Here is a 264,821-nt window from a genome sequence, read left to right on the forward strand (position 1 = left end):
TCCTTGGTTTTCCGGGCTGTGTACTTCACGTCATTGTCATGTTGAAAGACTCAGCCACGACACATCTTCAATGCGCTCTGACTGAGTGAACGAGGCTGTTCCCCAAAATCTCACAATAGATGGCTGCAGTCAGCCTCTCCTTAATACAGTGCAATTGTCCTGTCCCATGAGCAGAAAAACACCCCCAAAGCATGATGCTACCACGCCCATGCTTCACAGTAGGTATGGTGTTCTCGGGATGGAACTCATCATTCGTCTTCCTCCAAACACTCTTAGTGGAATTATGACCAAAAAGTTCCATTTTGGTCTCATCTGAGCACAAAACCTTCTGCCATGGCAAACTTCAGACAGGCCTTGACATGTGCTAGTTTAAGCAGGGGAACCTTCCGTACCATGCATGATTTCAAACCATGACGTCTTAGTGTATCATCAACAGTCACCTCGGAAACGGTGGTCCCAACTCTTTTCAGGTCATTGACCAAGTCCTGTCGTGTAGTCCTGGGCTCTCACCTTTCACCTTCTCACCTCACCTTTCTCAAGATCAGTGAGACCCCACGAGGTGATATCTTGCATGGGGCTCCACTCCGATTGAGATTGACCGTCATGTTTAGCTTCTTCCATTTTCTAATGATTGCTCCAAAAGTGGACCTTTTCACCAAGCTGCTTGGCAATTTCTCCGTAGCCCTTTCCAGCCGAATGGAGTTGGAAAATTTTGTCTCTGGGCTCTTTGGAAAGCTCTTTGGTCTTGACAATATTACTAGTTTGAGTCTTACTAATTGTATGGGGTGAACAGGTGTATTTATGCAGCTAACGACCCCACACATGTGCATCTGATTCAGGATAATACATGGAGTGGAGGTGGATTTTTAAAGGCGGGCTAAAAGGGTGTTGAGGGTCAGAATTCTAGCTGAAAAACAGGTTTTCAAACACTTATTTGCAGCTGTATCACACAAATAAATCGTTAACAAATCACAGATTGTGGATTTTTGTTTTTAGATTATCTCTCACAGAGGACATTCACCTACAAGGAAAATTTCAGAAGCCTCCATGATTTCTAAGTGGGAGAACTTGCAATATAGCAGGGTGTTGAAATACTCATTTTCTTCAGTGTATCTTCAGGCAGGAGGTGGGCAAAGTAAAGTCTTCAATCAACCTACCATACATATTTTGGGTATGTGGGAGGAAACCAGAGTACCCAAAGAAAACCCTCACATACTTGAGGGGAACATGAAAACTCCACACAGGCGGAGGCACATTTGAACATGGGTCCTCTGAACTGTGAGGCAGATGTGTTAACCAGTCACCCACTGTGTTGGTGGAATTAGGTTCTTCAGAAAACATTGCAAATCTTAAAATGCATCTGGGACACAGCAAAGAAATTTTAGCATTAAAAGTTTAAAAAATATTTGAGAGCAATTTTGATTTAGAAACAATGATGAAAAGATCATACTTGATGAATGATAACAAATGCCAATAATTCAAATAATCCTATCAGGAAAATAAAATCCTTTCCAAACTGAGGTTCAGTGGGATTTGTCTTTCCTGGTACTGACCACATCATATGAGTTCCCCATGAATATGGATTGATAAACACCATCATTTTACAAGTTATAACAGACATACCGAATTGAATTCCATCTGATAGGAGCACAATCAGCCTGTTCAGAGTGAAATAATGATTTGTCCTACATAACTTCAGCCGTACACCACCGCAAAGTAAAATTACCTGTATACTAATAAACATTTTAATTGTACTAACTACTCCCTGGCACTGTATGTGCCGTGACAATATCGCAGAAGGTTTCAGTCAGGAGGGGGAGAAAACACTACATCCCACTCTCACTCTCAGAGCTCTTTGTCTTTTTTCCCTTTCTCACTCGCTTTGCCTCCCCCACTGTAGGCAACACCATGAGTCAGAGAATGGCACATGGAAGCTAGTGGCCTAACTCAGACTCAAAGATAACGTCTCAACTAGGTTTTACTCGCCAGATGATGTCCACATACTGTGTACTTTGAAAAGCAGATTACATGGAAAAGAGCAAATCTGAAAGCATCTGTGTGTTTCTTTTGGCACTGCATGCAAATAAACGGGTAGGTGCTCCTTGCATTTTTTTAAAATACTACTTAACCTTATTAGTGCCACAGGTGAGCTGAATAGGAAGCGAGGTTACACCATGGACTGGTTTGGATTTTAGATTTAAACAAACAACAGTTCAACGTGACTCTGGATAATTTTAGCGTCCTCAATGAATTTAACATGCATGGTCTTTGGATTGTGGGAGGAAGCAGGACACGGGAAGGCCGGAGGTGAGATTCAAACACTGAACTGAGAACTGTGTTGCATGCGTGATAACCGCTATCCTCTGTGCTGTTCATTCATTCACCTTCCATTGTGCCTGGACAGTGAATAAAGGTTTTATATAATGCCAGTTTTGACTGTGGAAGTGGGATTAACTACTTTAGATGGAATTCATTTCAGTTTAGTTTTGAAAATACAATCAAGCAAATTAAAGTTTGACCATCATGACTGATTTTGAGTGAAATTTTGATAAATGCAAACAGAAACTCAGCACAGACGAGAAAAATAATACAATATTCCATTACAATATCACTGATTTTCAATTGCATTCCTATGTAACGGCCATGAATAAGTTGTATTAACCATTATTGATTTAGACATGTGTTGAGCACTCATGTAAATATACAAATTTGAAGAGTAGAATCTCAATGGAGCTCTTTGGCGGGCTGCAAAAGTGAGAATCACAGAATCACAGGTTTGTTTGTTGTCATCAAAGTGGGCTTAGATTGGCCTACATGTTAAAATGATGAATATTTTCTCCAAGAAAATGACATTCTCAAAACTACAGTTAGCTGTCAACAGGAAGACAAAATTGGACACAGCCCCACTAAATTTGTTGCCTGGCCCCATCAGGCTCACTTTGTGCTGCAAACAAACAAACATGAGAGTAGAGTCTCATCCTGCCTTTTACCAAATAGAGCGGATGCAGGCAGATATTAGTACAGCACACTTTGGCACACGTCAGAGCACTGAGCGTGTGTTTGTATTTGTGCGCAATTCAGCAGTGACACTGGAAGAAAACTTAGTAGCAGATCCCGACCATAATAACAACATGAGATTTGTAAGAATATTCCAAACAGACTTGGACACAGACACAGGGCAGAGGCTCAGAGCTTTGTGTTTCACCTTAGGTCAGAGGATGGCCACAAGGGAATACAAAGGACATGCTTGGAAAGTTGATGAATTCAAATGTTACATACTGGAGGGTGCGCCTCTCAAGCTTTTCTGTCTAAACATTGGTTATGTGTGAATTTCTGCTTTTCTTTTCACTTTTCACTAGATCAGTGACCCTTGATTTTCACAAGTTTTAATGTAAAGTTACATCCAACCTTACGTTTTCTTTACTGTTTGATGCTGGTACTTTCTTCATTAGGGTAATAAGTGAGCTGAAGCTATTCCGGCCGATTTTGGGTGTGAAGCAGGGTACACCATGAACTGATGGGAACCCATTCGTAGGGCACAGCATTCATATTGACTGTCATCTTCAAGGAACCGAACATACATGTTTTTTTTCTTTGCGACGATGACTTGTCCACCAAGCTGTTCAAAACAATTCTTCAAAAATGTTTCATGTTATCATATCCGCAGCTCTGACATTATGCGAACACTTAAAGGAAAAAAAAATCATAACGGAGTGATTGACAAGTGTTTGAATGGCCCTTATGCTTCACATAACTGCAAAGGGGGAAAAAAAAGGAATTACAGTTTCTCCGTCTGCCTTTCCGTCATACCACAAATGTATCCTAAATAACCCAGAAACTATTAATAGAAAAAATGTATAAAGGCTATCGTGCACAGAACCCAGACATGCTTTGCATCTTAATTGTCTGAGCTTTTGAAGTAGCGTAGAGTGAATATGTGAGTTGTCAATTGATTCTTTTTCTCCCAGGCTATGAATAAAATGCTTTAATTATTGATGCACTGACGTCAAATATCCGCTTGAATGTTATATGTGGTGGAGACTTGTTTCTCCAGGCAAGCGACAGACCCCAATACACCCTCTCAACCTCCCGCCACTACCAATCCCCCTGTCAGACACACTTATGACCCCCCATCCCACCTCTATCCCATTGTGGACAGGGCCAGAAACTGGCATGAATGGGACTTGAACACATTCAAGGCATCTTGAAGACAAAGGTTATCACAGTTGGAACGAGGTTAGTACAAAAACAAGTTTTATTTCTCTATATATGCAGGGTCTACATGCATTGCTCTGCTCCCCACTAGAGGCTCCTCTGTGCCACATCATGCAGCACTCTGTCTGCCATATCTACTTAATTGTGTCTCAAAAGGAATATTTGCTTTACTGTCTGTTTAACTTTAAACAGCTACAGAATGGTGTAAATCTATGCAATTCCATTAAGGCAACCGCATCCATCTGATACTTGATTGAGGCTGTCAGAGAGGTATTTATTCTTTTTGTAGTGCACCTTAAAACACGGGAACATTTTAGGGAAATGTTATCTCTAAAATATGTGAAATAAAAGCTGCCAGTGAAACTACTATGAATTGACTTAAGATTCTTTAAAAAAAAAAAGATCTTGCTGTTTAAAAAAGTGTTTTGTTGAAAATTCAGAAAATAAATTCAAAATGGCCTTAAAATAAAATGTAGTATGATTTCATAAATGGGATGAATTTATGAGATAAGATTTTGCGTTTTCGAAGTTGTACCACTGCTAAACATTGTACTTTCCACACTACAGACCACACCAAATAATAAGTCGCACCCACTCTGTAAAGCGTTTTTTTTTTTTTTCAAATAAATTAGCGGCACTGGACCATTCGTCGTGGATAAATAACGTGCATACTGGTCCATTGTGAAACTAGATATTCACAAAGAAAGATTTTGTAAATGTTTATTTACATACCCCGTTTCCAAAGAGTGACTGTAACATGCCAGTAAAACAGCTCAAACATAAGTCATTGTTTTTATTCCTCCTTCTCCTGTTCACTAAAACCACTAAAGTCGTTATATTCATTATGGGAGTTGAAAAGCCTCAAAAAGTGTTCGTGAGACACCATTTCTGTCTCCCTTTTGCTCTCAATGTCATTTTAATCTCAAGTTACAACTGCAGTTGTGTTGTTGTTGCGTTCAGCCTTTCGGAACCTGTTATCCTTTTACACTGCTCCACTAGCAGATCTCAGAAAAGGATGAACTTCCGCATGCAGCCAGTTTTTGGGAAAGATTTTAAATTAATTAAATTAAAAATAGATATTTTGTGTTTGTGCGTGTTGTGCTTTGAGTGCACCAAAAACTAAAAACCGTCAGAATTAGCTGTCTTCTTTGACATGCTCTTTCATTTTCTTCGATGCACACTTGAGGTAGATTCTTCTTCTTCTACGCATGCAAAATTTTATATTTTATCTTGTGTTTGGTATATGTTAATATTTTCAGTGAAGACATTTTTTTTTACTATCAGTAGGTATTGCTTTTTTAAAATCTATTTTATTGATTAAATATCACCTTCTTGACGCAGATGTGCTGTTGCCAAGAGGCCCAGGGGTGAGTTTTTTTTTCCCAAATGGCTTATGGTGGGATAATTCATGACTAGCAACATCCTTAAAATGTTAAAAGTGTGGTTCTGCCAGCGATGGGTGAATTATTGCTGCTAAGCTCTTCCATCTCTTTGAGCATATGTTGCATTACTAAACCCGTCAATGGCAGTGAATGTGTTTGGCATAAACTGACGTGGCTGGGATACAAAAGTTTGTGCTCTTTCAACCAGAACATGTTTAGATATGGAATATATTCAATAGTGTTGTACTTTCCTGTTGTTCCAGGGTCACCTAAGTAAAGACATTTTTGTACCGATAACACTATTTTGTGTTTCTCCATACGTTAACACTATCAGTTCCAATATTTACCCTATGTATAGGTTTTGCAAAAATATATAATTTATATTATCCTTATGCGAATCCCCTATTATTTTTTATGCAAATAAATGATCAAGCTCATCATGAGCTATATATATTCAATCTTGCATCCTCACCCAAAAGAAAAGGGGAAAGAGAAAAAGACAGACACACATGCTTTGCTGCGAATGGCGTATGCCATGCATGTGAAGAGATCCTCTTGGGGAGGCGGAGGGATGGAGCAAGGCAGAGGCACATTGAAGCAGATGCAGAGAAATGTGAGAGGGTGTCAGTGAGACTGGTGATGACGCGCTCGTGGCTGCGGAGAGCTGGCGAGGCCGCGGCCCTGGCTCTGACTCACCTCATCCCCATGGGGCCTCCTGCTTGACGTCACTCTGAGCTGCACTGTGGCATTTCTTTGCTTCAACTTCTTTGCAAGCTGCAGCCACACTTGAGTATTCCTCACAACTATTTCTCCATCTTTCTTTCTCTCTAGGTATGTTTGTATCTATCCATCTATCATCATCATCTATCATTTGAGCAGTCATCCATATCTCTTAGTCTACAAACAGATGTTTAATCGTACTGAAAAAAAGAACAAAATCAAAACTCATGATGTTGATATATTAAAACTACAGCATAGTCTGCAATTTGTGGCACCACCTTTTACTGGAATTCTGGTTTACAACAAAGCAGTTTGTCGCGTCAATATGACGCAGGCTGTGCCGAGTCCAACTGTCCCCGTCTTCCCTTCTTCCAACCGCTTGCCGTGAATATACACCAACATAGTCTGTAAAAGAACTATTGGAACTTTCGCGCTAAACAAAATAAGCAAGGGAAACTGTTAATACTTTAAGATCCAGCATCCAAATACGTTTTTTTAACCGCCACACTGTTAACAGTAAGTACTTGTTAATGTGGAGCCATCCACATATATTTACCCCCCTAAACCATTCAAATAATGTACATTAGAAAGTAAACATGTTATTGGTTTCAATATTTAACTATATTTATAATGTACCTTTGGATAAAAAAGTGAAATGTGGCCAAAATCTACAATGGTGGCATACATACATACGTTTGTGCCTCTCAACAGCTGTTCAAGTAGGGGAGTAGCTTTAAAAATACTTTCACACGCACATCCTGATTGATGTGATCCCCTTTTCTCAGACCATGTGCCTGTTTTCTTTAAATAATTTCTTCAATTTTAATATGGAAAAAGTGTGGTCCCATCCATATTGATCATTTCCTCCAACCATCGACTGCTGCCCAGTTCTCGGCTGCCCTTAAAACTGGCCTCCTCCTGATTTGACACAGAGAAGATAACTTCTGTATTTTTCTCCTCTTGTCAATGCATCCTTGACAATGTTGCCCTACTCAAGCCTATCCGTTCAAAATTCAAGCCTGCACTATGGCTAAATTATATTACTCGTGGTGCCAGAAAGCAGTGTTGTAAGGCTGAATGCAAATGAAAAAAATAATTACAGTTGCTCTATAATATTTTAAAGGAATTTTGATGCAATTACAAAAAAGTTGTTCAATCTCAAAAAGCTAGATATTATTCAGATATTATTTCAAACAATTGCCACAGACACTGTGTCTCATTTATTACTATTAACACCATCCTGAATGTTCACTCGGCTTCTTCTATTGTAGCTTCCTCTTAAAATTAAGAGACATTTCTCTACTTTTTTGTGGAAAAAGTGACTAACATCAGAGTAGGAATCTCACCCCCTTCCCACGGACCCGTCAATTACAGTCATTTGTTCTGCTGTTTTTGATTGGGTTGAGTCTGTCACACTTTGTATTCTGAAAGTAATGTTTTTTCAGATAAAACCTTTACGTTCACCTAAGGATTTTCTTCCCCCTTTCTGTTTTAAAGACATTTGGAGCACTATTGGACTTAGTGTTCAAGCTATCATTAACAGCATTCTTGCTACTGATGTTATACTAAAATGTCTTATGTAGGTATGTATGTAAGTCCTAACTAAAAAAAAACACACAAACTTGGTATAATAGCTTTAAGCAATTTTTTACCCATATCTGAACTCCTTATTATGTCAAAAAAATATTGGAGAACATTATATTGGGACAACTCCAGTCTTCTTTATGTGCTTCTCGTATCGACGAAGTCTTTGAATCTGGTATGAAGCCAATCCACTTCTTAATTATCAGTTTTTAACTGCTGACACTAAGGACTGTCGAATTCTTATCCTTTTATCCTTTTAGACTTCACAGCTGCCTTTGTCACAATAGACAACAGTATCTTAATTTCTCCCTTGGAACATTGTCCTGTGCTTTGTGTGGTTGCTCTTCAGTGGTTTTGTTCCTATCTGTCCAACAGAATTGTTTTACTCTTGGTAAGCATCAGTCCTCTATTGTGCATTTTGAAAATGGAGTTCCTCAAGATTCTATTCATGGGCCCATCCTCTTCTCCGTGTACCTGCTGGACCTCAGGGCAATCATTAAGACGTATGGCATCTCTTTCAATTTTTATGCAGACAATACCCTCAAATTTACCATCCTGTTCACCCTGTCTGAAATTGTGAATGACCTTTGCTGGACTGCCTAAAGGACAAAGAAAGCTTGGATGGTAAATAATGTAAGTAAAATTAAAGTTGTCGTGTTTGGTCCAGGTTTAGGCCTAATGCCCCTGCTAACATGGATTGTTGTACTGCCAATCTTGAAAACACTGTCACCAACTTGCGGGTAATAAAGTCGATTTTTTTTTAAATTAAGAAATTTATCCTAAATTTACCCTTTCTTTGCATGACTTTGAGAGGGTTATTCCTGATTTATTTTCACCAGGCCGTTGTAATATCCTCTACTATGTTGGTGTCAGCCAGGCTTCCAACACTTGCTTACAGCTGGACCAAAATGCTGCTGCTGGACTGGATCACCAGGCAAGAGCACTTCTCACTAGTGCCAGTGTCACTTCACTGGCTCCCAATACATTTTAGAATTCATTTTAAAAAGTTATTGTTTGGGCAGCACGGTAGCTGTAGGATGTTGGCCTCACAGTTCTGAGAACAGGGGTTCAAATCCCGGCCCCACCTGTGTGGAGTTTGCATGTTCTCCCAGTCCCTGCATGAGTTTTCTCCGGGCAACCCAGTTTCCCCCAATATCCCAAAAACATACATTCATTGGACACTCTAAATTGCAGCTAGGTGTGATAGTGAGTGCAACTGTTTTCTGTCTACATGTGTCCTGAGATTGGCTGTCAACCAATTTAGGGTCGACCTAATGCCCAATGATAGCTGGGATTTGCTCCAGCACTCCTGCGACCCTTGTGAGGACAAGCGGCTCAGAAAATGGATGGATGGATGATATTGTTTGCTTTTAAAGTGCTGAACGGGCTGGCTCCATCCTACCACTCTGAACTTTTACACCCTCATACTTCAACACGATTGTTGAGGTCTGATGATAGAGCTCTCGCAGTCATCCCAAGAGCAAGGTTGAAACAAGGGAAACAGGTCTTTTGCCGTTTAAAAATGTGTTCTCCCTGGCTTTCTGAGACCCTGTATGAGAGTTGGTAGCGTGTGGTATTTTATGGTTCGGTGTTATACTTTATATCATTTGATATACAGCACTTTGGTAAACTCATTTTTAAATATTGATAAATTAATTTGATTGAATTAGAGTATTAACACTTTGGTTCAATAAAATAATTGTATTTATCATGATCTTTATAAAAGACATGTATTTTTGTCAATTTGATGCATGAAAATGAAAGGAACGGTAAAATATTCATTTTATAACGTTGCAGTTGACCTGAACGGTGGCAACTTGTGTTGTTTTTTCTGCTCATAATTGGGTTAGTTGTCACTGAGAACCTCTTTCCTCTGAGTCACTTCAATGGAAGAGGGTTCATTACATGTGAAACATTTATAAGCACACTAAAAGTACAGTACATAGAAATCAAATACGATCCAAAGGGTGCCCTGTTACATGAGACTTTTGGTTCTTTCTGCTTTTAGTCTCTGTAAATTGGCAGATCAAGAAAATGTGCCCAAGAACTCATGCCCAAGGGCCGTACATGAGGGTCTGGCTGCTTGCAGCATGGTCTGCTCTCCTCCTACCTCTGAGATATACCGTGAGGAAAAGAAGGATTTGATCACTCTGCGATTTTACAAGTTCTCCCATTTTTAAATCACAAATGGGTCTGAAATTTTCATCTTTGGTGCATGTCCACTGTGAGAGCCATAACCCAAAACAAAACTCTCGAAATAACAAAGAATGATTTTTCAAAATAATTTATTTGTATGTCACTGCTGCAAGTCACACAATCTATGTCACACATTGTAGCAAGGATTTTGGCACATTCCTCCACGCAGATCTCTAGAAGATCTAGAAGGTAGCTCGTTGTTCCTTCGTGTTAGCCAAAATGCCGGCTCATTGCATTGCTGGACATTGCTTGAACAGTCGGGAGAATGGAATTACCCTTCATAAGTTTGAAAGAGACCCTGTTCATTGTGAAAAATGGATTGCACGGTTGCAGAGGACGAGAGCTTTATGGATTCCAAATAACCGGTAGGTGTGTATCCAGCTACTAAAAAAAAAAAATAATAGTTTGGGGCGGACCACATCTCTCTCATAACGTAGCAAAAGATCCGTGTATGGAATGTGTCGATATGCGCGTCGCCCAGCCAACAATGTCTCACTCAGCCTCATCTCGATAGTGTTCATCGCGTACTGCGGCGGCTTTGAACATACCCCTAAAAGGAGCATAGCTCAGCTCCACCTCGTCCTTATATACCATGGCGCCGAAAATCAGCCACACTGGCTGAGGCGCCGCGTTCGGCGGTCACTGCTTCTGCGAAGGCTGCGTGTCGGGCTTTGGGATGGGGGCGGCTCTGAAGAGCCCAGCCGAGAGTGTGTTACTCAGTCGCGTGCGCGGAGTAAAGTGCCCTGGCTGACTGTGTTCATTGAGAACTGTGGCGTCTGTGAGCACCCTCCTAAAGCAGCACCGCTGGGCTCTGTCATAAGCCACAGCAGCCGGCTGCGATGAGCCGCGATGGCTCATCTCCGCTGCGGAAGTGGATCGGACGGGGATGTAGTTTGGCTGTGATCGCATATCATCTGAATATGGCTCGAAACAATAGTGTAATATTGCCCTCAGGGCTCGAAACAATAGTGTAATATTGCCCCGGTAACTTCACTCAGTTGTGTGGTGTTGTCCTTTTCGAAAAGAGCTTCGGTGTCAGAAGGGGCGTCAAAAAAATCCAAATATCTCTGTTGTTTGGTTTCCATAGTAGCAGGCACTGCGAGTTTTCAACGGCGGAAGTGACGATGACGTCAAGGACAGAGGACACGACTAATATGGCGACCACTTGGTTGTCGTGGGACACTCAATTGCGCAACTTTGTGCATGGATGACGCGCTCTCTGCTCACTTTTTTTTCCCATATAGACATTGAAGTGAATACTGTTATATGTATTTTTCATTACAATATCTATTTTAGAATGGGTATAGGGATGACAGTCCCACATTAATGTCGAGATTTGCAAAATGTAATTTTTAACAAGTTATTATAGAATTACCCTTACAAGATAGATGAAAAACTCGGCAAAAGAAAAAAAAATTCCATGTGGTTTATCCATAAATGGATTCAATTTCCATCGTGCTTGTGGTCAATATGGCTGCAGATGAGGTAGGGCCAATACCAGTTACCTGGGTGAGAGGTGAGGTATGGGCAACTCCTGCACCAGATGGGGGACAGAGTATGTCAGCAGGCTCTCGGTAGATGAGCGGTAGAAGGCCAGTCACAACTTTGTAACCAGTGCTTCTGGACCTGCTCTCGGGCGACTGCCTCATTTCCCTCCAAGATCAGCCTGACCACTGTTGTGTCACCAGAGAATTTGTCGATGATGCTATTGTTGTAGACTGAGCTGCAGTTAAAGGTGTAGAGACACTGAAGGAGGGGACTCAGCACACAGCCCTGTGGTGAGCTTAGTGTCCGGGTGGAGGAAAGGTGGGAGCCGAATATCACCTTCTGCGGTCTGTTGGTCAAAATGACTTTGATCCAGGGATAGTGGTAGAATAGTCATTATTATTAAGATTATTCTTATTACCATAGTGTCTGGTATGATTGTGTTAAAGGCTGAGCTGTAATCATGTAAAAGAGCATCCTCGCATAGCTCTGAGGTTGTTCCAAGTGGCTTAACACAGCATGGAGATCTATGGTGATGGCACCCTCTCTCAATCTATTTGAGGTTACATATGATTGTTGAAGATTTTAACCAATTGGAGATGGCTGCAAAATGCTGCTTCTGAAGCAAAACCAAGAAATGTAAATGAATTGTGGAATGTTGTTAAGGAATCTTGGAGTGAAATAAAAGATGAAAGGCATCACAATTTGGTTGACTCCATGCCACAGGGATGCAACTGTGGTCATAGAGCAAAATATTAGTTTAGTGATCCAAAGGAATGGTAAATCCGAGAAATAAAATGGTTTGTACAAAATAGTTTTTAATTTGTAAAGTGAATGGCAGACTGATATTTTTTCAACAAATTGCCCAATTGCACAGCAAGAATGTGTATATTATGAATGATGTTGATGATGATGTTGTTGGTTTTCTGGGAATCTACTGCACCTACTGGTAACTGGTTTGATATGTAGTCTGAAAACATGGATTAATCTGGTTAGTCACATTGGACTAATATTATTTTAAATGCGAGTGTAGGTTATTTAAAAAATGGTGTTTCTCCTTCTCTGGTTTCTAAATTTACTCCAGCCTTTGTGACATGGAAGAGAAAAAGTACTCAAGAAGAAAATGCACGCACCACATGCGCATGACCCAATTAGACAGGTATTGCCCACATATTAAGGTTGCTCCACCCAGGGTGTATTCCTGGCATGAGAGTGTGTAGATTTGACTGAACAGGAGAATGGGAGCAGCAAGAAAAGCACAAAGGTGTGTGGCTTTTCTGACTCATGCTGTGTTCAGACCAGACGAGTTTAACGAATGTAATTTATTTTCGTATGACTTGATTACGTAGAACGTCAATTGACTTTGCATGAACAGCCACGAATCCTACACTTTTTACACGTTTGACACGATGCGAGTGGTACAAATGTGAAAATATCCTTGTTCAGTCATTCGCTCACTTGAAACCAAAAGTTGTGTAGTGACAGCTAATCGACAAATCACTGTAGTACAAATTTAGCAAATTTGCAGTCAGTGTATAGATACTACTGTGATCAAACTTGTGTGAGGGACACAAAGTGTGTTCACTTCATGTCTTATTCAGAGAATATGGCAGTTTGTTGTTGCAATTTTGGTGTGGTTACGGCAGACAGAACTGAATCATCAGTGCAATAAAGTCATTGTTCATCGACCAGCTCTTGTCATCCTACAACATCTGGCCCGCAAAAAATGGGAAGTCATCTTTTATTTCAAGTGGCCCACATCCTTTCAAAAGAGCAACATCTTGGAGTATCTGAGAGAAATTTGGGACTTGCATGATCACTTCAAAGATTCCTCCAAAATGCAAAAATGGGTTTTCGACACAGGATGAAGGGTTGTGGTACGCCTTGAAGTGGTTGCCAGGCAATCGGAGCAGATAATGCATTATTCTGTACGTTTGCTCGCTGACACATGGTGTTGTGTTTGGTTTGTTTTTTCTTGGCCTTTGTTCACATTACCTGTTAACAGTCAGATGCGCATAGCCAAGTTTAGATGTAAATTAGTGAGAAGATTTTGTTCACTTTCTTCCCTACATTTTCTTGATATATTTAACATTCAGACTGCCAGTGACTAGGCAGGATAACGCATGCTATAAGATTTCATCATGTTTCTCAAGTCAAGTCTTATTGTACAGCCCTGAATCACAAAAGAGTCTCAAAGGGCTTTACAGGACCAGTTTTGATTGACGAGATCCCTGAAAGGGTATGGAAAGTCTTCAAAGCACCTTTTGCTTATATTATACAGTTTTTATGCTGAATTCGAATCTGAAATCCATTATGAAGGAAACATTTGTAGTTTTTGATTATTGGCCAAAATTGATCGTATATTGCTGAATTCGCTGGATATGCCCAAGCACACAGTCGAAAATCCCAAGAAGGGACGTAACGTCAGGACAAGACATAAACATGGCTGCTGTTCCATTCCAATGTGAGAACAACGATGAATTTCCGAGTATGTCAAGCGATGAACATGATTCTGAAGGTTCCTATGAAGACAGTGAAGAATACGAGCTTTATAAAGGCGTTGAAGGTTATCAATTTGAGCCACTTAGACAGATAACACATTCAAATGCAGACAAAATAGCTGGCGACAAGGTGCCGAGGCTGCAGTCAGACCCAGCGAGGGTTCGTATTTAGTTAGGTTTCCTGGTTTGTATATAATATTATCCTGTTGTTCTAGATGACAATGGTCAAACAATTTGCTGTAATAAAACATATTTTTCGCCAAGAACTGCATAATCTGCTTTCATTCAACCATATCAACAGTATTTGACGTTTTCAGGAAATACAAGATTATCAGCATACCTCTGCACCTTGTCTTCGCAGTTTTGGGTTAGGTTTCTCTAGGGGGGCTTCTGAGCTTGTCGGACCATGTCCAGGTTCAGCGGCTGATCCAAGTTCGCGTTTGGTCCCTTTAGAAACACCAATCTGTTCAGGTATCAGAACTAGCTGTATGGTAGGCACTGATCCAGGTTTTAATATTTAAAACCCATCTCAGACATGAGTCCACCAGTAAAACAGTCTGGGGTGAAATGTTCACTGCATATAACACACTGCGGACTAGGTTTGGAAGAATTAGCTCTTGTTTGAGCAAACTGAGGTTGGGGTCTTTGGGGAAATTATGTAAACTGTGACCAGATAAGTTTACTTGCGTTCAAAAATTGATGTTACATACACTTTAATCCAAACCAGTGGTTCTTAACCTTGTTGGAGCTACCGAACCCCAGTAGTTTCAAATGCGCATACACAGAACCCTACTTTAGAGTAAAATATAATTTTTTTTCAAATTCAAGACATATAGATTTTCTATTGGTGTTCAAAATAAACCGTGCAGAACAAAACCAATATAGTGCAGGAACTCACAACAAATGACATACCTGCAAATCAGTGCTACTCTCATATCATTTTCACAGCAAAATCTGTTCCTTTTCTGTTTTTACGTCCAGCATTCTTGAAAAAGATTGCTTGCAAAGATATGTTGCAACAAATGGTATAAAAAACTTCAGGGCTTTCTTGGCAATAACTGGATACTAGTGTTGTTGTTGTGAAGAGTTGTGTTGAACCTGGCTTTGCTGAATTTGAATGATTTCGTCAAGGTATTCGTCATTGACTTCTGCTGTCTCAACATCAAACGTTAATGAGTGTCTCACCCATGCTGGATATGAGTTTCGTGCAGGGAAATGTCCATTGAGATATTTTGCAAGCTTATCTAGGTGCGTGGCAATTGCTTGTTTGAGTTCCATGGGTACAGAAATGTCACCAATTGCAGACATATCTTCGATCTTACACAATTATGAAGAAGGAGAAAGTTTGGGAAGTTATTGTTCTGTCGTTTCCATAATTGTAGCTTTTTTTGAAAAGCCTTCAGGTTTTCTTCCGCTTCCATGATGTTGACTCCACCCCCCTGCATCTGTTGTTTAAGGTGACTAAAAGCTGCGAATATATCTGCCATGTACGCTAAAATGAGAATGAACTCATATTTTTTGAAGGAATCTGGATGACAATGTTGGTGCTCTTCCAAAAACAAGGCTAATTCCACATGCAAGGCAAAATCACAATTCACCACCTGTCCTCAGGGTAACCACCAAATATTAGAATGGTACATAAGTACTTCGAACCTAGCGCCCATTTCTTCACAAAGCTTATTGCAGATTTGATGCCTCAGAGCACTATTTCGCACATACTTCACACATTGCACTACAGTTTTAATACTTCTATCACTTTTGGGGCAAGGTTTTTGTTGCCAATGCATGTTTGTGTAGAATACAATGGGTAACGATGTGTGGTGCATCGTCTTTTACTAGCGCACCAAACCCACACTTTCTTCCCAGCATGACTGGAGCTCCATCAGTACAAACTGGAGAAACCATAAGCCACTAAAGATTATTGTTTCTGAAGAAGTCATCCAGAATCTTCACATCGGCTTGACTTAGTTGTTGTAAGAGGCTTACAAAATAAAATCTTTCGCATACCGCACAAAAACAGCATCTGAGCAGCCTTGTCAGCCACTTGGGGCAAGTGATAACAGGGATCTTTGGTCGACTACACACTGCATTGCCAGGTACAGTATGCCCGCCACATCTACAGTTAGCAAACGCTTCTGCTCTAATTGGGGGACACGTCTCTCTAGCATGGAAAGAAGCCTCTCAAGGAAAAGGGTGCAAGTGGTCAATGACTCCATACTCACATTTCTTTGGTGAAAGTTTTGGAAGTGAAGCCTCGTCAGTGTTCAGGATTGGTGTGCCTGAAGTTATTAGCCTCAAAAATGAGTGACTCCATCCATCTATCCAATTTCTGAGTTGCTTATCTTCACAAGGGTCGCAGGAGTGCTGGACCCTATCCCAGCTATGTTCGGCCAGAAGGTAACTGGTAGCCAGCCAATAGCATGGCTACATGGAGACAGACAACAGTTGAACGCACACTCACACCTAAGGGCAATTTAGAGTCTCCAATTATTGCATAATTTTCAGAGGAAACCGGAGGGCTACGAGAAAACCATGCAGGCAGAGGGTGGGGGGTGGGGAGAACATGCAAAGTGCTGTAACTCAGAAATGCCTGGAATATTCTGTAAGTAAAAACCTCAAAGAAAATGTTCATTGTCTCCAGCCTGTATGTGGATAACCAACATTCTCACTACCGGAAATTAAATGAAAATGTGGAGGGGAAAAAAGCATCCTCCAACAAAAGAATACTTTGAGAAAGTTGTTAAATGAAGAAAGAGAATGACGAGAGAAGAAAGAGTAGAAGAGGCAAGTGTGAAGGACCAGCAAGTGGCAATGATTAGTAAGGGGGAAGTAAGAATGAAAAAATGGATAAGCAGTTGGTCCTGATGACATACCAGTGGAGGTAGGGAAGCAATTTGGAGAGGTGGCTGTGGAGTTTTTGACCAACTTATTCAACAGAATACTAGCGGGCGAGAAGATGCCAGAAGAATGGAGAAAAGTGTGCTTGTTCCAATTTTTAAGAACAAAGGCAATGTGCAGAGCTGTGGGAACTATTGAGGAATAAAGTTGATCAACCAAACAATGATGTTATGCGAACGAGTAGTGGAGGCAGAACAGTGGTGAGGTGTGCCATAGGTTAGACAGAAGAATTCAAGGTGGAGGTGGGACTGCATCGGGGATCAGCTCAGAGCCCCTTTCCTGTTTGCTGTGAATTCTAGCTGATAGACAGGAGTTCAAATACTTATTTGCAACTGTATCACACAAATACATCATTAAAATATCATACATAGTGATTTCTGGATTTTTCTTTTTAGAATATCTCTCTCACAAGTGGAAATGCACCTACGATGAAAATTTTAGACCACTCCATGATTTCTAAGTGGGAGAACTTGCAATGTAGCAGGGTGTTCAAATACTTATTTTCTTCACTGTATTTGCCTTTAGAATGCTAGTGGAAAAGTAGAGAGAAGGTCAGAAAGAACTACATGGTGTCTTAGTGGATCTAGAGAAGGCCTATGACAGAGTACCAAGAGAGGAACTGGGGTACTGCATGCATAAGTCTGGTGTGCCGGAGAAATATGTTAGAATAGTACAGGACATGTATGATGGCAGAAGAACAATGGTGAGGTGTACCGTAGGTGTGCAGAAGAAATTAATATGGAGGTGGGACTGCATCAGGAATCAGCTCTGAGCCCTTTCCTGTTTCCTGTGGTAATGGATAGGCTGACAGATGAGGTTAGACTGGAATCCCCGTGGACCATGATGTTCACAGATGATATTTTGATATGGATTAAAAGCAGGGAGCGGGTGGAGGAACAATTAGAAAGATGGAGGCACACACTGGAAAGGAGAGGAATGATAATTAGCCGAAGAAAAACAGAATATATGTGCATAAATGAGAAGGGCGAAGGGGGAAGAGTGAAGCTCCAAGTTGACAAGATAGCAAGGGTGGACGACTTCAAATAGAGCAATGGTGAGTGTGGTAAGGAAGTGAAGAAACGGTCCAAGCAGGTTGGAAGAGCTGGCGGACGGTGTCTAGTGGGTTATGTGACAGAAGAGCTTTGCTTGGATGAAGGACAAAGTTTATAAAACTGTGGTGAGGCCGGCCATGATCTATGGATTAGAGACGGTGGCACTGAAGAGACAACAGGAAGCAGAACTGGAGATGTTGAGGTTCTCTCTAGGAGTGAGCAGGTTGGATAGGATTAGAAATGAACTCATTAGAGGGAGAGCCAAATTTGGATGTTTTGGCGACAAGTTTCGAGAGAGCAGACTTTGATGGTTTGGACATGTACAGAGGCGAGAGAGAGAGTACATTGGTAGAAGGGTGCTGAGAATGGAGCTGCCAGGCTCTAAATCTATTAATCAGTACAGTATATGCAAAAGTTTGCAGTAAAGTAAGTAGTTTACCTTAAAGTTCAACTGCTATTTTTTTGGCCATGAAAAGAAAATCCATTTACCAAGCCTCACTCATAACTTTTGCACAATAAAAAGAAGATTAATGTAATCAGGATAAAGTTTTGACATTCAGGTCAAAAAATGGAACGATCTTTGAGCGTCACCAGTAACTAAATCGAACGAAGAGATGTAAGATTAAAAGGCAGAAGGAGACTTTGCAAAATGATGACAGGCCAGACAACAGCATAAACTATAGCGATTTAAAGTGGATATGGTCCCCTTCAAATATAACAAACAGTCGCTTGGCAACCACATTTGTACTTGCTTGCTCTAAACTGTCCTTGACAGTAGTGTGTTTTCAAGATTGCAAAATCAAAATAAAAAAAGTCACAGGTAAATTATATATATATATATATATATATATATATACACACACACACACACACACACACACACACACACACACACACACACACATACATGCAAATACAGACATACAATACTTATCAGATGGACCAAAACCTCCCATAAAAAGTAAAGTGGACTGACATCAATAGAATGTGTGTGTGTCTTTTTGTATATGAGTGCATGCATTTGTACATGTGTGCCTTTGGGGAAAAAAAGAATATGTGCATCTTTTGAATTGATCTGTGAACTAGTTATGATGGAGTGACAGGGTGTGTGGTTATAGAGGTACTTACGAGGCTCATCAGTCTATAATTTAAACTGCAGGGTGACTGTTTCATGTCAATCTCAAGAACGCTGTTTGCGCAGGAGCTGAAAGGGCGACTGCTGTGAATATTGCCGGTTTGGACCCAAACAGTAGACTAATGGCTATGAATGGGTAGGGGATTGATAGTAGTGTTTTGTTATATACACTACATGTACTTGAAGGATGGTTTTATTATTGTGCTGCCACTATCCAATATTTCGCCTCATTGGTGTTGATTACAGATACTGCCATGTGTCAAGGTCTTGCCATTTTCCATGCCAGAACCTGTTTTAAAGACACTTTCTTGTTCTTTCTACCTCATTTTGTTTCCCCTGTAATCTTTTTTTTTTGTAACCTACCTTTAGGAGAAAACACAGAATGCAGTTTTTGGTGGTTAAAGCATTCTCTGTTAGGCCTTATTATCTTTGGGCTAACCAAAACCCAAAGGAATTTTTTAATTGCATAGCTCCTGAAAAAAGCATTAAGTTATAATACATTTTTTTGTAATTTGTTGCTTCAGAAGATATTAATTTGCACTGATGTTGTAACTTTACAGTCAAACATAATTACACACTATACAATCGTACACATTTGGTTGGAATTTGAAACAATCTTCCCAATGGGAAACAGATGTAATCTGGATAAAACTGTTAATACCATTTCAAAAAATACATATATACTGCCCGTATGGGCATTTTAAAGTATGGTTTTACTAAGTGGAAAAATAACATTCTAGAAATAACTGCTGTATTCACCATTTGTGTCTTTTGTTAAGTAAGTCTTTTAAGTGAGTCATTAAATTTAATTTGAGGTGAGGCTAAAGCAACCATTACATGTAAACCACATGCTGTTTTATGTGGTTTAAAGCTGAATGTTTAAAAATGTTTGTCCCCTAATTTCAGACCTCTTGCTTATCTTCTCCTCATTGTTGTTTCCTGATATAATGTGCTTTTGAGAAAGGTGTGGGTTGAGGCCATTGAGCTCGAGCAGCTCCTCCACATTGATGTGGTTCTCCAGAGACTCCACCCTCACAAATGTGCACAAATGAGTATACCCAAACGATTTCATGATATGGTATCACATATGAAACCTTATTCCACATTATAAACTTGATGGTTTTTATAGTATTTAGTGATGGAAAATGTGTACCTTCAGATTTTATAACTAATGATACAACAGTATACATTTGTGGGAATCTGGCTTGGTGTAAAAGATGGCTTTGTCAGGATTTGTTATATAAGTAGACAGAAAAAGCAGGTGCTTAAATGCATATTGTATCTTTTTAGAAGGCATGGTAGCCAATGTTGTGTTTCCTCCATCTTAAATCTCCATTACATCAGGTCAGGTCACATACAACATCTGACACAGCAAGAGGCACCCTGACAAGGGAAGAGGTGGCTATCAGCTTAATTTCCAGGATACAATTAACACCGAAGATATTTTGCCAGATGATGTGTGATCATTTTGAGGCCCCGTAGCTCAGTGGTTAGAGCACTGGTTTGGTAAACCAGTGGTTGTGGGTTCGTATCCCACTGGGGCCTCCACTCCCTGAGAAGGGTTGCGTCAGGAAGGGCATCTGGTGTTTTTAAAAAAAAAAAAAAAAAAATAATAATAATAATTGTGCCAAGCACACATATATGTGCGTTCATCTGAGATGACACACTGTGGCAACCCCGAAAGGGACAAGCCGAAAGAAACATATATATATATATATGTGTGTGTGTTATAATTTTCAGCAAAGGAATCAAAGGCAATGTCTTTTAATGCCTCAATTTGAGTGAATAACTGAAAGTAACTCTCCTTGAATGTACTGCTGGGCATTGACCGAACATGGCCATCTTTAAGGGTTGGAGCTTCTTTCCATGAGATTTCAATTACCAAAAATTATTGCAATAGATTTGACCTATGATTTTTTTTTTTTCTTTGAGAACAGTTTAGCAGACAGAAGCAGAGTAAGGGAAGGAAGTGAAAATGTTAATAGAAAGAGCCTTTCTCTGTCAGCTTGTTCTCTAACACTGTGAAAATCATACATCAGTCAATTCTCTTCTCCTCATACAGAACGTTATTGGTCACAGTCCCTGAATCACTTCTCGTGTCAAAAATTGCAAAGTAACAAAAGTCTGCAGTCAAGTGTAAATGAATATTTGTTTCCTGAGGGAAAATATTTATTGTTTTGTGCTTTAGCTTAGAGCACATTCTCCTTGATTTTTTTCCCCTGAATTGTTGAATTAGAGCGAAGAAAATAAGTATTTGAACACCTGCTATATTGCAAGTTCTCCCACTTAGAAATCATGGAGAGGTCTAAAATTTTCATCGTAGGTGTATGTCCACTGTGAGAGATAATCTAAAAAGAAAAGTCCAGAAATCACAATGTATGATTTTTTTTTCAACAATTTGTGTGATACAGCTGCAAATAAGTATTTGAACATCTGTCTGTCAGCTAGAATTCTGACCCTCAAAGACCCGTGAGTCCACCTTTAAAAATCCACCTCCACTCCATGTATTATCCTGAATCAGATGCACCTGTTTGAGGTTGTTAGCTGCATAAAGACACCTGTCCACCCATACAATCAGTAAGACTCAAACTTGTAACACGGCCAAGACCAAAGAGCTGTCCAAAGACATCAGAGACAATATTGAATAACTTCACATGGCTGGAAAGGGCTACGGAGAAATTCCCAAGCAGCTTGGTGAAAAAAGGTCCACTGTTGCAGCAATCATTAGAAAATGGAAGAAGCTAAACATGACTGTCAATCTCAATCGGAGTGGAGCCCATGCAAGATATCATCTCGTGGGGTCTCAATGATCCTTGGAAGCCCAGGACTACATGACAGGACTTGGTCAATGACCTGAAAAGAGTTGGGACCACCATTTCCAAGGTGACTGTTGGTAATACACTAAGACGTCACGGTTTGAAATAATGCATGGCACGGAAGGTTCTCCTGCTTAAACTAGCACATGTCAAGGCCTGTCTGAAGTTTGCCATGGCTGAAGGTTTTGTGCTCTGATGAGACCAAAATTGAACTTTTTGGTCATAATTCCACTAAGAGTGTTTGGAGGAAGACGAATGATGAGTTCCATCCCGAGAACACCATACCTCCTGTGAAGCATGGGCGTGGTAGCATCATGACCTGAAAAGAGTTGGGACCACCCTTTCCAAGGTGACTGTTGGTAATACACTCAGACGTCACGGTTTGAAATAATGCATGGCACGGAAGGTTCTCCTGCTTCAACCAGCACATGTCAAAAGCCCGTTTTAAGTTCGCAAATGACCATTTGGATGATACAGAGGAGTCATGGGAGAAGGTTTTGTGGTCAGATGAGACCAAAATGGAACTTTTTGGTCATAATTCCACTCACCGTGTTTGGAGGAAGACAAATGATGGGTTCCATCCCAAGAACGCCATCCGTACTGTGAAGCATGGGGGTGGTAGCATCATGCTTTGGGTTGTTTTTCTACACATGGGACAGGACGACTGCACTGTATTAAGGAGAGGATGAACATGGCCATGTATTTTAAGATTTTAGGGAACAACCTCTTTCCCTCACTCGAAGCATTGAAAATGGGTCATGACTGGGTCTTTTAACATGACAATGACCTGAAGCACACAGCCAGGAGAACCAAGAAGTGGCTACAAAAGAAGCATATCAAGGTTCTGGTGTGGCCTAGCCAGTCTCCAGACCTAAACCCAATAGAAAATATTTGGAGGGAGCTGAACTTCCATGTTTCTCAGCGACAGACCAGAAACCTGTCTGAGCCAGAGAAGATCTGTGTTGCGGAGTGGGCCAAAATCCCTTCTGCAGTGTGTCCAAACCTGGTGAACAACTACAGGAGACGTATGACTTCTGTAATTGCAAAGAAAGGCTACTGTACCAAATATTAACAGTAGTTTTCTCAGGTGTTCAAATGCTTACTTGCAGCTGTATCACACAGATAAATGGTTAAAAAAAAATCATACATTGTGATTAGTGGATTTTTATGTATGAATGATGTGAGACTCAGGGGCAGTGGTTTCTGGTTCCTGGCAGACTGGGTAGGGTACGGTCCAATGGGACTGCTCTGGGATCTCTTGCTTCTCATATTGATTACTTGGCTATTAACAATTATACAAATCCTTGTGACCTACTCCACTCCCAGTGGTTCTTCCGTTTGTCCGTGCCACTCATGTGTGGAGCACAAGTTCTTGTGATTTTTTCATGTTTCATACTCATTACTTACTCACAATTATACTAATCCTCGGGTCGTCCTCAATGTCTCCTGTTTGCTGCCCACTTCGGCCATGCCGTCAAGATCTTCCATCTTCCTATGATTCCACAACTTGCACATTCCCTGTCCCAACTTCTGGGGTATCCTAACCCCTGAGCAATTACCAAATAAATCATTCACAGCTACTTCCTCCGCCTTCGCCTGCTTTTGGGTCCAACTTCCACTACATGGTTCTCTTTTCTGTTTTTGTCTACTTAATTTTCCTCTTCATCACAAGAATCATCTTGCACACCACTATCTCATGCTGTATAGCCACACTCTCCTTGACGGCTACCTTGGAGTCAGTCACCTCCTTCAGATTACATCGCCTGCAGAAGATGTAATTCACCTGTGTGCTTCTATCTTCGCTCTTGTATGTCATCCTATATCCTGCCTCTGCTGTAAGAAAGTATCGAGCTCGTGCACCTATGTCATAAAATCACGTGGATCGCCACATTCCCACTCAAACAAAGCATTGTTGCAAGTGAATCCGTTGAGGCGAAACGAAAATCTGTTTTATAGAACGACACCCAGAGTTTTGTCTGATCCTGTTCAACATTTAGAAGGTTTAAATAAATGGAGAGAGGCCCTGTAGCTCAGTGGTTACAGCACTGGTTTGGTAAACCAGGGGTTGTGGGTTTGTATCCCACTGGGGCCTCCACTCCCTGAGAAGGGTTGCGTCAGGAAGGGCATCTGGTGTAAAAATAGTGCCAAACAAATATGTGTGTTCATCTGAGATGACACGCTGTGGCGACCCCAAAAGGGACAGGCCGAAAGAAACTTACTCTAATAAATGAAGGTTTAAGGAAAAATGAGAGAAACTTGGCATAGAGGACCCATATTTAATGCTGAAGTCGATGTTTTCACCGATAAGAAATTTGACTGTTGATTTGCTTCCGCTTCTCTTGGACAACTGGATATACACATGTATCTGGTGAGTAAAACGTTTTTTTACACATAAATAGTGATGGACCCACTCAGATTCTTTCAATACAGATATCAATATTTAAATAAATGACCCGTGGTTTTACACAACCTTGAATTCATTAACTATGATGGGGGAAACAATTTAGGACAGGGAGTAGTCTCCTCCGTATACAGAAGCGTATTGCGGCCACATATTAAACTCCTTAAACTTCTGCGACAGACAGCTTTTTTCAATACGCATTGTCTCAAATTAGTCAATTTGGCATTATAAATACATCTTGATCATTTGAGATGGAGAAGAAGAATCGCTACCTGAAATGAAATGATCGCTACACAGGCGTGTGTATTTTGTTGGGCACCATCCATCTGGTTTAATTGCCAAAGTCTATCGATCTTTACTGGTCTTTTCACCTGGTATTCCATAGAATGGTCGCTTTGAAGAACCATCTCATCTATTGTGACAACCAACAACACAATAGGTCTTGGGCATAGGGAAATATGTGCTCCAGTTCAGCGATGCCCCAGCAACTTTGTTTGACTGGCAACCCATCGATCTTTTTCATCTGATAATCTATAAAATTATATCTTTGAACTGTCTTGTCTATTGTGTCAACCAACAGCACAACAGGTCTCGGGCAATTTTAAAAATCTGCTTTGGTTCAATGGCTCCCGTGCAGCAGAGCATGTAGGTTTGACCAGCAATACGGCGCTGTGAAAAGAGTCATGTGCATGAGTTTTATTGACTTCGCAATTTGCATCCATTTCTCAAAGTCTACCACCATCTGCCACTTCTCTTGGATGGCAAACTTACCTATGTAACTTCAGCACCATATCTCCCCTGCCCCAACGAGTCAGCATCAGTGAGCCCATCCAGCAGGGGTCCTAACAAGGAATCCTGAGCTAGACTGAAGCCCCGACCAGCACCCTGTAGGTTAATGGTGCCGATTGCAGAAATTGTTAACCCAGGTCACGACTAATTTGGTACGAAATTCTTTGGATGAACGTATACATTTGTTTGGCAAAGTTTTAAGATGGATGCCCTCCCTGAGGCAAACTTCTTCATTTATCCGTGCTTGGGACCAGCCTACAATTTGCAAGGGCTTGTTCCCCCCCACCCCCCAAAGGGCTGTGTTATCTTAATGCATGTGTGAATGTGCAAATTTCAATATTGCTCCAATTATAATACTTAAACTAACCCTATGTGGTCATTTTTTCTCATAACATTACACTAGTGTACAAGTATGGATTTTTTAATTGTTCAAGCTAATGTGTTGATAAAACCATCTCGTTAGAAAATGCAATTAGTATAACAGTGCTGTGAAAAATATTTGGCCCCTTCATTTTGGGGGGTATCTATCACACACAAAGGTTTCAATTTATCAAATCACTTTTAATATCAGTCAGAGAAAACCCAAGGAAATACAAAATGTAGTTTTCAAAATACAATTCAGTTTATCAAGGCACAAAAAAAATCTAAACCTTCCTAAGCCTTTGTGAGAAAGTAATTAGCCCATTGTTAAACAAAAAAATTTGGAAAGGTGAGTTAAACTTCACGAGCCACATCCAAACCCAATTACCACCATCCAGCCATCCATTTTCTGACCCAACTATCCTGACGAGGGTCACGGGAGTCCTGGAGCCAATCCCAGCTGTCATCGGGCAGGAGGCAGGGGGCACCCTGAACTGGTTGCCAGACAATCGCATGGTACATGGAGACAGACAACAGTCACACTCACAACCACACCAAGGTGCAATTCAAACTCTTCAATCAATTATTGCATGGTTTTGGGTTGTGGGAGGAAACCACAGTGCCCGGAGAAAACCCGCCCAGATGGCCACGTTACTTGTTAAATCAAAAAATTCATTGAGATCGAACCTGTGAGGAAACGAGAAGAAGCCTCCAAGATCTCATAAACCAGTGCATCTTGCCGTGATTCAAAGAAATCCAAGAAGAAACGAGAACAAAAATGACTGACATGCATCAATCTGGAAAAGGTTACAAAGCCATTACCTAGGCTTTGGGGCTCCAGAAAACCACTGTTCGAGCATTTAGCCACAAATGGAGGAAGCTGGGAATAGTGGCAAACCTTCACAGGTGTGGGCAAGTAACTAAAATGACTGCCAAGAGTAAGATGACAACCCATCCAGAAGGTCACAAAAGAACCTCAAACAATGTCTAAAGACCTGGAGGCCTCGCTGGCCTCAGTTAAGGTCAGTGTCCGTGACTCGACCATAAGAAAGACATGGGCCAAAAACAGCATTCATAGGAGAGTTTCTGTGTGCAAGCCCATGCGGTCAGCAAAGAATACCAAGGTTTATCTCAGATTTGCCCAATATTTTAAAAAAAGATCTTGATGATCCTCAAGACTTTTAGAGTTGACTGGTGAAAAACTTTTTGGAAGGTGTGCTTCCCATTTCATGTGATGTAAAAATGGCACAGCATTTGATAAAAAGAACATTATGGCAAGAGTGAAGCATGGCGGGGGCAGTGTGATGGTCTGGGGCCACTTTGCTGCCTCACGACCAGGACAACCTGCTGTGATTGATGGAACAATGATTTCTGCTGTGTACCAGAAAATCCAGAAGGAGAACATCCAGCCATCACTTTGTGCCCTCAGACTGAAGTGCTTTTGGATCATGACGCGGGGTAACGATCCGAAACACACTAGCAGGTCCACCTCTGAATGGCTTAAAAAAGGATTTTGGAGTAGCCAATTTAAATCCAATTGAGAAGCTGTGGTGTGACCTTAAATGGGCAGTTAATTCTAGAAAACCCTGCAATATGGCAGGACAATTTTGCAAAGAGTGGGACAAAATTCCTTCAGAACGATATGGAAGCGTCATCACCAATGATCACAAACACTTGATTTCAGTTGCTGCTGCCAAGGGTGGCACACTCGTGATTGGGTGCAGGGGGCAATTACGTTTTCACATAGGGTTAGAAAGGTTTGGATTTTTTTGTGCCCTAATAAATTGAATTGTCATTTGAAAACTGCTTTTTGTATTTCCTTGGGTTGTCTCTGCGTGATATTACATTTGGTTTGTTGATTTTAAAGATTTTTTGTGATAGATAAAGAAAAAAATTAGAAGGGGGAAATACTTTTCACTGCATTGTAGTTTGTTGATCAAAACTGCAAAAGTTTAAATCAATGCTTTATGGTTTTAGTTTTTACCAACGCTATGAGTACACATTGCCTATTCTCTTCCTGAACATATAAAAACGGAAAGTGAAATCTTCAATCATTAGCAGGAAGAAAAAAAAACAATGTTACGTCACTGTATACATGTAAGAAGGTCACTTTATCATGGTTTAACAGACCAAATAATTTTGCCTGTAAAATCAGTTTTGCCCCTGCCAAAAAATGGTTGAATATGATAATGGTAATAATAATGATCTGATTATAGGATAATTTATACGGACATAGGTCCAAAGTTCTTAGTAATGCATCAGAATTAGAATCAGCTTAGTAAGTAATTTGTCTCCAGTAGTTGGAGCCGCTCTAGTACAACATATATGTTGAGTATGATAGCAGACAAACAGTTAATTGAGAGGGAACTTTTTTCATACAAGAACTCATAGTTGTGCAAAGATGTGCAAGGAGGCAATCTTCTAACATTTACAGCAGTTAGAGTATCCAGTACAGTGGTAGTCCAGTGCAATGACAATTGTTTTGATAAATACGTACTTTACTCTTAAAGGAACACTTTGTCCAAAGTAATTGGAATGAGAGCACACATTAAAAGTTAGTAGATGAGGGTTTAGTGTTTCTTTTAATGCCAGAGTTATCCATAGATTTCACCAAGAAACACCTCTAAATTGGAAAACAAATTCCTCTCTTGATCAGACATGCCAATTAGCCCGGTGTGACGGTCTGAGAGCTCCCAGTACTGAAAGGTCTTCTTCAAGTTAATGCGCATGCGCATAGAATTTTCGGAATTTTTCAAATTTTTCTACATCCATGGCAGTCTGAAAAACTTCCCCATCCATGCTTTTTCCATGTATTCATTTTCGCTCTGTGTACATTTCTCTATGGACGTCTCACTAAGCCGAACACAGCGAATTAAAGAATACAGAAACAAATGTGAACTTAGTGTTTGTTATTTATCAACTGGAAAGCACGTTCCAGCATTGAACAAGAATCAACAGAGGATTCTTCGGGTGATATGACACTTACTTTCACTATCCCAAATGTGCCATAATGACTGACCCCGAACAATCCTCTGTTGATTTTTGTTCAATGCTGGAAAGTGCTTTCCAGTTGATAAATAACAAACAATACGTTCGTATTTGTTTCTGTATTGTTTCATTCGCTGTGTTCGGCTTTGTGAGACATCCGTAGCGAAATGCATGCGGAGCGAAATGAACACACGGAAGCGGAGTGAAAATGAACACACGGAAGATGCATGGATGGGAAGTTTCAGACTGGCATGGGTGTAGAAAAAGTAGAAAAATTCCCAAAATTCTACGAACATGCACATTAATCCCAAGGGGACTTTTCAGCACGGGGGAGCGCTCAGACCGTCACACCGGCTGAAAAACTGACAGTCAATCAAGGTTTGCCACGCCTGCAGTGGGACCTGTTCTGACCCCCCCATTGCTTGTGGATATGTTTCACTGAACAGAGAACGTGTACTATCTGGCATTTTGTGGCCGATTTTTGTGAAAAATAATTATAAACAATTTAATTATGATGTACATGCGCAACACTGTAAATAGGAGTCAGGAAGTGCTGTGTGCTGAGAGCCAATAAAGCGAGTATAATAGTGAGTCGATGCCCCATGTTATTACTACTCCCGCCGTTGCGCAAACAAAACGAAAATAACTGTACAATGTTCAAACATTTGAACCAGAATACACATGGGCGGAACTTGACATGTTGGAGAAGGGGCGTGACGCTGACAGAAGGGCATAACATGGACCTCGGAGATGTTCCAGACAGGCTGCTTTTGAAAGATTGGTGTTCGTGTTCTCTTTGTGACCTAATCCCAACTGTGGTGGAATGTCAATGATGTCATGAATTTGAAAAGGTTGAACAAAAAATAGAGCATACCAGAATGAACTTGGGTTGTGATCAACATTTCTGCATAACATAAGATACTTGATACCAGATAATAGATATGAAGCTGTTTGTTTGGACAAAGACATGTTACATATCAATTTACTTATGATTAATGACAGTTTGATGAAAGGACCACTTGTACATCCAGTGGAAAATCGGTGAGTCCACATTTTTAATGGTCTTGGAATCCTCTGTGAATGCTATGTGAGCTAAATTAATGGTATGGGCTATGTCTAAAGTTGATCAAAAATGCGATCTTATTTTCTGAGTACGGCGTAGGACTATCTAATGGTTTATTTATATCAGGAATATAAAAGAGTGCTGGAGCCTATCCCAGCTGTCAACGGGCAGGAGACAGGTGACACACATGCAGACACGTGGAGAACATGCAAACTCCACACACAGAGGTCCCGGATTGAACAGCTGCGCCATCGTGCTGCCTCATGAAGTATGTTTGTTACTTATACAGTACCGGCATGCGAGGCTATCACTAAGCGGCAAATAACCAGTAACAATTGGATGTGTGCCAATTTGCCCGGCTGATGAACGAGCCTCAACTGTGACAGCCAGAGCTTTATCCTGTCAAGTTGACCCCACGGGAGGTTAAAGAAGGACAAATTTGGGTGTATTTTCTCAGTTTTTTTTTCAGTATGGTGCACAACATGTCGACATCTTGGCTTAGCTAGAATGAATGGTCTGTAATGGCAACCTCAGGGGCGGGGTCAAGGACATTTCTTCTGGGTCTGGCTGTGAAAGTTGGCACATATTCAGATTTTGCTTGGATTTCAAAATGTTCTTTTACTTTTTTTGTTCAAATTAATGTCCAAAATATATGTAATAATAATATTACTTCACATTGGAGGGTTTATTATGAATATGAATTTTGGGGAGACTCTTCATTTAAAAGTCTAACGAACATCATGCTCTCCCGGTCTTGAAGTGTAGGGGGTGGGAGGTTATGTACATGTATTTATATTACTGCTTGAACAAAATACAATGTTTTTTTCATGAAAATAATGAACGGGGGGGGGGGGGGGTCCATGAGATGTGGTCTATGAAATTTACGAGGCCTTTTTCATGCCCACAGCTTTAGCAGTAAACAAGGACTCGTTTCTCTCTCTGAGTCCAGCCGATCTGTCAGTACATCCTGGCAATCAAATAAGCAACATCCGGACAAGTACACCATATTTGCGGTTATAACGATTCCTCATGAAACACAGGGAGCTCTCCTGTATACATTTGCCATCACGTAAGTGTATTTTTATCTTGACGAATCGGGCAACTAAAATCATGAAATAAAACAGCAGTATTTGCTTGGGTGTTTCAGAACAAAAGTATATATTTCTTCGAGATGCCCCATGTTTTCTGATAAATGCTGTTTTTTTTCTATGTTTTAATGTTGCATTGAACTCACAAAGAGAAAAATCCCATTTAAAAAAAATCCAGCTTTTACAGTTTAAAATACTGCCTTTCACCTTTGTCTGTTCTTACACAGAAGCACATCTGTGCTGGTACATTTTTAAAAATTACTTCACAATCGGCAATATTGTAGCCTGTGTTGTTTCAACTCTCTGATGTAGCAGTTGTATTGTCACCCCTCCCAGTCCTTCCGAAAAAGATGCAGGAGTGTTGAATCAGGCCTGAAAGCATCTACTGATTTCTGCTTCCCGTCATCCACACCTACTTGAGCGTTCCAATACCCTTCAATACCCTCATACCATTAGTAAGAGCGAAAAGGTGATGGATTCCTCCCACTGACCCTTTCCCAACCTCAGTGTTTACTGACCAGACTTCTAAAAATTATCGTTTGTGACTCCTACCCCTCCTCACACCCTCCCCTCTGCCAGACATAATCATGGGGGTGACATCACATGACCCTTCACACTCATGTTCTCATTGTTTTGCAAGAGATATGATACTGTGTTTCCAGTAATTTAGTTTTTCCACCTATTTAAAGTACTGTTTTACTGTAGTATAATCGCGAGAGGAGGCCATATTATACAGCTCGACCATGTGAAACTATGTCTGACCTGATAACGGAACCATAGATTCTTTTGATAGACTCCTGCAACTGACTGATGTCAGCCCCAGTGTTTCCTGACCAGACATGTTACAACATGTTCATGCGTGGCCCCTACGTTTCCTGTCCTGACTTGCTCAGCAAACATGCCGCAACATGTTTGTACGTAACACTACACTTCTCACAAACATTTGCCTAGCAGTGTTATAAGGTTGCCCTTGGATGACCCCCTAATTATACCATGTTACCTCGCTTGATCCTTTCATGTGCCAAATTTTATTGTTGTATAACCCTTTGAGGTAAAAAAAAAATAAAAAAAAATGCAACATGTGAAACTTTGTTTTATACACCTTTTAAACTAACATTTTTATTGCTTTTTTTTAACCATTTATTGTTTTTTAATCCGTGATGTTACAGGTGACTGCTCATGCCCTTTAAAGCACCGATTTGCTATTTTACAACCCTTTAAAGTACCGCTTTTATTGTTTACTGGCCATTGGCGGAAGCCATAATGATGTCACATGATCCAAACAAAGCCCGTAAGGGTCAAAAGTCAACGCCATGAACCTGTCAAATCATGATCTGTCAAGAGTTTATGTGGGAATAATTGTGATCATAATTATCATACATTTGCTTCCAATAAAGAAATGCTTTGCTCTGCCCTAGATAATGTGGCAGCCTCCTAGCAGGAGATAGCAAGAACAAAAACATTTAATCATCAGAACTGTTGCCTGTTAAAGAAATGATGACCACACATGTATTCAGCAATCTTCCACACATGCACACACACATGAACAAACATGAACACCTTGTTTCAAACTGTTTTGCTTGTCGTCTCCTTTTTGTAACATCCATGTAAATAAGGGGCGTCTCAAAACTAAATAAATAGAGGGGCCGAGGAGAGGATAATCAGAGAGTGCAGTGGTGAATTGTACGAGACAGTTCCTCTCCTCTCTCCTCGCGAAACTTGAACTGGTGTCTTTGCTTCCTTTTTTGTCCTGTTTAATGAATGTCTGATTGGTGAACCTGACATTTACTTGGTCCTTCGATCTCAAGATACCTGAGGTTTCCAGGGGGCAAGTCGACGTCCAGGCAAAGACCGTGGCCACGGCACTTGAGACCCTTTCCGGGACTGGGCCTCGACTTTGCGCCTGGAGGCTGAGGGTTGACAAGAAGCCGAAGGAAGTGAAGACATCTCTGGTGAGTAGGAAACTCCCACACTCATGAGGAATGAGTGAATGCGCGTCTGGGTGACTGCGGCAGAACCAAACCTCGAGAATACTAGTCACTATCGAGTAGACTAGTCTATAAAACTGAGAAAAGGGCAAGGTGTGTCCTGTACGTGAGCTCCGTGAAACGTGTGCATGTGTAAAAGTGTGAGTGGAGGTTTGCTACCTCATTTGAACAGGAAATTGAGTGACAACTGTTTGAGGATACAGAGGTAAGAATTCTCCACCAGTTGTGGTAGAAGCTTGAGAATTACTTCAAACGGAATGTAATTGTCACCCTGTTGAGGGGGAAGTCAGTAGAGTCACCCTAGGTGAACCACTGACTCCAACAGGGGCAAAACAAATAGCAAAATAGTTGATAAATAGCAAAATACTTGAAACATAACATTTGAAAAAAAATAATAAAAATTATGTGTAAGGACTAGAAGTTTGTAGAAAGCAAATTTCCTACTAAAACAAAACATCTAAATTTGTGGATAACACAATATGACTTTGCTGGCCAGATCAACATACACGCAAAAATATATATAGTTAACCAGCAGGATAAAATAAGAGAAACACACACACAGACACAAAAAAACAACAAAAAAAAGCTGGACTCAAGATGATGTGAAAACGGCCATAAAATGTATCACATCTCATAAAGTTGATGTAACATAATTCGTCCAGGGAACGGAAGACTTGAGAAAATCTTACCACTTAAATGATGTGGAAGTACAATAAATTTGGATGACAGCAAAGTACTTTCTCACAGCAGCAGGGAGTTCAAGGGTTAATATCGCGCACTTCTACTAGATTTTTAAAAATAAAAAAAGGGAATTTTTTTCTGCCATTGGAAGAGCAAAATAAAATAATGAACCATTTGAAGAATATAGAATTGGAATGACTGCATGTTTTAAGGCAAACAGTGGCATTCCTGAAGATCACACTCCAGGGAGTGTGTATCAAGGGCAATTAAAAAAATGCTCTTCATGCGAATTCAAATAATCCACCAAAACAATAGATTGAAAAACATTGGGTTGATAAACCGACTGGCAGCCTATAACATTACGTTAACCAAGCACTACACGCAGGAAGAGTGCTACAAAATAAGAAAAAGAAAATTGACACCTTTCTGACAGAGAAAGGAGAAATTTATGGAGCTTTATGCGAAACATTTAATAATTGTGGCCGCAGATGAGGAAGAGTGCAGCCATCTCCCCATCAAAAATGTCACAACTAATGCTCCCAAAATGCAACTTTTTAATTTGTCCCATACGTTTTTGGGGAAGAGATGGCTTGCTGAAACTAGGACTGCGCTTAATTCCCTCTCTGACGAGAAAAATAGAAGTAGAAAGAAAAGAAAGGAATTACTGAGAGCACAGTTAAATATCTTACAAAATAGGAATCCAGCGCTCTATTATTACACCTTACATATTCCAAACAACCTCCCACAAGAACAGGAGATTTCTTGCTGCAAACAGCTCAAGACGTGATTGAACAACCACAAAATGACGTAGGAAGTGACTCATTGCATGTGACAATGTAGTATAAGATAAACTTATAACAGCCCACACCAGTCAAAATCATGATTATCTGTACTCAGATGGTATATCAGTCGTGGTGACAGGAACAAGACTGACTGACAAACTAATTGCACTACACAAGGAATGGACACCACCACACACGTCATTACAACAGGAGTGGGAGAGTTTGGGACAATTTGTTTTGGTAGTACGAAATGTTCCTGATTGGACAGAAAAAGAACCAGATTTGGATTGGGACGACTGAACTGTACAGACAATATCTTATTGGACAGTCTTAAACAATCTGAGACCAGATGCTGCTGTATTCATGGTGGTATCACAATCTACACAGACAATACTGGAAAAAGAGAGGAATAGCGACAACTACAGGGAACACAGTGACACATGCAGAGCGGCTACAAAATTTGCTCATAGCAGTTCAATTACCAAAAGAAATAGCCATATGTAAATGTGCAGGACACACATCAAATACAGATAAAGAATCATTAGCAAATGGATTTACAGATAAAATAGCAAAAGAAGCAGCAAAACCTTTATGGGATTAGCTGACCATGTCTTTGTAAAAGGAAGAATTTTTTTTGGAGCTATGGATACTTAATATGGGACATATTCATCAAAATTCTGATCCACCATCCGGTGTGTCAGGAGGGGAAAGCTGTATACCTAAAGACTAAAGAAATTAACATCGCAAAAAAGGATTTTACAGCTAAATTGGAAAAACATTTGACTCCAAATTAGTCTTGCACAGATTACAAATCAGTCACTAATTACATGCAACAAGCCCCAGAACACAACGGGGCTAGCCGACGACCTGAACAGCTTTTACTGCAGATTTGAAAAAGACACTTTCACTTAACACACTTGCCAAGACGTACCACCGTCCACTTCAACAGGTTCAACATCTCCAAGTCCACCGTTTAACATCCATAAAAGGGGCCTGACGACGATCTTCAAACAACAAAAGATCAACACAGACCTTGTGTCCCCATCCTGCCTCAAAGTCTGCGCAGACCAACTTGAAAATTGAATTAAAAATTTGCCCAACAAATATGAGCATTCATCGAAAGAATCCCATACCAGATTGGTCGTAGCCCGTTTGACATGTCCACTCCCGGCACAGTTAACCTGCAGGGGATCAGTGGAAATTCAGCTACTCTGGGTCAAAGCCAAAAAAAGAGGAAAGCGACTTAGTCGACAGAAGAAGAGGAATGCACAGAGACTACAACTGAATGTAGGGACTTTGAATGTTGGTACTATGATTGGAAAAGCTCAGACGTTGGTTGACATAATGAGGAGAAAGGTTGATATATTGAGCAACCGAGAGAGTAGGCGGAAATGTAGTAGACGTTTAGGAGCAGGGTTTAAATAATTTTACCATGGAGTAGCCGGGAAGAGAAATGGAGTAGGGGTTATTTTAAAAGAAGAGCGGGGTAAGAATGTCTTGGAGGGGAAAAGAGTATCAGATCGAGTGATGAGGCTCCAAATTTGAAATTGAGGGTGTTATGTAAATAGAGATTACTGGTTATGCATCACAAGTAGAATGTGACCTGAAGTTGAAAGAGAAACTCTGGAAGGTAATAGATGAAGTAGTTCGGAGCATACCAGACAGAGAGAGAGTTGCAATTGGTGCAGATTGTAATGGGCATGTTTAGAAACAGGGGCGATGAAGAAGTAATGGGTAAGTACGGCATCCTGGAAAGCAGCTTTGAGGGACACATGGTCGTGGACTTTGCAAAAAGGAAGGAAATGGCTGTTGTGAACATTTTTTTTTTTTTACCAGAAAAGGCAGGAACATAGAATGACCTATAAGAGTGGAGGTAGGAGCACGCAGGTGGATTACATTTTGTGCAGACGATATAATCTGAAGATTACTGACTTTAAAGTGGTGTTAGAGGAGAGTGGAGCTCAACAGCATAGGATGGTGGTGTGTAGGGTGACTTTGGTGGTGGGTAGGAAGCTCAAGAAGACAACGGTAGAGCAGAGAACAGTGTGGTGGAAGCTGAGAAAGGAAGAATGTCGTGCGGGCTTTCGGAAAGAGGTCAGACAGGCTCTCGGTGGACAGGTGGAGCTCCCGGAAGACTGGACAACTAGAGCCAAGGTGATCAGAGAGACAGGCAGTTGGTGTGTCATCTGGTAGGAGAGAGGAGAAGGAGACTTGGTGGTGGGACCCCAAAATACAGGAAGTCATACAAGGAAAGAGATTAGAGAGACTAAGGAGAGGCGAAAGGAATACATTGAGATGCAACGTAGGGCAAAGGTAGAGGTGGCGAAGGCGAAACAAGAGGCATATGACGACATGTACTCCAGGTTAGATATGAAAGAATGAGAAAAGGAGCTCTACAGGTTGGCCAGACAGAGGGATAGAGATGGGAAGGATGTGTAGCAAGTAAAGGTGATTAAGGATAGCGATGGAAATATGTTGACTGGTGCCGGTAGTGTACTAAGTAGATGGAAAGAGTACTTTGAGAAGTTAATGAATGAACAAAATGGGAGAGAAGGTAGAGTTGAAGACAAGCGTGAATGACCGGGACGTGGCTTTGATAAGTAAGGGAGAAATTAGAAAGGCACTGAACAGAATGAAAAATAGAAACAGATGACGACATGTACACCATGTTGGACACGAAAGAAGGAGAAAAGGGTCTCTACAGGTTGGCTAGAAAGAAGGCTAGAGATGGGAAAGATGTGCAGTAGGTAAGGGTGATTAAGGATAGATGTGGAAATGTGTTGACTGGTGCCAATAGTGTGCTAGGTAGATGGAAAGAATACTTTGAGAAGTTGATGCATGAAAAAATAAGAGAGAAGGAAGAGTAGAAGAGGTAAAGTGTGAAGGACCAGGAATTGACAATGATAAGTAAAGGGATTATTATAAATAAATAAATATTATAATATAAATTATAATTATAAAGCCCCAAGAGGATGAAAATGGAAAGGCAGTTGGTCCTGATGACTTACTGGTGGAGGTATGGAAACAATTTGGAGAGATGGCTGGGGAGTTTTTGACCAACTTATTCAACAGAATACTCGTGGGTGAGAAGATGCCTGAAGTATGGCGTAAAAGTTTGCTTGTTCTCATTTTTAAGAACAAAGGCGATTTGCATGGCTGTGGGAACTCTAGAGAAATAAAGATGATGAGCCACACAATGAAGTTATGGGAAAGAGTAGTGGAGGCTAGACTCAGGACAGAAGTAAGTATCTGCGAGGAACAGGATGGTTTCATGCCTAGAAAGAGTACCACAGATGCATTATTTGCCTTGAGGATGCTCGTGGAAAAGTATAGAGAAGGCCAGAAGGAACTACATTGTGTCTTTGTGGATCTAGAGAAAGTCTATGACAGCGTACCAAGAGAGCAACTGTGACACTGCATGCATAAGTCTGGTGTGCTGGAGAAATATGTTAGAATAATATGTATGTATGAGGGCACCAGAACAATCGTGAGGTCTGCCATAGGTGTGACAGAAGAATTTAATGTGGAGGAGGGACTGCATCAGGGATCAGCTCTGAGCCCCTTCCTGTTTGCTGTGTTCATGGATAGGCTGAAAGATGAGGTTAGACTGGAATCCCCTTGGACCATGATGTTTGCATATGACATCGTGATTTTCAGTGAAAGCAGGAAGCAGGTGGAGGAACAATTGGAAAGATGGAGACATGCACTGGAAAGGAGAGGAATGAAGATTAGCCGAAGTAAAACAGAATATATGTGCGTGAATGAGAAAAGTAGAGGGGGAAAAGTGAGGCTACAGGGAGAAGAGATAGCGAGGGTGGACGACTTCAAATATTTGGGGTCAACAATACAGAGCAATGGAGAGTGTGGTCAGGAAGTGAAGAAACGGGTCCAAGCAGGCTGGAACAGCTGGCGAAAGGTGTCTGGTGTGTTATGTGACAGAAGAGTGTCTGCTAGGATGAAGGGCAAAATTTACAAAACAGTGGTGAGGCCAGCCACGATGTGCGGATTAGAGACGGTGGCACTGAAGAAACAACAAGAAGCAGAACTGGAGGTGGCAGAAATGAAGATGCTGAGGTTCTCGAATGCTGTGAACACGTTGGATAAGGATTAGAAATGAGCTCATTAGAGGGACAGCCAAAGTTGGGTGTTTAGGAGACAAGGTTTGAGAGAGCAGACTTCGATGGTTTGGACATGTCCAGAGGCGAGAGAGTGAGTATGTTGGTAGAAGGGTGCTGAGGATGGAGCTGCCAGACAAAAGAGCGAGAGGAAGACCAAAGAGAAGGTCGATGGCTGTTGTGAGGGAAGACATGAGGGTAGTGGGTGTTCAAGAGGAAGATGCAGGAGATAGCCTTAGATGGAAAAAGATGACACGCTGTGGCGACCCCTAACTTAAGAAAAAGAAGATAATTGAAGTTTATTGAAAAGTCAATCAGTAGAACAAAATTTCGAGAGGTAAAGACAATGAAGACAAAATATGGCACAAATTGTCAACATGATGAGAAAAGTTAATCATGACATGACGGTGAAACATTAAATATGAGTTGCATTGGGTTGTAGTGTTACACCCTGTGAGAGGAGAGGACGAAATCAAACAGGACAATGACAAGAGAAGAAGCATTCAGGACAAAGGTCGTAAACCCGGTTGTACAACTGAAGTATGGTGGAATTGACTAAATCACTGAATTATAGGTCTATTGGACAAGAGTATAAGTGAGGGAATACACAAGCAATTTGCATAATAATAGGTTATTTGTTGCAATACGTGAGTGGTCCCACACTTACTCAAAGAGTACCACGGGTGAGTGCCTACAGACGTATGCAAGTGAATTGACAGTTGAAGGACAGAAGTGTCCTCTCATTGGTGAGGCCGCACCGTGGAGGCTGAGAACCCTTACCAATCAATCGAGGGTGTGATCAGGGCCAGGGGTCCACTTGAGTAGCCCTGAGAAACCTAACCTCTGAGAGTGTTGATATTCCTTTTTAGATTGATGCTTTTGATTTATTGTGCTGAAGAAAGTTTACACTTATTTGGAATTCTTGGAGCAGTTCAACACATGTCCTAAAACCATTATTGTAAAAATAGTTGTTATAGGTGGTCAATTCCATGTTGTTCCCACGTACTAAAATAAACGTGCACATCATTAATTTTGAAATCTGGATTATTACAGATTGGGGAGAGCATACTGGGAGCTAAATGAGATCCTGCGGATTCTCAACTTTACTCCCAAGATGTAAATGTGGATGTGATTTCAGTGGTACCTCGACTAACTAAAGTCGCTGCTCACAAAGCATTGAAAGTTGAAAGAATGTTAATGTTAATGCTGGGTTTGAATTTATAATTTGCGGAATATTATTTTAGTTGAATTAAGTTGTGTGCCTGCCCCCTCCTCCTGTCCCTCACAATGCCTTTTTGTTCACCCTTCTCCGCATCGCTGCTCAATGGCAAAGGTAAATGAACATCATTTTTTGATACAGGGAGTCCTACGGTTACAGCGTCCTCAACCTATGACATTTGGACTTTACGATGCCCATTATTTTGTCGAGCTAAAGTGAAGAAAGTAAGTATTTGAACACCCTTCTACATTGCAAGTTCTCCCACCAAGAAATCATGGAGGGTGCTGAAATTTTCATTTTATGTCCATGTCCACCGTGAGAGAGATAATCTAAAAAGAAAAATCCAGAAATCACAATGTATGATTTTTTAACAATTTATTTGTGTGATACAGCTGCAAATACAGTGAAGAAAATAAGTATTTGAACACCCTGCTATATTGTAAGTTTCCTCACCTAGAAATCATGGAGGGGTCTGAAATTTTCATTGTAGGTGCACATCCACTGTGAGGGAGATCATCTAAAAAGAAAAACCCAAAAATCACAATGTATGAAACTCAAACTTGTAACATGGCCAAGACCAAAGAGCTGTCCAAAGACACCAGAGACAAAATTGTACAACTCCACACAGCTGGAAAGGGCTACGGAGAAATTCCCAAGCAGCTTGGTGAAAAAAGGTCCACTGTTGACGCAATAATTAGAAAATGGAAGAAGCTTGACATTACAGTCAATCTCAATCGGAGTGGAGCCCCATGCAATATATCACCTCATGGGGTCTCAATGATCCTTAGAAAGTGAGGAATCAGCTCAGGACTACATAACAGGACTTGGTCAATGACCTGAAAAGAGCTGGGACTATCTTTTCCAAGGTGACTGTTGGTAATACACCAAGATGTCATGGTTTGAAATCATGCATGGCATGGAAGGTTCTCCTGCTTAAACCAGCACATGTCAAGGCCCGTCTTAAGTTTGCCAATGACCATTTGTATGATACAGAGGAGTCATGGGACAAAGGTTTGTGGTCAGATGAGACCAAAATTGAACTTTTTAAGACATAATTCCACTAACTGTGTTTGGAGGAAGACAAATTCCATCCCAAGAACACAATCCCTCCTGTGAAGCATGGGGGTGGTAGCATCACGCTTTGGGGGTGTTTTTCTGCGCATGGGACAGGACGACTGCACTGTATTAAGGAGAGGATGTCCGCGGCCATGTATTGTGAAATTTTGGGGAACAACCTCTTTCCCTCAGTCAGAACATTGAAGATGGGTCGTGGCTGGGTCTTTCAACATGACAATGACCTGAACCAGGCAGCCAGGAAAACCTAGGAGTGGCTCTGTAAGAAGCATATCAAGGTTCTGCCGTGGCCGAGCCACTCTCAGACCTAAACCCAATATAAAATCTTTGGAGGGAACTGAAACTGTGTGTTTCTCAGTGACAGCCCAGAAACCTGTCTGATCTAGAGAAGATCTGTTTGGAGGAGTGGGCCAAAATCCCTCCTGCAGTGTGTGCAAACCTGGTGAACAACTATAGGAAACGTAATTGTAAACAAAGGATGTTGTACCAAATAGTAACATTGTTTTTCTCAGGTGTTCAAATTCTCATTTGCAGCTGTATCACAGAAATAAATCATTTAAAAAATCTTACATTATGATTTCTGGATTTTTTTTTTAGATTATCTCTCACAGTGGACAAGCACCTGATAATGGTCGATAACTAGCAGGGGGAGTAGTGTCTTCACCTGACTTAATAATTGAAGCTGTGTTCATATTGTGACTAATTTGTCCTTTATTGTTTTTCTCCTTGACTGTTCTGAAAAGTTGAGCCGTTTGTATTGACAAGAAAAGTTAAATTAATTCAATGGGGATTTCGTCCGGGCCAGGTGTTCGACCTGATTGCATATTTTTAGGTATTGTCATTCTGCGATCGTTAAAGGAACATCAAGGCTCTCGTTAATGTGTATTGAACAGGAATGGAATTTTGCTGAATTCAAACAATTCTGCAAGGAAGAGTGGCCAAACTCTACCCACCGAGCTGTGCAAGACAGTGCTGGTAAGAGAAATCACTATATTTCATTTGTTATTAGGATTAGGAACAATTCCTTATCACACAAGGCCCTGTAACATTGTGTCCTAATAATATATATTTTTCTTAATCAATTGAATCACTATTTAAAATCAACATTTTAAGGTCACTTGGTTTATATTTTGTCTGATATTTACATTTGATTGATGATCTTAAAGAAAGTGGGAAAACCATGCACAAATATAAGAAATTGAAAAGGAGGCAAGACTTTTTCAGGGCACTGAACATTCAGTCTTTCCTTTGATGATCAGATCATTGTAGAAATAAATCAATATCAAAATAAAATTACAACTGATGTATTCTAGGCAGTAAAACTTGAAGATTTAACTGGTTGAAAAAAGAGGAAAGGTTAAATAAAGATTAACACCTGAGCGCTACCCTAAGTTTTGCAGAGCGTGCTCGAGGATTCTCTTTAATATCAACCTTTTCTGGGGTAATCACTTTTTTTTGCAAATGATGCCAATAAATACTTGTGGCATCCTTTTTTGGGTCAACCGACTTTTCCTTTTTTCCGGCTTGCCTCCCCAAGCCAAAGTAATATTGCTCTAAATTTGACAAATCACCATCTTGAAGGAAGCGCTTAACCAGTCGGTCTTCTAGTGAGTGAAACGTGATGATGCAAAGACGTCCTCCAGATTTCAATGCTGTCCGGGCAGCGCGCAGACCAGCGTGAAGTTCGTTCAACTCATCATTCACAAAGATACGGAGAGCCTGAAAGGTTTTCGTTGCCACATGCGCGGGTCGGTGGAGTCTGTCCTTTCGAGCATAGATAGCAGCTGCAGGAAAAGATCCTAGAGACAGACAGACAGACAGACAAAATTTGGGTTTCACTATTTATGAGTTTAAGTTAAAATTTAATTGCATATGAAACACAAACTACACAAAGTAAACTGGGCCTTGCTCTAAACCTTGGACTCAAACTGTCAAAAAAAGAAAAACTTTTTATACACTCTATAAACACTCTCTGTTGTGTGAATAGAATTTTTTTGAAGAGTTTTTCTTCATGTTCAGCTTGCTTACTTGTGTTGGATATGTCTTGGTTATTGTAATTTTCTGGAAAGCAGCATGTTAGCACACTGTTTGGAAACAGAATAAGACAAGACACCTCAACGTGCTCCTCTTTATATGGAAATTTTTGATATATGATGGTGTTTTCTTTCAATTTTGTTCATTTGTTTAGCAAGCGATAGCAGTGTGGAATTCATGTTCGCTTGAGTGAAATGTAAACACTGGCAAGAATGAAACGAGTAGAATGGCTTACAGTTCAAAAACATTGACTCTAAATGCAGGCTGCAGTGTGTGGAGAGCTCTGTGACGTCTGTAGACCATTTTTCATTGATATAGAAACATATGCCACCGCCTTTTAATTTCCCCGATAATTCCATGACGCAGTCTGCCCAGAGAAGATGGTGGCCGAGAAGCATCACGGCGCCATCAAGAACACCCTGACAAAGCCATGTCACTGTGAAGCACAACGAGGCCTAACATCCGAAGTCTTTACTGGTCTTTCTCAGAAGATGAAGCTCGTCCATTTTGTTGCGTTGGGATCTGTCATGCTCCTGGATTCCAGCCCGGGCTGGGCGTGGCCAGCTAATCAGAAGGTGCACACCTGCGCCTCATGAACACTGATTAGACCCAGTACATATAGGACCCGGGGGACGACAAATACTCCGCTAGATCGTTGCTCTTGATGCCTCGTTCCCGCACTCCTGCTTTCCTGACTTCTGATCTCCGTGCACCGACCCACGCCTGTCCACTGACCACCCTCGTAAGCCCATCCGTACTGGTACTTCGGATTGTTTGGACTGTCTACCTGATCTCAGACCTCGGACCGAATAAAGGTTTCCTCTGTACTGTCTGCTGTCTCTGGAGTCGTGCATTTGGGTCCACCCTTGAGCCCCGCATCGTGACAGGATCTTAGATTCGGGAGGTGAATTGACAGAAAAGCCAATCTATATCCTCTCTCGCTTCACTTGGATATTGGCTTGCTTCACTCTGTTGTGTCGCCTGGGTCTCCATGCACCAGCACCAGCCTGCCGCCGGCCTTCTCAGCTGGGGTGGCTCATGTCCGCCAAGGAAGTAGGCATTTATCACCACGACACGGAGGTGGATAGGGCGTGGAGGTGGTTTGGCCGTGATAGTATGTCATTTAAATATGGCTTGGAACAATAGGGTAATATTGCCCCAGTAACTTCACTTGGTTGTGTGATGTTCTTAATTTTCAAAGAGCTTTCGTGTCAAAAGGGGCGTGTTCGTCTCCCATAGTTAGGTCCACTGTGTGTTTTCAATCGCGAATGTCCGGGGTGACGTCACGGACAGGGGATGAAGCCAATATTGCGACCACTTGAATGTCGTCGAATGACACTTCCGCAACTTTGCGCATGGATGGCGTGCTCTCCGCTCATATTTATTTTTTAATATAGACATTGAAGTGAATAATTTATGTATTTTTCATTTCAATAACTATTTGAGAATGTTTATAGGAATGACACTATACTTTTAAAGTCAGATAAAAGCAATCAAATATACAAAGTCAACACATAAGAAGCACAATTCACATACTACTTAATCTATGTTAAAGTATAAGTCAGATAAAAGCTATCAAATAAACACAGTCTGCACACAAGGTACACAAATCACATACTACCTGTGTGAAAATAAAATGGATATGACGATTTGTGATTTTGATTTTTCCAAGGATATGTGGATGGAAGGGATTAGGATAGAGTTGTTAGCGCGAGAGGATAAACTCGGGCCGAGCAGCTTCTACTCAAACGATACGCCTCGTATTTAGGTACTAACATAAGACTTGTTAAATTTCCTATAAGTCCTCACGTCCCTTGTTGTACCCGTTGTTTAGGTCATACACGTTATGAAGGTAAACATGTTCGATGCTTCTTCAACAGTACTGTTTGATCACAAATGCTACTCATTGTTAGCCAGCTAAGCTAAGGTGGTCTGGGCCTATAGGCATGTTTAAATTAGTACAAGTAAGTAAGTACTCACGGTCCTCGTTGTAAATGAAACGTAGGTTTTGCAGGTCATGTAAACACGTGTAAACATGTTTCTTGATTTTCCCGAGCTGGGCTAGGCTAGGCCGCGCAGCTTCAACACGAATGCAAACGGCTCTAATTTGGGTACTAAGATTATATAGATCATGATTTTAGTCGACTGAAGTCATCAGCAGGGGCGTCCCACATAGAGTACTCACAACATTCGTTCCAAATTAAGCAAGATTTGGGTAATGAATGGTCGCGTAGGTCGGAGCCTCTTCGATTTGTTGTCACCAGTTCGGAAACTGGAAGAGGCCCCGTTGCTCAGTGGTTAGAGCACTGGTTTGGTAAACCAGGGGTTGTGGGTTCATATCCCACTGGGGCCTCCACTCCCTGAGAAGGGTTGCGTCAGGAAGGGCATCCGGCGTAAAAATTGTGCCAAACGTATATATGCGTCCATCTGAGATGATACGCTGTGGCGACCCCGAAAGGGACAAGCCGAAAGAAACACACACAGTTCGGAAACTGGAAGCCAAACTGTAATACACTAAGATGTCATGGTTTGAAATCATGCCAGGTATGGAAGGTTTCCCTGCTTAAACCAGCACAGGACAAGGCCCGTCTAAAGTTTGCCAATGACCATTTGGATGATAAAGAGGAGTCATGGGAGAATGTTTTGTGGTCAGATGAGACCAAAATGGAACTCTCTGGTCATAATTTGACTCCCCGTGTTTAGAGGAAGACGAATGATGAGTTCCATCCCAAGAAAACCATCCCTACTGTGAAGCATGGGCATGCTAGCATCATGCTTTGGGGGTGTTTTTCTGCACATGGGACAGGACAACTGCACTGTATTAAGGAGAGGCTGACCGCGGCCATGTATTGTGAGATTTTAGGGAACAACCTCTTTCCCTCAGTCAGAGCATTGAAGATGGGTAGTGGCTGGGTCTTTCAACGGGACAATAACTTGAAGCACAAAGCCAGGAAAACCAAGGAGAAGCATATCAAGGTTCTGGCGTGGCCGAGCCACTCTCAGACCTAAACCCAATATAAAATCTTTAGAGGAAGCTGAAACTCCTTGTTTCTCACCAACAGCCAAGAAACCTGTCTGATCTTAAGAAGATCTGTGTGGAGGAGTGGGCCAAAATCCCTCCTGTAGTGTGTGCAAACCTGATGAACAGCTTCAGGAAACATTTGACCTCTATAATTGTAAACAAAGGCGACTGTACCAAATATTAACATTGGTTTTCTCAGGTGTTAAAATACTTATTTACAGCTGTATCACACAAATAAATAGTTAAAAAAAATCATACATTGTGATTTCTGGATTTTTCTTTTTAGATTCCCTCTCTCACAGTCGACACGCACGTACAATGAAAATTTCAGACCCCTCCATGATTTCTAAGTGGGAGAACTTGCAATAAAGCAGCGTGTTCAAATACTTATTTTCTTCACTGTGTGTGTGTGTGTGTGTGTGTGTGTGATATTAGAGCATGTAAATCAATATCAAAACTGCAACCTCAAAGTGCCACTGACACAAAAATCACATTTTAAAATAGGTATTGTCATCAAAACTAAAAATAATATTAATCCCTTTTATAATGACAGTCGTGAAAAGTGAGCTGGGAGCGGTTTATAATAGTGCAAAGATGCGTCTGTCTGACTCGATAATATGCGCATCGCAGTCACGGCCATGTTTGTCTGTGACGTCATCTGCAGACATCACACTGGAGCACTCGCCAATGAAAACACGCTGTGCCAAATGCAATGGCAGATGAATGAGAGCGAATTTCTCAATTTTATGACGCTCCTTCAGAGACTGAAGCTCTTTTTGAGGAAGAAAAAATCTCAGAAGCAAGTGAAGTGACCGGGGGCATTTTACCATATTGGTTCAAGCCGTATCTAGACGATATGCGCATCACTTCACCACTGACACAAGACGCCGCGACGAGTCACCCCGGCAGCGCCGGGACGAGCCACCGCGGCCCGGCCGCGAGCATTGTCATCGCTCGCTGAAAGAAGGACTACGTCTACCCCCCAAAAACTATTATTTTTTTAAAGAACTCTATCCACACCTACCTGTCACTTGGAATCCGTAAAGCTCTTGCCCTTTGTACCTGTGCAATCCATTTTTCACGATGAACCGGCTGTTTTGGAAAAGTGTGAAGAGTGAATCCATTCTCCTGAGTGTTCGAGCAATATCCAGCAATACAATGAGGTGGCATTTTGGCTAACAGGAAGAAACAAAGAGCTACCTTCCCGCAGGTAAAACTGCAATCCAGTGCCTTGTGAAAGTATTCAGCCACCTGTAACTTTTCAATCGTTCGCCTCATTTCAAGCTTCAAACACTAAGATATAAAATTTAATTTTTTGGGTCACGAATCAACAATGAGAGGGACACAATCATGAAGTGGAATTAAATTTATTGGATATTTTATATTTTTTTAACAAATAAAAAAAAACTGAAAAGTGGGGTGTGCAATATTATTCGGCTCCTCTACTTTCAGTGCAGCAAAATCATTCCAGAAGTTCAGTGAGGATCCCTCAATGATCCAATGTTGACTGATGATGATAAATAGAATCCACCTGTGTGTAATCAAGTCTCCGTATAAATGCACCTGCTCTGTGATAGTCTCAGGGTTCTGTTTAAAGTGCAGAGAGCATCATGAGGACCAAGGAACACACCAGGCAGGTCTAAGATACTGTACTGAAGAAGTTACAAAAGGATTTCCCAAGCTATAAACATCTCAAGGAGCACAGTGTAAGCAATCATTTTGAAATGGAAGGAGAATCAGACCACTGCAAATCTACCAAAACCCTGCAATCCCTCTAAACCTTTACCTCAAACAAGGAGAAGACTGATCAGAGATGCACCTAAGAGGCCCATGATCACTCTAAATGAACTGCAGAGATCTACAGCTGAGGTGGGAGAGTCCGTCCATGGGACAACAATCAGTCGTGCACTCCACACATCTGGCCTTTATGGAAGAGTGGTAAGAAGAAAGCCATTCCTCAAAGATATCCATAAAAAGTCTTGTTTAAAGTTTGCCACAAGCACCTGGGAGACACATCAAACATGTAGAAGAAGGTGCTCTGGTCAGATGAAACCAAAATTCAACTTTTTGGCCACAATGCAAAACGATATGTTTGGCGGAAAAGCAACACAGATTAACACTCAGAACACACCATCCCCACTGTCAAACATGGTGGTGGAAGCCTCATGGTTTGGGCCTGCTTTTCTTCAGCAGCGACAGGGATTATGGTTCAAATTGATTGGAAGATGAATGGAGCCAAATACAGAACCATTCTGGAAGAAAACCTGTTGGAGTCTGCAAAAGACCTGATACTGGGACAGAGATTTATCTTCCAACAGGACAATGATCGATAACATAAAGCCAAAACTATAGTTGAATGGTTCACAAATAAATGTATCCAGGTGTTAGAATGGCCAAGTCAAAGTCCAGACCTGAATCCAATCTGTGGGCAGAGCTGAAGACTGCTGTTCAACAAACACTCTCCATCCGACCTCACTGAGCTCGGCCTGTTTTGCAAGGAAGAATGGGCAAGAATGTCAGTCTCTTGATGTGCAAAACTGATAGAGACATATCCCAAGTGACTTGCAGCTGTAATTGCAACAAAAGGTGGCGCTGCAAAGTATTAATGCAAGTGGGCCGAATAATATTGCAAGCCCCTCTTTTCAGTTTATTTGATAAAGTTTAAAATATCCATTAAATTTCGTTCAACCTCACGATTGTGTCCCACTTGTTGATTCTTGACAAAAAATGTTCATTCTATATTTTTATGTTTGAAGCCTGAAATGTGGCGAAAGGTCGAAAAGTTCAAGGGGGCTGAATACTTTTACAAGGCACTGTAAACACATGAACCCGCCTGAATGGGCGTCTGCTAATAATGTCACTTCCTGCTTCCTCTCCAAATTAAATCCCTTGAGAGGATTTTCATAGCAAAAAGCTAGATATGTCAAAATCATGTGGGGTGAAAATGGGATGGGTCCATTCCGGCTGCCTTTTTTTTTTTTTTTTTTTTACATTAAAAACATACTACAAATCATGCTTTTCGTGTCAGTGGGACTTTAATAACTAAATTGAATCAAAACATAACCTCAACAATCGACATTGAAAAATTTGGTTCTTAACTAGCCAATGACACAACAGGACAGTTGAAAGAGTATTGCATTTTATACACAGAAAACACTCATGGAGATGGAAAAACTCCTGCTAAATACATCCTTGGATTGGACAAAATGCACTTTTCCACTGCTTTTACATTTATATTGTGAATACAGAATGGGCATCACGGTGGAGCTACTGGTTAGGGGGTTGGCCTCACAGTTCTGAGGACCGGGGTTCAAATCCCAGCCCCACCTGTGTTCTCCCCCGTGCATTCTGGTTTCCTCCCACATACCAAAAATATGCATTGATTGGAGTCTGGCGGCACAGTGGCTCAGCTGGTAAAGCGTTGGCCTCACAGTTCTGAGCTCCCTGGGAAAATTCTGGACCTACCTGTGTGGAGTTTGCATGTTCTCCCCGTGCCTGCGTCGGTTTTCTCAGGGCACTCCGGTTACCTCCCAAATCTCAAAAACATGCAACATTAATTGGACACTCTATATTGATGTCTGTTTGTCTCCATGTGCCCTGCGATTGTCTGGCAACCAGTTCAGGTTGTACCCAGTCTCCTGCCTGTTGACAGCTGGGATAGGCTTCAGCATTCCCAGAGACCCTCGTGAGGATAAGCTGCAAAGAAAATGGATGGATGGATGGATGATTGGAGTCTCTAAATTGTCCATAGGTGTGATTGTGAATGGTGTGTTTCTATGTGCCCTGCAACTATGTGGCAACAAGTTCCGTGTGTACCCCGTCTCCTGCCCAAAGTTAACTGGGATAGGCTCCAGCACTTCCGCGACTCTTATGAGGATAACCAGCTCGGAAAATGGATGGATGGAATACATAATGAGTCAACAACTGACGGCAACAAAGATGAGATGATTAAATATGTGCAGGCCACTTTATGCAGGGAAGTGAGATAAGAGCAGAAGGACTGAGTTGCAGGTCCATTCGAGCAACCAGAGCCTCAATGCAGAGCAGATGGATAGTGGACATGGTGTTGATTGGTGAATGTGTCACTAAAATACATAAGTCAATGGAGCCAAATGTTTCTAGTTCATGAACGCCATGTTCATATTTAAAATGTTTTTGCTTTCTGGCTGTTACACTGAGCTTTGAGTACTCATAACCTGCCTTTTCAGTACTTTGGGAAACTCACTTTGGACTGGCAGTTGATAGAACCATTTTTGATGCATCGTAAATGTCAGTAAGCCGTGATAAAATACACATGAAAGAAGAAGAAATGTAAATGTTGTAGAATAGGGCTTTCATTGACAGGGTAAGTGCAAGAAGAAATGCAAACAAGGCACAAGATGACTTTGGATGACAGGGGAACTATAGATACCAGTATGTATATGTTTCAAACTAAAATTATGCATGAAGAAAGGAATTTCATACACATAATCATGGTCAAAGTTATCTGTGAGTATGTTTCATCAAAACTAACTAGAACAGGGGGGACGGTAGCGTAGCTGTAGAGCATTGGCCTCAAAGGTCTGAGTACTGGGTTCAAATCCTGGCCTAACCTGTGTGGAGTTTGCACGTTCTCCCTGTGCATGCATGGGTTTTCTCTGGGAACTCCAGTTTCCTCACACATCCCAAAAACATGCATTAAAAGATACTTTTCACGTGTAGTTATGAGGAACCTGACTTTTGTTTACCACGCCCACTGTACGGACAAACTCCAATACAGCCCACGTGTTGTAGTGGCCTTTTTGTGAATACTGACTTGTTTCTCAGCGTGTTACGGCCTTTTCATTATGTTTTTTTATTGTGTGGCTTACAGTTGAAAGAACAAACAGAAAAAGGGGTCCGGTATACACTTTGATCGCTTTCCAGAAAACAAAGAAAAGTGCGACAGATGGGTATCTGCCATGAAGAGGGACAACTGGGCGCCCACCGTATACTCTCGGCTGTGCAACAAGCATTTCATTTCTGGTAGCTACATGTTCTGTACATATTTTTGTTGGTGGTGGGTGGCGGTGAGGGCTAAATTACGTAAATTACGCTAGATTTAATTGCCGACAGGAATGTTTGTTATAATGTATCGCTAGTTTGTTGCCACTAAAGCCGATAATGTAGAACCAAACTTTGAGCATTTTCAAAACATTGCACTTTTTTAGCTTTGTATTTATTTTATTTTTTATTTACAGTTATGTTATATTAATATGTTAAGAAGTTTTAAAGTGATGTTTTTCCCCCTAATTTAGTAATATACTGTATATAATAATATAACCGTTATATATATATATAAAACTGTAATAGACTGTACTGGTATTCCATTCCATCCAAATTCATATGGCTTCCACTTCCCAAACTGGTGACAACAAATCTATGAGGGTCCAACCTGCATGACTGTTCAATAACTAAATCCTCCTGAATTTGGACCGAATGTTGTGAGTACTCGACGTGGGACGCCCCTGGTGACGACTTCAGTGGACTAAAATCATCATCTGTATAATGTTAGTACCCAAATTGGAGCCCTATTTGTTCGCGTTGAAGATGTGTGGCTAATGTATGTAAACACATATTTGCTGAGGAGGTAAACATTCAATAGTGAGTACTTACATGACCTGCAAAAGCTATGTTTCATCTACAACGTGGACCAAGATTACTTGGTACTTACTTACTTATACCAATTTAAACTTGTTTATAGGCCAAGACGACCTTAGCTTAGCTGACTAACAACGGGTAGCGTTTGCGATCAAACCGTGCTGTTGAAGAAACATCGAACGTGTATAGCTTCATAAGAGGATGTGAGAAATTATAGGAAATTTAACAAGTCTTATGTCAGTACCCAAATACGAGCCGTATTGTTTGCGTAGAGGCTGCTTGCCCCGAGTTTAGCCTCGCGCGCGAACAACTCTACCTAATCCCTTCCATCCACATATCCTTTGATTTGTAATATCCATTATATTTTCACACAGGTAGTATGTGATTTGTGTACCTTATGTGCATACTGTGTTTATTTCGTAGCTTTTATAAGACTTAAACTTTAACATAGATTAAGTAGTATGTGAATTGTGCTTCTTATATGTTGACTTTGTATATTTGATTGCTTTTATCTGACTTTAAAGGTCTGGTGTCATCCCTATAAACATTTTCAAATAGAAATTGAAATCCTTCACGCACATATATTCTGTTTTACTACGGCTAATCTTCATTCCTCTCCTTTCCAGTGCGTACCTGCATCTTTCTGTTTGTCCGCCTGTTCCCTGCTTTTACTGCAGATCACAATATCATCTGCAAACATCATGGTCCAAGGGGAATCCAGTCTAGCCTCGTCTCTCAGCCTATCCATTACTACCAGAAACAGGAAGGGGCCCAGGGAGGAACCCTGATGGAGTCCTACCTCTACCTTAAATTCTTCTGACACATCTACGACACATCTCACCGCTGTACTCCTACCTTCATACATGTCCAGTACTATACCAAGATATTTCTCCACCACACCAGACTTGCGCATGCAGTAGCATTGTTGCTCTCTTGGTGCTCTGTCATAGGCTTTCTCTAGGTCTACAAAGATACAATGTAGTTCCTTCTGACCTTCTCTATACATTTCCACGAGTATCCTCTAGGCAAATAGTGAATCTGTGTTACTCTTTCTCAGCATGAAACCATACTGTTGCTTGCAGATTCTTACTTCTGTCCTGAGTCTAGCCTCCACTACTCTTTCCCATAACTTCATTGTGTGGCTCATGATCTTTATCCCTCTGTAGTTTCCAGAGTTCTGAAGATCGCCTTTGTTCTTAAAAATGGGGACGAGCATACTTTTCTTTCATTCTTCTGGCATCTTCTATCCCGCTAGTATTCTATTAAATAAGTTGGTCAAAACCTCCACAGTCACCTCACCAAATTGCTTCCATACCGCCACTGGTATGTCATCAGGACCAACTGCCTTTCCATTTTTCATCCTCTTGGGGCTTTATCATTATAATTTATATTATAATTCTTCTGTCACACCTATGGCAGACCTCACCGTTGTTCTGGTGCCCTCATACATACATATTATTCTAACATATTTCTCCAGCACACCAGACTAACGCATGCAGTGTCACAGTTGCTCTCTTGGTACGCTGTCATAGGCTTTCTCTAGATCCACAAAGACACAATGTAGTTCCTTCTGGCCTTCTCTGTACTTTTCCACGAGCATCCTAAAGTCAAATAATGCATCTGTGGTACTCTTTCTAGGCATGAAACCATCCTGTTCCTCGCAGATACTTACTTCTGTCCTGAGTCTAGCCTCCACTACTCTTTCCCATAACTTCATTGTGTGGCTCATCATCTTTATTCCTCTAGAGTTCCCACAGCCATGCAAATCGCCTTTGTTCTTAAAAATGAGAACAAGCAAACTTTTACGCCATACTTCAGGCATCTTCTCACCCACGAGTATTCTGTTGAATAAGTTGGTCAAAAACTCCCCAGCCATCTCTCCAAATTGTTTCCATACCTCCACCAGTATGTCATCAGGACCAACTGCCTTTCCATTTTCATCCTCTTGGGGCTTTATAATTATAATTTATATTATAATATTTATTTATTTATAATAATCCCTTTACTTATCATTGCCAATTCCTGGTCCTTCACACTTTACCTCTTCTACTCTTCCTTCTCTCTTATTTTTTCATGCATCAACTTCTCAAAGTATTCTTTCCATCTACCTAGCACACTATTGGCACCAGTCAACACATTTCCACATCTATCCTTAATCACCCTTACCTACTGCACATCTTTCCCATCTCTAGCCTTCTTTCTAGCCAACCTGTAGTGACCCTTTTCTCCTTCTTTCGTGTCCAACATGGTGTACATGTCGTCATCTGTTTCTATTTTTCATTCTGTTCAGTGCCTTTCTAATTTCTCCCTTACTTCCAAAGCCACGTCCCGGTCATTCACGCTTGTCTTCTACTCTACCTTCTCTCCCATTTTGTTCATTCATTAACTTCTCAAAGTATTCTTTCCATCTACTTAGTACACTACCGGCACCAGTCAACATATTTCCACCGCTATCCTTAATCACCCTTACCTGCTGCACATCCTTCCCATCTCTATCCCTCTGTCTGGCCAACCTGGAAGAGCTCCTTTTCTCGTTCTTTCATATCAAACCTGGAGTACATGTCGTCATATGGCTCTTGTTTAGCCTTCGCCACCTCTACCTTTTCCCTACGACACATCTCAATGTATTCCTTACGTCTCTCCTCAGTCCTCTCTGTGTCCCACTTCTTTCTCGCTAATCTCTTACCTTGGATGACTTCTTGTATTTTGGGGTTCCACCACCAAGTCTCCTTCTCCCCTTTCCTACCAGAAGACACCCCAAGTACTCTCCTGCCTGCCTCTCGGAATACCCTGGCAGTAGTATTCCAGTCTTCTGAGAACACTTCCAGTCCATCTAGAGCCTGTCTCACCACTTTCTGGAAGGCCACACAACATTCTTCCTTTCTCAACTTCCACCACCTGATTCTCTGCTGTACCTTTGTCTTCTCAGTCTTCCTACCCACTACCAGAGTCATCCTACGCACCACCATCCTATGCTGTCGAGCTACACTCTCACCCCACCACAACCTTACAGTCGGTAACCTCCTTCACTTTACACCGTCTGCAAAAAATATAATCAACGTGCGTGTTTCTACCTCTGCTCTTGTAGGTCACTCTACGTTCCACTCTCTTCTGGAAATAAGTGTTCACCACTGCCAAGTCCATCCTTTTTGCAAAGTCCACCACAATCTGCCCTTCAAAGTTCCTTTGCTGAATGCCGTACTTACCCATCACTTCTTCATTGCCCCTGTTTCCTTCGCCCACATGTCCATATCTTTTCTGTGTATCGTTGTTTATGGTAACTGTCCAACCGTTGTGCAATATCTGATAAAACTGTCGCGTTCAGGTCCGACGACGAAGAGTTCACCTTGATAAGTAGGCACAACCTGTACATCCAAAATGGCGATGTCAACAAAAACCACGTTGTCGGCGTGACGTCAGTGAAAAGTATCTATTGGAGACTATAGATTGCCCCTAGGTGTGATTGTGAGTGCGAGTGTTGTCTGTCTCCATGAAGCCTGCGATTGGCTGGCAACCACTTCAGGGTGTACCCTCCCTCCTTCATGATGACAGCTGGGAATGCCTCAAACACTATGACCCTCATGAGGATAAGCGAATCAGAAAATGGATGTATGGAGGAATAATTAGAACATTTACCAGACCTGCATGATCCAGGAATGGCAAGTCTCCTTCTGAACTTCTTCACTGGAGCTATGATGTGGTGCCAATGTTCCCGAAGCACCCTAACCCTAACCCTAACCCTAAACCCTAACCTCCATGAGACTTCCCATAGGACACTGTCGAACACCTTCTCCAAAACCACAAAAAACATGTAGACTGGTTGTGGATGTGGTCTGTTGTCTGCTTTTGGTGCAGACAGCTTCCTGAGATGGTGTTTCCTCACCTGGATTGTCTGTGTACAGCAATTGTTACACATTATTACATTATTCTTTTTTTTTTAAGCTCCATGTGTGTATGTCTGTGTGAATGAGTGCGGGAAGAGATTGATTCAACGTAAAGCACTTTGAGTTTCATTTCACTGTATGATAAAGGCTGCGCAATAAAAGATTGTAAATGATTCATTGGTTGGTTGGTCTTTTGAATCGTTGAATGGAATAATGACATTTTGCCTCAATCAAAACCTGTCAAATTCCCAGCTCAACTTCAACGCCGCACAATCAGTCACTATACTGAGTCAGGAAAATGCTTGCTTCGATCAACAGTATAAAAGAAGTCAGTGTTCTGGCACATCAACATGATCATCAGGAGAGGCAGTTTGTGATTTGAGCTTAAATATGTCTGTTCCTGAGAAAGTACTAAACTAACGAAAATGGTCTCTTTTGTTGGAATTCATCATGAACCAGAAATGTTCTTTGCAAACATTTAGTGATAGTGACCATACATATTTTAGCACTCAGTGAAAAGTACATCTCCATTTCTAAATTTGTCTTTTTTCTTTTAATTTTGCTTTTCAATGGGGCATGGTCGTGGTTAAGCCAAATTTTTGGGTTTCAATTTATAATAGAACAAATCTATTTTGGGTTGTGGGGTAAAAATTTACAACATTCTAATACAAAAGTCTATATAAGACCTTTAAGAGAAAGTGCAATAAATAGAGAAGTGAATGATGTGGCATTTCTCCCCTCCTGCACTAAACAGCCGAAGGTGTGAGTCACACTGCAATCAATACAATGCCTGCACAGAGAGACCAAGCCCTAGTCTCGCCTCACCAAGCCGTGTTCACTCTCCCCTCTCTAAATCATCTTTCAAAGGTCCAAGAGAGATTCATGGAGAAAAGGGGCATTTACCAAATGTGCAAAAACAACCACAATAATAAGTATACATCGCACAACAAACCACCCTTCCACCACGCATAACATGTATCCTGCTGTTGTTTCTCATTTGCATTTCCGATAACTGATCTTGGAATGTAGATAAACAAATGTAAGCAAGAATCACAGCCAATATCAACAACTTGCAATGAAACTTCAGTTTATGTGACAGCGAGTGCGAGAAAGATAAAAAATGGACAAAATAATACTTAAACTTGTCTCACCTCGCACATGATGGTTGTTATATATACTGTGCACAATACATGATGATACTGATCTTTTATGGGATTACATGCATACTATCTCTACGGTGCAAAAATCATCAGCGACTTGAATTGCAATTTCAGTGGGCATGACAAGGTGATCATGAAATCAGAATTTATGAGGTCACTCTGAACCTCAATGTATAATGTACAGTAGTGTCCAATGTTACTAGCCAGATTAATCCACGTTTTCAGTATATTTTTTTATTGCTACATGTCCAACAAGTTACCAGTTGGTGCCATAGATTCTCAGAAAACCAACAAGACCCAGCATTCATGATATACACACTCTTAAGGCTGTGCAATTGGGTAATTTGTTGAAATGGGTGTGTCTGTTGTTGACTTTACAAACACAAAGCTATTTTGCACAAACTTTACCAATCCTTTGAATCACAAAACTAGCTTAGTTGTATGACCACAGGTTTTTTTTTTTTTTTTTTTTTTAAATAACTGCTTCACATCTGTGTGGCACGGAGTCAACAAACTTCTGGAACTTTTTAGCTATTCCACTCCAAGATTCCTTAAAGTGTATGGAAAGTCTTCATAGCACCTTTTGCTGAAATTATACAGTTTTTTATGCTGAATTTTAATCTGAAATCAGTTATGAAGGAAACATTTGTAGTTTTTCAATATCAGCAAAAATTCATCCCACATTGCTGAATTCGCCAGAACAATCAGAGCACACAGTGGAAAATCCCAAGAAGGGACGTGACATCACAACAAGAGATGGCTGCTGTTTGACTCCAATGTGAGAACGATGATGAGTTTTCTGTAAATTTGAGTGATGACCATGATTCTGAAGGGTCCCATGAAGACGGTGAATAATATGAGCTTTATAAAGGCGTCAAAGGTTATCAGTTTGAGCCAGGCAGACAGAACACACGTTCAAGTGCAGATGCAATAGATGGCGATGAAGGTTCCCGAGCCAGCAGCCAGACCCAAGGAGAAGGACATGCTTTGTTTTGGAAAGACTGACTGGTAAGCATTTGTGAAGTTGTTCTTTTTTTTTTTTATGATAAATAGAAATGGCTTCACTTTCCTGATGAATATATGAAGTTTTCGTTTTTGTTTTAAAATTATGTAAGGGCAGTGTATTTAGTACAAGTTGGTATATTTTCATAAATAACGATTTTAATGAATGAAATCAGTTTAAAAAGTTGTCAGGTTAATTTGAAAGCAATAGCTGGTCATAACTTGGGAATTATCGAAGAATAGAGTTGACGAGCCACACAATGAAGTTATGGGAAAGAGTAGTGGAGGCTAGACTCAGGACAGAAGTAAGTATCTGCAAGCAACAGTATGGTTTCATACCTAGAAAAAGTACCACAGATGCATTATTTGCCTTGAGGATGCAAGTGGAAAAGTACAGAGAATGTCAGAAGGGGCTACATTGTGTCTTTGTGGATGTAGAGAAAGCCTATGATAGATTACCAAGAGAAAAACTGTGGTACTGCATGCCTTAAGTCTGGTGTGACGGAGAAACATGTCAGAATAGTACAGGACATGTATGAAGGCAGAACTGTGGTGAGGTGTGCTGTAGGTGTGACAGAAGAATTCAAGGTGGAGGTGGAAGTGCATCAAGGATCAGCTCTGAGCCCCTTCCTGTTTGCTGTGGAAACTGTTAGGCTGACACATGAGGTTAGACTGGAATCCCTTAGGACTATGATGTTCGCAGATGATATTGTGATATGCAGTGAAAGCAGGGATGAGGTGGAGGAACAATTAGAGAGATGGAGGCATGCACTGGAAATGAGAGGAATGAAGGTTCGCCGAAGTAAAACAGAATATATCTGCTTGAATGAGAGGGGCGGAGGGGGAAGACTGAAGTTCCAGGGAGAAGAGATGCCAAGAGTTGATGGCTTCAAATGCTTGGGGTCAACAATCCAGAGCAATGGTCAACAACCTAGAGCAATGGTGAGTGTGATAAGGAGGTGAAGAAACGGGTCCAAGCAGGTTGAGACAGCTGGCGGAAAGTATCTGGTCTGTTATGTGACAGAAGAGTCTCTGCTCGGACGAAGGCAAAGTTTATAAAACAATGGTGCGTGTGAAGGAGAGGGGCGGATGAGGAAGAGTGAAGCTCCAGGGAGAAGAGATAGCGAAGGTGGATGACTTCAAATTCTTGGGGTCAACAATAGAGAGCAATGGAGAGTGTGGTCAGGAAGTGAAGAAATGGGTCCAAGCAGGTTGGAACAGTTGGTGGAAGGTGTCTGCCAGGATGAAGGGCAATATTTATAAAACAGTGGTGTGGCTGGCCATGATCTATGGATTAGATACGGTGGCATTAAAAAAACAACAGGAAGCAGAGCTGGAGGTGGTGGAAATAAAGATGTTGATGTTCTCGCAAGGAGTGAGCATGTTGGATAGGGTTAGAAATGATTAGAGGGACAGCCAAAGTTGGATGTTTTGGAGACAAGGTTCGAGAGAGCAGACTTTGATGGTTTGGACATGTCCAGAGGCGAGAGAGTGACTTTATTGGTAGAAGGGTGCGGAGGATGGAGCTGCCAGGCAAAAGAGCAAGAAGAACCCGAAAGAAAAGTATCATGGATGTTGTGAGGGAACACATGAGGGTAGTTGGTGTTAGAATGGAAGATGTAGTAGATGGGCTTGAATGGAAAAAGATGACATGCTGTGTCAACCCCTAATGGGACAAGCCGAAAGGAAAAGAAGAAAAAGAAGCTGGTCATAACTTGCTTCACCATTAATATATTTTGTGGTAAAAATCTTGGGACTTCTGAGAGCAATAACCCAGAACCGTCCATCACCATTTTGGTCGCAATTTTCCCACGATGTCATGAGCAAAACTGCTAAACTTGAAACTGAGACCTGGAAACCGGTATCTTGTGGATTTTTTTGGGGCACTAAATGCCTAAAATAAAAATGCAATGTGGATGGTTCTGTGTACTGATATGGGTCTTTGAGCTGTCGAGGTTTGTGAATTTGAACAGATTTAATCTTTACATTACATCCAAAGGTGTGCATGTAAATGCTGCATACCCACGGAATCAACAGAAGAACGTTTTTGTTGCCATGAGAATCAACATATTCACCAGAAAATGGCAGATTTTCCAGACCATCTGCTGCAGTGTACCCAGGATTTACTGCCATCTGACTGAACCCATCGGCACTTGAGGTTGCCTATCTCCAATTCAGGCAACAGTATCGGCAGCGACTGGATTTTTCCACAACACGAGTTATTTTAAAATGTATTAATATTTCTACGAATCAGCCGAGGTTTTTTCCATCTACATTGAAATTTTTCTAAATCAAGAATTATTTACATTGTTATTGTTTCTGCTAAAAGAAGCATTTGTCCAATTAATGCATGTTCAAACAAAGTTCCATTCTGGAAAATGGACATGAGTATATTTTCTTATTCTCAGGCTAGTGCGACGTACTGCTTATAGAGGGGGTAGGGTTATTGTAGGCAATTGTAGTGGTGAGGCCGGCCATGATGTATCCGGATTAGAGACGGTGACACTGAAAAGACAACAGGAAGCAGAGCATGAGGTGGCAGAAATGAAGATGTTGAGTTTCTCTCTAGGAGTGATTAGGATGGATAGGTTTAGAAATGAGCTCATATGGGGGACAGCCAAAGTTGGATTTGTTGGAGACAAGGCTTGAGAAAGCAGATTTTGATGGTAAGGACATATCCAGAGGCGAGAGATTGAGTATATTGGTAGAAGGGTGCTGAGGATGGAGCTGCAAGGTAAAAGAATAAGAGGAAGACCAAAGAGAAAGTTGATGGATGTTGTGAGGGAAGACATGAGGGTAGTTGTATTAGAAAGGAAGATGTAGTAGATGGGCTTAGATGAAAAAAGATGATGTATTTTATTAAAATAAAAAACATTCCACACATCAGAACATAAGATAGACGAGCCAGATATACAGTACTTCGTTGTAATCCTGTTTGGGGTGGAGTCACAGGCATTTTTTGTTTACATTTTGCATAGATGTCATTAAATTGTTAAATAATAAAAGCTTTGTTGACAATATTATCCTGTTTTTTTAGTTGAGGATGGTCAAACGATTTGCTGTAATAAAACATTTTTCGCCAAGAATGACATACAGTGCCTTGTGAAAATATTCGGGCCCCTTGAACTTTTCAACCTTTCGCCACATTCCAGTATTCAAACATAAAGAATCAACAACAAGTGGGACATGATAGTGAAGTGGAACAAAATTTATTGAATATTTTAAACTTTTTTAACAAATAAAAACCCGAAAAACATTATGCGGCCCCCTTGCATTAATACTTTGTAGCGCCACCTTTTGCTGCAATTACAGCTGCAAGTCGCTTGAGGTATGTTTCTATCAGTTTTGCACATTGAGAGACTGAAATACTTGCCCATTCTTCCTTGCAAAACAGCTCGAGCTCAGTGAGGTCGGCTGGAGAGAGTTTGTGAACAGCAGTCTTCAGCTCTGCCCACAGATTCTCGATTGGATTCAGGTCTGGACTTTGACTTGGCTATTCTAACACCTGAATACATTTATTTGTGAAACATTCCATTGCAGATTTGGCTCCTTGTTTTGTATCATTGTTCTGATGGAAGAGAAATCCCAGTATCAGGTCTTTTGCAAACTCCAATGTTTTTTCTTCCAGAATGTTCCTGTATTTGGCTTAATTAATCTTCCCATCAATTTTAACCATCTTCCCTGTCCCTGCTTAAGAAAAGCAGGCCCAAACCATGAGAAATGGTTTTCTTCTTGGCATTCCTCCATATAGGCCAGATTTGTGCAGTGTGCGAGTGATAGTTGTCCAATGGAAAGACTCTCCCACCTCAGCTGTAGATCTCTGTAGTTCATCCAGAGTGATCATGGGCCTCTTTGCTGCATCTCTCATCAGTCTTCTCCTTGTATGAGGTGGACGTTTAGAGAGACGGCCGGGTCTTGGTAGATTTGGAGTGGTCTGATACTCCTTCCATGTCAATATGATTGCTTGCACAGCACTCCTTGAGATGTTTATAGCTTGGGAAATCCTTTTGTATCCAAATCCGGCTTCAAACTTTCTCAGTACAGTATCTTAGACCTGCCTGGTGTGTTCCTTGGTCTTTATGATGCTCTCTGCAATTTAAACAGAACCCTGAGACTATCACAGAGCAGGTGCATTAATACGGAGACTTGATTACACACAGGTGGATTCTATTTATCATCATCAGTCAACATTGGATAATTGAGAGATCCTCACTGAACTTCAGGAATGAGTTTGCTGCACTGAAAGTAAAGTGGCCGAATGATATTGCTCGCCCCACTTCTCAGTTTTTTATTTGGTAAAAAAGTACACAATATCCCATAAATTTTGTTCCATTTCACGATTGTGTCCCACTTGTTGATTCTTGACAAAAAAGGAAAACACCTCAACTGAACTATAGTCATCTGGAGACACTGCTAAATATAAACGTGTCATCGATATAGCTATGACAGTTAAACTTTGGAAAAAAAAATGACTGAAGGGTAGCATATATAGGCTGAACAGGAGGGGTCCAAGTACTGAACCTTGAGGGCCCCCATAGGTCATTGCCATTTGTTGACCACTTCCAGTGGTTACAAAGTAGCTTCTTTACTCTGTGAAGAATTTGAACCATTTAAGGACTGTTCCATTTAGTCCTACCCATGTTTTCAACCTGTTAAGCAGTATATTATGATCTACCATATTACAAGGTGCACTAAGATCCAACAAGATCAAAATCAAATCCTTTCTTGAGTCAGTATTCAACCTTATATCATTTAGCAGTTTGACAGGAGCATATTCTGTACTTTGATGAGTTTGAAAACCTGATTGGAATTTGTCAAAAAGTCCATTTAAATGTACAAAATTGCTGAGCAGATTAAAAATAATCATGGGTATGGTTGGGAGATTTGAGATGGGTGATGAGAACATGGATGTCATGTTTTTAATTCTCAACGAGGCTGTTGGTCATAGAAAGGAGATTGATTTTATTTCATGGGGATGGTGAGGGGAAAAACGGAGCAGCTGCAACCAAGTCGAGACGATGGAAGGAAAATGCCTTTTTACACTGTACCTAGAACATGACATCGTACTGGAAACAAACCTATTCATTGTGCATTTGATGTCACGGCAACTGATAGCCAAATATGAGGTGGGCATTTGCCACCTATACCGATGCATCTGCCTTGAAAGATGTTCACTTTCGGCACATCACCACTGTGACAACAGATATAACCCATCAGCGAGCATTTAGCCAAAGGATTTCAGGGTGATGAGCAAGACACGTTGGCAGACTTGTACAATTTGTATAGTGAAAACAGTATGGAGAAAATAGAGGAAAAAAAATGAATGGACTATCCCTGTTCGGAGTTCAAGGACAAATCTCATCGAATGGCGTGGTAAAGCACAGTAAGTAGCTCCACTACTTTAAATGTACTGGGTTGGTTGAAAGTGGTAGAAATGTGTGATGCGAGCGATAAAATATACCATAGTCTCACATGCTTCACTTGGACCATATCTCCTCTTTCATCTTAGTTTAAAATGAAACCAAGACCTTCCATTGTAACAGTGACAAAATACATATTGCCAAGCTGGACCCCACTTTAACTGTAAACCAACGGGAAAAGGTGCTGGGGTACTCCCTATTAGCAAGTTAGTTAATGTCATACGGGGTGAGCATGCACTGTCCTGCATCCTACCTCACCATGGGTCCCATGAAAACCACATACAGTGTGTAGGCGTCTTAATACTGCACCTTTTAGAAGTTCAAGCGCAGTTACAGTATAAGCACTGAATATTAGCGTGCGTAGATTATTTACTTTGGCTCATAAAGTGGCTGGGAAGTACAAACAAATTCTAAAAAATTTAACACATTTTCAGCATGGTCATCAGATGGTTATAAAGTCTGCCTGACAGTTCTGAGGACCAGGGTCAAATAATGATCCCACCTGTGTACAATTTGCATGTTCTCCCTGTGCCTGTGTGAATATTTCCTTTTCTTTTCACTTTAGTTTCCTCCCACATCCCAAAAACATGGATGGTAGGTGAATTGAAGACTAAATTGCCCATAGGTGTGATTGTGAGTGTGAATGCTTGTTTGTTGCTATGGGGCCTGTAATCGTCATTAATAAAGTTCTGGAATACAGCTGGTGCATTCGTCAACCCAAACGGCATCACCTAGTACTCGTCATGGCCCGTGGGGGCATTGAATACCGTCTTCCATTCATCCCCCTCCCTACCATCTGGTATGCACTCCGTAAGTCCAGTTTAGTGAAGATCTGGGCCCCCTGAAGTAGTTCGAAAGCGGTCGCGATCACGGGAAGAGGTTACCTATTGCTTACAGTGATGTCGTTGAGCCCTCTATAGTCAATACAGGGCTGTAGTGAGGTGTCCAAGAAGAAGCTGGCTCCAGCCGGTGAGGAAGACGGTCGGATGAGCCCTACCGCCAACGACTCGATTTTTTCATGGTCTGGTGCTCCGGTCCTGTCAGAGAATACAGCCTCTCTCGAGGGGGTGAGGTGCCGGGCAGGAGTTCAATGGCACAATTGTACGGGCAGGGATCTAGCTTTTTCCTCTGAAAAGACCTCCTTAAGGTCCAGATAACAGGAAGGCACCGCGGGTAGCTCCAGTACAGTACCTGGCTCTTCTATTTCAATGGGCCCAACATGAATCCTTGCCTCCTTATGAGTCCCGAAACACCCCTTGCTGCAATTTTCGCCCCACGCCATGATTTGGCCTGTGGTCCAGTCGATATGCGGGTTGTGCTCCTTGAGCCACGGACTACCCATGATGATAAAGCTGCTCTGTGTGTTGAACACGTGGAAGCTAATTCTCTCCGTGTGAGCGTCCGGAAACGCCATTCTTAAGATTTGCGTGCCGAGCGTCACCTGACAGAGGAATTCACCATTTCCCGTGTAAGCGTTGCGGAACCGCTGCGTCTGAAAGGTTGCCGCGCCCAACGCCTCGACCACGCGGGGGTTGATTAAATTCGCGTCAGAGCCTGAGTCAATGAACGCTGTGATGGAACACGCACGGCCCTCTGCGCTTAGGGTGACTTGGAGCAGCGACTTGATTCCGCAGTGGTATATCGTACACTCACCGGGGTAGTGATCTTGAGGCCGGGACACTTTGGTTTGGCCGGGCAGTGGGCTATTCCCAAGCGGCTGCAGTAGAAACAGTGTCCTTCCCGTTGACGTCGCCTGCGCTCCTCTGCCGGCCCGTCGAGATCCTCCACCTGGATGGGCTCCGTCGCGGGTGTGAGTGCCGGTGGCAGGGAAGCCAGCGAGACGGACACCCCTGTCTCTCCTCCGACCAGCGCCTCCATTTGTCCCTGGACAGTTAGTCTCTGGTTGATTTTGAGCGATAGCGCGATGAGTGCATCCAATGAGGTAGGAAGATCCATGGCGATGTGGAGGCTGCGGATTTGCGGGGAGACCCCCTGGAAAAAGGCGTCGAGGAGGGTGTCCTCGTTCCATCGGCTCTTGGCTGCCCAGATGCAGAATTCAATGGCGTAGTCGGACACGCGGCGCTGTCCCTGGCGTAACGTCATCAGCGATGCCGCCGCCTCGCGTTCCGGCGCGCCGTACTGGAAGACCTGCGTCAAGGCGCAGACGAAGGCAGTCCAGGAGCGAGATGTTTCCGAGTTGCCACTCCACTCCGCCGTGACCCATGCCTCCGCTCCCCCTGTCATGTGGGAGATGACGAAGGCGGATGACTGTAGCTCAAAGTGGAGGTCACACTGAGCAAGAAGGGTCTGACATTCCCTGAGTCGCCAGAGAAACGTTCGGGTTGGGAGGGAGGTGTTACTCCGGTACGCTGAATCTCCGCAGCGGGCGGGGTTGCCGGAGTGAGCTGGACCGGGGTAGCAGCCAGAATGGCCGGTGCCGGAGTGGCAGTAGCAGCACTAGCCTGAGAGGCTAGCCACGGCTCCAGTCGGGCACAGAACTCGAGGAGCCTCCGGTTTGTTATTTGGAGGGATGCTTCCTGCTCAGCTAGGTGTCTGCCCTAGAATTGTAACGAGCGGCAGATGGCTTCGAAGTCGGCTGGGTCCATGTCTTGGCCAGATCGTTCTGTCATAACCAGGACTTGTGGGCGGACCCAAATGTACGACTCGGGCGACAGTCAAGTAGTAAGGAGAAAGTCTTTATTCGTTCCAGAGTCGGTAACCGGGGAGTCAGTCAGCACAAACAGTTTGAACAGTAGCGACAGGGTTACAGGGTAGGTCGGGAGACAGGCGTTGGTCGGTACACAGAGGGTTGGCGTCAGGAATGTGGAAGTGTAGGAACGAGGCATGCGAGGCGACGATCTGGCGAAGACCTGGGTCCTATAAGTACAGGGGTTAATCAGCAGGGATGAGGGGCAGGTGTGAGCCTCCTAATTAGCACCGGTCTGCTGGGACCCGCCCAGCCAGGCTGGAACGGCAGGGCCATGACATTTACAGTTTACTAACCAAGAAAGCGTGTTTTGTGAATGTGGGAGAAAATCGGAGTCTCCAAAGAACTCTGACACAAAATAAGCAAAGTCCACAGAGAAATGGCCGAGCTTTTTTAAACGATGAACTTTTACCGTGAGGCAGATGTGTGAGCCACGTCCCATCGAACCGCTTCAAATTTGTCGATGACATTTTATTGAGTGCAACGTCACGAACACATCCACAACTCTTATAGGTCACTTGCACAACTTCAGAGCAAGTGCATTGTGGGTAAGAATTTTTTTGTGTGTCGGCCATGTTGGGAGGTTGTAAACAGTTCTTAAAGTTTGTCTACATAGCAGCATCGCGTTCATTGTATCTGCACTTCCTATGGCTTTTTCCAAGTATTTCGAGGATCTGTCGGCTGATCTGAAACCCTACTACAGGCAGAAAATCAGTTTATGTGAGGATCTGGACCCGTATAGTCTATCGAAGGCTGATTTTGCGACTGAAAAATGTTGGCCGAGAGTGGAATACCCCAACATTTTGAACTACTTGCTGCTTACAACCAACAGCCTTACTAACCAACAGATGAAGGCCTACAAGTCCTTGGAGGCTTACTTTGTAAGTGGGTGGATTCAGAGTGTCCTCTGCAATACGTCTGAAGAAAAGGTTTTAATTGTTGCCCGAGTAAGTAACTTGTAATCACCCGGGACAGAGTGCGTAACTCACTGTTGTTGTTGTTGTTTCTGCTTAGCCATTATAGCCTTTTCAGGTCCGACAAATCGGACCGATTAGGGAAAAAGATCTATGACAAATAAATATTACACCATCTTTTAAATTTATTTGAAGGAGCATTAAGTAATGTGACAATAATTAAAATGTACAAGGTGTAAATTACTAAGTACTAACAAATTATAGCGTGAATGTCTGAATGTAGCCCTAATACAACAGTAGCGGCTTTCTATTTGTTCACATTTGCCATTTTACATTTTAAGGTACCCGTACCTAAAATATCACCCTGGTAGGTAGTCCAACAGGGCGTAAGACAGAAATACTAGCCTTAAGCCTAAATACCTAATTTATCATTTTGACATTAGCTGAGTATACCAAACAAATGTTAAAATAACAAAGAAAAAGGTAATTTATGGGCTGGCTCGGACAGTTTGGTCGGACTATTTACGCACAGTAACCTGCACAGTGCATTTCACCAAAAATGCATTGTTCTCAGTTCTACAAAACGTGATTATTATGTGGGTAGGTACTACATGCATACTCATGTTGTTTTTAATATATATACGGTATATTTCCTTCTTAAAAATAATTTGACGTTTACAGACAGTAAACAGACAGCAAACGCACAACACACATTCATACGTTTGTATCCTAAACTGTAGATGAAAAGCCTGTCACTGGCGGCCAATTTCGATCGGCGGCCGAGTTGGATGTACATGTACATGTAGACCTATCAAACACCATTAGTCTTGTAATATAAAACACAGCAAACAACACATACATGTAAAAATAGCGGTAGGAGTATATGGTCAAAGTGCAATACTTACCACTTATGAAGTGATCGCTGTACACACGACTTGAAACTGTGGGACGAGTGAGATCTGCACGCGAGATATTACTGAGCCACTTCGCTTGCCGTTTGCTCGACATTTCTTCTGTTTGGGGTCCTTGGTGCGTAATTATTTTCAGAAATCGGAAAAACTGTCTAATCCCTTCTTTGCTGAACTTGTTATAGCAGCCAATAACACAACACGTGTGCACCATCGGCTCAGAAGTCAAAAAGCGTCTTATGTAATCTAATGTAACCAGCGAAATGAGACCTCCCAATATGGCGGCCAGAAAAAATTCAAAACTGATGTGACGTCACCTGCAAGTCACCTATATCCATTCTAATGCCACATGTTTTTAAAAGCTGAAAACGTGATGTGCTTGTAAGTACTGATATAAAAATAACTATAAAAGAATAGAAACATTTTGAATGTATTTATTTAATTAATTTAATGCATACAAAACAATTTGTTTGAAATGAAATTTGCTATTTTCCTTGTTTTTGCATTTGTACTATGTAGTTGCTATGGATACTGCAGGCAGCAGGAAAAAAAATGACCAATCAAACTGTATTTTCAACCACAGCTATATTTAGTAAACAGCTGGACCTTGTGAAACTAAATCAGGCTAACTGAAAATGTCTGCAATGTTGTCTCATATGGCTTTCATTTTCAATCAGTGGAATTCATTGTATTGGTTTTAGCTGAAGAAAAGTTTTTTTCTAGAGCAAAAAAATGTTCCAATAATTGAAGATAAGGAAACAAACTCAGCATGAGTAGTCATAAAGCCTGAATTTCATGTTGTTTATACATGAGAGTTGGGTGCAGGTGCACAAGCACAATTTTAGAAATGTGTTATTTCTTTTCAAATGACATTTTTCTTGTCAGCATTTGTGGTACAATTGGGCACGAGCCCCCCAGTGCTACTTGCTTCAATAAAGACCTTTTTGGATTGTTTCAAATAATCAGATGTAGTGATTTGCTGTTGCTCTTCAAAGGAGATCCGACGGCTGCTCCTACCCACACCTGTTCTCCCAGGATGACGCTGACGCACATGCTGCTCTCTGCAATAAGTATTGGCTACAATATTTTACTCATTCAGAACCTTAAACCTTAGAGGCAAATAAACAAAAGAGGAAGGGCGGGGAATCGGTGAAGAAACAAATGTGTTGTGCATGAGCTTGCACAGTCTTGTGAAAATGTATTCACCCCTTCCTGATTTCAGCATTTTAATTTTTTTTTTTGCATATCCATCACACTCAAAAGTTTCAAATCATCAAACCAACTTTAATATCACCCAGACAACCAAAGGAAATACAAAATGCAGTTTTAAAATGATAATTAAATTTTTAAGGCATGAAAAAAAATCCAAAGCTTTCTGACCCTCTGTGAAATAAGTAATTGCCCCCTGAACCTAATAATGGGTTGTGCCGCCCCTGGCAGCAATAACTGAAATCAAGGGTTTGTGATAATTGGTGATGAGTCTTTCACATCGCTCTGGAGGAATTTTTTCCTCACTCTTTGCAGAATTGCTTCAACTCCACCATATTGGTGGGTTTTCTGGCATTAAATCCCGATTTAAGGTCACACCACAGCATCTCAGTTGGATTTAAAAATCTGGACTTTGACTTGGCCACTCCAAAACCCACTTTTCTTCTCTTAGCCATTCAGAGGTGGACTAGTTGGTGGATTTGAGATCATTATCCTGCTGCATGACCAAAGAGCGCTTGAGTTTGAGGGCACAAGCTGATGGCAGGACGCTCCCCTTCACAATTTTCTGGTACACAGCAGAATTCATTTCTCCATCTGTCACAGCAAGTTGTTCTGGTCCTCAGGCAGCAAAGCAGCCCCAGACCATGAAATGCTGTGCCATTTTTTCGCCAGATGTAATGGGCCGTACACGTCCCAAAAAGTTTAATTTTTGACTCGTCAAAAATTAATTCTCCGAAAGGCTTGAGGATCATCAACATGTTTTTGGGCACATGTGAGATTAGCATTTGTATTATTTGCTGATAGCAGGGGTACTGGCCTTGGAACTCACCCATGTATGTATTTCTTATTGTAGCATCATGAACACTGACCTTAACTGAGGCCAGCAAGGCCTCCAGGTCTTTAGATGTTGTTCAAGGTTCTTTTGTGGGCTCCTGGATGAGTCATTGTTGCATTCTTGGAGTAATTCTAGTTGGTCATCCACTCCTACGAAGGTATACCATTGTTCCCAGATTTCTCCATTCCTGGCTCCTTGAGCCATCACCTTATCGTAGTGGAGGAGTTTGTGTGTCCCAATGATCCTAGGAGCTAAGTTGTCGTGGGTTCCATGCTCCTGGTAAGGTCACCCATGGCAAACAGGTTCTAGGTGAGGGACCAGACTAACTATGGCTCTATAAACCCCGATGATGAGTAAAACAAATTGATTCAGGTTTCCCTTGCCTGACGTGGGTCACTGGGGCCCCCCTCTGGAGCCAGGCCTGGAGGTGGGGCTCGAAGCAGAGTGCCTGGTGGCCAGTCCTGCACTCATGGGGCTTGGCCTGGGACAGCTCGAATGGGTAATATGAAACCCTATTCCCATGGGGTCACCACGTGTGAGAAGGGCCAGAAGCCTCGGGTGCAATGTGAGCTCGGTGGTAGTCGAAGGCAGGGACCTTGGCGATCCGACCCCCGGATACGAAAACTAGCTCTAGGGACATGGGATGACACCTCTCTGGCAAGGAAGGAGCCCAAGCTGGTGCATGAGGTTGAGAAGTTCCGACTAGATATAGTTGGATTTGCCTCTGCGCACCGCTTGGGCTGTGCTACAAGTCCTCTTGATAGGTGTTGGATTTTGTTCCTCTCTGGAGTTGCCCATGGTGAGAGGCGCCGAGCAGGTGTAGGAATACTTATTTGCTCCCCGCTTGGCGCCCGTACGTTGGGGTTCATCTCAGTGTATGAGAGGGTAGCCTCCCTCTGACTTCGGGTGGGAGGACGGGTCCTGACTGTTGTTTGTGCCTATCCATCTAACAATAGTCCAGAGTACCCATCCTTTTTGGAGCCAGAGGAAGTGCTGGAGCCCGCTCCCTCTAGGGACTCCATCATTCTGCTCGGGCACAAGGATAACCAAGGTCACAGTTCGATGATTGACTTTGTGCTGATGTCATCGGACTTGCGGCAGCATGTGTTGGACACTTGGGTGAAGAGATAGACGGAAGTGTTAACTGATCACCACCTGATGGTGAGTTGGCTCCGATGGTGGGAGACGATGTTGCTCTGACGTGACAGGCCCAAACATATTGTGAGGGTCTGGAGGGGTTTGCTGGGAACGGCTGGTAGATTCCCTCAATCAGAAGGAATTTTAACTCCCATCTCGGATGAACTTTGGTCATGTTCCGGGGGAGGCAGGGGGCATTGAGGCAGCTGATAGGTACTGCCCGGCCAAGCAGAATGCAGCTTTGGTAGTCGCTGAGGCAAAAACCTGGGCTTGAGTGGAGTTCGGTAAAGCCATGGAGAACGACTTAAAAGGTCAATGGTTTTTAGTATGTTATTGATGAAAAAACAGCAGCCGGGATTGACATATCCGTTTTTTCGCCACAAAACATGATTTTGACATTTTTGGCTTTTTGTAACTCCCGCCATGAAGATCCTCTCGAGGGATTTGCTTTTGAAAAGAAGCAGGAAGTGACGTACGGGGCAGGAGCGGCCTCCAGCGGACATGCTTGTTTCTATTAGTTTTACCTGTGGGAAGGTAACTCGTTGTTCCTTCATGTTAGCCAAAATGCTGGTTTGTTGCATTGCTAGATATTGCTCAAACACTATTGCCCCGGTAACTTAACTAGGTTGTGAGGTGCTCTCTTCTTCAAAAAGAGCTTTCGTGTCAGAAGGGGCGTGTTCATCTCCCACAGTAGGGGCCACAGCGTGTTTTCAATGGCGAATGTCCGGGGTGACGTTACGGGCAATGAATGCAGAGAACTTGGCGACCACTTGGATGTCGAATGACACTTCCGCAACTTTGTGCATGGATAACGCGATCTCCGCTCATATTTATTTTTTTGTATAGACTATGAAGTGAATAATGTTATATGTATTTTTCATTACAATCTCTATTTTAGATGCTTATAGGGATGATACTTGACCTTTAAGACAGCTTTGAGGAAATTCCGGTCCACGGTCCGGCGTCTCAGGTGGAGGAAACGGTGCACCATCAACACTCTGTATATGAAGCATGGGGCACTGCTGACCTCAACTCAAGACGTTGTGAGTCGGTGGGCAGAATACTACGAAAAACTCAATTCCACCAGCACACCTTCCTACGAGAAAGCAGCGTCTGGGTTCTCTGAGTCAGGCTTTTCTATCTCTGGGGTATAGGTCACTGAGGTTTTTAAAAAGCTCCTTGGTGGCAGAGTCCCAGGGGTGGATGTGATTCCTAAAGCCTCTGGATGTTGTGGTCCTGTCCTGGTTGACATGCTTCAGCAACATCGTGTGGACATCGGGGACAGTGCCTCTGGATTGGCAGACTGGGGTGATGGTCCCCCTTTTTAAGGAGGGGGACCAGAAGGTGACACGTCTATTCGGGGTGCTGGAGAGGTGGGTCCGTCAGTAAAATGAACCTCAGATTCAGGAGGAGCAATGTGGTTTTCATCCTGGCCATAGAACAGTGGACCAGCTCTTCACCCTCGGCATGTGCATGGAAGTTCGCGCAACCAAGCCACATGTGTTTTGTGTACTTGAAGAAGGTGTCCCTCGGGCAGTCCTGTGGGGATTTCTTTGGGAGTATGGGGTACCAAACCCACTGATATGGGCTGTTCGGTCCTTGTACAACCAGTGTCAGACTCCTGTCCACATTCCCGGCAGTAAGTCGTTGGACTTGTTTCTAGTGAGAGTTGCATCGATTTCGTTCATAACCTTTATCAACAGAATTTCTAGGTGCATCCGAGGCATAGAGGGTGTCTGGTTTGGCGGTCTCAGCATTGTAGCTGTTTTTTTGCAGACGATGTGGTTCTGTTGGCTTCATCAAGCTGTGATCTCCAACACTCACTGGAGCGGTTCGCAGCAGAATGTGAAGCGGCTGGGATGAGAATCAGCACCTCCAAATCGTTAACTATAGTCCTCAGCCATAAAAGGGTGGCGTGCCCTCTCCAGGTCGTGGATGAGTTCCTGCCCCAAGAGGAGGAGTTCAAGTATCTTCGTGTCTTGTTCACAAGTGAGGGAAGAATGGACCGGGAGATCGACAGTCAGATTGGTGTAGCATTTGCAGTGATGCTGACTGATGGGGCATGTGATCTGGGTGCCTTCCTGGTGAGGTGTTCCAGGAACGTCCCACCAGAAAGAGACCCCAGGCATGATCCAGCACATGCTGATGAGACTATGTCTCTCGGCTGGCCTACGAACACCTCAGGATCCCTCTGGAAGAGCTGAATGAAGTGGCTGGGGAAAGGGAAGTCTGGGTATCACTGACAAAGCTACTGCCCTACGACCCGACCCAGAGGAGATGGTTTGCTGGTGCCCCAAAGCCTTGGAAATGACTGTCATATTTTCTAGAATGATGGATTTCAATCATTTTTTTTCCAATTTCTTGAATTTCTTTGCATCATGGCATGATGCATTGTTTCTTGAGATGAAGCCTACTTCACGTTCTCTGACATATTCTATCGAAGTGATTTCTACATCCAACAAATATGGTGGTAATCAGCTTTGTGTGTGGCTTGTAAAATTGAACTCACCTTTCCCAAATGTGTTGTTCGTCAAGGTGACTTCGTGATTTAACATCAGGGGCAATTAGTTTTTCACCAAGGGTTGGAAAAGACGGAAATTTTTTTGTGCCTTAATAAATGAAATTGTCATTTGAAAACTGCATTTTGTATTTCCTTGCATTGTCTCTGAGTGAAAAAAATAATTGGTTTGATGATTTGAAAGCTTTGTGTGTGATAGATATGCAAGCCCAACAGAAATCAGGAGGGGGACAAATATTTTTTCTTGGCACTGTATGTGTTACTATGACTGTCAGGTGTTTTTGCATGCATATAAGTAGAGAGACAAGGAGGAGGCAGGAGTAAATGGGATGAAAAAAAATATTGGTAAGTTGTATTTACATGAGGAAAGAGAGACGATAGACAGTTGTGAAAAAAATCGTCTTTTCTTTTAGTGTAGTTTCTCAACTTCAATGTGAAAAATCAAACAAATATAAATACCAGACCAATATGACCCAAGCGGATTTAAAAGGCTGTTTTTAAATGGTTATTTAATTTATTAAGTGGGGGAGGGATAAAGTTTCCTGGCCCTGTGTGAAAAAGTATGGCTCCTAAAACTCATTACTTGTTGGGCCATTCTTCAGCAGCCATAGCAAGTTGTACAGGTCTTGAATCAGAAATGCAGCCCCCCCCAAAAAAACATACAACAGTCACCAAGTTTGACTGTTGGTATGATGTTCTTTTTCTGAAATGCTGTGCTACACTTATGCAGGATGTAACAATGCACACACCTTCCAAAGAGATCAACTTTCATTCAGTCAATCCATGTAATATACCAAAAATCGTGGGCATTATTCAGAATTTTTTTTAAGCTTAATTAGTCTTCGTTCTTTTCAATCAGCATTGTGTTGTGTCTTGGAAATCTGCCGTGGATACCACTTTTGTCAAGTCTCTTCCCAATACAAGGTAAATTGTTCAAAGCAAAGCAAAGCAATGCAAATTTATTTGTATTTGTGCATTTCATACAGAAGGAAACTAAATGTGCTTTACATGATGAAAGGCATTTGAAAACAAAGATATAAAACATTTAAAATGGGATAAAAACAAAAAAATGACAAACAATATTAAAAAAAAAGACAAAACCGCATACAGTACATGTAATATGCTCAAAAAGTGGATATATTCTAAAAAGCATGAGAAAAAACCTGGATTTAAAAACATTCACATTGAGGCTGACCTCACATCCGTTTAATATGTGTGACACATACAGAGAATTGAAAATACAGTACTCCAAAAGACAGTAAAGATAATATAAACACGAAATGAACTAATATATACAGTGTAATATGATATTACTTGTATGTGCAAATAACAGTAAGGTGACATGTGCAACATAGTCAAGATAAGAGAACCCAACCAAATAAGACATTTATAAATTATATGATAAAACCCCACTGTTGCCAAAATGGCTGGTGTGACCATGAGTTCAGTGTGTGTGTGCGCGTGAGTGTGTGTGTGTGTGTGCATCTACATGTTTGCTGGGCATAAGAAATCAGAGTTCTAACGGGCAGAGGACAGAAGAGGTAGAGGGAACAGAGCAGGCAGAGACTTCAGATTCCAGACAACCTGATGAATAAAACTGTTTTTGAGTCAGCTCGGCTCTAAAGCACACAGTGCTGCAGGTAGTCAAGATACTCTTTATGGTCCCTCAGGAGAAGGATCACATGATGAGGGTTGGGGCTCCATCTCCTCACAGCTTGCACAAGAAGATACATTGGTGAACTTTCTTGACTAGTGATGAGGTGTTGCTGGTCCAGGAGAAGTCCTTGGTGATGTACACTCCCAGGAACTGGTGCTTCGCACTTTCTCCACTGCTGCACTGTTGATGTTCAGGAGTGTGCTGTGCTGAAGTCCACAACAATATTGTTGTCTTTTTCCATGTTCAGGGAGAGATTGTTGTCGGCGCACCACCCGGCCTGGCCACTTACCTCATTCCTGTAGTTTGTAGTTTATGTTTGTTGCTGAATGGAACCACCACAGATCAGCAGGGTGAAGATGTGGTTGCTTAACACAAATTTGAGGGCCTCCCGTGTTCAGCATGATGGTGCTGGATGTGTTACTGTTGACCCTTATAATCTCTGGTCTCCCTGTCAAAATGTTAAGTAGCCAGTTACACATCGAAGTGTTGGGACCTAGTTGGTCCAGTCTGTAGATCGGTTGTTTGGAGATGATGGTATTGAATGCTGAGCTCTAGTCTATGAACAGTATATTGACATATGAGTCCTTAGAATCCATCTGTGAGAGGGAAGCGTGGAAGGCAGTGAAGACGGTGTAATCAGTGGATCAGTTCAACCAATAGTCAAACTGGAAGTGTCCAAGGAGAGGGGAAGGGAGGATGTGACGTGGTACATAATTAGCCACTCGAAGCACTGAATCAAAGTGGAGCTGTCGCAGTTCTGTGGACAGGATTGATAATCTGTAATTGCATACCTCGCCCCAGACTCCTGATGTCACTGCTGTTACTGGAGCGGTGGGTAATCTTCTTCCCTTTTAGTCTCCCTGATGCCACGGGACAGTTTGGCCATGGCGATCCTCAAGCCCTTATCATCACTAGACCTAAAAGTCGCGTTGGGGATCTTCAGTAATCTAAAGACCTCCCTTGACAGCCATGGCCTCTGAATGGCACGGACAGTGATCGACATGGTGGTGACATTATCCATGCACTTCTGAGGTGAGCAGTAACAGTTTGGTCATCGTGACGTCTGTGGTGGTAAAATGTTAAAAAGTGCATCAAGGGAACCTTCTGCCCACATTCATACCTGTTTTCACAACTTTAAACAGTGGCTTGTACAATGTCATTAGCAGAACAGTAAGATGGTCTGAGGTGCCGAGGTGGGGGAGGAAAGAGCCTTGCAGGCCCTCTTTGGGGGTAAAAACAATGTACAGAGTGTTAATTCCCGTCTTGGAAAGTCAATGTTTGAGTAGAGTTTAGGAAACGCAGCCTTGGGGTGAGCATTTTTAAAGGAGCCATTAGGAAAGCATATGAATGAGCCGTCAACTGTTTATCGATATGGTGATATTACTCACTTTAGCAACGTACTCCTGTTATTGCTGGAGTTATGAGGAATATAGACCGCCAGAAGGAGTATGGCTCTGAATTCTCTTGGTAAATACAGCCAGCACTTCAGTTATAAACTCCAGTAGCAGTGTGCAGTGTTGACCGACCAAGATGGCCTCCCGGCACCAGGCGTCACAGATGTATCAATCCACAGTCCTCTGCCGCATGTCTTAACTCCCACGAAAGTTCTGTATGCTCGGTAGTAGGTCAAGCTGATTGGCACTGTCTGGTATGCTGCTATTAAGCCATGTTTCAACAAACAAAAAAAATACAGCACTATGCCACAGTCTTACGAGTGGATCAGAAACTTAACCCAGGCAAGGGAGGCATGCAGCTCTTTACATGTTGTCTTGAGTTCCTCTGTGGCACCCTGGATGAGTCACTGCTGTTCTCTTGGGGTAATCACTGTAGTGTGGCCAGTCCCGGAACAATTCACCAACATTCCATGTTTTCTCCAGGTGTTTGCTAGAATCCTAGCTTTACAAATTGCTTTCATAATCATTTCTACATAGACAGATGTCAATTGTTTGGATCTGATCAATAAAAGTTAACCAAAAATAGTTTGGCCACAATTTATGATTTAACTTTTTTTTTTTTTTTCTCCAGAGAGCCAGAAAACATTTTTTTCGGTTAATAAATGAAAAACAAAAAGTGAAAAAACGACGCAAAAACACAAGAATTTTAGTAGGGGTCGCAAGTTTGCATGTTCCCCCCGCGCCTGCGTGGGTCACTCTGGTTTCCTCTCACATCCCAAAAACATGCATTAATTGGCGACTCTAAATTGCCCCTAGGTGTGAATGTGACTGAGACTGTTGTTTGTCTCCATGTGCCCTGCGATTGCCTGACAACCAGGAGAGGGTGTACCCTGCCTCCTGGCTGATGACAGCTAGGATAGGTTCCAGCAGTCCCGTGAGCCTTGTGAGGATAAGCAGCTCAGAAAATGGATGGATGGATGGAGAGGGAGGGGCAATATTTTTTCATGGTTCTGTACCTACTTGAATTGTCCACTGTATAATTTGATGGTATTGACAATTTATCTCAGACTCATGGCTTTCTGCCATTGATCGTCATGCTCCTGGCATCCTGCCCAGGCTGGGAGTGGCCAGCCAATTAGTCGGCACACACCCGCACCTCACGCGGCAGTTGGACCTGACCCGCTCCCAGTTTCAACTGACTCTCTGCCTACTCTCGTTCACGTCGCCGTGGAAACGGATCCACCACCGCACCACGGCCATGTTGCTGTATCAACAAATGCACTGCAAGCTCACATGACTGTGGGAACAGACCCGCCGCCTTGCTTTGGTCACATCGCAGTTTTGACAGACGCGCTGGTGACCGATCCTCATGTCACGGCATCCATCGACTCCTCCCCCAGCCGAGCCCACGTCGCGCCTGTCAGCAGATTCATCACTGCGTCACACTCACATCGCGATGGCAACAGGCTTCCGAAGCCGAAGGATGGGATTTACAATCAAAGATGGTCCTGCCAGAGCGTCCCCAACGTGTGTTTTCCTAAAGAACAGGATTCAGAAACGTAGTGCAGAGGGCTTGAGTTCCGAGGATGGAGTGAATTCCGAGAAAGATGAGGCGAGCTATTTTCCTCTTGTTAAGGGGGGAGGCCCTTATCATCCCCGTTGCTCCAGGCTGTCCCCAATGATGCTGTAGTGCCAAGGCAAACACCACGGGGGCAACAACGCAGCACTGTGCCACCTGTGGGGCTTCCGCAGCCGCCTCACGCTCCCGTCCAGGAGGAGGTGGTGATTCCGCCGCCGCCTTCTCACATTCCCGTCCAGGAGGAAGTGGCGAGGATGCCGTCGCCGCTGCCTTCTCACGCTCCCGTCCAGGAGGAGGTGGTGAGGATGCCGCCGCCGCCTTCTCGTGTTCCCGTCCAGGAGGAGGTGGTGATGACGCCGCCGCCTTCTCACATCCCCCTCCAGGAGGAGGTGGCGATGGTGGCGATGGCGTCGCCGCCTTCTCACGTTCCTGTCCAGAAGGAGGTGGCAATGCCGCTGCCGCCTTCTCAAGTTCCTGTCCAGGAGGAGGTGATGATGCCGCCGCCGCCTTCTCAAGTTCCTGTCCAGGAGGAGGTGATGATGCCGCCGCCATCTCACGTTGCCGTCCAGGAGGTGGTGCTGGCTCCACAGCCGCCTCACGTTGCTGTCCGGGATGTGGCGAGAGTTCCCCAGCCGCCTCATGTTCCGGTCCAGGAGTATCGGCGGCGACCGGCCCGAGGCCGCTCTATGATCTTGTCTCGACAGCGACAGGTATATGGCCTTCTGGCACCCCAGTCTTGGTGGCTGGCACCTTCCTCTCCTGCTTCAATGGCGACCGGTCCATGGTCGTCTGAGAACCATGCCACGACGACCACCGAGCTTCGGCCGCTTCCGGACCTCGGCTCGGCAGCAACTGATCCCGGGCTGCCTCGCGACCAACCCTCGGTGGCCACCAATCCCCGGTCGCCTTGCTACCACAGCTTGGGAGGCCTTCGTCCGGAGTGGTTGCATGCCTTGTTGTGGTTCCTGCTTCGCTGTTGGGTTCCTTACCGAGGTCGTCCACCCAAATCGCCCCATGGGGATCCCGGTGCTTGGTGTCCGGGTCGTCCTCCTGACCCGTCCACCCGGACACCTCGCGTTTGGTGGCCTGGATGGCCACCAGACTGGGGTTGGGGGGGGGTGCCCGCCTCCGGGCCCCCTTCCACCCGCCCCTGGATTTGTTAATTTTTTATCAGTGTTTCTTTCGTTTAGGCACGTCTGGGAGTCGTGCCTTTGAGGAGGGGTACTGTCATGCTCCTGGCATCCTGCCCAGGCTGGGCGTGGCCAGCCAATTAGTCGGCACACACCCGCACCTTGTTTCTGCTGATTACGCCCGGTACTTATAGGACCCCGGTGACGACTGGTCCTGCGCCAGATCGTTGAGGTTCATGCCCAGTTCGAGCACCCCCGTATCTCTGATCGTATTCCTGTGTGTACCGACCTCCGCCTGCTCTCCGACCGACCCCGTAAGCCTGACTCCTTTGACCCTTCTGCCTTCCTTGATCGTTCTCCCGTGTACAACTCCTGCCTGCCCGCTGACCTGCTCTCCACGCCCGACGTCCCAATTACTGCTGCTGCACCTGACTGCCTACCCGATCTCCGACCATTGAATAATAAATGTTTTTCCCGAATTACCTCTGCGTCTCCCGTGTCCTCCTGCATTTAGGTCCTACCTCCGTTCCGATGGGTCGTGACAATGATATTTTTAAAAAAGAAAGGGACGTAAAACAGAAAGACAATGGCGTGATAACTTCTCATGTGTGCTAAAATTTCCCAACCTGTGGTTTACACTGTTACAGCCCTCAGAAAACTTGGAATTTATTGGGTTTATTTCTCGTTACCTGCTACCACACTTGCAAGCTGCTGTGTCCGTGTGATGGGATTGACACGGCGTGCCTCCACAATGGCTGAAGCTATTTTCCTGGCGTGTCGCTCCTCACCATATTCACGAAGGATGGATGCAAGAGCCAGTTGATCTAAGGTATTCACCGCGTCAGCAGCACAGGGCATGTCGGATAACCTACCCACAAAAGGAAGACCAATTAAAGTTGGCGACGACACCTAATTCCTGACAGCAGTCCATTCCTGCCAATTGTGAGATATACCTGAAAACCTTTATGGAACATGACAAAGCTCTGCGAGGTTTCAAAATGATTAACCATGAGGATTTTAGGTAGGGAAAAAGCAAGACTGGGCAAATGTATTTATATACCATATTTTATAAAAAAGGTAAAGTGAAGAAAATAAGTATTTGAACACCCACATATTGCAAGTTCTCCCACTTAGAAAGCATGGAGGGGTCGGAAATTTTCATCGTAGGTCCATGTTCACTGTGAGAGAGATAATCTAAAAAGAAAAATCCAGAAATCACAATGAATGGATTTTTTTAATGACTTATTTGTGTGATACAGTTGCAAATAAGTATTTGAACACCTGTCTATCAGCTAGAATTCTGACCCTCAAAGACCCGTTAGGACTTTAAAAGTCCCCCTCCACTCCATGTATTATCCTGAATCAAATGCACCTGTGTGAGGTTGTTAGCTGCATAAAGACACCTGTCCACCCCATACAATCAGTAAGACTCAAACTTGTAACATGGCCAAGACCAAAGAGCTGTCCAAAGACACCAGAGACAAAATTGTACAACTCCACACAGCTGGAAAGCACTACAGAGAAATTGCCAAGCAATTTGGTAAAAAAAGATCCACTGTTGGAGCAATCATTAGAAAACGGAAGAAGCTAAACATGACGGTCAATCTCAATCAGAGTGGAGCCCCATGCAAGATATCACCTCGTGGGGTCTCAATAGACCTTAGAAAGGTGAGGAATCAGTCCAGGACTACACGACAGGACCTGAAAAGAGCTGGGACCACCGTTTCCAAGGTGACTGTTGGCAATACACCAAGACGTCATGGTTTGATATCAAGCATGGCACGGAAGGTTCTCCCGCTTAAACCAGCACATGTCAAGGCCCGTCTTAGGTTTGCCAATGACCATTTGGATGATACAGAGGAGTCATGGGAGAAAGTTTTTGGGTTGGATGAGACCAAAATTGAACTTTTTGGTCATACTTCCACTAACTGTGTTTGGAGGAAGACGAATGATGAGTTCCATCCCAAAAACACCATCCCTACCGTGAAGCACGGGGGTGGTAGCACGACGGCACTGTATTAAGGAGAGGATGACCATGGTCATATATTGTGAGATTTTGGGGAACAACTGCTTTCCCTCAGTCAGAGCATTGAAGATGGGTCGTTTTTCAACATGACAATGACCCGAAGCACACAGCCAGGAAAACCAAGTAGTGGCTCAGTAAGAAGCACATCAAGTTTCTGGCGTGGCCTAGACAATCTCCCGACCTAAACTCAATAGAAAATCTTTGGAGAGAGTTGAAACTCTGTGTTTCTCAGTGACGGCCCAGAAACCTGTGTGATCTAGAGATCTGTGTGGAAGAGTGGGCCAAAATCCCTCCTGCAGTGTGTGCAAACCTGGTGAACAACTACAGGAAATGTTTGAACTCTGCAATTGCAAACAAATATTAACATTGGTTTTCTCAGGTGTTCAAATACTTATTTGCAGATGTATCACACAAATAAATCATTTGCAAAAATCATACATTGTGATTTCTGGATTTTTCTTTTTAGATTATCTCTCTCACAGTAGATGTGCACCTACAATGAAAATTTCAGACCTCTCTATGATTTCTAAGTGGGAAAACTTGCAATATAGCAGGGTGTTGAAATACTCATTTTCTTCACTGTATAATGTGATTAGCGGCTATGCCCCACAGGTAGGATGTGACCTAGAGATGTAAGAGAAATTCTGGAGGGAACTAGATGAAGTAGTTCTGAGCATCCCAGAGAGAGCGAGAGAGTGAGAGAGCGAGAGAGAGAGAGAGAGAGAGAGAGAGAGAGAGAGAGCGAGAGAGAGTTGTGATTGGTGCAGATTGTAATGGAAGGAAATAGGGCCGATGAAGAAGTGATGGGTAAGTACGGACGGATCCAGGAAAGGAAATTTGAGGGACAGATGGTGGTGGACTTTGCAAAAATGATGGAAATGGCTGTCGTGAACACTTTTTTCCAGAAGAGGCAGGAACATAGAGTGACTTACAAGAGTGGAGGTAGAAGCATGCAGGTAGATTATATTTTGAGCAGATGATGTAATCTTAAGGAAGTAACTGACTGTAAAATAGTGGTAGGGGAGAGTGTGGCTCGGCAGCACAGGATGGTGGTTTGTAAGATGACTCTGGTGGTGGGTAGAAAGATTAAGAAGACAAAGGTAGAGCAGAGAATCAGGTGGTGGAAGTTGAGAAAGGAAGAATGTTGTACGGCTTTTCGGAAAGAGTTGAGACAGCCTCTCAATGGACATGAGGAGCTCCCGGAATACTAGACTACTACAGCCAAGGTGTTCAGAGAGACAGGCAGGAGAGTAGTTGGTGTGTTTTCTGGTAGGAAAGAGGAGAAGGAGACTTGGAGACCCCAGAATACAGGGAGTCATCGAAAAAAAGAGGTTAGCAAAGATGAAGTGGGACACAGAGGACTGAGGAGAGGTGAAAGGAATACATTGAGATGCAAAGTAGGGCAAAGGTAGAGGTGGCGAAAGCTAAACAAGAGGGATATGATGACATCTAAGGCATATGACGACATGTACACCAGGTTGGACACGAAAGAATGAGAAAAGGCTCTCTACAGGTTGGCCCCAGCAGGTAAGGGTGATTAAGGACAGAGATAGAAATGTGTTAACCTGTCCGAGTAGTGTGCTAAATAGATGGAAAGAATACTTTGAGAAGTTGATGAATGAAGAAATTGAGAAGGAAGAATCGAAGAGGCAAGTGTGAAGGATCAGGAAGTGGCAATTATTAGTATGGGGAAGATAGAAAGGCAGATCAAAGGATGAAAAATGGAAAGGCAGTTGGTCCTGATGACATACCGGTAGAGGTATGGAAGCAATTTGGAGAGATGGCTGTGGAGTTTTTGACCAACTTATTCAACAGAATACTAGCGGGCGAAAAGATGCCTGAAGAATGGAGGAAAAGTGTTCTAGTTCCCATTTTTAAGAACAAAGGGGATGTTCAGAGCTGTGGGAACTATAGAGGAATAAAGTTAAAGAGCCACACAATGAAGTTATGGGAAAGAGTCATGGAGGCTAGACTCAGGACAGAAGTAAGTATCTGTAAGCAACAGTATGGTGTCATGTTTATAAAGAGTACCACAGATGCATTATTAACCTTGAGGATGCTTGTGGAAAATTACAGAGAAGGTCAGAATGAGCTACATTGTGTCATTGTTGATCTAGAGAAAGCCTTTGACAGAGTTCTGCATCAAGGATCGGCTCTGAATCCCTTCCTGTTTGGTGTGGTAAAGGATAGGCTGACAGATGAAGTTAGACTGGAATCCCCTTGGACCATGATGTTAGCAGATGATATCATGATATGCAGTGAAAGCAGGGAGCAGGTGGAGGAACAATTAGAAAGATGGAGGCATGCACTAGAAAGGACAGGAATGAAGGTTAGCTGGAAGATATATATAGAATATATTTGTGTGAATGAGAGGGGTAGAGGGGGAAGAGTGCGGTTCCAAGGAGAAGAGATAGAGAGGGTGGATGACGAATGAAGGGCAAAGTTTATAAAACAGTGGTACGGCCAGCCATGATGTACGAATTAAAGACAGAGGCACTGAAGAGACAACAGGAAGCAGAACTGGAGGTGGCAGAAATGAAGATGTTGAGGTTCTCTCGGAGTGAGCAGGGTGGATAAGTTTAGAAATGAGCTCATATGGGGGACAGCCAAAGTTGGATTTGTTGGAGACAAGGTGCAAGAGAGCAGACTTCGATGGTTTGGACATCTCCAGAGGCAAGAGAGTGAATATATTGGTAGAAGGGTGCTGAGGATGGAGCTGCCAGGCAAAAGAGAGAGAGAAAACCAAAGAGAAGATTGATGGATGTTGTGAGGGAAGAAATGAGGGCAGTTGGTGTTAGAGAGGAAGATGCAGGATATTGGCGTCGATGGAAAAAGATCAAACGCTGTGACGACCCCTAACATGGCAAGCTGAGAGGAAAAGAAGAAGAAGAAGCATTTCTTTAATGTAGTCAGGACATAAACTACTTGGGGATTAATAGACATGTAGTAGAACTCATGTCTATTGTATGAGTATCTGGGAGCTAGTGTAGAGACACAGAAATTTGAGTAATTGATGGTTTGTTACGTTTCGTACCGGCCTAAGGAAAAGGAAAAAAAAAAAAGAGGATTTGCAGGGGTTTGTGGCCAGAACGGGCTGGAGATGGTGTGAGACAGACATACTGCGTTCTCCTCACAAGCAAAAGTTCTTCTTGTCGGAGGAGGGGATGTCACAACGGCAAAACTGAAGTGACAGCACAGGGGCGAGACAGAAGTGATGTCACAACAGTGCGTTGGGAAAATTCTACACTCTACAGGAGAAGACATCACGCATTTGCTTTGTTTGACTTTCTGTGAAAGGCACCATTAATGCTAAAAGCTACTGTATTTTTGTGACCATAAGGCACATCGTATTAAAGGGTGCAGTCTCAGTTGCGGGTAATTAAACAGTGAGTTTGGTTTTACTTTATTGAATTACTTAATGTAGCAATACAAAATAGATATATAGCAACATTACCTTCAAACATACAGTAACATTCATGTACACAATTCAATAAGCACCCGGAGCAAAACTGAGTTCGGTTGTACTTTATTAAAATATTCAACAATGTAAAGCATGATTTCAGTTGTACTTAATTGAAGTATTTAACAATGTAGCTACACAAAATAGATATATTGCGCCACTATCTTAAAACATACGGTAGCATGCATACACGGTATTTAAAAAGGCAACCGGAGCAACACTGAGCTTGTTTGTACTGTAGTCACATATTTAACAATGTAAACAGTGAGTTGGGTTGGACTTTAATTTAAGTATTTAATAAAGTACGTACTCACATTTTTTTTTTTATTCATTAATCCTCATCCACAAATCCATCAAAGTCCTTATCTTTTCTACCCAAATTGAACACCTGGCCAATTTCTCCACCAAACACGCCAGGTTCCCTCACATCATTGTCTTTATCGGTCTCGTTGCCGCGCAGCTCCTCAGATATGTTGCCACCTTTTCGAATAACAGTGGAAATAGACACGTTAGTCAAAGCCGCAACAATCCATTCATAAATTGTGGCATAAATTGCCAAGCACTACCTCTTACTAAAGGTGTGTTTGCCATTTGTCATCCATCATTCCCCAACTTCACTAAACTTCACTTTGTACACAGTGTTTACACCGATGTCCAGCGAATGAACTTGCTTCATCAAGGCTCCCACAATAATAGCAATCTCCGAATTAATTTGCTGCACTTGTTTTTTCATGGCACTTGTTTGTTCTTTGATCATTAATCCATTGTGTAAGTTGTTCTTCTAACCCGGATCACCTCGTGTTGTTCACGCAGAAACTTAGCTTTGTCTTCTTGATTTGGCAAAGCTCGTTTTCCTGCTTCCTCAACTTTAGCACTATGGATTCGTTGATCTTGAATTCTCTCGCAGCTGCTTGATTCTCATGTTTCTCTGCGTAACTGATAGCTTGCAGTTTAAACTGTGCTTCGTAAGCGTATCTCTTCATTGGTGCCGTTTTGGGGGGTCCTTAGCCAAAGTGATCTTATCGAGCACAAAAGAAATACCAGCATTTTATACCTTCTGGGGGCCTGCGTTTCTTGTCCTCTCCCACGCCCACACTTCCCCCTGTAACGTCCGCATTTTGTCTTCTTTCACACGTCCAGTTTTCCTCTAAATAACGAGCGTGTCAGCAGGAAATGCTCCCAGACAGTTACACATTTTGGACATCGGTTCACATAAGGAGCTCCACATAACTGGGCACCCCGTCCATTTTGGAGTAATTCAAGACTTTTAAGTGCGGCTTATAGTTGGGAATATATGGTACATAGAGGTTTTGGAAAGGCATATGCTGCCATCTAAGGAAGCTTTTTCATGGATGCCCCTGCTTATTTCAGCAAGACAATGTCAAACCACATCCTGTACATGTTACAACAGCTTGGCTTTGCACTAAAAGAGTGTGGGTACTTGACGAGCCTGCCTGCAGTCCAGACCTGTCTGCCATTGATAATGTTTGGCACATTATGAAGCGTAAAATACGACAATGGAGACCCTGGACTGTTGAATAATGAAGCTGTACAACAAGCAAGAATGGGAAAGAATTTGACCTAGAAATATTAAACAATAAGTGTCCTTAGTTCCCAAACATTTATTGAGTTGTCCAAAGAAACGGTGATGTAACACGGTGGTAAACATGAACCTGTCCCAGCCTTTCTGGTACATATTGTAGCCATAAAATTCCAACTTAGTGATTATTTGCTAAAAACAAAGTTTGTCAGTTGGAACATTAAACATCTCGTCTTTGTAGTGTATTCAATGAAATACAGGTTGAACATGAGTTGGAAATCATCGCGTTGTTTTTATATTTGTTTATCACAATGGCCCAATATCATTGGAATTGGTTTTGTTAAAAAAAGAGGTTTCTTGTTCCTGCTGTTAACAGTGGATAAACACACAAAAATAATGACAATACCATCCACAAAAACACACACTGTCTTGACAGAAGTGAACATAAAAATGCACACACACACAGCCGGATTGTGCCCTTTATAATGAAATCCCCACAAATTGGCCTGTAAATTCCACATTGGATAAGATGTTAAGAGGTCCTGTGAAGCATAGACAGTATACGTGATACCACTCTGATCATTGACCTTGTATTGTATGAAGAGGACGGTACGTTTCATGAGCCTAAAAATTGGTAATTTTATGCAGTACTAAATGCAGTAATTAGCAGTAATATATGTACAACTGAGCCTTGCACTACTGACAGGTACTAATGCTCTTTTTTTTTTTTTCTTTTTTACAAACATCAGTTGATGAAAATTCTTGACTCTTCCAGCCTTTGTTTGTTGTGCTAATCTTCTGACATTTTCAAGTCTCACCGTGAATACCTAATTTACCAGTTTAATTAGAAAGGACATATGATTGTCAAAATGGCCTGGAAACCACTTTGAGGTAACAGACGATGGAATTTTTCTTCTTTCTTTCCCTGTAGTGTTGTTTTAGAACAATTTCCTTTTCGTGTAAATGCAAATTAGGATTATTGGTTCTGTTCTTTACTAATTTCCAGTTACTCTTGTTTTTTTTTTTTTTTTAGTACCAAAATACAGAAAGTGTGTATCTGGATAGTTTGTTCCCAATATTAAAATTTTTGAATAGGATAAAAAGGTCACCTCTCGCCATCCATTCTCATGTCCAAGGGCCCATCCTTGCTGAGCGAGAACCCTCTTTCTGCATGATCCATCTGCATGGAAGAACACCCAGCATCCAATAGGACAGCATCAATACTGCCGGCTTTAACGTTGATGCTAGAGAGGAGGGCTTCAAGCTCGCTGAACAGTCCAAGTAATGGTTTTACACGGCCACTAGAGAGAGAGAGAGAAGATCAAGATCAGTTACTTGGGTATTTTGATTTGACTTTTATATGACACAATGTCTTTAAGGATCTCAGCCACAATGGATGTGCTGCATATTTAGATAAATATGGCCTAGGAATTGACTCTACAACTATTACATTTCCTTTAGTGAAATACATTGTGAGGCCAAATGAACACATCAATTTAGATGAAGTGCATCTTAAAGACCCTGTTAAGTAATTTCAGTGGCTTGTTTCTGAATACAGTGGTGCCTTTGTACTCGAACACAATCCGTTCCAGAAGCAAGGTTGAAAACCGAAACGTTCAAAAACCAAAGAGGGTTTTCCCATTACAATGAATGGGAAATAAAATAATGCATTCCAAGCCTAAAAAAAACATTTTCTAAAAGCGTTTTTTAAAGCTTTTTCCCGATAATAAACTTCATAGTAGAAATACCTGTACAGTTTAATAACTTTATATAATTAAATCATTTAAGAAACATATATTTTTGCTTAAAATGTATGATTTAGTAGTAGAGTATGCTAAGAGTAGGCATTGCCGTATCTGTAGCGAATCGGCCCCCCTGGCCTTGTAAACTTTATTTTTATTAACAAAAGTGCAGAATAACTTTAAACAAGGAATAATGAAGGGAGAAAAACACAGTTTTTTTATTTGCACAGAAAGTACGTAACATAAAAAAAATTAACTTGCAACTAGAGGTATGGTTAATGGAACAAAAGAAAAAAAACAATGCAAAACATCTGTTTCAAATGTCTTTGGTGGGGGTGATTCACCCCTTTTTAACAAAAAGAATCTAATGTTGACTGTTTCTGGCGTCTTTTGACCACCTCCGTGAAGTGGCTCATAACAACGTCATAGAAATTTTGCAGTGCTCTGCAACATTCTGCTTTGTTAGGGTGATGGAGTTCTACAAAATTATGGATGTCGTTCCATTTAGTGCAGATAACTTTTATATCGGCACTTGACATATCCTTCCTGCCTTCAGCCTCATCAGATGACATTTCCTCCAACATCTTCTTCTGCTCCTCCAGCAGGTCCTCCATATCATCGGTCTCCATCTCCAAACCGAGATTTTGGCCCATTGTCACGATTTCATGAATGATTTGAAAATCCTGTGGAGACCCCATGTCGCCACCAGCATCTGTTGAAGGCCCTGCAACAACTGCAAGAACTTCGAAGTCATGCTCAGCAACACATTTGGGCCACAATTTCTTCCATGCAGAGTTCATGGTCCTATGTGTCACCTGCCTCCAAGCTTTGTCGACGATGGTGATGCAGTGGTAAATGTAAAAGGATTTTTTCCATCAATCACAAAGGGTTATCTGAAAATTGCTGGGTCAGCCAAGCCTTGGAGTTGGACCTCCACATAACAGGCAATGTATGCTTCACTACCAGGACACGTCGACGTGCAGAGGAGTGTCTGGGTCAACTGGTAGTGTTGCGCACGTTCCGCCGTTTCCGTTTTTTCAGGGTTGCATTCGAAAGCACAATAACTCATCGTGAGTCAGCTGGTCAGGGAGTGTGAATACCGATTTTCGTTTGGAAACCAAGGCAAAACATTTTCGAAATTTTCATTCTTAAACTGAAAACAGACGTTCGAAAACTGAGGTACCACTGAACATTAAATACAAATCAATGCATGTCAGAAAACAAAGCACAAGTACACATTCGCAGTTTCTTGCATGACTCACACCTAGCCCATTACAGTGCTGCAAAAAAGTATTTCCCCCTTTCTCAATTTTCTCATGTTTTTCCATATTTTCCCAACTTCAAAATTTAAGCTCATCGAAGAAATGCAAATATTAGACAAATAGAATCCAAGTAAACATAAACATATTCAAATTATTTTATGTAACATGGTAAAATTAAGTCAATACCAGGGTGGTGCTAGTGAAGGCAAGGGAGGCAAGGCAAATCATGGAGGACCCAAGTGCGGGGAATCAGGGAAGCATGGCAGGAGTGCAGGAGTCCAGAAAATTATATTTAATTCCCAAGAAATAGTGAAACTACTCAAAATACAACAACCAAAAAGCAAAGTAACAAGGAAAACCTTGATTAAACCAAACACTTGAAACTAAACATAACTGACAAATGGACAATTTCATGGGCAAAAAGACTGGTAGGAACAAACAATGACAACAATGGACCGACAAGAACTGTAAGAAACCAGAGACTTAAATGCACATTGATGATCCAATGAGGAAGACCTGGACAAGACGAGTGGCTGGAGGGAGCTGATTGGGCAAAACAAAGGAGGAGGTTAACAAGAACAGCTGGACACAGCTAACAATAATCACACGAGACAATGAACACATGGGACACAGTAAAACATGAAACAAACCCAAACAAACTAAAAGAGACTATCACACTCAAAGCTACATGGCCTTCTGTTGAAAACATAATTACTCCCTTAACCGAATAACTGGATCGATCGTCCTCAGCAGCACCAACTAAAATCAAGTTTTTTGTAGCTGCCATTGTTCACATCACTGGGGAGGTATTTTGGTACACAGTTAAGCAACATGTGCGTGTGTATGCTTGTTAGTCTGTATGCCATGTGAATAGTTGGACACCAGTTCAGGGTGTACTTGCCCACAGTCAGCTTGGATAGAGTCCAGCACGCCTGTGACCCTAGTGAGGCTAAGTGGTTGAGAAAATAGATGGATAAACGGATGGTCGTGTTCTGAGCATGAACCACCTGTTTAAGGTGATGCCACGGCATTTTGATTGGATCATAGTCTTGACTTTGACTCGGCCTCTCCAAAACTTTTCTTTCCCCTCTTTTTGTTTTTGAAACAATTCAGAAGTTGACTTGATGGTGTATTTTGGATCATTGCGCTGTTGCATGACCCAGGTTTTTTTTTTAGCTTGAAGTTACAAACTGAATGAGGAATGTACAATTGCTTGATTCATCAAAAAAAAATTGAGGCTTTTCATTTAAAGTCACACCACTGCATTTCAATCTCACTCAAGTCTGGACTTTGACTAGACCAATCCAAAACTTTCATTTTGTTTTTTTAAAGCCATTCACCAGTTGACTTACGGGTGTGTTTTCGATGGTAACCCTGCTGCAGAATCCAAGTGCGCTACATCTTGAGGTCATAAACTGATGGCTGAACATTCTCCTTCACAATTTTTCAGATAAATAGGATAATTCATAGTTCCATCCATCACAGCTAGTCACCCATGTCCTGGAAGAGCAAGCAGCCTCTGACTATCACATTACCAACACGATTGACTGTTGGTACAATGTTCTTGTTGTGAAAAGCTATGTTACATTTACACCAGATGTGAGGAAGCACAGACCTTTCAAAAAGTTAAACTTTCATCAGTCCATATCCTTGTACCCAAAACCGAGGGAATGATTAAGATGTTTGTTCTTAGTTGTTATTCTTTTTCAAAGACATGCCTCTATGTTCTTTTTGGTGAGCTTTGGTTTTCTTCTTGCAACTCTGCAATGGATGTAATTTTTCACCAATCTCTTCCTTTTTATTGAGCCATAAACACTGAACATAACTGAGGCAAGGACGCCTGCAGTTCTTTATATGTTGCCCTTAATTCCTTTGTGGCCTTGTTGGTGAGTCCTTCCTGGGCCCTTGGGGTAATTTCTGTTGACCAACCACTCCTAGGAAGGTTTAGTATTGTTACATGTTTTCTCCATTTGCGGATAATGACTACCATCATAGTTCACTGGACTCCTAAAGCTATAGAAAAGGTTTTGTAAGACTAACTGATGTCAATTGCTTCATTTCTCATCTGTTTCTTTGTATCGTGACATTTTCTTGCAGCTTTTTCAGATCTTATGGCTAACTTCACTTTGTCAGGTTCTATTTGAAGGGATTTCTTGTTTTAACAGATCTGGAGGTAATCAGACTTTGGTGTAGGGTGTGAAAACGAACCCAACTCTCCTATGAACACACACACACGAGCAGACAGATATATACACACAATATTAAAATCACTATATTACTACCCTACAGTTCATAAACATGCAATAACAGTTAAGACTGCATCCATCCATACATTTTCCATACTGCTTGTCTCTGAGTCTTATTTGCTTAACGTATTGCAGATAATGTAAAATGAATGCATGGTACCGTAACACACTATTTCACATTGACAAGGTTACTTTCTGAACATATTTGATGGTGTGGGTGTGCGGGTGTGTGTGTGTGTGTGGGGGGGGGGGGGGTAGAGTACCACTGCTGACCTTTAATTTTTCTGCTCTTGTACATTTAAAAAATGAACATAATATTCTTTGGAAGCCTTGTATCTGCCTCACCTATTCCATGAGGACTTTCCAATAACTAACAGAGAAAAGCCAATGTATACTCAGTCACTTGCTCATTGCAAGCACGGTAAGATCCTCAAGCCACACATGAAAAATTCATGTGACCTTTTAACATTGTGTTATCAAAGATGATGGCACAAGATACCAACAGGAGTAACAATCTTTACATTAAAATGAAAAAAGTACTTTTCTACCAGCTTTTTCCTACAAATTTTCCAGTGGTTGTTACAGTACTACTGTCTTTTCTAAATGGTAACTTTAATACTTCCAGACGAGAAGTCTCAGCATCCAATACTCAGAACAACAGACTTGCAAGTTTATTTCATTATCACATGCAATTGCAAAATATTGATTGAAATGTTTTATGGGTTTGCAAAATACAAAAATAGAGTTTTTATCTCTCTCTCTCTCTCTCTCATATATATATATATATATCTTCTTTTTGCTTTCGGCTTGTCCCGATGAGCGGGCACCACAGCGTGTCATCTTTTTCCATCCAAGCCTTTCACGTACAACTTCCTCTCTAACATGCACAGTCTTCATGTCATCCCTCACAACATCCATTAAGCCTTTCTTTGGTCTTTCTCTCGCTCTTTTGCCTGGCAGCTCCATCCTCACCACCCTTCTACCAATGTACTCACTCTCTCGCCTCTGGACATGTCCAAACTATAGCGACGCTGCACGGTGGACTAGGGTTCAAATCTCGGTCCCACCTGTGTGGAGTTTGCATGTTCTCCCCTGTGCCTGCGTGGGTTTACTCCGGACACTACGGTTTCCTCCCACATCACAAAAATATGCATTCATTGGACACTCCAAAATGCCCTTAGGTGTGAATGTGAGTGCAACTGTTGTCTGTCTTGATGTGCCCTGTGATTGGCTGGCAACCAGTTCAGGGTGTGCCCCGCCTCCTGCCCGATGAGAGCTGCGATTGGCTCCAGCACTTCCGCGACCCTAGTGGGGATAGGTGGCTCAGAAAATAGATGGATGGATGGATATATTCATCATATTTACCATTATGTCTGTTGTGAACTGGCACTTGTAAGTGTCAGTAAAATTGAGTACTATTTTGAAATATGAGCAAATGATGGTGGGACAGAAAAGAGGTTAAACATTTTTTTCCAAACTAAGGAAACAATCTGCAAAATCAAACCAACAGAATTAAAACATGTTTTCCAAATGAACAAACATATTCTGTTTAAACTATTTTTCCTTTGCATTACAAGGGGATGCCTGGGTGATCTACGCTTGTTGTTCCCTGGTGTTTGAGATCGCAAGCCAGATACTGCTGAGAAGCTGTGGTAGGACAACAGAACATTTTATTGTATGGTTAACTAATTGATTTTTTTTTTCACCTAGCGCGTTCCATTTTAATATGGTCACGAGTAATATTCTTTCTCCTGAAGCCTGTTCTGTGTTGGGCAATCTGTTCTTTATTCTTTTCTGAATAGTTTCTCTTTTTTGTTTGTGTGCTCAAACGTACACTTGTACACAAACAATTCTCTATCTTTTTCTGTAGATGTCTGTTTTTCTACAGAGAGAGTTTTTGGTTTAAAAATGATTCGAAAAAAAAAACCCTTTTATAAAATACTCTTCATACAAAAATCATAATCATCACAAATATTTGGACACATAAATGGGATTATTCTTCCATGACTAGAAAATTAACTCCTTCCACAAAGACAAAGGTGACAATATCTTACCTGCCTAAATTAAAAGCAACACTGTGATCCACATCATGTTTTGAAATTGCTGATTTAAAATGTGCAAAGGTTACATAATATTTTCTAAATTATTAAATTATTTATGTGTGTCCAACAGAGTTTGATAGATAAATGCCTTATGTAAGGTATTTTATTATTAAAACACAAGTTTCAGTGGTGTATGTGCTAAGGTCCAAGTCTGAACTCCTACTTAAGAGTCCTGAACTATTTATGGTGGCAGTGGCCCACAGAATGTTTTCTGGTGGCATCAGTGGAGGTTCTTGGGATGGAGGCAGTGCCCCACTAACACTGTGCCTGAACCTCCCAGTGGCCCCCCAGTCCATACTGTAACTAGGAAATACTGTAGTATGATAATGACAATCACATCAGCAGCTCATTTGAAGTACCTATGCACTTGCCGCACAATGAAAACAAGCAAAGAGCCACTACACAGAGCACAACCTACACTCACTGTACAAAAACACAATAAAAATGGGAGAGGAAATTACACAGACAACTTGTTTTTATAGGAACACACCAAATATGGCTGACATTACCACTGAAACGTAATTGCTGCATGCCAGGAAGTCTGCATCCATGTCTTCTAGCGCTAAAGCACATACCACAATTTCTCATGTATAATGCATCCTGAAGTATAATGCGCAACCCCAAAAGTTGACCTAAAAAAAAAAAAAAAAAAAAAAAAAAAAAAAAAATCAAGAAAAGCCTTCTACCAATGTACATCACCAATTTGCTGCTATCCATATGCTCAAAATATTAGGAATGATCTATATTTTTATTTTGCTAGATTTGTACTTATTGTGTGTTCTTATATTGTTTTGCAAAAAAATGTCTGTACAACAATCATTAATAATAATCTTTGTGCATGTGCTGATGTAAGCGGTAATATATACAATGCTTTGTGAAAGTATTTGGCCCGCTTGGACTTTTCAACTTTACGCCACATTTCAGGCTTCAAACAAAGATTTTTTTTTCAAGAATCAATAACAAGCGGGACACAATCATGAAGTGGAATGAAATTTATTATATATTTTATACTTTTTTAACAAATAAAAAACTGAAAAATGGGGTATGCGATATTATTCGGCCACTTTACTTTCAGTGCAGCAAACTCACACCAGAAGTTCAGTGAGGATTTCTGAATGATCAAATGTTGACTGATGATGACAAATTGAATCCACCTGTGTGTAATCAAGTCTCAATATAAATGCACCTGCTCGGTGATAGTCTCTGGGTTCTGTTTAAATTGCAGAGAGCATCATAAAGACCAAGGAACACACCAGGCAGGTCCTAGATACTGTTCTGGAGAAGTTTAAAGCCGGATTTGGATACAAAAGGATTTCCCAAGCTTTAAACATCTCAAGAAGCATTGTGCAAGCAATCATTCTGAAATGGAAGGAGTATAAGACCACAGCAAATCTATCAAGACCCGGCCGTCCCTCTAAACTTTCACCTCGAACAAGGAGAAGACTGATCAGAGATGCAGCCAAGAGGCCTTGATCACTCTAGATGAACTGCAGAGATCTGGTTATGAGGTGGGAGAGTCTGTCAATAGAACAACAGTCGTAACGTGCGCAAATCTGGCCTTTATGGAAGAGTGGCAAGAAGAAAGCCATTTCTCAACAATATCCATAAAAAGTCTCGTTTAAAGTTTGCCACAAGCCACCTGGGAGACATACCAAACATGTGGAAGAAGGTTCTGGTCAGATGAAACCAAAATCGAACTTTTTGGCCACAATGCAAAAGGCATAAAAGCAACACAGCTCATAACCCTGATCAAAGCATCCCTCCCTTTAAACATGGTGGTAGCAGCCTGCTGGTTTGGGCCTGCTTTTCTTCAGCAGGGACAGGGAAGACGGTTAAAATTGATGGGAAGATGAATGGAGCCAAATACAGGACCTTTGTGGAAGAAAACCTGTTGGAGTCTGCAAAAAACCTGATAATGGGATGGAGATTTATCTTCCAAAAGGACAATGATCCAAAACATAAAGCCAAATCTACAACGGAATGGTTCACAAATAAACGTATCCAGGTGTTTGAATGGCCAAGTCAAAGTCCAGATCTGAATCCAATCGAGAATCTGTGGAAATCTTGCCCTTCAGTCGGCTACAATCTGTAGCAGGTCTTCATAGCGTCAGGTCGCTATCAAAACAACTACAGCTCAAACTATTAGAAACGACTGTAATGGGCACATTAAAAAAAAGCGAGCATTTTAATTGTGTGTGCCCTCACGTTTTTTTTTTTTTATGTACCCATTACACTAGTTTCTAGATAGTTTGAGCGCTTGTTGTTTTGATGGCAATTTGATGCCATAGAGCTCTCATTTTGAACTATCGCGATGATTCCTGTTTGCCCACTTCTTTGGCAGGAGTGATGACACTTATTTTCAAAGCTCCTGCATAACTAGCCCTTGTAGTCAAGATTTTCTGTCTTGGTTTAAGTTAAAACAAACTCAGGGGCCGCCCTTTATGACGTATGGGGCAGTAGCAACAAATATGCTCCGCTAATGATTGTAAAATGGGAAACTACCAAGGGCAGGTGAAGAAGCTAAGGTTGGTGGCGCACATTACCGTGATACAGATAAATGTATAGGACATCGAATATTATATTAAAATGTAAATATATACCATTTTTTACCACTATATTTACCTCTATATGACTATACAATGTGAGTTTCTTTTAGTTTTTAAGCTACACCTGAAAGATAATGAATAAATAATATAAATACATAATGGCGGCACTGTGCATCAGCTGTAAAGTTTTGGCCTCACAGTTTTGAGGTCCAGGGTTCGATCCCGGCCCCGCCTGTGTGGAGTTTGCATGTTCTCCCCTGTATGGGTTTTCTCCGGGCACTACGGTTTTCTTCCAAATTCCAAAAACATGCAACATTAAATGAACACTAGAAATTGCCCTTAGGTGCGACTGTTGACTGTCTCCCTGTGCCCTGCAAATGGGTGGCAACCAGTTCGGGGTGTACCCTGCCTCCTGGCTGTTGACAGCTGGGATAGGCTCCAGCACTCCCGCGACCCTTGTGAGGATAAGCGCTAAAGAGAATGGATGGATGGAAGGATAAATATATAGTTGAGATATTGTATCAACACAAAAGGTCATTACTATTAGTACTTCTCATAAATTATCAGCCAACTTCATGAAATATAATAGCAGCCTGTCAGGCTAGTCTTCAATATCAACGTGAGTTGACAGCATGCTTCAAGATAACATTAGTTAAACTCGTGATTTGGAAAGTTACATTTTCAACACAAAGTAGTTTAAAGTTTAGTTCACCATTCCACAAATGAACTAGTTCAGCTCATAGTTAATGAATCAAAAAATGTAACTAATTTCTCCACTCCAAAAATAAAACAGTTCATAGTACTTTTTTGTTTCATCTCAATATGTTTCTATGGAGCTATTCCCCTTAAAATACTGGCATTTTATTCCCTGATTGTTGCCACCCATTCAATAAACACGAGAGGCCAGCTACAGCTTTTGCTCAATGTACAATCTCAAAAACATGATAAAAAAATTGGTTCCTTAAATAGTCTTCTTTTTTTTTTTTTTTAAAGGAAATAAAACAAAAACAGGACTTGTTGAGACAAAAAGATGCAACACAGTAGGACAAGAATGATTGTGAAAGGACATTGATAAGTTTAGATTGCTCGCAGTTCGGGCTGACTATATTAACAAAATATTTTATCAATACTAACAGTATATGACAAGATAAATTCCCAATCATGACTGTGAGACTGTAAATCGTTTTAACTAAAGAATTCTGACACTTTTTTTTTTTTTTTCAAGATTCAATTATTCCAATTGTGTGCAGTATTGCAAAAGAACCACCAAACAACACAGTCATTCCTATTTACGCAGTGTTGCTGAACACACCTCACATTCTCAAGCAGCTCAGGCTATTTGACTTGAATGGCGCTCGTTGCTGCAATGAAGTGGTTGCCAAACACAGAGTTTCTGTGCAGACATATGAAGGCTCTTATAGAGTGTGTTTCCATTGGTTCATCCTGGAACTCTTGAATGAGAGTGAACATTTATTCGAAAAACGTTTTTCGACGACATTGAGCTTGTTCACAATTACCTTCACCAGCCAGAAATGATCAGTAAGTTCAGTGGATATACGCACAAAATAGCAACTATCAACTCATTCAGGTACAAGACCGGTTAGTCTTACCAGAACATAAAACCAAGAAAACCTGCAACTGTAGTCTATTCTAATAAACATTGAATATAGGCTTAATGTGTTGGTAAAATCTTGTTTGCCTCTCGACTGCTCTTTGCTACCTATAAAAATGGGAATATGTGATGTATAGATGTCCATCTTCAGGTAATATGCATATACAATGAAAATGCAATGATAATACCATGAGCAAATCAATGTAGACTGCCTCTGTGTGTGTGTGTGTTGTGTATGAGCATGCATGTTTGCGTAAAACTGTACCCCTTTGACAAAATTCCTGACCCCAGCTTGCCCCCCTGTAAAATTGAGCTATTTGGGCTACATGTTTTTCTTCAACAGTAGAAAATATAATTGCACAACTTAAAGTTACTGTACCAGAAAATACAGTATGTAATGATAAAAAAAACCTCTTGAAATTATTGCAGAGGTTAATATCAAGCCATTGCTGGGCCTCTTGGGATTCCTGTTTTTGAAACTATAATTTACTCGTCTTATTTGAGTGAGATGCCCAGGAAGTCCTTGGAAGATGGGTTGTTTGAATTTTTTTAAAAAGCCTTTACGGGAGCTATATTTAAAGCAACAAACCACCAACAACGTTTACAGAATAGACAAAGACACTCGACAGTTTCATGCTGAAGAGCTCTGTAGAATATTAAGAGAAGACTTGAAGAGAATTTTTTACTTCATTATCAAGCTAATATTTTGCTGGTTGTCTGCAAGCGAGAGACTTTCACCAAAGATTTTCAGTTAACAAAAGTGGAATTGAATTAATTTGAAACAAGTCTGTCCTGTCCTATGTTCAAAAGTAAGCACCATTTCCTCTCTCTTTGACCCCATAACATATTCAAAAGTTTATGGAAAGTTGATAAACAGGTTAGGAGATTGGATATTTTGAAGAGGGCCACTATCTTGTATGAAGACAATGATGTTCAAAATACTGCTGCTCCTCACAAACCATGCCAGAAATACTCCCTTGTGTTGACCTGTTCAGTTCAGTTACTTGCGTCACTGAAGACTAAGACAAGATGCTGATTGATTGCTTTCAGCAGGGGACCAGCGATGAAAATATCTTCAATCCAGTGAAAGAAAAACAGAGATGGTTATAAACATAGAACACACACAGAGAAACTGGTGCTCAAATGTTTGTTCATATTTTCAATTTGTGCTACCTCGGTTCAGCTAAAAAAAGATTCAACACACTCGCTGTATCCAGTCCAGACAAGAGAGACTTTTGGTAAAAAATAAATATAAATTAAACTCACACCCACAAAATTCTACAAATCGATGTTAAGACCATAAGTTGAATAAATATTTGCATTTTAGTTTTGATTTTTCTGTGGATTTTTTCATGATTTCACCTATTCAGAGGACTGATATGATGATCTCAGCGTTTTATAATCAGTTTCTCTGATGAGTCTAACTAAAGGGAAAATACTTCAGGAGGTTCTTTCATATTTTATTCAGTATGGGGGAAAAGATAAAGATGTGATTGGGATACTTTAAAAAGGGAAATATACTGTATTATTATTTCGTTTTTTTTACTAAAGAAATTGAAACTGGCTGTCATTTCCAATGATATCAATCCATTCTGGAACAACTGGGAACTAACTAAATTCCTTTGGAGAGCATACAAATACTGTTATGTTAATAATTTTAAAGGTTAATGTAGCAATGAGTATAGACCTATCAATTAATCTATTTATTTTCCGAGTTGCTTACCATCATGAGGGTTGCGGGAGTGGTGGAGCCTATCCCAGCTGTCATCGGACAGGAGGTAGGGTACACTCTCAAGTGGTTGCCAACCAATCGCAGGGCACATGGAGACAGAAGACAGTCGCACTCACAATCACAACTCTGAGCACTTTAGAGTCTCCAAATGATGCATGTTTTTGCGATGGGAGAGCAAACCGGAGTGGCCGGATCAAACCCATGCAGGCACAGGAAGAACATGAAAACTCCCCATGGGGGGGATGGGCTGGGATTTGAACCCTGGTCTTAACAACTGTGAGGCCAACGCTCTACAGCTGTTCCACCATGCTGCCAAGTAGATTTGGGTGACAACTGGTGACAGTTTTGCCACATTAAACCACATGAAACTCTGTCAATTGTGGGCGCATGCGGAGAGGAAAAACTCGACGTCCATAAAATTATTATATATTATAATTTATATAAATCAAAGAATCTACAGAAACAACAAAAATAGATAAATTTGCTTTTGTGACTGAACTCTTCATATCCTTCTCTTCTCATCCTTTTTTCATGTAACCCTATCTACTGTATCCTCCTGTCGAACACCAACTGTCCTCATGTCTTCCCTCACTCCAGCTATCTACCTTAACTTTGATCTTGCTTGAGCTTTCTTGCCAAGCAGCACCATTCTCATCACCCTTCTACCAATACGCTCTCTCTTCTGGACATGTCCAAACCAGCAAAGTCTGCTTTTAGTCCCAAAAAGATATAACTTTGGCCAGTCCTCTGATGAGCTCATTTCTAATTTCATTCAACATGCTCACTCCTAGAGCAAACCTCAACATCTTCATTTCCACCACCTTCAGCTCTGTTTCCTGTTGTCTCTTTATTGCCTATGTCTTGTATGTCTTAGTATGTGACGTCACTTGACTAATAAAGCGCAACTGGATTGGCTGGGTGTTGGGTTCTGAACTGAAGTAACACTGGCTTCCTAACACTGAATTTAGACAGTGTATTTCAGACTGCAAATTGAAGCCAGTTGAATCTCAGATGACTCAAAATATTGCATTTGAATTTTAAAGGTTGAATTTTTTTACAAGGCGATTTTGTTAACATTGAAAAGTTAAACTGAAATACAGCTATTGGAAATGTGATCACTTTGAAATAATGTGAATTATACAACTTAAAATTTTCAGTGGCATTTTTAATTCAAATCCTGGTGGGACATATTTACTTCCATAATGGAGACGTTTGGAGGAGAGGAGTTCAGGGATGATGGTGTTCAACGCAGAGCTGAAGTCCACGAACAGGATGCTTGCATAGGTATCCTTGCTGTCGAGATGTTCAAGGAAGAAGTGCAGACCCATCTTGGCAGCATCATCTGCAGACCTGTTTACTCAATCGGCAAACTGCAGTGGCTCCAGCAGGGGGCCTGTGATGCTCTGGAGGTGGTCGAGCAAAAGGCGTTCAAAGGACTTCATGACCACAGATGTCAAGGCAACAGGCCAGTAGTCATTAACAGCTCAGACTGCTGCTTTTTTTGGGGACTCGTAAAATGGTGGAGCGTTTAAAGTAGGTTGGTACTTCATACAGTTGTAGAGACCTGTTGAAGATCTTTGTGACGACAGAAGCAAGTTGGTCTGCGCAGACTTTGACACAGAATGGGGACACAAGCACTGAGCCTGGCGCTTTGTTGATCTTTAGTTGTTTGAAGATCTGCTTAAGGTCCCTTTCATAGATGTTAAATGGTGGGGTGGAGGGTGGGTGCGGCGTGTTGGTGCGTGGAGTGGAAGTGTCTATTTCGAATCTACAGTAAAAGCTGTTTAGGTTGTCGGTTAGCCCGCTCGTTTTCTACCAGAGACTCTTCTGTTTCATAACATACCAGACATGTTCCCTTACCTGTTACAACCTGCTTTGGTTTGTTTCTTCACTACTTGACTCCACTCATCATTGCTCTGGACTGGTGACCCCAAATAAAGTCCTCCACCCTCATTATCTCTTTCCCCTGTAGCCTCACTGTTCTCCCTGCATCCTTTTCATTCATGTATGTTCTGTGGTACCTCTACTTACAAAATTAATCCATTCCAGAAGTCATTTCGTAAAGTGAATTTTTCGTATTAGCTCATTTTACATGTAAATAGCCTTATCTGTTCCAAGCCACACACACACACACACCGCCAAAAATAAGCATTCAAAGTAGGTAATGTAAAGAATAGTTTAGAAAAAAACAAACACATTCATTTACCTTTGGCATTTCGCAACTATACGAAAAGAACAGTGAGTGAAAAGCAAAAGGCAACGTGGGGGACAGAAGAGGAGGGAAACTTTGACAGCCAAGAGAAAACATTTGTACGAATGTACACATGCGCACAACTTAATTCCACAGTTTCTTGGGGCCCATGTTAAAGAAAGATGAATAAACTTGGAAAAAAAAAAACAACAAAAAAGTTTTCCAATGTACGTTAGCTTGTGACAGCGCTAGTGTTATTTGGCCTCCTAGCCAATGTGATACCAGGAAGATGCTGTGGCGATAGCCCATTCAATGGGAGAGCTACTCCAGTGATTTCCAACCTTTATTGAGCTAAGGCACATATTTTACAATTGAAAACTTGAACGGCACACCAACAAAAGTAAATGTCACCAAAAATTGATCGATTAATTACTGTATGTACTTCCTGCCATCTAATAGAAGAGGATTTTTTTGTTCTGTCTGTCATTGTGCCTCACTGACACAAATAGATGAATAAAGATACATTATTTATTGGAATAAATGTTTTTTTAGTAATTACATAACATTGGATAACTTCCCATGGCACACCTGAAGAGCACTCACGGCACACTAATGTACCCCAGCACACTGTTTGGGAATCACTGTGCTACTCTATCGCGCCAAACAAACCAAGATACGGGAAGTGCATCATGGGTAAAGATTGACGTCTTTCCTATTCAGTGGGATGGCAGGAAGAAGCTACGGTGATAGTCAATGGGAGAGCAGCTCTATCACCCCACACAAAAAAAGATACTGGATGTTTATGTTCGGTGAAATTTGGGGAATCCAGCACCCATTTTTTCCTTTCGTGACCTGAATTTTCTTCATAAGTAGAGACAATATTTTTGTGGCGTTTTGTAACTTGAAATTTTTGTTACAAAGAAACATTAATAAGTACAGTTACCACTGTATATTGTCTTACTTCTGCTTATCGTAATTCCTCTTGTATGTCTGCTCCCCCCCCCCGGCCACTGTTCCTCCACCTGCTCCCTGCTTGCAATACCACAGTTCTCGAGATCCACAAAGACAATGTTGCTCCTTTTGACCTTCTCTGTACTTATCCATCAACACCCTCAAGGTAAATACTCTGGTAGTCTTTCTTTGCATGAAAACATATTGCCGCTCGCAAATACTCACTTCTGTCCGGAGGCTAGCCCCCATTACTCTTTCCATTGGCTGCATGTTGGTACGACTGGTTCCGATTGGCAGCAGTAGTTGGACTGGATTTGGTTCCAAAAAGAGTTGGACTCCCCCAGGACTGCTCTTTGTCACAGACCCATTTCATGATCAATCTCCATTCATCCCAGCCTGTGCACATTTTCCGTATCAGAACTCTACACTGCCTGCATTGAAGCCTTCCAGATTCATAAAGTCAGCGTATTAGCGTAGAGTATTAATCTTCATCCAAAGTACACAGGCTGTCTCAAGCACTGTTGGATGTGAGCTACTCCTCTCTCCACGATCACATTTACCTACATGTTATTCATTGTCTGCAGTGCTCCTCGAAGCCTCCCCACCTCGCTTTCCGCTCAAGCCAAGCCGCCAAGCTCATGGCACCTCTTCCTGCACGTTACATGTCCTGATGATCCACTACCACACCTTGGAGCTACTTACCCTGAGCTATTATCAAATAAATCACTCATCTTCCTGTGCTTCCGTCTGCTTTTATCCAGTCAAACATCATATAAACATCATCCATGGCAGAATGCTCTAGCCAACATTGCGTTTTTTTCCCACCACAAAACGTGATTTTGACGTATATAGTTTTTTGTAACTCCCACCATGAAAATCCTCTTGAGGGATTTGTTTTTGAGAAGAGGCCGATAGTGACGTACAGGGCAGGAACGCCCTCAAGTGGACTCTATTGTGTTTCTATTAGTTTTAACTCCAGGAAGGTAGCTCGTTGTTCCTTCATGTTAGCCAAAATGCAGGCTCATCGCATTGCTGGATATTGCTCGAACACTCAGGAGGATGGATTTACCCTTTATAAGTTTGCAAGAGACCCAGTTCGTCGTGAAAAATGGATTGCACGGGTGCAAAGAACAAGAGCTTCGGGGGTTCCAATTGTCAGGTAGGTGTGTATAGAGCTACAAAAAAAAAAAAAAAAGTTGGGGGGGGGGGAACCAGTGATACATCTCTCATAATGTAACAAAAGATCTGCGTACGTATGACAGGGGTCCTAAATGTATCGATGTGCGCGTCGGCGCCATGTCCGCCGATGTGCCTCGCAGAGGAAACGACGGTCAAGGCATGTTCCCCGCGGAGGAACTGGCGGCCAAGCCGTGTGGCCCACGGGCGAGCCGATGGCCAAGCCGTGTGCCCAGCGGAGGAACCAGTGGCCAAGCCCTGTGCCTCGCGGATGAGCCGACGGCCATGCCGTGTGCACCACGGATGACCACGGCTTCGGCCAGGCTGGCTCATACATACTGTCTGGGATTCTGTTGACAGAAGTAATACCCATATCATCTACAGTAAATATGGCTCGAAACAATAGGGTAATATTGCCCTGGTCACTTCACTCGATTGTGAGATGTTCTCTTCTTCGAAAAGAGCTTCTGTGTCTGAAGGGACTGTCCCATAGACGGGGCCACAACGCATTTTCAATGGCAAATGTCTGGGGTGACGTCATGGACAGCAATGCAGCCAATATCGCGACCACTTGGATGTCGAATGACACTTCCGCAACTCTCCGCTCATATTTAATTTTTCGTATAGACATTGAAGTGAATAATGTTATATGTATAATTCATTACAATATCTATTTTAGAATGGTTATAGGGATGACACTTGACTATTAAACTGCATCCACGCCTTGAAGTCTTGACACCCTTTGCAAAATTATCATTGCACTGGACTATCCCTCTAATGGGCATTCTAACTGGTAGAAGAATCTGTATCCTTTTGTGGAATCCTGCACAACTTTGAGTTAAAAAAAAAATCCCTGTCAATTCACTGTCCATTGTTTTTCTTACTCAAAATGTATGTCAGACTAGGGTGGCTCCAACTACCGGAGACATATTTTTGTGTGTTGTTTACATATTTGGGCAATAAAGCTAATTCTGAATCAGAGTTACCTCGAATCAGTAGTTACTTTACTGATTACTTGATTTCAAAAGTAACTGTTAGAAAAATAAAACATTTTAGTTACTTTTAGCTGCTGCCAAGTGCCAAGTGGAATATCACATATCCATAGTACATGGTAATGTACAACACAAGTTGCAGAATGTCATAAGCCAATAACTTAAAGTGCCACCAACACAAAAATCACATTTTAAAATAGGTATTGTGATCAAAACTACAAAATATTAATCAAAGTGATTGATTATACCAGTCGGAAAAAGTGAGTTGGGAGCGTTTTATAAAAGTGCAAAGTTGCGCGAGTCTTACTCGACACAATGCGCATCCTAGTGGCGGCTACATTTGTCTGTGACGTCATTTGCAGGCATCATACTGGATCCCCGGCATTGAACACTGTGCCGAATCCAATGGCAGATGAACATGACCAATTTTCAGATTTTTCTGACGCCGCTTCTGAGACTGAACTTCTTTTTGAGGAAGAAAACATCTCAAAACCGAATGAAGCGACCGGGGCCATTTTACCATATCGTTTCAAGACATATTTAGACGATATGCGAATCACTTCTCCACCAACAACAGACTCCCCCGACACACACAGACGCGGACGACGAGGGACCTGATGAAATATTCAAAATGACTGGCCCATAATTGTTTAATTTCCTCACCCCTTTTACAAGTCTTGTGTATGTAGCGTACTCAGGAGGACCCATGCCACGCGAAGTAAATATGGATGTGTTATGTGTGTCTTATTGTTATTTCAGTTATTCATTGTATATTCTTCTCACTATTTTCCTTTCTTATGTACTTTATTACTTACATTCTTTGTCAAGTTATTATGATGTGAGTCTTTTATTATGTTCTGAGAGAAGGACTCCATTACGTCGTCGGACTTAGATTTCTAGAATGTTGCTATAAGGACGTGGATGGCGGTTTTAATTAGTACTGCTTCTTTCGGACAAGTACATAAGTACACACACGCCACACTGCCTTCAGTGGTCTGTCATATTTCCGGAACATTTGCTAGAAATAACATTTCCCAATTTGGAAGATTCGTTCGACTATGGTGACTATATGTCCTTTGGCTAGTTAGCTCATGTTACAAGCTACTAAACTGTCTTTGTACTTCTATTTTGTTATTGTTTTGTGCTGTATTGTATCATGTGTCATTAAATTGTGTTGAACACAATACAAGTGCTTTGTTATAATTTCCTTGTTTGATCAAGGGGATTTATTCTAAATTCACACGTAATGTATGCTATAAACTGTTGGATTAATTGGATATAAAGCTATCTCATATTTGCTCCATCCATCCATCCATCATTACCGCTTTTCCGGATCATGTCGCAGGGTAAGTAGCTTCAGCAGGGATACCCAGACTTCGCTTTCCCCAGCCACTTTTTCCAGCTCTTCCGGAGGGATCCCGAGGCGTTCCCAAGCCAGCCAAGAGACAGTCTCTACAACGTGTTCTGGGTCGTCCTCGGGGTCTCTTTCCTGTGGGACATGCCCGGAACACCTCATCAGGCAGGCATCCAGAAGGCATCCGAATCAGATACCCCAGCCACCTCATCTGGCTCCTCTCAATGCAGAGGGGCAGCGGCTTGAAACTGAGCCCCTCCCGGATGACCGAGCATCTCACCCTATCTTTAAGGGAGAGCCCGTACACCTTGCGGAGGAAACTAATTTCGGCCGCTTGTATCCGGGATCTTGTTCTTTTGGTCACGAGCCACAGCTCATGCCCATAGGTGAGGGAAGGAATGTAGATTGACTGGTAAATTGAGAGCTTTGCCTTTCGACTTAGCTCCTTCTTTACAACAACGGACCAATGTAAAGTCCGCATCACTGCAGATGCTGCACCGATCTGCCTGTCGAGAGACATAGTCTCTTCAGCGTGTGCTGCATCATGACTGGGGTCTCTTTCTGGTGGGACGTACCTGGAACACCTCACCAGGAAGGCATCCAGATCAGATGCCCCATCAGTCAGCATCACTGCAAATGCTGCACCGATCTGCCTGTCAATCTCCTGCTCCATTCTTCCCTCACTCGTGAACAAGACCCCAAGATACTTGAAATCCTCCACTTGGGGCAGGATCTGATCCCTACCGGGAGAGGGCACACAACCCTTTTCCGACTGAGGACCATGGTCTCAGATTTGGTGGTGCTGATTCTCATCTCAGCCGTTTCACACTTGGCTGTAAACCACTCCAGTGAGAGTTGGAGATCATGGCTTGATGAAGCCAACAGAACCAGATCATCTGCAAAGAGCAGAGATGCAGTGCTGAGGCCACCAAACCAGACACCCTCTAGGCTTCGGCTGCGCCTAGAAATTCTGTCCAGAAAAGTTATGAACAAATTCGGTGACATAGGGCAGCCTTGGCGGAGTCCAACTCTCACCGGAAACTAGTTCGACTTATTGACAGCAATGCGGACCTAACCCTGACCGCGGTCGTACAGGGACTGAACAGCTCGTATCAGGGGGTTTGGTACCCCATACTCCTGATGAACCCCCCACAGGACTCCCAGAGGGACATGGTCAAATGCCTTCTCCAAGTCCACAAAACACATGTAGACTGGTTGGGCGAACTCCTATGGATCCTCGAGGATTCTGCCGAGGGTAGAGAGCTGGTCCGTTGTTGCAAGGCCAGGACCAAAACCATATTGCTCCTCCTGAATCCGAGACTCGACTTCTCGACGGATCCCCTTCTCCAGTACCCCTGAGTAGACCTTACCAGGGAGGCTGAGGAGTGTGATCCCTTTATAGTTGGAACACACCCTCCGGTCACCCTTCTTAAAAAGGGGGCCCACCACCCCAGTCTGCCAATTCAGAGGCACTGTCCCCGATGTCCACGCGATGTTGCAGAGGCATGTCAACCAGGACAGCCATACAACATCCAGAGCCTTTAGGAACTTCAGGCAAATCTCATCCACCCCCAGGGCCCTGCCACCAGGGAGCTTTTTAACCACCTCGGTGACCTCAACCCCAGTGGTAGAAGAGCCCGCCTCAGAGCACCCAGACTCAGCTTCCTCGTGGGAAGGCGTGTTGGTGGAATTGAGGAGGTCTTCAAAGTATTCCCTCCACTGATTCACAACATCCCGAGTTGAGGTCAGCAGCGCCCGTCCCCACTATATACAGTGTTGACACCGGACGGTGGACCAGAATTTCCTCTAAGCCGTCCTGAAGTTGTTCTCCATGGCCAAACCGAATTCACGGACAAGCCCAGGTTTTTGCCTCAGCGACCACGAGCTGCATTCCGCTTTGCCAGCTGGTACCTATCAGCTGCCTCGAGAGCCCCACAGGCCAGAAATGGCCGATATGACTCCTTCTCCAGCTTGACAGCATCCCTCACTGTTGGTGTCCACCACAACAGGCACCGACCTCCTTACGGCCACAGCTCCAGTCGGCCGCCTCAACAATGGAGCTGCGGAACATCATCCACTCGGCCTCCTCCGGGACGTCAGCAAAGTTCTTTCGGTGATGGGAGTTGAAAGTCCTTCTGACAGGGGAATCTGCCAGCCATTCCCAGCAGACCCTCACAATACGTTTGGGCCTGCCATGTCGGATTGGCATGTTACCCCACCATCGGAGCCAACCCACCACTAGGTGGTGATCAGTTGACAGATCCGCCCCTCTCTTCACTGGATTGTCCAAGACATGCAGTCGCAAGTCCGATGACACGACCACAAAGTCGATCATCGAACTGCGACCTCAGGGTCCTGGTGCCAGGTGGACATGTGAACACCTTTATGCCTGAACATTGTGTTTGGTATGGACAATCCGTGATGAGCACAGAAGACCAGGAACAGAACACCACTCGAGTTCTGATCAGAGGGGCCGTTCTTCCTAATCACACCCTTCCAGGTCTCACTGTCATTGCCCTCATGGGCATTGAACTCCCCCAACAGAATGATAGAGTCGCCAGAGGGGGTGCTCTCCAGCACTCCCTCTAAGGACTCCAAAAAGGGTGGGTACTCTGCACTGCTGTTTGGTGCATAAGCACAAACAACAGTCAAACAGTCAGGAACCATTCCCGTACCTGCAGGCAGAGGAGGCTACCCTCTCGGGGAAAATCCTAACATACAGGCCCCGAGCCGGGAGGCAATAAGCATTCCCATACCTGCTCGGCCTCTCTGCCCGTGGGCAACTCCAGAGTGGAACAGAGTCCAACCCCTCTCAAGAGGAGTGGTGCCAGAGCCCAAGCGGTGCATAGTGCCGAGTCCGCCCATATCTGGTCAGAACTTCTCGACCTCATGCACCAACTCGGGCTCCTTCCCTGCCAAAGAGGTGACATTCCATGTCCCTAGAGCTAGTTTCTGTTGCTGGGGATTGGATCACCAAGGTCCCCGCCTTTGGCCACCACTCAGCTCACATTTCACCCGACCCCTATGACCCCTCTCACGATGCCGACTGTGGTCCATGAAGGCAACTGTGTCTGTGCATGCATGGTCATGTGCATGTATATACGTAAACGTGAAAGTGAGTGCGATACAAACACGCACACACACACACACACACACACACACACACACACACACACACAGAACATTGCTCCCTCCATAGTAATAATTTTGATGTGAAGAGCAAGAAAACTTTTTTGCTTGCAGTAAAGCTAAGTATTGTATGTTCTTCAATGAATCAGTTATTACCCCCCATGTCTGATTCGTGACAGAGTACTTTGATATGAAGAAAGAACTCAAAATGCATTGTTTATATTGGCAGAAAAACTGTATTCTTAATATGTAAATAGAAATGTAACAATCAAATATACTTTTGACGAAGGAAAATAAAAAGTGTCACAACAGTCAAATCGTGCACTGTGTAAAAAAACAATCCATTCACTATTGCTTTAATTTTTTTGTTATGAAAAAGAGCAGTTTCAGTTAACTGCTTCTGCAGCACTAGACTGGTCTTTGTTCAAATCACCAAGTACAATGTCGTAATATATGAGAGAGATTGATGATGCAAAAATAACTATTGTTGGTGAAAAGACGTAAGTGTAGTCCACTTACTTTCCTTACTAAAGTAACATTACTTTGTCTTTTCCTCAAAATTCTGCTTTGTTGGGGAGTAACGTGCTACCAGCCTCCCTGGTTGTATGAAATGCAACAAGTGGCTATGGTTCACAAGTTTATTGCACCTTTTGCCATTTTGTGAGAGAGCATTTCCAATACAGAACCTCACCATAAAATCTAAATCTATAGTGGTGTACAGAAGGCATAGAAATTCTATTTTTACCCTTTTTTATTTTTATAGCTCACAAAGTATGAAGAAACATACCCATTTTTCACATAACGGTTCAATGCCCAGTTAACATTTAATATGGTCAAAACTAAAGCAAATGAAGCACACAGGAGCCTGCCAATGAAACGTACGTAAGATGAAAAGAAAAATACAGTATATGAATATAAATCAAGTCATAGGTTACTTTCACAATGAATCTGTGGATGCAGTAAATAGATTTTCCTTTCGCTTTAAGAGAGATTTAATCATTAATACTTTGTCATTTGCATTGAGGATATAGTTTCCTCAAGACATAAGAGCAGAGTAAGAGAGAGAAAATCCTCCAGCTCTAGCGGACGATGCACTGCGTAGGATGCAAGTGCCTTTTATTCAGGCTTCCAATAATATTGATTAATTGCAAGATTTCTCTAGCTTCTCTCAACTTGCATCATGAGTAGGCGAAGAAGAGTTTACAGCAAGGGTATATTGCTGCTAACAGAATACTGTTTGGAAACTCTCCTAATTGTCATTCCCTGCTCACAGACAATTTTCTTGCAGATTCCCTTGAGAGAGGTTTCCCCAGAATCTACGTAAAAGGATTCCTTCCCACGCATTGGTCTTCGGAACATCTCATTTTCATCCTCCCTCCTTATGAACACGCACACTCCCTGTCACGATGGCATTGTGTCTCCCTGTTCTCACTCCCATCGTTTCACATCCCCCTCTCCACATCTATTTACTCTCTTACCCCGTCGCCCCCACCCACCCTTTCCCCCACACATCTCACAGATCAATCAAGAGAGATAAAATCTCCCTCACACTGCAGAGTCGTGGGCCCTTACTCTTGACAAATGACGTGCTCAGCCCACCAGCTCTGCGTGGGGAGGAAAACGCTGTAAGTTAGGAAGGAAACTAATTTGACTGGACAAAGTAACTCAGTAACCAGTGAGAAGGTTGTGACTGGACTCAGGCAAGCAGTGTGCAAAAACTCCAACATTATCTCACACCGATGTATGTTTGCAGAGCTGACCACAAACCAAACGCTGCTGAAAAAGGTGAAGCTGTCAAATGTGATGTTAAAAAGGGTAAAACATTAACCACCATCCAGTATAAACATTTGTCCAGACAGTTAGTAAGAGGCGTTGACTTGTGTTTAGGTGTACCTGCTCTTTTCCAATAACTCACTTACGGGTTTTCCTTTGCTAACTCCTGGGCCAGGGAAATTGCTGTGGGATCCCGGTCTAAGGCCACGACTGTAGCATCAGAAACTGCTTTGAGAATTGCTTTGGTATGACCGCCACCACCAAATGTCATGTCGAGGACCATCTACATGAGACAACATGCAAAATTCATTGCTCTATACCGGGTTCAATATACAAAATATAACATATTTATATCACAGGATTTACATTTCATGCAAGTTTTTGATTTTACACATTATTAGGGACACCAAATATACGGAGAATTTGTTGTAAATTCAATTTGCTGATGCAAGGTCCAATGTTAACCCTTTTTATATGTTGGGCCCACAGGGCACCATGAGCCAAGTTGTAGTCACCCTGTCGGAACTTCTACTACACCCGTAGATTCATGGTATGATATTGAGTATTATTGATTTTATATTTAGTTTTTATACTATAGTAAGTCCTTTTAAAAACATATTAGTACAATTCTATTCATGGCCTTGACTCTGTACTAACATCATAATTAAGGCATTATAATTGCACAAAATATTAATGGTAAAAAGAATAAATCAATTACAAAAGTATTGAAAAATCTTTAATCAGCACTGACATTTCAACGGTGCTTTATCCTGTGTCTTGATGTTGTGCACACTATGCAAAATTACAGTACTGGTGTTCCGATAAAGGTTTTATGAAAGACCAAATGGGAAAAATAATTTACAGTGAGCGCTAGTGGCTGTATGATCTGACATGTTTGTTTGGGTTTGCGTCACAGCTTGTCCTTCCCTGGGCAGTGAAGGGGGCAGGGGATGCTACACTAGGACTGCGAGATTATGGAAAATTATTCAATAATCACATTTATTTTGATTGATAGGGAAGTCATGATTAATATAATTATTCATTTATTTACAAACGTAGTATCAAAGCTCAACTTTAAATATCACTGAAACAAACCCCAGAAAATAAGTTATTAGCAAGTGACAATGTATTTTGATCACACAAAAAAAAGATAAAAACCTGATTCCAATGAAATTGGGATGTTGTGTGTGAGTCAAGACACCTCAACCTTCTGAACGTTACAGTGTGGAAGGTTGGGGCCACAAGACATACAAACCCAATTCCATCGAAGTTCAGACATTGTGTTAAACAAACAAAAACAGAATCGAATGATTTGCAAATCATGTTCAACCTATATTTAATTGAATACACCACAAAGACAACATATATAATGTTCAAACTAATAAACTTTATTCTTTTTAGCAAATAATTGTTAACTTTGAATTTTATGCCCGCAGCACGTTCCAAAAAAGCTGTAACAAGGTCATATTTATCACTATGTTCCATCACCTTTTTTTTTTTCCAACACTATTCAATAAATGTTTGGGAACAGTGGACAATAATTATTGAAGCTTTGTAGGTATACTTGTTTTCCATTCTTGCTTGAAGTACAGCTTCAGGTGATCAACAGTCCATGGTCTCCGTTGTTGTGTTTTATGTTTCATAATGCATTCCGCATTTTTAATGGGAGACAGGTATGGACTGCAGGGAGGCAAGTCTCGTACCCGCCACTCTTTTAGGATGAAGACACACTGTTGTAACACGTGCAGAATGTGGTTTGATTGTCTTGCTGAAATAAGTGTGGCCGTCAATGAAAACGATGTTGCTTGGATGGCAGCATAGGTTTCTCCAAAACTGTATTTAACTTTAAGCATTAATGGTGCCTTCACAGATACATGAATTACCCATGTTATTGGCACTAACCCATACCATCACAGATGCTGGCATTTGAACTTTTCATCCATAGAAGTCTGGATAGTTCTTCGACTCTTTGTCCACAATTTCCAAAAAAACAATTTTTCAATGTGGACTCGTCCCACCACAGAACACTTTTCCACTTTGCATCAGCCCATCTTAGATGAGGTCAGGCCCAAAGAACCTCGCACCATTTTTTGATAAATAGCTTTTGCTTTGCATAGCAGACTTTTAAGTTGCACTTACGGATGTAGCACCAAACTGTATTCACTGACATTGGTTTTCTCAAGTGTTCCTGAGACTATATGGTGATGTCCTTTACACATTGATATCGGTTTTTGATGCAGTGCCACCTGTAGGATTGAAGGTCATGAGCTTTCAATGTTGGTTTTCGGCCTTCTGAACCATTTGATGATATTATGGACCATAGATGATGAAAACCTGAATTTCTTGCAATTGTACATTGACGAAGCTTGTCCTTAAATTGTTCGACTATGTTCTCGAGCACTTGTTCACAAAGAGGTGAACCCTGGCCCCTCGTTGCTTGTGAATGACAATTTAGGGAAGCTCCTGTAATCGCCAATCATGGCACCCACCTGTTCCGACTAGCCTGTTCACCTGTTGGATGTTATCAACAGCTGTTTGTTGAGCATTCCTCAACTTTCTGTCTTTTTTGCCAGGTGTCCCATCTTTTTTGGAATGTGTTGTAGCGATAAATTTCCAAGATTGTTTTCTAAAATTAATAAATTTTATCACTTTTAACATAGTATTGTGTTTTTATTTCTTTATCTCAACATCCCAACTTCATTGGAATCGCGTTTATATATTCATGGTTAAAAATGTGCTAATGCTTTTATCCATATTGTCTTTATTATAGTCCCTAAATCCCTCTCATCATGCTGGTCTTTAGTTTCCAAGCTTCCAGCTTCCATAGCACTTAGCCTCATTCGCGTTCTTGGTGTGCTAGAGCCCATTATAGCTGACTCTTGTGAGAAGCAGGGTACACCCTGGGCTGGTCGCCAGCCAATGGCAAGGCCCATAAAAAACAGTGGCGTGTTGTGGAAACCCCAAATGGGACAAGGCGAAACAAATGTGACAAATTGAAAGAGATGAGACTTTAATTTGCCACACAGCACTCAAATGGGACAACATAATTGTGTGCAGATCACGAGAGAGTAAACGGAGGCTTTTCGGCAAGTAACAATTCAATGTTTACAAACAAAAATAAGACATACCTAGAATAGAACACTGTACCTACTGTAAACCCTGAGAGTGGCAGTTATATTCTGAAGTTGCTTTATTGCATTCTGCACAGGTTATCTCAGAGTCCTGTTCGGAAGTGCACAATTCTCATTTAGACTTACAGATACCTTTTGAAAATCACAAAAATAAAGCAGTCTGTAATCAGTTATGTGTCAGTGATGTTTAATTTAATAGATACGTGAAGATTCTTCGCCCACTTTTGTATTTGACTGAACTTATTACTGTACAGTAACAATCAGAAATACGGTGGAGTAGCGAATTCCTCAACTTCTGATTTGATCTATCTATTTTCATTGGGTGGTCATTTGGTTACATGCCTATAGAGATCGTGCATGCGACGTCACCATTTTTAGGGGGCCATATTGCCGGTCAAACATAGCTGCTCGACAGCACGGGAGTCATGGAAACGGAGTCGATATTTCAGACTGCCAGAGACCTATTGTGCTGTTGGTTGTCACAATAGATGAGACAGTTCTTCAAACAGATCATTCTATAGACAAGACAGTTCTTCAAAAGATATCAATCTAAAGAATACCAGCTGAAAAGATTAAAAAAGATTGATGGATTTCAGCAAATAAATAGGATGGATTATGCCAAACGGTCATTTCATTTCAGGTAGGAATTATTCTTCTCAATTTCAAATTATCAAGAAGTATTTACAGTGCCAAGTTGACTCATTTGAGAACAAGGAGTATTTAAAAAAAACAAACCGTCTGTCACAGAGAGGTTTACTGAGGTAAATGTGTGGCAGCAATACGCTTCCGTGTACAGAGGAGACGACTCCCTGCACTAAAATTTTTTTTCCAATCATAGTTAATGAATGTGAGTTTGTGTAAAACGAGGGGTAATTTATTTAAATATTGGTATTTGTATTGAAAAAATCTTTGAGTGGGTCCATCACTATGTGGAATTTATTCCTGATTGAGAACAGATCCCCCAACGAAGTATTTGTATGCAAGGTTGAAGGATGTGGTGAGGGAAGACATGAGGGCAGTTGGGGTTAGAGAGGAAGATTCAGGAGATGGGCTAAGATGGAAAAAGATTACACGCTGTGGCGACCCCTAACGGGACAAGCCGAAAGGAAAAGAAGAAGACCAGCCAAAATTTCATGCCTTAAAACATTCATGCTTCCCCCACACACCTATGGACAAAGAACATTCTCTTGAGAGTGCCACACAAGAAAACAAGTCTTTTTATACTCTTATACCACAATACACGGGCAGCACGGTAGAGCAGCTGTAGAGCGTTGGCCTCACAGTTCTGAGGACTGGGGTTCAAATCTCTGCCTCGCCTGTGTGTAGTTTGCGTCTTTTCCCTGTGGATGCGTGGGTTTTCTCCAGGCACTCCCAAAAACATGCATTAATCAGGGACTCTAAATTGCCCCAAGGCATGATTGTGATTGCGACTGTTGTCTGACTCCAGGTGCCCTGCGATTGGCTAACAAACCAGTTCAGGGTGTACCCTGTCTCCTGGCCATTGACAGATATACCATCCATTTTAGACAAAGAGAGCGAGAGAGAAGAGCGCACAATACACAAAGGCCTAGCTTTGTTGCTTTCATAGCAGCAATATATACATAGTACATTAACTAAAACCCCTTCACCGAGAACTATCGTGTGTTGATGTACAGTTATATAGTGGGGATGGGGCTCTCCTGACCTTGACTCAGAAGTTGTGAGTAGGTGGGGAGAATACTTTGAACACATTCTGCAGACTCTGAGATGGGGTCTTATTTCTGGAGTTGAGGTCACTTATGTGATTAGAAGGTTTCTCTGTGACAGGGCCCCAGGAGTGGTTGAGATTGTAATGTAGCCTTCATTCTGGCTGTGAAACAGTGGTCTTGGAGCGTGCATGGGAGTTTGCAAAACCAGTCTATCTGTGCATTGTGTAGATGAGGTGAAAGTGTTTCAATATACTGCTTTGAGAGATTGGGGGACCCCTGACAAATGTTCTTCAATCCCTCTATGACCAGAATTAGTTTGGTCCACATTACCGGTAGTACCAGATTTGTTTACAGTGAGAGTTGGACTCCACCAAAGGTGCTCTTTATCACAGATTCAGTTCATAACATTTAAGGACATAATTTGTCATGGGTACCGTTTGTTAGCTTGAGAATTAAGTTCCTGCTTTTTGCAAATGAATTGTTTTTTCTAGCTGATGCCAATATGAATAGGTGGACCAGCTTTTCATAGACTTTACTAGGACTGCATGACATTGGGGGGAAAAAAAAAAAAACATCATTGCACTTTTTAAAACTATATGATGGACCAGAGGTGCCTAATTCTTTGACCGCGATCAAGCAGTCGATCTCCCAGATAGTTATGGTTCGATCTCAACCATGTGCCCACTCCCAAAAAACAATCGTCCATCTCATCACTTGATTCAGGTGTGGCCAATATGTCAATTCTGCAGGAAGATTGATTAAGATTCGGTTTGACCAATCCTAGCCACTTTTGACATGTCACTGCATCTGCACATAAAGGCGTGTTCTAGCAAGCTGGCTTTGTACTCGTATTTACCATCTGTCTCTTGCTTGCTCCACGGCAGTCACTGGGATGCTTCCCCACCCCTCCCCGTCAGTAGAACGCGAGAGGCTGGCTGCTTGAAAAGTAGATCTTAGGGCAAAAAAAGTGTGGGCACCCCTGGTGGATAGTATGATATGAAAAAATAAAGTACAACATACATGTCCAATTTGAAAGCAATACATTTTTGTTTTCCTTTCGATGTATTTTTTTGGGACAGTTTATCATTGCTTTAGTAGAAATAAACTGCACTTAGAGCATAGAAGTATACTGAGATTAAATGCACTGCAGTATTGATAGGTAAGTGTCCAGCCAGTCACAAGGTTAAAATGACTTTAGTACATGTAAAGTAATAATGTAGTCCATATGGCACCATTCATTTGTTTTTTATCTGTAATTTTACACATATAGTATATTTTACCAAAACACACGAACATGTCTATATTTTAGTGCATATGTTGAAAGTAACTACTGCTGTTTGCACCTTGGGCCTGGATCAGACTACAATATTGTAGTCTTGTCGTCTGCAGTGACGGGAATAACGCCGTTTAATTATTTCTCTGTAGCCCTTTCCAGCCTTGTGGAGTTGTACAAATTTTTCTTTGCAGTTCTTTGGTCATGGCCATGTTACAGTGAAGAAAATAAGTATTTGAACACTCTGCTATATTGCAAGTTCTCCCACTTATAAATATTGAGGGGTCTGACATTTTCATCGTAGGTGCATGTCCACTGTGAGAGAGATAATCTAAAAAGAAAAATCCAGAAATAATGTATGATTTATTTGTGTGATACAGCTGCAAATAAGTATTTGAATACCTCTGAAAATCCAATGTTATTATTTGGTACAGTAGCCTTTGTTTGCAATTACAGAGGTCAAACAATTCCTGTAGTTGTTCACCAGGTTTGCACACACTGCAGGAGGGATTTTGGGCCACTCCTCCACACAGATCTCTAGAAATGTTTGAACTCTGCAATTGAAAACAAATATTAACATTGGTTTTCTCAGGTGATCAAATACTTATTTGCAGCTGTATCACAAATCAATCGTTAATAAAAATCTTACATTGTGATTTCTGGATTTTTCTTTTTTGATTATCTCACAGTAGACATGCACCTACGATGAAAATTTCAGACCCCTCCATGATTTCTGAGTGGAAGAACTTGCAATAAAGCAGGGTGTTCAAATACTTATTTTCTTCACTGTAATATTAAACTTAAAACTGTTTGGGAGCATCATTCAGCTACCTTCTATGTCCTGCCCCTTCGGAAGTTGTAGATCCACTGGCAGATGGCAGGCGATAGGCTGAGCTGGAGAAGCTTGGAGGACAGTTCAAGGATGATGGTGTTGAACACAGAGCTTAAGTCCACGCACATGATCCTCTTATAGCTTCTTCACTATTGACGTTTTCAAGGATGAAGTGCAGACGCACGATGACTGCATCATCTGCATACTTGTTAGCTTGGTAGGCAAACTGCAGTGGGTCCAGCTGGGGATATGGGGCACTCTTGAGGTGGTCCACCACAAGGGACTTCATGACCACAGATGTCAAGACATCAGGCCTATAGTCATTCAGACCCAACATTGCAGGTTTCTTGGGGACCTGAATGATACTGGAGTATTTGAAGCAGGTTGGTACTTCACACAATTCCAGAGACCTGCTGATGATACTGGAGCAAGATTATCTGCACAGACACCTCCTCACAGAAACTGACATATAACAGCATCCAGATATTTGTCCAGGCTTCTAGTTTAGTTTTCAAAGACAATCCCCGTCTGTGCAGTTGAAAACGCTTTGAAGTTTTAGTTTAGCCTATAGCTGATAGATACGACTGAGTACCAAGAGAGGAACTGTGGTACTCAACGGGGGAATCCAGAGTGCCAGAAAAGTATGTTAAAATCATAAAGAACGTATGAGCGCAGCAGAAGAGTGGTGAGGTGTGCCGTAGGTGTGATAGAACAGTTTAAGGTCTAAGTGGGACTGTATCGGGAATCAGCTCTGAGCCCCTTCCTGTTTGCAGTAGTAATAGATAAAGTGATAGATTAGGTCAGACTGGAATCCCCTATGACCATGATGTTCACACGTGACACTGTAATCTGCAGTGAAAAGAGAGAGCGGGTGGAAGAACAATTCGAAAGGTGGACACATACACCGGAAAGGAAAGGAATGTAGATTAGCTGAAGTCAAACAGAATAAATGTGCATGAATGAGAGGGGTGGAAGTGGAAGAGTAAGGCTACAGGGAGAAGCAAAGCAAAGCAAAGCAAATTTATTTGTAAAGCACATTTCATACACGAGGTAACTCAATGTGCTTTACATGATTAAAGGCATTTGAAAACAAACAGAAAACATTTAAAACAGGATAAGAACAATAAAAATGACAAACAATATTTTAAAAAAAAGACAATTAAAACTGCATACAGTGAGAAAAAAAGTTTTCAACCTGGATTTAAAAACATTCACACTTGGCTGACATCACCTCTGTTGCCAACTTATTCCATTTGTATGCAGTATCATAGCTAAATGCTGTTTCACCATGTTTGCTTTGGACTCTGCGCACCACTATTTGACCTGAGTCAGTCTATCTCAGATCTCTACTAGGTTTGTATTCCGTAAGCATTTCTTTCATGTATTCAGGACCTAAATCATTTAGTGATTTATAGACCAGTAGCAGAACTTTAAAATCTATTCTAAAGATGACTGGAAGCCAGTGCAAGGACTTTAGGATTGGAGTTAGAAACGAAGCTGGAGGACTTCAACTTAAACAATCCAGAGCAAGAGTGATTCTGGTCAGGAAGTGAAGAAGCAGGTCCAAGCAGGTTGGAACAGCTGATGGAAAGTGGCAGGTGTGGAACTTAACAGAAGAGTCTTGGCTTGGATGAAGGCCACAGTTTATAAAAAGTGGTGAGGCCAGCCATTATGTACAGATTAGAGACGGTGGGACTGAAGAGAGAATGGAAAGTAGAGCTGAAGGTGGCAGAAATTAGGATGTAGAGCTTCTCTGTAGAAGTGAGGCGGCTGGATAGGATTAAAAATCATCACATTAGAGGGACAGCTAAAGTTACATATTTTGGAGACAAAGTTACCGAAACCAGACTGTGATTGTTTGGACACAGCCAGAGGAGAGAGAGAGAGAGTATAATCATAGAATGGTGATGAGGATGGGGTTTCCAAGCAAAAGAGCGAGAGAAAAACCAAAGAGAAGGTTGATGCGTGCTTCGAGGGAAGACATGAGGGATGGTGGCGTTAAAGTGGAAGATGCAGGAGATAGGCCTCCATGGAAAAAGATGACACGCTGTGGCAACCCTTCATGGGAGAAGGTGACAGGAACTGAATAAGGACCTAAATCATTTCATGAGTTATATACCAGTAGGATAACTTTGAAGTAACCTTTATAGCTGATTGGGTGCTAGTGTAGTCTTTGAAATCTGAGTCATGTGTTCTGATCTCTTTGTTCTCGACATAAACTGACCTGCAGCATTCTGAATGAGTTTCAGTAGTTTAGTCCTCTTTTGGGGGAGTTCAGTCAGAAAACAATTACAATAGCCAAAGCCACTTGAGATAAAAGCATGATGAGCTTCTTCTGGTCTGCTTGAGACATGCAAGCCTTCACTCTGTATATGTTCTTCAGCTGGTAGAATGACATTTCGGGATCCATCAGCACACCAACGTTTTGGGCTTAAGTCATTGTTTTTAGAGAGAAGTACTCCAGGTATTGACTAACAGAAAACATTTTTTTTTACTCCCAAAACAATTACCTTGGTTTTGTAGTGGTTTTTTTAAAGAAAGTTTTGATTCATCAGTTATCTGTTTTTGACAGTGACGCAGCATCGCAAGTGAATTGCAACTGAAATGTTTGTAAAGAAAAGAATATAGCCAACCTAACTCTAATTGGCTTTTCTATTAATAAATGCACTAATACACATTTTTTAACAAGTCTGAATACTTAACTGATAATTCTACATTCATGATCTCATATATATATATATATATATATTAGAAGTTGAAGAAGAAGAAAATTGCAAAATAAACAAAATGACAAGAAGATGCTAGCCATTCCTTTCACAAACACGAAACATGTCGATAGTGACGTGGAAGGTGGGCTGTGTGAATGTGTGAGGAAAGAAATGATCAATGGCGGTTCCCTCTCCTTTTCAGTGCACAGCAGCAGAAGGGGAGGGCGGGGTGTGGGCTAGTGGGATGAGTCACACACATAATCAACTTGCCTGTTGTGCTATTCAATACAAAAAAGGGAGAAGGAAAACCAAAGAAGACTGACTTTTATAAAACCAGATGACATACTGTAAAGAGCCCATGAGACAAACTATTTCATGACCAAAGTGTGCAGTACTTGTCATAATCTTTTTTCATCTCTTGAGTAATATATGGCTAAAAGAACAAATATAACCTCTGTTGATTTTACTGGTGTAAGGTATTAAAAAAAAAAAAAAAAACTGATATCAGAGGTTATTTCCATGAGTGACGAATGCGTATTTACATTGGAATCATAGTTGCTCTGAATATGTCAACAGGTTTGATACCATTTATTCCAATCTGATAAACGCAGGAACACAACCATTCACATTTATATGCTTCTGCCTGGTCAAGGCATCAGATGGGCAGAACAGGTCTGGCATTTGTGATGATGACTGACACTAAACTTTGGAGTGAGTCATTCACATTAGTATTTCATTGAGAGAGGTGTAGCTCAAGCTGCTCCATTTAGAAAGTAATATCAGTACACCATTGGTATAATCCTTCTCCATATATTTAGGTTGATATAGAAACACTCAATCAAGCTAATTGCTGTATTGTCTTCTGGACAGAGGGTGTGTGATATTTGCCTTTTGCAGCAGAGGGATCAGGAAAGTTAAGAGTAATGCAATTGGTACAGTGTGAGGATGAACGGGGACATAATGCAGGACACTTCAGCAGTCACCTAACAGCATCATCAATGATTCCTTCCCAAAAGAAAAGCCAAATGCATATTGGACTCTTACGTTGTATGTTAAAACCAAAATTGTAATTTAAAAAAAACTACATGAAGAACATTCATGGAAAATGTATACATTTGTGAAGTATGGTTTGTACAAAGACATATGGTTAAGGTGGAAAAAGAGGCCATCGTATGGCAGAATTATTTAGGAAAAGGAGAGCAGGAACCTGAGAGAAGCCATAGTACTCTACATCCTACCTGTGACTCCCAGGCACAGGTCAGTTACAGTGAGGTATCTAAAATGTCACCGAGAGGAGTTTTTACAGATCTTGTTACACTAACGGTCAGACCATTCGGGAGACAGAGACACAGGTGCAGGATCGCTTTTCTTGTCGCGTCCGTTGCCATGGCAAGAGTGAAGCTAAGCGGTTTGCATTTATTCTTCTGATATACAAACTTCATGGCGCGACAATTGCACTGGAATCAGCTTGTGGCAAAGGAAAAATTGTGACAAAAAATATATACACATTTTACATGGTATTATTTGAGTAGACTAATGGTAGTGTATTAAGACCAATAAATGAGAAATCTCACTGTGGACTTTAGGTGTTTTAAGACAAAACACCTTTGTTGTGACTTCTTACAAATTTGACTTATCATCTGATTGGCGTGACCAGGATGACTAAGTTGATGAGACTTCAATCCAAATGTTCCATCAACATGGTGGCATTAGGTGTTAAAATAATCATCCATATGTTCTCATTTTGTTCAAACTGTAGTTGGTTACACATAACCACCAAGCTTGTACCTTTGAATTCACTGTCTTGATGTAAATCAATCTAACAAATGTAAACAATCAAACAGTCAGACACACACACACACACACACACACACACAAACACACACACACACACACACACACACACACTCATCATGTGATTCACTGAATAAAAGGAAGCTACAAGGAGACACAAGTTGGAGTTGGTTGGAAGCAGGGAAGTCCTGTCGCTACCCTTGCAGCAAGTAAAACTTGAAGCCCTGTCTGTTCGCGTTCTTTTAATAGAGTCAAGCTTTTAAACCTGACATTAGGCTTTGGAACTAATTCCATGAATGTCACTCAATTTTCTGTGACTGCTCACTGGCTCCCTTAGCTTCGTACACATGAGCGCCCATATTTGTCATGGGCACACGGCCACCTTCTTTTTTGTTTTGCCGCGATCGGACAATCAGACAAGGTTCTCTGCCCATTCATTAACTCTGCTTGGCTTAGAGACTACAGTATATTGTGATTCATGTGCACTTTTACCATTGTGGAAAGTTTATTTTTTCTTTTCTAATGACTGAGCAACTGAACACACCCTCTTTTTTTTGTGCCATGATCACCTGCCCTAAGTACTGGGACCGCACCATGCCACACTACATGATATGCCGAAACACCGTAAGGAAGCAACCCACTCAAGCCCAGTGGTCCGGTTCTTAGGGCAGTTGACAATGGTCTACAGTCTCTTAGCGAATCGGGATGAAGCACAGGATGGGATTTCTTTTAGCGAATCACGATAGAGAACACAATCCACATACCTACACTCTAAAAAAGAGCCTGCTACTTCTTGTTTTCTTCTTGGCTTGTTCTGTTCAGGGTCGCCACAAGAAATCATCTGTTGCCATGTAAACCTATCGCCTGCATCTTTCTCTTTAACACCAACTGCCCTAATGTCTTCCCTCACAACATCCATCAACCTTCTCTTTGGTCTTCTTCTCTCTCTCTCTTTTGCCTGGCAGCTACATCCTCAGCACCCTGCTACCAATATACTCACTCTCTCACCTCTGGACATGTCCATACCATTGAAGTTTAATCTCTCGAACCTTGTCACCAAACCATCCAGGTTTGGCTATCATTCGAATGAGGTCATTTCTCATCGTAGCCAACCTAGTCACTCCTAGAGAGAACCTTAACATCTTCATTTCTGCCACCTCCAGTGCTGCTTCCCTTTGTCTCTTCAGTGTCACTGTCTAATCCGTACATCATGGCTGGCGTCACTACTGTTTTATAAACTTTACTCTTCATCCTAGCAGAGACTCTTCTGTCACAAAACCCACCAGAAAACTTCCGCAAGCTGTTCCAACTTGGACCAGTTTCTATACTTCCAAACCACACACACACCATTGATCTGGGTTGTAGACCCCAAGTATTTGAAGTCATCCACCCTCGCTAACTCTTCTCCCTGGAGCTTCTCTCTTCTGCCGCCATCCCTCTCATTCATGCACGTATATCATTTTATCTCGGCTAATCTTTATTCCTCTCCTTTTCCAGTGCATTCCTCCATTGTCATTGTACAAGGGGATTCCAGTCTAACCTAATCTGTGAGCCTATCCATTACCTCAGCAAACAAGAAAGGCCTTAGATCTGATCCCTGATGGAGTACCACCTCCACCTTAAATTCTTCTGTCACACCTATGGCACACAACACTGTTCTGCTGCCCTCATACATGTCCTGTACTATTCTGCCAGTATTCTGTTGAATAAGTTGGTCAAAAACCTCGTAGCCACCTCTCCAAATTACTTCCACACCACAGGTATGTTATTAGGACCAAGTGCTTTTCCATTTTTCATTCTCTTGAGTGCCTTTGTAACTTCCCTCTTTAATCATTGCCACTTCCTTGTCCATCAAACATGCCTCTTCTAGTCTTCCTTCTCTCTCATTTTCTTCATTCATCAATTTCTCAGAGTATTTTTTCCATCTATTTAGCACAATACTGTCATCAGTCAACACATTTCCATTTCAATCCTGAATCACCCTTCCCCGCTGCACATCCTTCTCATCTCTATCCCTCTGTCTGGCCAACCTGTAGAGATACTTTTCTCCTTCTTTCACCTCCTAAAGTTTTAAGATGGATTGGCTTCCTGAAGCAACCGTGTGCATTTATTCGGGCTTGGCACCGGCCTACAGATTGCACTGGACACACACACATTTTCTTTCTCTTTCTCTCTCTCTCTCTCTCTCTCTCTCGCACACACACATACTCTCTCTCTCGCTCTCTCTCTCTCTCACACACACACGCACACACACACACACACAGCCTAACATCTTAATTTCTGGTGACAATAAGTGATTGCGGCTTCCGGAGTTGTGTTTTCTGTGAAAACCAGTTCCAAATAGCTCTGTTGAGTGTTGAAGGTTGCCGACCCCTGTGCTAGACATATGAACAAATTTGATTAACGGCTGGAATGGGGTGTTCCTTTAGTGCATTCAGTGGATATGCCCACGGTGTTTCTCATTTCTCATCACTATTTGAAACATATTCTTCCGTGTTGTCTCCATGGTTCTGTACATGGTCCAGTATTGACTTATAAGGGTAATTTGGATTGTTATTAGTTAGTTATTAGTATTTCAATCATTTTATCATTTTGACCAGACAATTGAATGATGCATATTCCTGTCTCGTAAAAGGTCCCCACAAAAATATATGAGGAATAGATTATTATATGGAAATCTCCGAAATACAGTCACACAATCCAAGAATCATTCTGAGAGACAAATTTTCATCAAATATTCTACTGTACACATACTTTACATACTGTGAAACCTGAGGGTAGAAAAACACAATTCTTGCACATTTGGGAGCTATGAAGAGATATGAACCAAATCTAAATGTGGAATATACATTCTGGTACAAGAAGGGCACAGAATGCAAAAGAAAAGGGAAAGGATAACTTTGTTTGACAGCAAAAAAGAAACAAGGTCAAATTTGATGCAGAGCATCTATTCAAAATGATTATGCGCTTCATTGGTGCCAGCTATAGAATATTTCTTTTAAGTGTCACATGACTGTCAATACAGTGTACCATGGAAACAATGCAAACTATAAAAAGCTCAAAAGAAGACAGACCTGAAAAGACAGTGCAATCATCTAACTATAGTCACAAAATGTAAAGAAGCATCAGGAAAGATGGCTCTCTCTCCTGAAGGTGAATTTCATGGCACTAAAGGAAGACAAAGGAAGATCAGGGCCAAGTCCATTAGGGAGAGTGAAGAAGAATCATGCTAAATGAATGTTTCGTGGTGGAAGACAAAGTAATAGGGAAAACACATCTAGAGGCATTTAAGAAGATGCATCCAATAGTTTCAGACTGGACTGACAATATATTCTGAATTGAAAAGAAGTAGGGAATGAGATGGGGTCATTGAGGTGGCTTCAGGGAGGGAGGCTTGACGAGTGTACATTTGTGCGGTTTGTAATCTGGTAAGATTTTTAGTGAAGATGCCCTGTGCTGTTTTGTATGTTTACAGTGGGAAATTAAGGAATTGTTCAGTTACCTCTGAAGTTTGATCAACAGCTTTAATGCGTATTTAAAAATAATGAAAATTATCAAATCAGTGTGTTGCTGAACATAGCTAATAGTTGTGGCTGTGACTATACTGCCATTCCCTTGTTTTTAACCCTTTACTATATTCACAAATGAGAAAATGACAAAACAGGGTTCCATCGCAACTTTGTGCATGAACGCCATACTGCCTTCCGTCTTCAGTCACATTTCCAGAACATTCGCCCATTTGGAACATTTGTTCAGGTATGGTGACTATACATCATTAGGCTAGTTAGCTCATGTTACATGCCACTAAACTGTCTTTGTACTTCTATTTTCTTATTGTTTTGTGTTGTATTGTATTCTGTGTGATTAAATTGTTTTCAACGCAATACAAGTGCTTTGTTATACAGTATTTGGCCCCCTTGAACTTTTCAACTTTTTGCCACATTTCAGGCTTCAAACATTAAGATACAAACTTTAATTTTTTTGTCAAGAAGCAAGAACAAGTGGGACACAATTGTGAAGTTTTTTGGATGTTTTAAACTTTTTTAACAAATAAAAACCTGAAAACTGGGACGTGCAATATTACTTGGCCTCCTTGCATTAATACTTTGTAGTGCCACGTTTTTGTGCAATTACAGCTGCAAGTGGTACATGTCTATCAGTTTCGCACATCGAGAGACTGAAACCCTTGCTCATTCTTCCTTGCAAAACAGCTCGAGCTCAGTAAGGTTGAATGAACAACAGTCTTCAGCTCTGCCTACAGAGTCTTCATTGGATTCAGCTTTGGACTTTGACTTGGCCATTTTAACACCTGGATACATTTATTTGTGAACCATTACATTGTAGATTTGGCTTTATGTTTTGGATCATTTTCCTGTTGGAAGATAAATCTCCATCCCCAGTCTCAGGTCTTTTGCAGAGTACAACAGGTGTTCTTCCAGAATGGTCCAGTATTTGGCTCCATTCATCTTACCATCAATTTTAATCATCTTCCCTGGCCTTGATGAAGAAAAGCAGGCCCAAACCATGAGGCTGCCACCAACATGTTTGACAGTGGGGATGGTGTGTTCAGGATGAAGAGCTACGTTGCTTTTATGCCAAACGTACCATTTTGCATTGTGGACAAACAGTTAGACTTTGGTTTCATCTGACCAGAGCATCTTCTTCCACGTTTGGTGTGTCTTCCAGGTGGCTTGTGGGGTTATCTTGTACAGGGGAATTTTGAAGCAGAAGAAAAAACAAAGACAACACCATGTTTTTCTCAAATATATAAACTTCAGTTACACTGCCAGCATTGTTGTATTAATTGTTCATGAAGTTATCTCATATTTGCTCTGTTTTGTCTTGTCTTTTCTTGTTTTGATGTTATATGTGCTGAAACAATGTGATGGAACGAAGGGAGGCCCATTGTGTGGTACATTGTTTGTCTCGGTTGCTTTTATCGACTTACGCTTCCTTTCTTTGTCACGGTTGCTTACAGTTGCGCTGTTTATCATGTTTGCTGTGTTTGTTACCTTGTGGACTGCCCTAAGGAAATTAAAAGGAGGATTCGTGGCGATGTGGCCAGAATGGGCAGGATATTGTAATGGGCAGGAGACTGTAAGCATACACATCCCATATGTTCTCCTTGCGAGCAAAAGTTCCTCGTCTTCCTTTCTTGAATATTTTACTTTAAATGTTTTAGGTTGTGTGAACTTGACAAGCACCTCCAGGAGAAGATTCTCCGAGTGAAGAATGTTAATTCCGTACTGCGATAAAAAAGTTGTTTTATTGTTATTGTTTAAGTTGACACATGTACTGTTTTAATTTATTTTTCAAGTATGCAAAGTATAAATACCGTACTGTTGATATATTTTAAACATTCTGATACCCACACACACACACACACACGTGCACACGCACGCACACAAATTCCCCATCCCAAAGCGACATTGCCAGAGCCTCCAGCAGCAGAGTCTCTTAGTGATGAATGGTAACTATACAGTAACATAATCATGTTTTATAATGTATATTTATATTATAAATTTATAATACTGTATATATTATACTTATAAGGTTTTATAATTAAAGATTTAACTGCATACCTATTTTTGTCTCAAATATGTAAACTACAAATACTGTTTACATATTTTAAAGATTCTGGTACCCACATAAATATACATCCCCACTACTTCACGGTTTTTCACTTTTTGCGGGCGGTTCTGGTCCCAATTAACCGCGAAAAATAAGGGATTACTGTATTCATATTATTTTAATCCCAAAATGAGACTTTCATTTGAGCAACTGAATATTTGTAATCATTCGTATACCTAGGATAACAATAAAAATGGTTAAAAACGGTATAACATATTTTTTAAAAATCTATTTAACTGACTTTTACATCATGACCATAACTGTTCCTTGTGTGTTTTATGGTGTGGGTACAGCTGCAAAGGATATACTTTTCATATGGAGCAGTGCCCACATTTTAAATATATAAAAAAAAAAATCCAGATGATTAGGCTCATTTAATGATTAAAATTTGATTAATTGTGCAGCCCCACTGAACAGAATACAGTATACCACATTTAACCAGTCCTCGTCACTGGAAAGCCGATAAGTCTCCCCGCTGCCGGTCGATCGCAAGAGGCTGGCTGCTTGAAAAGTATATCTTGGGATAAAACAGTCTGGCAACCCCAGCTGTATACTCTCTACATCTAAACCAACTCAAAAAAGCATCAAACAAACCTCCAAGGTCCTTACAATGGGATTATTGTTTGTCGTCAGTGCCACGCCCCCTCTCCAACATGTCAAGTTCCGCCTGTGTGTATTCTTTTTCCCCAACCACTTGGGTTTTTGTTTTCACTGTCCACAGTGTTATCTAGTGGCATCCATCGCATAGCAATGAATGGTTTTATTACAGGACAAATCTGTAATTGGTGACTATATGATCACAGCTGTCTGTAACAGTTACGTCCAAATTCAGATTTATCACTTCATTCTCTCTCCAAATAACACTGACAGAGATTTACAGTTATACTCAAACCATGGTAATGTAAAAACGTGGCAGCCCCAATCAACATTTATAACATTTCTAGACCAGCAATATTACATTCAATAAGCGTCATTGAATAAATGATAAAACAGACATCTTCTGGAAAATAACTGCATTTCTGAGTGAAACCACAAAACATTTTCAAAGGCTATCAAATGAGTGAGGTGTACAGCATGTACTGTGCAGCAAAACAAAATCTATCAGGCTGCTTGAATAACATCTGATTGGCAAACTGTCTCGGGACAGTTGGCAAATGGGCGGGTAGCGGAGGAGTTTAGAGGTGCTAAAGTTCAGGCAGGAGCGATGCAGCACCCTGTGTCGTGCCAACACCATTACAGTGGCACAATTTCTGACTAACTCATTGACCTGTGGCCCCCACCTGTCTTGACCATGTATTATATATAGGGGGGTGGCACTTTTTCTCATGTGCTTTGCCACAACAGAATTCTTTTGACTCATGTCCATCTGTGCTCATCATACATAAATTAAATGAAACCAAAGATAAAATCACTCTCTCGCCTCTCCCGTAAAAACAAAAATAAAAAAGATGCAGAACACATTTTAATAACTAAGTTCTATCAGTCACAGTATAAAAGAACAAAACACTATCAACAGTTTTGCATGTATAGGCTCAGGTTTATTTTCATTACTGTTGTTATAGTTTACAGTGATGCGCTGAATCATGATAAGAATCATTTCATTACAGAAGAACCTGGTGGGTCAAACGGTAGCAGCCATAAAACATTAACTGTCTCGGCGAGGATAACATTTTCAGTATTGTAAACCATTATATAAATGTAAAAGTGAATCACCAGAATAGTAAAATAATAACACTATAAAATACCCTCCCACAAATGTAACAAGAAGGTAACAATGAGCAAAGTTAAAAGCCTCACAGTAAAACACTGTTATAATGAGTTGGCAGTTAACTAACTAGTGTCTAGTAGCGTGTGTAAACAAGCAACCACATTGCCCAGACTTTACTATTTGTTTAGCGTTTGCATCGCAACTGTCCCCACAACAATAAACATCCAGCTATTTATTTTCTACACCGCTTGCTTTAATTAGAGTTGTGGGTGAGCTGGAGACTATACCAGCTGACTTTAGGTGGAATGCGGGTTACTCTTGATCAGCAAACCTACTATTTTCTGCCTGCTGGTCCAATCAATATTAGTATTGGTAATATATTTTGTAGACTATCACACGATTCATCACTTTAAACTGCTCCCTTTGCACAGTTGTCACTGCACGGGAACAGGTAAAGGCACTCTGTACAAGCTTAACACTATGTGGGACGTTGACACTGATCTCCTACCTGTTCTAAATGAAGACTTAACATTTTGCACATCTGTGACTTTCATAAGGAATAGCTCCTATAAACAGAAATGTCTCTTGTTCTTTACTCTTGTAACTTTATTGTTCTTTGTTCTAAATGACGTACCAGGGCAGCACCGACTCACAGAAAAATTCCTTGAGTTTTTACACAATAATAAAGCCGATTCTGATTCTGACATTGAGGACTGGACATCAGTCCATGACAGGACACATATCAACTATTCCCTATCAAATTCACAACTATGTGAAGTTATCTATGGGATATTTAGAGTACTGTGAGTCCAGAAAAAAAAAAAAAAAAACACGCAAGAACAGGGAAAACTCCATCCAGAAACTGTGAGACAGACGTGCTAACAACTTCTCCATCGAGCTGCCCACTAATAGCAATATTCCAATTATGATGTGTTACTTGTCATTTACAAAAGGTAACTTTAATTTTGTATTTCTAATTAAGTTGCCAGTATTTGTTTTTTATGCTGAATAAAGGTAACCTTTGATAGTTATTGCTTTTCCACAAGCCAGTCATTCCATTCAGTCACAAAAAAAAGACTTTTACTTCACGTTTGACCTGACTGCAGATTTACCGACTGAACTTTTGGGAAAAAAAAAAAAGCAGTATAAATTTTAAACTCCAACTTTTTGTTCATTTGTTCCTCTAATCCTCACTAGGGTCATGGGCATGCTGGAGCCTATCCCAGCTATCTTCAAGCGAGAGGCGGCGTACACCCTGAACTGGTTGCCAGCCAACTGCAGGTTAGTAATCGCATTAGAGACACAGGGGGAATGATATGTATGTGTATGTGTATACATTTAGTAATGATTTACATCCATTTTAAATATGTGTGCTTGTTTTTATGTGCTTGACTGACTCAAAATTAGTTTTTAGCTTGAAGAAAGGGCTGCTTGTGAAAGCTATAGCTGAGAGCACATCAGAACTTGCGGTTAAAAATCACTTATGAGGACGCTCACCGGAAAGTACCTTATTCCTCTTGCAAATGAATCATTCCTCATACGAGTACATCGCACCTTAGAGGATCACAAATGAATGAATCACTTCAGTTCTTCAGTACACCAGTTCAGTGAATGAATCACTCTTCAGTTTATCAGTACTGTACACCAACTGTGTGAACGAATCACTCTGTTTACTTAAGCCCCTCCCCTGACCGAATCATTCTTGAGTTCCTTAGTACACAAGCTCAGTGAACGAATCACTCAATACCTAAATTCCCTTCTACACCACTTCACTGACAAAACAGTTAAGTCCCTCCTCCCTTACTGCATGGCGCTGACTGACACTGGCTGCTCATTGGTCATTTGTCAAAGTGAGTGGCATCGCTTTCGAGTGCGAAATCAGTCCAGCCCCTGCCTGCACGAAGGCTGCTCATTGGTCATTTGACAAATACTGAGAAGTGAGTGACACAATGCTTTAACAGTTCCATTTCCGCTTCCAGTCGAAATGCTTGCTTAACGGCAGCGGCCAAGGAAAAAGAATGACTCACTTCATAAACTGATTCTGTTTTCACAAACCTACTGTATTATTGTCACATCCTAAAATGTTAGCTGCTCAGGTGCAGTTATACAACAGGATCCTAATGCCTTTTTTAATATAAATGAGTAATGAATGCTAAGTTTAAACTGAAATATGTTTTCTTGCTTTACTGAAAACATAACTAGACAAGAAAAGTTTGCTGCTCAGTGTAAATTTAAGAAATAAAACAGTTTTAAGAAAGGAAAAACAATTGGGAATTTTAACTGAAATGTTCTCTCCGTGCCTGTGTGGGTTTTCACCGGGCACTCCGGTTTCCTCCCACATCCCAACATTAATTGAACACTGTATTGTCCCTAAGTGTGATTGTTAGTGTGGCTTTTGTCTGTCTCCATGTGCCATGGCACTGGCTGGCAACCAATTAGGGTGTATCCCGGATCCTTCCTGTTGACAGGTGGATAGGCCCCAGCACTCCCCACGACCCTCGTGAGGATAAGCGGCTAAGAAAATGGATGAATGGATGGCTTATTTCATAATTGGTCTTAAACCAGGATAAAAAATACATCTAATCCATAATAACTGTATTTGATCAAATATTTTGTGTGATACTCACACCCCTAGTATACACACTTTACGAGGTCAAACAAGCTACACAATTCACAAACTTATTGTTATTTGACTGGAAACTAATTTGAAATATAAAGTACCAACAGAAGTGAAAAAAAATGGAAAAATAAACTTACTTGGCCAGGGTGAATGTCCAAGTATTGAAGCACCTCTTTGAGCATGACAGGCACGTGAGGAGGCTTTTCAGTTGAAACACAATCCAGATCTTCCGGTTTACACAAAGAACCAGGACCAGACAAGACACAAAGGCCAGGTGTCTTTAAATGCAAATTTAAATTCCATAATTTCTGCACTGGCCGCACAGCCAAACTTTTCTGAAACAGTCGGCAGGAGGGAGTAGAAATATGTAGAACCATTATCCTTAATTTGACCTGTGGAGAAGAGTAAGGATGAGTAGAGGATTATGCAAAATATAATTTATAGCAAAATATTATGAGATGGGTTGTTTGTTTTTGACTGAAAAAGCACAAGTGCCATCACAAGAAAAGTAAGTAGAGTGCAAACCGATATATTGGACTGCAAATTTACATGAAATGCAAAGTTAAACCATTTTGCTTTAATGGTCAAGTGTCAGGAGACTTTTTAGTATGGTATTAATGAAAAAACGTCACCCAGGGCCCATGCGTTTTTTTTTCCCCACCACAAAATATGATCTTGATGTATACAGCTTTTTGCAATTCCCGCCATGAAAATCCTCTCGAGGGATTTGTTTTCAAAAAGAAGCAGGAAGTGACGTAAAGGACAGCGGCGCCCCCAAGTGGACTCGTTTGTTTCCATTAGTTTTACCTCCGGGAAGGTAGCTCGTTGTTCCTTCGTGTTAGCCAAAATGCCGGCTCATTGCATTGCTGGACATTGCTTGAACACTCGGGAGAATGGAATTACCCTTCATAAGTTTGAAAGAGAACCGGTTCGTTGTGAAAAATGGATTGCACGGGTGCAGAGAACGAGAGCGTCGTGGGTTCCAAATCACAGGTAGGTGTGTATTCAGCTATTAAAAAAAAAATATAGCTTGGGGCGGACCACGTAATCGGTCTCTCATAAAATAACAAAAGATCCGCGTATGAAAAGAAATGTCGATGTGCGCGTCGGACAGCGTCGGGCTGCTGCGCGGACGGCGGTGAATCTGAAGAACCCTCGAAAAGCAGCACGCGTCGGCTCCATTACATGCTACCACGGCGCCAAAAATCAGCCACACCGGCTGAGGCACCACGTTCGGCGGTCACAGCTTCTGCGAAGGCTGCGCGTCGGCCTTTGCAGACGGGGGCAGCTATGAAGAACCCAGCCGAGAATGCGTCACTCAGCCGCGTCTGCGCAGTAAAGCGCCCCGGCTGACTGTGTTGTTCATCGTACTGCAGCTTCTATGAACACCCCCCAAAAACAGTACGGCTCGGCTCCCTCATAAACCACACTGGCCGGCTGCAATGAGCCGCGATGGCTCCTCTCCACCGCTGAAGTGGATCGGACAGGGATGCGGTTTGGCTGTGACCGCATATCATCTGAAAATGGCTCGAAACAATAGTGTAATATTGCCCCGGTAACTTCACTCGGTTTTGTTGTGCTGTCCTTTTCGAAAAGAGTTTCCGTGTTAGAAGGACCTGTTCGTCTCCCATAGTTAGGGTACACCGCGTGTTTTCATTGGCGAATGTCTGGGTGACGTCACTTACAGAGGATGCAGCCAATATGGCGACCACTTGGATATCGTAGAATGACACTTTTGCAACTTTGTGCATGGATGACGCGCTCTCCGCTCACATTTATTTCTTCATATGGACATTGAAGTGAATAATGTTATATGTATTTTTCATTACAATATCTATTTTAGAATGTTTATTGGGATGACACTTGGGCTTTAATGTTTCTGGCTTTGGAAATGTACTGAATGTCCTACAAGGTACCACATTTTTAACTTGAGATTCATCCCTGCCAGACGTACAGTAATGTTTATAAAAAGAGCAGTCCAATGTGAGTAACTAGATTAATCCACATTCTCAGTATATGTACAGTATCTTTTTATTTCTTCGTTAAATAAGTTACCAGTAGGTCCAGTAGATTATTAGAAAAACAACAAGACCCAGCATTCAAAAGGCTCTGCAATTGGGCAAGGTGTGTTAAAAAAATAGCAGTGTGGCATTCGATCAGTGAGGTCATCAATTTTCTGAAAAACAGGTGTGAATCAGGTAGCCCCTATTTAAGGAAGAAGTCAGCATCTGTTGAACATGAATTTCCCATTGAAGGCCCGAGGAAAATATATTGTTCAACACATTGTTCAGAATAACAGCGTACTTAGATTAAAAGTTTGACAGGGGAGGGGAAACGTTATAGAGTTCCCAAAAAATATAGGCTGTTCAGCTAAAATGATCTCTAATGGGTTGGAGAACAAAACCTTGTGTCATGAAGACTGACCATAACCGAGACAAGAGAGGCGTGCTATTCTTTAGCAGGTGTCCTGAGTTCCTTTGTGGCCTCCTGAATGTGTCATCGCTCCTCTTGCGGTAAGCTTTGTCAGTCAACCACTTGTGGTGAGGTTCACCACTATTCCATAACTTCTTCATTCCTATGGTTTGATGGAACCCTAAAGCTTCAGAAATGGCATCGTAACACTTTTGAAACTGATAGATGTGAATTTTTATTTCTAGATTGTTCTTGAATTTGCTTGGTTAATCGCATTTTTGGCTGCTTTTTTAAAAAACATGTCTGACTTTATTTTGTCAGACAGGTTTTGTTTAAGTGATTTCTTCATTAATCAGGTTTGGAGGGGTAGAGGGTTGGGTGTGATCAGCGCATATTAATTAACTTCTCCAAAATGGACGAGGCGCCTTATAACGCAGACACGCCTTATATGTGCACTGACGTCCAAGATCTGTAGCTGACTGGGAGCATTTCCTGGCAACGCTCTACTTACATGGAGGAAAAGCGGATGTGTGACAGAGCAGCATGGATGAACATGAGGCTGATATTAAGCCTACATTGATTCTGATCCTCGATGCATAACATAAGTAACCTTTCCATCCCAATCGAATAACTGTTTTTTTTTTTTTTTCTTCACGACAAAAGTTGCTTCGTGATCACTGTATCCCTCATAGGTGCGAAACCCTTCATGTGCGCTAAAATACGGGCTTCGTCCTTAATAATAATCGCCCAGTTTGACCAACTGAAACCAGAGTCTTTACTGTTGTTAGTCAGTGTTATTCATTTCTCTGATCTTTTTATGATCTTACCCTTCGTTTCCATGGTAATTGTTTTTCTTTCGGCTGGACCAGCATTGGTGAAAAATCAATGTGTAAAAAGGTGCGCTAAAAAGGGAAAGATACTCCTGGCACACAAACACTGATAAGCAACATGTAATAGCTAAGCAGAAACACTATTGTGCTGGGGACAAAATGAAAGACGAGAAACAGACAAAAAGTCAAAATGTTGTAGATCGAGGACGTTGTAACCTGAGGACACCCTGTACTAAAATAAAGTAGGATCGAAATCACTGTTTACATTGTTAAATACTTCAATGAAGTACAGCCAAACTCAGTTTTACTCACGGTGCATTTTCAAATAGCGCACATCCATGTTGCCGTATATTTCAAGATAGTGTTGCTTTATAGCTATAGAGCTCGTGCGCGTGATGTCGCCATTTTCACGGCACCATATTGCCGGTCAAAAAAAGTTGCTTGACAGTGTGGGGGACATTGAACCGGAGCAGAATATGCACAATGCCCGAGACATGTTGTGCTGTTGGTTGTTCCAACAGACAAGACAGATATTCAATGAGCTCATTCTATGGAATAACCGCTGAAAAGACCAGAAAATATCGATGGATTTCAGCAATTAAACGTGATGGATGGTGTCCAACCAAATACACACGACTGTGTAGTGATCACTTCATTTCAGGTAAGAATTATTCTTCTCAATCTCAAATTCCCAAGAAGTATTTATAATGAGAACAATGAAAAAAAAAAAAAAAAAAAAAAAAAAAAGATAGGGAGTCACCTCCAACATACATGGACGCGCTGTTGTGGCCACACGTTAATCTTCGGTAAACCTCTGTTCTTTTTTTCTAATACACATTGTTCTCAAATGAGTCAAATGCAAATTTAAAAAAAGAAAATAAACCATCGGTCACACAGAGGTTTACCGAAGTTCAACGTGTGACCGCAACGCTCTTCCAAGTATGAAAGGCTAAAACCTATCCCAGCAGTTTTTTTTATTTATTTATTTTTTTTAAATGGGCATTGGACTCATTTGAGAACAATGCATATATAAATAAAAAAACGTCTGTTATGGAGAAGTTTGCCAAAGTTTAACGTGTGGCCGCAACACGATTCATGTACGGAGGACAGACTCGCTGTCTTTTTTTTTTCCCAATCATAATTAATGAATGTGAGTTAATCTAAAACCAAGGGTCATTTATTGAAATATTGGTATTTGAATTGAAAGAAATCGGAGTAGCTCCATCACTATGTGGGATTTATTCTTGATTGACAACAGATCCAGCAACGAAGTATTTGTATGCGTCCAGATTTTTCTATGCTTTCAAACTTCTTCTTTCGGCTTGTCCCATTAGGGGTCGCCACAGCTTGTCATCTTTGTCCATTTAAGCCTATTTCGACCATCCTCCTCTCTAACACCCACTGTCCTCATGTCCTCCCTCACAACATCCATCAACATTTTCTTTGTTCTTCCTCTCGCTCTTTTGCCTAGCAGTTCCATCCTCACCACCCTTCTACCAACATACTCACTCTCTCGCCTCTGAACATGTCCAAACCATCGAAGTCTGCTCTCTCTCGCAGATACTTACTTCTGTCCTTGTGAGGCTCATCATCTTTAGTCATCTGTAGTTTTCACAGTTCTGAACATCACCTTTGTTTTTAAAAATGGGAACTAGTACACTTTTCCTCCATTCTTCTGACATCTTCTCTCCCGCTAGTATTCTATTGAATAAGTTGATCAAAAACTCCACAGACACCTCACCAAATTGGTTCCATACCTCCACTGGTATGTCATCGGGACCAACTGTCTTTCCATTTTTCATTCTGTTCATGGCCTTTCTAACTTCTCCCTTACTAATCAAAGCCACTTCCCAGTCATTCACGCTTGCCTTTTCTATTCTACCTTCTCTCCCATTTTCTTCATTCATTAACTTTTCAAAGTACTCTTTCAATCATCTTACTGCACTACTGGCACCAGTCAACATATTTCCATCACGATCCTTAATCACCTTTACTTGCTGCACATCCTTCCCATCTCTATCCCTCTGTTTGGCTAACCTGTAGAGCTCCTTTTCTCCTTCTTTCGTATCCAACCCTCATATACCTCTTGTTTAGCCTTCACCACCTCTACCTTTGCCCGATGACACATCTCAATGTATTCCTTTCGCCTCCCATCAGTCCTCTCTGTGTCCCACTTCTTCTTCGCTAATCTCTTAACTTGGATGACTTGTTGTATTTTGGGGTTCCACCACCAAGTCTCCTTCTCCCCTTTCCTACCAGAAGACACCCCAAGTACTCTCCTGCCTGCCTCTCTGAATACCTTGGCAGTAGTATTCCAGTCTTCTGGGAGCTCTTCCTGTCCATCTAGAGCCTGTTTCACCTCTTTCCGGAAGGCCACAAAACATTTTTCCTTTCTCAACTTCCACCACCTGATTCTCTGTTCTACCTTTGTCTTCTTAGTCTTCCTACCCACTACCACAGTCATCCTACACACCACCATCCTGTGCTGTCGAGCTACACTCTCCCCCACCACAACCTTACAGTCGGTAACCTCCTTCAGATTACACCGTCTGCACAAAATATAATCCACCTGCGTGCTTTTATCTCCGCTCTTGTAAGTCATTCTATGTTCCACTCTCTTCTGGAAATAAGTGTTCACCACTCCCAATTCCATCATTTTTGGGAAGTCCACCACCATCTGCCACTCAAAGTTCCTTTGCTGAATGCCGTACTTACCCATCACTTCTTCATCGCCCCTGTTTCCTTCGCCCACATGTCCATTGAAATCTGCACCAATCACATCTCTCTCTCTCTCTCTCTCTCTCTCTCTCGCTTTCTCTCTCTCTCTCTCTCTCTCTCTCTGATACTCAGGACTACTTTGTCTAGTTCCTTCCAGAATTTCTCTTTCAACTCGAGGTAACTAGCTGTGGGGCATAGCCACTAATCACATTATACATAATACCCTCAATTACAAATTTCAGCCTCATCACTCAATCTGATACTCTTTTCACCTCCAAGACATTCTTAGCCAGCTCTTCCTTTAAAATAACCCCTACTCCAATTCTCTTCCCATCTACTTTATGATAAAATAATTTAAACCTTGCACCTAAACTTCTAGCCTTTCTCCCTTTCCACTTGCTCTCTTGGATGCACAATATATCAACCTTTCCCCTCATCATCATCTAACTCCTGAGCTTTTCCTGTCATAGTCCCAACATTCAAAGTCCTTACATACAACTGTAGGTTTTGTGCATTCTTCTTCTTCTGTCTAAGCCGCTTTCCTCCTCTTTTTTGTCTTTGACCTACATTCTCTGAATTTCTACCTACGCCTTGTAGATTAACATTTCCGGGTGCGGGTGAAGGAACCCCGGGCTACGACCTAACTGTTGTAGAATTCGTATGATGAACGCTCATATATGTTTGGTACAGTTTTACGCCGGATGCCCTTCCTGACACAACCCTCTGCATTTATCCGGGCTTGCGACCGGCCGACAGGTAGCACAATAATGTTCTGTCCAACGGGCTGCAGATAATCAAAAACAAACAATATAATAAACAAAGTCAGCACAAAAGATACACAAATTACATACTACCTACTCTGTTGAAGTTAAGGTCAAATGAAGGCAATCACAATAAACACATAAGGTACACAAATCACATGTGCCTGTGTTAAAAATATAAAGGATATGGCCATTTAAAGGATACGTGCATGGAGGGGATTCAAACCACGATGGTACTCACTAGTAGTTCAAGGTTGAGTCGACAATTGATGTTTGGTCCTCGTTGTACACTCTATGTTCTATGCTTTCAACCTCTTCCGTGAAAATATCGGAACTCACCAGATACATATGTAGATCCCGTTGTCCAAAACAAGCGGAAGCTGGTTAATAGTCCAATTTCTTATCGGCGAAAACATCGACTTCGGCATTAAATATAGGTCCTCTATGCCCAGTGTCTCTCATTTTTCCACGTTCCTTCGTTTATTAATCACCTTCTAAATGTTAAACGGTATTGGACAAAACTCTGGGCGTGGTGCTATAAGACATGCTATAAGACATGCTGTTTTCAGCAGGGAAGCACAGACTTCCCTTTCCCAAGCTTCTTCATCCACCTCTTTTGTGGGGATCCTAAAGCGTTCCCAGGCCAGTCAAGAGACGTAGTCTCTCAACCATGTCCTAGGTCGTCCCTGCAGTTTACTTGTAGTGAAACGTGCCTGGAACCTCACCAGGGAGGTGTCCAGGAGGTTTCTAAATCAGATCCCCCAACCAGTTAATCTGGTTCCTCCCAATATGGGGGGAAAGTGGCTCCACTTTGAGCCCCTCCCAGATGACAGAGCTTCTCATCCTATCCTAAGGGAGACCCCAGACACCCTCATTTCAGCCGTTAGTATCTGAGATTGTGTTCCAAATTCTGACACCGATCATACAGAGACCGAACAGCCCGGATCAGAAGCTTCAAAACCCCATACTCCCAAAGCACCCACCACAGGACTCCCCGAGGGCCACGGTCAAAGGCCTTCTCCAAGTCCACTAAACACATGTAAACTGATTGGGCAAACTCCCTTGCACCCTCAAGGACCTTGCCAGGGTATAGAGCCGGTCCAATGTTCCACGACCAGGAGAAAAACCACACTGCTCTTCCTGAATCTGGGATATGACTTCCAATGGATACTCCTCTCCAGTACCTTTACCGGGAAGGCTGAGGAGTGTCATCTCCATGTAGTTGGAATACAATCTTCAGTCCCCTTTCTAAGAAAGGGGTGACCACTACCCCAGTCTGACAATCCAGAGGCACTGTCCTCAATGTCCACGCTATGTTGCAGGGGCGTGTCAACCAGGATAGCCCCACAACATCCATAGCCGGTAGGAACTCCTGGCAAATCTTATGGACAATAAGTAATGAACACAGAAGTCTAATAATGAAACGCTGCCTGAATTCTGATCTGGGGGTTGGGGAGGGGACTTTCCTCTCAATAACACCCTTCCAGGTCACATTGTCAAAGCCCAAATGAGCATTGAAGTTTCCCAGCAGTACAATGGAGTTTCCAGCATGGAGCACTCTTCAGCACCCCCTCTGAGGACTAAGTGGTTAAAAAGCGGTGGCAAAATCCTGAAGGTTATGGATGTTTGAGGGCTTTCTCTGTAGACAAGTCTCTGCAATATCGCGTAAACATTGGGGACAGTGGCTCTGGATTGACAGACTGGGGTGGTGGTCCTCCTGGGTGTGTTCCAACTGCAGGGGGGGGAGGAGGAATCACAATCCTCAGCATCCCTGATAAGGTCTATTCAGGGGTGCTGGAGAGGAGTGTAACTATAAGCAATATGATAAATAAGTAATAAATAAATAAATTTAGCAAGTGAGTTAACATCATTTTTACAGACTAAAAGTATTGTAACTTTTTAACAACAGAAGCAGCATGAATCTTTCTGGTCTCGTCAACTCCTGTGAATTCAAGCGTACAAGCCAAACCTCAGGTCGCATATTAGTCTGGGCGTCCCTCCTAAATCTTATGCCCCTAACTCGATCCGGATAAACGGGAGAAAATAGATGGATGGATGGAGTAATATTCACAATTACTTCTGTGTGGTGGTGACAAATGTGTGATGGCTCAAGCTGCCATGTCTTAAAGAGTACGAAGTAACCTATGACATTGGTGACACTGACCCAAATGCCAAATATCTTCAGTATACCAAAAACAAAGAAATTGACCTTGCTGTTCCAATTGATTTGAAGGGGATTGTATGTGCCCACTGACTGGGTGGCAGGGTGTACCCCACCTCTCGCCCCAAGATAGCTGGAATAAGCTCCACCACGTCTGCGACTCTAGTGAGGAGTACAGAAAATTGATGGATGGGAAGTCAAGTCGGAACCCAAATTTAAATTGAGTATTTTTAAAGTGTTTGCTGGAATAACCCCCTGATTTCAAACAATATAAAAATCAGGTTTAACACAATGCTTACATAAGGACGGAATACACTCTAGCGTGTTTGGTGAATGCTAAAAAAAAACTGCAGGATCAATCCAAATTCTCGAAAGACCCATGAAGGCTTCCGCGCACTCCAGTTGGTTTGTCTGTTACATCGGCCTTTAAGCCATGCTGTGTGCTTTAACTGGATGATAGCACGCTGGAAACGGGTCTTCGACCAATACAACAGTATTAATGATAATATAACGGACTTACTGAAATGTATTTGTAGAGCAGTATCAACAGAGCACATTGAAACGCTAACGCCTCCGGACCGTCAATTTAATGAGAATGAATCTTACCGGAAGCCAGCACTGCAGTACGTTCCTCTACGTCATTAGGTCCGCCCATTGACCTATGGCTCACACCCAATCTGCATCCACCAAGGAAAAGTGCCAGCTTTTGAAAATATTGGCGCTTGCTCGTCAACGTTCGCCTTCCTCCGAACAGCTTACTTTATGTTCCGCAGGGGATTTGTGGCCTTTCTGGAAGCAGTCGTGACGAAATGGAACTGTTACCTTACGATCGATAGGTAAGTCTTTGTGGCGGACAGTTGCCCTTCAGACACGAAAGCAAACATGCCTAATTTGGCGTTTTCTTCGCTACTTGCTAATAGCGTTCGCGTAGCTCAGCAGCTTCCCATTTATCTATTTTGATTTAATTTATCCATGTAGGGTAGGTGATATCATCCTTATTCGTAGTATTGAGGATTTATTTCATAAAATGATTCGATTCAGTTTGTTTACGAATAAGATTTATTCCCCAAAGGAAACATCACGAAACGAAACATCACTAGAACTTGCCAGCAATAATCATGTTCACATTGATCAAATCATGTGGTGTTTTTACTGTACGTCATCGTAATGAACTAACCGTGGAAAGTGTGTTGATTTAAAGGTGATAATAATAATTCGTATACTTTGCATCAGATGTTCAATTACTAGTAAACCTCCAATGTCGTCAAGTTGTATGGATGTTCTTAGACACATAAGCATGGCATTGTCTGTGTCACAAATGGACAATAACGGTGTAATGTATTTGAACAGAATTCATGGAATGACTCATTGATTAACCCCTATGAATTAAAATATCCCTATGGATGATGAGAAAAAAAATTGTACGTCGTCTACCTTTTTGGCAAGTTTAGCTTTTTCAAATGATTTTTAATGACGAGAAAACGTAATCCTGTACGCTTCCAATTTCAAAACCAGGCTTCAGTGTTTTCCTCAAGAAACATTTGAATCATACATTGAAAACGTATGTTATGTTGGCAAACAAACGACACATTACCGTCATTTCCTGCAAAATACAAAATCTGTTCACAGCTTCACGCAGTATTTTTGTAAAGACTCAGTATCATGCAAGCCAATATGTATTTAATCATTTTCACTTCTTTTTTTGTCTTTGCAGTTACATTGTAGTTATTAGTGAGGAAACACAATGGCAAATGATCGATGCAGCCACATGAAGGTGGTTGTTCGGGTGAGGCCAACCAATGAGAAGGAGAAGAGGGAAAATGTTCGCAATGTGATCCAAGTTGTGGATAAACACATGTTGATTTTTGATCCAAAAGAAGAAGAAATATCCTGTGTTGGTTCCCAAAGAGTTCGGAATAGAAATATCAACAAGAGAGTCAACAAAGACCTTAAATTTGTTTTCGACCATGTCTTTGGAGAGAGGTCCACGCAATACGATATATTTGAAAACACCACAAAAGGAGTGCTGAATAGTGTCATGAATGGATTTAACTGCACAGGTAATGTTGGGCAATCTGCAGTGTTCACATTTTTCTAAATTGGAAGTATCATAGTATTAATAATTGTCTTTGTTTCTCCTCACATATAAGTTTTAATGACTGTCTTACAAGTTTTTGGTTATTGTAGGTCAAAAATTTTGTATCCAGTGTAATGTTTAATGAGTGGTGGTGTTTTGCTTAGAAATTACCCCAGCAAAGCCATCAAGAACTTCCATGTACTGTAATCAAAAATACTTCATGCAAGGTACAATTACTGTTTTATAATTTGATTGAAGATGATACACTTTATCTTTTTAAAAGAAGCAGGGTCTTCATTTTGTGAACAATGTCATTTGGGTCCAGTTTTGATAAAAACCTTCAGAAAGTTTTCAAGTTAAGCAGCCTTAAAAGAAAAAAGAAATCCAAGGCCTGCCACAGTTCGATACTTTCAGTTTGGAATTGTAGTGAGATTATTGGTGTGTTCTTTTCTTCTTTTCATGTTTTAGTTTTTGCCTATGGAGCAACTGGATCAGGCAAAACACATACAATGTTAGGGACTCCAAATGAACCGGGAGTCATGTACCACACCATGAAAGACCTTTTTAAATGCATGGATGACGCCAAAGAGGAGAAAGAGTTTTCTGTTGCTGTCTCCTATCTTGAGGTGAGCACTCCCCCCTCCCCCATTCTTTTATATTTTCTGTACACATGCAAATCAGTCGCCTTCCAGTGAAATTTGCCGCTCTGAACTCAAAATAGGCCATTTTCGTGAATCTTTTAGATCTAATGAGTTTTCCCTGATATAACAAATGATTGGTCTTCTATGAGATAGCAGAAAAGCCGATCATCCTGACAAGGTCTGTGTAAAGTCTAGTCATAGGCTGTTTGGTACTTCTTAAATGCTGGCAGCTAGAGCCATTTCATACATCCACCAACAACACACAAACATAATTGAGAATACAGTATTACTCTGCGGCGTAGTAATATGCAATGATGATGTTCCACCTGTACACTCAGTTTCAGGAGTTGATGAGACTAATCTTCCACCACTTTGCTGCTAGTAAGGCACAGTCCTTTTACTCTGTTACAAATGATCAAAATGTCGTTCCCTTCTTTAATTTATCAGTTATTGCTTTTGAACTATTTCTTACCGATTTCGAATTCCGCATCGGGCGCTATTTGCTGCAATCTAATTTAAGGGCTAGTGACCTTTTAAGTCTTGTTCACTAATGAAACAAGAAAATCACATGACCTCACACAATGTCTTCTATAAGGCTTCCTGGGAATTGATATAGGTCGAGATAGGCAAGGCTAAATCGTCACTTTTTATTGTTTTGTTTTGGGAGATGGTGGCTGCCCGTGTGGACATTCATTCGTCATTGGAGACATTACCTGACTTACAAGGGAGTCTATGCCAAGCTTCATTTCACCAATGTACACAAATCCACTCAGTTGGGGGAGACAGGCGGACTTTTTTTATTCATTCATGAATCTGTCCCCCTTATCGTCACTGGGGTCGGGGATGTCCAGTTTCTGTGAAGAGGTGTGAAGTCATTTTGCACATTCAGTAACAAAAAACCATGGTTCACTGACAAAAGTTAACCAATTTTATCAGGCCAAAGACGATGCATATAAAAGTAGAAATCGGTCCTGTATTGTCTCACTAGAAACCAGCTGACGAAAGAAATTAACCTTGCAAAAAGAATCTATGCAATAAAATTGGAAAAACGTTTAGTGCAAACAAACCTAAATCAGTCTGATATGCATTGCAATCACTACCCAATTACAAGCAACAGAGATGAGAACAGTAGTAGATGCTACCGGACAATACAGACTAAAACAAGATAACATTTCAATAGCTTCCTCCCTCTTTCATTAACTTCCTAAACAGCTAACTTACAATTCCATTCCAACATGCTGCCAAATTTTAGTTTGTTTATTGGTGCATTACTTTCAGGCCAATTATTATTATTATTTAGCGGCCCCATAGCTCAGTGGTTAGAGCATTGGTTTGGTAAACCAGGGGTTGTGAGTTCATATCTCACTGGGGCCTCGACTCCCCAAGAGGGGTTGCATCAGGAAGAGCATCCGGCGTAAAAACTGTGCCAAACGAATATGAGCGTTCATCTGAGATGGCACGCTATGGCGACCCCAAACAGGACAAACCGAAAGAAACGTACTTAGTTATTTTACCTTCGGGCCAATTATAAATTTGTTGTGTACTCACTGGAGTAGTCACTCCACCCTGCACTATTTGTATACCTGTTATTGAGCAGTACTGGGTACTCGTGCATGGGTAGCATCTGCAACATTTTCACAACTGAAAATCTCCCAGATTATCGTACTACTCCTCACTTTAAACTACATACAGTGAAGAAAATAAGTATTTAAACACCCTGCTATAGTACAAGTTCTCCCACTAAGAAATCATGGAGAGGTCTGAAATTTTCATCGTAGGTGCTTGTCCACTGTGAAAGAGATAATCTAAAAAGATAAATCCAGAAATAACAATTTATGATTTTTTTAAATGATTTATTTGTGTGATACAACTGCAAATAGATATTTGAACAAAGTCAATCAGCTAGAGTTCTGACCCTCAAAAGACCTGTCTGCCTTTAAAAGTCCTCTTCCACTCCATGTATTATCCTGAATCAGATTCACCTGTGAGGTTGTTAGCTGCATAAAGACACCTGTCCATCCCATACAATCAGTAAGACTCAAACTTGTAACATGGCTAAGACCAATGAGCTGTCCAAAGACACCAGAGACCAAATTGCAGAACTCCATAGGACTGGAAAGGGCAATGGAGAAATTGCCAAGCAGCTTTGTGAAAAAAGATCCACTGTTGGAGCAATCATTAGAAAATGGAAGAAGCTAAACATGACGGTAAATCTCAATTGGAGTGGAGCCCCATCCAAGATATCTCCTCGTGGGATCTTAATGATCCTTAGAAAAGTGAGGAATCAGCCCAGGTCTACATGACAGAAGCTGGGACCTCCGTTTCCAAGAAGGTTCCCCTGCTTAAACCAGTATATGTCAAGGCCCATCTTAACTTTGCCAATGACCATTTGGATGATACAGAGGAGTCATGGGGGAAGGTTTTGTGGTCAGATGAGACCAAAATGGAACTTTTTGGTCATAACTCCACCAACTGTGTTTGAAGGAAGACGAATAATAACTTGAACTACACCACCACCAGAACTACGTGACAGGACTTGGTCAATGACTTGGAAAGAGCTGGGACCAACGTTTCCAAGGTGACTGTTTATAATACACTAAGACGTCATGGTTTGAAATCATGCATGGCACGGAAGGTTACCGTTTAAACCAGCACACGTCAAGGCCCGTCTTAAGTTTGCTAATGACCATTTGTATAATACAGAGGAGTCACAGGAGAAAGTTTTGTGGTCAGATGAGACCAAAATGGAACTTTTTGATCACAATTCCACTAACCGTGTTTTGAAGAAGATGAATGATGAGTTCCATCCCAAGGACACCATCGTTACTGTCAAGCATGGGGGTGGTAGCATCATGCTTTGGGGGTATTTTGCTGCACATGGGATATGACGACTGCACTGTATTAAGAAGAGGATGACCGTGGCCATATATTGTGAGATTTTGAGAACAACCTCTTTCCCTCAGTCAGAGTGTTGAAGATGGATCGTGGCTGGGTCTTTCAACGTGACAATAATAGCCAGAAAAACCAAGGAGTGGCTCCGTAAAAAGCATATAAAGGTTCTGGGATGGCCTAGCCAGTCTCCAGACCTAAACCCAATTGAAAATCTTTGGAGGGAGCTGAAACTCCATGTTTCTCATCGACAGCCCAGAACCTGTCTGATCTAGAGAAGATCTGTGTGGAGGAGTGGGCCAAAATTCCTCCTGGAGTGTGTGTAAACCTGGTGAACAACTACAGGAAATGTTTGACCACTGTAATTGCAAACAAAGGCTACTGTACCAAATATTAACATTGGTTTTCTCAGGTGTTCAAATACTTATTTGCAACTGTATCACACAAATAAATCGTTAAAAAATCATACATTGCGATTTGTGGATTTTTCTTTTCAGATTATCTCTTTTACAGTGGACATGCACCGACGATAAAAATTTCATACCCCCTACATGATTTCTAAGTGGGAGAACTTGCAAATATAGCAGGGTGTTCAAATACTCATTTTCTTCTCTGTACATCTCTCGAAGTCTCTGCGCCCTTTGCACAGTGGTCTTTGCACCGGACTATTGTTCAATAAGTACACTCATTTCAAACTGCTCTAATTGCTAGAGGATTCCGCATCTTTTTGCACGTTTGTCAAATAAAAAATAACACTTATTCAAATGTACCAGGATTACCAGCAGGCTTTTATTTCTCGATGATTTTTTTCTGTTCTTTTTTGTCTCAAAACGTTCTGTAAATTGACTGCCTGTCAGACTGGAGTAGTTCCAACTATCAGAGACAAATTCCATGTGTTTTTTGACATAATTTGCAAAAAAAGGTGATTCTGATGTGCCGAAGAAAGACAATGTACATGTGCATAAAGGGAAGAGGGGAGTGAGGCTACAGGAAGAAGGGATAGTGAGGGTTGATGACTTTAAATACTTAGTGAGCAGTTACAAGCAAAGGTGAGCGTGGTAAGGAAGAAACCGGTCCAAGCAGTTACAAACAGCAAGGATGAAAAGCAACAATCATAAGCCTGCCACAATGTACCAGTTAGAGACTGGCACTGAGGAGACAACAGGATGCAGACCTGGAGATGTAGGAATTGAAGATGTTGAGGATCTCTGTGGGAGTGACCAGATTAAATGTGATTAAAAAATCAGGTTGCCTGAGGGATGGTCAAGGTTAAAAGATTTGAGACAAAGTTAGAAAGAACAGATTTCGATGGTTTGGATATGTCCCAAGGAGAAAGAGTGTAGTGATAGAAGGATGATGAGGATTGAGCTGCCAAGCACAAGATCTTAAGGAATACCAAAGATGTTGATAGATATGATGAGGCAAGACACAATGGCACTTGATGTTCGAAAGATGATGCAGAAAATAGGCTTACGTAAAAAAGGATGACACACTATGGGGGCCCCTAACAGGATAATCTGAAAGGAAAAGAAGAGGAGCAAAGCAAATGTGTTTGTATAGCACATTTCATACACAAGGTAACTAAATGCGCTTTGTGATTAAAAGCATTTCAAAACAAAGAAATAAAAAAGCGTAAATTGCAAGAAATGTAATTTAAAGATGGAAATACTCTTAAAGTATGAGGAAAAAAGGTTTTATCCTTGATGCAAAAACATTCACACTTGGGGCTGAGTTCATTTCTTTTGGCAACTTATCCTATTTGTGTGCAGCATAAGAGGAAAATGCTGGTTCACCATGCTCGGTTTGGATTCTGCCCTACACTATTTGAGTTAGGTCTGTCGATCTCAGAGCCCTACTGGGTTTATATTCCATGAGGATTTCTTTCATGTATTCGGGACTTCAACCATTTAGTGGTTTATAGATCAGCAGCAGAACTTTGAAATCTATTCTCAAAATGACTGGTAGCCAGTGTAAAGACTTTAGAATTGGGGTAATATCCTCTTTTAATCAAATCAATCAAAAGCCTCTATTGTCATTATATGACTGTTGATACGAGATAATGAGGGCTTCTCTTCAAGGTGGTTGAACCAATAAAATAAAAGAACATCTTGAATATGAGGTAAGGAAGTCAAAAATACAGTAGTCCCTCGACTTGCGAACGTATCTTATAACGAAAAATTCATGTTCTGAAACTCCTCAGAAAAATATTGTCTCTCGGAACGAAGGAAATTCAGGACACGAATAGAAAAAATGGGCACCTGGATTCCCCAAATTCCACCAAACTTAGACATCCTGAATCTTGGTTTGTGTGGCACGATAGAGCTCCTCTCCCATTGGCTATCACCATAGCATCCTCCTGTCATCCCTTTTGCCCGTAGGGACGTCAGTCTTTACCCATGGTGCACTTCCCGTATATGGGTTTGTGTGGTGCGATAGAACTGCTCTTCCATTGGCTATTGGCGTAGCATCTTCCTGGCATCCCATTGGCTAAGAGGGAAATCTCTGCAGCAGTCCATGATAGTCCTCAGTGGAAAAGAGAGACATTTTAACAGCTGGTCTTGTTCCTCACTCCAGGCTGTGGATGTCTGGTGATGTATCTGCTGCTCCTTCAGCATCTGCCGGTGGTTTTATTTTGTCCTTTTTTAGTTTTTGTTTGTTTTTTGGAATGCTGTCTTTTAATAAAGCTCGGAGCGGCATTTTTGGGTGTTTCACAGGCGGATTTCAGCCAAAGCTACCTCACCCTGCTCCGGCTAGTTAGCTTGCTCGACTCGCCTGTTGCGAAATCAGGGATGCGGCATCTGAATAATGTTTTTTTATTTTAAAATAGTATTGGCAAAGGTGAATTAATATACAGACATTCTTGATCATGGCACATTGAAATCTCATACTGGCACTTTGATTTAGACTGCGACTGGATCTTCCATTGCAAGGTTTATGTAAATTAAAAAAACAACAAACATTAAAATGACAATGAATAAAATGTTCTGAAAGTGAGTTTTTATAGGTTGGCATCTCTGTTATTGTAAATTTCTGAATAGTCCAAAGATGTCTATTAACAGTCCATGTTTAGGAATTGTCTTTTTTGGGTGAAGGGGGGCGTAGAAATAGTCTATGAATCGTCTAGATTCTGCCGCTGTACAAACAGAAGCATGAAAATATTGATCATATGTTCAACGCCCAGTTCTGTGTCAGTAGTTTTTTCGACGTAAAGTGTTTTGTATGGTAATATGAAATTGGCTTCTGAGAATTTGACCCACCTTTGGTCCAGCCCAGTCCTTTTGGAACTGCTGCTAAAATGAATCTGTTCAAACCATGCACTTTGTCAAATGCTCACTTCCCATGTTTAGATTGGGTTTGTCAATAAATGTTGTTGTTTTTAACAGGTTTATAATGAACAGATCAGGGATTTGCTAGCTAATGAAGGTCCTCTTGCAGTCAGAGAGGACCGTGATAAAGGAGTGGTTGTTCAGGGCCTCACACTCTACCAGGTTTGTAGCCACTCTGTTTTATGAACACTGTCTCATAATCCATAGAATATTGTCATCGACAGATATATGCAAACTAAAATCCATTTGGTTTTCTAAAGTTGGCAATTCAGTTTGTTGGTACAGTACTGGACACACTCCATGAATGATGTCTTTGCGCAGCCAAAATCTGCTGAGAACATTCTCCAGGCTTTGGACTCTGGCAATCAAAACAGGACACAGCACCCAACCGATATGAATGACAGTTCTTCCAGGTCCCATGCCGTGTTCCAGGTATTTCTCTTTAGTCCCACTTAAATTGTCCAAAAGGACAGATGTTTTGACAAATACAAAAAAGAAGTTGAATAGTCACTATTCACATATTGAAGCTTTACAATAACTAACCTTTTTTCCAGATATACTTGCGACAGCAGGACAAAACTGCTATGCTTAATCCCAATGTGTGTGTTGCCAAAATGAGTTTAATTGACCTGGCAGGCTCAGAAAGAGCCAGTGCTACTAATGCGAATGGGCAACGCTTGCGTGAAGGTGCAAACATCAACCGCTCACTCCTTGCCCTGGTGAACGTTATAAATGCTCTCGCTGATCACAAGGTGAGTTACATTATTTATTTTGTATTAGTGTACCTCTTGATAACAATTTAATATAACAAGAATTTGTGTATCATATTTCATACACCAAGTCCATCAGTGGAAAGCAGGATTTCATTAGAAGCTGAAAGTGAAACCTTTTCACATTACAATTGAAATTTCCTTCTTTGCCCATGTGCCTGTAGAATCCATTTGATACTTCTGTTTGTAATACAGTAGCATGAAAAAGTTTTACCGCCTTTTCGAATTCTATTTTTTCATTGTTTCGCCACATTAACATTTAAGATCATCAAGCAAATATAAATAGACAAAAAAAACAAGTGAACTTTATTTAATCTAGTTAGGGAAAACTGTTCAGGTACCTGGCCCTGTGTGAAAAGGTAATGGCCCCCTATATCTAATTATTAGTTCGGCCACTCTAAACGGCACCAACTGAAATCAAGAGTTTTCTCTAATGAGTCTCTGTGGAGATATCTTGTCCGACTCTTCCCTGCAGAATTGTTTGAACTCGGCAAAAAATAAATAAATTCCCTACATGAATGGTTCTTTAAAGGTCTTCTACTGAATTTCAGTCAAATTCATCTATGAATGTTAATTGGCACATTCCAGAATCTTCATTTTGTTTTTTAAAGACAGAAGTTACGTTGTTTTAGATCTTTATACTGCTGCACTTTTGTAATTTATTAGTGCACGTCAGCTTGAGGTCACAAAATGTTGGCTGAACATTCTCCTTCAGGATTTTCTGTTAAAGAGCAGAATTAATGGTTCCATCAATCACAGCAAGTTGTCCAGGTCCTGAAGTAACTGAACAGCCCAAGACATCACATTACTACCTCAATGTTTGACTGTTGGTGTTATTTCCCCCCCTGAAATGCTGTTCTTTTATGCTGGAAGTAACAAGACACATATCCTCCAAAAAGCTCAACAATAAGAAAATCTTAAATTTCCAATACTGCTTGTGGATCATAGGTATTGGAAATGTAAAAAAACAAAAATCCTTTATAATAAAATGAGACCTACTAATATCTAGCTTTCTAGTGATATGTATTCATATTGTTATGCTATTTTGTAGCCTTTTTCCTTATTGAAATTGTTTACTCCAGTATAATGTTTAATCATTTAGCTCTGGTGTGGTGTAGAGTTTCCTGCAAGAAGTAATGAGAAATGCAGGATACATTGACCAACATTTCAATCTTACGTTGCAGTAATATATTTCAATGAGGTGCCAACTGGCATTGGTTCTTATCTTCCACATCACACTTCCCCACCTCACCAGAGCAAAGGTAGAAGTACGCAAGTGGATTATATTTTGTGGAGACGATCTTGAAAGAGGTTGACTGTAAGGTAGTAGTAGGGGACAGTGTAGCGCGACAGCATGGGATGGTGGTGTGTAGGATGACTCTGGTGGTGGGATGGAAGAGTAAGAAGACAGGAAGAGCAGGGAACCATGTGGTCGAAGCTGAGAAAGGAAGATTGTTGTGCGGCATTTGGAAAGAGGTGAGAGAGACTCTCGATGGACAGGAGGAGCTTCCGGAAGACTGGACTCGACAGCCAAGGTGATCAGAGAGACAGGCAGGAGAGTTATTGCTGTGTTTTCTGGTAGGAAAGGGTAGAAGGAAACTTGGTGGTGGAACCTTAAAATACAGGCAGCCTTGCAAGGAAATAGGCTAGCTAAGAAGAAGTAGGACACAGAGAACTGAGGAGAGGCGAAAGGACTACCTTGAGATACGACATAGGACAAAGGTAGAGGTGGCGAAGGCTAAATGAGGCATAAAGTGATCAGAGACTTCTGGTCGACAAGGTTAGAGTTTAGCCATCGCACTCGCAAATCTGCACAGTTGAGCATGAAAATCACGAACGTAAAATTTGTTAAGAGTAGAAATGCATTGACATTCTCAGCGCACATAAAAACCAATCCTGCGCAGTGAACCACATGTGACTTTTTGTTTTTTAACATGGAAGCACAAGGTCTCCTGCGAGTTTCCTTTTTTTTTTTTTTTTGAGTAATAACGGTCTGGTCTGAAGCCAAAGTAGAAAGTGCAGGTTGAGATGGTGTACAATGTTAAACTACCACCTTGGCACAGCCTGATTGAGGATGAAAGCATAGACAATGCAGTGCACAAAACCTCATTCTATATTTTAAATATAGGATGCAACATAACATTAACCTTAAAACTGTTTGGGAACATCATTGAGCTTTCAATATGGGTTGCTAAAGGTATTCTGCGTCAATAAATCAGTTTTACAGCAAGAAACACAGACAGGGATATTATTGTGGGTTAAAAAAAATGAAACAAAGTTGCAAGCGACCTTTAAAATTTACAGTTCATAGTTTGCTTGTTTGAGTTAGCAATGTATTTTTTTGTTTGTTGACATATTCATTGTAAGTTTGCAAAAACGCAAAATTGTTCTTAAAAATATTCTGATGGTAATATAAATGCTGGATACTGAATCTTTAAATGAGCCATGAAACTTCAATAGATGGCACTGATCTGACCACAGTGCATACGTCTGTTGGTCACAGTGGTCGAAGGGGGCGCTCACGGGCTTGGTGTGTTTGCTCAGACATTTAAAAATTAGAGGGAACGTTGGTCTTTATATTAATTCATGGGTTTATTTCATAAACGGTGACAAAAGAAGCCTGATCCTAAACCATTAGTATTCACCCAGAAACAGGAAATGCAAGTTAATCATACTGACCATTTTCTGAAGTGATGCCAAAAGCACATGTTCCAAGGTGCTTCACGTACTGCGAGTGCCTTTACATCAAAAGTGATCAACATCATGAGCCATGTCAAAGGAAATTCACTTTGACTTGATCTAAGGTCTAACTTTAGACTAGTCTGTCCATATACTCGTATCTAAATGCGGTCATTTTCTCCCGTAGTACTGCGTGATCTTAAAGTTGAAAACCTTTCCCTCTACACGCTTCAGGGAGATATAGATCATCTACTGCTATCTTTCATCAATGGATTGACAATTAGATACCGCCATAAATTACGCGAGATTATAACAATACATCATGATGAAACTAAATGATTTGATTATATGAATATTTTGTTTTGAAATTGAATGTCTGTTGACCTCTTTAAAAATGTCTGTCTCAGTGCAATGTTATTATTATTATTATGGTTATGGTATTAGGTAACAACTACATACTTGGGTATAACAACTCGGTAAGTTATTTTAAGGTCTTGAGATTTCATCCCTAATCACACCTGCAACTTTATCTGCCCGCATGACTGGTGGACCAAACCTGTAACTTTATATCTGCGGGTAGGAGTGACCACACCCGTACATTTTTCAAATGTGAGTGACTGCACTTAGAAGACTGAGGAGAAGTGAAAACAATACATTGAGATGCGACGTAGGGCAAAGGTAGAGGTGGCAAAGGCTAAAAAAGAGGCATATGAAGACATACACCAGGTTGGAAGGGGCAGAAAAGAATATCAACAGGTTGGCCAGAAAGAAGGATAGATATGTGAAGGATATGCAGCAGGTAAGGGTGATTAAGGATAGAGAAGAAAATTTCACTGGTGCCAGTAGTGTGCTTAATAGATGAAAAGAAGATGAATGATGAATGAAGACAATGAGAGAGAAGAGTAGAAGAGGCAACTGTGAAGGACCAGGAAGTGTCAATGATTAGTAAGGGGAAAGTTAGAAAAGCACTCCAGTGGATGAAAAATGTAAAGGCAGTTGATGATGACCTGATGACATACCGGTTGAAGTATGGAAGAAATTTGGAGAGGTGGCTGTGGAGTTTTTTTTACCAACTTATTCAACAGAATAAGCCCAGAAGATTTCTGTAGAATGGAGGAAAAGTGTGCTAGTTCCCATTTTACAGAGAAGGGCAGAAGGAGCTACATTGTGTCTTTGTGGATCTAGATAAATTATATGACAGAGTACCAAGAGAGGAACTGCGGTACTGCATACATAACTCTGGTGTGGCGGAGTAATATGTTAGAATAGGACAGGACATGTATGAGGGCACCAGAACAGTGCCATAGGTGTGACAGAAAAATTTAAGGTGGAGGTGGTACTACATCAGGGATCAGCTCTGAGCCCCATCCTGTTTGCTGTGGTAATGGGTAAATTTACTGATGAGGTTAGACTGCAATCCCCCTGACACTTGATGTTTGCAGATGATTTTGTGATTTGCAGTGAAAGCAGGGAGCAGGTGGAGGAACAATTAGAAAGGTGGGGGCATGCACTGAAAAGGAGAGGAATGAAGATTGGCCAAAGTAAAACAGGATATAGGTGTGTGAATGAGAGCGGTGAGGGGGTGCTCCAGCGAGAAGAGATGGCGAGGGTGGACAACTTCAAATGCTTCTGGTCAACAATCCAGAACAATTGTGAGTGTCGTAAGGAAATGAAGACACAGGTCCAACCAGTTTTGAACAGCTGTCAGAAGGATGAAGGGCAAAGTTTATGAAATAGTGGTGAGGCTGGCCGTGATGTACGGATTAGAGACGGTGGCACTGAAGAGACAACAACAGACAAGGTTCGAGAGAGCAGACTTCGATGGTTTGGACATGTCCAGAGGTGAGAGAGTGAGTATCTTGGTTGAAGGTTGCTGAGGATGGAGAGAAGAAGAGAAAAGAGCGAGAGGAAGACCAAAGACAAGGTTGATGGATGTTGTGAGGGAAGATATGAGGGCAGTGGGTGTTAGAGAGGAAGATGCAGGAGATAGGCACACTTGAAAACTGAAAGTGTACAGAAAGTCACAAACAAACCAAGCGAGATGTATTCTCGTACAGCACCGAATGTCCGTGTGGCACTGTTGTGACGTCACTTCCAGCCCGCCGCTGTTATATCTCTTCCATTTCGCCTATGTGGCGCCGTCCTCGATAAGTGGAACTTTTGCTCGGAAGGAGAACGGAGGCTGTGTCTCTCACCATCTACAGCCCGTTCTGGCCACATCTCCACAAATCTTTTTTTTTTATTTTTTTATTTTATTTTTTTTTTAAACCTGATAAATAAAACCATGAATCGCTAAACAAAGCAACCGTAAGCAAACAAAGCAAACGCAAGTCTATGTAAGCATATTAAACATACCAAAAGAGCATTGCAAGCAAAACGAGAGCAAATATGAGAACTTTTATTTACAATTAATCCATGTACTCCAACACCCTGTAAAAGGACGTAACCCCGTCAACACAATTGCTAAACTCGACATTGCATACCATATTGTCACAAGTTTTTAAAATGTTTTAAACCAACCTTTGGTTGCTGAAAAACTTAGTCCACGAGGGGGTGAAGCCCTCAATGCAGCTTGAGGTTCATCACACATTTCGCTTCCTTATTAAAAGTTATTAAAGCGTTTTTATAGATGTTTGGCACATCATTCTTTATGTAATGTTCCACTGATTCATTCGCGCCATAATGGCGTCGCAAAAGCGTAATTTCTGCCGTCTTTGATCATATCCAAAAGTTTTACTATGCCGATCTACCAGCTTCGGTTTCCTCAGTCACTGGGATGTTTTTCTGCACTCTGCTGTCCACAAAGCGAATGCAGCTCCCTTTCAAACCTCTTATTTTGCAACTTTCTCTTCAACCTTGGTGTTTTAGGGGCATTTTTAAGATCAAGCACAGCGCTTTGGATGCAGTTTGATTTAGAGAGGTTGTCACGCACACACACTAACAGTGTAGTAAATAGCAGTGATGGAGGGAGGGGGAGAGAGAGAGTTGCTGGGTGAGGCTTCGATGATGTGCAGCCAATCAGCTCCAAAGAGCCATGAGGTTTGATTGTGTGACTGTTGTCTGTCTCTCTTTTTGCTTAAATAATATAGTACATGCTGCAAGACGATCCGGCCTTTTTTTAGTGTGTGTGTGTGTGTGTGTGTGTGTGGGTGTGGGTGTGGTGTGTGGGTGTGGGTGTGGGTGTGTGGGCGTGTGTGTGTGTGTGTGTGTGTGCGATGCACTGAAGACGCAATAGGTGAAGCACAAGGTAGTGTGAGGGATTAAAGTATACTCGAGCGCAACCCAGGTACGCAGTTTTGATATGTTGTAATTCTTCTCCAAGTTGCTACAACTGCTATTGGGTAGGATGGCACACAATGGAGTTTCCTCAGCACAGTATATCTGAATTCGAATGCTAGTTTATTTGTATTTTCTATTTTTATTTCCAGATGTGAGCACTTTTACACATTTTCTCCCGTCTAGCGGTCGTAGGGAGCATTTGTTTTGTATTTATTTTAAAAAATCACAACTTTTGATAGAAATGAGCTAGAGACTTGCTTCTTTTTTTGACATACTCAGAGATTTATGATGGGCCAGATTAAATCATCCAACAAGCATTCCTGGTGTGAAGCCTAATAATAAGACTGTGACAGTCACACTCACAATTACAAAATTTAGAGTGTCCAATTAATGCATATTTTTGGGATGTGGGAGGAAACCGGACTGCCCGTAGAAAACCTACGCAGGCTCAGGGAGAACATGCAAACTCCACACAGGTGAGGCCGGGATTGAACCCCGGTCCTGAGAACTGTGAGTCCAGCGCTTTACAGCTGCTCCACCGTGCCGCCCCGGTAAACCTCAAATTTAAAAATATAAATAAATATAAGAAATATATAAAGTATAAAATAAATAAAGTAATACTGATATAAGGATCTTGTTTTAATTTAGTTACAAATGTACTCATACTTACAGTGAAGAAAATGAGTATTTGAACACCCTGTTATATTGCAAGTTTTCCCACTTAGAAATCATGGAGGGGTCTGAAATTTTCATTGTAGGTGCATGTTGACTGTGAGAGAAAGATAATCTAAAAAGAAAAATCCAGGAATTACAATGTATTTTATTATTTTTGTGATACAGCTGCAAATAAGTTTTCCAACACCTGTTTATCAGCTAGAATTCTGAGCCTCAAAGAACTGTTAGTCCGCCTTTAAAAGTCTACCTCCACTCCATGCATAAAGACACCTGTCCACCCCATACAATCAGTAAGACTCAAACTTGTAACATGGCCAAGACCAAAGAGTTGTCCAAAGACACCGGAGACAAAATTGTACCACTCCACACGTCTGGAAAGGGCTTTGGAGAAATTGCCAAGCAGCTTGGTGAAAAAAGGTCCAGCAATCATTAGAGAATGGAAGAAGCTAAACATGATGGTCACTCTCAATCGGAGTGTAGCCCCATGCAAGATATCACCTTGTGGGGTCTCAGTGATCCTTAGAAAGGTGAAGAATCAGCCCAGAACTACACGACAGGACTTGGTCAATGACTTTAAAAGAGCTGGGACCAACGTTTCCAAGGTGACTGTTTATAATACACTAAGATGTCATGGTTTGAAATCATGCATGGCACGGAAGGTTACCGTTTAAACCAGCACACGTCAAGGCCCGTCTTGAGTTTGCCAATGACCATTTGGATGATACAGAGGAGTCACGGGAGGAAGTTTTGTGGTCAGATGAGACCAAAATGGAACTTTTTCATCACAATTCCACTAACCGTGTTTTGAGGAATACGAATGATGAGTTCCATCCCAAAAATACCATCCCTACTGTGAAGCATGGGGGTGGTAGCATCATGCTTTGGGGGTGTTTTTCTGCACATGGGACAGGACAACAGCATTGTATTAAGGAGAGGTTGATCGTGGGCATGTATTGTGAGATTTTGGGGAACAGCCTCGTTCACTCAGTCATAGCTTTGAAGATGGGTCATGGCTGGGCCTTTCAACGTGACAATGACCCGAAGCACACAGCCAGGAAAACCAAGGAGTGCCTCCGTAAGAAGTATATCAAGGTTCTGGCGTTGCCTTGCCAGTCTCCCGAACTACACCCAATAGAAAATCTTTGGAGTGAGCTAAACCTCTGTGGGTTTCAGCGACAACCCAGAAACCTGTCTGATCTAGAGATCAAAGTAGAGGAGTGGGGCAAAATCCCTCCTGCAGTGTGTGCTAACCTGGTGAACAAATACAAGAAACGTTTGACCTCAGTCATTCCAAACAAAGGCTACTTTACCAAATATTACCATTGGTTTTCTCAGGTTTTAAATACTTATTTGCAGCAATATCACACAAATCAATATTTAAAAAAATCATACATTGTGATTTCTGGATTTTTCTTTTTAGATTATCTCTCTCACAGTGGACATGCACCTACGATAAAAAATTTAGTTCCCTCCATGATTTCTAAGTGGGAGAACTTGCAATATAGCAGGGTCTTCAAATACTTATTTTCTTCACTGTAATGTGAAATCTTCGCTCATTTATTGAGCACAAAAGCTATTTTAGTAGGAAGAATTTGGCAACACATTTATTATGCCTTTTGTCATTCTGTGGTAGAGCAATTGATTATTCTCCTTTTCACTTTATGGCACTAGCTTAAATATATTTCTAATAAACAAATACAAACAAAAATATAGTATTGTACGACGTCAATGACAATGCGGTGAAGATATACTTTCAAATTCAGATACAGGTTTTACCCAATATCACTGACAAACATTTAATTTTGATAAAAAATATCCATCGATCCAACATAAGGCAAATCCTGCCAAAGTAAATTTTATTCAGTTAACCTTCTGTATATGCCCCTGAAACAGCACTAAAGGTTCACTTGATAATAATTACGTAGCTGGTGTTTTTTTTTTTTTTTTTTTTTTTTTTTTTTTTTTTTAACAGCTGTCATAGAAATTTGTCAATTTGACAACTTGGTTTCTATGTGAGTTCATGAAGACGTGGTCATTTGACTGTCTGTCTGACTTGTTTGGTCAAGTGGGGTCAAGGCAGAACTCTCCCTCGGAAACCAAAACTGAGAAAACAATAAAATGGAATTTTCAAAATGAAAGTCGTCACCTTAATTTTGCTCAGTGTAATTCAGTAAAAGTACAGTTTCATTTTAAAAAAATATAAAAACAATACTACCAATAGTGTTGCACTAAAACTACCCTGTCAAGTAGATCTTATCCCCAAAAAATTAACTTGTAATTTAAGCGCTCAGTGTTCAATGTGTTGGTCTGTGGCCAAAATAATTTTATGAGGTCTTTTGAGGTAGATCTCATCTCTTCCTGACATTGTATTTATGGAAGCAATGAGGGTGAGTGGGTGAAGTCCACATTCTCATCTTTTTTTTTTTTTCATTCTCATCATGTTTTCACCCGCACAAGTTACTTTGTCTGTCCGTCTGTCAGAAGGATTACACAAAAACTACTTGACCCTGGGGTAAAAAAATTGAATTTTGTGGAAAGCTGCTTTGACCTGAATATGAAACCATTACGTGCCTGTGTACATATGGGGCAAAGTACAGATCACGTCTTTTTTATAGAAAGCGTTCTTCGAATACACATTGTTTTGTTGTTGTTGATGTTGTTGTTTTCCCCCTTTTTGCTTGTAGTTCACAATAGCAACAAGGATCCAACTGGGTACTTGAATGTTTTTTTTTTTTTTTTTTTTTAATTAACTCAACACACCCTCCTCTACAGGGGCAGCATGGGTAAACTAATGGTGAGCATGTCTGCCTCCCAGTACTGAGGTTATGGTTTCCATTCAGCACAGCCTTGATGTGTGGTTTATATGTTCCCAATGTCTTGCTTGGGTTTTCTCCAGGCTTCCTCCCACATTCCGAAAAAGCATGCATGCTAGGTTAATTGCAGACTCCAAATTGCCCTGCCAAGCTGCACATTATCACTGTTGGGTAAAATACTTGTATCGCTAAAATCCCTACTTTTTATGAAAACAAATGACATCTTGCTTTAGTTACCAAACACCGCTATGCTCAGGTTGGTATTATACCTCATATTGCTATCTTATACAATTGCACACTAACATCAACACAAAACAATCCCAAATCATGTTTATACACTAATTTAATGTGGTAAAAATGTCTAGTTTATCTTTGCTGTAATTTATTAAAATGTTAGAATTTGGCACTTGTTCCATGTGAGTCTACTCTTTCACCGGGCTTTATTTGTCAAAATCAAATGACTGTGGTTACATTGTCTTACCCAACTTTTTTACCCACAGGTCTTACAGCCATTAGTGATGCAAAATATTAAACGATGAGCTGAATAAGCAGTTTCATAGAAGGAAATGAATTTGCACACATGGACCTTTATGGTTGACACAGTTCAGTGCACCAAAGCATTACAGTGATCCATTTTTAATAAAATATATATATATATATATTTATTTGCAAGCCAATAATGATAACTTCCTGTTTCTCAAGAACAATACAATAACCTTTTAACTGTAGTTTCTGCCCACCTGGACAAAGGTCGTCGAAGGTTTGTCCCAACAAAACATGACATCACTATGAACCCTTTCCGGGTAGGGGTTGCAAATTTGCAACACGTTTAATATAATCGAAAATTTTAAGTCCAGAGTATCATTTTCTGAAAGTATCAGATTTTTCTCTCTGCAAAATTACATTTAGTCCAAAGTGGGTTAAAACAAATTTCAACAATATTTGTTTCATCTGACCCATGAAAGCAAGTTGTCAGCATCCCCAATTCCTACTAAAATGTATACCAATTTTTACAAATATGTAATAAAGTGTGCTTTTGCAATAATTAGGCTATAATCACAGACTTCAAAAGCTACTTATCCTGCTTTTAGATACAGTAAGGCAAAAAAAATATTTATTCAGCCACTAATTGTGCATATTCTCCTAGTGGGGAAAAAAAAGGTGGTACTTCATCTATGCGGGACAAAATGACATTGGCTGGTGGGGTAATCCACAAAATCACATTTATTAGCAAATTATGGAGGAAAAAAAATAATTTGGTTCCCTAAAAAAAGCTACATTTCTGTCTCTCACAGACCTCTAACTGCAAGAGGTTCTGGTGTTCTCCACTCGTTACTATATTAATGGTACCGGTTTGTACTTATGAGTGTGAAACACACCTGTCCACAATTTCAAACAATCAAAATTCAAACTCCATGAAGGCCAAGACGAAAGAGCTGTCAAATGACGCCTGAAACAAATTCATAGGCCTTCACGAGGCAGGGAAAACTGAATCTGCAATCTTTAAGCATCTTGGTAAGAAGAAATCAACCGGAGGAACAATTATGAGAAAGTGGAAGACATACAAACCACTGATAAGCTCTCTCAATCTGGGGTTCCACCCAAAAATTTAGCCTTTGGGATCAAAATGATCACAAAAACAATGAGTAAGAATTCCAGAACCACACGAGGGGAACCTTGGGAATTACCTGCAGAGAGTTCTGCCCAAAGTAACTAAGGCTATCAGTAACACTACACCGCCAGGGACTCAAATCCTGCAGCCCCAGATGTGTCCCCCTGCTTAAACCAGTACATGTCCTGGTCCATCTGAATTTTGCTGTAGAGCATTTGGATGATCCATAAGAGGATTGGGAGAATGCCATATGGTCACATGTAACCAAAGAACTTTTTTGTATATACTGTACTCAATTTGTCGTGTTTTGATGAGAAAGAATGCTAAATTGCATACAAAGAACACCATACCTTTCCTGAAGCATGAAAACATCTGACTTTGGGGCTGATCTGTGTCAAGAAACGAATGAAAGGGGCAGTGAATTGTGAGATTTTCAGTGAAAAACTCCTTCTATCAACAAGGGCATTGGAGGTAAACTGTGGCAGGGTCTTTCAGCATGACAGCACCCACACACTGCCCGGGCAATGGAGTGACTTCGTCAGAAGCATTTCCAGGTCTTTGAGTGGCCTAGCGAGTCTGCAGATCTCAACCCCATAGAACATTTCGGCGGACAAAAGATCTAAAAAAAAGATGAAAATAAAGTTACACGATCCAAAGAAATCACCGAACAGTTGATAAAATAAATCAAATCAATCAGTGTGGAAAGGGTTACACAAACCTTTGGTAAAGTTTTAGGCTTCCAGCGAACCATAGGTGAGAGCCATTATCCTCCAATAGGAAAAATCATGGAAGAGTAGTGAGCCTTCTCAGGACTAACAAGGTTTAAGTTTAATCTTTTTATAAGGTGTGTGTGTGTGTGTGTGTGTGTGTGTGTGTGTGTGTGTGGTGTGTGTGTGTGTGTGTTGTGTGTGTGTGTGTGTGTGCGTGTGTGTGTGTGTTATTACATCTGGTTTAAATGTAGTACAGTGTTTCAAAAAAAGAACATCACATCAGTAAAGCATGGTAGAGGTGATTTGATGATCATGAAGTGTTTCCGTCCTTCAGCACCGAGACAACTTGCTGTTACTGATGAAGCAATAATTTCTACTCTCAAACAGTAAATCCTGAAGGAGAATGTTCAGCCATCAGTTTGTGTCCTCAAGCTGAAGCACAATTCTGCAACAGGTCAATAATCCAAGACACACCAACAGCTCAACTTCTGAATTTCTTGAAAGGACAAATTTAAGGTTTTGTGTGGTCTAGTCAAAGTCCAGACTTGAATCCAATTTAAATCTAGCCTTATTATTCATGGTTGAAAACGCTAAATTTTTGCTGAATTAAAATAATTCTGCAAGAGGCAAAAATATCTCCACTAAAATGTGAAAGACTCGTGCCAGTCGTAGAAAACGCTTAATTTGAATTGTTGCTGCTGCTGCTGATGGCCCAACCCAATGACCACATTTATTTCATGATGTATTGAGAGGGGTAATTACTTTTTCACACGGTGCCAGGTAAGTTTTTCCTTCTTCCTCATACATGAAATTAACATTTGAAAACACCATCTTAATTAACATTGGTTATATTTTAAATTAAATGTACTTTATATTGGATTTTATTTCATTTATACATTTATATATTTTTTTAGAATATGTAATGTTTACTGTAAAGCAGGTTCTCTTGCATTTTTTAAGCGATTACAAATCAAATTTGATTGAATCCATAAATTCTTTCATTCTTTCTTGGTTTTCGCCCGAAAAGTCCCCATTTTGGGCAAGAATGTGTTTTTCACAAAAGGCACTGCTGATTTTACAGTTTAAGTAAATATTTGATCCAAGTTAGATCCATGTCTGTGTAGTATTTGCAGACCATTCCTTAAAGGAGGACTTTGTCCAAAATTCACGTGTATGATAAACCCTCCAATCTGAAGTAATATTAGTATTACATATATTTTGATATGAATGTAAAAAAGAAAAAACAAACATTTTTTAAATCCGAACGATATCTGGCTATGTGCCAACTTCCACAGCTAAACCCGGAAGAAATACCCTTGACCCCGCCCCTTGACATTGCCAGTGCTTAGCATTACAGACCATTCGTTCTATCTAGGTCTAGATTTTTAAATTTTCATGAAAATAGCTCCGGAAAATTTAGTAAAAATTCCCTAGAATTGTCCCAATATTAGTTGACAACATTGAACAAACATGCGTTTGAGTTCGTTGTTTTGCTTTCACAAGCGTAGCCAGGTTGAGGCACTATCACTAGTAAGAGTAACGCCCCTCCCCTCGCATTCTATCAAGACTTCGCCTATTTTGTGTGGTCTTGACATTAATTTACGTGTTTATTTCATAAACGTTAACTGAAAAGACTGCTCCAACCAGTATTCATCCGGAAACAGGAAATGCAAGTTAACCGTACTGAGCATGTACGAAAGCGCACATTCAGAACTGCTTCACGTAATGCGAACGCATTTACGTCAACAGTCATCAACATCATGAGCCATGTCAAAGGAAATTCAGTTTCACCAGGCAGGGGTGCTCTTTACGTCGATCACAAGGCAGAGTGATGGCGTTATAAAAAAAACAAAAAACAGACTATCATCCACCTCGTCGCTTGATTCAGATGTGGCCTATACCTCGAGCGCATGCACATATAGGTGCGTTCTAGCAAGACGTCCTCCTATTTACGGCAGTCCCATGGTGCGTTCTAGGATATATTTTTGTGTATATTCTATATCTATACTATAATATGTATAATGTAGGGAAAAGGACAATTTTAGATGTCTTTTCACTGAATAGTTCACTTAATTCTGCCCATTTTTTTTTTTTTTTTTTTTTTTTGGTCAGGACTTGGAAATTTTACTTTCATTTTTTGTCTGAATTCTGTTCACAAATATCGCCAGAATGCACCACAGCCATCAATTTTTTGCAAAAATTTCCGGGGGGGCCATTACCCCTGGACACCCCTAGTACTGACATTTGTATTTTCAGGAATTTTCACAAAAGTCCACTTCCATCTCTAGTGTAAGCAACAAGATACTTTATGAGGAGGCATGGTGTCGCAGCTGTAAAGCATTGGCTTCACAGTTATGAGGACCTGGGTTGAATCCCGGAGATCCCTGTGTGGAGTTTGTGTGTCGTCCCTGTGCCTCTGTGGGTGTACCCTGCTTCCTGCCCGTTGACAATCAGGATTGGCTCCAGCACTCCCGCGACCTTCGTGCGGATAAGCAGCTAAGAAAATGGATGGATGAGTATATTCATGTAATCACTTTCGGGAAGTTCCCCCCCTTTTTTTTTTCTTTTTTTTTTACATTTTATATACCAGATATAAATAAACCATTTGATAGTCCTACGCCGTACTCAGAAAATAAGCTCGCATTTTCAAGATCTCCGAGGTCCATATTTTTCGACTGTTGTTATTGTTCGTCGTCAGCGTCACGCCCCCTCTCAGCACGTGAATTTCCGCCTGTATCTATTCTGGATCAAACACATAGGCTTGAACATTGTACATTATTTTTGTTTTGTTTGTTTGAAATTTTCACAAAAATCGGCCAGAAAATGCCATATAGTGGACATTCTTTATTCGGTGAAACGTATCCACGAGCAATGGGGGTTTAGAACAGGAAGGACTGCAGGCGTGGCAAACGGTGATTGGCTGTCAGTTTTCCAACCGGGGTCATTGGAATGTCTGAGCGAGAGCGGAATTTCAATAATACTTTTCCAGGTTAGAGATGTTACTAGGTGAAATCTGTGCATAATTTTGGCATTAAAAGAAACACTGTACCCTCATCTACTAACTTTTAATGTGTGCTCACATTCCTATTATTTTTAACAAAGTTCTCCTTTAACACACTCGGGTATGCTTTTAATTTCATTTGTCAGTACCACCTATGAAAATGCTTGGCTCTTCAAGAGCCACTATTATGACCAACATTAAAAAACAGAGGTATACTAGGGAAAAGTGTACATGAAATATATTTAGTTATAATTCCTAAAAGCTGTACTTAATTTTGTAAATCACTCACAATATGGATGGTATGAAAATTAATGCTGCTTGATTGTAGCCCTAAAAATGCTTTTAAGTGACTTAGTGTATTCACTTATGGTAAATTAAAAATTTACCTAAAAATACTTTGACTTGTTTAGATTAAAAAAAAAAAAAAGCTTAAACCATTGTAACATTGTGAACTTTTAATTCAGTGACTCATTTATAAGGGAGCCTATGCATCACTTGTGTTTGAGAACCGTTGATTTACTTGAGTGACAATGAAAGGGGAAAATCGAGGGTGTTCGATGCTTTGCCAAGTGCAATGCAAAAACACCTTAAAACTATTTAAAAGACCGCATTATTAATCAGTTATAAATAATATATAATTACCAAAAATACATGGCTATTTTAAGTCACTAAACTGTTGTGATTCATATACCTTTTACCGGGAGGGGTTGCAAATTTGCAACAAAAATATAATCGAAAATTTTAAGTCCAGAGTATCATTTTCTAAAAGTATCAAATTTTTCTCTCTGCAAAATTTCATTTGGTCCAGAGAGGGTTAACAATAAAAGGGACACAAGTGTTTTACTTAAAAGTAGATAACATTAACAACAGTTTGAACATAAAATCAAACACTGCCTCTGCCAATTGGAGCTGAGGATTCAGTTCAGCTGAAGTTAGCAACTCCACAGGCAGGATTTCAGCCTTTCAATCTTCACTGAGCACGCTCACTTGTCTATCAACTGCTAACTCCTCACTCATCTCAAGTGACCTCTCCGTAGAAATTGCGTCACTGACCAATCAGAGGCCAGAGATCTCCATAAACCACTCCCCTTTTTTTTTGCATTCGCAGTTCCCTCAGACAACGTTGCATGGTCCAGTATAACTTTTGTTAGCGTTTTATTGCGTATTTGGGTTCTTTAACAATAGATATGGTTAAGAGGTGTAGTCACGGACTTTGTAATAGTGACGACAGGTATCCTGAAAGGCTAGTTGGTGGAGTTCAATTCGTACCCTTTCCAAAACCGAAGACCCGGTACGAAAAATGTCTTCAATGGATCAAACTTTGTGGAAGACGGCATGATCAACTGAATCCATCTCAAATCAACCGGAACAGAAGAGCGAGTACGAAAAATGTCTTCGATGGATCAAACTTTGTGGAAGATCGCATGATCAACTGAATCCATCTCAAATCAACCGGAACAGAAGACCGAGTAAGAAAAATGTCTTTGATGGATCAAACTTTGTGGAAGATCGTATGATCAACTGAATCCATCTAAAATCAACCGGAACAGATATGTTTGCACGAAGTTAAGCCCTATATTTGATTTTCAATACATGTCTCATATAAATGAATTAGCAGTTCTTCGCTTGGATAACATAGCTACGTGTGAATGATTGACACACTTGATCTGTGTTGAGCGATATTTTGCGATGATCTGACTGCACAAACGTGTCTCTGTTCGGCGGCTCCCAAGCTAAGCTAAACCGGACTTTGTTTGCAAGAAGGTATGCCCTATATTTGATTTCCAATACATGTCTCATATAAATGAATTAGCAGTTCTTCGCTTGCATAACATAGCTACGTGTGAATGAGTGACACACTTGATCTGTGTTGAGCAATATTTTGCGATGATCTGACTGCACAAACGTGTCTCTGTTCCGCGGCTCCCGAGCTAAGCTAAACCGGACTAGCGAGTCCTAAAAGCCTTCGACGTGCACCGAGACACCAAGACTGAAGGAAGGATGTTTGAGAACACTATAAAGTAGTGATTGCTGTACTCGGTCGGGACTTACGTAGGTTCGGCACTAATTCAAGAATAATTATTGAAGGGAGCGTGTGACTTTACACAAAGAAAACGAGAGAAACAGCTCGTAAATCAACCCTCGTCTTCTTTTCCTTCATACGGCGGTTCACAAACGGCTATACAGATACACATACAGATTCTGCTCACAAGTGTGATATGTAACACGAAAATAGGAAACTGTCAATGACAAATTCGTCTTTGGGTTATAATATATTATATTATGTGGCTTTTCGGTCTTCCTCTGACTCCGGAAAGATCTCGCGCTAATATCAATGGTTTCTCCGTCAATATGCATGTAAATACCATTGAAATACCCCTCGCTGAAATACTTGAAGCCCTGCTGTCTGCTTTTCAACGATATGTCACTATTCGCTAAGAATGCAAGTGAGAAATCACCTGGTAAATCGGACATTTTCGCTCTAGTCTTTTCTTCCTGCGCCGCCATTTTTGCTAATTGTTTGTCTGAGATTAGCACACATGGGGTGACGTAACTTCAGGAGGCGTGGTTAAGTGCCCTGTACGGAGGGGTCAATTATGGCCAGCTTGTCATTCCATTAATGTGGAATGCTGGGAATAGTTAGTACAGACTAGTGAAGTCTTCTACACCAGCCTCCACAAGCATTGAAATTGTGAGGTTTATTTGTTGTATGGACTTAAAAAAGTGATTCCCAAACAGTGTGCCAGGGTACATTAGTGTGCCGTGAGTGCTCTTCAGGTGTGGCATGGGAAGTTATCCAATTTTATGTTATTGCTAAAAAAAAAAAAAACATTTATTCCAAGAAATAATGTCTTTATTCATCTATTTATGCCAATGAGGCACAATGACAGACAGAACAAAAAAATCCTCTTCTATTAGATGGCAGGAAGTACATACAGTAATTAATCGATCCATTTTTGGTGACATTTACTTTTGTTGGTGTGCCGTGGGATTTTTCAATTGTAAAATATGTGCCTTGGCTCTATAACGGTTGGAAATCACTGATTTAAAACATTTTGGTTTCCTATCAATGACGTCAACAGCTCAGCTTTTAAAGTTGAACCCAGACATTTACATACACTGTGCAAAAACTCACATTTGATTTTTTTCTTTTTCCTTTTGTCTCACTCTCTGAAGTCATTTAATGCTAAATTCCTGTTTCAGGTCAGTCAAGATCACCATCAATATTTAATTAGGTAAATGCCACACTAATGATTGAATTTCATAGAGAATTTTATATTTTCATCATTGTCAAAACTTTATATCCATAAAAAGCACTACCTTCAAAGAATACAGGGTAAGCCCAGAAGATGAGGTAATGGCTTTGGGAGCTTCTGATATCTTAACTGATGTGAGCTAATTGATGGCACACCTGGGGATGTACATAAGGCCACACCTCAAACACTGTTTCCTTGTTTGATATCATGGAAAAATCAAAACAAATTGGACAGGAAATCATACAAAGAATTGTAACGCTCAACTAGTTTGGCTCATCCCTGGTTCAATTTCAAGATACTGGACTAGAAAGTACCACATTCTCAAACAATTATACGCATGTATAAATGGGAATGTGCAGCCATCACACTGCTCAGGAGGAAGACAGGCTCTGTGTCACAGAGATGGGTTTTGGTCCAAAATCTGCAATTCAACCCCAGAACAAAGGCTAAAGACCTTGTGAAGATGTTGGATGAAGCTGGTAAGTGTCATTATCCAACTTGTGCCAACTTGGGCTGAAAGGCCACTCATTGAGAATGAAGCCATTTCTTTGAAAGAAGCATAATAAAAGACTACAGTTTCTGAAAAGAGACTAAGACTAAGATCTCAACTTTTGCAGACATGTCCTGTGGTCTGATGAAAGTAAAGTGGAGCTGTTTTGCCAAAATGACCAACGGTACATCAGAAGGAAAAAGTTGGAAGGTTTTGTAGACCTAAGAACACCATACCAACTGTGAAGCATGGATTTAGCAGAATCATGTTTTGGGGCTGTTTTTCTGAAGCAGAAACTGGAGCTCATCATAAAATAGACAGCATCATGAATAAAGAACATTACATGGCGATATTAAGGCAACATCTCAAGACATCAGCTAGGTAGCTAAAACGTGTGTGGAAATGGTCTTCCAAATGGACAATGACCTCAAGCATGGTGCCAAAATTGTGAAAAGGTGGCTTGGAAAAAAAGTCAATATCTTGGAGTGGCCATCACAAAGCCGTGATCTGAATCCCATCTAAAAATTTTGCGCAGATCTGAAAAGGTGTGTGCAAGTAAGGTTCTGAGAGGAGGAATGGGCCAGGTTTCCATCAGAGTACTCTCAGAACCTTATGGAAGGTTACCCAAAATGTGTGACGCAAGCCATGCAGTTCAAAGAAAATGCTACTTACTACTAAGGAAATGTCTGTTAACCTTTGACTTCGCTGAAAATACAGAATTTTGTAAGAAATTCTCATTATGTCGACTTAACAAAATTAAATAATTTTGGTGATCTGGGCAAACCTGAAACTGGAGAGGGTTGGTCTGATTTGACTTAAGACAGTGAGAAAAAAAAAATAAGATTTTGCAGTGTATGTAAACTTCTGACTTAAAGTGCCACAGGCACCAAAATATACAATTTGATGTTTTTATCAAAACTACATATATTAATCACTTTGATGATAATATGAGTCGGAAAAGGGGAGCTGGAAGCGTTTTATTAAAGCCCAAAGTTGCAAAAGTACGACTCGACATCCCAGTGGCAGCTATATTGTTTGTGATGCATGTCCAGACATCACACTGATCCCTATCATAGAAAAACACGCTGTGCCGAAGGAAAATGGAAGATGAATGAAAGGAATTTTTGGATTTTTCTGCTTCCCCCGACCCAACCACCTTCGGGTCGGGGAAAGCAGTGGCCCGCGCCACCGCTTACACGCATCAACTTATTGACACATTCTGAAGGAGGACTCCATTACATCGTTGGACGGGGATTTCTAGAATGTTGTATAAGGACGAGGATGGCTGTCGAAGGAGCTTTTTATTAATACTGCTGCTTTCGGACAAGTACACGGACAGCACACTGCCTTCCCCAGAACATCCGCTAGAAATAACATTCGCCTATTCGGAAGAATCATTCAAGTTTGGTGACTATACGTCATTTGGCTAGTTAGCTCGTGTTACACTGTCTTTCTACTTCTAATTTATTGTTTTATGTTGTATTGTATTGTGTGTGATTAAGTTGTCTTAAACACAATACAAGTACTTTATGTTTTGCTGGTTTGACCAAGGGTATTTATTCTGAATTCGCACGTTACATATGCTATAAACTGAGACAAATTATTCCCCCCAACAACTAGAAACTTTACATTTTCAATTGTTTGTTTTGGATGGTTATTCTTTTAATTTTCTCATTTTAGGTAAAATGCATAGCCCATAGCGTTCAAGTATGAAGAATCATCTGGTCATTCATAGACTTCTTTCTTTTGACATTTGTTGTTTTGTCAGTAAGTTTGGTGAATTTGTTGTATAATGGCAAGTCTAATAATCAGTGTGGTTGAAATTTAGATGTTTGAATTTTTGTGGGCTATAAATGAGATAAAGGTAAATAATTTCAGAATCTTTTCCGCCATGAATGTAACTTATTGTTAAACTCTACAATGCAATTGAAGGAATCTTTTGGAGAGGGAATAAATAATAATAAAATAAAGGTCCTGGGCCTGTTTCAGGACTCATGACCCTAAGCTTACTTTCTCAACTCAGTATTGTTTGAACACCACCTGAAAAAACCACAGCATTTCATTTATGCATCTGTCAACATAGATGCTGATGTGAGTGCTGGACCTTATTTCCTAAACTTTGTGGCTTGTCTTGTGCATTTTTTTTCAAGTTGTAGTTTTACTTATTATGGGTTTTCTTTCTTTTAACCAGTGTGTTTTAACCTCAAGGATTTGATGTGCGCTATTAACTATGGTCTTTGGATCCATGTGTAGACCACTTGGGTATTTCCAGGTGTGGTGCCTGTAAAACTCAAATCCCTAGGAGAGATCTTTTTGCACTCCTTTGTCTTGTGACATTCTGCAAACCTAATGGCAGTCATGAGTCAACTAAGCACCTTTACTTTCTCGTATGCCATTGTTACAGACACACGTTTTTTCATTTAGCAGGTGCTAACCAATATTGTGAATAACTGCTCTTGCTTTATGCATCAGTTTTACAAGAAAAAATTTTGCTTGAGGTTGTGTATTTGAAGATTTTAACCTCTTTCCTTTTATGTTCTTCAAGTCTATCAAAAGCTGTATTTAGTGTGGAATTTTTGTTAAGCTTTATTTCACTTTACATACAAATCCAAACATCCTTGATCATCAACTTTTGGACTCATATCAATTATTTCCATTTGTTTTAGAGCAAGAAGGCTCATATACCATACAGAGACAGCAAACTTACACGGATACTCAAGGACTCTCTGGGAGGCAACTGCAGGACTGTCATGATTGCCAACATCAGCCCCTCATCAAAGTCATACGATGACACACAAAACACTCTTAAATATGCTAACAGGGCCAAGGAAATCAAATCTTCGGTTTGTATAAACTATTATGTCATACAATTACCTGTACATATATAGTAGAGGTGTAACGATTCCGTCATTGTATCAATAGTTCGATATAGTTCTGCAACCCAATTGGATCAATCTGTGCTTGGCAAGTTAGCTTTCCTGATGTAACTATATTGAATTAAATACCTTTTAAAGTTAATCAGTCATTTGCTTCGATACGAGGAAATAATCTGCTTGATTTAACCATGCCACGCTTTATCTGTATTTAGTATTTAAAACCACAAATTTTCTGACTAAATATATTTCCAAATATAATATGACATCAGCATGACAATGACCCCAAACACATTGCCTGAGCTATGAAGGAGTAGCTTTGTCAGAAAGATCTCAAGATCCTGGAATGATCTCGCCAGTTTGCAGATCTCAACTCCATGGAAAATCTTTGGAGCAAATTGAATGGGTGCAATGTGAGCTGCGTGGTAGCCAAAAGCAGGGACCTTGGCGTTCCGATCCCCGGCTACAGAAACTGGCTCTGGGGACCATCAGTGTAACCTCTCTGACAGGGAAGGAGCCCGAGCTGGTGTGTGACATTGAGAGGTTCTGTCTGGATATTGTCGGCCTCTCCTCCTCACACCGCTTGGGCTCAGGTACCAGTACCTGGTACCTCTTGAGTGGAGTTGGACTCTGTTCCACTCTAGATTTGCCCACAGTAAGAAGCGCCAAGCAGGTGTGTGTATTCTGATTGTCCCCGGCTTGGCGCCTGTACATTGGGGTTCATCCTGGTGGACAAGTGGATAGCTTCCGTCAGCCTTCGGGTGGGTGTAAGGGTCCAGACTGTGGTTTGTGTGAACCAAACAGCAGTTCAGAGTGCCCACCCTTTTTGGAGTCCTTGGAGAGGGTGCTAGAGACCGCTCCCACTGGGGACTCCATCATTCTGGTCGGAAAGTTCAATGCTCACATGGGCAATGTCAGTAAGACCTGCCAGGCTGTGGTTGGAAGAAAAGCCTCTCCGATCAAAACGCGCCCAATGCTGTGCTCTGTGCTTATCACGGATTGTCCTTAACGAACACCATGTTCAAACATAAGGGTGTCCACACATGCACTTGGCACCAGAACACCCAGATGACTGACTTTGTGGTTGTGTCATTGGACGTGCGACTGCATGTCTTGGACGCTGGAGTGAAGAGAGAGACAGAACTGTCAACTGATCACCAGCTGGTGGTGAGTTGGCTCCGATGGTGGAGGAAGATCCCAGTCCGATGGGGCAGGCCCAAACGTATTGTGAGGGTCGGATGGGAACGGCTGGCAGATTCCCCTGTCAGAAGGAGTTTCCTCTTCCACCTCCGACAGAACTTTGCTCATGTTTCAGGCGAGGTTGCCCAAGTTGTGGCCGTAAGGTGGTCAGTGCCTGTCGTGGCAGCAATCCCAGAACACGTTGGTGGACATCAAGAGTGTGGGATGCCATCAAGCTCAAAAAGAGTTCAATTAGGCCTTTTTGTCCTCGTGGGACTCCCAAGGCGCCTGATGGGCACCGGCTGGCCAGACGGAATGCAGCCTTGGTGGTCACCGATGTAATAACTTCAGTGAGGCAATGGAGAATGACTTCAAAACGGGTTCAAGGAAAGGAGCTGAGAGGCAAAAGCTCTGCAGCTGCTCCAACGTGCCGCCCAGGATGAGAATCAGCATCTCCAAATCTGAGACCATGGTCCTCAGTCAGAAAAAGGGTGGCAGGCCCTCTCCAGGTCGGGGATGAGATCCTGCCCCCAGTGGAGGAGTTCAAGTATATTGGGGTCTTTTTCAATAGTGAGCGAAGCATAGAGTGGAGGATCAACAAGCGGATCTGTGCAGCATCTGCAGTGAGGCAAACTTTGCATCCATCTGTTGTGGTAAAGAGGGAGTTAGATCAAAAGGCGAAGCTATCAATTGACCAGACAATCTACATTACTACCCTTACCTTTGGTCACGAGCGGTGCGTCGTGGCCAAAAGAAAAACATCCTGGATACAACCGGCTGACATGGGTTTCCTCCGCACAGTGTCCGGGCTCTCCATTAGAGATAGGGTAAGAAGCTTGGTCATCCGGTGGGGGGGCTCAGTGTATAGGACTAATGACATGGATTGATGGCACCATGTCCTTTGTTCTGATGAGACCAAGATCAACTTGTTTGGTTCAGATGGTTTCAATCATGCGTGGCAGAAACTAGGTGAGGGGTGCGAAGACAAGTGTGTGTTGCCTACTGTGAAACATGGTGGTGGGAGTGTCATGGTCTGGGTGTGCATGAGTACTGCCAGTATTGGGGAGCTCCAGTTCACAGAGGGGAAACATAAATGCCAACATGTACTGTGACATTCTGAAGCAGAGCCTGATCCCCTCTCTTTGAAAATTGGACTGCATGGCTCTATTCCACCAACTAACACCACCAGATGACTGTCTTGTTAAAGAGGCTGAGAGTAAAGGTGATGGACTGGCCAAGCATGTTCCCAGACCTAAACCATATTGAACATCTCTGGGGTGTCCTCAAACGGAAGGGAGAAGAGTGTAATGTCTTGAATAGCCGCCAGATCCGTTATGTAGGAATGGAAGAAGATTCCATTGCCAACCTGTGAAGTGGTGGTGAACTCCACAGCCAGGAGAGTGAAGTCAGTGGTGAAAAATAATGGGGGCCACACAAAATATGGACATTTTTGACACGTTCGCTTAAGGGTGTACGCACTGTGGTTGGCAGTGGTTTAGATAGTAATGGCTGTATTTTTTATTTTGAGGGAAAAATAAATTTACACGATTCTATTTGCTGCACACTGACTACTTTTCATTGTCAGTCATTTTGTCAATGTTGTCCTATGAAAAAATATGAAATATCTCCAGAAATGTGAGGGCTGTACTCACTTTTGTGACATAGTGGAACAAAGTACTGTGATTAATTTATGTTAATGACCAAATACTTATTTTCCACTATGATTTGCTTTGGGATTGGTACTGTTGTCACAAGGAAAACAGTGAGTAATGCACAACGCTGCCATGATCTGCATGCTTACCATGCAAGACTCCATCCAAACATATCAGAGGGTTCCTGGAGGACTGGTAAGCTGTCGGACCGGGTTTCAGCACATCTGTGATGTTTCCCAGTTAATGTGCCCTGCCAACCCCCTGGATTTTAAATGCATCACACACCCATCCCCACATTTTTTTCAATGGCTCTTAGGAAGCAGTGAGCAGCACTTTTTTACACTAAATATGTCCTGCAGAATGAATGGCAACCATTTGAGTGTGTAGTCCACCTTTCGCCCAAAGTTTGCTGGGATATGCTCCAGCTCTCCCATGATCTTAGTTGAGCATTACCGGCTTGGAAAATAGACATGGACATGTCCCGCTGTCTCATGAATTACAGTTGTGAGGCTAGTAAAACATTTTAGGTCTTGACTTGTGGCAAATCGGCGGACACCTTGTAGCCTTTCAAGTGATTAGTTTAGCTTGCTAGCTGTCAACAAAAGAGCAGAGTGGTAGGACTGGAAATTGTGACCATTTCAACTACTGGATCACATTTCTGTTCCAAAGACCAGATTTTGTTAATTTTTATTTTTTAGCTCTATGTGCAATGTTAGTATAATTAATCCTAAAAGGCCCCTCCTCCACCCATGAAGACGCTTATCTGTAAATCTGACTGATGTTTATCGGTTCTTTTCCAGAATAACTCAGACCCCTGTGGAGATCAGGCATTTTTAATCCCTGTAATGACAAGAGATAGAATGTTGGTCAGAGATATGGCACAAAAAAAGTAAAACTTCCAATTTAGTGCGGATAAAATGTGAGCCTACTAAACCATTGTCTCCAGCTATCTCTGCAAGACTAGCTCTTTTTAATATCAGGTCACTGGGTAACAAATCAAAGTTGATTGGATGATTCCATGTTAGCAACCTATGAACCCATCTCTAATCACCTTTTCATAGCTAAGATTCTTATTTTTAATCAACCCAGCAATTTCTTGAATTTAAATGGACTTTTTGACAAACAGGTTTCTGAACTCCCCACAGTACAGAATCTGCTCTTATCAAAGTGCCACATGATAAAAGGTTGAATACTGACTCAGAAAACGTGTCAATTTTATGTCTTCTTGGATCAGAGTGCGGCTTTTAATGCAGTAGTTCATAATATACTTCTGAACAGGTTAGAAACGTGGGTCGGACTAAATGGAACAGTTCTTAAATGGTTTAGGTCCTACCTGGAGGAAAGGATCTACTTTGTATTGATTGGAAGTGCTCAATCTCAACAAATGGCAATGACCGATGTGGTCCCTCAAGGGTCAGTTCTTGGACCTCTCTTGTTCAGCCTGTATATGCTACCCTTGGGTCAAATTCATCAAATTCTCCAGATGACTACAGCTCAGATGAGGTATTGTGCCACTGTCTAAAGCAGATAAATAACTGGATAAGCCAAAATTTTCTTCAACTAAACCAAAACAAAACTCAAACAATGGTTTTTGGCAATAGAGAAAAAATAATCGTTGTTACTACACACCTAGACTCTTTATCTTTAATAGGTCCAAGTCCGAAACCTTGGTGTTCTGATAGATTCCGACCTGACTTTCAACAGTCATACCAAGTCATTCACAAAAACTGCCTTTTATCATCTGAAGAACATATCTGGAGTGAAGGATTGTATGTGTCAAACAGACCAGGAAAAGCTCATCCACGCTTTTATCTCAAGTAGTCTTGACTACTGTAATGATCTTCTGACTGGACTCCCCAAAAAGAATATTGAACAGCTGCAGCTCATTCAGAATTCTGCAACTTGGTTTCTGACCAGAACAAAGCGGTCAGAGCATATAAATCCAATCCTAAAGTCCTTGCACTGGCATCCAGTCATCTTTAGAATAAATTTTAATCTTCTGCTACTGATTTATAAATCACTAAATGATTATGTCCTGAATACATGAAAGAAATGCTTTTAAGGAATACAAACACAATAGTGTGATGATGATAATAAATAATAATCCCTGAGATCGACTAACTGGGGTCAAATAGTGGAGTGCAGAGTCCAAAGCAAACATGATGAAGCAGCATTTAGCTATTATGCTGGACAAATGGAATAAGTTGCTCAACAGAGGTGAAGTCAGCCCAAAGTGTAAATGTTTTTAAACCCAGGTTGAAAACTCTTCTTTTTATTCCCCCTCATGCTTTTTAGAATATTTCTACTTTTTAATCATATTTCTTGCACTATACACAGTTTTCTTCTTCTTTTCCTTTCGGCTTGTTCCGTTAGGGGTTGCTACAGCATGTCATCTTTTTCCATCTAAGCCTATCTCGTGCATCTTCCTCTCTAACACCCACTATATTCATGTCCTCCCTCACCACACCATCAACCTTTTTTTTTTGGTCTTCCTCTCGCTCTTTTGCCTGGCAGCTCCATCCTCAGCACCCTTCTACCAATATACTCAGTCTCTTTCCTCTGAACATGTGCAAAACATCTAAGTCTGCTCTCTCTAACCTCGTCTCCAAAACATCCAACTTTGGCTGTCCCTCTAATAAGGTCATTTCTAATCCTATCCAACCTGTTCACTCCAAGCAAGAACCTCAGCATCTTCATTTCTGGTTGTTTCTTCAGTGCCACTGTCTCTAATCCGTACATCATTGCCGGGCTCACCAATGTTTTATAAATTTTGCCCATCATCCTAGCGGAGACTCTTCTGTCACATAGAACACCAAACACCTTCCACCAATTGTTCTACCCCACTTGGACCCGTTTCTTCATTTCCTTACCACACTCTCCATTGCTCTGTATTGTTTACCCCAAGTATTTGAAGTCATCTCTCGTCTCTCTCTCCCTGGAGCTTCACTCTTCCTCCTCTGCCCCTCACATTCATGCACATATTCTGTTTTACTTCGGCTAATCTTCATTCCTCTCCTTTCCAGTGCTTGCCTCCATCTTTCTAATTTTTCTTCCGCCTGCTCCCTGCTTGCACTGCAGATCACAATATCTGCGAACAACATAGTCCAAGGGGATTCCAGTCTAACCTCATCTGTCAGCCTATCCATTACTACTTCAGACAGGAAGGGGCTCAAAGCGGATCCCTGATGCAGTCCCACCTCCACCTTAAATTCTTCTGTCACACCTAAGGCACATCTCACCGTTGTTTTGCTGCCTTCATACATGTCCTGTACTATTCTAGCATATTTCTCTGCCACACCAGACCTGCGCATGCAGTACCACAGTTCCTCTCTTGCTTCTCTAGGTCTACAAAGACACAAGGTTGCTCCTTCTGACCTTCTCTGTACTTTTCCTAACCTGCATCTGTGGCACTCGTTTTAGGCATGAAACCATACTGTTGCTTGCAGATACTTACTTCTGTCCTGAGTCTAGCCACCACTACTCTTTCCCATAACTTCATTGTGTGGCTCATCATCTTTATTCCTTTGTAGTTTCCACAGTTCTGAACATCGCCTTTGTTCTTAAAAAAGGGAGCTAATACACTCTTCCTCAATTCTTCTAGCATGTTCTCTCCTGCTAGTATTCTGTTGAATAAGTTTATCAAAAACTCCACTGCCACCTCTCCAAATTGCTTCCATACCTCCACTGGAATGTCATCGGGACCAACTGTCTTTCCATTTTTCATTCTTTTGAGTGTCTTTCTAACTTCCCCCTTACTAATCATTGCCACTTTCTGATCATTCACGCTTGCCTCTTCTACTCTACCTTCTATCCCATTTTCTTCATTCATAAACTTCTCCAAGTACTCTTTGCATCTACTTAGCACAGTACTAGCACCAGTCAACATATTTCCATTGCTATTCTTAATCACCTTTACTTGCTGCACATCCTTCCCATCTCTATCTCTCTGACTGGCCAACCTGTGAAGATCGTTTTCACCTTCTTTCATATCCAACTTGGTTTACATGTCATATGCCTCTTGTTTAGCCTTTGCCACCTCTACCTTTGTCCTACGTTGCATATCAATGTATTCCTTCCGCCTCTCTTCAGTCCTCTCCATGTCCCACTTCTTTGCTAATGTCTTTCCTTGGATGACTTCCTGTATTTTGGGGTTCCACCACCAAGTCTCCTTCTCCCCTTTTCCACCAGACGACACCTCCAAGTATTCTCCTGCCTGCCTCTCTGAGTACCTTGGCACACAGTTTGATTGTACCTTTTTAATACATATATTTTGTAATTTTTGTTTTTAATCCAATTTTTACTGTTTTATTCCTTTGTTTTCAAATAATTGCAATCATGTAAATCAGATTGAGTTAGCTCGTGTATGAAATGCGCTATACAAATGAATTTGCTTTGCTTTGGTTTAAAAGATTTAGCTCATCAAAACCTCAGTGCTTCATTTATAGCCATTATTTATTTATTTGAGAACAGGCATTCTCAGACTTTGGCTCCAACTAAACTTAATGTCCACCTTACAGTGGAGATGTTTTTCCAAAGGCCTCTTCATACTTCTCACACCTAGTAAACATAATTATCTGGGGATAAAAGATCCCCAACAATAAAATCAGAGCTGAAATAATACAAACACAATTCCAATGAAAATGGGATGTTGTTAAAAACAGAATGCAGTGGTTTGGAAAGCATATTCAGCCTACATTTAATTGAATACTCTACAAGGACAAGATATTCAATATTCAAACTAATGAACTTTATTTTCAGCAAATAATTATTAACCTAGAACTTTGTCTGCAGCACATTCAATAAAAGCTGGGACAGGTGGCAAAAAAGTTGATGCATGTTGCTCAAACACCTGTTTGGAACATCCTACAAGTGAACAGGTTAATTGGGAACAGGTGGGTGGCATTATTGGGTATAAAAGGAGCTTTCCTGAATTACTTAGTCATTCACAAGCAAAGATGAGGCTGTTATGAATGCAAAGTACAAACGCCAACATCTGTGGAGGTAGCATTAGTGCCAAAAGGTACATACAATTGTTGGAGAAACATGCTGTCATTCAGCCAATGTGTTTTTCATGGACACCCCTGCTTATTTCAACAAGACAATGCCAAACCACATTCTGCATGTTACAACAGCATGTCTTCGTAGTAAAAGAGTTGCAGGTACTAGACTGACCTGACTGCAGCCTAGACCTGTCTCACATTGAAAATGTGTGGTGCATTATAAATCATAAAATATGACAACAGAGACAAAGTGTTGAACAGCTGAAGCTGTACATCAAACAAGAATGGGAAAGAATTCCACCTATAAAGGGTCAGCCATTAGTATCCTCAGCTCCCCAACATTTATCAAATGTTTGCTTAAGCAAATCGTTACACCCCTAATCTATAGTATGCTTTGTGATACATGGATTGTAAATGTTTTATCAATCTTGTAATGTTGTTGTTTTTTTGTTTGTCTAATCAGCTGAAGAGTAATGTTATTAGCCTGGCCAGTCACATTGGCCAATATGCAGTCATTTTTGAAAAGCAAAGGCAAGAGGTAAACACTATGAAGATGCCTTTTGTTTTCCATTAAACAATATTTTCAGTATTTATGACTATAAATCATTCTATCTCTTTCAAGATTCTACAGTTGAGGGAGAAAATACAAGAATATGAGGACAAAAAAGTAATGACTGTTTCCTCAAACACAATATCGCCCCAGAAAAAAGCAGACATCACCAGGTAAGCATGTTTGAGCTGTTCTGCACTCTTTTTATCAGATATTGGGCTACGGTGCCTTGAAAAAGTATTTGCCCCATTCTGATTTCTGTTGTTTTTTTTTTTGTTTGTTTGTTTACTTTCTTGTACATCACACACACAGGTTTGAAATTATCACACAAAATTTAATGTCACTTAGAAAACCCAAGGAAATACAAAATGCAGTTTTCACATGACAACTCAATATTTTCAGGCACAAAAAAAACAAGCCTTTCTGGCCCTCTGCGAAAAAGTAATTGACCCCCTTGTCAAATCATAAAGTCACAGTGACTAACCACAAATTTGGGAAAGGTAAGTTCAATTTCACAAGACGCACCCAAACCTGGTTACCACCATAGTTGTTGAATCAAGAAAACACTTCAATTGAATTTGTCAGACAATGTGAAGTACAAGAGCTCAAGAACCAAACACACCATGCCACAATCGAAAGAAATTCAAGAAGAATTGAGAAAAAAGTGATTGACATCTATCAGTCTGGAAAAGGTTACAAAGCTATTTACAAAGCTTTGGGGCTTCAGTGAACCACTGTCAACCATTATCCATGAATGGAGGAAAATGTGAACAGTGGCAAACCATCCCAGGAGAGGACAACCATGATTCTACCATAAGAGAGACACTGGCCAAAAATAGCAACCATTGGAGAGTTCCCGGGTGAAAACCCCTGGTATCATCAAAGAATACAAAAGCTCATCTCACATTTGACAAACAACATCTTGATGATTCTCAGGACTTTTGGAGAAACATTCTGTAGGCTGACGAGTCAAAAATTGAACTTTTTGGAAGATGTGCCGCCTGTTAAATCAGGTGTAATATGGCACAGCATTTGATGAAAAAGAACATTATTCCAACAGTGAACTGTGGTGGTGCCAGTGTGATGGTCTGGGGCTGCTTTGCTTCCTCAGGACCAGCACAACTTGCTGTGATTGAACAATGAATTGACCCCTCCGTAGAGAGAACTTAACCACGCCTCCTGAAGTGACGTCACACCACTTGCGCTAACGTCAGACAAACAATTAGCAAAAATGCCGGCTCAGCAAGAAAAGAATAGAGCGAAACTGTCCGATTTACCGGCTGATTTCTCACTCGCATTCTTAGCTAACAGTGAAATATCGTTGAAAAGCAGACAGCAGGGCTTCAAGTATCAATGGTATTTACATGCATATCGACGGAGAAACCATTGATATTAGCGCGAGATCTTTCCGGAGTCAGAGGAAGACCGAGAAGCCACATAATATAATATATTATAACCCAAAGACGAATTCACCATTGACAGTTTCCTATTTTCGTGTTACATATCACACTTGTGTGCAGAATCTATATGTGTATCTGTATAGCCGTTTGTGAACCGCCGTGTGAAGGAAAAGAAGATGAGGGTTGATTTAGGAGTTGTTTCTCTCGTTTTCTTTGTGTAACGTCACGCGCTCCCCTCAATAATTATTCTTGAAATAGTGCCGAACCTACGTAAGTCCCGACCGAGTACGACAATCACTACTTTAGTGTCCTCAAACATCCTTCCTTCAATCTTGGTGTCTCGGTGCACGTTGAAGGCTTTTAGGACTCGCTAGTCCGGTTTAGCTTAGCTCGGGAGCCGCGGAACAGAGACACGTTTGTGCAGTCAGATCATCGCAAAATATCGCTCAACACAGATCAAGTGTGTCAATCATTCACACGTAGCTATGTTATCCAAGCGAAGAACTGCTAATTCATTTATATGAGACATGTATTGAAAATCAAATATAGGGCTTAACTTCGTGCAAACATATCTGTTCCGGTTGATTTTAGATGGATTCAGTTGATCATACGATCTTCCACAAAGTTTGATCCATCAAAGACATTTTTCTTACTCGGTCTTCTGTTCCGGTTGATTTGAGATGGATTCAGTTGATCATGCGATCTTCCACAAAGTTTGATCCATCGAAGACATTTTTCGTACTCGCTCTTCTGTTCCGGTTGATTTGAGATGGATTCAGTTGATCATGCCGTCTTCCACAAAGTTTGATCCATTGAAGACATTTTTCGTACTGGGTCTTCGGTTTTGGAAAGGGTACGAATTGAACTCCACCAACTAACCTTTCAGGATACCTGTCGTCACTATTACAAAGTCCGTGACTACACCTCTTAACCATATTTATTGTTAAAGAACCCAAATACGCAATAAAACGCTAACAAAAGTTATACTGGACCATGCAACGTTGTCTGAGGGAACTGCGAATGCAAAAAAAAAAAAGGGGGAGTGGTTTATGCAGATCTCTGGCCTCTGATTGGTCAGCGACGCGGATGACGCAATTTCTACGGAGGGGTCAATTCTCCTTTGTACCAGAAAATCCTGAAGAGGAACGTCCGGGCATCAGTTTGTGCCATCAAACTCAAGCACTCTTGGATCGTTCAGTAGGACAACGATCTGAAATACACCTACAAGTCCATCTATGAATGGCTCAAAAAAATAAACAAATAAGGTTTTGGAGTGGTCAAGTCAAAGTCAGGATGTAAATCCATTTGTGACCCTGTAGTGCAGGGGTCGGGGACCTCTAACTCGCGAGCCATACCTGGCTCTTTTAATGGTTGCATATGGCTCGCAGAGCCCTCATAACGACATACTGCACATGTTATATTTGTCGTGCAGGCAACGCAAATGACGCAGAGACAATTTGTCATAGTGGGGTTTCCGTAGTTTGCTGTGGGAATCGATGTGCGCCGGCGCAGAAGTTTCGAACGCTAATCGCGTCAGAACAATTATGGTAACTTTTGACAAAAGTTGCTCAAAGAAAAAATATGAGTACCAAAGTTTTCAACAAAAATGGACAGCCTTTGTGAAGAGAGAGGCTTCTCCTGTGTGTCTAAATTCTCATATGGGGAGTATGCCAAAGCATTCGTAAACATTTTGACAACTTCAGATAAAGACAAGATCATCAAACGAATAAAAGACATGCCTTTGTCAGCAAAAAGTGTTCACCATCGTACCATCATGATGACAAATCAAATTGAATTATGTTCATGATTAACGGATGGAAGTCACATCTGCATGAAGCTTAATCTGATAACGTATGAAACAGACTCAAAGGCATCAGCAAAACCATGGGGCACCAAAAGTTATATTACAGTAATCCCTTTCTACTGTGCTGATCACCTATCGCAGATTCAGTGCATTGCAGATTTCTGAGGAAAAAAAAAAAAAAAAAAGCCAGATTGCTATCTACTACAGTACTGCACTGTATATTACAGGGGAAGGCAATGCGCCATCCCCGGCAAAAAATCATAATAATAAAAAATTAAAAAAAAAAAAAGCATCAATTAGTACAGTACTGTAGCGGGAAGCCGCATCAATAGGGTATAATGCGCCATCCCCAGCAAGACGATAAGGCCCTATGAAGCAAAAAAAAGGGGGGAAAAAAACACCAGCATACATTAGTACAGAACTGTAGCGGGAAGCCGCATTGATACGGTATAATGCGGCATCCCCAGCAAGACGATAAGGACCTATGACGCAAAAAAAGATTAAAACGAAGCGCCAGCATACATTAGTACAGTACTGTTGCATCCATGGTGTGATGACATGCTGTACATTACTGTACATACAGTGCCGGGATCATCTCTGGGTGATGTCATCCCCATTGCAACATGGATCAATCAGATTATGTGTGGATTTAGTGTCTCGTTACCTGTTTTGCTGCGTATCATTAAATGCAAACCTGCAACTCTTACTCACTTTCCTCTTCATTGTTCGAGATTCCGACACAGTTCGATAGTTCTTCAGTACGATACTAGTTCACAATGCCACCAAAGCATTTTCCTGACGAGTAAGCTTCCTCTGATGCACCAAACCAGAAGAGGAAGATCACGAAACTGCTGGATATGCTCAAAGACGACAGGTGTTGGGCTTCCGTGGCGCGCCGTTATGTCATGAATAAATCCACGGTTCGTTACATAAAAAAGGACGAGGTAAACATCTGTAAAACCGCGTCGATGACCTTCAGCAAGGAAACGAAATGTGTAGTGACGCCACGGAATAAGAGGGTTTTACTTCATTAAGTCATTTTGACGCGGATCTTTTGTTACATTCTGAGAGAAGGGGACTCTATTAAGTCGTAGGACATGGATTTTTGGAATGTTCAAGAAATGCCTATTTAAGGGGAAGGATGGCTGTTGACAGAGCTTCCTACTGCCACTGCTGTATTTAGACAAGTACACGGACGCCATGCTGCCTTCTTCATTTCTTCTTTTGGACATTTCCAGAACATTCGCCTATTTGGAAGATTCGTTCAACTTTGGTGACTATACGTCGTTTGGATAGTTAGCTCCTGTTACACCAAGGATATCAAACACATGGTCTACGGGCCGGAACCGGCCCGCAAGCAGGTCCAATCAGGCCCGCAGAATAATTTAAAAGTGAAAAATGCATAAAAGACACGGAATAAATATTTTTAATACGATGCAATTCATGGATTATCCGCTGTTCACTCTTTTGATCAGAGTAGAAGACAACATTGTTTTGATCTGAGAAGAAGACAACAGCAGTCTTAGTCTGTCACTGAGACAGACCCAACGCAGCAGACGGTATCAATGCGCCATCTTCTGCTTGTTTCGACTTTTTTACCCTGGTCTCTCCCTCTCTCCTACACCTTCATTGGCCTAAATGTCATTATCCAAACAGAGAAAAGTAGATATGCAGTGTAGAATTTTCAATGTAAAATGGACTAAATCCTATTCATTTATAGACATGCTCGGAAAAACTTTGTGCTTGGTGGGTTTGCAACAGGTTTCGATATTGAAGGAATACAATATTCGATGCCACTACAAGACTTTTCACAGCAAAAAATATAAGGGCTTGCACAAACAACTGCGAAGAGATAAGATCAACAAATTGCAGGCAGGCCTGAAGAAACAGCAGTCAACTTTCATCCAGAGCCGACAAGTCAGTGAAGCTGTGGTAAAAGCCAGCTACCTAATTGCTAGCGAAATAGCATTAGCATGAAAGCCGTATTCCGACTGTGACTTTGATGCATGATGAAAGCGGCTGAACTTGTATGCCCTGAGAAACAACAAGCTTGGGTATATTGCAATATTAGCCCGACGAGGAATACGAGAGCGGATTTCAGACCTATCAGCAGATTTAGACAGCCAATTGAAAGAGAGAATCAAGTCATTTATTGCATTTTCCGTTGCAATTGACGAGAGCACTGACATTACAGATGTGGCACAACTGGCCTTATTTATTCGTGGATTTAACGAGACATTGACTGTTACTAAAGAGTTTCTTGAGTTGGTGCAAATGATGGACATCACAACAGCCGAAGATATTTTCGGCTCCGTCGTTGCTGCACTGAACAGAGTTGGAGTGGAATGGTCCCGTGCTATCAGCCTGGCTACAGACTGTGCACTGTCCATGGTAGGAAAGAAAGCCAGTGTCGCGACAAAGTTCAGAGGAAAAGTACAAACCCTTAATGGAGGAGATTGTTTATGGACATTTCACTGTTTTTTTGCACCAGGAGGCATTGTGTTGCAAGTCCTTGAAAATGGACCACCTCATGGAGGTGGTTGTTCGCACTGTAAATATCATCATCCAGAGGGCCAAACCATCATCAGTTTGACAAACTTATCAGTAACAGCAACTTACCCACAGCCTGCAATACCACACTGAAGTGAGATGGTTAAACAGAGGCGCTGTGCTGAGGCATTTCTTTGATCTACGAGAGGAAATCAGACAGTTCATGAAGAAAAAAGGAAAAGCGATGTTGGAATTACAATCTCAGGAATGGCTACGGGACCTTTCATTTTTGGTGGATATTACTGAATACTTAAACAATCTCAACAAAATGTTGCAAGGCCGCAAAAAAAGTTGACACGCAGTTTTCTGACAACATACATGCATTTAAGATGAAGCTGACTTTGTGGGAGACGCAACTGGCAAGTGGGGACCCAGCTCATTTCCCCTGTATGAGAGATGCGTGTTACCAGACCTGATACAGACGTGAGACGGTACAAAGACAAGATTGCAGGATTACTGTGGGAGTTTGAAAAACGTTTTCATGTATTTGGTAAACTTGAGAGAGAATTTTCAGATTTTCGCTCACGTTTCACAGTTAAAGCTTCTGATCTGCCAATCGAAATCCAGCGAAAATAATTGATTTGCAATGTGATGCAGATTTGAAGGGCAAATTTGCCTACTTAGGTTTGGACAAATTTTTATCAGTGTCTGCTACCAGGGTCCCCCAAAGTAACAACCCTAGCTGCTAAAATTTTGTGCATGTTTGGGACAGCCTACCTTTGTGAACAAATTTTCTCAGTAATGAATATCAATAAAACAGAAATGTGTTCAAGCCTCACAAACAAGCACTTAAATGACATTCTGAAAGTGACAGCTCGTAAGTACATGGCATTTGGTATTGATGCACTTGTACAAGCCAAAAAATGGCAAGTGTCAGGAACAAAAACAAGTTCAGACTAGACTAATGCCTTTAAAATACTGCCTTAGATACTTTTGGATTGAAATAATACAGCTATGTGAAGATGAATCCATACTGTGGTGATTAAAAAAATGTTTAATTTGTATTTGTATTTAATGTTAGTCAGCAAAAAAAATATGGTGTTCTTCTGTTCATGGAATCATAAATCTTCAGTATGTATTGTATGTGTATGTGTTTCATATATGAAGTTTACACATTTACATGACATGAATACTTTCTTATTTACACATTTAATAGCACTCTCCTTAGTTTGTAAGGTGTAGGCAGGGATTAAATTTAGATTTTATATGCACATGTAAATGGTTTGAAAATTCCTTTCTTTTTTAAAGCCCATTTAATCTTAAAGTGCATTACTATATCTTTCAATTCAAATTGTTAAAGTTTTGTGCCTTTGTACAGTCAGTGGTATCAGTTGCAATGCAAATATGTGAATGATAAAAGTAAATTGCAGTCACTCACATTTGACGAGCGCGACAGCACTCGTAAATCTGCACAGTGGAGCATGAAAAGTCACGCGCGTAAAATTTAAGAGTATAAATACATAGACATTCTCAGTGCACATGAAAATCAATCCAGCGCAGTGAACCACAACCTGACACTTTTTTTTTTTTTTAAACGGAAGCACATGGTCTCCTGCTGTTTATCTGACTCCGCCCCAATTCGGCTCATAAAGGAGTACACTCATAATTACAAACACCATCCACCCACACAGTCTGGGCTACGTAGAGCATGCTGCTTGTGTTTACTCTCTAATAATGCTAAAAGTAAAAAACAAACAAAAAAAAAAAGAAGTGCTGTTACTTTAATGAATGTCGGGGTATGTGAGTAATAGAAGAAAAAGTGGTGAAACTGGACGAGACTTTCTCTTTTTGGAGTAAAAAAAGGCCCGGTCTGAAGCTAAAGTACAGGATGAAATGGTGTCTAATGTTAAAATCCCACCTTGGTACAGCCTGATCAAGGATGAAAACACAGAAAATACAGTGCACAAAAAGCAAATTCTGTATTTTCAATATCGGAAGCAACATAACATTAACCTTAAAACTGTTTGGGAGCATCATTTAGCTTTCTTCATGCATTGCTAAAGATATTTTGCAAGCAATAATTCAGTTTTACACCAAGAAAAACAGACAGGGATATCATTGTGGGTTAAAATAAAAATGAAACAAAGTTGCAAGCTACCTTTCAAATTTATAGATCATAGTTGGCTTGGTTTAGTTAGTCACTCACATTTGACGAGCGCGACTGCGCTCACGCGCCTTCACGCTCTCAAATCTGCACAGTCGAGCACGAAAAATCACGCGTGTAAAATTTGTTACGAGTGGAAAAAATAGATCTTGAAAGACGTCGCCTATTTTGTGTAGTCTTGACATTAATTTACGTGTTTATTTCAAAAGCGTTAACTAAACAAGCCTGCTCCTAAACAATCAGTCTTCACCCGGAAATAAAAGTTAACCGTACTGAATATGTCCGGAAGTGATGCCAGAAACGCATGTTCAGACCTTCTCCATGTACTGCAAGCGCATTTACGTTGAAAGTCATCAACATAATGAGCCATGTCAAAGAAAAAAAAAAATTTAAGTTTTTTGTGTCACCAGCACTTTAAACAGGCAGTTCATGCGAGAAAATCCTCCAATATGGCGGAGTTGAAACAATTCTTCAAAGGGAAGTGGGACAAAAATCCTCCTGAACGATGTGAACGATTGATCATCAATTATCATAAACGCTTGATTTCAGTTATTGTTATCAACCACAACCAATTATTAGGTAAATTAATTTTTCACAGAGGGTCAGAAAGGTTTGAATTTTTACTTTTTTTTGTTTTTGTACCTAAACCAGAGGTTGTGAGTTCGTATCGTATTAATGATTTGAATTGTCGTTTTAAAACTGCATTTTGTTTTTCCTTGTTGTCTCTGAGTGATATTAAAATTGGTTTGATTTGCAACCTTTGTGTGATAGGTATGCAAAAAAAAAAATCATGATGACATACTTTTTCACCGAACTGCATATTTGATCAAGTATATTAAAGATTTGGATTGCCGAATTTCAGAATAGGCCTACTGATGCATTTGTAACTGGGGTTTTATCTTTTTCCCAGAAGCATCTCCTTCCATGGGGGGCCATAATGCATGAACAGCCAGGCTTGTTGCGGTTTTCACTTCATAGACGTGGAAAACGTTTTCGCCATCTTGCTCTTACTCCTCTTTTTGCATGTGGATCATCCTTTACTTGTTACGTCTCCGGACCACAGCTATATATGACCGGCTATTGAGTTCCGTTGCGAGTTTCGTGAAGTCGCAGCAGCATGTAGGAGAACTTCTCCACGTCATAACTGATGGTGCAGTTGAAGCACAGTTACAACGCTGTTTGTTATAGATGTTATTCTTCCGTTTATAGGTGGAATTCCATCTTTTTAAATTGCATGGATAAAATAAAAAAAAAAAAATATTCCAGACCAATGCAACTTAACACTTGTCACACATTCTCAGCGCACATGAAAACCGATCTAGCAGTGAACCACAGCCTGGCTTTTTTTTTTTTTTTTTTTTTTTTTTTAATTTATTTATATATTATTATTATTTTTTTTTTTTTTTTTAAACACAGTCACAGGCATCTCCAGCTAGTTTACCTGATTCCACCCCCCTCAGGCTCTTAAAGGGTTACACTCATTACAAACACCACCTGTACTTGAGTTCAGAACACAATCTGGGCAACTTAGAGCAAAGAGAGTTAGACATGCTGCCTTTATTTACTCTTGATAATAATGGCTAAAAAAAAAAAGTGCTACTGCTTTAATGAATGTCGGGGTATGTGAGTAATAGAAGAAAAAGTGGTGAAACTGAACGAGACTTTCTCTTTTTGGAGTAAAAAAGGCCTGGTCTGAAGCCAAAGTAGAAAGTACAGGATGAGATGGTGTATAATGTTAAAATTCCACCTTGCCACAGCCTGATCAAGGATGAAAGCACAGACTATATAGTGCACTAAAAGCTAATTCTGGATTTTAAATATAGGAGGCAACATAACATTAACCTTAAAACTGTTTCAAAATGCATTGCTGAAGATATTCTGCAAGCAATAATTCAGTTTTACAGCAAGAAAAACAGACAGGGATATCGTTGTGGGTTTAAAAAAAAAATAAAGTCGGAAGCTACCTTTCAAAGTTATTGTTGGCTTGATTTGTTTTGTAATTTATTTTTTTGGTTTGACATTTTCATTGTAGGTTTGCAAAAACAAAATTGTTCTTAAGTGTTCTGATGGGAGTGTAAAACTTGTAATCTGAATATATGAATAAGCCTTGTCGCTTCAATGGATGACACTGATCTGACCACAGTGCATACGTCTGTTACTCACAGTAGTCAAAGGGAGCGCTCACGGGCTTAGTGTGTTTACTCCGACACGAGGTGAAAGTTCAGAAGCAATTACTAGTCAAAATGTCTGTATTTACTAAAAATGAAACATGACGTTAATAATTGTTGTCGAATTCATGCGTTTCATTTACAAAAACAAGAATTAAAACGTTTTTGAATGGATACAATATACACGCTATGAAACCGCGCTTGCATGTCTTGACGCAAATCTGAATTAAATACAGTTTTCACTCCTAGTAGTTTACTTTGTATTTGAATTTGTAATATTTGGGGGTAAAGGTATGCACCTAAAGAATGAACGATATTGTCTACATTTTGAAAAGAGAATATCATTTATTTATAGATGTACTAGATATATTTCATTCATAATACAATTTATAAAACTTGCACGTTAAAATTGATGATCATCCTTTGATCACGCTTGCAGCACCCAGACCCCCGGCTATTTTTCATTCAGTCAAATTACATGCCTGTTGTTAATTAGACAAAAGCTCTTGTAAACCACATCACTGCAAGTTAAATTACATGTTAAAAGAAATTAGATTAAAAAAAAAAAGCAACTAAAAAAGAAATGAGAGGAGTGCTGTGTTGGGCTATGACCACCCACTCTTCTGCTGGGAGCCAACAGATTCTCAAAAAGACTTAGATGTAGATTTGCAGCAATTTTGATTTTCTTTTACAAAGTAATCAAGGTACTGTATGTCTATTTCAGGCTAGAGAAATTCCCCCCAAAATGTTTGCAAACATTTTACAGCTATGCTCTGCCCATTGCTCATCAAAACGCCTAATTTCGATGCGGTTATTTCCTTGTACTTCATTTCCAGTGTACCACTAACTGTGCCAGTGCAGGAAATTAATCAGGTATCCAGCCACCCATCCATTTTCTTAGCCGCTAATCCTCATAAGGGTCACAGGAGTGCAAGAGCCAATCCAAGCTGTCATCAAAGGCAGGAGGCAGGGTACACCCTGAACTGGTTGCCAGCCAATCGCAGGGAACATGGAGACAGACAATATTCAAACTCAGAATCACACCTAGGGGCAATTTAGAATCACCAATTAATGCATGTTTTTGGGATGTGGGAGGAAACCGGAGTGCCCAGTGAAAACCCAAGCAGGCACGGGAAGAACAGGCAAACTCCACACAAGTGGGGCTGGGATTGAACCCGGGTCCTCAGAACTGTGAGGCCAACACTTTACAGCTGCTCCACCTTTCCCCCAACTTGGCATTCATTAAATATTTAAAAATTAAGTGTTTTAGAATACAGCAAAATGAAGCTGATGTAGATATAGAAGCTGATAGGCTTAATGATCATTTTGTCATCTCCTTTCGTATTGTTTTGGGTAAAAATATTTTGACTAAGGTTTTGGATTCCAGCTTTCTGTTCACAAAACTGGAAATAATATTCAGTTCATAATTCAATATTATGAACTCAATTAACTAACTCCTAAATTCACTCACAAACATTGTCTAATTGAAAGTTCTTTTTCTTTCATTTTTTCTTTCTGTGTCTGCTATTACCTTCAAAATACTTTTCTCATTTTTGCCATCAATTCAGTCTACTCTCATAGCCATCATTAATGTGGAAACACAATCTGATGGAAGGAAGCAGGCTGAGGTAGGACACAAAGAATGTTAAGCAAAATCCAATGTTCAATGCTTGAAAATTACAATTAATTATAGTCAGATACTGTACCATATGTAAAGCTGGAGGGAGTGTTGCTGTTCACACGATTGCTGTGAGTTGTATGAAGGGCTGAGCAATTATGGTAAAACAAAATTATACATAAATCACATTTATTTTGATTGGTATTTAAATCACAATTCATAAACATGTACATGTAAATACCGTAATTTCCGGCCTATAAGCTGCGGCTTTTTTCACACGCTTTCAACCATGCAGTTTATGGTGATGCGGCTAATTTGTGCATTTCTTCTAACGGCCGCAAGGGGTACTCAAGCAGAAAAGGTAAGCGTGAGATCGGTGAAATATATGTGCCAAGAAAGTGATTTTTACCTCTCCCCCTGTTAGCGCTGCTCTAGCGTGTTAGTGCCGTGTCTCAGTGATTTTTACCAACTTTTTTGTCTTTTTAACTGACCCTGTTAGCACGGTGCTAGCATTAGTGTGGGATTAGCGCTGTGCTAGCGTTAAACTCTCTGTGTACTGTCTTTCTTTGTAACTATCTCAGGTTTCAATGTGGGTTTCAATGTGAGCACTTCCAGCTTTTACACATCTGTGGCGTATATATGTATCAAATGGTATTTCCTTTATAAATGTACTGGGTGAGCTTTATAACCAGGTGGGCTCTGTAGGCCGGGAATTACAATAGCCTAATCCATTCCAAGCCCCCCACAACTCCACTGCCAAAAATAAGCATTCAAAGTACATAATGTAAAGAAAAATGCAAAATTATGGACATTTACCTTTGGCGTGGGGCGACTATGCAAAGAGAAGGGTGAGTGACACACAAAAGCCATCGTGGGGGCGAACTTTTGACAGCTAGAACAAAAATATGCACAAATGGACGCATGCTCATGGCTTATTTCCACAAAGGTTTCCTGGGGCCCCATAGTAAATAAAGATTAATAAATTTGTAAAAAAAAAAAAACCAAAAATTCACCAAAAAGTTGTACTTTCCCAATGTGTGCTAGCATATGACAGCGCGACCCTGCTTCAGTGACAGTCAAGTGTCCAAGAGAAACGAAAAACATCTTCTACCTCTAGGATGCCAGGAAGATGCTAGATCAATAGCCAATAGAAGAGCAGCTTTCTCCTGCCATACAAACCAAGATACAGGAAGTGCATAATGGTAAAGACTGACCTCCCTCCGAGCCAATGGGATGCCAGGAAGATGCTACAGAGATAGCCAATCGGAGAGCACCTCAATCGCATCACACAAACGAAGATACAGGATGATTAGGTTCAGTGGAATTTGGGGGCTGAAAATACTGCTCCTAGATTTTTCTTTTGTATCCTGAATTTTCCTTTGTACAGTGACATAAGTGCGTAAACAAAGGCCCCCGGCAGCTCCGGGCCGGCAGCCGCGGATGGTTCTTCGGACGGGATTGACGTGGATTCTGACACGCGAGCTCCGGTGCCCGCCGCGAGCAGAGGTTCCAGGCGGCGGAGGCTGTTAGCACCGGACGCCGAGGCTAAGGCGGGCCACGAGCTCCGGCGGCAGGCCATGAGCCAGGCTTCAACATCCGGGGAGGCCTTTCGCCGAGCCTCGGTGGTGGCGGAGGCTGTTAGCCTAGCTTTGGCGGCCGGGGCTAACGAAGCAAGCAGCAGCGGAGGCCGTTACCCTCGGACGCCAAAGCTCGGAGGCCTCCGCCACCACCAAAGCTCGGCTAAAGGCCTCTGCCGCCTGAAAGCTCTGCTAAAGGCCCACCACCAGAGCTTGCTCATCAGACTCCGAGTCATTCCCATCTGAAGAACCATCCGTGGCTGCCAGCCCGGAGCTCCTGGGGGGCCTTTGTTTAGTCACTTATGTCACGCGTAGGCGTCCGAGTCGTCAGACTCCGTGTTATTCTGCCCGAAGAACCATCCCAATATTCAACTTTAATTACAGCCACAGGTTAAAATCTGTATGGAAGTATTCCTCAGTCTTCCCGATCAACCGATACTGCTATTTCTTCATCAGATGAGGATAAATCAGAGAAATCAGCGCTGTGCACAATGGTGTCCCATGTAATCCAGCGTTTGTAACTGGACGGTACACGTCACATATGCCCACGTAGATCATGTGACTTGCGAAAATGGCAGGGCCCCTGAAATTTTGTAATTGTCGATAAAAATTTTCTCAAAACACTATTACAGGGTTCACACACGGCCCTAAAAGTCCCTAAAAAAAAAAAAAGAAAAAAATTCCGAGGGTGCATTTAGGGACCACTAAAAGTCCTTAAAATTCACAGAAAACCGGTCAAGCCCTTAAGGAGCCCTTAAATTAAAAAAAAAAAAAAATCAAAGAGAGGACATCTACCGCCAAAATTCTCCCTAAAAAAAAATAAATCTTTTATTTAAAAAAAAAAAAAATTCGATCTGTCTGGCGTCCAAAACAGCTGGAAATTGTCAACGGAAGTGCCTCTGTTCACAACTAGTCTCCATCTTGTTGTCGATGTTCCATTGTTTTTTCGGTGAGTAGGCATTTCACTTCATCTTCGTTACGATGTAGCGTAGTTCTTTGATCGATCCAACTTGTATTATGGGAAAGTGCATTTTTCAAGATGCTTTGGTCGAAAGTAAGGAGTTTGGGATCTGGGTTCGTCGAGATCCAAAAGATCGGCACATGTTCTACTGTCATCTGTCCAAACAGAGTTACCACCTTGGAAAGGTGAGCGTCAAAGCACTGGAGTCGCACCGGAAAAACAGGAGACACGCTGATTTGGGGAAGAATATCTCATCTTCCGTTAGTATGAATCTGTTTCTGTCAAAATATCAAGATAGTGAAGCATCAACTTCAGGCAGTGGTACTGGCAGTGCATGCGCACCTACAGCTGTCCAGTCATTGACGACTTCAACCAGCCAGAAGTAGTTCAATACACAAAAACAGACTTGTTAAAGGCAGAGATCGTGTGGACTTTAAAAGTGATCTGCAGGTATCACAGTTACAATCTTGTGAAAATAATTCAAAAGTGTTTGCAGTCATGTTTCCAGACAGTGACATTGCTAAAAACTACCAATGTGTGGAAAGGAAGACTTCGTACATGGCTACATTTGGCATCGCTGCCCACTTTTCATCTCTACTGAGGCAGAAAGTGAAGGCTGAATTAGAGTATGTCCTCCTCTTTGATGAGTCTCTAAACCATGAGATGCAAGAGAAGCAGCTGGACAGTCATGTGCGATTGTGGATGGATGACCGGGTCCGCACTTGCTACCTCACCTCTGAATTCCTGGGACATTCAGCAGCAACTGATCTTCAGGAGCGTCTGGACCCTATCGTGTGTGACTTCGGTCACCAAAAGATGCTCCAGCTCTCAATGGATGAACCCAATGTTAATTGGAAGCTGTACAAATCTATTCGAGAACAAATAGAAAAGATGATCACCCGCCACATACTGCAGACTGGAAGCTGCGGTCTACCCATCCTCCATAGTGCATTTCGAATCGGTTGCAAGGCAGCTGGATGGGGGGTGGAAGATTTTCTGTCCAGCCTCTACAACTTATTTCGCGATGCACCTGCCAGGCGCGAGGATTTTAAACAAGTCACCGGATCCAACACGCTCCCATCTCCCATGACATTGACAATGGTCATATCAATGAGAACTACCACAAGGGGCGACAGGTGATCACTGTCACAAGTACTGAGGTACTGGAACGTTTGATGAACCAAGAATGGTTGATGGCACCATTGGGTGAGTCTTTTTTTCCTTACTCTTGATTTCCCACAATGGCCTGAAATTTTTTCTTGTCGGCCCCTAAGAATGCCCCTAAAAAGCCCTTTAATCTTTTGGGTCGGACTGAGTATGTATCATTTAATAATTAAATGAGAGATGATTTAGCATCACATTGTAAAAATAGAGTACATATTACATAATATTAGTCATGGAATTTTGTATTGGGTAGCTGGAAAGTCATGGAAAATTAATGGAATTTTGATTCTTTGAAAGTGTACGAACCCTGTATACAGCTGCAAATAAGTATCTGAACTGCCTATCAGCTACAATTCTGACCCTCAAAGACCTCTCAATGACCTGAAAAGAGCTGGGACCACCGATTCCAAGGTGACTGTTGGTAATACACTAAGATGTCATGGTTTGAAATTATGCATGGCACGGAGGATTCCCCTGCTGAAACCAGCATGTCAAGGCCCGTCTTAAGTTTGCCAATGACCATTTGGATGATATAGAGGCGTCGTGGGAGAAAGTTTTGTGGTCAGATGAGACCAAAATTAAACTTTTTAGTCATCAATCCACTAACCGTGTTTGGAGGAAGACAAATGATGAGTTCCATCCCAAGAACAACAACTCGACTGTGAAGCATGGGGGCGGTAACATCATGCTTTGGGGGTGTTTTTCTGCACATGGGACAGGACAAGTCCACTGTATTAAGGAGAGTGTGACTGCAGCCATGTATTGTGAGATTTTGGGGGACAGCCTCTTTCCCACAGTCAAAGAATTGAAGATGGGTCGGGTCTGGGTCTTTCAACATGACAATGACCCGAAGCACACAGCCAGGAAAACCAAGGGAAGCATATCAAGGGTCTGGCGTGGCCTAGCCAGTCTCCAGACCTAAACCCAATAGAAAATCTTTGGAGGGAGCAATGTGCGATCATTTGTTGCAAATAATCGAAAAATAAAAATGTTTCCTTCATAACTGATTTTAGATTCGTATTCCGCATAAAAACTGTATAATGTTAGAAAAAAGGTGCATTGCGGTCTTTCCATTTCCTTTAAGTTAACGCACCTGCAGAATTGCCACACGATGAACATCAACACGGTCCTTGTAGGAGTACGTGTAGCTTTCCTCTTCCAAAAAATGAGTTTTTCATTCATGTTAAAAACACAGTGCAGGGTCCATAAAGGGGGGAAATTGCAGTCTGGAGCCCTGGAGGACATCCCAGAAGGTACCACAGTCCCGTGCCAGAGAGGTGACATTCCATGTCCCTAGAACCAGCTTCTTTAGTTAGGGATCGGATTGTGCCGCCCAGCTCGCACTAAACCTGACCCCTATGCCCCTGCCACAGGTAGTGAGCCCATGGGCAGGGGGACCCACATTACATTTTTTGGCTGTGAACGCCCGGGTCCCATGGGTGCAGTCCTGGACACCAGGTGCTCGCCTTCGAGCCCCACCTCTAGTTCTGGCTCCAGAGGGAGGCCCGAGTGACCAGCTACCGGGCAAGGGAAACTTCGTTCCATTTGAGTCTTTCATCATAGGAGTCTCACAGCTGTGCTTTTATGTGGTTCCTCACGTAGGACCTGTTTGTCATGGGTGACCCGAGCAGGGGCTTAAAGGCCTCATAAATTTAGCCCCTAGGATCATTGGTACTACATGAACCCCTCCACTATGTTAAGGTGACGGGTTCTAGAAGGGGTGATATAATGATAATAGCGCGTAAAAAAGAATTGTAAACACTTTATAAATTCTGCCCTGGTAATCAATATGAGCACATCTGTATTGTTCTCTTATTCACTAAATAAAAGTAGAGCTGCATTTCATAGTAGGGACGAGTCATTTTCTGATTTTTCTTTTTTTAATTCAATCGTAATAGACTTATTTTTAAAGTTACAATGTTAATCATTGGTTAATAACACATGGCCTCGTGTTTCTCAAGGTTACCGTCACCACATCATGTGTCTTACACCTCACACTGTAAACCTTTTTTTTACCTAAATTAAAACCTACACAAGAAAATTTTGATTTAGAAGGTGTCAGATATGTGTCACTACCTCTACTGAGCTATATAGGTCTTACAGCTTGTACTCAAAACTTGCTTAATTGAAAAAAAAACTTACACCTATTTTTTACCGCGTGTGGTCAGTGGAGTGCTTTTTTTGAGTGTGTTGCAAGAGTCAGTCTTTTATCACATTTAAATGTCTAGATATCGGCTGTAGTTATCTTGAAGGGCTACATTGAGATCTATCAGGCTTGGGGTGGAGGATACAGAAAAGCTGAATGAATCTCACTCCCACGCATTTCATTTACTGGCATCAGAAATCACAACATTCAGTGAGATGCTCTGAATAAAGCATGTTTCGCACACTATTAAAAATTCAGCAAGGTCATGATGTGTCCTACGTCACTACAGTTTCATTATAGAGTGCATTCATTTTAGTGACACCTCTCCAGTTTTATTTACATACCTACTTCTCGCTCTCCCTGTTCTGGATAAATTAAATTGGTTTACTACAGTAATTTAGTAAGAACACAGATGATCATCTCATGTCAATGTAAAGCCATGCTCAAAATATTGGGATCTTGTGGGGTGCCAATATTTTTAGCCAGGACTATGTCCTTTAGCCGTCACTTTATCTTTGTGGAGGGGTTTGTGTGTTACAATGATCCTCGGAGCTAAGTTGGGGCTTCACGGCCCTAGCAGGTCACCCGTGGCAAACAGGTCCTAGGTGAGGGACCAGACAAAGCATGGCTGTGATACTCCTATGATGAAAGACTTAAATGGTTTGAGTTTTTTCCCGTACATGGACGCAGGTCACTGGGCCCAGACCCAAGCTTGAAGGTGGGGCTCAAAGGCAAGCACCTGGTGGCCGGGCCTGCACCCATGGGGCCTGGCCAGTCACAGCCCAAAAGGGTAATGTGGGTCCCCCTTCCCATGGGCTCACCACCTGTGAGATAGGCCATAGGGATCGGATGCTATGTAAGCTGGGCAGTGGCTGAAAGCGAGGACCTTGGCGATCTGATCCCAAGCTACAGAAACTGGATTTCGGGACATGCAATGTCACCTCACTAACAAAGAAGGAGCCTGAGCTGGTGTGTGAGGCCGAGAAGCTCCGACTAGATAGTTGGAGTCTCCGCCACACACCACTTGAACTCTGGTACCAGTCCTCTTGAGAGGGGTTTAACTCTGTTTCATTCTGGAGTTGACCACGGTGAGAGGCGCCAAGCAGGTTGGGGGTGGGGGTGTCCTGAGTTTTGTTTCTGCTTATATATCAAACAGCAGTTCAGAATACCCACACTTTCCGGCGTCCTGAGAGGGAGTGCTGGAGAGCGCTCCCTCTAGGGACTCCATTGTTCTGCTGGGGGACTTCAATGCTCAGGTGAGCAATAATAGTGAGACCTGGAAGGGCGTGATTGAGAAGATTGGCCCTATCGATCAGAATCCAAGCGGTGTTCTGTGACTGAACTTCTGTGGCCATCACAAATTGTCCATAACGAACACCATGTTCAGGCATAAGGATGTCCATATGTGCACTTGACACCAGGAAACCCTAGGTTGCAGTTCGATGACCGACTTTGTGGTTGTGTCATCGGACTTGCGGCCGCATGTCTTGAACACTTTGGTGAAGAGGGGAGCGGCGCTGCGAACTGATAACAACCTAGTGGTGAGTTGGCTCCGATTGTAGGGGAAGATTTCAGTTTGACGTGGCAGGCCCAAACGTATTGTGAGGGTCTGCTCGGAATGGCAGATTCCCCTGTCAGAATGAGTTTCAACTCCCACCCCTGGCAGAACTTTGCTCATGTTCCAGGGGGCCAGGGGACATTTAGTTCTGAGTGGACTATCTTCCACACCTCTATTCAATAGACGTTCTGAGTCGGTGAGGAGAATGCTTCTATGAGGAAGCAGGTCCTGGCTTCTCTGAGGCGGGTTCTCCTATCTCTGGGGTTCAGGTCACCAAGTTGGTTAAAAAGCTCCTCAGTGGCCGGGGTTCCTAACAGCTCTGGATTTTGTGGGGATGTCTTGGTTGACACGCTTCTGCAACATTGCATGGACATTGGGGACAGTGCCTTTGGAATGGCAGAGTGGCGTGCTGGTCTACCTTTTAAGAAGAGGGGACCGGAGGGTCTGTTCCAACTAGTGGGGGATCACATTCCTCAGCCTCTCTGGTTGGTGGGCGCTGTAGTGGAGGGTCCATCGGGAAGTCCAATCTTGGATTCAAGAGGGGCAATGTTTTTTTTGTCCTGGCCATGGAACAGTGGATTAGCTCTACACCCTTGACCGTGTCCTCGAGGACCATGGGAGTACGCCTAACCAGTCATGTTTCATGGACTTTGAGAAGGCATTCGACCGTGTCCCTCGCGGAGTCCTGTCGGGGGTCCTTTGGGAGTATGGGGTAACGATACAGGTTGTACAGTCCAATGTACGACCAGTGTCACTTTGGTCCGCATTGCTGGCAGTAATTCAGACTAGTTTCCAGTGAGAGTTGGACTCTGCTCAGGCTGCCCATTGTCAGCAATTCTGTTCATAACTTTTATGGACAGAATCTCTAGGTGCAGTCAAGGTGTAGAGGGGATCCAGTTTGGTGGCCTCACTATTGCTTCTCTTCTTTTTGCAGATGATGTGTTCTCTTGGCTTCTGCAAGCCATGGTTTCAAATGTTTACTAGAGCGGTTCACAGCCAAGTCTGAAGCGGCAGGGATGAGAATCAGAATCTCCCAATCTGAGACCATGGTCCTCAGTTGGAAAGTGGTGGTGGGCAAACTCCAGGTCGGGGATGAGATCCTGCCCCAAGTGGAGGAGTTAAAGTATCTTGGGGTCTTGTTCTCGAGTGAGGGAAGAATGGAGCGGGAGATTGACAGGCAGATTGGTGCAGCGTCTGGATTGATGCAAACTTTGTATCGATCTGTTGTGGTAAAGGTTGGGGCTAAGTCGAAAGCTGAAGCTCTCAATTTACCAGTCGATCTACATTCCTACCCTCACCTGTGGTCATGAGCAGTGGGTCGTGACTGAAATACAAAAACCTGGAGGATGTCCGGGCTCCAACTTAGAGATAGGGCGAGAAGCTCGGTCATCCGGGAGGGGCTCAGTGTCGAGCCACTGCTCCTTCGCATTGAGCATCTGATTCGGATGCCTCCGGAACACCTCCCTGGTGAGGTGTTCTGGGCACATCCTACCGGAAGGAGACCCTGAGGACAACCCAACACACACTGGACTGACTACATATGTCTGAAATGGCTGGGTACAGGGAAGTCTGGGCATCCTTGCTAGAGCTATTACCCCTGCGACACAACCTAGAAAAGCGGTAGAGGATGGATAGATGGACTGTGTAAAAAGACACATTATGATTTTGTCTACAGTCATCCCTCGTTTTTCACGGTTAATGGGGACCACAACCCCCTGTGAAATGTGGAAAAACTACAAAGTACCATAATTTCTCGAGTATAGTGCCTGCTGAAGTATAATGCAGACCCCCAAAGTTGACCTAAAAAATCAGGAAACCCCTTTTACCGATGTACAGTGTGCACCACCAATTTGCTGCTACACATATGCTCAAAATATTGGGAATTATCTGTATATAAATTGTGTTAGGTTTTTACTTATCTTATTGTTTTTCAAAAAACTGTCTGTACAACAATCATTAAAAATAATCATTGTGCATGTGCTGATGTAGCAGTAATATATATCTCTGGACAGGCCACAGGACACGCTTGTCCTGGTGCATATGATTGTCAGAACAGAATCCCTCAACAGGGTTCGCACGCGGTCCTAAAAGTCCCTAAAAAACCCTAAATTTTCGAAGGTGCATTTAGGGGCTCCTAAAAGTCCTTAAAATCCACGGAAACCGGTCAAGCCCCGAAAAAGGCCTTAAATTAAAAAAATATCAAAGGGAGGACCTCTACCGCCAAAATTCTCCCTAAAAAATCAATTAATCTTTTATGTAAAAAAAAAATAGCGATCTGTCTGGCGTCCAAAACAGCCAGAAATTGTCAACGAAAGTCACCGTGTTGACAACGAGTCGCCATCTTGTCGATATTCCATTGTTTGTTTCCGTGAGTAGGCATTTCACTTCGTCTTCGTTACGACGTAGCGTAGTTCTTTCATCGATCCAACTTTTATCACGGGGAAGTGCATTTTTCAAGAAGCTTAGGTTGAAAGTAAGGAGTTTGGGAGCTGGGTTCATCGAGGTCCAAAAGATCGGCACATGTTTTACTGCCATCTGTGCAAGCAGAGTATACAGCTTGAAAAGATGGGCGTCAAAGCGCTCGAGTCGCACCGGAAAAACAGGAGACACGCTGATTTGGTGAAGACTCTCATCTTCCGTTGGTATGAATCAGTTTCTAAAATATCAAGATAGTGAAGCATCAACTTCAGGCAGTGGTACTGGCAGTGCATGTGCACCTACAGTTGTCCAGTCATCGACTTCAACCAGCTGGAAGTCAGGTTTTATGAATGTAGTTCAATACACGAAGACGGACTCGTTACAGGCAGAGACTTTAAAAGTGATCTGCAACCATTACAGTTACAAATCTTGTGAAAATAACTCGAAAGTGTTTGCAGTCATGTTCCCAGACAGTGACATTGCTAAAAACTACCACTGTGGGGAAAGGAAGACTTCATACCTGGCTATATTTGGCATCGCTGCCCACTTTTCATCTCTACTGCCTCAAAGCCAAAAAAGCCCGAATAGAGACTGACATATCAACGCTTATTGAGAAGGCTGACTGGCTGTGTGAGGAGGCAGAAGAAAAGAGGAATCTGAGGTTTATCACAGAGGCCAATGCACTCAAAGGCAGAGCAAAGGACAAGAAAGCCACTTTGGCACCTCTGCAGCAACAAATAGTTGACTAGTGTGTTTTGCTGTACTCTGTGTCGTTGGGAGTTAAAGGTCAGAAAAATACAACTGACTTTTTTTTTTTTTTCCCGGCACGCCATCACGATCGACTAAGACTGCCTCGCGATCGACGCATTGAACACCGCTGATTTAAAGGAATAGTCCACTGAAAAATGAAAAGCCTTAATCTGACAGGTCATGTCATATGTAGTGTACCTTGAAAATTTTAGATTAATTCGATATTTTTATAGGTAATTACGAATTATCATGGGTGCCGCCATTTTGGCGAGCCACATGACCTACTTGCGCGGATATTACGTATTATTATTGTTTCACACAATCGGCGTTCGACCATTCTGCGCCTGTGGTCAGTTAGCTAGTCAGACTCTGCGTCATTCCCATCCGAAAATCCATCCAAATACTCATCATTATTTACAGCCACAGGTTCAAATCTGTACGTATCCTAACCCTAACTTCTTCCCGATTAATCTATTCTGCTATTTTTTCAGCAGATAAGGATAAATCCAAGAAATCAGCGCTGTCCGTGATTGTGTTTGCACTCAGGAGGCGCACAGGAGACATCACTTCGTTTTTTTAAGTCATGTGACACGCTAAAATGACGGTGCCCGTGAAAATTCATAATTGCTGATAAAAATCTTCTCAAAACACCTTTAAATGATAACAGATTAACCTCAAATTTTCAAGGTACAGTAAATATGACATGACCTATAGGATTAAGGCTTTTCATTGTTCATCTGAGTATTCCTTTAAATGTTTGAACCTAGTAAAGTTTGGCAGTGCTTTGAAGTTTAAAGTCAGGCTTTTTTGTCTCTTTTTAGGGTGTCAGAATTACTGAGGCAGGTCATCTCCATGCATGCTGAAATCAGGAGAGAACAGCTGGATCTGGAGAGACAAGTGAAGGAGAATGAGCTTCGCCAGCGGTACAGTGAGGAGCACAACCTGCAGATCCAATATATCTCTGCCAAAGAAAAGATTGAGAAGGTAACGGCGGTTTACTCGGGTTTCCGGATTCCATCATCCCTGCAGGAAAAGTGACGCTGAATCATTTTTTTTACTTTGCTGTTCTCCACAGTACTCTCAGCCTGTAATTTATGCCTCAACAGGACTGAGCCAGTGTTGTGTTGTGAAGTTGCTTGAATTTGAATCCTCCTAATCTTAGTCTCCTCCTCTACATTTTACAGTGTGAAATCAGTATAATTCTGAAAAACTGGGAAAAAAGTATTCTGAATTTACTTTTCCTCTCTTAAAAAAGCTGATATTGCAGAAATTGTTGGAATCTCATACCATCACCATCAAACCTCGTCCCACACACACAATATGCTGATATTTTACAAAAAAAGGTGTTCTGATCATTTATTATTTCTTAAAGGAATAGGCCGCTGAACAATGAAAAGCCTTAATCCAATAGGTCATGTCATATGTACTGTACCTTGAAAATTTGAGATTAATCACATCATTTAATGGTGTTTTTATTGGCAATTATGAATTTTCATGCCGCCATTTTGGTGACCCACATGACCGAGTTGCGTGGCTGTGACGTCTCCTGTGCGTAAACAAAGAAATCATGGCTGATTTATAGTGTAATCACATGCAGTACCACCACCATCGGACACGTGTAAATGCCCTACTATATAGCGAAATTTTGCCATAATTTGGATAGAAATAATGGCTTGAAGCAGGGCGAGGCTGTGATCAAGACCGGCCGCCAGCATTTATCGGCAACGCTCGTCGTGAAATTAGTCAGTTATGATAGCGGAAAAACAGCATTGCTATCTGTTTACGGCATTGCTATCAGTTTGCATTAAAATTGGTGTTTATAATAACGACAACATTCCGATTTCCGGCAGCATTTTGGCGGTATTTTCATTCTGTTAACATTTCATAGAGAAGGAATCTGTTTACTACAGCATAGTTATAACTTATAGACGTACATACACATGTTATCGAGCGGTCTGCACGTTTGTCAGTATGGTGAAAGTCTTGGAGACCAAAATTATACTTTTTGGTCATAATTTCACTAACTGTGTTTGGAGGAAGACGAATGATGAGTTCCATCCCAAGAACATCATCCCGACTGTGAATCATGGGGGTTGTAGCATCATGCTTTGGGGGTGTTTTTCTGCACATGGGACAGGACGACTGCACTGTTCGACCTCTGTAATTGCAAACAAACTACTACTACTACTGTACCAAATATTAACATTGGTTTTCTCAGGTGTTCACATACTTATTTGCAGCTGTAAAAAAATCATACATCATAAATCATTTTTCTTTTTAGATTATCTCTCTCACAGTGAACATGCACCCATGATGAAAATTTCAGACCCCTCCATGATTTCTAAGTGAGAGAATTTGCAACATAGCAGGGTGTTCAAATACTTATTTTCTTCACTGTATTTAAGACCAACACTTTTAGAGTACAATAATTCTTTTAAATAACAATGCTATGATGTTCCTAACCAATGATGACAAAAGTACTTCTTACCATTAATGCGACTTCTTGTGCTTTCATACGTCATGCATACGTTGAGACTTCCATCCAATCATCATGAACGTAATTTGAATTGCCATCATGATGCTCCGATGGTGAACAGTTCTTGCTAACAAAGGCATGTCTTTTATTCGTTTGATTATCTTGTCTTTATGCTAAGTTTTTAAAATATTGATTGGCAACATCTAGTATGAACGCTTTGACATACTCCCCATCTGTGAATTTAAATGCACAGCAGTATTTTCCCTCTACACGAAGGCTGTCCATTCTTGTTGAAGACTACTACTCATTTTTTTTTTCTTTGAGAGACCTTTGTCAAAAGTTTTCATAATTATTGTTCCACAACATTGGCGTTCGACTGTTCTGCACCTTTGGTTAGTTATGCGAGTCGGACTCTTCGTCATTCCCATCCGAAAATCCATCCAAATATTCACCAATATTTACAGCCACAGGTTCAAATCTGTATGGACGTATTCGTCCGTCTTCCTGATCAAACGATGCTGCTATTTATTCAGCAGGTGAGGATGTCTGTGATTGTTTGCGCATAGGATTCGCACAAGAGACGTCACTTCCTGTTTTTTAAGTCATGTTAGTCGCCAAAATGGCAGCACCCATGAAGAGTTGTAATTACCGATAAAAAACAGCATTTAATGATATCGGATTAACCTCAAATTTTCAAGGTAAAGCACATATGACATGACCGATTGGATAAGGCTTTTCATTGTTCAGCCGACTATTCCTTTAATCATGTAACTCCTTGTGTTCTTCTCCAATAGGCGACTTGTAAACATGAGCGGAAGATTGCAATGCTACACACTAAGCAACAGCAAATCTGCAAACGTCTGATTGAAGCAGAAAAGCGCTTTCAGGACAATGAGGGCTGCCTCCACCGTATCGAAAACGAAATAAGATCGTTGATGTCAAATGATCTTCCATCTGAAGTTAGTACAGACTTATTTATCCAAATGGAATCAGTTATCAGGGTAATGCTGGTTCTTTGAAAGAGAACAACTCATTTGTCATGTGATTTTGCTGCCAACATAAGTAACCAGTTTTGCTGGTCTTAGGAAAAATGATGTACTAATAATACTTTAATAATTCTGTATTTTAAGGTGCAATAGATGTCTAAATCAGAGTAGAAAAAAATTATATGATGATGAGGTAAATTCATCAATGTCAGATGAATCCTTGAAAAATTATTGCTTGCTGTTTTTTGTTTATTTTAAAAGGTAGGCAATGTCTACTGGTGTCGTGACTGTCTTTGTTTTCTTCCCATCTGTTCTCCCAGTAATTAGAACCGTGCTCATTTTATTTCTTCACCTCACTCGTGGATCACCGAAGAGAATAAATCAATACACTTTACTCGTCCCTCACACAGCAGCCAGTTACCTAAAACCATGCCCATGTTTTTTTTTCTTCATTATCCTTTCTTCCAAGAACTGACCCAGAACTATGACGCACTCACAATCAAATGTTCTCGCTGCTGTTGTTCGTAGTTTTCTTGCGTCAGAGTCCCCCAACCCCCCACCACCTTTTACCCACAGCATAGTCTTTCAAGTCAAACAGACAAAGGCATATAACATAATGTTTTCTCAAAAATGTTTCAAACAAGCTCTGGACAATTTGGCATGTCTGAGGTTTTCTATTTATGTAGTTTAATTCATCTTAACCTACTTTTACTCTCTCCTACAGGTATTAGAAAAGGACTTGCAACGTCATAGACTGGAACTTCATGTGAATGATCTTAAACAACACATCAAGCAAATGCTCAAAATCACTGCACTTCAGGATCAAGAGAACAAACGCATGCGAAAGTATGTTGGTATGATTTGTAAAGTTGTGCATTCCTGTGTATTTGCTCACTAATACATCTAATTGCAATAATCTATTTATTGAATTCTAGAATGGTGAACCTGTTGTTGCCAGCTTATGGTCGATGTTACTCTGCGATGCATGACGCTGGCCGTCTTACAGCCCAAGATGAGTTGGAAAACCATGAGCTTCAGCAAATTGTGCTGAGAGAGAGGGAGGTGTCCTGGGCAGACCATGCAGAAGTGGACCCAGGTGTACAAGGTTCAGCTACTAAGGAAATGACACAAGAGGCCAAGGAATCGAGGAACTTCAAGTACTGTGGTGACTTGGCACCTGTCCTGTCTTTCTCACAACTGCTTTACCACCAGAGTGGTCCTTGTAGTAAGTCTCCATGTTGTTATTTTGTTCACCTTTCATGCTTTTATTTTTGCACTTAGTCATCATCTTAGAGTTTTCTTAATTTTAGGGATGTCGCCATCCAATAATGTGATCAAAAATCGACATCGAATCGACAATCCACAAGATTTTCAGCTTCTTGAGGTTGAATGTAAAAGGTTTTAATTGGCACAAATTGACAAAATAATAGAAGTACAAAGATCTTACCAAATAGAGCAGTAATATCATTTTCTATGACACACTGTAACTTTTCAGTGTTTTTAGTCGTGGTGTAATATGTGACTGAAAGTGACACACGGACTGTATGTGGATGGATGACACACACAAAGACAGTCTCTGTAGTTTACATTTAAGCACACACTAAAAATATTACACACGTGATCGTTTTAGAAATTGACATCTTAATTCCAAGTCTGTTGAAAATCTTATTGACAGGCTAGCTACACTTAGTATTAGACCACAGGTGGAATTTATTTTTGAACAAATATTGGTAGACAATCTCGAGTGAGACGTATGGAAAGGGAAAACAACAATACTCACACAGATATATTCTTCCTAATCTGAAAAAAAAAAAATATTGTAATGTTATTCTACCTTTTGTTGGGAGTATTTTTTTTGTTTTGTTTTTAAGATGCAAACGTACCTTCATGCATGCATCACACAACACTACCCTAAGAGGCCAAGGCAGGAACAGCACTTAGTCATTTTCCACCTTGACAGTTTTTTTCCTGTTTTAGGTCAGTTTGCATTAGCAAAATTACTCATATTTGTCAAAACATGCGGATTTTTAGTCCTACTTATTATTGTTTTACCAGGTAGGAATTTGTTTTGGGGTTGTTTTTCAAATGTTAAAAGTTGAGTTGTGGTTGTGTGTGTTTAAATGTGCCCGGTTACAGGTACACTCTGTCGGATCTTGAGACATAAATTAAGAATCTGCATTGCTTGACTGATGTTAAGCCAAAAAAAAATTGGCTTCCGTGAGATGCCACAACTGTGTAAAAGGACACATGCTTTTTTTTTTTTTTCCCTTAGTTTGACTGTGACATATCAGACTGAATTTTTCCTGTTTTAGGTCAGTTACAGTCCCAAAATTATTACTATATCATTTCTATTTTCACCCTTCGGGTGTCAGTATTTTTTCGCACAACTGTATAGATAATTATCAAACATGAACTTGTGAATTGCATTTGACCCTGTGGCATCCTTCCCAAAAAGGCATTTAAAGGGTCGTCAGTTATTAAGATAGCTTAATTTGTCGCTCGTTTTCATGTCACTCATAACAAACAAAGGTACATGAAAAGTTTTCTTCAAAGGCTACCAAAGCTGACGGCTCTCGCCCTCTCCCTACAAACCTCCCGCCTTACACATATGTGTAATACTGTATAGGCAAAGCCCAGATTTTTGATTGTAGTAGTTATGATGTATCCATGTTTATTTGTGGCTATAATTCTAAATTGCTATCAGTTGGTATAGTTTCATTTTACTAATAATTTCCCATATAGTGTAAATACTTTTATGTGGTGGTGTTATATTTTATGCAATTATTTTTAAATCAGTGTCGAGCATAAGGTTATGGTTTTCCCAGGGAAAGAGGGTCAGGAAAAGCACACATCAATAGTGTGGGTTTTTTTTTTAACAGGTGCAAAGAAGCGGACAAAGAGAGTATTGGATGAAAATGCCCCCTCTCCAAAAAGTAAGTTTTCTTTTTAAGTTTTATTTTGTATTTGTTAGCTAGCTGCACATGCACACAGATGACAGGAGTTACACATCTAAATGAATTGTAAAATAATAGACAGAATTCAATAAACATTGGCATACCAACACGTTACATTGAAATACATATTGAACTAATTCATTATATTGAAATACTTATTATAATAGTGATTATTGGAATATTTACATCTTTCGAGACATCGAATCAATTAATTGTCTTCATTGATATTGTTTGGGTCCTCCATTCTCGTTGAGGAACATGCAACTCAAACCTTTGTGAAATTTTACACTTCAGAGTATGCTATAATATTTACTTCATCGAATCTACATTTCAACACATTGTGGCTCAAAGTCGCTTAATCAACATTCTGCAAGGACGATGAGATTTCTTGAATGTAAAAAATTCTGAAAGAAATCTGGTGTTTTTACTAGCCATTGTGTTTCCATTCAAATTATAAAGGACTTTAACCTGATACAGTATCTGTTTTGAAAGTTTATTATTGAAACCTGGACAGCTTGATCCAGTGTAGTTCATCATCCTGCCAATTCTTCATTTTAGCTTCTTTACTCATTTCTTTTCTGCAAACAATCCCATCTTTCTACATTAGGTATTTCAGAAACACATTTAAGACTTGGATAACATTAAATGTGATAACAATTCTGCTCTGTTTTAGTTTCCCTCTATGGTCAAAGCAACATTAATTTTATCATTCATAACATTCAGACTTCAAAAGGGGATACCAGTGAATTAACATTAATATGTACAACCTTTCTATAACTGTTAATCACTCCTGTTTCCATTATTGAGAACATGCAGTGACTGTTTCATCTCTCAAATTCAGTCATAACTCTTTGCATCCCTCTCAATTATTCATCGACTGACTCACACTTGAATCTTTCAAAATCCATCCTATATATCATTATTCCACTGTTGCAATGCTTACAATATTTACATTATACGTATGACAATGCAAATTGTTCATGGTGTCATCTAAACATTCCTTCCTAACTGGTGGCTTCAGCTTGTTGAAGACCATTCAGCTTTTGACAGTCCCCTCTTTCTTCAGCCCTTATTGTAGACTCCGCAGCATAACATGACAAATAGTTCCTCCCTACAATTTGCTAAGCCAATCAAATGTGGTCAGATGTAGAGAGGGATGGAAGATAGATGGTAGAGAAGGGGAATTGATCCTTTGCCTGACTGGATATTAATAGAAGCATATGCAAAATGTTCTGTGTGTGTGTGTGTGTGTGTGTGTGTGTGTGTGTGTGTGTGTGTGTGTGTGTGTGTGTGTGTGTGTGTGTGGTGTGTGTGTGTGTGTGTGTGTGTGTGTGTTGTGTGTGTGTGTGTATTGGTATTTTAAAGGTGGGTCACAGAAGATTGAAGCATGTATACACCAGTTCCTTTTTAACGTAAAGATCGACAAACTTTATTTATTGCCTTTGTTTATCTGTTGTATCTGGAAGCTCTCAATTCCTTTCTTTTCCTTTTATTTTTTTCCTCTTCCTAAATGTTTACTTTTTGTTACGCCAAGTCCCAGTCTGATTCTGCCCTCTGTACTGCCTTTCCTTTCTACCCACAAATCTTTTCTTTCCCTCAGTGTCTCACTTTGAACACTCTCAATCCCTCTTGAGCTTCATTCATGAAAATGCAGATCCACAGCAGGGCAGGAAAAAACGTCAGCAGACGTAAATTCCCCAGCTCCACCAACCAGAAAAGGTGCACTATAAAAAACAGGCAGCAGCAACCAGGCGACCCTAATTCAGTGCTCCCTCTCCCAGAAATAGCAACTCATGCATGTATTAATCCCCTACAAGCCAAAAATATGTGATTGAAGGAACTCTACTCCCCTCTATTTCAAGGAATAACTCCACTGCCAGAGAAATTTACTTTTTATTTGTTATATAATCACCTGACTCAGAAAACCTTCTGATGATGATATATTATAAACATTACATTAAAATATAAAACTTGATGTTTTGGTCATGTGTATTTTACAATTCCACTCTGTCTTTGTTGTTCTGCTAGTGTTTTTCTCCCAAGATGTATATATTTTCACACTCAAAACGGCCCTCTGAGGGAAAATATAACCACAATGTGGCCGATGACAAAAATGAGTTTGACGCCCCTGAGCTATAGCTTCTTCTGGCTTTTATGTAGATGTCGGGGTGCTACAATTGCCTTCTAAATCAAACAACTCACTATTTGATTTATGAATGCATAACATTCATGGAAGTGGAGAGTTGTTGACTTTGTGTAATGTTTAATATTAACAGTCATACAGATATGTTTTTAAAAATGTTTGCCACTGTGATTAAAGTATATTCAATCCTATATATAACTCTGCATATACTCTATCATGAGGAAGCAGAGTGGGTTCTCTGAGGCGGCCTCTTCTATCTCTGTGGTTGAGGTAACTGAAGTGGTTAAAAAGCTCCTTGGTGGCAGGGCCCTGGCGGTGGATGAGATTTGCCTAGAGTTCATAAAGGCTCTGGTTATTGTGGGGCTGTCCTGGTTGCCACGCCTCTGCAACATTGCGTGGATATTGAGAACAGTGCCTTTGGATGGCAGACTGGGGTGATGGTCCCCTTTTTAAGACCGAAGGTTGTGTTCCAACTAGAGGGGGATTACACTCCTCAGCCTCTATGAAGGGGTGTCTGGGGAGGAGGGTCTGTCAGGAAGTCGAATCTCGGATATAGGAGGAGGAATGTGGTTTTCATCCTGGCCGTGGAAAAGTCAACCAGCTCTAGGCCCTCTCCAGGATCCTCAAAGGTCCATGGGAATTCGCCCAACCAGTCTACATGTGTTTTGTGGACTTGGAGAAGATGTTCGACCGTGTCCCTCAAGGAGTCCTGTGGAGGGTTCTTCAGGAGTATGGTTTAGCAAACCCCCTGATACGGCTGTTCAGTACCTGTAGCACATGTGTCAGAGTTTGGTCCACATTGCCGGCAGTAAGTAGGACTCATTTCCGGTGACAGTTGGACTCCGCCGAGGCTGCCCTTTTGTCACCAATTTTCTTCATAACTTTTTTGGACAGAATTTCTCTGCACAGACGTAGAGGGGTTCCGCTTAGATGGCCTCAGCATTACATCTCTACTCTTTGGAGATGATGTGGTTCGTCTGCAGTTATTCGGATTTTGTATCAGTCTGTTGTGGTAAAGAGGGAACTAAGTCGAAAGGCAAAGCTCTCAATTTACCTGTCGATCAATGTTCCTACCCTCACCTATAGTCAGGTGCTGTAGGCAGTGACCAAAATAACAAGATCTTGAATACAAGCGGCTGAAATTAGTTTCCTCCGCAGGGTGTCCAGGCTCTCCCTTAGAGATAGAGTTAGAAGCTCGGTCATCCGGGAGGGGCTCAGTGTTGAGCCGCTGCCCCTAAGAGGAACCAGATGAGGTGGCTGGGGCATCTGATTCGGATGCCTCCCGGACGCCTTCCTTGTCAGGTGTTCTGGGAACGTGCCACCAGAAAGTGACCCAGGACACGCTGGACAGACTGTCTCTTGGCAACATCCCCAAAATTTACTGCCCTAAAGTATGTGAAAATCTTGTGGGTATCCCTGCTAAAGCTAACCCTGCCCCCCGACCCGGAAAAGCGGTAGAATATTGATGGGGTACTCTATCATAAAAGTATATTCAAGCGTCTTCCCTTTTGATGTGTAATGGATGCGCTCCATAAACAAAAGTAAAAAATGTGACTTGCTTAAGACTGTAACTGGGAAATTAGTCAGACTAAACAGACATTTTGGCACACTTTTTTTTCTCATGTTATCGATTTTTTTTTTTTTTTTTTTTTTTTTTTTTTGAGTTGTCACATTGGTTTTCATACGTATTATATTCCCATGTTAGCGTATAGTGACCAGAGACAATTCATATGTCTTGATTTCATATTAATGCTGCCGCGACAGCACAAAATGATACACATTTTTCTGTACCTTTCCTGATCACATGTCATGTAGTACTTTATCTGAAATTTTATTTTTTTTTTTCATTAAATGACTGTTGAATTCCAAATTGTACGAGTAAAGATGTTCTTGTTTTAACAAGCAAACAAAATTGCATTTTCAAATATTTGTAATGAAATATAAAAATGAATATGTTCAGTCATTCCTTCTCATTACCTATGGTTTGCTTGGGTTTTTAGGCAGTAAAAGTCATCCAAACCTGGAGCAAGACATACTTCCCCCAAAAAACACAAGAAATCGCTCACTATTCCTGCCAGCACAAAACCCAAAGACTTTCTCCAAGGACTTTCAGGATGGTATCATTCCTCTCCAATACACACCAGAACCTGCTAAAAAAGATGTTCAGTTGGGTTTAACCACTGGCATGGATTTCAACATGACCTTTGACATTCAACATAAAGAAGATGGAGTAAATAGAAGCAGTGACGCCCCTCCTCAGACAGCTCCAATTCACTTAATCAATCTTTTCAAAGCCAATGAAGTCAATCAGATTCCTAGCAAACGGTGAGAAACATGTTTTCTTCAAAATGTGTTCTGTAAATTCAGTAAAAGGTACAAAGACTGAATATTAAAGAAACCGTTATGGACAATGTATGCTCATTGAAATGAAAAGGATTGCATAAACAAAATAGTGTGGTAATCAAATATAAATATCAGACAAATATAATCCAAGTGAACTTGAAATTTTGTTTTTCAATGCTTTCATTTATTAAGGGGAAAAAAAAAACTTACCTTGCCCTGTGTGGAAAAACTAATGGCTCCCTCAACTTAACTGGTTGGGCCATCCTCAGCAGCAACAACTGAAATCAAGCATTTTCTACAACTGGCAATGAGTCTCTTACATCTCTGGGGATATTTTGGCCCCCGTCTTCCTTCCAGAATTACTTGAATTCAGCAAGAAATCACCCACTTGTTTTTTTTTTTTTTTTTTTTTTTAAAGCAATTCATAAGTGGACCTGGTGGCGTCCTTTGGGTTGTTTCTGCAGAAACCAAATGTGCCTCAACTTGAAGTCAAAAACTGATAGCCTAAACCTAACCCTAACATTGTTCTTCAGGATTATCTACTGATCAGAATTCACAGTACCATCAACCACAGTAAGTTGTTTAGGTCCTGAAGGAACAAAGACTATCACACCACCAACATATTTGTTGGTATGTTGTTTTTCTGAATTGCTGTGCTATATATACAGTAGGTGTAACACTACCATACATGCAATTTTTGCCTACTTTCTTGTTGTTTTGTAAAAAATGGCCTTAACTGAGGCACAGGGGATCTTTACATGTTGTTCAGGGTTCCTTTGTGGCCTCCTGGATAAGTCATTGCTGTTCTCTTGGGATAATCCTTTTCTTTCCCACTTTTGGGAAGCTACACTCCTGTTCCATGTTTTCTCTTACGTGAGGATAATGTCTCTCTGTATGTGTTGCTAGAAACCTAAAGGTTTTGAATATGGTGTTGTAACTCTTTCCAGAGTGTTACATGTCAATTACTTTGTTTCTCGACTATTCTGGAATTTCTTGGGATTGTGTTGTTTTGTTGCATCTTTTTTAGATATTTCGTCTGACTATATTTTGTCAGGACAGATTTTATTGATTTGATTTCTTGATTTAGTAAGTCTGGAGGTCATCAGGCATGGTTGTGATCAGTAAAAATTAACCAAAAGTTGTGATTAGCCACGATTTATGATTCTAAAAAGGGGACACTTTTTCCACACATGACCAGGAAACTTGGAAGTTTTATTTCCTTAATATATGAAATCAGAATTTAAAGAGTATTTTAAGTTCACCTGGATTATAATTTTCTAATATTTCCCATATTTTCTTTAATTTTCTCAAAAATTGTCGATGTGCCTTTTAATCTTTTGCGCTTTGTGTGCATTGAGTTCCAAAATCTCCAAAAAAATGTTGTCCAACTTTGGTAAGTGCATTGGATGGTTTAGGGTCTGAACATTTTCCGCTGACACAGGGACGTAACACATACAGTGTACACATAAATCAGACAACATGACTTAATACGTACAGTACCTACGCTTACCTGTGTCATGCCTCCGGTAGGTATACTGCTATGTTGCAAAACAACATTTGTCTAAAAACCCCAAAAATGGCATCAGTGAAGAGACATGCTTGCGAGCCACATTTCAAACTACAGGCTACTGCAAAAAAATTCAACATCAATGACTATATGGTTCAGAAGTGACTGTATCAAGAAAATGAACTGTGCCAAGTTAAGATGACAAAACAGAGTTTCCACGGGAACAAAGCAAGGTGGCCAATGCTTGGAAGACCAACTTGCACTATAGATTATTGAACAAACAACAGCCGGGAGAAACGTCTTTACACTCACCATTTCAGTGAAGACAAGAACAATAGGGCAAGATATGATCAAAAACTTTCATTTTAAGAAAAGGTGTCATCTCTCCATCTGTGCAAAAACTACCATGATCCAGCAACTGCCAACGGATCACACAGAAAATGTTGATTCGAAAATGAGAGTACAGTAATGCCTCCTTTTGCAAGGTTAATGGGGACCAGAACCCCCACCCCATTGCACCCCCCACACACACAGCCCCCCGCGAAATGTTAAAAACCGTGAAGTACGATGACCCCCAAAAGACACACACCTTGGAAATTTAAATATATGTGTATCTGGCTAACAGAATGATTAAAATATGTAAACGGTATTTATACTTTATATATTTGAGACTAAGATTACAACAGTGCACGTATTTACTTAAATCTTTAATTATAAAACCTTTGTTAATCTTTCCTGCAGCAGTCGCCTTACTGTGGTCGGGAAACGCAGGGTAAGACGCCTTTTGGTGGTGGAAACAATAATTGTACGACGCACCAGTTTACTGCTCCAAAGGCCTTATGAGATCCTTTATGCTTCGTGTCCTCTCTTAAACACTACTCCACCCAGGTCACCCTCGCTAAACTTGTAACCTGTACAAACTAGCAATTGTGTTTCTATCCCTTTTCACTCTCACTGCTACACATGCCTCTGCAGTCCCGTCACACACGCTCTCTCTCTCTCTCTCTCTCTCTCTCTCTCTCTCTCTCTCTCTCTCTCTCTCTCTCTCTCTCTCTCTCTCTCTCTCTCCTCTCTCTCTCTCTCTCTCTCTGTGTGTGTGTCTCTCACGCGCGAAGAAACTTTCACAATTACAATAAGATTTCACTAATCTGTAACATTGAGGGGGGATTTTTTTTTTTTTTTAAGGACTGATTTTTTTGGTTTTTGTGTGTGTATGGCGATGGAAGATTTGGTGTGATCTTGTCAAGCCATATTTGGGGCAGATCTATTTTTAACATGGCCTTAAAAAGTCTGTTTTTTAGCAACGAATTTGGTAAAGATTAGGAGTAACCCATCACGCCACAGGATTATACTGTACATAGAATCCTTTATCCCAAGTGGTATCCCTTCCGACAGACGTCTACAAAAAAAGCTGTCTAGGAACATGTCTCTTGACTACTCCTTTAACCTGAGACACACCTCTCACTGTTCAGGGAGGTGGAGCAAAATAATAACAGTTCAAAATCAAATATTCTGTCCAGCAGAATAGGACACAATAGGAAGATGAATAGAACGGTCGCATATAGTGAACTCATGGTTGACTGATGTATTGAATTCTCTGGGAAAGGCACTATAGACTTAACTCAACTTTAACATGTTTGCACAGACCTCGAGTCTCCTTCCAAGAAATGAGATGCACCAATCCAACGTACATGGGGATGACGTCTGCTGCGCAAGGAAAGCGTAAACTCAATCGGTAATTGGTTTTCAATCATTGCTTTTTGTTTGTTGTTCCATATTGCATTGTCTAACAAGATAAATGTTTTACTTAGCAGCCAAATAGGAAACACCCAAAGGGTAACAAACTGAATGAACAGATTTAATTAATCCATCACCGAAGTATGATTTATTTTATACCCCAATTCAAATGTCTTTAAAGTTAAGTTTACACACACATTTTCTTAACATGTTGACAACACTTGAATATCTCATGTCAAGATCAGCTATTCCTATTCAATCACTAGGACTTTATTAAAAATAAAAGCTACAAAACAGTGATGAAAGTCCTCCGGATTTTCCTGGAATTCCGGATTTTTAAATTTTCATGAAAATTGCTCCGGAAAATTGAGGAAAATTTGCCTAAAATTAATCCTGATATTAGTTGACAACATTGAACCAACATGTGTTTGAGTTCGTTGTTTTGCTTTCACGAGCGTAGCCATGTTGAGGGACTATCACTAGTAACAATAACGCCCCTCCCCTCGCATTCTCTCAAGACGTCGCTTATTTTGGGTGGTCTTGACATTAATTTACGTGTTTATTTCCTAAACGTTGTTAACTAAACGAGCATTCTCCAAAAGAACTGGTATTCACCCGGAAACAGGAAATGCAAGTTAACCATACCGAGCATGTACGAAAGCGAATGTTCAGAACTGCTTCACGTAATGCGAGCGCATTTACGTCGAAAGTCATCAACATCATGAGCCATGTCAAAGGAAATTCAGTTACACCAGGCAGGGGTTCTCTTTGCGTCCATCGCGAGGCAGTGTGTGTTAAAAAAAAAAAAAAAACGATCATCCACCTCGTCGCTTGATTCAGGTGTGGTCAATACATCGAGCGCGTGCACATCAAGGCACGTTCTAGCAAGCCGGCCTCCTATTTACGGCAGTCCCGTGATGCATACTCCCCCCAACAATACATCAGGATTGCCGACAGGAATACAGGAATGTTTGTTCCAATGTGTCGCGAGCTTGTTGCCACGAACGCCAATTATGTTGAACTAAACTTTCAGCATTTTCAAAACATTCCGAGTATAAACCGTGTTTATTCCTTGACAGGCCAGTGCATTTAAATTTTCTTCAGATAAAGTTTGTCAGATTTATTGATGAAAATTTTTAAATACCGTTTTATATCATGTTCTACTAATATCAGTTGAGTTTGAAATTTTAGTTTTATATTTTAGTTATGTATTAATTTATTGAATTTTTAATTCACAGTTATGTTGTATTAATCCAGTAAGTTATTTTAAGACCATCCCTAATCACACCAGCAACTTTATCTGCAAGCATGACTGACCACACCTGTACATTTTTCAAATGTGAGTGACTGTGTAAGTAAGTAAGTAAGTTTCTTTCAGCTTGTCCTGTTTGGGGTCGCGACAACATGTCATCTCAGATGAAACGCTCATATTTGTTTGGCACAGTTTTTATATTCTTTCCCGGTAATAATTTTACCCAATCTGATAAAATGGGTGAATGTTGACAAAAGGAGTTGGGCCAAGAATATTCAAAGATTTGTACAGCATTTTGCATGCAAAAGAAAGTGAGACTCTCAATATCAAAATTTTAGCAACTCGCGTTAGCCTAAATTCGACAGCCAAAGACAATGTGTTATTACATGACTGGAGAATGCTCCAAATGACATGAAGGGGAAGAAAAAAATGTGAAACTGTGGTTTCCAGTTCAAACCTTGAATGCCGTCAAAGTTCACACCTCTTAAACTGAATCAAAAGCAATACTTTTATTACAATAGCATTTTGACTTTATGTAAAGACACTGGTAACCCAGAATCTTCTTCTTCTTTTCCTTTCGACTTATCCCATTCGGGGTCGCCGCAGCATGTCATCTAGATATGTCAAAATATTAAAGGGAACTGATTATACTATTAGTATTAATAGATCTATATCTAATATAGTGAGCAATGTGGTCGAGTATATCAGTACAATGCGACACAACAAGTTTGAGACTTAAACGTTAATAGTAATTACTACAGATCAACTTCTTTAACTTGTTTTGCTGTACTGTGTAGAAATTCGAGGATATATTTTCATGTATATTCTATATCTATACTATAATATGTACAATGTGGGGAAAATGATAATTTTAGATGTCTTTTTACTGATTATTTGTCTTCAGATAAGCTGTCATATTTTAAGCATATTTTAATGACAATTCTGATTTTGTGCTCTCCAGTGATAGGGGGATGGGGGGCAAAAAAATCTGGGCTTGGCCCTTGGGGAACTTCTGCCCAATTTTTTTTTTGGTCAGGACTTGGAAATTTTACTTTCATTTTTTGTCTGAATTTTGTTCACAGATATCGCCAGAATGCACCACAGCCATCCATTTTTTTCAAAAATTTCCTGGTGGAGGGCATGCCCCCGGACCCCCCAAGTGCTTGCATTTGTATTTTCAGGAATTTTCACCAAAGTCCACTTTCATCTCTATACAAAAAGATGAATATTCACATTACACACAGTTTTCAACGGAGTGTCACAAACAGTTGAAGAATCCTACAGTATTATAATCATAGTTTATCTTTATCCTTTTAGGAATTTATATTTTTCCCCAAAGTCCCACACATTTAAGGAACAGTTTTGTTTTTATGGAGAAATTCTGAAATTAATAGTTGATAAAGTTCTGCTTTTTTTTGTTTTTGTTTTAGTTTTTGTTTTTTCACAATGTTTCTCTTTTTGTTCTCTCAGGGAAAGAAATGAGAATATGTCTGCACCCAAACGTGTTAAGAAAGCCCTTTGTGTTCCTACCAGATGGACAACGGTACCTAAATTTTCTGGTAAGTATCATTTTGGAAAGGCACGCATTCATTCCAGTGTGACCTGACATGGGCTTTACCTGGGCACGTCACCCAAGTAAATTGACAGCTACCCAAGAAGATGAAACTAAACTTGTTTTTGCTCTTTGATTTTTAAATAACTGGCCTACTTGGCCAGCCACTGCTTGTTACAGACAAACTTCTTGTTCACATTAATATACTTTGCAAATATCATCTCAGGTTACTGTCAATCTACACATCATGAAATGATGGTGTACCATGGTCATAGTGTACGTCTTCAAACAAATGGCGCAACCAAATAAATCAGCGAAGTTCGTAAACCTTTCTTTGATTCTACGACAGTGGTACCTTGAGATACGAGTTTAATTCGTCCCATGACTCACCTCGTATCTGAAGTTGCTTTTATGCCAAATTGAAATTAATTTAAATTCCATTGATCCATTCCAGCCCCCAGAATGCCACCCGATTTTTAATATATTCCAAATCTTTAAATAAGTGTATCATTAAATAACAAATATTGTATTGTATAAAATCAGAAATGAAATGGAAAGAAAGGAACTGCTTTTATAAAGTGTACTTACCTTGGAAATTAGATGACTTTTGCTAACAAGATACTGGTGGAGGAGGAGGGTGGAGATGGAAGATGGAGGATGTTTGTGGAAGAGGTGGTTTCTCACTCACTTTTGCTGAATCTCTTCTTTACACACTATCTGAACTTAATTGTAACAACTTTTTTCTTTCACTTTTGCCAAGCTGAAGTTGAATCATTTCACTTAGCACTTAGCTTAATGTTACTTGACACTTAATGAACTTCAATGCTACTGTAATTTTTTTTTCAGTTTTGCTTAATTATGTTCAATTATTTTCTCTTGCACAACTTTGGCCTTTTTTGCAACTCATTCTTTTGTGTCAACAGATGGTAATTTTTAAAATACCTGTCCAAGCAGGTCTGTTTCTGACTCTTGTTACCTGTTTCTGATATGTGTAAGGCACGTGTCATTACATACAGTAGCACCAAAGCACGACAAGTTTCAATATTTTCTTGATGTTTCTTCACCACAAAGTCCGAAACTTTCTCCCGCATTGTCAACACTTCCTTTAGCTCGGTGGTAGCGATAACATACTTCTCTGTCCCATTGTCAAATCTGTTGCATCCTTTAATTCCTCCATCGTCACGCCTCCTCAGCTGCGTAACTTCAAAATAATTTTCCCGCCCTTGGCTGGCATTATCGACTTGATGGATTTGTTCTTCTTGAGAATCATACATTTTGAAATACAGTAGCTGTAATTATGAGTGTACCCCTTTAAGAGTGGAGAGGGGGCCGGCGTAAAGCAGACTAGGCGGGTGAGTGTGTGGCGGAGCAGCAGCTAGTTCAGTGTGTGCTGCCAAAGGGTTGAATAAAAGGGGACTAAAACCCAGTGGTGACTCAGTTTCTTCATTGCTCTTTACAGAGGGCATTCCAATATGGTTGACGTAAAACAGTCATAACTCTTTGTCAGTTCGCTCACTCGAGCACTCTTTTCGTGTTTTTCGATTATTTCACATCCATCGACATCATCCACTTCTTCCTCTCACCGCTTTCCTTAACAGTTGCTTTCCTGGCCCTCATTGTAGAAAATTCACTTGTACTAAATACAAAATAACAAAATGTGAGCACAGTTGCACAGAAATGCTACCGACGCGAGGTGCACAAATGGAAAGACCGGGTGAAGCTCGAAAAGCTGAGCGGAACCTGTACTTTTCAGCATTTTAACGATTGCAGCGCCATCTACCGTCGTACATCAAATCTTGGCTTTCGAGACAAAGCAAAAAATTGTCCTGGCAGCGGGTCATATCTCGAAAAACTCGTATGTCAAGGTACCACTGTACAGTATTTTGAATGTATATATGAATGTCTTGTAAAAAAACACCATGGCCCCATCCTGAAGAATCCCGCCCAAGTAAATTATCAACCCAGGGCAAAACACTGGATTCAACGTTTCTTGTTTTAGCCAATATTCATAAGCTTAAATGTGTTCAAAGTGAAGTCTTATAATGAAATACATTTTTTTCCGTCATTACCAGGTTCAGAAAAGGGCGGACCTCAAAGAGTTGCGGGGAGCAATTCTGAAGGAAATGTGAAACACTTAAACCATTCAAATCAAAGTCGGAGCTTTTCAAACAAGTGACAAAATGGACATGAAACCTTCGTTTGTGTCATTTCCATGTTCCAAACATTTTACGGTTTCATTTTCACCTCCATGACAAGTCTTTATTTTTATTTGAACTTTAATAAATGAAAGATTGTAAAACATCTCACTTGTAAATCCTTGTTCATTGCATGGGAGATAATGAAACGAAACTATTTTTCCACTGACTTGTGTAATTGTTAGCTAATTCTACTATATGTCACAAGCTGTTACAGTACAAGGTAGAGTGAATTGCTCAAAAGGTACCGTAATTGACGGCCTACAGAGCACACCTGGTTATAAGCCTCACCCAGTATATTTATGAAGGAAATACCATTTGGTACATACATAAGCCGCACCTGTATAAAAGGCGCAAGTGCCCACATTGAAACCCACATTGAAACACGAGATATTTACTAAGAAAGACTGTACACAGAAAGTTTTCAGAGTTTTAATACCTTAGCTTAGCTTTAAATGGCAACAACATGGTAGCACGAACAGGGCTGATTTTAAAAAAAAAAAATGTAAATACCAGTTTAAAAAAAAAAACAGCCGAGGCAGCTACACAGTAGCACAGAACTAACAGGGCCGATTTAAAAAAAAAAAAAAAAAAAAAAAAAAAAAAACACCAAAATCACTGAGAAGCAGCAGCAACACGCTAGCACGGCATTAACAGGGCCGGTTAAAAAAAAATATATATAACGTACCAGTAAAAGTCACTTCCTTGGCACTTATATTCCACCAGTCTCACTCTTACCTTTTCAGCTCGAGTGCCCTCCTTGCGGCCGTTAGAAAAAATGGACAAATTAGCATTTTTGTGCAACTGTGCTGACATTGTTATTTTGTATTTAGTACAAGTGAATTTTCAACAATGAGGCCCAGGAACGCAACTGTTAATGTAACATCTCCGAATAGGCCACAGATGCATTATTTGCCTTGTCGCTAGTGGAAAAGTACAGAGAAGGTCAGAAGGAACTACATTGTCTCTTTGTGGATCTAGAAAAAGCCTATGACAGAGTACCAAGAGAGGAACTGTGGTACTGCATGCATACAGTGGTGAGGCCGGCCATGATGTACGGATTAGAGACGGTGGCACTGAAGAAACAACAGGAAGCAGAACTGGAGGTGGCAGAAATGAAGATGTTGAGGTTCTTGCTCGGAGTGAGCAGGTTGGATAGGATTAGAAATGAGCTCATTCGAGGGACAGCCAAAGTTGGATGTTTTGGAGACAAGCTTCGAGAGAGCAGACTTCGATGGTTTGGACATGTTCGGAGGTGAGAGAGTGAGTATATTGGTGGTAGGGTGCTGAGGATGGAGCTGCCAGGCAAAAGGGCGAGAGGAAGACCAAAGAGAAGGTTTATGGATGTGGTGAGGGAAGACATGAGGGGAGTTGGGGGTAGAGAGGAAGATGCAGGAGATAGGCTAAGATGGCAAAAGATGACACGCTGTGGCGACCCCTAACGGGACAAGCCGAAAGGAAAAGAAGAAGAAGACCAAATAGGCCACGGGGTTGAAAGCGTGTGAAAAAGTCACGACTTATAGGCCAGAAATGACGGTAGTTCATAATGCCGAACACTTCTGCTGTCCTCTTATGGCATAATATTGGTCTTAAAGGTTTTAAACCCAAAGTTATTGTTTTGGTTTTAAGACGTCTTGAAAATCCACTAATATCTAATGGAGTACATCTTAACATGTAGCAACATTGCTACACAACATCTAAGGAAGGAATGTTATTTGTACAGTTTTTTAACAAATTGGTCAGCAATAAATTTACTGTTCAAATTGCTTCATTCATGTTTTTCTTTGTATATCTTATTGTTAGGGGAGCTAAAGCAGGAAAACTTAAGGCAGTGATAAATTGAATGATAAATTCAGCTGCAAATGTGCACCGTGAATTCTCAGTTTTCTCCATGTACTCTGGTTTCTTCCAGCATTCCAGAAACATGCATGCTGGGTTAATTGAAGACTCGCTCATATGTTTGAATTTGATTCTTGATCGATTTGATTTGATTTGATTGATTGACTATACCTGCAATTTTACCACGTAGAGTAGGTAGTACTGTTGACATTGATGGTCTGTAATCGGGACAGTCAAATTTACAGCATTGAAGACCGTTTTACAGCTGACAAGCTCCAAATCTACAGCCATTTATATTTTTCCAGTGGAATCTTTTTATCCATTTAAATTAATTATACGCTATAATAAGTTTGCAGTAACGGCGGCATGGTGAGCAACGTCAAATTGTTGGCCTCACAGTTCTGAGGACCGGGGTTCAAATCCTGCCCCCACCTGTGTAGAGTTTGCATGTTTTCCCTGTGCTTTTGTGGGTTTTTCTTCGGGCACTCCAATTTCCTCCCACATCCCAAAAACTTGCATTCCTTGGACGCTTTACATTAGCCCTAGGTGTGATTGTGAGTGCGACTGTCTCCATGTGCCCAGTGATTGGCTGGCAACCATGTCAGGGTGTACCCTGCCTCCTGCCCGATAATAGCTCGGATAGGTTCCAGCATTCCCACGGCCCTTGTGAGGATGAATGGCTTAGAAAATGGATGGATGGAAGTTTGTAGTACATCGGTCTCACAGAGGTACATAGTACAGAGGGAGGACGGGGATGAAAGGAAGACGAGACAGACGTTGTAAAGAAGCTTGATAAGGTTGACAGGCTCAACAGACTGGAATTAAGTGTTGGAAATGAATACCTTTATCAATATATGAGTGATTAACGCATCTGGGAAGGCATACTCCTCCTTGTGTCATCAGGATATGAATTACTGGTCAGATCTGGACTGAGCGTGTGCTCGGTCGATCATGTCAATGAAAAGAAGCATGCACAGCTGCTAAAGACAAAGCACTCAAATTTCAGATTACCAGGTATTTTGCTTTCATATTTCACTGAATTTGATATGTACTTACAGTGAAGAAAATAAGTATTTAAACACTCTGCTGTATTGCCAGTTCTCCCGCTTAGAAGTCATGGAGGGGTTTGAAATTTTCATCGTAGGTGCATGTCCACTGAGAGAGAGATCATCTAAAAAGAAAAATCCAGAAATCACAATGTATGATTTAATTTGTGTGATACAGCTGCAAATAAGTATTTGAACACCTGTCTATCAGCTAGAATTATGACCCTCAAAGACCTGTTAGTCCGCCTTTAAAAGTCCAACCCATACAATCAGTAAGACTCACACTTGTAACATGGCTAAGACCAAAGAGCTGTCCAAAGACACCAGAGACAAAATTGTACAACTCCACACAGCTGGAAAGCGCTTTGGAGAAATTGCCAAGCAGCTTGGTGAAAAAAAGTCCACTGTTGGAGCACTCATTAGAAAATGGAAGAAGCTACACATGACGGTCAATCTCAATCGGAGTAGAGCCCCATGGAAGATACCACCTCATGGGGTCTCAATGATCCTTAGAAAGGTGAGGAATCAGCCCAGGACTATACGACAGGATTTGGTGGTCAATGACCTGAAAAGAGCTGGGACCACCGTTTTCCAAGATGACTGTTGGTAATACACTAAGACGTCATGGTTTGAAATCATGCATGGCATGGAAGGTTCCCCTGCTTAAACCAGCACATGTCAAGGCCCATCATAAGTTTGCCAATGACCATTTGGATGATGCAGAGGAGTCATGGGAGAAGTTTTTGTGGTCAGATGAGACCAAAATTGAAGTTTTTGCTGATAATTCCACTAACTATGTTTGGAGGAAGATGAATTATGAGTTCCATCCCAAGAAGACCATCCCTACTGCGAAGCATGGGGCTGGTAACATCATACTTTGGGGGTATTTTTCTACACAACTGAACTGTATTAAGGAGAGGATGACCGCGGCCATGTATTGTGAGATTTTGGGGAACAACCTCTTTTCCCTAGTCGGAGTATTGAAGATGGGTCGTGGCTGGGTCTTTCAACATGACAATGACTCAAAGCACACAGCTAGGAAAACCAAGGAGTGGCTCCGTAAGAAGCATACCAAGGTTCTGGTGTGGCCTAGCCAGTCTCCAGACCTAAACCCAATTGAAAATCTTTGGAGGGAGCTGAAACTCCATGTTTCTCATCGACAGCCTAGAACCTGTCTGATCTAGAGAAGATCTGTGTGGGGGAATGGGCTAAAATCTCTCCTGCAGTGTGTCCAACCTGGTGAACAACTCCAGGAAACGTTTGACCTCTTTAATAGCAAACAAAGGCTCCTGTTCCAAATATTAAGATTGGTTTTCTCAGGTGTTCAAATCCCTATTTGCTGCTGTATCACACAAAGAAATTGTTAAAAATCATACATTGTGATTTATGGATTTTTCTTTTTAGATTATCTCTCTCACAGTGGACATGGACCTACGATGAAAATTTCAGACCCCTCCATGATTTCTAAGTGGGAGAAGTTGCAATATAGCAGGGTGTTCAAATACTTATTTTCTTCACTGTATCTTTAACAGCTTAGCATCGGATGAATAAACTGGTTATGTACAGTACTGTGCAATATCTGACTTCCTGCCATAGAAAACACAATTTGTGGGCAACAATTTACAGACTTAATTTTGGCTTTGGAATAGGTTAATTATTTTGTATGTTTGATTCACACAACATCATTGGACCTAATTAGGACTATTGATGTAAAACAAACGTTTTTATTTTCTTTGTTATTCAATTTTAACAAATGGATGTAAAAAAAATGGGCAGCACGGTGGTGCAGCTGGAAAGCGTTGGCCTCACAATCCCAGCCCTCCCTGTGTGGAGTTTGGATGTTCTCCCCGTGCCTGCATGGGTTTTCTCTCTCTCTCTCTCTCTCTCTCTCTCTCTCTCTCTCTCTCTCTCTCTCTCTCTCTCTCTCTCTCTCTCTTTCTCTCTCTTTCTCTCTCTCTCTCTCTCTCTCTCTCTCACAGTGGACATGCACCTACGATGGAAATTATAGACCCCTCCATGATTTCTAAGTGGGTGAACTTGCAATATAGCAGGGTGTTCAAATACTTATTTTCTTCACTGTACATAGTTACCATTAGTTAGTTCATTAATATTATGCAGTTTTCGTGTGTTCGTATGTATGTATACAGTTTGACCTTGGACATATTCTCAGATCTTGCTGTTTTTTCCCCCAGTCATGTACCTTATATTTACAACAAGTTGCACTTAAAACTTGAATTTTCTGCTAAATAGACGGCACACCAAGTTCCAAAATCTGTAAACAATGTTGCGTGACTACTCCAATGAAGTACAACCTAACACATGTACATCACATTGTCAGCATACATGAAAGCTACCATATGATGGTGCTCACGAGAAGTGAGGAACACTTACAATTTTACATTTGTAAGCAGAAGAAGCTTACATTGCCCCACACACTGACAGTCAAGGTAAGTGATTAGTCATGTTCACACTCAATGTGTCATCGAAGCTAAAATTATCACACATCTAAAATTATCCCAACACGCCAAACAGAATAGCACAACTAGCAAATAATAAAACAATGACTTGAGGAAATGTATGACACAAAACATGCACTTTAAATGTTATTTACATCCTTAACAAGGCCCTAAAGCATGGTGGGAGTATTCCAAAAGAAAAGTTGAGGAATGCTTCTAAAACGCTGGGAATATTCCACAGGTTATGCCAAGAATAGACCAGAGGATTTTAGCCACAATATTGGCCTAATTTGCTATCGCAGCTGATTTCCCAGATCGGGCCGAACATATTTTGTCAGGAACCCCAAAATTTGTAGTATAACATAAGCCAGGACCAACGATTTCGCCATATGCATGACTGACACATATGGCTGTGCTGTTCCTATGAGCCACTTGAGGTACATACGGCACAAATTGTTGCTGCGTGCAGAATCCCGCAGAGATCATCTCTTGTAATTGATCCGATTTAGTCACATGCTGTTTTGACACACTCAACTTTCCCCATGGTTCCACATACCGTCACCACCTTTTTGATAAATTTTTCAGTATAATTAAACGTATTATCTCGTCATCTAGCTCCATTTGTTCGAGCAGACACTGTTACATGGTCACCATTTTCTTGCTTTTTTCCTTGTTCTGGATAGGAAAGTAACAACGTCCACCGAAAATGGCATAAAAAATGAAGAGGAAACGCCACTCTTTGGCGTCCGAGCCAACACCACCCGTAGCGACACCCTTCACTTGGATAACTGGAGCACATTTTCAAAACGGTGGACGTGGGTTGCTCTCAAGTATATGAAGACAAACTGCATGCTGGATAGCTACAGTGACGTCACCGCCCGTGCGATTGTAAAGAAGCCAATATTACTGGGCACTGTGACAATCGCATTCTTTCATATTTCCATTGTCAACATTTATTTTTACTATTATTATTTATTTCATACATACAAATCAATGGTTACCAAATTTTTAGACCATGATTTAACAGAACACCAGCATGTTGATCTACAAACATTAGTGCTTCCCCTAGCCTGCTAGGCTGCATAGCCTTTTGTTCCCTGCATTCATGCAGTATCTTATTAAAAGTTTGTGAACATTCATCAAGCAATCCTGGAAGGGACATCAAGAACACTCAGAAAGGTGTTGGCTTCTCTGAGGTCAAACTCAACAGAGATGGACTGACATGAAGTAAAAAAAATATGCTGTGGTTTGATGAGTTCATATTTCAAATTATTTTGGGAAATCATGGATGGATGCAGGGTTCTTCCAGCCCAAAGAGTAAACAGACCATCTGGATTATTATCACCACAAAGTTTGAAAGCCAACTTATGCCTTGTTACGTGTGGGGTATTATTGCCCATGGCACAGGTAACGTGCACTTCTGTAAATCCACCGTTCATATTGAGAGGTGCAAACAGGTTTGGCACAACAATGGGTGCCATCCAGGCTACGTCTTTTTCTCAGAGGTCCAAACTTAGTCCAACGAGACAATGCCAAGCCACATTCTGCGTGGTACAACAGGGTGTCTTTGTGTTTTTAAAAAAAAAGTGGACTGGCCTGTCAGCAGTTTAGACTAACTAAAATTGTGCATAAAGAAAGAATTGTAAAGAACTGCACCTACAAAGTTTCAACAATTAGTTTTCTCGGTTCCCAAACACTTATTGTTGGTAAAAGGAAAGGTGATGTACAATGCTATTGTTGCATTCCATTCAAAGTCTGAAGTCGTATTTTCCAAATTCCTAGATGTACATTTCAAATGGATCGCCCTCTGTCTGATTTCCCACCTAGAAAGTGGGAAATTGCTCATTCCCTGTAAGTAAGTACACACTCCTGTAAAAAATCAATTATCACTTTTGAATATTTTTGTCACATTAAATGGGCTGTACACATAGTATTATTTGAGGTGTATAAATAGTATTATTGCTGGAGTAAAAAAAATACCTTTTCCATGTAAAACTACACGCAAGTGCCAGTTTAGCCTGTCTCAACAATGACTAACATTAATACGGTGGCTTTGTGCTTGATGTGTTAATTTACAGTGGCTGAACAATGTATTTAACACGCAACCGTTTTTCTCACTAAATATACATCCAAAGGTGCTATTGACCTGAAAATTTCACCAGATGTTGGGAACAGCCCAAATCATCTCTGCATGTAAAGTTGAACGAATAAATTAGAAATTAAGTTTTGTGTAAAAAGAAAAAGGAAATATATGTTGAACACAAGAAGAAAGGTGCAACAAAAAAGACATGAAAAACCAAGATAACGCCTAAAATCTCAATAATCAAATGGTAATGTCACTTGTCACTGCAAATGAATATCAGATGGTTAAGTCTTAATTGATAGTTTATGAAAAGATCTCATTGCCGAAGTGTGACTCAAGACATCCATAATGGGAAAGAGCAGAGAGCAGAATGTACTCCGCCGCAATGGCCTTTGTGCACGCTCACCATGCAATAACCAATTGCTATGGGGGAAAATACATGTTCAAGCTTGTTTAAAGTTTCTTGAACAATTGGAAGAGACAGTTAAATATGGGGAGAACATAGTTTGTTCGGATGTGAGCAAAATTGAAGTTTGGATGCTGTAATGCACATCACGTTTTGAGGAGAAATGGCACTGCCCATCACCCTAAAAACAGCATAACAGCAGTGAAGTTCAGAGGTGGGAACAGGATGGTGTAGCGCTGCTTTTCAGGAAATGGCACAGGTAATCTTCAAATCATTGAAGGAAGGATGAATGGGCAAATATACCAAGACATCCTTGACAAAGATCTGCTGCCATCTATGAGAAGGATGAACATGAAACAGGGGGGCATTTCAGCAGGATAACAGTCCAAAACATATTGCCAATGAAACTAACTTGGTTTTAAATAATAATGATAATAAAGCTGCTGGAATGGCCCTACCAATCAACTGACTTGAATCCAATCAAAAATCTATGGAAAGAACTGAAATTCAAGGTTCATAAAAGAAGCCCACGGAACCTCCAAGACTACCTGTGTGGAGGAATCGACCAAACTCACACCAGAGCAATGCATGAGACTACTTTTTCCATACAGAAGGTGCCTGGACGCTGTCTTTGCAAACAAGGCTTTTGCACAAAGTATGAAATAAATACCAGCTGGCATGTTGAATACTTTATTTCCTGTGTCTGTCATTGCACATTGTTACACAGCACTTATTTTCAGTTTTTTTTTTCTACTTCCTTTGTATGTATGGATTACGTGACTTCTTCCCTGGTCAAATTTTCATCCCTGGAAATATATTTAATGACAAAAGTGGTGGTCACTTATTTCAGTCTGTTTTTGCAACCTCTATATGTGGAGAATGCTTAAAAGAAAAGTACCTTGTAGCAATGAATGACCTCTGAACTAGAGATGAACAGTCTGAATTTTGTTTTAACTGATTATCACTGAGAGTTTCATATCCCTAGTGGTCAAAAGATAGCATTTTATTGTAAAATATTTTTGATGCAAAAAAAAAATCATGAGGGAAATAGCTGTAATGTAAAGTTTTTAACAGCGTGGGTTTATCCACTTTTAGATCCACTTTTTCCTGGCCCTGTTCTATAGCGCACACGATGTGGCTGCGAACTACATCAATGTTACATTTATTCAAGTACTATTTTTTTGGTAAAATGTACTTGTCAGAGTACTTTTAATGTTGTATACTTTTTATTTCTACTCAAATTTATGCTAATAAGTGCTTTTACTTTGTGACAATAATTTAAGTGGCACTTGCAACTTTCATCAATTGTTTATTTTTCAATTATTTCATGCACGACATACAACTTTGACATAAGCTCTGGCTTGTATTTTGTTTCGTCCGTGAATGTTTCGTTCAGTAGAACAAATCTTTTTACTGAACAAACTGAACAGAATCAGTTCATGAGATGATTAGTTCTTAGTTAAACGGAAAGTCCTGACGCCCTCACAGGGATAGCTTACACTAGCAGCCGTTTCTTCAAGCTAATTGCTCACGTTGAGTTGAACAAGCATGTTTAAGATAAATATACATTTATATATATGTACATATACAAATCATCACCTCTGTCACTAATGTGATTCTAGTTTTTTATTTCAATAAAAATTAAACTTATTGCCCATCTCAAGAGACTAACAGACGCTTTACGACATAAACCAGCAGATGTCAAGGCGCGTTTTAAGCCTTGGGTCCCTCAACGTGAGACGTGTCCTGTTCACTGGGTGGCTTTCAGGTGGGACTCTGGGCCCGATCCCGTTCCAATTAATTGGGTAGGGTCCTCAGTATACATGGGGAAGGCAGAGCAATTACAGGACGTTTCTATCTGTCTTTGTGCATGTAAAACCGCCAAGGCACACACCCCTGGGACTTTCATTAAGTGTAGGGCCATTCACTTGTTGCGACAAATGACCTCGGAATATGCAAATTGTTTGTGTTTCCCCTCACTTGTACTTTTTTTCTAGAGACTTGTATAATTTTCTTAGTTAATCCTAAAACATTTCAGTTGTACAGCCAAATTCACGACCCTGTCCTGTCCTGCATGCCGGTTCTCCTGTCCCTGTCCTGTCCTTCCCTCACAGGTTGTAGCGTTACAGCCCAAGGCAATATCTAATGTTTCTTTGTTGATGATGTGATTTTTTTTTTTCTTATTCACTTTATAACTAGCAATTTGTCTTTTTTTTTCCCCCTCAAGTGACCTTGTTCTGTTCGACTCCACTCTCAATAAACACAACTTATGATGTTTAAAAAATAATCATAAAATCACAGCAGATGTCTAGAAATTTGAATGTGACACAAAACTATTCTGGCAGAAAAGTGATACAGATCCTCCATTCAGTTTGACCTGACAGCCATACAGGACAGAAAAAAAAATTGTGCATCTGACCTTTAAATTGAAAGTCTCGTTTTTAATGTTTTTATTTTTTATTCATAGTCTAATCTCATTTCACTTCAAATTAAGAACATTTTATTGATTTTTAAGTCCACAACTCCTTTGCATCAGAACAAAAACATTTTATTTTCTATATAAGTCTTCCTTTTGTCCTTTGAGCTTCAAATGCCTCTCCATGTAAAGAGATTATTGCTAGTGACAAAAGTATTCCTTGATCAATGTTATTCTAAATGAATATTTTGAGTCTTTTTAATGCCAAGAAGGATCTTTTCACAGACACAAGCGCAGTGAGTTCAAGGTGGAGTCACTTTACCACGTCCGGTACAGACTGGATTATATCCTTTGTGGGCAAAAAACTACCATAGACATTATTGGCTTTACAGTATCTTTATAGGGAATCCTTTTTTTTTTTTTTTTTTTAATTTTTATATCCATCAATTCAAACACAGGTCGTTATTTCAAATGGACTGCAGAATATCCACAAATATGACTGGTTGGTAATTTGGTGTAAATATACTGTCATTTCTGATGCCATGGAGGATGACAGAAATTGGAGACCACTTAATGTTGAGAAACTGAAATTCAGAGAGTTTGAAAATGAACTTTGAACAAACAACAAAATCCAAGTTTAAGGATTTCAAAAATGATTAATAGATTAACAAAATAGCTGTTAATTAATTGGATAATTGATTAGTTGTTGATTGTTTCACCTCTAAAATCAATGTCTACATAGATTTACATGTGGGGTGCAAATGAATGCTTTGTGCATCACTCATATTTTGATATATATTTGAAACCCCATCTCCTAGATCTATGGATCTATAGAGTGTGGGACCAATCTGGTCTTTCTGGAGTGGAGTGAACTTGTCACTTTCAATTCAGTCGTGCAACTTTCAGCAGCTGCACATTCGGTGTGATCTTTATTTTTAGCACTGTGGATCAACGCATACAGTACATCAGCTCTGTAGTGTGCAAGCACTGACACTCGCACTCATTCACAAGAATCTCTTCATTGCTTGTGTGTGTGAACATGCACACACACACACACACACAGTGAAGCAGGTCTTGGCTAAAGTTTATTAACTTTCTCTCGGCCAATGAGGTGCTTTGTACGTTTATTCCTGCTGACCAATGGAATAGATGGCGGGGTCGGAGGTAGGTGTTGCTTAGCAACTGCAGGTAGAATCTCAGATCATGTCGGAACCATTGTTTTATCTCAATTCCCAGGAAGACATTACATGATGTGTTGTGATTCATTGTGGTGGGGTGGGGGGTGGGGTGCACATCTGTGAAATGCGTGACAAAGTTAACTATTTCTGTATCGTGAGGGGAAAAAAACTGTGGCTATGTTGTCCTTGTGTCTGAACACGTAACGACGTTTGTCTCCTCTCCGTAAACAAGTCACTCCACCTTATAAAAGTAAAAACATTACGGTAAATGTGGCTTACGCAAAGTTAGAGCTAAATATTGATTAGAAAGAATACTTTACTGGCTCATTATTCAGTGAGCTAAATGTAATAATTCATTTTGCCACATTCCTTCATACAGTATAAACAGATATATTAAAGAATATTCTGAGCGAGGTGCATGAAGACATCCTTTACTCTTACAAGAGAAGGGGTCACAAGGGCAAACTTTTTAAATAGATGATGTGATAACTTCTAACAGTATGCAGCAATAGCAACATTTGACAAAAAATCATGGAATGAGAAAGTTTCATATATCATTTAAAATTTCAGATTCTTCATCAGGAAGTCAAACAGTAAAGTGCCTTTGCTCATTCTCCCCCCGTGATGGAGGATGCAAATATTGAAATGGGGGTTATGGAAATTCCTGGAATGCACACTGGATTTGGCATGTAAAGCAGGGCCATAAGGGTTCTTGTTGACACCATAGCTACCACTGTCCAGTATAGAAAACTGGAAACCAAAGAAATTAAAATTAATCTTGAAATGATCTCTACGTCCTATTAAACAGGAACTGAAGGATACCTTAACTGACATTACTACTCAGTCTACAAGGTATGGGATATTTTCTCATACAGTTTCTGAAATGTTGTTGGTGCATGTTTTTGTGGATTTCTATGAATATTTAAAGTTTTTCTGAGTATGTGGTTGATGATTATTTCCACACAACTTTGCGGATGGGAGAGCATGTGCCAGGATCAAATTAATCTTTATAAAATGTTTTGTTTTTCAAATACTGTACTCTAGTTGGAGTACATATTTGCTGTGTGATTGTGTACAGTTTTTGTACTGATCCAAACTGACATTCCTTTAGCCTTGACAGAAACCTGCACTCTACTGTGTGCCGGTCTACTTTTAGGTGCTTGTTTGACACGGGTAAAGCACTTTTCTATTTGTGAAAGCATTTATTCATTCATTCATTTTATTTCTGGACGTGAGACAATTTAATTTGATCTTTAAAAAAATCCAAACCTATTAGCTGTCATAAAAGTATAAAAACTCATAAGAGACACTGTGGGAGAGAACGAAAACTGTTTGAATTGTTTTTGTTCGTTTTTGGCAATAAGTGAGTCTCTTCACTTGGGCATCAAAATCTTGACTTTGCAGGCTTATTTCCATACTTGCCAGCCACTTTAGGCACATTGTACTCAGCTATCATAAACACTCAAACCTTGTAGTTTACTAAAAGAATGCTTGTTTGAAGATTATGGTAAAAGTGGAAGTACTTACTCAACTCCTGTTCTTTGTAAGAAAAAGTTAAAAAAAAAAAAGCACTCGAATGTACAGTACATAAGTACATTAAAAATAAATTTTTGCTGTCAGTATACAACGTGCTTTTATAACTTGGAACAAACAAATTAGTTTCTTTTTTAGTATTTTACAGTGCTCATAGTGAGAAGAAGAAAATCACATATGTGACTAGATAGCCTCGACTCGAATGGTATCAAAATGTGTTTCCATTGCTTTGCTAATGTTGTGTACTGACTAAAAAAATATTAAACTGGAATGTGAAAACAACTAAAAAATTATACCTTACATATATGAGTACTTCAGATTAGATTTTTGAATGCCTATAGTTTTAAGCCCGGCACAGACAACACATTTGTCATGAATCATTCTTGTAGTTGACAACATCAGATGATTTTCTTAAATTAGACCAGGGTTGGGGAATATCTTGCATCTTTGAATCTGTTCAACATAATTACTAATGCTGTCTGGTTTATGTTCTTCCATGGCACTACTGTCCGTTTTATACAGTATGTAAAAGACCACAGAATCTCTTTCAAGATCTCATCCAGGGTTGACTTTAACTCTCAGCATTTATATATATGTGGCATGGTGGAGCATCTAGTTAAAGCAATGGCCTCAGAGTTCTGAGGACCGGGATTCAAATCCCAGCCCCAAGTTTGCATGAGTTCCCCGCCACTCCGGTTTCCTCCCACATCCCAAAAACATGCGTTATTTGGAGTCTCTAAATTGCCCGTAAGTGTGATTGTAAGTGCGACCATTGTCTGTCTCTGTGTCTGGCCTGTGATTGGTTGGCAACCAGTCCAGGGTGTACCCCGCCTCCTGCACTCCCACGACCCTTGTGAAAATAAGCAGCACAGAAAATGGATAGATGGAGTAGAAAGTACAGATGTTGTATCAAAAACAGAATTCTGGAATGTCATAAGTCTGGTGCAATTTCCAGATGACTGAAGGTCCCGCCTTTATCTATTCAAAGAATTACTTGTACACAAGTATGCATATAAACACCGTGGTAATTTCCAGCCATCATAAACGTCAGGAGATGGTATCTGTGTCCGACAGATGAATGTGTTTTGGTCCAAAAGGTGCATGTTAACTTAAAAACAAAGGCAAAAGAAGTTAGCTGAAGCCGGTTAGTGTTATTACCCACAGTAAAATAATAACTGGACCGACATGTGCTGAAAGGAAACTCTGCCAGGATGAAGACATTTGGACCCCAAAAATCGGGCAAGATAGTGACAATCTGCTTCAATTGCATTGATTGAGCTTTTTTTTTTTTTTTTTTTTTTTATAACGAAAAAATCCTTGAATAAATGGAGATGAATCAACACTTAGTGTTGCAACTCTGATGCAGGCAAGTTGGGTGCATTTCATACACATTGACTGCACCTATAAATGCCTGGCGACCAGTTCAGAGCGTAGTCCAGCTTTTGCCTGAAGATTGCTGGGATAAACTCCAGCACACCCGCGACCCTCATGATGATAAACAGTGCAGAAAATAGAGGGATGGATGGAGTACTTCCCATGCATGAGCCAATGCGTAAGTAGCAATTTGGCTCCTTTGGCACTGGTACTCGTGTAATGTTTCCTTATGTAGGTACTCTCGCTGTTTGATGCTTATAAAGGAGAGTGGCCCCTGAGCTGACGATCCGACCTTGTAGCTCGATGGTCAGCTTTCCCATCTCCCATGACGCAGTGCCAGCGTGGGCTCAGACATCGGTGAGGGGTCGAGGGAGTGCAGAAAAGCGTCACCAGTTACACCTGATTGACTGGCTGTAGTATTCCCAAACCTCAAAACTGAGTACTGTATGGGTTATACAAATTATGACACGTGTTCATGGAACTACGTGCACATTTGGATGATGCTGTTGTGCAGCCCCATGTCACACTGATTTGAAATCCTGTGGGCTGGGAGAAATTGCTGTGAGCTTGGCGCTTGACATGTCTGCTTTATGTGCTCATTGATCTTAAGTCTCATGAGACTGCCTTTAGTCTCGTGAGATCTGAAAACAATGCAAAATGTCATCCATCATGTCATGCAATGTGATCCCATTTTTTTTTTTAAATCTCTGAAGATTTGTGCGATATTGGATCTGCAGTTTTCCAGATTTCTGTGCATCTTCAGGGGTGCTTGAGAGCAATATGACTCAAAATGTTTGCTACACCACGAATGTATAATAACTTCTGCAAGACTTTTATCTGTCTCTGGCATCTTTTCTCAACAGATAGTTTTAAGGTGAGAATTTTCCTGTTAAGGATTTTGTAAAGCAAGCAACAGACACACCACTTTCTGTATCAATATGGTGTGGCCTGTTGGCAGGACTGTGTGGCGTAGTTGAAGGAGAGCGCAGATAGAGATTTATTTTCCCTTAGCAGGTATTGTCTCCTGTTGTGAAACAATTTGACAGAAAATCAAAATTACTGTGATGGCTCAGCAGTGCGCCTTGCCCCTCTCCACTATCCTCGGGCAGTGTATGAAAAGCCCACCTAAGATCTAGTGTATGTTAGCCTGTGGATGACTCATCCTCAGGAGAATGAAATGTACGACGCAGTATTGCAAATAAACATTTCACAAATTGCAGAAGTACTTCAGTTCGTCGACGACTTCAAATCTGAACCCACACACTGCAAATGCCAACTGACACACTGATAGTGCTTTACTCAGTCAAGACCAAAAAAAAAAAAATAACCCCTATGTTCCTGCATCCCCATTGTGTTGCGCACGTAATGACAATATCAGTGACATGTACGGTGGTGAGACATCTGTTAAGCCTCCAAAATTGTATTTTCTTTATTGAAACAGCAAATTTGTCATCATTTCAGCAATTGCCATGGAGACAGGGTGAGTCCCAAACCTCGTGCTATTAGACATCACCATTGTGCATTGGTTGTGTGCTCATTACCCTTTACTGCAACTTCCTAGAAGCACTGCACACTGTGGGGTGAAGGGTGACTCCGCCTCTTCAGCGTACTCAGGGAAGATGCGCACATTTCTCAGCATCATTTTGCACCTTAAATCCCCGGAGGAATTCGTACTCTGCATGAAGTACGATTTAAATTGCGTGTTGCACCGATTGGAGCAACTTTGAGAAGGCCTTTGAATCACAGATGTCGAGATTGCATTTGAAGGATTGCAGGGATCACCGGAAAAATTATTCCCTTGAAATTATTACAAGGATAGTAAATGCAATTAGGCACCAAAAACATAAACATGCAATATGCAGTTTTCAAAATGTTGGTAAGATTTGACTGTAGCCTCACCTTAATCCCCCGTTCCCTCGCGTCTCTCCCCACTTCACCCACAGTTCACTGTGTGTGAATTGCTATTACATACCCCACATGACTTGTTCATGATGGAGTATTACCAAACACAAAATGTTACCAGGTTGATCTCCATTCATCCATTTTCTTAGCCGCTTATCCTCACAAGGGTCATGGGAGCAGGCATGAGAATTTTCCGCCGATCGGCGGATTTCCAACTTTTTCAGACCAAAATGACCATTCTCGAGATAAGGGCAAATCCGTTGAGAAAATTTCAGGGGGGGGGGGGTATCGTGCGCCTGCCTCTCGGTGGTAGGCTCCGAGCTGCAAGTTCAGCTTAGTGCTAGCACAAGCACGACTATCATATGCCGTTCTAACTTGCTCGGTAGTGTAAATATTTTTATTTTGCGAAATAAACATTAAAACTTGTTTGCGACAGATTAGTTGATTGGACAACAGAGTTCTACAGTATAACGATCCAATCGTGTTAGTGGTTAATCGAGTTTCACCATTGCCATATACATGTGTTCTCGGTTCCCAGAAATCGCAGTGTAACTTGTTTGTTAGCCAAGTAATGGCACGTGGGACTTACGCGAACTGAGCGATGGTGTGTTCAAAGTTTTACGATGGCAAAAGTGTTACGTAAAAAAAAGATGATCGACCGAGGGCAATTGACAAGGATGCTGGAATCAAAAACTGTTTCAGACGGGCATGGCTTGAAAAAAGTTTAACCGTGCAGATAGGACCGAAAACGGTATCAACATGTCTAACCGAACACATACAAAAAGTGGACATTCCCGGCAAAATGCTGTGCACTCTGTGTTCTGATAGGAGTAAAAAATATCCAGGAGGAAACATCGACAGACATTTTCAGTGTTTTTCCAAAATTGATCATTCTCATCCCTGCGGGAGTGCTGGAGCCTTTCCCAGCTCATCGGGCAGGAGGCAGGGTACACCCTGAACTGGTTTCCAGCCAATCGCAGGGCACATGGAGACAGACAGCAGTCGCATTCACAATCACACCTAGGGGCAATTTAGAGTCTCCAATTAATGCATATTTTTGGGACGTGGGAGGCAACCGGAGTGCCTGCAGAAAACCCACGCGGACTTGGGGAGAACATGCAAACTTCACACAGGTGGGGTCGGGATTTTTTTTTTGAAAAACTGGCGTTTATTTTACATTACACTATTATTATCATGATGAATATTATTGTATTATTTGTCATTATTATTATTATCATCAGCATTAAGTGGGAATTTCTTTCCACTCCTTTTTCAAAAGGGAAAACTAGTGTTACGTAAGTTTTGAATCATCTATTGTTGCTTGTTTGGTGTTTCTTTACTACATAATATTTAATTTTCAATATTAATGAACATTCAAATCACATCAACTCAGATTATTACTCTGAGTTTTAACATTACCCCTGGTGCTAGCACTGATGCACCTACCAGGTCCACCAATTATATAAACCACGAAATTGGTTGCTTTGGAATGTCACTGATTGTGTAGTGGTGCACACGCCTGACTTTGGTGTGAGCAGAGTGGGATCAAATCCCACTCAGTGATGGTCTCTATATGTGCCCTGTGACTAACTGATGACCAGTTCACAGTGCAGGCCATGAGGGTAAGCGGCTTGGAAAATGGCAAAAATGAGAACCTTGATCAATTTTGTGAGACTGTGTCATATTTGTACAATCAAGAACACAAATAAGAAGCATCATTAAGTTGTGGAGACACTCACACACAAAACTTCCACTTGGCCTATGTGCAACACTATATGAAAACAATTTGCATTATGATAGCAGGCAGCCATCAATTCATATAACTACTATATCTACTTGGTTGATAATAATCTGCTCTGACACACTATAACACTCCTCAAACATTTTGTGTCTCAAGCATCCCCAAAGCTATTGACTGACTAATTATTGATCATAATTTCAACCATTTCAAGTATGCGCTTGTAAAGTGTATGTAATAATATTAACTCTTCCTAGCAACATTATCCGTTGTGATGCAGCTTCACTATGCATTCATATATTGGATTCACAATTTTTTTTTAATTGCTCAGTTTCTAAAAAAAAAAATTTGTGTTGTTATCTAAAAGGCTGGGTGACGTGCTCCGAAACACTACCTACTACTGATGCTATGTCCTTGTTTGGACTGCACACAGTTTTGGCAGCATGTGGCCACAGACAATCAAAATCCTGCCAAATGTTTAGAACTGCCTCTGTGGTACTTCCTGCTCATGTAGGTGTCTGCGGGACATACTCTTGCATGATGCCCTTCTCTCTCACATGCGCGCACACACACACACACAGAAAAACAATTACAAAGAATCTTTGTTTGCCTTTTAACACTAACACCCGATAAAAGTAATTGGAAGATGATTAACTTTAACCTTCGTCAAACTGTAGTAACATTCAGTTGACTTGTCATAGTCCTGTAAATACCCGCTGTACACAACGCCACAAACAATGGTACGGACTGAATTTAAAGTTGGTATATGTGGGCTGGATAACCGCAAATCGCTTTACCTCCACCCACCTTAATCTTCATTTTAAAAATGCAAACATATGCTCCCAAGTTGAGAAACTAAAAAAAAATATCCAACTGTAGAAAAGTGTGAGCCATCAGGCCCACTCACCATGTCTTCCCCCACTTTGGAGTACCGACGCCAAGTGGAGGGAGAAACGCACACACCACTGTGACAAATACAAGCCTTTAATGGAAAATGATGGGAAATTACACCTACTATTGAAAAGAAAAAAATGTCCACAACACAAATCATGCGATAGATAGATAGATAGATAGATAGATAGATAGATAGATAGATAGATAGATAGATAGATAGATAGATAGATAGATAGATAGATAGATAGATAGATAGATAGATAGATAGATAGATAGATAGATAGATAGACAGACAGACAGACATAGGTGGCACCGTGGTGCAACTGCAAAGCGTTGGCCTCACAGTTCTGAGGACCCAAAGTCAATCCCAGCCCTCCCTGTGTGTAGTGTGGATGTTCTCCCTGTGTCTGTGTGGGTTTTCTCCAGGTACTCCTGTTTCCTCCTACATCCCAAAAATATGCAACATTAATTGAACACTCTAAATTGCCCCGAAGCGTGACTGTGAGCGCGGCTGTTTGTCTGTATGCGCCCTGCGATTGTCACGTCCCATCGGAACGAGAGGTAGGACCCAAATGCAGGAACTCGGAAGACGCAAGGTAGTTCAAGAAGAGACACGTTTATTGTATGCCGAGGTCGGGGATCGAGCAGGCAGTCCGGCGCAGCAGCGGTAGTTGTGACGTCGGGCGAAGACAACAGATGAGCGGACAGGCAGGAGTCGGTACACGGGGAAACAATCAACGCAGGCAAAAGGATCAAGGAGTCAGGCTTGCAAGGTTGGTCGGAGAACGGACGAAGGTCGGTACACACAGGATCAATCAGGAGTACGAGAGTGCTGGAACGGGACAAAAAGGTCAACGAACTGGCGGAGGACCAGTCGTCACCGGGTCCTATATATACGGGGGATGATCAGGCCGCATGAGGCACAGGTGTGTGCCTCCCAATCACCACAGCCGCACAGCTCGTGCTGAAGCGGCAGGATCATGACAGCGATTGGCTGGCAACCAGTTCAGGGTGTACCCCGCCTCCTGCCCATTGACAGCTGGGAAACACTCAAGCACTCCCGCGACCCTTGTGAGGATAAGGGGCAAAAAAATGGATGAATATATATATATATATATATATATATATATATATATATATATATATATATATATATATATGACTTCATCCACAGCTACTGCAAGGTCTCTCTTGCCCTCATCAGCCTCAGACACTTGGCAAGGGGGCGTCTTCTTACAGCAGGACCGCTCGTCCCAGAAACTTCATCCCTGCTCTGCTTTTCCCTGTCGCTTGTCCCCTGCCAAGATGTATTACGATGTTGGCAACTGAGAGATATGAGCTATCATATGGGCATTGGAGTGGGTGGAGGGGACTGACGTAACATTTATCATGTAAGGACCTCTGTTACACCAATTGTCTTAACCCCCAACTGGTTTGCTGGGCCCTCTTCCTTCAATTTACACCTCCCCTTCCAACTTGGATCCCGAATAGCAAAGCTGGCAAGCTCTCCCACACATACTCACATCCTCCAGCCCTCCAGAACCCGAGAATATCCTCCCTTCCAACTGCTTCATTGGTGATCCCTCTTGGAAAATTGAACAAATATTTAAACATGCTCAAAGGACTCACCCATATCCCGAGATCGGACCTCTGAACCATCTTTTCATACCTGATTCCACATGCTCTGATGTCCTTCAGTGGGCCCATCACCCACGCTCACTATCCAATTCTTTCAACAATATTTCTGGTGGCCCAGCCTGGTCAAAAACACCCAGAATTCGTACAAGCCAGCTCCATCTGCGCGTGAGGGCAGGCTTCACATCTGCCCCCAGCTGGTCTGCTATGTCCCTTACCTTTACCGAGCCGCCCATTGCTTTAGATTTCATCACCAGCACTGCCTCATTCTGAAGGTAACACTGTCATTCTAACTGTTGATATTTTTTATACATATCTATTACATACCCTTTTTCAAACTACCATTTGCATTGAAATGGCTAAACTCCTTGTTCATCATGCTTTCAAACACAGCGGTACCCCCATCAACATCATCTCAGACTGAGGGCCCCAGTTCGCCTCTCTGGTTTAGAAGGAATTTTGTCAAGCAGTAGGCACAGCAGCCAGCTTGTCTTCAAGGTACTATCCACAGACCAACAGCCATTTATTGCATTGGCACATGTAATTCCACTTCCTGGAATTTATACCTTCCATAGTTTGAGTATGCCAACAAGTGCCTCACCAGCTCCAACACCAACATGTCTCCATTTATAGCTTGCTTGAGTTTCCACCCTGTCTTTTTTAAAGGAACAGCCATACACGATGATGGTTCCTGGGGTGGGGGATCACCTGAGAAGTGTCAAGTCCATGTGGAAGGATATCAGGGTAGCCTTAGTCCAATCGCCAGAGAAGATAAATGAATTGCGGCCCTTCGTCGTTCCCCTGCACCTGGGTACAATGTGCGTCAGTCCATTTAGCTTTCCTCTTGTGACCTCCCACTCGAAACAGAACTCCCCCCATGCTCTATTGGTCTGTTTCCCATCACTGAAATAATAAATCCCATGTCCGTTCAACTACAACTCCTGCAGTCTCATAAATACAATCTGACCTTTCGCTTGTCTTTGCTTAAGCCTGTCTCCACATGCTGACCATTTTTATGCATCTTACCCAGGGAAGCCTGGCAGGACACAGGGAGGCGTGGGTTGAGACGGGCTACTTTCATGAGACATCCTGCAGTACTATGGTTGTAGCTTGAGTGGCGCTATGCCAGAGTATTGCAGCTCCTTCAACGGAAAAACAGCTCCCCAGTCTCCACGCAAGAAACACAATTCCTTGTCTCATTTCTGACCACTGTGTCTTTCCTAGTCCTCATTGTTCCCTCTGTGTTCCTTGTGAAGTGAATTCATACCGCCACACCAGAGGTGGTGTACACGCTGAACTTATTGCCAGTCAATTGCAAGGCACATATAAACAAACAAGCATTTGCACGCACATTCACACCTACAAGCAATTTACAGTCGCCAATTAATGCATGATTTTTGGATTTGGTTGGGAAACCAAAGCGCCCAGAGAAAACACAAGAAGGCGCGGAGAACAGGCAAACTCTACACAGGCGGGCCGGGATTTGAACACTGGTCCTCAAAACTGTGAGACAGAGCCTCTAACCAATTGCTCCATCATGCTGTCTCGAATAAATTCCATCATGCTGTCTCGAATAAATATAGCCAATTATATTCATCCTAATAGCATTCAATAGCTTAATAGCATGTTGACACAAATTCACTGTAATTCAACAAGAAATTAGATATAAAGAGTGATTAAAAACAAATTGAAGTCCCACCTCAAATCCCCCCCTCCCACCTGCTCCTGACCTATCATAGTTCAAATGTCATCAGTGACAGACTACAATGTACAGTTAATTTTGTCATTGATTTATACATTTTATTTCCTGGGTAAATAGGTAGGTAAGCAGGAAGACAGACAGACCGACAGACTAGATAAATGTTCAGACAGCATTTGTGTTGTGGTGCGTTAATACAGTTAGGACTGGCGTCAGGGGTCAACTACATTACATTACTTCTTTTTCTTTTAGGAAGGCCATTGTGTCTTGTTCATTCAGCCTCATGTGTGCAAACCATGCAACAGGTTCATCTGAATGTGTGAACACTGTCTGCTTCCTGAATGGAAAAAATGTTTTGTGAAACTGGAGCCAGTCCTAAAAATGTCCTACTAGTTTGAGACTTTCTAAAACAATTGATGACCTGCAGTACACCTTCATTCGTGCAGAAATTGAATCTGTTATTTGGATTGGCATGTATCACGTGCCTTCCACGACCTGTGCTTACTGTATGTCTTTCGGTGATTTACAGTTTTTCACCCCATGTAAAAGATGCAGGTGACACTTGTTGGAAGTGTGGAGAATACTCTTCTGTTTCACAGACTCAGGCGACAGTGCTGTCCAACCACTTATTGTGCAGGGCTCTTAGCTTAAAAAGATCAAATGAACTTGAGACTCGTTTTTTATCAGCCCTGGGGCCAGTGTTATCTGCTTGCATCAACTTTGCTTTGTTTGAGAAAAGAAATAATGGTGCAGAGTAAAGGGGAGAGGGTGTAACGGGAGTCATTTAACAGTGAGTAGAAGGTCTTGAAAGCATTTTGATCCAGAGATATTCTCTGTCCTGGTCATGGCAGACAAAAGCAACCAGCAAACCACTGGAGAGCAAAGCATGTCGTCTGAATGGTGTGTGTGCTTTGCAGTGTTGTACATCCAAAGGCTTTGTGCCCATGAATTTGGCTGCTCGACACCACAAACGAGGCAGTTTATTCATTCCTGACAAGTGTGCTTTTATTTGGAGCTGCCCTTTGATGTATAGAGAAACTTTGGTCGGGATATCCCACACATGAGAAATCCCACTCCTTTTTTTTATGTGCGTTAACGATCCTCGCCCCATTCCCTGGAAAGCTTTCATTTCCATTATTTCACACTGTGTGCCTGCTGTCCACTGGAGCTAGCAATCTTAATTTTTACACTTTTTGATGTTGGAGGCCAGTTCTATACAGTCATGTTTTGCCAATGTAAAGCTCATTGATTCTCATTATATTGTATTATTGTAGAAGTGGTCTAAGCAGGTGTACATATTTATCTACTTTCTGCCACCGATTGTCATTCTGCCTGGTACACATTCAAGAACACCGCTTACTATGCCGGAACATCAAGCTTGATGTAGACTAGTCTGCCAAATTGGCAAAGATGCACATCGAGCCAAGCATGACAATTAGTATCCACTGGCATCTTCTCCCCAATACTGCACTGTTTATGAAAATAGACCCTTTTGACTCATTTCTAAGCCCGACAATACTTGTGATTGTATTTGTTGTTTTATCAATAACCAAACTACCCGAAGTATAATTCAGACTCCAGCCAATGCTGAAATGTATAACAGAGTGGGAAAAAAAGTAAAAAGTCTAGAGCAGTGCTTCCCTACTTTAATTGTGCACCCCTTTAACATAACTATCTGATGGCACACCACCGCAAAAAAAAAATGTCACAAAAAGTATACTGATAAAATGATTGTCTCAACTAAATTTCCTTAAATGTGGGCCCGTTCAGTTGAACACAGTCAGTGGGATCCCAGCAAGCAACGACTTATTCTGTTGGAAGAATGGCAACAGGTGGATACACAACTTTATTGTCCCCACTAAATGAAACAACATTTAATTATTCTGTTTGTATAATGTATGTCCCTGGGGTGGCTCAATAAACAAATATCCATCCATCCATTTTTTTTGTACCGCTTATCTTCACTAGACCTGCGGTCATGCTCGAGTCTATCGCAGCTATCTTCAGGTGAGAGGCGGGGTACACCCTGAATTGGTTGCCAGCCAGTCACAGATCACATTTAAACAAATCTCATTCACATTTACAACTACGAGCAATCAACCTACCAGGCATGTTATTGGGATGTGGGAGGAAGTTTGGAGTACCAGAAGATCACACAAGCGAGGCAGGGATTTGAAATCAAGACCTTAGAAAAGTGAGGCAGATATGATAACCTCCACTGTTTCACCAAACTTCTGTTTGTAATATCAATTTTCTATAGTGAAGTTGCATAATTTCCAAAACCACTCTCGATGAGCTCTCATGGCACACTCGGGCCACCAAAAACGTCTCTCAACACTGCACCCCACTCATCAATTTCCTCTCTGTCTGCGCATTTGTGAGCAGTTAAACATACCAATAGGAAAGTATTGAAATAATGTTTATAAAAAACCGGGAGGGGCCAAATCGTTAGATGTGGACATCTTTATCAACAGATATTCCACTTGTGTGGTGCGTTAAATAAAGGTCAGTGCATCATAGTTGGAACGGGGATTATTTTGCACATCATGAAAAGGCTGGCATTCACAGGGTTGTATGCAAAATTTCAAGTCACTTTCACTGAGAGCCAAGTGTGGCATTGAGCATGCAATAACATGCAAATACCTTTATCCAAATGTCATCAACTCAATGCACATTTAAACCACAAAAATAAATAAATAAAATGGGGGGGGGGACACTCTGAACGATGAATACATTCATTCCCATACATATGAGTCTTTAAAATGTCACCATCTTGAGTTATAGTTGTAGGTGCATTTGGATTGGTCTTTCCGAGTCTTGTTATCACCTGCAAAATCAGACTAAACAAAGACAATCTTCGGATCTTGTCTCCTTTGACAGATTCTCAGTCTGGTGACAGGTTGAGATTACTTACCTGAGCAGGGCAGCCATAAAGCTTACTGGCCAACACACAGTATCTCCCACTCCAGCAAATTCATGTGAGACTGAGGTCAACCCAACCTCCACTTGGGAAAAAAAAAAAAAAAAGAAAAACAATTCAGGCAAAGGCCTCATTTTCATTTGGAGTGCCTGTTTATACTTAACATGATGACACAGTGGCCTCTGATTTCAGACTGATATTAAACACAATCCCTCCGTTACCAGTGAACTGTTCCTCTACAATAACGCGATCAACGCACAATGTCACCTAGAAAGATTTGTTCAAATTAGATGAATTTTAAGATGAAACCTCTCCAAAATCTGCATAAATGACTGACACAGTCGTGGTTTTCTGACTGATATGAAAGAGCTTCAGCCCAATTCGTTGTTTATAATATAGTCCCTCTACGATGTTAACCAGAATGTTTCATTCAAATATGATCTGGAAGTCATGGTGTCTAATTTTAAAATGGTATTAAAGAGAATAATTCAGGTCCCATTCAACCTCTCTTCGACAAGAGAAGTGTTGCCTCGACCACTGTCAAGTTGGTCAGATTTAAGAGCTCAGTGCACTTAGAGCACACCCAAAGCTCAAAATTTCCCTCAAAAGGTGGTTAATACAGTTTACATAGTCTCCTGGTGTTCAAATAGCAGTTCAAAGTTAGCTGATAACACTGCAACACTATGCAGAAACAGTCTCCTTGGGTTCTCGTTTAGCCTATGGAGCCACTGGAGCAAGCCAAACAACCATCCATCCTGACACTGTCCGTCACACTGTACACAGACCAGCCAAATTAGCACAAATGCAGCACTTGGCACCCGTTTGAAGTATGGTGGCAGCTGGGCGATCATTTACAGGCTACATTACTTCCATACGACCTGAGCTGTGAGTCACTGGCCAAGCCTGCTAATTAATTTCCACCCTTTTCGGGGATATTTTAGAGCAATGTGGAGCGCATTATCAACCAGGCTTCCACTGTGATTTGTGTTCAACTATTTTGTATACATGGCATTTTAAAGCAACCAAAACCTCCTATGTTTCATCATAGAAGCTTGAGTAGTTTATCAGAAAATGTGTTGTGTTCTTCCCACTCTTTGTGTAACCCAAATGTTAACATCCGACCCCATAGGTTTCAAACTCAACGTCCAGACATCAGATCATTGTCATGTTGAAAGACCCAGCCATGATCCATCTGCAATGGTCTGACTGAGGGAAACAGGTTGTTCCGCAAACTCTCACAAAACATGGCTGTGGTCATCCTCGCCTTGATACAGTGCAGTCATCCTGTCCCATGTGCATAAAAACACTCCCAAAGCATGATGCTACCACCCACTGCTTCACAGTAAGCATGTTGTTCTTGGGATGGAACTCATCATTCATCTTCTTCCAAACACGGTTAGTGGAATTATGACCAAAACGTTCCATTTTGGTCTCATCTGACCACAAAACTTTCTCCCATGACTCCTCTCTATCATCCAAATGGTCATTGGCAAACTTAAGACGGGCCTTGACATGTGCTGGTTTCAGCAGGGGAACCTTCCGTGCCATGCATGATTTCAAACCATGACGTCTTAGTGTATAACCAACAGTCACCTTGCCTCCTGGATTGATTCCTCATCTTTCTAAAAATCAATGAGACCCCACGAGGTGATATCATGCATAGCGCTCCACTCCAATTGATTGTTAAGCTTCTTCCATTTTCTAATGGTTGCTCCAACAATGGACCTTTTTTCACCGAGCTGCTCGTAATTTCTCCATCGCCCTTTCCGGGTGTGTGGAGTTGTACAATTTTGTCTCTGGTGTTTTTGGACAGCTCTTTGTTCTTGGCCATGTTACAAGTTTGAATCTTACTGATTGTATGGGGTGGACAGGTGCCTTTATGCAGCTAACGACCTCACACAGGTGCAGCTGATTCAGGATAATACATGGAGTTGAGGTAGACTTTTAAAGGTCGACTAACAGGTCTTTGAGGGTCAGAATTCTAGCTGATAGACAAGTGTTCAAATACTTATTTGCAGCTGTATCACACAAATCATTAAAAAATCATTCATTTTGATTTCTTGATTTTTCTTTTTAAATTATCTCTCTCACAATGGACATGCGCCTACGATGAAAATTTCAGACCCCTCCATGAGTTCTGAGTGGGAGAACTTGCAATATAAAGGGTGTTAAAATACTTATTTTCTTCACTGTAGGTATGATGTGGCCCACAATGAAAATGAGTGTGACGCCACTGTAAGGTCAGGGAGCAGAGCTTCTATCTATAATAAACTCCCCTTAGCGGAACACATGACGAGGGGAACCTGTTATCCATATTGATGCAACCAAGATTGTTAAGTAATTATAATGCAGCCAAGACTTCATAGTTGTCAGTGTGGCGATGGATAAGAAAGTGCTGATTGACACAAAATTTTAAGCTTGCACTCAACATTTACATAATGATTCTAGAGACCTGACGAGGGCCAAAAGCAATTAGCAGATGTAAACAGGGAGATTTGATGGCTTGCTCTGAATGTGGCACTTCAACAATACCTTTCTGGCGATTAATTTCGTATCATTCGCTGAAGGCGGAGTTGGGATTGCTTTTCAAGATCATATTGTTGTCGACTCCCTGCACGCCTGACCAAAGATTGGATTAAATAGAATGAGATCACATCTTAAAGGAAGATTGCTGCTTTGGAAGTGGAGCGAATTCCCTAAGTAGAGGTGAAGTGTTAAAATGAGCCTGCTATTAAATACTGATAAAACTTGACCTTACGCCTAAATATCTGTGCCACAAAAGCTTTCTGTAAAGAGAAGTACAGAAATGTGTAATTGCACAATTGAATCTCCATATCTGGCTACCTGTTGGGTTCAAGTACTGTATAAGCAACAGATTTTATTTTACTTGGCCACTTCAAATTTGAAAGAGTGAGCATCTCTGCAGATCACAGCAGCAACGGAACACAAGCCAGTGTGTGAGTGAGTGTTTAATCGGTGACCTTGGGCCAGGCCATAAGAAGTATGTTGGTGAAGAGCAGTGGCGAAGGCTCGGCCAGTGGGAAAAGGGACACGCATGAGTCAGTAGGCAAGTCCGCGAGGAGCTGTGGGAGCAGAGGAAGTGTTAACAACATCACAAGTAGGAGCCATTCAAGTTACCACGTCAGGAAGCAGAGAGGACTGAGAAGAGGAGGAGGAGGATGATGATTATGATGATGATGGCAGTATTGGTGGTGGGAGTGCTTGCAGTTGATGGGACACATGCATCCTTATATCATTAAATCATGTGCAGCCAACAAGGTGGATTGTTAATCACCAGCAGGCAATCTCAGGCCAGGTGATGTTCATTCTTCTCCGCCTCTTTACATCACTTGCTTATCTTTAATAACACGTTGCCCACGTGTGTAGAGCCTCTACATTGAAAATGTCATAGACTGTCGTAAAGAATAAGCTGTGGATGAGCTTTTTGCTTTTTCACCTACAGGAGAGTCTGCAGAACAGCACTTGCTGCTTTTCTTACATTACAGGACATTTAAGTTTCATGAAAATATGACAGCCTTTCCCTACTTTGCGGCACATACCAAATGGGCACAAGGGTGGATTTTGTACATCAAGGTTATTTTACTGCTCAGCCGTTCTTTGTCGTACTTGTCATTCTTTATTGTAATAAAGTATCTGTAGTGTTCTTTATCATTCATTTACAGTGTAAACACTTAATGCAAATGTTGTATTGGTACACGATGTATTTTTGTAGGATTCTATGCTGAAAGCATATTTCAAATATAGATTGATTTTTTTTTTTTTATGATGGGAAGACACTGGGTTACAGGCAGTTGCACAGATATTATATGGATCTGGGCCTTAAGCAAAAAAAAAACAGGGAAGCCATCACCTAAACGATTCATATCATTAAGAAAAAAAATAGTGCATACAGTATCTATATTTCTGTTTAAAAAGCAGCACAATCAACAATACAATTAAACAAGATGAAGGTAAGCTGCAATGGTTGCAACAAGTCTACACAACCCTGTTCAAAATGCAGGTTTTTCTGACACACAGAGATGAGACCAAGATCTTCATCTTCTTCTTTTCCTTCCGGCTTATCCCGTTAGTGGTCGCTACAGCGTGTCATCTTAGATTAACGCATATTTGTTTGGCACAGTTTTACGCCAGATGCTACTTTCTGACGCCGGGGAGAGAAGCTTTCAGCACCTGGTATTCCCACGCAGTCTCCCATCCAGGTACTAACCAGGGTCAAACCCGCTTAGCTTCCGAGATCTGACGTTCTCATGGTAGCATAGCCCTAAGCACAAAGATGAGACCAAGATAAATCATTTTAAAGCTTTTCTTCTATTATTTAACTGACCTGCACAACTCAATGGAAAAAATGGAAAAGGGAACTGTCACGTCCCATCGGAACGAGAGTAGGACCCAAATGCAGGACTCGGACGATCCCAGGTAGTTCAAGGAGAAACGTTTATTATATGCCGAGGTCGGGGATCGAGCAGGCAGTCTGGTGCAGCAGCGGTAGTTGGGACGTCGGGCGAAGAGAGCAGGTGAGCGGGCAGGCAGGAGTCGGTACACAGGAGAACAATCAACGCAGGCAGAAGTATCAAAGGAGTCAGGCTTACAAGGGTGGTCGGAGAACGGGCGAAGGTCGGTACACACAGGTTCGATTAGGGATACCGGAGCACACGAACGGGACATGAAGATCAACGAACTGGCGCCGGCCAGTTGTCATCGCGGTCATATAAATCCACAGCATAATCAGGCTGCATGAGGCGCAGGTGTGCACCTCCCAATCAGCAAACCTGCGCGGACACCCGCACAGCTCGTGCTGGAGCGGCAGGATCATGACAGGAACTCAAGATAAACAACTCAAAGTGGTTGCATATGAGCACAAACCCTTAAAAATGCTTTTAGAATCCAGCAATCACATTCCAAATCATGTTACAGTGAAGAAAATGAGTATTTCAACACCCTGCTACATTGCAAGTTCTCCCACTAAGAAATCCTAGAGGGGTCTGAAATTTTCATCGTAGATGCATGCCCACTGTGGGAGAGATAATATAAAAAGAAAAATCCATAAATCACAATGTAGGATTTTTTTTAAACAATTAATTTGTGTGATAGAGCTGCAAATAAGTATTTGAACACCTGTCTATCAGCTAGAATTCTGACCCACAAAGACCTGTTTAAAGGGCTTTAAAAGTCCACCTCCACTCCATGTATTATCCTGAATCAGATTCACCTGTGTGTGGTCATTAGCTGTATGAAGACACCTGTCCACCCCGCACAATCAGTAAGACTCAAACTTATAACATAGCCAAGACCAAAGAGTTGTCCAAAGACACCAGAGACAAAATTGTACAACTCCACTTGGCTGGAAAGGGCTACGGAGAAATTGCCAAGCAGCTTGGTGAAAAAAGGTCCACTGTTGGATCAATCATTAGAAAATGGAAGGAGCTAAACATGACTGTCAATCTCAATTGAAGTGGAGCCCCATGAAAGATATCACCTCGTGGGGTCTCAAAGATCCTGTTAGGTTTATCACCTAACTTGCTGGAATAGTTGCACAGATAACGGACAAGAAGTCGTCTTTCTTCTGATCAGGAGGACGTGAGACGTGTACAGACTAGTCCGCCCTCGTTTCGCGGAATTTAACTGTACTTCCTACATGTTACGTTCATGTAGACTGTGATGCACCTTAGCACAGATTTCCCATCGACAATCACTCCTCCGAAAAAAATTGTTCTTACCAAGATGTCTTCTTGTCAGTTGGATTTCCGTCAACCCTCAGATCCCAGTTAGAGAGTTCGAGGACCAGTCCCTTAACGGGTCTGTGTTGCCGTTTTCGTTCTTCCTGGAAATCGACTCTGAAGGTGGGATCCTTAGGTATCGTGGAATCCGGCTTGAAGGACCAAAAAATGTTAGGTTTATCACGTAACTTGCTCAAATAGTTGCACAAATAACAGACAAGAAGTCATCTTTCTTCTGATCAGGAGGATGTGAAACCAGTTACAGTCTCCAAACACATTCTGAACCAGCCTCTCACGTACTCTTTTTTTTTTTTTTAAATTAGAAAACGCACAAGGTCAAAAGGAGGGGTGAGCAGGTGAAATGAACAAAGGTACAGTTTTTGGTGATGATGTGGCACATTCTTTGGTTATGATGGAGTTGTCCTTGGCCACTTCTAGGAAGACACTGTTGCATCTGTGTGTAGGAGCTCGTATTGTGAACAAGACTCTTCGAAGCAAGGATGATACTTTGGCTTTCTTGCAAGTCCATAATAAATATATTAATGATGACTAAGATCCTGAGAAAGGTGAAGAATCAACCCAGAACTACACGACAGGACTTGGTCAATGACCTGAAAAGAGCTGGGACCACCGTTTCTCAGGTAACTGTTGGGAAAACACTAAGACGCCATGGCTTGAAATCATTCATAGCACGGAAGGTTCCCCTGCTGAAACCAGCACATGTCAGGGGTCGTCTTAATTTTGCCAATGACCATTTGTATGATACAGAGGAGTCATGGGAGAAAGTTTTGTGGTCATATGAGACCAAATTTGAATTTTTTGGTCATAATTCCACGAACCGTGTTTGGAGGAAGACGAATGATGAGTTCCATCCCAAGAACAACATCCTTATTGTTAAGCAATGGGGTGTTAGCGTCATGGTTTGGGAATGTTTTTCTGCACATAGGACAGGACGACTTCACTGTATTAAGGATAGGATGACCGCGGCCATGTATTGTGACATTTTGCGGAACAACCTGTTTCCCTCAGCCAGAGCATTGAAAATGGGTCGTGGCTGGGTCTTTCAACATGACAATGACCCGAAGCACACAGTTTAACTAACCTAACCTAACTAACCCTAACCTAACCAGCTTAGCCAGTCTCCAGACCCAAACTCAATAGAAAATTTTTGGAGGGAGCTGAAACTCCATGTTTCTCAGTGATACCCCAGAAACCTGTCTGATCTAGAGAAGATCTGTGTAGAGGAGTGGGCCAAAATCCCTCCTGCAGTGTGTGCAAACCTGGTGAAGAACTACAGGAAATGTTTGACCTCTGTAATTGCAAACAAAGGCTACTGTACCAAATATTAACATTGGAACATTGGTTTTCTCAAGTGTTTAAATACTTATTTGCAGCTGTATCACACAAATAAATCGTTGAAAAAAAATCATACATTGTGATTTCTGGATTTTTCTTTTTCGATTATTTCTCTCACAATGGTCATTCACCTACGATGAAAATTTCAGATCCTTCCATGATTTCTAAGTGGAAGAACAGGGTGTTCAAATATTTATTTTGTTCACTGTAAGCGGAAGTCTGCACACTCACCTCGCCATTTTGCGTGTCTTTGATTAACCTCAAATACAATTAGATACATTCCTCACAAGGACTCACAGAAATGACCTCAAATACCGAAACACTTTTGGTGGAACTGATGTCAAAGGGGTCATTTTTATTTATTGAATATTGTCGAATGAAGAAAAATAGAACACCTTGTTCATCCAAGGCAAAAGAGCAGGTGCTTGAGCACCACTTTGAATGTGTGTGCGCACAAGGCCATTCACCTCAATATAATTTACTATTTATTCAGTATATTAAATGATAACTTTTTTACTTCATTTCGGTGATTGGTGACAACTCCTACCATTTAAAGAACCTGATGAACAGGTTGTAAACATGGGTAGTAGGACTAAATGAAACTGTCCTTAAATAGTTTAGGTCCGACCTGGAGGAAAGGAACTACTTTGTAACCACTGTAAGTGCTCAATCTCAACAAATGGCAATGACATATGGGGTCCCTCTCGGGTCAGTTCTTGGACCCCTCCTGTTCAGCCTGTATATGCTACCCTTGGGTCAAATTCTTCAAAACTTTAATTTTGGCAATCATAGCTATGCAGATGACACATGTTATATTAAGCAGTGTCTCCAGATGATTACAGTTAATTGAGGTTTTGTGTCACTGTCTAAAGCAACAATAACTGGATGAGCCAAAATTTTCACAACAGCACAACAAAACTGAAACAAATGTTTTTGCCAATAAAGAAAAGGGAATTGCTGTTAGTAATTACCAGGACTCACTATCTTTAAAAACCAAAGACCAAGTCCCAAACGTTGATGTTCTGATGGATTCTGACCTGACTTTCAACACTCAAATCAATCACAAAAACTGTTTTTTACCATCTAAGAACATATCTTAAGAGTGAAGGCTTGTATGTGTCAAGCAGACCATGAAAAGCTCATCCATGCTTTTATCTGAAGTAGACTTGACTACTGTAATGGTCTTCTGACTTCATCTTTTTCTTTCGGCTTGTCCCGTTAGGGGTCACCACAGCGTGTTATCTTTTTCCATTTAAGCTTATCTCGTGCATCTTCCTCCCGAACACCCACTGTCCTCATGTCCCCCCTGACAACATCCATCAACCTTTTCTTTGGTCTTCGTCTCGCTCTTTTGCCTGGCAGCTCCATCCTCAGCAACCTTCTACCAATATACTCACTCTTTTGCCTCTGGACATGTCCAAACCATCGAAGTCTGCTCTCTCTAACCTTGTTGCCAAAACATCCAACTTTGGCTGTCCCTCGAATGAGCTCATTTCTAATCCTTATCCAACGTGTTCACAGCAATCGAGAACCTCAGCATCTTCATTTCTGTTACCTCAAGTTCTGCTTCCTGTTGTTTCTTCAGAGCCACCATCTCTAATCCGTTCATCACTCCCCAAAAAGAGCATTAAACAGCTACAGGTAATTTAGAATGCTTCAGCTCGGGTTCTGACCGGAACAAAGAGCATATAATTCTGATTCTAAAGTCTTTACACTGGCTTCCAGTCAGCTTTAGAATAGACTTCAAAGTTCTATACAAACCCAGTTGAACTCTGAGATCGCACATAAATGGAGTAAACTGCCAACAGAGGTGACGTCATCCCCAAGTGAGTGTTTTTACTGTAAATCCAGGTTGAAATTTTTTTTTCCTCATGCTTTTTTTAGCATTTCCACTTTTGTTTGTTGGACTGTCTGCTGGTTTTAATTGTACTTTTATTTCTTTCATTTTATATATAGTGTATACATACAGTGAAGAAAATGAGTAATGAGTAACACGCTGCTATATTGCAAGTTTTCCCAGTTAAATCATGCAGGGGTCTGAAATTTTCATTGTAGGTGCATGTCCACTGTGAGAGAGATAATCTAAAAAGAAAAATCCTAATGATTTATTTGTGTGATACAGGTGCAAATAAGTATTTGAACACCTGAGAAAACCAATGTTAATATTTGTTTGCAACTACAGAGGTCAAACGTTTCCTGTAGTTGTTCACCAGGTTTGCACACACTGCAGGAGGGATTTTGGCCCACTCCTCCACACAGATCTTCTCTAGATCAGACAGGTTTCTGGTCTGTCACTGAGAAACATGGAAGTTCAGCTCCCTCCAAATATTTTCCCTTGGGTTTACGTCTGGAGACTGGCTAGGCCATGCCAGAACCTTGATATGCTTCTTACGGAGCCACTCCTTGGTTTTCCTGGATGTGTGCTTCGGGTCACTGTCATGTTGAAAGACCCAGCCACAACCCATCTTCAATGCTCTGACCGACTGAGGGAAAGAGGTTGTTCCCCAAAATCTCACAATACATGGCCGCGGTCATCCTCTCCTTAATGCAGTGCAGTCGCCCTGTCTCATGTGCAGAAAAACATCCCTAAAGCATGATGCTACCACCCCCATGCTTCACAGTCGGGATGGCGTTCTTAGGATGGAACTCATCATTCATCTTCTTCCAAACATGGTTAGTAGAAATATGACCAAAACGTTCCATTTTGGTCTCATCTGACAGTAAAACTTTATCCCATGACTCCTCTGTATCATACAAATGGTCATTGGCAAACTTAAGACGGGCCTTGACATGTGCTGGTTTAAGCAGGGGAACCTTCCATGCCATGCATGATTTCAAACCATGACGTCTTGGTGTATTTCCAATAATCACCTGGGAAACGGTGGTCCCAGCTCTTTTCAGGTCATTGACCAAGTCCTGTCGTGTAGTCCTGGGCTGATGCCTCACCTCTCTAAGGATCATTGAGATCCCCCCCCAAGAGCTGATATCTTGCATGGGGCTCCACTCCGATTGAGACTGATGTCATGTTTAGCTTCTTCCATTTTCTAACGATTGCTCCAACAGTGGACCTTTTTCCACCGAGCTGCTCGTAATTTCTCCATCGCCCTTTCCGGGTGTGTGGAGTTGTACAATTTTGTCTCTGGTGTTTTTGGACAGCTCTTTGTTCTTGGCCATGTTACAAGTTTGAATCTTACCGATTGTATGGGGTGGACACGTGTCTTTATGCAACTAATGACCTCACACATGTTCATCTTATTCAGGATAATACATGGAGTTGAGGTAGACTTTTAAAGGTGGACTAACAGGTCTTTGAGGGTCAGAATTCTAGCTGATAGACAAGTGTTCAAATACTTATTTGCAGCTGTATCACACAAATCATTAAAAAATCATTCATTTTGATTTCTTGATTTTTCTTTTTAGACTATCTCTCTCACAGTGGACATGGACCTACGATGAAAATTTCAGACCCCTCCATGATTTCTAAGAGGGAGAACTTGCAATATACTACGGTGTTCAAATACTTATTTTCTTCACTGTACATGTATTTGTCATTTGTATTGTTTTCTCATGTTTTAAATGTTTAATTTCTTTGTATTTGCGTCCTTTTAATCATGTAAAGTACATTTAGTTACCTTGTGTATGAAATGTGCTTTATAAATACACTTGCTTTGCTTTGATAACCTCTGATGAATGTCAAGCATGAGGTTTGCGCAAATACGGCACTTTGTTCCATCCAGCCCATGGAGCAGGTGCTTGAGCTCCACTTGAAGTTTATGTGTGCGCATGCCTAGTCACATCAATAAAAGTTACTTTTCTTTGGTTTTATTCAATGATAACTTTTTTTGCGCAATTTCATCGTTTGGCTTTCCTAAGGTGATGTCCAAACAAGTTTTAGAGAGAGTTTTAATGGGCTCGGTTGTTTTTAAGTAAAATATCGTTGGGATCATCATCATCACATGATGATTTGAAGATGCTTTACTGTATTGGTGGTGTGTTGGTTGTAGCTTGATTCACAGCTTTCTTGTTTGTGACACAAGTGTCCAATGAGTTGTCACATTGCTGCCATTGTCTTTTCCAGACACCTACAGGTTCCAATATAAAGCACCACCCAAGCAGTGTGATTTCCTTCGACTAGGAAGGATGCCCCCACCCCCACCCCCGGAAGAAAAAAAAAAGTCATTTAAACCACACGAATGACACACAAACACTTTAAGAAAGTTTTGCATGCTGGCATCGACTCAGGCGAATCTCACCTATTACTCATGTTTTGGGGCATGGCTTTGCAAGCACAGCGCCTCGTCACTGCATAACAATCAGATGGCTCGGTGTTGGCACCGCAACTGATGGAATTTTACTCAAAAGAGATTTCGCCTTTGAACTTCCTCATAATTCTCATCCAAAAGTATCATTGCGGGGTTTCCAACTCTCAAAGTAGAACTCTTCTGCAGGGGTTTTGGGGGAATTTCGATCACATCTGTGTGAGAGGCAACGTAAGTATGAATTTAGGCACGTGAGCATGCAACAAGTGGTGCGGGAAGGAATGGGCGCTATAAATGTCATACCGATGTTAATTGCGCAATAAATGCGCGTAAGCGAAATAGAAGTGAAGCAGCCAAGGAGCCCCCCAATCGGGACCTCGTCCCGGTCATAAAGTTGCCTGCTCGTTGGGGCTTATTTCAATCACGTAAAAGCCCCGATAATGGCGTGGTCCGGACGAGTGTGTTACGTCTGTGTGTGCAAGCTTCTCTCTGACAAGTCGGGCTTGTTGATTATTTGTCTTTCCCGTCGAGCCACCAAGGTTTTTTTTTTTTTTTTTTTTTTGCCTAAGAGAGTTTAAGCACGGCGATATTGCGAAGGGTTATTAGATTCATAAGTCAGCGAAGTGGTGGGCGATCTACTGAGCACAGCAGAACTTCTCCTATGATGACTTCAAACAAGACACATTACCTACCAGCATCTGTTGGAGTGAGTGGATATTAAGTCACTTCTATCTCCAGGACAGCGTAGGGGGGGATAATGGTAAGTAAGCCTTTGAAAACGCAGCATTGTGGGAAAATAGTCGTGCTTCGTGTTGAAGCGCTGCATTGCCGGCAGGCTCCGATGCCTTGGACTTGACAAATGTCACAACAGTATAGCGAGACTCCGTTGCTTGTTGAAAGCTCATGTTGACAAAGCTTGTGTGTGGGGGGAAACAGATTGTGTGGCGTTTTGGGTCTACGCCGAGGCAGGTAAGGCAAGCGTGGACTGCATGACAACGGCTCTGCATGCGCCTATGCTGGGCTTTGGTAATACATGCATGTATATGTTCTTGCAAAGCAACACGTGCCGCTTAAGTGGCACACTTGCAACTGTGGATCAGTGGGTATCATTTAAGGCGGATTGGGTCAGGGTGACCGGACCGGCTTTTTTGTTTGTTTGAGTGTTTGTTTTCATAAATCATAGTCGTGATCCTGTAGGAAATGTGATAAAATATTAACGCGGTCGGTTTTGCTAGAGAGGGGAGATACACGTGACAAGAGCAGCAGCAACAGCAGCAGTTGATTTTTATTTATTTATTTATTTATTTTTAAGTGGGCACCCAACAAAAGTATGTAAATATTTCCGTGGCCCCCGATACTGTAGTTCCCCAGGCTATGTCATGCTTTCAGAACATTGGACAGAGGCACACGAGGCGTGCATGGACGAAACACGCACACGGTGGACGCCAACTCGCTCTCTTTCCCCCTCTTTGCCAAACCTGGGATTGTTTTTCCAACTTTTGGTAAGATTATTCTCAGGCACCCTGTTATCTTAAAAACGAGATTTAAAAAAATGCGAACGTAGAAGAAAAGCGCAGGTGCTTTCTTTTTTTGTAGAGCCTTGCCAAAGTTGTAACGTGAAGGTGTCTGCTGTTTTTCTTTTTTTTCCCCTCCTTTCTTTGCACTGCTCATTATCAGTACCTTTAAGCCCCCCCACACTGCGTTTAAACTTTGGGACATGCAAGCGTTGGTCGCGGAGATCTCACCACGTACATAGTGGTTGTCATCCCTTGTCAAGGTAAGAGCCCATGCCATCGTTTTCATCTCACCCTTTGGTTGCTGTCGTCTTTTCGGGCTTTTCTCCAACGAACTTGAGCTTTTTAAAGCGCAGCATGCAGCCTGTACCTTCGCCTGCTTTGTCACCATCGGTCACGGAAATAACTAAATAAATATCTGCTTTTTTTAATAGCAACGAACGTGTTATGTATGAGGCAAGAAGAAAGGTTCGCATGTAAATCTTGCGAGTGAGACTTCTGCCTTTTAATTTATTAAAACCGGCTTTTCATTTTTCCTTCTTTTGTGTGTGTGGGTTTTTATGTGCGTGAAGCTTGAGAGTTCCCGGAGCTACCTTGCTGCAACAACGTGCGTAATGGTTGCGTTATGCCTAATCATGCTCCCAATATGGGAAGTAAGACGCTGCAGTGATCCTCCTCCACGACCGATGGACCGGTCTTTGGCTGTGCGTACATCAATAATGGAGTGATAGTCGTGCTAACACATGTACGGGAGAACAAAAGCCCCCCCCCAACCCACCCACCCCCACCCCTCTGTTTATTTATCCGTGATTTATTTGCTACATTCAGGTTTTTGTCTTGATGTCTGGATTCTGTTATCGGTCCAAATATAGCTCTACGCTTTACCCCCCCCCCTCTCCCCCATACCTCCCACCCCTCCCGTCATCGCCATCAAATCACTTGTGTTTTTACTACGACCGCTCCACGCTTTCATTCATAAGGTGCTTTTCGCTTCACCTGCTCCCCCTTACTATCTCCCCACCTCCTTTTTTTTTTTGGGGGGGGGGGTGCATGCCACAACTGCAAGGCTCCACAAGAATAACACTAAAGATACAAAATGCAGCTGTGGTCATCAGTGGGTCCTCGCGGAATTTGCCAAAAGCAATTTGTTTATTGCAAAGAATTTGTTTCGTGTGGAATTTGCATGTGTGCGCACGCGTGTATATATATATATATATATATATATATATATATATATATATATATATATATATAAATATGTAGATATATATGGGCGTGGCCCGAGCCCATCACTGGCAGATGTGATGAGACATCACCATGTCTTCACATCCACTTGTGCGCATTCCACCCCCCTCAAAAATAAGGACTCATAACCGGACACTCAAGGTTTGACAGATTTTTACGATCGTCACTTCAAAGAGCTTCATTCGCACCCCCCCCAGAAATAAAATAAAATCACTCGAGAAGCTTTGAATATTGTCCATTTCCACTGCATCCCCTGCTTGTTCTTTTCCTCATTCTCCCGTCAAAGATTTCAAATGTCCTGATTCAAGACGAAGCGATTGCAAAACCAGAAGAGAAAAGCCCCAACGCCCACACTCGGTCCTGTTTTTATCTGAAACACTCCTCCTTCACGCGGCATCTTTTCCAATAAATAATCCATCACCGAATTTGCCCTCACGTTCCTCTAATCGCGTTTTAATGACGAGAACGTCATCGCACGTTTTTTATTCGCTGCTGAAAGCATGCTCATCATATTCTGTTGATTACGTGAAGATAATAAGTCTTTCATTATTTATAATGTGTAGAATACGTCGTGGCAGTAACATTTTGTCTTTTTTTTAAGCAAACCTTTTTTCACAGGAAAAAGATGAAACATATTGTTTTTTCTTTAAATGATTATTTAGGGTAACATATTTTAATCCACATTTTGTCATTAGGTGTCTTGTATTGTCGCATATTTTGTATGTCCACGATAGATTTACATTCAAAAGAAATATAAGCAAAATGCGTGTCTTTCTGGGCATGTTTTAATATATATGTATATATTTTTTTCGTCTTTTTCTTTTTTGACTGAGACGTGGGATTATAGTGTGGGCGTGTTGGGTGGAGGCGGAGGGATGAGCGGAGGCGGGCTAGGAGGAGTCTGTGGGGTGGCACGACACACTTTGTATGTATGAAGGTTTTTTTATAGCACTTTTCTGCAAAGTACGTCAGCGGATCAGTCCATAAATGGGGCTGTGCGTGCGCGCGCGTGTGGGCGCGCGTATTCGTGCGCACGCGGATGCGTGCGTTTTCTTCTCTCTCTCTCTCTCTCTCTCTCTCTCTCTCTCTCTCTCTCGCTCTCTCTCTCTCTCTCTCTTCTCTCTGCAGAGTTGCGGTGGGCGTCAAATTTTACACCAAATTGTTTTGCTTGGCTTTATTCATTTCGAGAATTAAAAACGCAACAAACACGTCTCATTTTTATGGTGAATAATTTCCATAGCGAGCTCGCTTGTGTTAGTGTTGGCCTTTGTATTATTTAGCTCATTTCCCCCGCTTGAAACGGTTTTGTTCAAATGATTATTTTTATTTTTTTCTTATCTTTTAATATTTGTAATGACAACATGAACCCTTCGTGTCCATTCCGGTCTGTTTCTCTTTTATTTATGACAACAAACTGTCCGCATGCCAGTGTCCACGATATAAATAAGAAATGGGCTATCGATTATTTTGGGCCATAGATGGCGGAAATCTCCACGCCGTGGCAGCTGATATATTTAGAGCAAGGAATAATCATCTTAATCATGGCGATGAAGATCACCCCACCGCCGCGCAGCTTTTAGTTGATACCGTCATCGACTTCATCACCATCACCTTCATCCAATTAACAGGCTTGTTTAAGCAAGTTCTGCCATGATGCGAGGCTTTGGATACGTTATAACGCGGATGTTTTTTTTTTTTTTTGGAAGGGGGCGGGGGGGGGAGTGAATATTTAAAAACAGTCGTGGTGGGACAAGGAGGATTCACGATGCATCTCGCGCGTGCGTGTGTTGGAACCCAGTCAATTCTTCCATTCACTTAACTTCTTAGGGTATTCTTATATCACCGTTTCTTTTCTTAATAGGAGACACACAGCCAGTAGATTTTGCATTTACATCTATCGAGTTTTCTCTTTTATTGCATATTATAATCCGACACATTGTTGTTTCCTCTCTGAAACCAATGGATCACATCACATATATTTCACTGTTTTGGATTAAATTCCAAGGCGTCATATATTCGCTTTTTCCTTCGCCTGTGAGCCATCCAAAGCTTATCGATGCTGTGCTGACATTGGATTTGCTTGTCGAGGGGCAAGAAGGCAGATGCCAAGCAAAAAGAGACAGACACCGAGAGCCTGAATAGGTTTCGGCGTGAATTGCAGTCTGTGTCATGAAAAGACACAAAGAAGTAGTTGAAATTACTGCTGCCTCTTGCTCATCATTTGAATATAGGTATTGTCATCACAGGAAGGATTGCATTAACTCATCATCCCAGTGTCTCATTCTATTTAAAAGGCGTCCAGAGTGCTCCGCAGCCCACCCTCGCCGTTTGACGTCATCTAACCTTATACAAAGTGTTTGCTCGAAGAGGGATGCACTCCCACTTGGATCCAAGTGCCCTCATCTACTTTCTTTATCCCCAGTGAAAATGACAATTTCGCCAAATGTCACCCCCCACCCCCCACCCATGTTACGCAGTTCCTGTCTTGCAAAAGCGAGCAAGCTGCTGAATGAATGAAGCGATCAGCAGTGCAGACTGCCAGTCTCTCTCTCTCTCTCTCTCTCTCTCTCTCTCTCTCTCTCTCTCTCTCTCTCTCTCTCTCTCTCTCTCTTTCTTTCTCTCGTTCTCTCTCTGCATGGCAGCAGAGAGGGTATAAGAAAGGTTATACGGGTTTCTTTTCTGTGCTTCACAAACAGGGAAGTCATTAAGGAACAGAGAAGTGTAAATCCAAATCACTTTTGTAACATGGCTCGATTAAAACATGAGCCATGTGTACCCCTACCCGCACCCCCCCCCCTCCCCCGCACTACCTGGCCCAAAGACAAAAGATGTTCATCTATACGCCTCGGACAGTTTGAAGTCATTGTTCCTGAGAAATCTTAGACCTACCGAAATCGAACACCTCGGGACAGATGAAATAGTGGTTTAGTTTTCAGAAGGACATTGCTTTAACACGGGCAGGCCTCAGACAGCCCTCTGAGCTTGGAGTACTTTGTTGCATCCATTTATCACACATTTAAAATTCATTGAGAAAACTAGTCCCTAAAGCCTCTGACACTCCGTGCAAGGCAAAAGGCTCCACTTGCTACACTGGCTTCAGTTGTGCTGCATTTGCACAAATGAGCGAAAGAGACTGTTGTTGTTGTTGTTTTTGACACTCTAATGAGATAGCAAGTGATTTATGAATTACTTGTTTGCAACAGAACCCCTTGAGCACGTGTGCATTTTTGTGTGTCCTCACTGGAGTCATGCCCCTCAGTGATTGCTGGTGCAAGTCTTTGTCATCTTGAGTTTACCCTCACCTCCTATGGGCCTTTGGGGAGGGCTGCGACTATATCTATCTTGGCGTGTCCCTGGGTGTGTTGGAGGTGGGGCTGAATCATTCAGCAGGTGTAAGCATCCACTCCTATAATGCTGCATGCCAAACAGGCGCTTGCAGCACATAATCCCATGAAGGGAAGAATTATAATGGGCATGGAGCAACCAAATCACTATCAATCTTTGCACTGTAGTCACAAAAGATAATGAGATACTGTTTTCCAATAATATCCATCCGTTTCAAAGTGTTCAACATCTCATCAAAGGCTTGAACTGCTCTTTTGGGTGGGGAGATGGTACATTGTTAATAAGCAGTTGCTCTTTTTGGTATTGTCATTCAAATATGTTTGCGTGCCTGAAAGCTGATTATGACTTTGCAAAATGACCAGGCACATGCACGCAGCCACTAGGTGGTGCACAAGCACTTACCCCCCCCTTTTTTTTTTTAATTTGGATGAAAAATGTACCCTTTTTGTTGCAGCCCATGTTTTTCTTTATTTGTATTTTTTCCATTTGTGGTCAATTTCACACTGTGCTTTTAAAACGGATTTATGTCATTATTAATAACAATTATTATTTACTTACTTATTTAATCGATTTGAGTCCTGACGAGAACTCTACATATGCCCCCTCCCACTCCTTATTGCCATTTGAAATTCAAACATGTGTGCTGA

The 264,821-nt window shown here is 41.3% G+C and overlaps 2 protein-coding genes and 1 non-coding gene across 4 annotated transcripts; 2 read left to right on the forward strand and 1 right to left on the reverse strand.

Annotated features, from left to right (window-relative positions):
• Nucleotides 1-20,640: 20,640 nt before the first annotated feature.
• Nucleotides 20,641-20,713, forward strand: trnat-ggu (transfer RNA threonine (anticodon GGU)). Its single transcript has one exon. It is a non-coding gene; the product is annotated as a tRNA-Thr (tRNA).
• Nucleotides 20,714-41,219: 20,506 nt separating this feature from the next.
• On the reverse strand, nucleotides 41,220-141,486 carry mettl15 (methyltransferase 15, mitochondrial 12S rRNA N4-cytidine). 2 transcript variants are annotated; one of them, XM_061815512.1, is made up of 6 exons: nucleotides 141,369-141,486; nucleotides 132,018-132,272; nucleotides 110,642-110,778; nucleotides 86,797-86,988; nucleotides 79,351-79,529; nucleotides 41,220-42,331 (listed from the first exon to the last, which is right to left on the reverse strand). In XM_061815512.1, exons 2-6 carry the CDS (start codon nucleotides 132,255-132,257, stop codon nucleotides 41,901-41,903), a joined length of 1,179 nt encoding a protein of 392 aa, XP_061671496.1. In that variant the 5' UTR covers nucleotides 132,258-132,272; nucleotides 141,369-141,486; the 3' UTR covers nucleotides 41,220-41,900. The 2 variants fall into 2 exon arrangements, with proteins under 2 accessions (XP_061671496.1, XP_061671497.1); XM_061815513.1 differs by having other exon boundaries at nucleotides 141,283-141,372.
• On the forward strand, nucleotides 141,461-230,050 carry kif18a (kinesin family member 18A). Its single transcript, XM_061815511.1, has 18 exons — nucleotides 141,461-141,598; nucleotides 142,477-142,822; nucleotides 143,308-143,465; nucleotides 149,753-149,857; nucleotides 150,017-150,127; nucleotides 150,250-150,447; nucleotides 171,648-171,824; nucleotides 180,149-180,223; nucleotides 180,308-180,408; nucleotides 203,275-203,437; nucleotides 205,724-205,888; nucleotides 206,640-206,761; nucleotides 206,851-207,140; nucleotides 208,795-208,848; nucleotides 213,013-213,337; nucleotides 216,508-216,597; nucleotides 219,322-219,410; nucleotides 227,623-230,050. Exons 2-18 carry the CDS (start codon nucleotides 142,507-142,509, stop codon nucleotides 227,628-227,630), a joined length of 2,547 nt encoding a protein of 848 aa, XP_061671495.1. The 5' UTR covers nucleotides 141,461-141,598; nucleotides 142,477-142,506; the 3' UTR covers nucleotides 227,631-230,050.
• Nucleotides 230,051-264,821: the final 34,771 nt, after the last annotated feature.

Source organism: Syngnathoides biaculeatus, chromosome 3, assembly GCF_019802595.1.
Source record: "Syngnathoides biaculeatus isolate LvHL_M chromosome 3, ASM1980259v1, whole genome shotgun sequence".
Classification (NCBI taxonomy): Eukaryota; Metazoa; Chordata; class Actinopteri; order Syngnathiformes; family Syngnathidae; genus Syngnathoides; species Syngnathoides biaculeatus.

Bases quoted from the DNA above. Each gene is read 5' to 3' on its own strand.
- mettl15 (XM_061815512.1), bottom strand. From the start codon at position 132,257: ATGGTTCTACATATTTCTACTCCCTCCTGCCGACTGTTTCAGAAAAGT. The intron at 110,779-132,017 runs GTAAGTTTATTT...TGTCTCATGTAG, and splicing joins TGGACATTCACCCTGGCCAA to ATGGTCCTCGACATGACATT. The intron at 79,530-86,796 runs GTGACCTTTTTA...TTTTGTGGGTAG, and splicing joins ATGAGAATGGATGGCGAGAG to GTTATCCGACATGCCCTGTG.
- kif18a (XM_061815511.1), top strand. From the start codon at position 142,507: ATGGCAAATGATCGATGCAGCCACATGAAGGTGGTTGTTCGGGTGAGG. The intron at 142,823-143,307 runs GTAATGTTGGGC...TTCATGTTTTAG, and splicing joins GAATGGATTTAACTGCACAG to TTTTTGCCTATGGAGCAACT. The intron at 180,409-203,274 runs GTAAGCATGTTT...GTCTCTTTTTAG, and splicing joins AAAAAAGCAGACATCACCAG to GGTGTCAGAATTACTGAGGC.